The sequence below is a fragment of the Prionailurus bengalensis genome, chromosome X (assembly GCF_016509475.1).
Source record: "Prionailurus bengalensis isolate Pbe53 chromosome X, Fcat_Pben_1.1_paternal_pri, whole genome shotgun sequence".
Classification (NCBI taxonomy): Eukaryota; Metazoa; Chordata; class Mammalia; order Carnivora; family Felidae; genus Prionailurus; species Prionailurus bengalensis.
Genome location: NC_057361.1, coordinates 34121206 through 34409563, shown reverse-complemented (window position 1 = coordinate 34409563; position 288358 = coordinate 34121206). Strand labels below are relative to the sequence as shown.

Here is a 288358-nt window from a genome sequence, read left to right as displayed (position 1 = left end):
TGCAGGCGTCCGGACCGGTCAGGGGGCGGGATGGCGTGTTGGTTTGGGTGGGCCTTGCACATGCTCCCAAAGTGGGATGACTGAAACGCACAGCCCTGGTTGCAAACAGAGCCCCCAACCCTGAATCGATAGTGGCCACGGCCCAGAAACTACGATCCTGGTTTATTATTAGCCGTCGGGGAAGAGGGACCAGCAGCAGCAGCGGCGGCAACTCCATCTCGGGGCTCTTACGTAAGAAGGGTGGCTGGGCATGCCTGGTGCACGTGGACGCGTGGTGTTCCCGCGGTGGCTCTGGCCTTGGCCAACTGCTGGGGGAGGGGAGCCTCGGAGGCTTTTGCCTCCCTCCAAGCCGGGTCTTTCCCAATCTTTTCTGTAACAGCTGCTGCCAGGGATGAAGAGCAACTCACCATCCCATTTGCACATTTTCCCAAGAGATCAGATGTGGCAATGGGCAGCAGTGGCCAAATACCTACTTTTTTCCAAGTCCCTTTACTCGGAGATGGTGGAGAGCCCTGGCCACGTGGCTTTTTAGCTGCCAAAGGGCTAGGAGAGGGTGACAGTAGTTAGGCCCGGTGTTGGGTGTCTTTCATCATTTAACAGAAAAGCAGGTAGGTATCCAATAATATTTTTTGGTGGTGGAGGGGGTGGGGAGTTTGAAATGTTCCTTTCCTAAGATAGTTCTTAAAACACAGGGTCATTTAATAGGGCTTAAGCCATGTACTAAATCTTTGGATTTAACTTTCAAGAGCATTGCACCTTAAATTACACTTTGGGACTCCAAACCACAACCCGTTTTCATTTAGTTTTTTTTTACCATCTCGCTTCCCTTGCCATGCCCTTCACTGGCTGATCTCCAACAGTCCTACAGATAATTCGGCAAGATCAAGTTTCTAATTTTAAATTGCTTTTCTCTAAAATCTTTTAGGGGTGCTTTTACTAGAGTGTTTTCTCACAGGACAAGAAGTCCAAAACAAGGGGGAGACACCTAATAAAGGAGTTTATTTCTTCCACTCTTTCTTTCACTTTGGAGATGTGTATTTAAATGTTTTCCACAGCAAACAATCAGACTTGGTGCTAGGACTGACCTGTGGGCAACAGGACCCAAGTCAGTGACCTCTGGAGACAGAGCCTAGCCTGCTGACCTCCACTTTCAGGGCTTATTAGCTCTGCCAGATCATAGCCCATGTTTTTCTATCGATAAAACTGAGGTAATGTCACCTGCTCACCTAGCAGTCTTTGGGAGGATCAGTGGAAAGAAAAATGTAGGGCAAAAAATAATTATATAAATTTGAAGCGTTGGGAAAATCTCATCCTCCCACTTGCACCATGGAGACTTAGAAACTTTTCCAGGGTCAGTTTCCTTATCAACAAAATGGAGCTTCTCCCATGAGCTATAGGCAATTTTGGTTAAGGGTAAATAAGACAGTGGATGTAAAAATTATGTAAATTCTAAACTACTTCCCAAAGATTAATTGTACTTACTGAAGGACCTCATCATAGCTAAGAAGTGTTTATGTGAAGAGTCAGAAACTTTAAAAATGTGGAAATGGTTTATGATGAGCCACAGACCCTTTCCCCTAGTGCTTAGGCAGCAGGAGAGAACAAAACAGTTCAGGTTGATTTTAAACCTTGACAACCAGTGAGCTACAAAGAGCATTGCAAGAGGAAAAATCGAGAGAAACACATATCCGGTTTGCAGTAGCTGATCCTCTCATTAATTAAAACATATTTGTCCCCCCATTACAGACCCTCTTGATATTTTAAGTACATATGCCTCTGGAAGAAAACTTCAGATTGAGTTAATTAAATGCTGGAATCCTGCCTCTTTTTGTCTTCGTCCCAGTTCCAACAAGATGTGATAATAACTAACAGAAAACGGAAATCCAAGTGATCTAGCAAAGAGATCGCAGCAAACAAGCCCGGGTTGAAAGAAGGCCCCTAAAGCCGCCCTTTTGGCCTCCACCCATCCCCCGATCCGTTTCCTTCCTTCCTCTAGTCTCGAGGTCACTCTTAATCCTCCAGTTTTTTACTCCAGTCCCCGTTCTTTTACATTTCTTAAATACTGTAAGAGAAAGATGGCTCATGCACCTGCCTGCAAAACTTCCCAAAGCGGGCCTCCTCAGCTCCCCGGTGCCAGCGCAACAACTCACGCCCACCGGAGTAACTCCGGAACGAAAAAGTCCCCGGGCCAGGGCTCCGGGCCCTTAGAATCACCCCACCACCGCCCCTCCAGCTTCAGCCAATCAGATGCCGTCTGAGAATGTTATGCAAATAAGCCTTCGCGCCCCAGCCAGTGAGAAGCCACAGCCCCCTCCCCCCAGCGTCCTCTTTCACCCCAGCCGCGCCGAACTGGCGGCCGCGTCCCTGGCAACTGGCGCGCAGTCAATTTTCCCTCACACGCGGCTGGAAAAAAAAAAAAAATGGTTCCCTGGGGTCACTTGGGAGGGGTGCGGGCGGGCCCTGGCCCGGCCGGAGGCGGCCAGCCTCTCTGGTTGCCCCAGGCATTTTCCCAAATCGAGATCTGGAACTGGCTGAAGATGCTGAGCTACCTGCCCAGGCTTTATTTTGCCTCCGGAGAAGAGTAAGTCGTCCTTGACAAACAACTTCTGAGTACTTGTATTCCGCCAACAGGCTCAAGGCTAGCAGCCCCTGGTCTCTGCTTCCTTCCCAATACGCTAAAGTCTCAGTAGAAGCCTTGTCTGGGGTCTGGCGCCCACCCCAGCTTCTTGGTCCACAGCTCCAACTCTGGAGCTCGTAAGTTCTGCTTCCTAATTTGCACTTTACCTTCTAACTTCAGCAATCAGAAAATCATGCGTTGCTGGCCCATCTCCCAAAAAGTGTCCGCCAGTTACTCCTTCTACTGTGTCCTTTGGATAGTTGGGAGGAATGGCATTTTAAACGATGAGAAATTCATAAAATAGAGAGCAAGAGTCAACTGCTCAAAGTAGGCAGATTGGAGAAATAAGAGGTTCAGCCAAACGTTGGAGAGAAGGTGGTATAATTCTAAGGCTAGGAAGCAGCCCAAGTCAAGGCAGTGGAGATTCTGGATTACTTTGAGGCAGAACTTAGAAGGAACCACTTAATGCAAAGTGTCCAAGAAACACAACAATCAGTCTCTTATTCAAGGGCATGTCCTCCAACCACCCACTTATACTGAAATCGCTCCCAACACCCCCACCCAGTGGTCACCCTGGCCCACATTCTTGTCATTTCTGTCCTCCAGTATTAGCTGGCCCTCCTTGGAGCCTCCCCAGGAGGCCGTGCAGCACACCATCACATATTTGAAGGTAGATTCGGTCTCCCTTAAATCCATGCTTCTTCTGACCATCTATCCCCAGGTCTTCCAGTGGTTTTTGAGGTGCTCATTCATCCTGGTCAGTCTTTGGAAGTAGCTGCAATTTGCCTGTAAGGGTGGCATCTTGAATTCATTCCAAGCACCGTCTTTTCTAAACGGAGTGGCCTGGCCACCTATTTTATTGTAAATGGTAACTTTCTATGCTGCATTTATTGCACACAAGTCCTTGGAACTTAGACATGTCAATGCATTTAACTTCACAACAACAGAGGAAGGGAGAAACAGAGAGTTTACATGGCCAAAGTAGCAGCGCTGGGATTTGACCTAGTTTTCTGATGCCAAAATTAATGTTCCTTCTACACTACCCAACAAATATCTATTTCCTTACAATTCCACCTAATTCCACTTTAATAGATTTCTTTTAACAGCTACACCCATATGCTGCTGGTTAACAAAATTTTGTGCAGCTCTTTTCGGACCAAAGCACAAAACTTTATATGTATCTTACTTAAACTTTATCTCATTAGATTTGGCTCATTACTTCAGCCTGTTTCAATATTTTAGGTCCTAATTTTTTGCTCTAATGCATTCAGATCGTACCCATACACTTGATCACTATTCTATATATTCATCCAAGTTATTGATAATAGGAAAAAGGCAGCACTCGGTAAAGGGCAAAGTTCTATAGAATATTTGGAAAGCTCCTTCAGCTTTGATATCAGTCCATTAATTAGCAACTTTTGCTGTATGTTGTTTCAGCCAGCTATGAATCATGTTAATTTTACAATCACCTAGCCTACATATTTTTTCTTGACTACAGAATGTTATGAGAGACTTTGCTAAAGGCCTTGCTACAGTCCCCAGTTAATGGCCGGTTTTCTTCTGATCAGAGTCAAGAAGCAAGGCATTTTTTGTCATCTGCCCATGGAGGAACCACTGTCACAAGGTACAAAAATGCAGAAATAACATAATAATGTTCTGAGTTAAACTAGGGAGGAAAGGATAACCCCATTGTAACTGTCATTATAGGAAACACCCTTATGAAGATTTAGCTGGGAGAAGAGAGACCGGAAGATGCTAAAACCCAGGAACATGGCAGTAATGAGTCTGTTGGCTGTAAGCCTTAAGCTTTCAGGTTCTGGCATGTCTAAATATGTTGGAGTTAGCATTTTTGTTACATCTCATTTAAAAAAAAAAAAGAAAGAAAACCTCTTTAGGGGCCCCTGGGTGGCTCAATCGGTTAAGAGGCTAACTCTTGATTTCGGCTCAAGTCATGATCTTGTGGTTTGAGGGACCAAGCCCCACGTCAGGCTCTCTGCTGGCAGCACAGAGCCTACTTGGGATTCTCTCTCTCCCTCTGTCTCTGCCCCTCTCCTGCTCTCTGTCTCTCTCTCAAAATAAATAAACATTTAAAAAAAACAAAAAAACCCCACCTCTTTAGCTTTGAATCCAGGAAGCGTAGAGCACAGGAAAGGTTGAGAATACTAAAGACTACCTTTTGTTATATTCTCAGCATTTCTATCTTTGAGAACTTTCTATAGAAAATGAATCATTTAATTTGAGTATGGTAGATAAGAAGAGTACATGACTCATTTTATGTTTGCTTACCTACCATCTAGGAGCATCTCAATTGGGTTATTCTTGGAACTCTTAGAATTCCAGGACCTTCTTGTGCCACTAGCATAGGAGGACACAGGCAAGGGGGTAGAACATTTGACTGCAGAACACAGAAAGAACCATGAAGAGTGTTCTTCCTTCACTCTATCCTGTTTAAGTGTGTCCATTTGGTGAGTTTAAATTATGAAATTAGATGCAAAGTTTATAAATTATAATGCTAAATTAACATAGGAAAAAAAGATATAAGTGTCAATATTTCATAAGTTCAAGTCCTAACCTGAGTGATGTATGTGTATGTGTGTGTGTATGTGTGTGTATATATATATCCCAATTTATTGTTTTATATATATAACTTTTATATAAATTTTATATAAACATATAAACATTTATATAAGCTTTATATAAACATATATAAAAGTTATATATACACATTATATATACATTTTTATATATTCTTATAGATACATACACACCCCCTTTTATTGAAGCTACAATATCATAAATACAATATTATCTGATAGAATGTGTCAATAGTTTCACACCATAGTTTACTCTTCTAACCCTACTAATAAAAGAAATAGGACCTGGATGAGGTACACTGACATTGAGCTGAATTCACCTATATCATATTAGGTCTAGACAGAGCACTTAGGCTAATCTCATAATCCTGAGCAAGAAGAAAAGAATAGTGTGGCAAACTAAAGCCCCCACAAAATTAGTCGGCAAGAGATACATTTGGAAGCAAATACAACCCATAAGTCCCTCCAGCCATAGAAGACCTTAACAAGAATAGGAAAATTAATACACCACTGGGAAGATTTTAAAAAAGGAACCTGCAGCGCAAAGAAAGCAAAATTTGAACAACAGCAGCAACAAAATACCAACCAAACACGCCACTGGAGAGTGAACAAATGAACCAGAAACAAAACAGGCATGATGGAATGTTAAATTACTGCCATAGAGCGAAGGGTTTAGATCCTCACAGAGAGAAGCCACCAAGAGTTAAAGGAAATAGAGGGGGAATGTTGGGAATAGGAGGCAAAGACAACACAACATGATCATAACTGATGTCACTGACGTAGAGATCTCAACAAGTAAAATAGAAAACAATTCAGATGTGATACAGAAAATTGTCCTTCGTAAAATGTGTTCATCTATAGGTTTAATAGGCACACTGCATACCAGGTAAAATTATTCTGACAAGTTGACGTTGAAAAACAAGCTAGTTACGTTTTTCAACTTCAAGGAAGAAGAACAAAGTCTTCGAGTATCCAAGCAGGAAAGGAAGTTACCAAAAAGACGGTGGTTACAGGGGAGGGTAGAACCAAGCCAGCTTTACGGAAACATTCCACAACAGGAGACAATGGAGCTAATCGGTAGGTTAGTCAATGAAGTCTAAAACCAAACTGTGCCGTTTACCAAAGGGAGACGCCAACATCTTCATGGTTTTCAAGCTGTTTTTTCTCGACTTAGAAGAATCTTTTAGGAACTAATATTTTCTATTGCAGACTCTCTTTTCTAAAATTCAGTATTTCTTTTTGTGTCACTTCAGTCACTCCTCAAAATTCAAGTAAAGTTAATTGTAACATTTCATTTCAAGTAGCATGTATAATAATGCTCTATTCATTTGAGTGCTAGATGCCATGTACATAGGTGTGTTCAATTTGTTAAGCTGACACTTACATTTGAACACTTTCTTCATAGATGTTGTACTTGAATAATTGCTCAGAAATTTCATGTATACAGAATTTTCTGAGAGCGAGAGAGAGATTGTCAACAGTCTGATCTGGTGAGTTGGTTTGGAGTCAAATACTCTCAAGGGGCGTGGGGGTGGCTTGGTCGGTTGAGCGTCCGACTCTTGATACCCCTCTGGTCATGATCCCAGGATCATGGGATTGAACCCTGCCTTATGCTGAATGTGGAGCCTGCTTAAGAATCTCTCTCTCTCTCTCTCTCTCTCTCTCTCTCTCTCAGCGCCTGGGTGGCTCAGTCAGTTAAGCATCTGACTTTGGCTCAGGTCATGAGCTCAAGGCTCATGTGTTTGAGCCCCGCGTTGGGCTCCATGCTGCCAGCTCAGAGCCTGGAGCCTGCTTCGGATTCTGTGTCTCCCTCTCTTTCTGCCCCTCCCCTGCTCACACTCTGTCTCTCTCAAAGAATGAGTACACATTAAAAAAATTTAAAACAGTATTTTTCTATAAACCCTTTAAATACTGCTTCTAAAAGTGCAGTCACACAGCCCATTTATGGATGCGTATCTGCTTCTGTTATGCTGTTCTTTATTATCCATCTATGACAGATGATTTGAAAAACTGGAAACATGGTGTCTACCATTCTGTCTGTGAAGTCTGCATTTCTTTAACCCTAAAGATAGAAAAGTTCATGTTAGTGGAGTTCTGAGAGTCTCCTGTGCACTCCTCTACACCCTGAACCTGGCCAGAGGAACATATTATTTATCTATAGAGTATATATTGATTATCACACTACTGTGCAAAGATTATCCCTGCCAGTTGGGCCTGCCAGGATTGGACTTCAGGTCACCATTGCTCCTGGGAAGTTCAAAATCCAACTGGGGCACATGGTCAATTTCCTTTTTTCCTAAGTGGCTTCGCAACTAGGAGAAATTTGGAAATAAACTCAGTGTACACCATTAATGACCACCTTGAACTTTGTTATAATTATTGTTGCCTTCCTAGGAAAATATTAAACAAGGTAACACATGTTTTCCATCTTTAAGATACAGTGTCTTGTGTCATTGCATTGTGTGCAAAGCAGGTCATTACCTTGGCTGGAATTATAAAGTGTGTGCTCGTGGTGTAGAGTTCAGCCAGCAATATTCGTCATAAATGTTTATTTGGGGCTACGTAGAGTCTATAGAAATGACTTTCTTGGTTTCTGTTGAGGGGACTTAAACATCATTTCAATCCTGTTTTAAAACAGTAGCAAATGTAACTGATCATGCTGGAGTGGTTCACTTTAATGATTAGATCTGGGGGTTTTAGAAAGAACAACCTTCATTTACATAACAAAACAAGTGTACGAGAAAACATCAGGGCTGGGTGTTAAAACATCTTTTTCCTGTTTTGTCTCCTTCACTAGAAGGAGATTACCCACACCACCGGGCTTTGGATTCAGAATCCAGAATATTCCAAATTGAAGTTTCTTGGGAGTCTGTGAAACACTGAATTAAGAAATTCTGAGTGTGGGCTTAATGTTTGTTCATTCCATCCTATTTTTTTTTTCCATTTAGTTTTACACAGCACAATCACCTTTGTTAGATCCAGGTTGAAGCAAATTGGATGCCATTAAGAATGGCCAGTTCAGCTGCTTTTATAAATGTTGTTCTTGACCTACTGTAGGGACTATGCCTTTTGTATGTTCATCCAATTGGTTCAAGTACTTCACATGTCTTTGTTCCATTTGTGTAATTCCTCCATGGCCAGAAAATAGAGTGCTTGTATTATTACCACCTAATGTCATGTTTATTTAAATTTCTATTTTTTATTTATTCAAGCAAAGGCATTAATTTGCCTTCCTTCTAGAATACAATCCTTGACCTATGTCCCCAGACTGAAACAGTCTCCTTCTCCCCTCTTCCCTCTTTCCCCCTCAAAAGGGCCAGAAATTGAAACAGAGAAATGCTTAATGGGAAGATGATGCTCTCCCAATCCCTAACCATTTTTGGAATCGTTCTGGAACCCACTCAGAAAATATAAGCTGTGTTAGGAGGTCAAGTTCACCTACAAGATACCATATAAGGGGATAAAATAAATTAACCAAACAGAAAAAATAAACCCACCAAACATTGCAAAGTAAGTGATTAATTCTAAAATTATGACTGCATTCTTATAAAGGCCATAGAAACATCCAAGTAAATTTGTGTTATAATGCCAAAGTCAGGTAGAAAAAAGTTTTCTCTAACAAACTCTCTACTTACTCAAGAAGGTGGCAGGCCACATAATGTGAAAAGAGCCAAGTATCTGGAGTCACACCTGTCCGTCCCCTATCTGCCGCCCGCCAACCCCCCCCCCCCGCCCTGCACACACCCCCTCAACCCCAGGGTGTAAATCACCTCTCTGCCACTTCCTACCTTGTGAGCTCAGAGAAAACATACTCTATCTAAGCCTCAGTTTCCTCACCAGCCTCATGAGGTATACACCTGGGGTGCTTGGGTGGCTCATTCTGTTGAGCATCTGACCCTTGATTTCAGCTCAGGTCAAGATCCCAGGGTTGTGGGATCAAGCCCCATGTTGGGCTCCACGCTCAGTGTGGAGCCTGCTTAAGATTCTCTTTCTCTCTCTCTGTCTCTTCCTCTGCACCTCCTCCCTGCTAGTGCTCTCTCTCTCTCTCTCTCTCTCTTTCTCTAAAAAAAAAAAAAAAAAAAAAGATGCAGCATACAGCTTACAGAATATCAGGCATAGGGTCGGCAGTAAGTATGTCACCCCACAGTGATACATCTCCACTGTATATTGCATGTCTATATCACATGGATGTATATGAGAATTATGAATGTATTCTCAATCTCCAGATTCATGTCTTCCTTACGTTCAAGTAAGTTTCCCGTAATTTTATCACTGAACGTCCTTTGTTTTCTCTGGATTCTCTATCCTCTTCTTCTGGAGTTTAATGTCTGCTTTTGTCTCTCATAGCTGTCACTTTGTTAAAAGTTAGTTTCATTTATTTGTCCTTTTTCAGTTTGTATTGAATAGTTTCTCTGAGCCCATCTCCATGTTACTCACTTCTGGTATTAGTAATATCTATTCTACTTTTTGTCTTTCATATGTGTTTTTTTCCAACAATCTCAAATACTTCATGAAAAAAAAGACTTTTTTAAAAAAACGTTTATTTATTTTGAGAGGGGGAAAGGGCAACGAAAGAGGGAGAGAGAGAGAATCCCAAGCAGGCTCTGCACTCTTAGTGCAGAGCCTGACTCGGGGCTCAAACTCACGGAACTGTGAGATCATGACCTGAGCCAAAACCAAGAGTTGGTCACTTAACCGACTGAGCCACCCAGGTGCCCCTCAAAAACGATTTTTAAAAATCATGGTGAATATGCCAATATTTGATAAAATTGGATTGGGTTGTTCATTATTCTCTATATTTTTCTGTGAGCTTGGTATTTTAAAAATAGACTTTATGTTTTTGAGCAGTTTTAGCTTCACAGCAAAATTGAGAGGAAAATACAGAGAGCTCCTGTATACCTCCTGCCCCCAAACATCTGAAGCCTCTTCCACTATCAACACTTAGCACCAGAGCCGTACATTTGTTATAATTCGTGACCCTACACTGGCACATCGTCATCACCCAAAATCCGTAATTTACATTACAGATATAGTCTTTATATCTGTAGTGGTTTTGTTATTATCTCTATTTCCTGAGTCCCTCCAGCACACTTTATATCTTTTTCTCAGCATCTTATCATCCCTTACTATCTCTTCCTTGAGCCATTTTCTTTTTCAAAAACAAACTTTCTGGGGAACTTATTTATAATTGTTCATTTCTTCTTAATTGAGAACAGCTGCATTTTTCCAGTTGCACATTTTTTTTTCTTCTTTACATCGCTCTTACCCTCACATAGGACCCATCAATGAATTGTACCGGCTCGAATTTCAAAATATCTCCAAGATATGATCCCATTTTACCACCACCATCCCCACCCCCTCTTTGCGGCTAGGAGAGGTCAGCTCTAGCCAATGACATGAAAGAGGAAACTTCTCCATGGCTTTCAGGAAAAACTTTTGTGTGATTGTTGCTTATTTTAATTTTGAGAGAGCAGGAGTGGGCGCGGGGGCAGAGAGAGAGGGGGACAGAGGATCCGAAGCAGACCCTGTGCTGACAGCAGAGAGACCCCGATGCAGGGGGCTGGAACCCAGGAACCCATGAGATCATGACCCAAGCCTAAACCGGAAGCTTAATCGACTGAGCCACCCAGGCGCCCCAGGAAAACGTTTATTTAAAAGAGGACAGACGACACTGGCAAGTGCCTTTTGCTTTTTTCTCACTGCCCTTCGTCCCTTCTTACTGTTGGAAAAGCAGCTGGTGCTTCGGATACAGCTTCCGTTTATCACCATAAGGAAGAGGGCCACATATACCAGCATTAAAGCATGAATCTGTAAGAAGCTGGCTGTGGATGACATCTACGAGCATCTCTATCAGCCATAAAGTGTCTACCTACATATTTCCTGTTACATGAGAAAAATAAATTTCTATTTAAGCTACTGTGGTCAGCTTTCTGGTACATGCAGCTGAACACCGTCTTGACTGATGAACACCGTGTATACAGTATTTATTAGTTTCCTGTGCCTGCCATAACAAAGTACCACGGACTTGGTGGTTTGAAACAACAGAAATTGATTTTTTTTTCACTACCCTCGAGTCCAGAAGGCCAAAATCAGGGCATCGGCTGGGTTGCTTTCTCCTAGAGGCTCTGAGGGAGAATCTGTTCCATGTTTCTCTCCTGGTGCCTACTGGCCGCCAGCGACCCTTGGCATCCCTTGACTTGCGTATGCATTACTCTAATCCCCGCTTTGGTCTTCTGATGACCTTCCCCTCTGTTTTTTTGTCTTGTCATTTTTCTGTCTCCCATGAGGACAGCAGTCATTGGATTTTGGACCCACCTTCATCCAGGATGATCTCATCTAGAGATCCTTATCTTCTTTACATCTGCAAAGACTCTTATTCCAAATATGGTCACATGCTGAGATTCCGAGTGGATGTATCTTTGAGGAGGGGCACCGTTTAACCCACTAAGTGTGCCTGTATACACATAAATGGGGTAGTATGTACGTAGTTTTATTGTAGGGCAGTCCTTTTATTTATGTTTGTATTTATTCATATCGTACTTTTTTACTTGATTCTTCTTTCTGTCTTCCCACATCAGCCTACATTATACTACACCCCTAATTCATGTTAATGTACTGTGTATCTTTCTGTTCTTAACTACAGATATCTAATTCCATACAGACAGAATTTATACACACACACACACACACATACACACACACACACAGAGTATGGGTTAGCTATTCTGCATAATGAACTACTCCCAAACTCAGTGATTTAGTATGGCAATTACTTATTATAGTTCATAAAGCATGAAATTGGGATTTGGTTACTTTTGGCTGGGCTTGCTCGTGTATCTCAGGATCAGCTGAAGTCTCTGTTCTAGCTTGGGTTTGTCTGGAGTAGCTTTTAGTTTTGCGAGAGTGGCTCTGCTTCCTATCTCTCAACCTCCTCCTGGGACCAGTGGGTTAGCCCAAGAATATCCTTCCCATGGAGACAGCGGAAGTACAAGCAGGCAGATCCGACCACACAGGCTCTTTTTCAAGTGTCTGCTTGTGTCACATCAGCTTACATCCCATGGATTAAAATCATCATCAATGGGCATGGAAATCCATTCCATCTCCTGATGGAAGAAACTGAAGTTACATGGCAAGGGCCTGGATACGGGAAGGAGCACAAAATGGGGTCCGTTAATGCAATCTATCTCATATATGGATATGATAAACAAACACATCCGCCTTCATTTGGGGAGTGTTTGCCTCACAGAAATAGGACCATATTATGTAATTTGTTTGCATCTTCTTTTTCTTAATGTAACCATGGAAATACCTCTAAATCATCTTTTTATCTCTGATTCAATGTTAATTAGCTGCATATTATTCCATCTTGTGAATCTATAATTATTTAACTATATAAGATATATTTTTAAACTATATATATATAACTATAATATAATTACTATATACAGTTTTATATATATATATATATATATATATATAACTTTCTTGATGGGTATTCAGTTAGTTTCCTATTTTGTGCTCATTCATTTTGAACAGTACAGAAAAAAAAAATCCCTTTGGGGTGGTTTTCCAGGAATGGATGTCCTGGGCCGAAAGATATGTTTATTGTTAATTTTAGTAGAAACTTCCGGGCGGCTTTTCGAACGAAGCTGTGATACTTCACTTTTACCAGCAATTTATGACATCCCCCCCTCCAACATTGCTGACAAGAAGTGCTGGCTGTGCTCTTTATTAATCTTTGCCACTTGTGCGTAAAGTGACCGTGGCTTCTTTACTTTCCATTTCTCGAACTATTCATGAATTTTGGCATCTTTTCGTATGATTGCATTTCTATTACAAGTGTGTTTATACCCTTTTCTCGGTTTCCTATTGAGCTGCTTCTCATTTTCTTGTCAATTTGTAAGAGCTCTTTGTATATTATAGAAAGTATGCCTTTGATGGTCTTATGGGTTATGTCTCTTTCCGGGTCTTTGTGTGTTTATTGACTTTGTTTATGGTATCCTTTGCCATGCAAACATTTTGTTCAAGGCTGTTGTTACTGTTTGAATATTTATCAAATTAAATGGTTTTAGAAACACTGCTATGTCAGCTAAGCTGGTGTAATCATCAGGAGGTGGAGTGGGGGAGAGGGATCATCTCTTGACACAGCCTGGAGCTTCCTGCAAATCCTCAGTGCATGCAAAAGAGAAATGAAATAGGGCATTTCAATTATACCTTTACAAAATTGAAAAAGGAGAGAGATAAATGAGAAGTCACAGGTAAAGAACATGTGATTGAGGCCCCAACAACTGTTATTTAACAGAAAAAAAAACCCACTTGAGTTAACTAGAACCGAAGGAGGAGCTCAGCTAGCCCCACCGTGTTCATTTCCTAGGACTGCTCTAACAAACTGCAGCAAACTCGATGGTTCCAAGCAGGAGAAATTCATTGTCTCACAGTGAAGTCAAGGTGTTAGCAAGGCTGTCCTTTTCTAAAGGCTCCGAGGGAGAACCTGTCCTATGCCTCTCTCCTAGCTTCTGGTGGTTGCTGATAATCCTCGGCATTCCTCAGCTTGTAGGCACTTGACTCCAATCTCTGCCTCCGTCATTGCGTGGATTTCTTCCCCCTGTGTTTTCCCATGGCCTTCTTAAAAGGACACCAGTCGTTGGATTTAGGGCCCACTATAATCCATTATGACTTCCTATTAACTTAACTAATTACATCTGCAAAGACCATATTTCTAAATAAAGTCACATTCTGAGGTTCCGGGTGGATATGAATTTTTTAAGGACACTATTCAACCCGGTACAGTCTGCTCTCTGCCTGCTGTTCCCCCACCAATCACATCAATCCCATGTGCAAAATACATCCCCACTGTCTTGACTCATCCCCGCATTAGCTTGAAATCCAGAATCTCGTCTAAATATCAAGTTATCGAAAAGCTAACAATCTCAAAAAGTTCCAAATCTCATCACGTAAATCATCTAAATCAGGGATGGGTAAGATTTGGGGCATGATCCACCCTGGGGCTAACTTCCTTCACATCTGCGGACCTGTGAAACTAGAAGATAAGTTATCTGCTTCCAAAATACAATGACAAGACAGGTATGGGATAGAAATCCCCATTCCAAAAGGGGGAAAGTGGTCACAGAATCTAGGATCGCCTCAGTGGAGAGCCTGAATCTGTAGGCTCCGCCATTGAGGCTGAGGTATCTGGCCCAGATAGAGTGGTTCAGTCAGCCCCACCTCTAACAGTTGTCCTTGCAAAGTAGATACAATTTCGAATATGTGTAGGCAAATCTATCTTTTCCTTTACAGCTTCTGTGTTTTTAGTCTGAGTTGAAAATGTTTCCCCTTTTTAATTGTCTAATTTTGTGTTTACATTTTTTTAGAGCTTCTGAAATTTATTTGTCATATCATGGGAGATGGAGTCCATTTGAATTGTTTCCAGATGGATATTCTATTGTAATGTACCGCCTATTTTAACAAATCCATCCTTTTCCCAAAAAGTGGTTTGAACTATGACTTTTGCCATTTATTAATTTCTCAGATCTATTGGGATATAATTCTTGGCTCTTGTTTCACACCGATTACTTTGTCTCTTCCTATGTCAATATATTGATTTGATAAAAGTGGCTTTTCAATATATTCTGATACTTAGTAAGAAAAGACTTCCCTCACTGACTTGATTTGCTGAATGTGTCTCTTTTTATCCTCCAAAAAGTTCATGTGAGAGGACAAAATGAAAGTATACGGCTGCGCTAAACATTTGGTAACCACTAGCCAAAATTAAATTAATTAAAAATAAATTAAAGTGAATTAAAATTAGCCAAAACCTGAATGAAATAAGTAAAGTTAAAAATCTGATTCCTCAGGAACACCTGAGTGGCTCAGTCCGTTAAGGGTCTGACTCTTGATTTCGGCTCAGGTCATGATCTCACGGTTCCTGAGATCAAGCAGCCAGTTGCGCTCTGTGCTTCAGAGCCTGAATGGGATTCTCTTTCTCACTCTTCTCTCTCTTTCTCTCTCTGCCCTTTCCAGACTCACTCTAAATAAATAAATAAACAAACAAACAAACATTAAAAACCATTTCAATTCCTCAGTTGTACTGGTCGCATTTCAAGTGCTCCACAGCCACATGTGGCTGGTGGTTACTGTATCGAACAGTTCAGAAAGAGAACCTTCCCATTGTTGCAGAACGTTCCATTGGACAGTGCTACTCTAAAGTATCTGGCTTTTTTTGTTTTTGAGGATGATTCTTCTGATGTAAATTCTTCCCCCAGTTTTTGTTACATGTTTATTTACTTCTCTTCTTCTACATGTGCAGGTGGGGACTGGTGGTGATACAAGTATCTACATATAGGCTATGTAGTATTTCCTTCCTTCATTTTGCTTATCTTTAAATGGTGCCACTTCTGCAAAAGGCCACTACCTGCTAATAGCATGAAGAGTATTTCTGCTTCCATCCATGACGGCGTAACTGGAAATGGACTTACCCTCCCACCATAAAATACTGTACAACTGGAAAAAGCCATAGGAGACGATTGTTTTCAGGCTTTGGACAATAGGCAGTACAAGAGTGTGACCATTCAGAGACTGGAAACCAAGGAGATGAGCCTTAAATTCACATGATTTTTCTGCCTTGGGGTACTTTTTGGATCATGATGCCAACCAAGCAGAATATGCCAGTCTCGTTGAGCTGAGGATATCAGAGTTTGGGGTAGCTGGAGCATATGGGATTTTTTGAAAGTGTACCAGAGATGAGGGAGGTGAGCAGAACAGGACCTAAATAGCCAATGTAGTCTTGGGATTTAAGAAAAAAAGTTGGGGGACTCACACTACCCAGTTTCAAAGATGACCGTAAAGCTACCAAAATCAAGACAGAAATCAAGGCATAGAGAAGGACAAATAGTTTGATGAAACAAAATGTAATACATGAAGTTAATATAGATACACAATCAATTGATTTATGATAAAGAGCCCAAGACAATTCAAAGAGAGAAAGGAAAGTCTTTTCAAAAAGTCCCGCCAAAACAAGTGGTTATCCTTATGTTAAAAACCAACCAACCTTCCCTCACACCATACACAGAAATTACTTCTAGATGAATCACAGACCTAAGCACACAAGCTAAAATTATAACCTTCTGGAATAAAAATCAGGAGACTCTTTCTGACTTCAGGGAAGCAAGGATTTCCCAATCAGGATGCGAAAGAAATGTATCATTACACATTGTAAATTGGGCTTCACCAAAAGTAAAAAGCTTCCAGTCACCCAAGGTCATTTAAGAAAATGAACAGGCAAACACAGTCTGGAAGGAAATATTCGCAATGTATGTGTCTCACGAGGTGCTTCATCCAGAATTCGTAAAAAAGGCCTTCAATAATAAAATAATAAGCACTCCAATTTTAAAATGCATAAAATACTTCAAAAGACACTTCACAAAAGAAAACATATGAAGGCCAATAAACACATGAAAAGGGAGTCAACATCATCAGTAATCAGAAAAATGCAAATAAAACCACAGTGTGGCACTGCTTCAACACCCACTAAAATGGCTCACATTTAAAAGTCTGATAAAACTCACTTTTGGTGAAGATGTGGAGTAATTGAAACTCAACCGTGCTGTCAGGAGTATAAAATAGTCCATCCGCTCCGGAAAACTCAGTTTCCTGTGATGTGAAACACACACCTGTGCTATGACCATTAATCCCACTCTAATTCATTCAAGAGAAATGAAAATGCACGTCTACAAAAAGACTTGTGTAAGAATGTTCGTAGCACCTCTATGCATAACAACTCAAAACTGGAAACCATCCAAACATCTATTAACTGCAGCCTGGGTAAATAAATGAGCCATATTCGCACAATGGAATATTAGTCGGCAACGAAAATGTGTGAATGGCTTCCACTCAACAATGAATCTCCAAGACGCATTGAGCAAAAGAAGCCAAACACAAAGGAGTACAGACTCTGTAATCACCTCGATGGGAAGTTCAAGAATGGGCAGAATTAATCTATGGTGATAGAGATGAGAACAGTGATTGTTTAAGGGGGAGGGTGGGAGGGGTTAACAGATGATTAATGGCAATGAGGCACAGACAGCTCTCTTGAGTGACGGAAATGTTCTGTTTTGTTCTTGATGGGGGATGGTGATTAGAAGGAACACTGTGGGGGGGGGATGAAAGGAAGTAATCTGTGGTGGCCTGTGGCTTTAAATCAGGTATGATGGCTTAGAAAACTCTGTGGTCAAATCTGTCTCTCTTCCCTGTGGGTGCCCCCATCTTCATCAGCTCTTGGCACAGCCCTTAAGGGGAAGGTCTCGTTCACAGGGGAGGCTGATTGTTTAATTTTTCCCTGGAATTTTTTCAGGGAAATATATATATCATATATATATATATCATATATATGTATTATATTTATTTATAAATATATTATATTTATTAAATTTATTAAATTTATATATTTATATAAATATAACACATTTAATATATTTATATAAATATAATATATTTAATATAATATATATAAATGTATATTTATATTTTTCAGGGAAATATATATTATTTATATATTATATTTATTTATAAATATATTTATTAAATTTATTAAATATATATATTTATATATTTTATATATATATATATATGTTTGTCTTGTCATGTATTGGTTTTGTTTTTCTTTGCTCTCTGGCTCTGTTGTCACCTCTGCCTTCTCCAGAGGAAGTTTATCTGAGCCTGGTGAAACAAAAATGGCAAACCCGCCGTGTCTTTTCCTCACTGTCGCTTTCCCTGTAGTTCTTCAGGGTGGAAAGAAGTCTACACAGGGATGGCTCCTATTCCACCATGGCTCGCTCACTCCCCCAGCCCATCCTCAACAGTAAGAGGCTTGCCTATGGATGCCTCCAAACCCTCTCACCTACATGCAGACATATTTTTTTCAGTTTATTTATTTATTTTGAGAGGGGGGGCATGGAAAGGAGAGAGAGAATCCCACGCAGGCCCCGAGCTATCAGTGTGGAGCCCATGCAGGGCTCGAACTCACGAACCAGAAGATCATGACGTGAGCCAAAGGCAAGAGTTGGATGCTTCACCGACTGAGCCGCCCAGGTGCCCTGCGTGCAGACGTATCTGTACCCGCTTGAGGTCTGGAGAGTTATTTGGTAGCTCCCAGCATCAGCCTAGAACTTTACCCAAATTCCACCGTACTTGGCAGATCGGCTTCACTATGTGGGTTGTCTAGCCATTTCTTAGTTTCATTGTGGGTGGAATCTTCTTTTGTTTTCCTTCATTCAGGTCTGTGGGCTTGGAGTGAAAGAGTGTAACAAATATACCTTTATTTCACCATCTTTTGTTGGAAACCTTGAATCTTGTGTGAGCTTTTCTTTTTCTTTAAATCCAAGTTAGTTAACATATAGTGTACTAATGATTTCGGGAGTCGAACTTAGTGATTCATCACTTATATATGACACCCAGTGCTCATCCCAACAAGGGCCCTCCTTATCGCCCATCCCCCATTTAGCCCATCCCCCCCCCCCCCCCGCCCAACACCCTTTGGGCAACTCTCAGTTTGTTCTCTGTATTTAAGAGTCTCTTAGGGTTTGTCTCCCTCTCTGTTTTTATCTCAGTTTTGCTTCCCTTCCCCTGTGTTCCTCTGTTTTGTTTCTTAAATTCCACATATGAGTGAAATCGTATGCTAGTGTGAGCTTTTAGAGATCCAAACGTGGTTCTGCCACAGCCATGTCTAATGCCTTTGGCTTCCCGCTGCCGCTGCCTTGCAAAGATAGTCTCAAAGCCCTGGGGTAGCTCAGCAGGCTCTATGTAGCCTGCCTTCTATTTAGCAGTTCAGTCTCCTTTTGCTTCTGGCTCCCCAAATCTGGGATGCCCCAGTCATTTTCACCTTCTCTTCTGCTTTTAAGGTAACATTTATTGTTCTTCAATTTATGAAAGTAATTGTATTCAGAGATAGAGAATTGGAAAATAGCGAGAAGTATAGAAAAGGAAGAAAAAAGTCACCTGTTATCACACTTCCTAAAAGATAACCCGTGATACCCTTTTGTCTTCTTTTATTCCAGTATTATTTCTCTACGTAACAGCCAGATATTACTTTTATATGTTACATAGTTTATATATGTAATTTTAAGGCAATTAGTCTTTCAGACTCCTACCCTTCCACATTTTATTATGAGCATTTTCTCTTACCTCACCATCATATTTTAAGATATAGTGAATATTAATAAATACTTACTATGCCCCAGTACTACGTGGCTAAGCACTTGACATGCATTTTCTCATTTAATCCCTTGTAACCATCTATGAGATAGGTACTTTGATAGTCCCATTTTACAGATTAGGAAACCAAGTCTTTTCTGTCTTTATTTCTTTTAATGTTTATTTATTTTTTCGAGAGAGAAAAAGAGCACAATCGGGGGAGGGACAGAGAGCGAGAGGGAAGCACAGAATCTGAAGCGGGCTCCAGGCTCTGAGCTGTCAGTGCAGAGCCCAAGGTGGGGTTTGAACCCATGAACTGTGAGATCATGACCTGAGCCTGTGAGATCATGACGCTTAACCGACTGAGCCACCCAGGTACCCCAGGAAATCAAGTCTTAGTGAGGTTAAGTAACTGGCTCAAAGTCACATAGCTACTCAGTGTTGGAGCTGGGACCTCAATGCAGGTGAAGAAAACCTCAAAACTCTCCTGAGGTGTTAACAGAATTAAAAGAAAAAACATTAATTAAATATTGAATAGATACTGATGAATAATTACAGCCTATATGTAAAGTATAAAGCACTGTGATACAATGGAACAAAAGTTGCCAACCACCCAGTTTAAGGCAAATATGCTTGCTTTTGACAGTTCTTTAATGTGGCCTTCAATGAAACGATCAAGATTAGAATTGGCACACATACAGGTCCTAGGATGAAAATTCCTCCACGTAAAGGAGACGATGCCTGCCCTTGGGATACAGGGATCCCTTGGGGTACAGCAGGCCCTTGCGGTCTAGAGAGAATCAAGGTCTGTTGGTTGTTGTGAGTCCAGTTCTGGTGGATGCTTCTTAGGTTTCCCTTCCCTAGCCTTAGCCTCTGCACTGAGGGGGGCTGGAGCCCTTAGAACAAGGCCACCCTGGGTGAGATTGACTGAGCAGCCTTGGGAGCAATGGCATCAAAGTGGGCAGTGAGGGGTCCCTGGGGTGCCCAGTCGGTTAAGCATCTGACTCTTGATTTCAGCTCAGGTCATGATATCCCAGTTCGTGAGTTCGAGCCCCGTGTTGGGCTCTGTGCTGATGGCGAGGAGCCTGGTTGAGATTCTCTCTCACCCTCTCTCTGCCCCTTCCCCTCTTGCACTCTGTCTCTGTCTCTCTCTCTCTCTCTCTCTCTCTCTTTTAAAATAAATAAATAAACTTAAAAAAAAGTGGGCCGTGACTAGGGGATGAGTGGGGTCTGTGCTGGTTGCAAGATCAGCTCGCAATGAATACTCTAGGTGGACAAAGCAAGGAGCCAGTGTAACAGTGACAGCACCTGTGGAGGAAGCAGGTAACTTGAGCAGCTAAGGTGAGGACACAGCCTGAATCGCTACCCCATTGGGTGACTCTGAGTCATTCTGGGAAAAGTCCAAGGACATTGAGGTTTTAGGAACCCTGTGAGATTCAGGGGGCTCAGCGCCAAAGGATTTTGTGTGACTATAGCCATCCTACCCACCCCCTCATCTGTCCACCCTCCTGGTTCGTGTGGGCTGAGCAAGTAAGGATTAATCAATATTTAATAAAATGCAAGTTTCACTGCCCAGACTACTTGCTTCGTTCAACTTCGGTGGCCCTCCCGCCATTTTCTGTTGTACCAGGGGGAAACTCAAAAGTTGCACAAATCGTCCTCAATCAGACAGACGCTTCTAACAGACACAGGAAAGCAGCATGCTGAGGTGGACTTGGCCACGCCACTGTCTGTGCCTCTTCTCCGCCTCCCACCGCCCCTGGCGATGTGGTTCAGGACCCTTAGCATATCTTGTGTCTAAGCAGCATCCTTGCTCCCTGTCTGTCTGCTAGATTTGCTGCCAATTTGTTTCCTTTTCCAATTGCTTTTGTTTTTATTTATTTTTTTAACAGACATGGACAGTTTTAACACATTAAATTTTATCTTTTTAAAAAATGTATTTATTTTGAGAGAGAGAGAGAGCGCACACGCACGGAGAGGGGCAGAGAAAGAAGGAGAGAGAATCCCAAGCAGGCTCTGTGCTGTCGGCCTGGAGCCCAACTCAGGGCTTGACCTCACAAACCGGGAGATCATGACCTGAGCCAAAATCAAGAGTCTGATGCTTAACCAACTAAGCCACCAGGTGCCCCTATGATTGCTTTTAATTGACTAAAATGCATCTGTATTTCTAAAGTCAGTATAACAAGTTCTGTTCAGAAAAGTTTCACTCCAATCACTGTCTCCTCCCCACCCCCATCCCTTTCCTCTCTAGTTTAATATTTTTATTAGTTTTTCCTTTGCCCCTCCAGTGATTTCTTTTTTTGGCAAACACAGCAAAAATGTGTGTCCATACATGTGTTTATTAGTGTTTTCTCCCTTTCTTAAATATAAGCTAGCACGCTAAATATAATGTTTTGTATCTTTTTTCTGAACGACATACTCTGGAGATGTATTTATGTATAGAAATTGTCCTCATTCCTTTTTATGGTGGCTTAATACTCCATCGTGGGGGTGTACTATTCTTTTTCCAACCAGTCTCTGTATAGAATGCCTGGGTTATTTCAAATCCTTTTACTGGTGACAAATTTAATAAAAAATAAAATTAGTGACAACATCGCTCCCCTGCTCAAAAACCTCTATGGTTTTCCGTGGCCTGCAAAACCAGATGCCCTTAGAAGTCTTCTAAAGTCCGTAACAATCTACCTTCCGCAACTTGTTTTTCCCCTATCCACCTGTACCCTGTGTAGCAGCCACAGTGGAACCTGTCCTCTCTGTTCCCCAGTTTTATTTCCCCAAATTTACCCTGTGCAATGCTTGTGCAGTTCCCTCAGTTGAAGTTACTCTTTCCTCTTGTCTCTCCCTCTCCACTTCTTGTGTCCATGTTGGTTGAAACTATTGCTCAGTTCCTAGAAGAAAAGTGATCTTTCCAGGACTCCTTCACTGAGTCCTGTCCTCATCGACACCTTCCCCCAAGTGAAATTAATCACTTCACCATGGGATTCCCAAAGCATTGTGCTTGTATTTTTATATTTCATGTTTGTAATTTACATCATGCAGTGTTCTCTGGTTATTTATGTACATTTCCCCCCTCCCAAGTAGATTATGGAAAAATGATTCCTGCACAGAGCTTTTACATGGTTAAGTGCTCAATACATACTCGCTGAATTGTTTGTTTTTATTAAATGTCTGTAAAAATAAAGCACACATAATAGCTAGGGCCACCATTGCTTATGGCTTTGAAAACCAAATGAGTGTCCTGAAGAAATAAGAATTCTCTGAACAACCGAAGGTTGTTGTTGTGTTTGTACAGCATATTTATGGAGTTTTAAAATTACCATGCCTTGACACATCAACCTTCCTCTTAATAGCTTTTTGCCAACTACACTAAATTTCAAATTAAGTTAGTTAGGTCCTACTCAGAATGACTGCCAAGCACTTGCAGAGTTCAAAGGGTTTATTGATACCTTAAAATCAATGTTTAAATTTAAGGACACGAATTATCATTGCCCTATGACATTGATATGGCGAATTCAAACCATTCATGGGGCCTCTTTAATAGGTGTACAGATCTGACCTCCTGGAATCCACTAGAAAATCCTTGGAAATATTCAATTTGCTTCTTTCTGTTGTAAGAGAAACAAAACCCCCAAAGTTTTAAAAATTTTTTTTTGAGAGTTATTCATTTTTTTGAGAGAGAGCAAGTGGGGGAGGGGCAGAGAGCGAGGGAGACACAGAATCCAAAGCAGGCTCCAGGCTCTGAGCTGTCAGCATACAGCCTGATGCTGGGTTGAACCCAGGAACCGCTATATCATGACCTGAGCCAAAGTTGGATGTTCAACCGACTGAACCACCCAAGTGCCCCCGCCGACAAATTTTATTAAGCATCATCAGAAAGAGTCCTCATGAGCTCCCTCAAGGGAATTTTATCAAAATTAAGACAATATAGTACAAAATCTCTGATTGTAGAGACAAAAGTCTTTCCAGATATTTTGGAAGACCCAAAAGGTCACATCAACACTGATGGGATGCTGTCAAGTTCTAATTGATATGAGTATTTTTGGTGGGTCAACAAATGTTCGTTGTGTTGGGTGACCTATTTAGTCCCTGTATAGAGCCCACAGCCTATATCTTCATAGACTTAGAATCTCATAAGATATATAAAAGCTCTCAATGGGAGAACTGTCAAGGAATTGGTGGCCACCTTTGATCCACCAGAGACTTGGTCCAGGATAATGACTACGCAAATAAGCAGATCCCAGGACTAGCTCTTGTACAGAATCCTCATTCGTAGCATTGCTCCTGTCAAATAATACATATTTCATGAATTAACAAATAGATATTAGAGATATCGTGGAGGAAAAAAATTAAAAGCTGGACTTTGTGGTAAATTGTACGCAGGAGGCAAAGAAGAGGAGGGAAGGGAAGTGATGATGTTATGAAGTTGGGAAGCTGATGGTCCCCTTGATGGTTGTACTGATAGCAGTTTCAAGAAATGAATACCAGTTCATTTTCTGACAGATTGACTTTCAAAAACCACTGAAACCATTCCCAGAAATTGTCCATTTAAAATAATACAAATAATAATACCAGATCATGGCTTAAAGGTAATGAGTTAAGGTGAAGATTTGGAAATCACAGAATTCCAAGCAATGGTTAAAAACGAAACAAATGATTTCATCCATGGGAGAGACTGTAGCAGGAACAATTTTAAACAGCCACCGAGCAGCGCTGTTAATGAACACTATTACAAGAACATTTTCATTGACCTTATTAGGATTGCTCCCCCATCAGTGTTAGTAGGTGCTCCATAGAGATCAGTAGTAAAGATACCTTGACTCTGAGAAGGAGCCATTTCCTTGCCAGAATTTCAGAGCTTCTCAAATTGTCTGTGAAATCTGTGATCAGATGGAATATGGTCAACTCCCATTCCATTCCATGTTTCAAGTTTACATGTTTCTAAAATTAAAAAAAATTTTTTTAAATATTTACTTATTGTTGAGAGACAGAGTGCAAGCAGGGGAGGGGCAGAGAGAGAGGGAGACACAGAATTTGAAGCAGGCTCCAGGCTCTCAGCTGTCAGCACAGAGCCCGACCTGGGGCTCAAACTCACAAACCGTGAGATCATGACCGGAGGTGAAGTCAGATCCTTAACCGACTGAGCCACCCAGGCGCCCAAGTTTACATTTTTCTACAGATGTTGAACTGGCTGCAGCTGGGGCGGAGGAAGCAGGAACCTCCTGTGAACCAGGGCTGCTCGCCTGGGGTTTTACGTAGGGGCCCTCCCAGCCGCGCAGTGAAATCCCTCCCTGCCTTCCCGTAGCACAAGTTGTAAAGTGCTTGGTAACCCCGTGACCAGGAGAGAGGCTCTGCTGTGACTGTAATCTCACTCTACGCAGGTCTCGGGCGAGGGCTGGTGATTGGTCATACGCCACGCGGCTCTCTCCTCTAAAGGTTCCCAGTGTCACCTCTCTGGTGCTCCCCGCTCCGGCTGGAAGATAGGGGAGCTTCCAGGGAGCACGAGCGAGCGACGGGGATGGGTCGACGTCTCCCGCGTGTAGCCCGCATGGCACGCATTAGCTGCTGAGCAATAGGCCTGGCCCACAGCCTAATTATTAACATTTGAAAGTCGGCTCCGGGGCAACTGCAGGAATAGCTTCTATGACATTTAAAAGTATGGATTTTTCTCCCCCTTGTTACTGGACAGGCCTATTGCATATTAGTTTCTGGATATACTGTCAGGGCGATTGAAGAAGCCATCTCTCCACCATGACCACTGTGACTATTGATCACAGCGAGGATGAGTTCTTTCAGGGACAATAATCACTAAACACATATTGGAAAATGAGTGAAAGAAATATTCGGATTACTCGGATTACTTAATACGAATCCTAATATTATATTTATTCAAGCATGTGGGTGCCAGGTTCTATGAGAAGCAAAACCCTATCACGATAGATATCCCTGCTCATAGGACATTTTATATTCTGTTTAGATAAGGCAGACGGATGTATTAGAACTGTATCTCACACATTCAATCAATAGGCCATAATGATTCATCAATAGAGAAAGAGTTCACTTAAAAGTATGACCTTCCAGCTTCTGACAGAGTGTTTATAGTTCCAAGGATTTGCTCATATGCATTGAAGGGAGTATTTTAGGCTGGACATATCACTGAAAGCTGGAGAATGTGGGTTACCTTGCAGAAGAGGAATTTTGTCAGAACCTGGCTCCGGGGAGAGACAAGGGGTGACTTACGCTAGAGCCTACATTTTCCTGCCGTCACCGACAGATTCAGAGATAAGTCACATCCTGAGGGTGGTGAGCACAGTCGTGTTGGTCCTTTCTCAAGGGGGAGACGGGGACCGAGTTGTCCAGTGAGTGCTCAGTACATCAGGGGAGGGAAGCATCTGTTACAGAGATGTGCCCAGTGAGATGGTTTGGAACCTCTTTTCTTAACCCTGGATAATCCTCTCATCAAGGGCAGGCGTTTGCCTGATCTCTGGCTCACGGATCTGAGTCATCTTGTACCGTGGCTGCAAGGGGAAAATAGACATGTTCGAAGCTCTTTGCTTCATGATCCTACGCCTCCACCATTTCACCTGCAAAGCTACAAGAATAAGAAGACCCAGCACAAAGTAGCTGTGAAAAAGTAAAGAACACAAATATTCAGAAAGCACTTTTAGCTGGTAATAATAAAAATAATAATTTACACATATAGAATAATTTATAACTAGGTAAGTCTTCATAGATCACTTTGCATACATTATATAGGACATTTAAATCTCAAAGCCAACCTACAAAGTGTACAAATACTTTATAAATACTAAATAACTAAGCCCAAGAACAAATTAGCTTAAAAATTAACTTTACAGATGACATTATTTTAAATGAATGGGAAATCATTCTTTTAGTAATTTAACATTGGCACCAATACCCCAGAAAGATAGACGATTTGACCTCGGCTTTAAAGTTGTCTCCATTGTTAATTTCCATAAAAACCTTAACATTTGTCTAATTATAGGGTTCTGCATTCATTGATCTCACTAATTCAACTGTTTTATCTGAGTGCCTCTCCTGAATTGATAAGTCTAAATTGCACATTTTCTAAACTGCTAAGCTCAGGAGAAATCTTGAAGGTGGCCCAAATGACTGTTGGAATCTTTTGCACCCGTCTAGCACCATCTACTGTAACTTTGTAATATTGGGTTTATCGTCCTTTTCTTGAAACCACAATGTTCAGATTCCTTTACTCTGTCCCGGCTTATTCATTCCACCAAAGCTATGTACTCATGGTGAAAACCAAGCGATTTCGGCGGCACAACACGTAAAAGGGAATCTGAACTCCATGGCGTTGTTCAATTTTATCATCCAGGAGCAGGGTTCTCAGATTTTCTGGCTTACCCCGGAGTCTGTTGTGGTGGCGTAAGCTATATTTCTGCTAGAAACCTTTCTAAAAGGAATGAGTAGTTACATACGACAAAACTGTGAAGCCTTTGCAATTGCTTGCTTTGTCCTGGAAGAATGTGTGTTCACATGATTCACACAACTTATTGTTTTATCATTTATCTGCCTCTCTGGAAATAACAGGACATAAAGAGAATGAAATCAATATTCTTTTCTACTTGCCTAGCACAAATGGATACTTACTTGGGGTCAATAGTCTTTCTTGAGGGCTTTATGTAATGCTCAAAACCACCTCTACTCCAGGTAGGGAGAATCCAGAGGATGGAATGATAAGGGAAACATAGAGTTAGCTGGAGTTATTACCAAGATCCTAGGTTTTGTTTGTGGCTATGGGCTTGCAGGTGATTATTACATCATTCAAACTAACCAAATAAACAAAGTGGAAAATTAATTGAAGTAAGCCACGAATGGACCAAAGATAGAGTCTATCACGGACCTAGGATTATGGTGACTCCAATTCCTTGCTCCTACAATCCAATGTTAAAAGAAAAAAAAGAGTGAGAAAATATTCCTACTTCGGTTTGAGTATTGGAAACCAAAGATTTTCTGCCTGGTGACGTTTTGACCAGCGAAGGAACATCCCCCATCAGTTCCTCAACACTAGTTAGGAGTTGCTCAACTAGTCTCCTGATCTTCAGAAGAGTTTCCTTGTCACTAGCCTCTCTGTAAGCGATTCCATTTTCATGTGTTGCTGCGATCCTGTAGACATTGGGAGATAGCCTATGCATCAAGAGACAGGTTCAAGAAGCTTCCCAGAAGCACTGTTCATGACAGCCCCAAGCCAGAAACAATCCAAATATCTATCCACAGTAAATAAATAAACAGTAAATAGTATGTTCACACAAAGGCATACTCTAGAGCAATGGAAATGAATGAAATACAGATACCACAGCATGTGGATGAAACCCACAAATACAACACTGAATGTAAGAAGCCGGATACACAAAAGAACGTATACTACATTAGCCTGTTTATGTAAAGCTCACAAAACAAGCAAAAACTGAACTATGTTTAAGGGGTGCATGCCTGGGTGATAAAACCAGAAAGAAAAGCAATGATGTCATTATCGTAAAAGTCAGGCTAGTGGTTGCCCTTGAGGGGGTGATCTAGTGACTTAGGAGGACACATAAAGAGTGGGCCTCTGATGCACTGGCAGTGTTCTGTTTCCTGACCTGGGGTTGGGTTGGGTCCATAGGTGCCTGCTTTATGGTAATTCCCTTAGCTATATACACTTATGATTTATACACTTCTCAGAAATGCTGGTATATTTCACAGTTACAATAACAGTTTAAAGAGAAATGATGAAAACCCTGCTTTGTGACTGCACTGCCCCTCCCAACTTCCTCATATTGTTAATGAGTGCTCCCCACATCTGCTTTCAGCTCCTGGTCTTGTCTGGTTCACTCTTTGCCCCATCACGTACACCGTGTTCTGATCATGTTATTCTCTTCGAGTGACTTTGTGCTTTCTCCACTTCAGTGCCTAAACACCCACCCCCCTTCTCCCAGCCCCATTTCTACACATTTGAATTCACACCCAGCTTTCAAGGCATAGCCAAACCAAGACTTCTTCCGTGAAGTCGTCCCTCGGCTTATCAAAGCAATATCTTATGTCTCTGAATTCTCATTTCCATTTGAGCCTCTCTTACAGCAACTATTATATTTTCTGTGGTCTGATCGTGTGTGTGTGTGTGTGTGTGTGAGTGTGTGTCCTCTTTGTCCATAGACAAAACACAGTTTTGAGCACAGTAGGTGCTCAATAGATGTAGAATAAATTCATTCTTCAATAGATGAATGAGAATGATTATCCATTTGGCGGTTTGGGACTTAAAATACCTTCACAGAGGCTTGATTGCAGAGAAAGGGTCATTGTTTGTTAGAGGCACACTGAGGAATGACTCAACCCATGCAGTAGGGTTTACTGGCTGTTATGAGAGTTGGGTTGTGCCATTCTGGGAACTGGGAACTGGCCTGCAGCCCCCCACCAGGTGACTGTATGCTGCTTGTCCTGGGGTTGTGACCCAAATTTTGTTTGTTTCTAGTTTTTAACCCAAATCAGTTTGTGGAATTTATCTGGAAGGCTCTAGAAGCTACTGGGCAATTCATAATGTACATAGGAAGACACTCTGCATGTGAGTGAGCTTTTATGGAGATCCTACAGATAGCCACCATTTTGTGAGCATGGGTATGAGTGTGTGTGCCAGTGGGAGTGGACAACGGCATGTGTAATTACCTTGTAAGTTACTTTGTAAATCCACAACTTACAAACGGGCATGTGACCTGGTGGAATTCAGAATACCTCACTCTTTCTCCCTTTCCCACAGTCTGTGGGTCAGAGTACAGAATGAGACTGGGCAATAGAGAAGACTCTTCGGGCTACTTACAAAGTAAATTGATGCCATTACCGGTTAGCTGTTTGTATGCATAAGGGCATTCATAAGTTAGGCATTCCTGAGTCACAAAACACCAACATTGTGAGTATGCATGTTTGTGTGTCTGTGTTGTGGCCTATATTTGGGAGCCTGTTCATTAGCAAATGAGCATCTCTATTTTGGTTGACCTCACAGAATCATGCAAAAATAACTGAAGTGTCACCAGGTTTTGAAGGAAGGATTATAGTAATACAAATGTTGACTTAGGTAGGAGCTAAACAGAAAAAACAAAACAATGAACCATTGAGAGAAGATTCTGGAGAACTTTGCTTGGGTGACTTTGAAAGGCACAGAAAGTATCCTTGGGTGAGGAGTCCTGTTAATCTGCTTAGCTCAAGTCAGAAGTAATTGTTCAGAATGGTGGTGGGGGGAGCAGGGGTTTGACCTTAGTGGTTATTGGGCAGGGCCATTAGTAGAGTTATAGGATCACAAATAAGTTAGTTTTGCATGTGGACTCTAAAATGCATTATACACATATGAAGTATTAGATGCGAAGTGTAGTTAATGGCTAACAAATGTTGGAAATCCAAAGCTATTCCAGGAAAGGAGGAATAAAATGAGTCCATGTTATATTCATTAGGCTAATGGCCTCCAACATTTGATATTTTACAAACATTCTGTGAATTGTTAGCTTTAACATGTTGCAATGTTGTTGGTTAAAAAATTATCAAGAAAATTCAGTAGAAGGCACTGAAATGATGTCCCACGCAATGATCTGTGAAGAAATACTTTTAACTTCGAAATCAGAGAACACTCCCTGTGTTTTTCCTCAGGTCGTAGATGAAGTATAACTCAGGAAATGAAGTCATGTGATTAGAAAATATCATTAACTTTCTTTGTTATTATGTCATGATAATTTTTTATGGTTTGGATAGTTTCTTTACAAGTCCCTTATGTAAGCTGTAAACCCAGTTATCTATGTTTGGGAAAAATTTGGAACTGTCTGTGAATTTTATCCAGTTGTCCATAAGGAGACACAGCAAAAAATAGGCGGCTGTTCGGTTTTACCTTGAATTTGCTAGTTTAAAAGCGCTGCAGCTGCGTTTTTCATTGGGGTTCTCTGAAGAAATGTGGGGTTTTGATTTTGAATGTCAAGACTTTTTTTTTTTTAGCGTTGTCATTGGAAGTTTACAAGTGTTTTTCAGTTGTGGATGCTGGAGAAAATGAAATAAACCATAATAAAAATAATTTTGTCCAGGTGGTACATAAATCAGTTGAGGAAATACAGTTCTTTGTGGCAAATAAAAAACATATGTATTACCTAGTGCACTGAAATGTTATTATTCATCAAATGAATGTTATAGATGTGTTAGGGTTTAGAGACACGAGGAAGAAGACTATTAAGGTAGACCATATCAATATTGTGCATTTTTGCCTAGTGTGGAATAATTGGAAACAAATACTGAGGGCTTTTGCATGAATTTGGAAGGGCTGAAGTTGATTTCTGGGGTACATGGGGATCTTCCCATTAGGAAGACTCTCCGATATTTTCTCTTAGTTCACCATTTGTTGACCACTGCTGAATTGCTATTCAACTCCAGCTGGAGAGTTCGGAAATAGAAACAACAGCGGATAGAGTGTTTGCTAGAAAAATACCTGGTTACAGTGTAATGTGGAAGCAACAGGAATGTCTGATGATATGTATGTGTGTGTATGTGTGGTTAGAGTATGTGTGTATTTGTCCTTTTGTCATTTGGCCAATCACTAGAGTTTGTAAATTCTCCTTCTAGCCCCAAATCAGACACTTCTATGTATGTCCTTTCTGCATTTATGTATGCGGGGTATGCCGTATTATTTTATTTGTCCTTATCCATGTGTCACTTTATAATTTTCTGATTGTTTTCTGTGTATTGCTTCCCACTTTAATTACAACTTAGAAATGGTTTGTAACTTCTTTTGTAACCCCCCTTCAACTGTGCCCACAAAGTGCTTAATACACAAGACACGGAAGTACTTAAAATTGCTTTTAAACAAATGAATGAATTTATTTATTTGCTATTATCTACCAGTGAGTTATTTTAAGAGATTAGACTCAGAGTTTGAGGAATTGACGTGGGATATAAAACAACTTTCGGGGCACCTGGGTGGCTCAGTTGGTTAAGCATCAGACTTTGGCTCAGGTCATGATCTCAATGTTCATGAGTTTGAGCCCCAAGTTGGGCTCTGTGCTGACAGCTCAGAGTCTGGAGCCTCCTTCGGATTCTGTGTCTCCCTCTCTCTATGCTCCTCTCCCATTCATGCTCATGCTCACGCTCTCTCTCTCTCTCTCTCTCTCTGAAAAATAAATAAAACATTAAAAACAAACAAACAAATAAATAAACAACCTTAAAAATTTTAAAAACAACTTTAGAATGTTATACTTTGTTGGCTTTAGTAACAGTAATCATTTTCATATTTTAGTATTTTCTTTAAATCCTTGTGTGTTTCCGGGGCACCTGTGGCTCAGTCAATTGAGCATCTGACTCTTGATCTTGGCTCAGGTCATGATCCAGGGTTTTGGGATTGAGCCCCATGTCAGACCATGTGCTGAGCATGGAGCCTGCTTGAAATTCTCTCTCTCTCTCTCTCTCTCTTTCTCTCTCTCTCTCTCTTTCTCTCAAATTAAAGAAAAAATCCTTGTGTGTTTCTTATATTTTTTATGCCAATTTTGCATTGAAACAAAGTTTCAGGCTGAAAGTAAATGAAAATATAACTTTGCTCTTTTTCTATGACATTTACTAAGCAGGAATGAGCTATTCCAATGTTCATTTTTAAAATATTTTGATGCAGGGGTGGCTGGCTGGCTCAGTGGGTGGAGGGTGCAACGCTGGATCTCGGGGTTGTAAGTTCGAGCCCCATGTTGGGTGTAGAGACTGCTTGAAAATGAAACCTTAAAAAAGTACTTCTGATGCATTACTTTTGTACTCAAAATACTCCTTGATTTAACAAAAATCACTATAGAGTATCACAATGTTCATCATTTGAGAGCAACTTTTTTTTTAATTGAAGTTTTTAGTTATTTTTCTCAAAAGCCCAATCTATAAATTATTGGTAAGTGTCCGACTCTTGATTTCTGCTCAGGTCATGATCTCACGGTTTGTGGGTTGGAGCCCCGCATTGGACTCTGCGCTGTGTGTGGAGCCTGCTTAGGATTCTCTCTGTCCCTCTTCTCCTCGCCCACATGCACTCTCTCTCTCTCTCTCTCTCAAAAAAAAAAAAAAGTGAAACCAAACAGTGATTAGGATATTTTGGCAGGAGTACTGATCCTGAACCTTGCTTAGCACTTGGAATGGTCAAACATACTGAATGAATGAATGAATGAATGAGTGAATGAATGTTTGGATGAGGCACAGATCGTTAATTGAAGAATTGAGATTAGCCTGTTGCCTTTCACAATTCTGGGTCCTCATTTCCGAAGAGAGGATAAAATTGGTTTTGGAAGTGCTTCAGGAAGGCTTAGGTCACAGTTGGTGTGTGTTTTGTGGGATGTGTGGGGAGGGTAGTAGTCACAGGGTACCTTCTCCATTCCATTTACTTTTGGGACCTGAAAAGCGGTGACAAGTGCTTAGGGGAACCTGGGAAATCAAAGAGCTGATAGCTTCTTGGTGGTTCAGGGCACTCAGGTTTTAGGACGTTTTCGACATCCACTAGTTAACCTATGAAATGTCACAACCTGTCAGTAGTTCCCCAATCTTGGGTTCGGATCGGAAGGCGATACCACTTTTTTGTAAGAATTTGGCAATTTGCATCCATGACATCATCTTCAGAAGTTAGGGATGTAACTTGAACCTGCCTAATTTGCCCTTAGTGAACTGCTAAGGTTCTGCTACCCATGAATCGATCCAAATTCTCCTTGAGCACATTCATCTTCTCATCCTGCCCAGCACTGTACAAACAAATTCTTCATGTTTGTTCTAATACAATGCCCATAAGTTTTAGGGCACACTGTGCACTCTAGACTTCTTATCAATAAGCTCATGTGCATGCTGGCCGTACTTTCTCGGTGTCTTACTTGTTGATCCCATCCCATCTACTTTAGGGGAAGATCGTTGTACAAAGGAATTAAGACATTTCAATACAGTCCTTTACCTGTTAGCCCAAATAAAATACACCCGTGTTTTTAAAATTTTGAAAATTCTTTCAGAATGAAAGCTTCTCAGTCTTAGATTTTGGAAACTCCCAAATCCTTTACAATACCTTGGTTCTGTGACAAAGAAAAAGATTTGGTATGCAAACACTCCTAGCCAGAGCACATACACACTTTCATAATTCACTCAGATATACCAGTCTAACCCTCAATATGTGATAAAAATTGATTATCCATTTAAAGTTGTTTCATGGTCCATGCATGTGTTTCCACTGGTGTTTTAAGTGGCTTTACACAGAGTGAAATAGCATTACTTAAACAGTAAAGTATAAACATAATATGGCTCGTTTATTAAGGTCCCAATGCTGCAGCTGGAAGGCATCCCAGGCAGTCCTGATGCATAGAAAATGTCAGTGTCCTTGGCTTCATAAGCTGCTGAGACAATTGAGACACCTCGATGTGGACTATGACCCTTCTCTCCTTCTCCTCTAGCAATAGATGAGACACTGTGCTTTTATCTTTCCCTCTAATCTAACCATTTCTTGTCATTTGAGCATTGTTCACATGAGTTGCTTGGTAATAAGTGTTGCAGCTGAAATTTTAGAGTGGATTGAAGTCCATTTCAATGTAAAATGTTGGAGTTGTCACCTTTGTTGATGGTCATCAAAGGAGGGAGTGTGGTCAGCAAGATCATGGAAAAAAGGGTAAAAAAAAAAAACCTATTGAGCTTTTGCATAAAATCTTCATGAGATATCCTGAATCTGGTCTCTTCTGTTAGTGCCCACCTGTATCCCTAGACATTCCCCATCTCTGTGCAAGCCAACCAGATGGCATCCAACCGACCACATCCCCATCTCTTTGCCTTTGGGCTTTCTCTGGTTGCCAGAGAGAGCCCCCCTTGGTTTACCTGTAAGTCAGGCTGGGAGTGCCAGGGAGGCAACAATGGAAGTTGACATATGCCCCAGCTTATCTGCACTGTGGGTGAAATATTTCTAAGATGTGATCTTCACTGTCCCCACATGTTTCTAGTGGAATTGAACTGCGGTTTCCCACTGTGGTGGCCTGCTCAATAACATATGCCTTATTGGACTTCTCCCCTTCCTCACTCCCCTATCAGTATTTTCTGGAATTCTCTCCCGAACAAACTTGCTCTCACATTTTTGTCCCAAGGCCCGATTCTGAGAGAATCCAACTTTAAATGATTTAAAAAAACAATACATGTTCTCTGGCTCAACCTCAGATCAATCGCTTCAGCATCTCAGGGGAGTGAGGGTCAGGAGATGCAGATTTTTAACATATGCAAGTGAGCCTCATGTGTGGCTGGTTGGGAAACACTGAGAACCCTTTCACCACAAACCCTCTCTCCCAGAAGATTTCAACAGTAAGAAGGGGAGGCAAGAATGGCTTCTAGAACATGGTGGCCATCAGTGAAATGGTACTCACAGTGTTAAAACATGGCCTCCAGGGGCACCTGGATGGCTCAGTTGGTTAAGCGTCCAACTCTCGATCTCAGCTCAGGTCACGATCTCAGTTTTTGGGATCGAGCCCCATATTGGGCTCTGTGCTGACAGTGCAGATCCTGCTTGGGATTCTCTGTCTCTATCTCTCTGCCCCTCCCCTGCTTGCTCTCTCTCTCTCTCAAAATAAGTAAAAATAAACTTAAAAAATGTTAACCAAAAACCCCCCATGGCTTCCATCACCTTTTTGTTGGGAATCGCACAAACTCTAGGAAATCGTAGGTGAAGTTTAGATTAGGGCAGCCTGTCCTCGTACTTTTAGACTTTCAGGAGGTCATTCTGTTTGCTTCATTCCCCACGTGGATGCCACAGGTTAAGCCGACAGACTGAAGTCACTGGGCTGTACCTAAAACAGAATGCGTATTTAGAATTTCCACTGGTTGATCTCAGGCAAAAGAATGGTTCTTGGGGCACCTGGGTGGCGCAGTCGGTTAAGCGTCCGACTTCAGCCAGGTCACGATCTCGCAGTCCGTGAGTTTGAGCCCTGCGTCAGGCTCTGGGCTGATGGCTCAGAGCCTGGAGCCTGTTTCCGATTCTGTGTCTCCCTCTCTCTCTGCCCCTCCCCCGTTCATGCTCTGTCTCTCTCTGTCCCAAAAATAAATAAACGTTGAAAAAAAATTAAAAAAAAAAAAGAATGGTTCTTTACTATGTCTTTTAAGACAAAAGCCCTTGGTGCTTGACAACGAAGAGGGATGCTAACGGAACTTAAGGGCAAAAACCTCGCTGTGCCTGTTAATACCTTGGAGTAACTAGAAGGAAAAGCTCTCCAAAGCCAATGCCAAACCGGTGCCAAACCTGAAGCGACGAAGCACTGGTGGTTCAGAACTCACTGAGGCCGTTTCCGGCCCCACAACTTGGAAGGTTTCAGAAGAATTTCGAGAAGTGAGAACAAAATTACGTCGAAACCTAAAGAATGAAGATACATTTTCTCAGGAATCAGGTAGAAGGAACTGTGTTTCTTTAACCTGGAGAAGATACTACTAACGGGGGTGAGAATAAATTGCTATCGGTCTGGGTCTTGAAGAATCAGTAGGTTTGTTTTAAGGATATATTTTAAAACTTAAACAAAAATGCTTATTTGTGTGTGTGTGAGAGAGAGAGAGAGAGAGAGAGGCAGACAGAGGATCTGAAGGGGCTCTGCACTGACAGCAGAGGGCCCACCGTGGGGCTCCAATTCACTAACTGCGAGATCATGATCTGAGCTGAAGTGGGACGGTCAACCAACTGAAGCCACTCAGGCGCCCCATGAAGTGTATATTTTAAATAGAGATTTATTTATTTAACTCAACGCGTGACTTTTCATTTCTAATGTGGGTCAGGTGCTATGCTGGGTACAGGGGTTACAAAGGTGAGTCAGGTACGACCCTGGCTTCTCGTAAGCTCTCATGGAGTTTTGGGGGAACGTGAACTGATAAAGCACTGCATATCTGTAGTGAACAGAGCGCTATATAGCTACAGAGGAGAGAGTGGTTAATTAGGATAACGTATGTAAGAGAAGGTATGTATTATCGCCTTTAACCTGTGAAGCACTACCAAATGCTATTAGTATTGAGAACAGCTGTACCTGGGGAAGGGCGAGGAAGGGGGTCAAGGAAGATTTCACAGAGAAAGTGACTTCTGTCCCAGGCCTTGAAGACCAGAGGCTTTCAACAGGCAAGGTGAGGAGCAAAAGCAATATAGGCAGTGAGCCCAGCGGGGACAAAGCCTGGAAGCTCGTGTGTGGGGCCGTTTGCTGACTGACAGTCAGATTCTGCATGTGCCAAATATTTTCCATTTTCTCCAAGGCCACCGCCCCTGTCCTGCCTCCATTTACCTCTCCTAGGCATCACAGACATCTCTGTGAACTTGCTGACTTCTCTTTCTCGTCACCTCTACGCCTCTGGATCTTTTTCCATCTTTTCCTCGGCACCGAAATGGTTCAGAAACCATAAATTCGGCCCACCTGCTGACACCTCTGAGCCAAATATCCTAGACTAGCCCTTTCCTCTGTGCATGGCCTCAGCCACCCCTTGTCTTTGTGATGTTTAAGCACTGCCTCAATCCTTCTCTGTCATCTTTTTTTTTTAATGTTTATTCATTTTTGAGAGAGAGAGAGAGAGAGAGAGAGAGCGCGAGGGGCAGACAGAAAGGGAGACACAAAATCCAAAGCAGGGTCCAGGCTCCAGGCTCTGACCTGTCAGCACAGAGACCAATGTCGGCCTTGAACTCACAAACTGCGACCTGAGCTGAAGTCAGATTCTCAACTGACTGAACCACCCAGGCGCCCCTCCTTCTCTGTCATCTTAAGTCTTTCCTACTCCACTGATTTTTTGTTTTTTGTCTTTTTTTTTGTTTTTGCTTTTTCTTGAATTGCATACTCAAGTTTCCCCTACCTTTAACAATCACCCTCCATACCCTTCCCTTTACCTCCCTACTCCTATGAGATGCTAACCCATCTCCCTTCCTTTCATCTCCGGTCTTCTAGAAAGCTCTACCTGTACCTGCTGCCTGTGCCACTCCCTCTGTAATTTCTTATAACCTAATTCCACTTCCTCATAAGCAATCCCCCTCGTGCCACCTGGCCGCACGCGCCTCGAGCTTTACCAGGGACCCTCTGTGGGTTTTGCGGCCCACAGACCAATTGGCATTGCATGCATCTCTCTGCTTCCTCCCTCACCTTTGAGGGACAGAATTCACTCCTTCATTCACTGAACACCCGTGTTCTACCCGACCCAGCTTCTCTGCCAGGCGCCTGCTCCACACATATACAAATGAGGCCTACTTTTGCTCCCCTCTGGACACCAACCCTCATGTCTGTGTGTTGGGATAAAAGCACGTGCCTAAGACTCTGGAATGCTGAATAGGCAGTGATTAAATGAGTCTGGGGTGGAAGAAGCTTTGGGGATGATCCCAAAGGCAGTGTAGACAGTCTTGCCACTGGCAGAAGTCTGGAAGGCAGGAGAGGAAATGAATCTGGGGACGGTGAGTCCAGATGTGGCTGTGCTGAGTGTGAGAAGGCAGCTAGGTTATCCAGAAAGTGGAGCCGGTCCGCTAGGTGTAAGTCACAGACTCAAGAGGTAGGTTTGGAAGTCACCTGCTGATGGGGGGTGGCTGACACTGGGAGGGTGGTGGGCTCACCGGGAGACATGGCTAGCAAACAGGGAGAGAGCCAGGGCCAGAGCTTTGCAGTGAAGGCAGAGGAGAAGCTAGAGATTCCCTGAAGGAGGGCTTCTCCCCTCCCTCTACCCCTCCTCCACACCGGCATGAGACTGGCGGATTCGAAGCACAGATCTGTGATCGCTCCTGTGCTTGGAAACCCTCAGTGGCTCCCATACCGCACAAGATTAAACAAACAGAAAAAACAATCTCCTTAGCGCAAGGCCCTTCAAGTTCTAACCCCTGGGTAGCTTACCTTGTCTATGAACCCCTCTGGCAGGGCCTGTGCTGTAACCCAGTGCTTCTGGACCTTGAGCCTGCATCAGAATCACCTGGGGGGACTTGTTTCACACACAGATGGCCAGGCCCCACCTCCAAAGCTTCTCACTCCGTGGGTTTGGGGTGATGCCTGAGAGTTTGCATCTCTAACAGTTCCCTACCTCCAACTGCTGCTGGCCAGACCATATTCAAGCACCACTGCTTTAAGCCTCGAAGACTCCCCTGTCCAGGACAGAGTTCTCTTCCTCTGTGTCTTTGTGGATGATACTGCGTGCCCGGAAAACCACCTTCTCCCCGTTGCCCAAGGCAAGGTTCTAGAAAACTTTCTGGACCAATTCTTCTCCTCACCGGTGGCTATACACCATGATTCTCTTCTCCCTTCTGCTACTAGGTATTCTGCATCTCTGATAAGGCAGGGACTCCGCTGGACTTGATCTGCCAAGGCAATTCTGAGAGCAATACTGCGGACTGGGCTGGCCCTGAGCCCCTGCTGGATGGGTCCAGTCGTCATATGTTCATGTGCTGCCTGCCCCCGTCGGGACCCTGGGTGGTCCCAAGGCTTGCGGGGTGGGGGAGGGGAGGAGGCCCAGCGGCTCTAACTGTGAGGCTCTGGAGAAAGAGTGATTCAGGGGGGCCGATGGCTGGCAGTACCCATGCATGTGTCTTTTGTCCCCTTCTAGAACACAGGGTTCTTAAAATGCCAGAGTAGAACTCTGGATTCTGTGCTGTGACTGCCTTGTACATGAGAGGTGCTTATTCTTGAATGAATGCAATGAGAAACAGCAGCATGTCCAATTTGTTATTTGCTTCTAAGTTTATTTAAACAGAAGAGGCCATGACAGATGACATCTGTGCCATATACATTTGTCACATTTATGTCACATTTATGTTAACATGCAGCTTTTGAAAGTACATTTCATACTATCTCCATTATCTTCTGTTATCTTCCCGTCTTTATCTGATCAATTAGGAGGTAGCTTTTGACCAGCTGGCCATTAGGCAGAGACATCTATTTACCTATTTGATAGAGCCTGGGAGACTTGGGCAATTCAAAACGGTCCATTTCTAAACAATGATTCAAAAAATTCAGATACTAACTTCATATAGAACTTTGTTTTCCAAAAATAAACTTTTTTTTCTTAAAGGACAGCTCAGTGGATTGGGATTTTTGGGGAAGACTTTTATACCAGGCTCTTCCGGCTCACAGGACAGTAACATAGCACCATTTTGCCATCTAGTGTTGCGGGGCAGTATTACCTGTGACGGAAGCACCATGCAATTTTCTTCACCTTTAGGAAAGCTTGTAAAGACATCTGGGGCAGTTCAATGGATCTTCGAATCCCAGGGATCCTAATTTCTTAAAAGTCGGGTTTCCTTTTCATCCTCCCCTTCTCCAGGCTTGTGGTAAATCACCGAATTGAGCTAAATTTAGAGCATACCGCAATTGTGTCCTTAGAAAGCACCCACAGGCACCTGCGGGGCGATTTCCTTCTTGGTGGGAGTGGACGGTAGACGACAGCACCCACCGAAGTGGGTCCAAGTTGCTCAGCTGCAGCGGCCGTAGAATTGAGCAGGGTTGTAGAAGTAAACCTCAGCTCATGAGGAAAGAGCGTAGGTTAAAGCTTACACAGACAGCATCCGGAGCAGTACCACAGGGTTCAAATCCTTGTGCTGTCATTACAGCTGTGGGACCTTGGCTGAGTCATCTGGCCTCTTTGTACCTCAGTTCCCTCATCTGCGAAATGGGGATGATGATACTACCCACTCGTATGGTTGTCGTCACAAATATAAAGCATGCATGCTATTGACTGCACAATGTTTGTTCGAATCCTTGGTCTATGATTTAGTACTTCTGTGAATTTAGGCAAATTTCTTAACTTCTCTGAGCCTCAGTTTCGTTATTTGTGGGGAGGTCACACCTTTTGGTTACAAGCTGTAGCATACCTAGTGTATTTGCCACCCAGAGCAGATCATTTTTTGAAAATAATTTTTTTAATGTTTATTTTTGAGAGAGGGAGAGAGACAGAGCATCAGTGCAGAGCCCGACGCGGGGCTCAGACCCATGAACCTCAAGATCATGACCCGAGCCGAAGTCCGACGCTCAACTGACTGAGCCACCCAGGCGCCCTAGAGCAGATCATTTTTAACACTGTCTTCCTCTATATGACAAAATCTTTTTCAGTAATAATCATGAAATGAAACGAATGATTATAACGGCCAGCAAAGAAACACAGTGAAAACATTTTCTTTTATCTGACTTCCATTCTAGTAACCATAAAATAAAATAGAGATCAATACCATCGTGCCAAAAAGGAAAAAAACTGGGCTCATATTTTTTTATCTGTATTAATATGTATTTTAAAGATGGGGATGCCACACGAAGACACACCCCTAATGCAGTGAACACCACATGGTTCAAAGAATGGTTTGTACCTAGAATGGCAGATGGAAGCATCTCAAGTGCTATTTCTTTGTGTTCGCAGTCACCGTGCTACCTGTGTGTTTCTGGTCCACCATCTGAAAGCAGGAACGTGCAGTGCTGCCGCGACTAGAGACACAGACTGCACCCAAGTGAGCGCAAATGATACCCAACCCACTCGAACTTACCATAGGATTGAAGGCGCGTGACCGAGTCCACAAGGGTCGGCTGTCTATGTATCCTTGGGGCTTCTCTGCATCACCTTCCATGCCGCAAACAATCTTTGTTAATGGGTAAGTAATGAAAATATGCTCACTCAAAGCTCACATACATGTTATTTAAAATTCAACAGTGACCTCCGCAATGTTAGAACTGGACCTGATAAGAGAGTTGGGGGGTGAAGGGAAGAGTATTATCACGGACGTTGTTTAGAATTCCTTGTACATGTTGAGGGGTTCCTGGGGACCCCTGGGTGGCTCAGTCGGTTAATTTCCACTTGATTTCGGCTGAGGTCATGATCTCATAGTTTGTGGGTTCAAGCCCTGCGTCGGGCTGTGTGCTGACGGTGCGGAGCCCTTGAGGTTCTGTCTCCCTCTCTCTCTGCCCCTCCCCTGCTCGCTCTCTATCACTCTCTCAAAATAAATAAATAAATAAATCCAAACATTAAAAAAAAAAAAAAGAATTACGTGTACATGTTGATAATGAAAGCTACCAACTTGTAGTAGGTTTTATTATTGTTTTTGATTTCTCCACCAACAAGGCATCCTTCTTTGCCTGCACCTGGGGCCCACTGTGCCCCCCACCCTGCCCTTGGCCCCCATTGCCTGCAAGAGTTAAACGAGAAGGGCTGCCAGGGAAATCCATTCAATAGTGAATATTTAACATATCCAGTATTCTTGCTTGAGTTATCTCCTCCTTCCCCTCCTCCTACCAACCCAAAGCCTGCTCTCCACCCTCCACTATGCACAAGTAAATGATTTCCAGCCTTCGGGGGAGTAGTGAATGACAAGGGAACCAACAAATCCAGTGTTCTGTGTTGTCTGATGATAAACGATCAACAGCTTAGGCCTTCATTTGGAATCGTGGGTTTTCTCTGGATTTCCCCTCAAGACATCGCTCAACACCAAAAGAGCAGAGTTGTTCTGAGTCGTCTTGGCAGTAGGGTGCGGAGGTACCACCGCGGGGTTTGGTCCATGAGCCTGTCGTTTGCTTCTTGGCTCTCAGATCTACTCCCAGCCCTACGCCTCCTCCACTCTGTATGACGATGCACTCCATTCCCCCAGTTTCTGGGCAGGTTTGGGCCAGCAGGAGGCAGACACAGAGACCGGAGGGGAGAAGCCTGGCCATTTCCATTCTCTCCCTGCCTCAGGCAGCGCCCGCCCTGGCTCTGTCTCCTCTGCCGAGACAAGTTTCCTGAAAAGTTAATGAAGCTTAAGCCCCAGGGCCTCTCACTTACGCAAGCCCCTTCCAGGGCCCTGTGTGTATAATTTTGTAATAGCTTTTTTGAAAGATAATTTACAAACCATAAAAATCACCCGTTGCGAGTGTATGCTTCGATGGCTTTTAGTAAACGTATCGGGTTGTACGACCATCACCACAGTCCAATTTTAGAACATTTCTTATCACCCCCAAAGGTTCCCTCATGTCTTTTTAGTCAGTCCTGGCTTCCTACCCCAGGGCCTGGTAACCAGGAATCTGCTTTCTGTCTCTATGAATTTGCCAGTTCTGGACATTCCATATCAATGGCATCGTGTAGTAAGTGGGTGACTGGGTTCCTTCACTGAGCACTATGTCTTTGAGGCTCATCCTTGCCATAGCATGTGTCTGTACTTCATTCCTTTTTATGGCCAGATAGTATTTCATTGTATGGATAGGCCTCATTTCCTTTGTACCTTCACCAGTTGCTGGTCTTGAGTGTAATTCTGGATTTGTAACTTTGCATTCTTTATCTTAAAAAGGGTTTTCCAGATTGCCTGAGCTTTGGGCCCCCCAAAACCTAGAGCTGCCTGTGCCTCTGTGGCTACCGTCCTGTGGCAGGAGGGCTCTAAGAGGGCCCCCGTGATCCTGCCTCCTGGTATTCACACCCTTTGTAGTGCCTTCTTCTTGAGTGTCGGCTGTACCAAGTGGCCCCCTTCTAATGACTAGGATGCGGCTAGAGTGTTGGGGTGCTGTCACGAAAAGATCGGGTCACAAAAAGGCTGTGACTTCTTCCATCCAGCTCTCCCTTTCTCAGATGCTCTTTTTCTCAGAGCCCTTGCTCGACAGGGAGCGAGTGCGCCATACTGTGAATAGCCCTAGGGGAGGCCCATGTGGCAAGGAACTGATGTCTTCAACCAGCAGCCAGTGAAGACTTGGGATCTGTTAATGTCCATATGAATGAGCTTGGGAACAGATCCTTTCCAGTTGAGCCTTGAGAGGACTGCAGCCCCAGCTGACGCCTTGATCTCAGCCTCATGAGATACCCTGAACCAGAACCACCCAACTAAGCTGCTCCCAAGTTCTTGAGCTGCAGAGACTGTAAGGCGATCAACTTGTTTACAGCTGCTAAGCGTGGGGGTAGATAACTTGTTACTTACAAATATAAGCACCCCTGCTGGCAGCTTCCAGTATGGGTCTAGCTCCTGCCATATGAACATAGCTTCTGGTTTCTGGTAACACCACCTTCTCCCATGTCCCCCTAGTCCTAGGGGCATAGCACCTTCCTGCTGTGGCTAATCTCCGTGTTGCCTATGGGCCCTTCCTTGACTTCTTACTCTTCTCTGACCCATGTAACCAGCTGCTGGTATTAATCCCCCTGTGTTTTAAATACCTAGAGTGGTTTCTGTTTCTAGCATTACAGGGTAAAGCAGTTCATCTTCTATGACATGTAGCCTCACTTGAGCCTTCACAAGTCTGTTTAGAGAAAGAAAAAAATTAGCGTGGGACCAAGAGTCTTGTAGGTCCTAGAATCAGTCTTCACAAATAAAATAGGTTAAGACAGAAAGCCACCCGCTGAGCTACCAGATAGCACAGCAACAGCTCTGAAAGGTGATGACAGGGTGACTGAGCGGCCCTTCTCACCATTCTAGTCGGTGGTGAGCATTTGCGAGCAGGGAGAACGGGTGTGTGAGCAAGAGTGTGTATTCTCCAATGGCAGCGGCCGTACTTGGGTACTTGGGATTCCTCTTTGCAGACTCTCCCTGGGGCCACAGCGGGGCAGGGGGTATGTGTGTGTGTGTGTGGGGGGGCTGGTCCACAGCGGCAGGAGGGGCAGACGTGATCATGAGCAGAGAGCCAAGCCCACCTCCTCTGGGGCTTGGGCAGTCTCCCTGAGGGCTCCACACTGCTTAGGTCAGAGCCTGGCTGCTCTGGGAATGCAGTTCAGCCCCTAACATGGTGAAGAAGTTTCTACAGACTGCTCGAGGGCTGTGGTGCACCAGCAAGCGCGATGCTTTCTTTTCCCTGCTGGACGAAGGAGCTGCTCTTTCCTAGCCCGACCTGGGAAAATAGAAAAGAAGCCTCTGGGCTTGGCTCCTCATCTTTCGATCTGTTCCTTGGTCGGGAGCAGGGGCTGTTGGCTGGGGAACTCTTTTTCTCAGAAACTTTTGGCTTCCAGCCCCCAGCACTGTTACTGCCTCTTGTGGGTGGGGCCAAAGAGTAAACGAGCAACAGAGATAGCCCCAGGAACCTTTTGGCCCCTTAAGGGGCTTACTGTCCTGTGCAACCAGCCATCATTCTTCATTACCCCCGGTAGCCCATGAGCCTCTCTCCCCTGCTTCTGGCACCTTCTCCCTTTCTCCCTTGTTATTTCATGGAACAGCACCTTCAAACCACCCCCCCCCCCACTCTGACTGAGGAATTGGCAGGTTCCTCTGACACAAGTGGGCTCAGCAGCAATCCGCGCTCCGAGAGGTGATGAATTGTAATCATGCCCCTCTCGGCGGCGCAGACCCCCAGCTGACAGAGGGACAGAGAGGATGTTGGCAATAGGCAAGTCTGATATCAGAAACCCTACGTGGAGTTTGTTTCTGAGTGCACAGTCTGAACAGAGAGAAAGGGTGGACAAAGGAGGGAAATTAGGAATAAAATGGCTAGGAGGATTCTAAGATTGATTTCACTCGAGCTGCAACTGTCAGCTGTTTGGGGAATCTGGGCCAAGGCCTCAGCTAGAGCTGGAGAGAAGTTAAAGAACAATGGCTCATAAGAAAGACAGTTCCCCTCTACAGACCACTGCGGCTTTCTCTTGCTGGAATAGATTTCACCGCGCAATTCAGTATTGACTCTCATCATTTACATCTTCATTAAATATTAATTTGATACCCTGTAATTGTTCATTACTTTTCAATCTGGGCTGGATTGTGTGAGGCACTGTGCTGATTTGCTCTCCTCAGGCTTGGACTCCTGGTCTCTTTGGGATGTCATCACCAAAGGCTGTTGGGCACCGGGCTCGGATCCAAAGCAGGGTACAAGCTCCGAAGCAAAGGAGTCACTCATTGCCCACAGTGTGTTTGATGGTTATTACTCGTGTGATGATGGGGAGGAACGTACATTATGCAGCCTCTCAGGGCTCCGCTGGTGAATTACAGATCACTTTGTCCTTTAGCCTGTTAGCACATCCATAAATTACAGCACAGCCTGGGCAGAACTCATACGGAAAACTACCATTTTAGAAAATCTTTTCTAGTGCCTTTAATTTGGGGACCACAAATCAATTAGGTTACCAGTCACCATAAACACTCAGTGAGTTGAGCAACAGGAACCACCCCCATTTTGTGGATGAAGAAGATTTGAGGACAAGTAGTGGTGAGTGTAGAAAGGGACTTGGGGTGGGGGGAAGACCTGCTCCCCCCCCCGACAGTGGCAACCTATTGTTGCACATTTTGTCAGGCACCTTAAAGGAAAACTGGGTTTAGTTTCTATTGAAATATTTGAAAAGGAGAGAGCTCCTCAATATAGTGGTTATAATGCTTGGGGCTGCATACGACGAAATAACCAATTAAAATTGGTTCAATATCAGGATACTTCTTATTTCATATACAAAAAAATCTAGATGTTGGTGCAGTGGTTGCATAGTGCACTGAGGACCCAGATCCCCTCCGTCTTTCTGCTCTGTCCTCTTCTGGGTATTAGCTAGGTACTTAAGCCTGTCTCTGCCTCCCATGGTTGCAAAGTGGCTGTCTGGGTCCTAAGCATTGAATGGAAACACAACAGTGTCCAGCTAAAGAAGGGAGATGTTTCTACGCAGGAGAGATTTCTTGTAAGGGAGGAAGGCTTCCCCAGCAGCCCCTTTCTCAGTTCTTATTGGCCAGGATTGGGCCACGTGTCCATGCCTTAACTGCAAGGGAGGCTGGAAAGCAAGAAGCTGGCATTTTCCTCTCTGGGATGGGATGTTCTCTGCCATCAAGAAAGGAGATGGAAATGGCCTTTGTGCTTATAATCAGCAGTGTCTTCCACATTTAGATTCAACTTTTACTGAGTTCTTAGGCATGCATTAAGCACTTTGTTAGGCACCTTCACGTGCACTACATTATTTACCTCATTAAGCTATCATAAAGTTAGAATGCTCAATAAATCACCTTCTGGGGTCTTAGAAGCCACTTGTTCATCTATTTATCTCTGCAGCCCTAGAGCTGTTCATTGGCAAATAAGACTATCACCCAACTGACCCTAGAAACCAAGTGCACTGAAACGTGGTATTAAAAAGAAAGACTGAAAAATCATCATCAACATGGGTTCAAACAATCTGGATCATTGAGACTTGGATTTTCTTTGTTTCTGGCAGGGGGCTCACAGGGACACTGAACGGGCCACTCCGAACATCCGGAGTAAAAGCCACACGCTGAAAGGTCTTAATTCTTGTTCTTTCAAGTTAGGTAGGAACCAACATTGGCCACAGGTACAGACTCACCATAAGGAATGGCTCAGAAATAAAGGGCCCCAACGTTGCTGCGTTCCGGTTTATTAGCTTAGGTCAAACCCCATTGGCTCAGCTTATTCATTTTAGCCCCACTGAGAATACATTGCCGTTCACCTGTGTTTTGCATCGGAGTTTCTGTCAACAAGTAATCAAGTCTCTCCAGATGTTTCACTTGCTATAACAAAGCTACTGTCACAAACAATAATGCACAGATGTTCCCTTTGAAAAGCAGATTAAAAATGTTTTTGTTAATGTTTGTGAGTTATCAAATGAATTGCAAAGACTGTGAATGCAAAATTGGTCTCAGGAATATCTACTTGAAACGGGGTTTTTAAAAAATTAATTATCTGTCACCTCTTTGGGTAAGATTAATTGAACTTCAACAAGTAAAGTACAAAACTAAACCCGGTGTTTTGGGGGCAAGATTCAAGTGGTTCGAGATTATGAAATTTGCTCTTCAGAGAAGGATTTTATTTTTGTTTGTTCTGTTTTCTTTTTCTAGCCTCAATTTCCCTTACTGTACTTCTTCACGTGGGGTCTCTTTGCTCTTGCACTGCTCTGAGTCTGATTCTGGAATGTTTTTTTCTTTTTTTAAAAAAAATATTTATTTATTTTTGAAGGAGAGAGAGGGAGAGAGAGAGAGAGAGAGAGAGAGAGAGAGAGAGAGAGAGAGAGAGAAACACAGAATCTGAAGCAGGCTCCAGGCTCTGAGCTGTCAGCACAGAGCCCGACGCGGGGCTCGAACCCACAAACCGTGAGATCATGACCTGAGCCAAAGTCGGACACTTAACTGACTGAGCCACCCAGGTGCCCCTGGAATGTTTTTTTCTTTATTTGCTAATTCTCCCCTAAGATCCAAAAGCTCTTTGAACACCCTCCTGTTGGTTCGCTGTAGCATTTCAGAGCCTTGCCATTTTCTGATTTATGTGGTTCTTTGATAGCCTGATCATTTTCTTATTTTCTTTTAACCTCATTTTGTATTATTACACACTAGGTGCCATTGTTTTTCTGCTGTGCCTTCATTATCTGGTGATATGTTATTTGATTCATCCCTCTTTTTCCTTGTAATACCTGTTGTAAAGGGTTTGCTCACAATGTGACTCTATTGCACATATTTAAATGAGGCAGACTGTCCCGTGCTTTTACGAGAAAGGTCCTGAGGTCCTGACGAGGGGGCAGGCAAAGCAGAGCTGCTCTCCCCTAGCTTGCATGCTCCACAGCTCCTTCTCTGCTTTGACTTGGAAGCAAGGCTTTCATGCTGTGCTCTCACCTTGAAATTAATTTTTTTTTTTTACTTGAGAGAGAGAGAGAAAGAGAGAGAGAAAGAGCACACGAGCTGGGGAAAGGGGCAGAGGGAGAGGGAGAGAGAATCCTAAGCAGGCTCCACACTCAGAGTGGAGCCCGATGTGGGGCTCGATCCCGTAACCCTGGGATCATGACCTGAGTCGAAATCAGGAGTCAGATGCTCAATCTACTGAGCCACCCAGGTGCCCTCACGCTGAAATTTTTAAATAATTTGTGAACAAGGGGCCCTGGGTTTTCATTTTGCGCTGTGCTGTGTACACAATGTCACCGGTCCTGCTGAGGAGTATTAACAACATGGCCTTTGTGTGTAGGCCCCCGCATGGCTCCGAAGGCGGCCCCTCTGGACCTCTCCTGGCCGCTGTGTGAAACTTCTGTCTCTCCCACCAGAGTTTCCGGCTTGCTCAATTTGGATTCCACTCCCAACAAGAATTTTTCTTTTTCCTCAAGAAGCGTCTCCATTCTTCCGGGTGGGGGATATTCTCGGGTATTTCCGAGATTCTTGCGGGCTTACTTCACCTTAGTACCCTGCGACCTTCCTGTAGCCTCTTAGCGGTCCTTTCCAGGCTTCCCCGCAAATGGAAAACTCTGAAGACGTCATCCAGGGTTGTTCTAGACCTACTTACTGAACATTCCACTCAAAGTAGAATACTTCTGTGGAAGCGTTTGCTGGCAATTTCTGTGTCCTAAGTCTCTCAGGGTGATCAGAACGCCCCACCGTCCTGACTCCATTTCACTGCGCAGCTACTAAACCCACAGGGGTCCTGCTGCTGTCAGGGGTTGGAGCTACCCACGCATATTCTGGAGTTCCTGGGCGTGCTGTCACTTACTTTTGTTGAAGATGTTGTCCATGGCGCGTGTCTTCTGCTATCCTAGCTGTTATGAGAGGATTTGGAGAGATCGAAAACGTACATGGCCGTCATGATCTTGCCCCAGCTGGAAGCCGTATAACAATTTTTAGATCTGATGCACTTAATTCAGGATCATTAACCATTAGCTGAGTACCACGTGAAATTTCCAAAGACCACTTTCTGTCACTGGTCTTATCCAGGCGCGTGTTATCTCAGAGGCTGAAGTACAAAATAGGAGAGGAAGTGGTGTCATTGTCCTCAGCAGGGCACATGGGGTCTCATTTAAGCAATGAATATTAAACTAATTTTAAAATTTGGCTCAAAAAGTAAAAACCTTCACAAAATGAATAAAGTTCCATGCATGAGTCTTGTGAGTGGGGCACATGAATATGGCCATTACATTCTTCAAATCTCACCAAGTGGTAAACTCTGGGATAATTAGAGCCGATGAGAGCTACCCACTCAACACCTGGAAAAAGACACATGCTTGTTTTTAAAAAAAAAAAAAAAACATTTATGTTGTAAATAAAACGAGGGGGTATTATATAATCTTCACTCAGTATATGCGGCATTATTTATTTTGGCAGAATAGGACACAGTAGCAGGGCACATATCAAGAGCATTTAGAATCATAATACACAATGCCCCCCAAAAGCCCTTCTCGTACAGCCCAAGTTCACCTGTCATTCATTCATTTGTCAGATATATGTGAAATCTACCACGTGTCAGACATATTTTGATGAGACGACAGAGCCCTTGTTTATTGGAAACTAGGCAGGCAGCCTCCTAAGTTCTCGGAAAATGTGATGAGTGCTCAAGTAAGGACCAGAAGGGGGAAACCCGGGTCAATTTAGGAGCTCAGAGAAGGCTTGTTCTTGCACTGTGACTTTGGCTCCCGTTGTTTTCCAAAGGCAAGCTGTCCTTCTAACTGAATGACATCACAGTTGTCACGTCTTTATGATTCTACTTATCAGTTAAGCCTTGCCTCCTGAAAAATAGTTGATAATGACATTTTTCTTTTTTTTTGAATTCTGAAGTCCATACCACACTGTCTCATATTTGTCTGTACATTATTGGAGAATTATCCTACACTTGCTTTGTCTTCAAGTGCCTGTGTGTATATTGCTTTTCTCCAGCTGAATTCTAAGCTTTTTCCACGAGAGCAGCCATATCTTTACTTGCCTTTTATCTTCTGTAATATCTAATGTGATACTGGGCACACAATAGACGTTTCATAAATACTTGTTAAAGAAAGGGACCAATGAGTGAGCAAATGAGGTTATAGATCCCATTTGCTGCAAACTGAAACATAAGATGTGTTTACGTTTGGTTTTGTTTGGTTTGCCACACGAAACTCGGTAAGACTGGTTATACGTTCTTCCAAATATGGATGAATGGAGCTGCTTTGGAAACTCCAATGATACCACGACACTGGCTTTCTTTTGCAAGGCAGATAAGGATTCTGTTGCTAATACAAAAATGTATCTTCGAGCGACTTAAAGCTCTTAGTTCCAAATACACAGCTTGTAGAACGTACAGTGGAATCATGTGGTGGGAAGAACATAAGCTTTGGAATAAGGGACAGCTAGAGTCAAATGTCATTCACCACCTGGGTGGCCCTAGACAGATTAATGGACATCACCCAATCTGCGTGTCTCCACATGTATTTTGCCTACAAGTACAGGTCTACATTCTTGATATGCGCTCAACTTGGCCCAAGAGAACAGGTTCACGAGTCTCAACATTGTGTATCAATTGATACTATAAGCTTTGTATCGATGTTCTAAAATTGGGTCAGTGCCCCAAAGTCTCTACAGTCATGGGACTGATTTGGAGAACAAGTCTTTAGCTTCCTGTTGCATAGATAAGAGCTTTTTCATCCCAAGCGCCAGTTATGTACAATTAGAATATTGTTTGGAAATTATAACATCTGAAACTTAAAAACAACAACAACAACAACAACAACAACAAACAACAACCAGGCCTAATCTTAAACTTGTCATACATGCACGGCAGTAATAATAGGCTTGAGAACTACAGATTTTTGTACTGAGCTCCATGTAAAAAGAAACAAAAACAAAGACATCTTTCTACTATACCAGTGGAGCATCTCAGCCTATGATTAGAGAAAGAGGTCAGACTCAATTCATTATCTGTTTGCCACCATTCTGCCGATACAGGTTCTCTTCTGTTGTCAAGTTCACAGGACTACGGGCAGGGGATATTTAATAAAGCAATGAGTCTCTTTATATTTCAATCGTTTGCTGGTAAGCCTGCAAAGCTCATGAGAATGTTTAAATATGTTGACAAGGAAGAGAAAAAAAAAGGTATTTCTAAGAACTCTTATTCTGTCGACTACCTTACATTTCATCCTTGCTTCCAAAACCTCAAGTTCATGTCAAACTGAGAGCTCACAAATTTCACTCATAGATGTGGAAAACAAACTAAGCAGCCCCCTTCTGACGGACAGCTCAATAACACAATGAAAAATATCAACACACGGATGATGGAATCACAGGAGACGGAATCTCCGGCAAACGGGAAAATGACCTTTATTTCTTGTTTTAGAAAACGTTCACTCTCCGTTTCTCCTCCAAAGATGTGCACATTTCGTGAGTTCACACACACGTGAGCAAACACTCAATAAGTCAAATGATAGGTGCCAGAAGGTAGTATAATGACTTCTATATCATAGCATTTGCCTGGTGGTGAGGTATTATTTGACGTTTTGGGCACATTTTTATAATTAAGTATGTAGTCAGTTTTTGTATGTATTGTCAGGTGTTGTTGAGGAAAATATGTATTCACAGGTCGTCGGCCTCAGTTCTACACATTCCATTAGGTGCAGCTCGTGAATCATGTTGTTTGACTCCCCTATGCACTAAGTTCTCTTCTTGACCTATAGCTTTCTGAAAAAGATTTGTTAAAATTCCCACTAATTGTGGAGTTTTAAATTTGTCTATGCAGCATTATCGACTTTTTATCTCATATGTTTTAAAGACCTATTTTTGGATGCATACTAGCTGATGACTATTATATATTCCTGTTCTATTATTTTACTATGTCATGAGCTACTTAATCTCAAATAATGCCTTTTTGACTTGAAGATTGTTTCATTTGATGTAAATATTGCTATGTCTGATTTCTTTTTGTTATTCTTTGGTTGGTACGTCTTTCTTCTTTATCCCTTTACTTTTAGCCCCGTTCTGTCATCATATTCAAGGAGTTTTTCTGGATTAAAAAAATCCAAGGCAGGAAACTATTTTATAACTTTTGAATTCACACATATTCTTGTGGTTACTTCCCTTGCACCATGCCTTCCCTTGGTTTCCTGTTTTGTTATTTCTTTTAATTGATCTTTTAAAAATTGCTTCCTTAAAAAAATAAAAAATAAAAATTGCTTCCTCTTGTTTTGTCTTCTGGTTTGGAAGTTGTTATCCCATTTCTAAAATTTTTTTTAACATTCATTTATTTTTGAGAGACAGAGCCCGAGTGGGGGAGGGGCAGAGAGCGAGCAAGAGAGAGACAGAGACAGAGACAGAATCTGAAGCAGGGTCCAGGCTCTGAGCTGTCAGGACAGAGCCTAAAGCAGGGCTCGAACCCACGAACCATGAGATGATGACCTGAGCTGAAGTTGGACGCTTAACCAGCTGAGCCACCCAGGCACCCCTGTTATTCCATTTCTATTCTTTTATTGGGCACCCTTAAGTGCTTAACATGCACATTTGACCTAAAAAGTTAGCATCTGTACCTCCTCCTGAACAAGATAAGACCTCGGAACACAAAGTCCAAGCATAACCCTCCCACCTTCCACGTTTTTGTTGTCTAGTATTTAGTGGCCCGTTGTTTTGAATTTTCTATCACTTATCATTATTATGGGTTCTACAGTTAACACTTGTTTAGATTTGAATGCCATGTTGAGCAATAACCACTCACATTGCCTCTTACATCCCACTTCTTCCTTCTGGGTTCTCTCCTTACTAAAGTATTTTCTCTAGAGGTTTTTCAACAAAGGTCCATAAGTGGTCAATGTTCTCCTTCTTGTTCTTCTAAAAATGTTTTTCTTTTGACTCAATCTGGAATGCAAATCTAGCTGAGAATAGAATTGAGGTTAACAGTTGAAAATAGTATTCAATTGTCTTTTGACATTATTCTTGTTGATGAGCAGTCTGTTTTCAGTTTAGTTTTTGTTCCTTGGTCTTTTTCCCCTGATTACAACTTCCTCCTTGTTTTTAGTGTTTTGAAGTTTCACAGTGATGGTCTCTACCCCATTCTCTCTAATCTCGCCTTCTGGAACTCTTATTAGGTATATGGTATATGTTGGACCTTCTCATTCTTGCCTCTGTGTTCCTTAATCTCTCTGCCCTGTTTTCCACCTCTTTGTCTCTCTTTGATGAATTATGAATCATTTTCACAGGTTTGTTTCCAGCTGGGTCTAACATAAGCCACTGAGTTTTTAATTTTAATGATTCTATTTTTCATTTTCTTTTTAAAAATACTTCTCCTTTTTCTTTTTCTTTCATTATGGTTTTGACTCCTCCTTTTATCATTTTTTTTTTTTTAAATTTTTTTTTCAACGTTTTATTTTATTTTTGGGACAGAGAGAGACAGAGCATGAACAGGGGAGGGGCAGAGAGAGAGAGAGACACAGAATCGGAAACAGGCTCCAGGCTCTGAGCCATCAGCCCAGAGCCCGACGCGGGGCTCGAACTCACGGACCGCGAGATCGTGACCTGGCTGAAGTCGGACGCTTAACCAACTGCGCCACCCAGGCGCCCCTCCTCCTTTTATCATTTTAAAGGTCTCATTTAAGGGTGCCTAGGTGGCTCAGTACACTAAGCATCTGACTCTTGATTTTGGCTCAGGCCATGATCTCACAGTTTGTGAGATCCAGCCCTGCATCGGGCTCTGTGCTGACAGCATGGAGCCTGCTTGGGGTTCTCTCTGTCTGCCCCTCCCCCCTCCTCTCTCTCTCTCTGTCTCTTTCTCTCTCAAAATAAGTAAATAAACATTTTTTTTTAAAAGTGTCTCGTTTGAAGTCTCATTTTCTCCATAAAATTTACAAATCAGAACAACATATTCCTTCCTCAGTGAGTAGCTTCATTTATTAATTTCCTGTGTATCCTCACAGGGTTTCTTCATACAAATATAAGAATTAAAAAAATTTTTTTAATGTTTATTTATTTTTGAGAGAGAGAGACACAGAGTGTGAATGGGGGAGGGGCACAGAGAGAGGGAGACACAGAATCGGAAGCAGGCTCCAGGCTCTGAGCTGTCAGCACAGTGCCTGACGTGGGGCTCCAACTCATGGACCATGAGATCATGACCTGAGCCGAAGTCGGATGCTCAAGCAACTGAGACACCCAGGTGCTCCAAATGTAAGAATTTTTGAGTATATATTGTGATTTTCTCCCTTTCTTACCATAGGGTAGCATCATATACTATGTACACGGTGTCCTGTTTTACTTTGTACACTGAAAAACATGACCTCATTCTTTTTTGTGATGGCATAGCATTCCATTGTGTGAGTACACCATGCTTAGTTTACCCAGTACCCTGCCCTGGGGTTGTCTAGCCTTTTACTCTTGCAGATAGTACCGGAGTGGACAACTTGTCATTTTGCATGCACTCACGGCTATCTATGGGATCGAGTGATCCCACAGACTGGGATCACTGGGTCAAAGGGTAACTACATTTCTCATTGTTTTTAATGTTTATTTATTTTAGAGAGAGAGAGGAGTGGGGAGGGGCAGAGAGAGAGGGAGACACAGAATGTGAAGCAGGCTCCGGGCTGTGAGCTGTCAGCACAGAGCCCGACATGGGGCTCAAACTCAAGGACTGCGAGATCCCGACCCGAGCCGAGGTCGGATGCTTGACCGACTGAGCCACCCAGGTGCCACTCTAATTTTGATAGACGAACCCCAATTGTTATGCATACAGGTTCCAACATTTGGTGCTGCATCAACAATGCACGAACCTGCCTGATCTTCTACAATCTCATGAACAAAGTGTATGTCAAACTTCTTTAATATTTTTCACACACCTCACATGGAGTCTTTTTCAGAGTATTACATTCTTCCCAGCTCTCAGTATCCCCCCTGCAGGTTGTCTGTGGACTTCCCCTCATTGAGGATCATTTCTTCTCACATTCAGAATTTGTGTTAGTGAGCATCTCTTCACCAGAGATTTTCTTCCCCCATTTTTTGGTTATCTATTGCTACAAATTACTCCAAAGCACAGTGGGGTCAAATGACTATTTTATGTTGCTCACAATTCTGCTGGTCAGGAATTCAGGAAGGGCTTGACTGGGCAGTTCTTGCTTGAGTTCTTTCATGTTGTTGCAATAAGATGCCACCTGGGCCTGGAGTCATCTGAAGGTTGTACTGGGCTAGGCATCCAAGATGGCTCCCTAGGCATCCAAGATGGCTCCCTAGGCATCCAAGATGGCAGTTCGTTCTGGCTGCCAGCCAACAGCTCAGCTGACCTATAGGTGGGAGCACCTACATGTGAACTCTCCATCATGGCAACCTCAGGATGAAGATACTTCTTTATGGGGTGGTTTAGGGCTCCAGCATGAATATTTCAGCAAACGAGGTGGTAGCTTCAAGGCCTTTTTAAGCCTAACCTCAGAAATCACGTAGCATCACGTCAGCTGTATCCTGTTAATCAAAGGACTCACAAGCCTTCCGGGATTGAGTGAAGAAGCATAGACCCCACCCCTCAGGGGAATACCAAGAATATTTTTTCAACCATCACGATTTCTGAAGTCCCATGTGTCCTGGATTGTGGAAGAATCCCTACAGGATGTTTCCTTTTTCCCTCGGCCAGGTGGCTCGGAGGTTTTGTTGGTCTGGAACCAGTTTTTACATTGATTTCTCACTTTAGGGCTTCTCATACCATATGGATAGTGAAAAATCCACACTCTGCATCCACTTGTGGCACAAGTGCCTTCATTTTCTTACAACAAACTTTTTTTTTTTTTCTAAATCCATCTAGAGGCTCAGGCAGACATGTCTTTCCTGGTAAATCCTTGGACCAATTAGGAAAGCTTTTCTGATCTACCTTCACTGAGGGGAAAGCTCTTTTGGAACTCTGGCTTTATGAAATGAAATAAATTTAACTTGTCTTGCATGGAAAGAAGGTCACATCTTTTGTCCCTATATGGCCAGTAAATCCCAATGCTTGGCCATAAGGACCTATATCTGGGTCTAATGCTGTACCCTAAACCCACCCCAAACACATGGGGCCTTGCTTTTGATTCCTCTTAATTTTTCAGTCATAGGGATTGCTTTCCTTTATTTCCAACTAAGCTATATATTTGAAAGTTATCGTTGATATAGTCTATCCAGCGTCTCTGTGTGTTTGTAGGGGAAGGATCATCTGTAGTAACTCAGTCAAAGATGGTCCCAGAAGTCCCCAGTCCTCAGTGTTGAGAGTTGAAAAAAGGAGAATTATTGAATGATTATCTTGGAAGGTGAGTTGAAGAGGGCATTATTAGTGGGCAAGAATAAATGTCTTCCCTTCACCGGCATGCTCTTTTGTAAGGGCATCTCTTTCTTATTTTCTGATCTAGATCCGTGGGCAGATGCCATTTTAGCCAACCTCAAATGGCAGCTGAGGCATGGGTAGTCACTGCCTTTTTGCCATCCAGCACAGCTATTCTTCTTGTCGTAGATTTGGCAGGATAATCAATAGGACCCAAATGACAATCAATTTCATGTGATTGCACTTGGTTTCCCATCGATTTCAATGCTGACTCTATGGCAGAATAATGAGGGAAAGCTGATGCCAATCATTGCCTGTGAATGCCACTGCACATCTTTCTAGGTGACTGAACACCATCAAAGAGATGGGGAGAGAGAGAGAGACGTGCTGGCAAAAAAGACAGAGAGAGGACAGAGCAAGCTTCAATGATGAAGATGAAGGAAATGATGTTAATAGAGATGTGAAAAGGAAAGCTTGAATTATGACAGTCTTCTGATCCAGAACACCACTGAAAAATCTGGAGTTCGTACAGTGGAGGAAAAAATCAGCCTCGGGGCCATTGAGCTGGAAGAAGATTCCAAGGTACGTTTCCCTAACTATCATGATGTTTAACAGCTTCATCTTAGTGAGGAAATCTTGGTTTTAAGTTTGCACTTGGAAACGATTCGTCTAATCACTGTTTGATCATCAGATGTCATTTTCTTGAAGCCAAGAACCACATTTTTATTTACCCACAAAGTAGTCAACCATCCTCCACCATATGGATTCTCAATGAATAATTGATGGAAATATAGATTGTACCTTCTATGGATATATTTTTCTAATCTGTGGACCTAATAATGTATTGTTAGTATTCTCTAGAGTTCTTTCAATGTTGACATCCTAGTTTGACAGATGACAGAGCCATCACACCAAGCAAATGATCGCAGTAGATGCTAATGAGGAGGCAAAGTTAACAATACAGCGAGACACATTTAACTTAGATCTCTTTGAAGGCATAAGCTCTACTCCACTCTTGTGTTATTGATCTCTGCCTTTGGCAAAAGTCTTCTACAGAGTATATTTTCAAATGTTATTTCTATTTTTTTTGAGAAGGAAGTATATTCACAATAGCCCAAAGTTAAAGTAATATGGAAAGACATATTAAGCTCTATCCCTCTTACCTCTGTCTCCATCCACTTCTGTCTCTCCTGTCCCCTTTTGATAATCAGTCATAGTAGTTTATCGGGTTCCAGTGCTTCCTTACACAAATACAAGAAAATATGAATAATTATTCTTATATTCTCCATTTCTTATGCCAAAGGAGGCATACCACAGATGATGTTCTGCCCCCCTTTTCACTGGATATACCCTAGAGCTTTTTTTCCATATTGGTACCTAGAGAAGAATACAGCCATTCTGTTTTAGCAACTGCATAGTATTCCATTGTGTGGATATGGCAAAGTTTATTCAGTCTCCTATTAACAGACAACTGAGTTGTGCCCAATCTCTTGCAATGACAAACAGTACTGCAATGAATGATCATGAACATATGTCATTTCTTTCGTGTCGCAGGTGAGTCTGAGCAATAGGTTCAAAAGATAAACACATTTGTAATTCTGACAGTGTTGATTTGCCCTCCATATGGGTCATAACATTTGCATTTCCACATGTAATGTACAAGAAAATACCTGCTGCCCCACACACCACCAATAGAATGTGTTGTGGTGTATTCATATTTTTGCCAATCTGAGGTGAGAAATAATGCCTCAGTGTGATTTTAATGTACACTGCTATAATTATGACTGAGGCTGGGTATCCTTTTACATGTTTGAGGGGCCATTTATATTGTTTGGTGTGTGTGTGCGCGCGCGCACTGGTTCTGTATATTATATACCTATTCACCCATGTTTCTTGAAATGCTTTTATGGTTTCTTTCTTACATGCAAGTCTCTGATTCCTTTGGGGCTTGTTCTAGGGTGCGGTCATACAATCTGGGGTATAGACCCAACTTTGTGGTTTTTCAGATCACAACCCAGTAGTCCAAAATGTTCATGAGCCTACCAATCAGAGAGCCATCTTTATTTCTGATATCATGTACCTACCTGGCTTAATTTCTGGACTTCCTATTCTCTTCCATTGATCTCATTCATTATTCAAGCACCTTTTCAATTTGCTGAGACATCCCTGTATATGGTTAGTGTCTGGTAGGATTAGTGTCTTTGTATCATTTTCCTTTTTCAGAATTTCACTGACTACTCTTGCTTATTCTATAGTGGATATTTCTTATATTTTTGTTGGGAATCATTTGACCTTGGGTCTGAGGACATGACCTCTACATATGTTATAGAAACTTCTTTCTATAGATGGATTTTTCTCTCCTTGTTAAAAACAATTAAAACTGAAACTGAATGCAAGTGCCAAGTTTAGATGGGAGGGTTTGCTTGTGAATCTAAGATGAACTTTGCAGTGGTCAACATTAACCCAGCAGAATTTTGCTCTGAAGAATTACCTTATCTTACCAAGTAAAATAAAGCAGGTGAGCCCACAGCAGTCAGAGCCCCATCCCCCCAGATTCTAGGATGAACTAAGCCAGTAAGACATAAGCCTCTGGCTTCAGGTCTAACAGCTTTAAGGGAAAGGATCCAGGAAGCAGCTCTTTGACTCTGATGGATAAAAGCTGGGAGAGATGCCATGACATTTGTGAGTGAACCCTGCACCCAGACCAGGGCAGGGATTACATGCATCCCGTAGCCTACCTTAAGCTGCTCCTTCCTTAGACTGGAAAATGGTGGCCCAAGCAGCTGGGCATGGCTAGGAGGAGCCATTCATAGCACATCAGTGGAACCACAGGCATTCATCCCAGAGAAAACACACCTGGGCATACCTGCCTGGGAAGGACTGGGGTTTGGGAGGGTCAGGAAAGACATCCAATAGGAAGGTGCACTTGAACCAGATCCTGAAGGAAGACAGGGAGTTTTCTGATAGATGGGTTTGGAAAGGGCACTTCAGAGAGAGGAAACGGCACAAAACCCCAGAAGTTCTGGGATGCACAGTGCATTCTGGGAAGAGGAAGTGGTTTGCTGGGGCTATAATGAGGCACACAGGGGCATGGGTAGTGCCTGTGTGGACAGATCCTGGAGCGTTCTCTAGGTCAATACCTGAACTCAAACCTGAACTGCTTTCTCTAGTCTGTGGGAAATCACTGAAGGATTCTTTATTTAGCCTTTTTTTTTATTATAAAAATCTTACTATCCCATAATAAAAATTTAAGTAGCACACATAAGTCTTTCTTGCCCCCACTTCTCTCCTCCAAAAAGGCCGCTACTACAGTGTCTTATAATTTTCTCTCCAGAAACTCATAATTACCATGGGTATGTGTCCTGTCTAAAAGGATATTGTACTACGTTGTACCGCAACTTTTGTTTTCCATTGAATTACCAGTCTTTTTTAGAACTGCTCCTGAAAAGCCACACCATGTTGTGTGTGTGTGTGTGTGGGGGGGAGACATCACATTTTTCTGGGTCGGTATAATGACTTTTCCCTCACAAAACGTACTAAATAGATGCACTATAATGAGAATTTTGACACTATGTTTTCAGGCCAAGACATACTCACCAATTTGCTCGAGTAACGGTTTCTAGTCAGAGATTATCCTGTAGAACTCCTCTGAGCTGTGCACCATGTTTGAATGAAGCACAAGCAAGAGAAGTGAAGCATCAGCCCCTCCCGCACATCTTCAGGGTTTAGTTCACGTGTGCCATTTCCACGTGATCGAGCCTTTGCTTCACCCCTACCATGGTTCTCTACTCTTTAACTTTGCTTTTAAGAGTAGCTTCAGGGCACGATAACCATGAGCCCACACAAAAGTGAAGAAAATGGCACAGAAAGCAGCATTCACCTCCCAAGGAACGACTCTTTTGCCCCCCACGCCACCTCCCACCATCCACTATTAAGTCTCTTCCCCTTTGGGCAAGAACACGGGGCCTTCATTACCTGCACACTTGCAGACTGAATGTTTACTGCTTACATCCACTTGTTTTCATAGTTCAACGGATTTATTTTTCTGTCTGCAAAACATTTTGGAGTATTTGAGGTTGGATTAGAGCACAACACAAATTTCCCAGTGAGATGAATATAGGTGGCTTTTCATGAAACAGCTCTTCACTTCGTGGCCAGGCTTTCAGGAACAAACCAGAGTGTTCAGGGAAGAGGTAGAGGGTCTCTCAGGGCGTAGACCACGGCCAAGGCCACGACAGCCCACCCCAATCTCCACCATTCAGTTTATGACTTTCCAGTGTCCAGTCTCTTACCGTTGCCGTCTCTTACCGGATGATCTAGAGTTGGTTTTTTGAACAACAAAACAAAACGAAACAAAAAGCAAACCCAAAGGGAAACAGAAAAATCAACAGCAAAAATGCTGCACTGGAGATCCTTTTATGCGCATCTTGAAACACTCGTGCAGGCATATCTGTAGGAGAAATTTCTAAAAGTGAAATTGCTGGGTCAAGGAGCGTATGCATTTGCAATGTGAAAGCAAATGCCAAATTGTCCTTCCCGGAAGACCTACCAATTTACTTTGCCATTAACAGTGGACAAGAGTCCCTACACCCTCATCAACAGAGGACCATGGTGAACATCATCAGATGCGAAAAGCAGTCATTTGTCTGTTTTTAGACGGATTTCCTTAAATGTTGGTGAAGTGTAGGAGTGAAGGCGAGCATTTTTCATGTACTTATGGCTATTTGCAATTCTTTTTCTTTGAACTGCCTCTTCATGCTCTTTGCCCATTTTTCCATTAACTTGTTACCCTTTCTTTTCTCGAGTTGTAAGATTTAAGGGTTTTAAAAAAGGGTGAGATACAATCACATTTTAGGAAGTCCTTTTGCTATATAGTGCTACATTGATATTACAGTTTATCACTCACTTGACTAATGTGCCCATATTTTAGTGATTTCCGACGAATCTGGACATAGGGTTCTCCGAGGCCCTCGGAAGGAGCGGAGCTACTATGAAAGTTTAAAGTTTATAGAGTCTCGTACGCTACGTCTTGCTGAGGTAGAATTTTATTCTTTATTTTCTTTTTGAAGTCTGTGGGTGAGGCAGAAAATAACAGTCACCGGGACATTTGACAACAAGAAAGAGCAGATAAATTATACCCTCTGCATATAAAATGAAAATTTGATTTGTCAGATTATTTCGAAATGAGAAAATAAAAGATACACTGGCATTGTATTAATTTCTCTAAAACACTGCTTTCATTTCTCTCTGCAGGTCAGAAACATTTCTGCTTACTCCTCTTTGGAGAATACACACTTGGTTAATGAAGGCAATTCTTTTCCTGCACTGAACTTTCCATTTTCCCTTATACACACTCTGAACTCCCCCAGGGGGCATTCGTGCCCTTTCCGACCTGGCTTTGAGCTACCTTCCCAGGAAGCTCTGTCTGTGCTCCTAAATGAGAAGTAGCTGCCCCAGCCACAGTAGACATTATCTTGTCCTCCTCTTGGGCTTAGTTGTCATGCCCCCTTTCCTTGGAGGAGTTCCCCCCATGGCCCGTCTAGCGCCCGACATCAGCCAGGTCCTGTTCTCTTTGAAATCTTGGTCCCTTCACTCCCACAGAGTCCTCTAGACCTCACCTTCCCCAGCCGTTTGCCTCTTCCTTAGGCCTTTATTTAACCTCTTTGATGAGTGAGTTTTGTTTCCCCGAGGTAGAGTCCTTAGCGGCCTCCTCCCCCCACAGGGACCGTCACAATGCTAAGCACTGCAATATTTACTAACTGAATGGCATGAGCAGGACACTGGGATGCTTCTAGCATGTGGTGTCCTTCTCAAAACTTTCTGCCACGAGATGCTTGCTTATGGCCATTCCTTCTCTGGCCCCACCTGGTGACCCACATCCTTTGTGGTCCCATGTATCCCTTGAATGCTGGGGTACTCCAACCGTAAGTCCCGGCCCTTCTGCTCTGGGAGAATCTCATCCATCCCATATTGTCTGCCACCAGGGACTTGAGAGGACAGCCTGAACAACCTCTGAAGCCAAACTCAGGCTCCCCTGGCCGATACGCCTATGCCCTCCAGACACCCGCACCTAGCTACATGTCTCTGAGGCACCCAAATGTAACCTGTCTAAAACCTGACTGATTGTTGTAACCCAGCCCTGATCTTGTTCCCGAGTCCTCTGTCTCCACTGGTGTCCCCAGCACCCTCCCCGTCATCCCAGCTAGAGATCCAGGAGTCATCCCTGATACCTCATTTGCCCCCCTTCCTACATCCAATCAATTACCAGGCTCTGACAAATGTGACCCCTTTCCAACTCTCTGTGCCTTAGCTAAGGTTTGCATCATCTCTGGATAATTGTAGCCATTTTTTACTTTGTCTCTCTGACCTTAATCTCATCTTCCCTCAAATCTTCCGGAATGATCAATTTCCCCTGCTCAAACAGTTCACCAGCCCTTTGTTGGCTGCAGGGTGAAGTCCCCAGTTCTCAGCCTGGTGGATGAGGCCCGTGGAACTCAGTCCCTGTCTATTCCTCCTGTTGTGTCTCTCACAACTGCCACAGAACACAGCAGCAACGCACAACTGCTTATGGTACCCGCCCACCGCCCACCACCGCAGCATCCTATTCTTGCCCTGCCTTTGCTTCAAGTGTCTGCCTTGGATCTAACGCTTTTCCACCTTCTCTCTGCCTGGCCACCTCTATTCATCCTTTAACAGTAGACTCAGGGTGCCCTTCTCCAGGAAGCAGAGCCTTTTCTGATATCTGATCCCCCCACTTTGGTTCCCCACTCCCAGCTAAGCAATGCCCATCCAAATCACTGTGGTTTCGCATAGAATGCAATATTCTACTTATTTATGATATTTTTCCTTTCTTGTATCGGGCTTCCAACTTGACTGAGAGCTCCATGAGGTCAGGGTTCAGATTTTATGCATCTTCGGTCTGACACATACTAAGCGCCCAGTTTGTTGACTGAAAGAACATCAGTGTTTATTTTACTCCTCAGTGCATAGACCGTGGCAGCGATGCACGAACAAAATCGTTTACGGTATTTCATAATCCAGCTTCTATTGCCTTATAGAAGGTACATCTTTGTGCCTTGACACAGGGTGGAGGTTTCAGATATTGGCACGAATGCCGTGATTTATGACATATATTGGATACTTGTTTACTCATTCCTTTGCAACTTTTCCTGGCTAGACTTCAACATGGTGTTACAGAACAGGAGAAGCGAACTCTACACCTGTTATGAAATGACTGTGGAATAGATCAAACGTGTGTGGCAACAGGTTGCCTTATAAACCAGATTTGTTTGGATATTGCTTCTGGGATCCCAGAGACCACAAGTTGCCACACGATGAGGGTAACCGCAGGCAGAAGCCAGAAGAAATCGAGTAGCTGGGGGATGAAGAAGACGGTACGACTGCAGTTGGAGAGAAACAGAAAATGAAGCAACATCGTCTTGTCCTTGGGCAGGCTGCGCTCGTGGCCCCTGGGTCAGTGTTTCTCACCAAATGGTGACTTCAGCATCAGAACAGATACAAGAGAGAACACGTAGGAGATTTTATCTTGGTTTCTGGTTCTTAGTAAGGAAAGATGATAAATTCAAACTCCAGTTAACATAAAGGGGGCAATTATCAGCAGTCTATCTCAAGTCACTGCCAGGGTGAGTGGGTTCTCAGGGTAACCTGGTGGTCAGCTTGTCTGCTTCTGCCCCCTAGTGGTTCACTCGGAGTTGCTGCTACACTTAACCTTGGCCTTCCGTACAGCAAAGGGGAGACAGTTTTCCCTAGAAATGAAGAAAACAGAGTATCTTTGTATAGCGGCCCATGCATTGTAAAATCGGAGTTTATGGAGTGTATTTCATTTATCTTGCAACTACCCAGTAACTACCTATAGGTTAACCTGTAAAGACCTGTATCGACTCTGACTTTGCTTAAGTCTGGCCATGCCCTCGAAAAAAACTGTGGCTTCTTTATTCTGGTGGAGTGATTGGCACATTGATTTTATTACCTTCATCCTGTCTGGAATTATTAATAGTTCGTTGTTCCGCTTGATCTTCCTTCCCTGTTAATCTTGGTGAGATTTGTGGTTTGTAACCGTTTTGTGGCTGGCATTCTCAAAGAATGTAGTTTTCGTTTTACATTAATCTGAAATGGAATGTTATTGGGCAAAATACCCCTTAGGAGTATAATGAAAAGGACCCATTAATTTTCAGGGCAAGAGGGCTAATTACTCCCCTCCCCCTTAAGTCCGTATTAATTGCTAATAACTTTTTATAGAATTGAGTACATGAAGCTAATTTTGATTTCTTCTTTCCAACATATAGCATATCTGAAATACTTGGCCAAAACAAGAAAAGTAGCTTTAGAAGGTCAGGTGCTTAATAAATTATGCTTTATGATATTGCAGTTTGTAAATGAGTCAAAATGGAAAGAAATTGGGGGCTCCAAGAGGGAATGCTCATGTTTTTAATTAAAGGGGACTGTAATTGGGAGACCTGAACATTTTATGAGCCCACACATGGGCCATACTTCATGGGAGATACTTTGTAGCAACATTATGTTGGGGCTAGAGAGTCCAAGATAACCTCTCACCCTATAAGGCTTCTCTTTTGTGGTCTCAAGTCATCTGGTTATCTGTCCCGGGCATTGTTTTGGCCTGATAACTGGGATGCAAGAATGCAAAAACAGAAGCTAACAGAATTTCTGCAAGGTTTAGGCCTAAAACAGGGACAGGGGCATTTGGACCCCATTATATTGGTCAAACCAGTGTAAGGTAAGGCTCATTTTAAAAATATATAGAATGTCATGGTCAATTCAATGTTGAAAGACTTCTTCCTGCTTTGCAGCCCATGCTCCTCTGTTCTCGCACAGAATTCCATCTATTTTCTAAGAACCTGCTGAAGCGGAATCTTCATAAAAAGTCATCATCTTCCAGTTGCAGATACATTCTCTCACTTTGATGTACATCTGTAATTTTATATACCTCGGGTGTTCTTTGTAACAGGTTACCTTTCCCATCGCTTGGGCATAGCTCTCTAATAATCTGGAAAGTTCCGTAAGACAGCAACTTTGCCTTGAATGAGGATGTTGGTTGAAATGAATCAGAGCTGCACAATTGGTCACATATAGTTTTTATTAGTTTTTGTAGAATTTCACAACAACCATGTTGATATAGCCCTAGGACTCTGAGAAGGCAGGAATTAAATTTCTGTGAATAGTTTTGTCTTCAGTGTTTAGCTCATTGATATGTAAGAAACAGCTATTAGAATGTTATTGCATGTTTCCTTTAAAAAAAGGGAATGTAATGATCATTATAAAGTTATTCAGGTAACACAGATTATATATATATATATATATATGTATATATATATATATTTATATATACACATATATATATACATACATATATATATGTATGTGTATATATATATATATATATATATATATATATTTGAGACTCTCCCTCCCCCCCCCAAAAAAAGAGGCAATATAGCATGGTGGTAGTGACCTTGGGAAAGTTGCTTAACCTTCCTGTTTCCCAGTTCATTAATCTATAAAACAAGGATAACAAAAGCGCTTCCTAATTCATATTATTACAGTGAAGATTAAAAGAAATCATGTATATACAGCCTTTAGAAAAATTCCTGACATTAGTGTCATCAGTGCTAGCTATTTTTAGTATTGAAAGAAATTCTCATATTTGTAGCCCTGTATTCATAGCAGCCTTATTCACAATAGCTAAGAGGTGGATGCAACCCAAATGTCCATCCTCAGATGAGTGGATAAATAGGATGTGGTCTATCCATACAATGGAACATTATTCAGCCTTCAAAAGGAGTGAAATCCTGACACCTGCTCCAACATGGATGAACCTTGAGGACATCACGCTGAGTGACATAAGCCACTCACAAAAGACAAATCCCGTATGATTCTACTTGTATGAGGTATCTAAAGTAGTCACATTCAGAAAGAAAATGAAACAGACAGAAACAGAAAGTAGAATGGTTATCAGGGGATGGGGGAGGGGGAAACAGTTGTTTAATGGGTACCGAGTTTCAGATCTGCCAGAGGAAAAAGTTCGTAAGATGGAACACGCAATAATGTGACTATACTTAACACTACCGAACTGTGTACTTTGCAGCAGTTGAAATAAAACATTTTATGTTATTTTCCTTACCATAGTTAGAAGAAAAAAAAAGACATTCTCTTCTGAACATGAGGGAGTTTCCGGGGCGTTGGGAACATTCTATATCTTGATCTGAGTGCTAGTGATAGGAGTAGGTTTCATTTGAGAAAATTCATCAAAACGTGTTTATGACATGAGCACTTTCTGTGTGTCTCTTACACTTTCATGAGAAGTTTAAAAACAGAGCTACTCCCTTCTTTCAGTGGCTTGAGCTTGCGATCTCACAGCAGGGAAGAGCACACAACTGCTTGTGGAAGCAAAATTTTAAAATATTAGCATATATGGGGCACCTGGGTGGCTCAGTCAGTTGAGCATCTGGCTCTTGATTTTGGTTCAGGTCATGATCTCACAGTTCATGAGTTTGAGCCCCGAATCAGGCTCTATGCTAACAGTGAGGACCTTGCTTGGGATTCTCTTTCTCCCTCTCTGCCCCTCCCCTGCTCATGCTCTCTCCCTCTCAAAATAAATAAGTAAACATTTTAAAAAATATACTAGCATATATGGAAATGACTACTAGTTCAAATAGAAATGACTCGTTAGCAAGAAGGTGTATTAAGAATTCAAGGAATTTGGGGCGCCTGGCTGGCTCAGTCGGTTAAGCGTCCGACTTCGGCTCAGGTCATGATCTCGCGGTTCGTGAGCTCAAGCCCCGCGTCGGGCTCTGTGCTGACACCTCGGAGCCTGGAGCCTGTTTCAGATTCTGTGTCTCCCTCTCTCTCTGACCCTGCCCTATTCACGCTCTGTCTCTCTCTGTCTCAAAAATAAATAAACGTTAAAAAAATTTAAAAAAAAAAGAATTCAAGGAATTTAAACACCCTTCATACATTGTTACAGCCTGAATAAACTACGCAGGAAAAGGTGACACAATTCTTGCTAACCTGCACAAGAATTTCACTCACTTTTTAAAAAAAATTGTTTTTTAATGTTTATTCATTTTTGAGAGACAGAGAGAGACAGAGAATGAGCGGGGAAGGGGTAGAGAGAGGGAGACACAGAATCTGAAACAGGCTCCAGGCTCCGAGCTGTCAGCACAGAGCCTGACGCGGGGCTGGAACTCACAAACTATGAGATCCTGACCTGAGCCGAAGTCGGATGCTCGACCGACTGAGCCACCCAGGTGCCCCAAATTTCACTCACTTTTTAAATCAACTCAGAACTCGGTGGCACAAAATATACCTATTTAAAATTTTTTTTAAATTTATTATTATTATTCTTTGACTTGCTTTCCTACAGAGAAAGCAGGAGAAAGCAGGAAAAAGGGATTCTTTGATTTTTCTTCAGCTGAACTGGTGATGGAGAAACCCCAAATTGGGCAAAAGGCAAGAAACTATCAAAGTGACTGCCTTCTTTTTCTCCAGTGAGAGCACCTTGCCAAGGTGGGTAGACAGATTTCAGGAGCTCTGGCCTCATGGCTGTGATTGTATTTCTCCATGAAGATAGAAAACCCCCAGGCCGCCTCTCCAGCTGCTGGCTTCACTTCCCTCTGTGTCACACCTTCTACATCAGGCATGAGGCAGAAGATACCACTGAATTTGGATAGATGTCCCTGGTATGGCCAAGAAACTTTCATAATAATCTTACCTTTTAATGAAAAACGCTGCAGACTGTTTGCCTAAAGGGCAACAGATATGACTGATTGACTGATGCTCACCGTCTTGCCTGTCCAGATTAATTTTAACATATAGTTGTTTTGAACTTTAAATACTATCTCCCACAAATCTCATGGGACTCCGTGGGAAAGGGCACATTTATCCTCATTGCTGGCCCCTGCCTGTGAAGTCATTAATGACCCTTTCTCTTTTTCCCATGAAACTTTTGGAGTTGGTCTGTGCCAGGTTGCTGGCTTGAGAGGCAGGGGGCAGGTCGTGAGTAGGTTTGGAAGACATGTGGCAGTCACCCTTGGGCTTTCCTGGGGGGATTGTACTTTTTTTTTTAGAACCTCATTTTTAGGAGACTAGAGAGAGAAGCATAAGGTTGTGTTGATGTTTGCGTGGAAGTCAACTCACTACCAGCTTTGGGCTGACAGCTCAGACTTCATCACCGTGTTTCAAATGTGATCTAGAAACCAGGCTGTGGGTGAATAGCAGTCCAGAGAAATGTCTTGGCCCCGAGGATTCTCCTCCCGACATGGCCTAAAGGCACAAACACACGTCCTCGAAGATGCCAGCGGGACTCTACTTACCGAAGACTCATGAGGAGAAGCTACTGGTGGCCTGGAACATGTGATCTTAGAGAGGACTCTGTGAAGGGAATTTTTAAAAATCTGGATTTCTCATTGGTTTATATTATGATTTCCGAGCCATTGTGACTTCATTTTTGGAAATTCTTCATTGGCAGTGATGCCCAATACTTTGGCTTTATGTCTCCCTCTACTCTTTGTCACGACCACCCATCCCAGGAAAACTGTCACATTAAGGAATCCCTGTTTTAAAAGTTTCAAAAATTTCTTGCAATTTATTCGTTTTTTTCTCTCAGCATTTTTAAATTGACGTATAATTAAAATACAGCGTTATGTTAGTTTTAGGTGTGCAACCTAATGTTTCAACAATTCTACATTACTCAGTGCTCACTACTGAGTGTAAGTGTAGTCACTAACGTTTTTGCAATTTATTTTCTTTTTTGAGAGAGAGAGAGAGAGAGAGAGAGAGAGAGAGCGAGCAGGGCAGGGGCAGAGGGAGAGGGCAAGAGAGAATCTTAAGCAGGCTCCATGCCTGGCATGGAGTCCAATGCAGGGCTCCGTCTCAAGGCCATGAGATCATGACCTGAGCTGCAATCAAGAGTTGGATGCTTAACCGACTGAGCCACCCACGCACCCCTTGCAATTTACTTTTAAATTTAAAATTTCAACAAGGCTAGAGATTGCCTAGACTTATCCTTATCCCAAAGCACCTGTGCCCCCCCAAATATCTTCCCAATTCTTGCAATCAGAATCAAGAAGTGAACATTTGGAAGATTAATACGCATTGTTTACTCCCAAAGATCTATATGGCTAATATAAAATTATTTGGGGGGAGGGCCTGAAATAAAGTCTGTTGATCATTTCAATCCTTGTTCTAGCTGATACAACAGCAATGATGTTACTGTCTTTCCCCTCCCACCACCATTTTTGTACCTATGGGAGCATGTCTTCCTAATAACAGTGACGGTATGGAGACGCCAGAATCAGGAAGATGAAAAGAAATTAGAGAATCCTCAAACCAAGTCACGATTTCCTGTTAACAAGGATCTTATGGCATACAGGTTTGTTGCAACTCATAGAAGCTGAAAGTAGAATGGTGGTTTCCAAGCGCCAGGGAGAGGGGGAAGTGGGGGGTTGCTGTTCGATGGATAGAAAGTTTCAGTCAAGCAAGATGCGTAAGTTCTAGAGATCTGTACATCATGCTTATAGATAACAATACTGTATTGCTCACTTATAACTTGTTAAGAGGGCAGATGTTATGTGTTCTTACCACAATAAAAACAGAATGAAGATTACGGAGAAGATTACAATTCTTCATTCAGAACAGCTTGATGGACTAAGGGTTGCTCTGGGCAGACAGCCAGGTTTTGGACTTCCTGTCTCTTCCTCGGAAGAAGGCCCAGCACAGATCTCTAACAAAGAAGGGTCAGGGTCTCTTTTGAAACGAAATGCTATTAGGTCAAAAGAACTGGGTGGATAGAGAACCACTTTATCTCCAAGTGGTTTGGCTACTCTGTATTTCCCCATTGATCCTATGTGCACCTGTCGACGGGCAGTGGGTATCTCCACGATTAATTTGTGTGAAATGGTACTCCTGTCTGGGGTAGGAATTCCAGGTTTGCAACATAAGCACATTCTGGTGTTTTCAGCTGTCGTGGATGCTGGGTTTGGAAGATCACAACTCTTGGAAGCCTTAGCACCTTCATCTATTAAATGAAAGAATACCTTCCTGCTGAAGGTACTGGCTTAGACTTCTTGCTTGTTATTATGGGCCGGCATGCATGTCCCACAGCCATAAGCTCGGTGTGGCCTGCTTCTTGAGCAAGAAAACAGAACTTCACACACACCTTCTCTTAGCTCCCCTCCACTTGTTCTGTTAAAGCAACTCTGGGACCACAGAGAACGGAACACACTGGAATTAAAAAATAGAGTCTGTGCTTGCCTGTTTCCGTGATTCAGTATTCATTTAAAAAAAATCGGCAACGCCTGATGCAGAATGAATTTGTTGAACCATCTTTCTGGGAGACAGAGGAGGTGAAAGGAAGAAGCGCCCCCCCAAAGGTATCCTCTTCTGAATGTTCAGCCACCTTCTCCCCTCCCTCAACAATCCCCTGCTATTTGCTTTATGACTTAACAAATGCATAAGGCCATTCTGTTTACTGCCTTCTGCGGTTTGAGCAATCCATGTGGCTTCCTCCCCTGGAGGAATCTCACGGATAAATTATTGCATACAATTACATAAAATAAATTTAAACTGGATAGGGTGAGTAGCAGGCAGGCTGGTCTGAGTGTTTCTACTGAGTTAATCCCTGGTGAAGAGGGAAAATCGCTGCATATAAATGAGATCTTGCTGCTGTCTACACCAGCTGATAAATGATACCATCTGCTGGAAAGGAATCCTCAATGCCCTCACCACTCCCCCCGCCCACTTACAAGAATAGCCATTCTCCATTCATTATGCACTAGCTTCCATACACAAGGGGGATGTTGGACTGGGGTGCGGTGGGAGGCTGTCACCTCACCCCACTGGTAGAGGGTTCTAGTGAATTGACTTATACTATAAACCTGGTTCTCCAGGTGGCCAAACAGCCCACATTTTCAGGACACTGATCATTCTCAGGGTTCAGTCTGTGGCCTAAATCAGTGTTCTCAGACTTGGCTGTACATCAGAATCCTCCGGGAAGGTTTCACTCTCAGGTGATTCCGACGCACAGCCAAGTTTGGAAACCAGTGGCCTAAATGAGTACTTCTCAAATTTTTGTGAATATGCATCCCCTGGAGATCCTGTTAAAATGCAGATTCCTATTCAGATTTGGGGCAGGGCATAAGATTCTATGTGCGTAACAAGCTCCTGGTGAAGCCCCGCCCCCCCCCTCCGCCCCTGATCTAGGCCACATTTTGTGTAGCATCATGATCTAACTCCGTGATTTTCAAACTTTCTTCTGAAAGCTATGAAACCCTTTCTTCAACTCCAATCTCGCCGGCAAGCCCCATATACACAACACATAGAAACGTTGTGGTTCTGCAGGGGAAGGGCCAGAGCTCGTCCACGAAGCTAGTCAACCATGATTATAGCACACACACTCCTTGTGAAATGTGCACACACGGGCACAGTTGTTATGCTCTTCCGTATGAAGTTAGCTCTGCTTTGCAAGGGAATAACCTTGATTAGTGATTAACTGAATTTGTGGAAGTGTCTTCAGGGTTCTTATCGGGGTGGGGGGGAGGTTTTCAGCCTGGCTTACATAACCATAAATGGCTGGTTTCCATCCATCCACACAGCCACCTGTAGCACACTGCCCAACCCAAAGCTTCAGGGGGACCTCAGCTCACATCTAAATTAATTCCAATGAGATGGCGTCAGAGACTGACTGCCCAAGCTCAAAAACAAATTCAAACATATAGCGCAAGTTGGACCGTTTGATGTCATCAACTTCACCCATTTTCATTTTCTTTCTAAAATATATCACTAATTTCGTTCATTCACACATCTATCATCTGCCTGCTTCCATAAAAATTTAAGTCGCATGAGGCCAAAGGCCTGCTCTGTCTTGTCACCGTTGTAGCCCCATATTCAGAAGTGTGCTGGGGCACCTGGGTGGCTCAGTCGGCTGGGTGTCCAACTTCGGCTCAGGTCGTGATCTCACAGTTTGTGAGTTCGAGCCCCACATTAGGCTCTGGGCTGACAGTCTGGAGCCTGCTTTGGTTTCTGTGTCTTCCTCTCTCTCTGCCCCTCCCCCGCTAGCACTCAGTCTCTCTCTCTCTCATAAAAATAAACAAACATTAAAAAAAATTTTTAAAAAGAAGTGTGCCTGGCACATAGTAGGTGCTCAATAAGTATCTATGAAATGATTGCATTGATAAAGTCCATCAAAAGTTCTTGTTTCTTTTAGTCCAAACAAGATTGGTCTGGACCTTCCCTTGATTTGCTGTCCGAGTCGGCCTCCCCGCCGTCACCACTCTGGGCTTCTATTCTTTCAGCCCAGTGGTCGTTGACAGCTGAACTGAACAGATCTGTAGCTCCAGAGACACATGTAAGCTGGCTACATGAAGATGGAAGTCACCAGCATATACCTGGCAACTGAAGTCACAGGGATGGATAAAATCGCCCTGGAGGAGAGCATGCAGCTGACCCAGGCTTGAGGTCTCGTGGACTCAATCCTTAAAAAAGATTATTTCCCATGCTTCACCATCGCTATGGCACAGCCAGACTATCACAAGTGCCTTCGGGCCTGGAATGATTTCTAGATGCTTGCTATTCTGGACAGGACTCTGGACATACTCATTTATCGGTTCATCAATGTCCCTTTAAAAATGTAACCTTTCTGCTACCAAAGAAATTACAAATAGAACCAATATCAACCCCACTGCTCCATTCCTCTCGCTGCACCAAGCATCATTTAAAAGGATCCTCACGAAGTAAAGGTAATGGAAGAAAGGGTTAAAAATCCAATACCAAGTCATCTACTTTTAATGATTTCTCCTCAGGGTTATTTTACCAAGAGGTGTGTAGCAGTACAGAAATGAGACAATTACTAGGATTTTTTTTCCCAAAAGAGAGTAGACACGCACAAATGAGAAAATCTTCCAAGATAAGGAAAAATAGTTTTGATATATTTGGAAACTTACAGCAAAACTTGATTTTGCTGACCATAAGGAATTCTAACTCCTAAAGAAAAATATTCGAGGAAGCGGTGCAAAAAAGAAAAAAAGAAAAAAAAAAAGCAAGCCTTGGCCAGTCATGAAAAAATGAAGATAGTGGAAAACACCAAGGTTAATGACAGTGGAGTGTGAACTTACCTGTACAGAACCCTTCTTCCTTAGTTTAGTTGCTGTTCTCGGTTAACTGTGTGTGTCATTCAGTAAGTCCCAAAGGGAAGCAAATCTAGTTGTGCCAGGCAGCCTGTCAGATGGCCCCCAAAGATTCTGGCCGGCTGGCATTCACACCTTCGTGTGATTCCTTTCCCTTCTGCATGGACTAGACTTAGTCCCTGACTTCCTTTTAGAGAAGTGATGGCATGTCGCCTCTGAGGTTAGGTTATAAGAAAGTGGCTTCTGTCTTAAACGTTCTCTCTTACTCCCTCTCTCTTGGACCTCTCATCCTGGGGCAGGTCAGCTGCCAAACTCCCCTACGGAGGGCCGGAGCAACCCTTGGGAAGGCCCCTGTGACGAGGGACCAAGGCCTGTCAACAATCACCTGAATGAGGCTAGAAGTTGATTACCTTGCCCCAAGCTGAGCCTTTAAAGGAGATCACGGCCCCAACCAATAGCTTAACTACAACTTCATGAGACACCTTGAGAACCAGAGGCACCCGTCCAAGCCGCACCTGGATTCCGGATCCCACAGAAACTGTGATAATAAATGTTTGTTATTTGAATGGCTACGTGATGGGGTAATGTTTAATAAATAAATAGGAAACTAGCACAACTGTATTCCTAGAAGGTGTGACGTTGACCTTTTCACTATCAAGGGTACAAACCTAAATTATTCTACTAAAAAGATTAGTAGCTTGCATGATCTGCTATATACATAGAAATTCATCAACATCTTCTCCACATACCCCATAGTCTAAATCCAGTAGGTCTCCTATTACTCTTCTTTGAATTAAGTTCTATTATTCCATGGACACATCACACATCCTGGGTCAAAAGGATCCAAGAACAGATCAATGAATTCCTCCTAGCCCGGTAGCTCTCTGCGACAATCAGTACTGGGTAACAGGTCACGCTTTCTGTGCATACATTGAGTCTTTCTTAGCCTATTTATGCAGGTTATCTTGAAGGTTCTACTAGGAGACAGAGGCCACCACCTTTCCTCCTCCAAGAAACAAAAATCTGAGGATTATAACTATAAATCTAAATAAGAGTCCAGGTTGGATCGCACCAGTACTACTCAAGACATGAAAAGTTATTTATATTGAGGACAGTGGGAGAAACTATGACAAATCCATGGGACAAAAATAGTAATACATTAAATGGAAAACAAGACACGAGGCAAAAATAGAATGCCACAGAATTCTAGAGATAAAACAACAAATAGGGCTCAAGGAACAACTAAAATAAACTAAGACAATATATGTCCAGAGGACCAGTTCAGCTTCTGGCACATAGTTTAAGGACTTGGAGTTCATTCATTCGTTATTTATAAAGTAATTTGAGAACCTAAAATGGTCTTTCTTCTTTGCTAGTCACTGTGGGGATATAAAGGCAGTATTGACATTGTCCTCACCCTCAAGAACAATATTAAAAGATCCTAAGCAACCGTGAGTGAAATTACTTACAAATGAAACAGAGAACAAGGGGACAACGTAATACAATGCAGATAACAGAGTATAGGTCCTGGCAACATGAAACACTGGGGGGAAAAGGAAGCCGTATACACTAGGCAGAACCTCAAATACTGGATAAAAAAATATGTTTAAGAATTAACTATACATGGGGCACCTGGGTGGCTCAGTCGGTTAAGCATCCGACTTCGGCTCAGGTCATGATTCAAGGTTCGTGAGTTCGAGCCCTGCGTTGGGCTCTGTGCTGACAGCTCAGAGCCTGGAGCCTGCTTTGGATTCTATGTCTCCCTCTCTCTCTGCCCTTCCCCCACTTGTGCTCTGTATCTCTCAAAAACAAACATTTAAAAAAAAGAAGTAACTATACATCTAAAGACAAAGATGAATCACCAAGAGACAGAAACAAAGAAACTTAAAGCTAGAGCAACAGACTCATGAATTGTGTTCCATCAATGACCAGGGTAGAGGGTGTGGTGGGATACTGGACCTAACATACTCAATACCTTGAGAGTTGAACCCCTACAGGGGATCAAGAGACATATCCTTGGGCCCACACTGAGCAATGATCTGTATCTCATGACCTTGCATAAATACAGTGAAGGGGAAAGTAGAAAAAAACCTACAGAAATAACAAGCATATACAGGTGTGCAGTCTAAATTTACACTATCTATGTTGTATAGGATTCCACAAGCTGAGAAGCAACTATAAAATCTGGTTCTGGATCAACAAAACTTCTGGGTGCCTGGCTAAACACATGCAAAATCTCTCTGCAGGGACAATTCTATAACCCAGATGGCATGGTATTACCACAGAAAAACCAATCCACTCTCTAAATGTAATGTGGTATCCTGGATTGGGTCCCTGAACACAAAAAAAGGGCACTAGAAGCAAAATTGGTGAAATCTGCATGAAGTCTGGAGTTCAGTTAATAGCAATGTACCAGTACCCATGTTGGTTTTTAAATATATGAGAATAATGTAAGGTGTTGACATTAGGAGGACTGGCAGGAAATCTCTGTATTGTCATTGCAACTCCTGCCTAAATCGAAAATTAGTCCAAAATCAGAAGGTATTTTCAAAAATCCTCACTGAAGAGAAGCTTACTTACACAAACTCAAAACACAAGAAAACAATCTACTATGAGTAATAGTCAGCAAACATAACATACAAGAGGATTAGCACCCGCAAACTTTAGATACTAGAATATCTGAAAGAAAGGATAATGATAGATGAGTATTAGAGACAAGATGAGAAGTCGGCAGAAGAGGCCATCAAAGAAAAAGAACAGAAAGTTTTAAAAAAGAAAGTGAAAATGACAAATAATGAGACAAAATTGAGAAGAGAACTGGAAGACATAACTGAGGAAGTTATCCAGGATGCTCTCCAAGAAATAAAGACATGGGGAAAAAAATGAAAGGCTCTAAGAGGCATAGAAGATAGAAAGTCCATTATATATGGAAGAGGATCATCAAAGGCAAAGAGAGAGTCGTACAATGATTTAGTGAGTCGTTTTTTCATTAAGATTTAGAAAGAGAAAAGTTGGCAATTAATTAAAAGTATTAAAACACTCAACCCAAGAGCACGAGGCTAGCATCACTGCTGTATTAGGTTTAAGATGCTTATTTTCTCCCAGGGTGTTACATGCAATGATGTCCCAGGCTATCCAGTATTAACCATGATTCAGCTATCCAAGGGAAGTCAGCATGCAATTATCTTTTCCAACACCTGTTAAAAGAACAAGACCTAGTCCTGGGGGGTGGAGGAAACGGGGACATGTTGGTCAAAGACCACAAATTTTCATTTTTGTAACTTCCGAGGATGTAATGTACAGTGTGGTGAATAGAGGTAACAATACTGTACTGTATACTTCAAAGTTTCGGGGCACCTGGGTGGCTCAGTCGGTTAAGCGTTTGACTTCCGCTCAGGCCATGATCTCATGGTTTGTGAGTTTGAGGCCCGCGTCGGGCTCTGTGCTGACAGCTTGGAGCCTGGAGCCTGCTTCGGATTCTGTGTTTCCCTCTCTCTCTCTGCCCCTTCCCCACTCGTGCTCTGTCTCTCTGTCTCTCAAGAATGAATAAATGTTAAAAAAAAATTTAAAAAAAGTTTCTATGCAAGTAGATCTTAAATGTTCTCACCAAGACAATAACAAAATTGGGAATTATGTGAAGGATGTGTTAACCAACCTTATTGTGGTGAACATTTCACAATGTATACATGTATCACACTGTACATCTTGAGCTTACACAATGTTATATGTCAATTATATCTCAATAAAGCCGGGGAAAAAAAGAGTCTTCTTTTTTGAGAGAGAGAGAGGGGGACAGAGGATCTGAAGCGTGCTCTGCGCTGAAAGCAGCAAGCCCGATGCAGGGCTCAAACTCATGAACCACGGGATCATAACCTGAGCTGAAGTCAGACACTCAGCTGAGTTACCCAGGCACCCCAAAAAAGTCTTAATGGCAACTAGTGAGAAATGATATCACTAGGGAGAAATGATAAATGACCTCAAAACGAACAATTAGACTTATTATTTTTTTTTAATTTTTTTTCAACGTTTATTTATTTTTGGGACAGAGCGAGACAGAGCATGAACGGGGGAGGGGCAGAGAGAGAGGGAGACACAGAATCGGAAACAGGCTCCAGGCTCTGAGCCATCAGCCCAGAGCCCGACGCGGGGCTCGAACTCCCGGACCGCGAGATCGTGACCTGGCTGAAGTCAGACGCTTAACCGACTGCGCCACCCAGGCGCTCCAATTAGACTTATTATTAATAACAGTGAAAGGCCAGGAATACTTTCAACTGCCAAATTAGAATTTTAGCCCCAGTTAAACTATCATTTAAGAGTACAAATGACATGCAGATTTTTCAAAGATTGAGATAATTTAGCACATATAAATAAACTCCTTGATAAGCTAACAAACATGTACTTCAAAAAAAAAAAAAAAAACAAACAAACCCAAAATTGAACCCCAAAGGATGAGATGCAAGGAACAGTGGTTAAAGAAACAAAACAGAACAAAAAACTGGTATGCAGGTAGGTAAATCTAAATAAACCCTAAAAACAGTGATGGTCATGATTCATTTTGGGAGACAGTAGAAACACAATGTCAGGCAACAGAAGCATGGAATTTAAGTGAGAAGTGCCTAGAATTAACACACTCCAAGGTCTTTGTGTTATTTTGGAAGAAGATAGAGATTCTGATTAATTTTATATTTCGGGGCACCTGGGTGGATCAGTCAGTTAAGCATTGGACTTCGGCTCAGGTCATGATCTCACTGCTCGTGAGTTCGAGCCCTGTGTTGGGCTCTGCACTGACAGCTCACAGCTAGATGCTCAGAGCCTGCTTTGGATTCTGTCTCCATCTCTCTGCCCCTCCCCCACTGTGCTCTGTCTCCTTCTCTCTCAAATATCAATAAACATTAAAAAAATTAAAAAAGCTTTATATTTCAAGTACACACATTAAGAAATTAAGATTAACCACTAAAAGAATAAATATAATGTATAGTTTCAAAAAAAAAAAAAGAGGCAGGGAAGAGAAACAAGAAAGAAATGTAGACAGGGAACAAATGTGCTAGAGATAAAACCAAATCCTGTATATCCATAATCACAATCCATAACTGGATTAAGCTTTTCGGTTGAGACTTTCTCATATTGAGCCAAAGAAGAAAATATGCAGCTACATGCTGTTTAAGAGATGCATCTGAAATATGACACAGAAAGGGCTGGAAGCAGAGGGGTCTGGAGCAATAGCCTTGCAAATATTTATCAAAAGAAAAGTAATCTTAACATTTGTAATCGTCAGCCAAAATGAACTTTAAAAGAAAAAAATCATAATTAGGGATAAAGAGGGTCAGTTGATAATGACGAAGGAAATAATTCATCAATGAGACATAATCATGAACTTACATGTCCCTAACAATATAGCTTAAAAATACATGAAGCAAAAATCGACAAAATCCACAGTCATGGTGGGGGATTTTAGGGCATCGTCCTCAGAACCCAATAGGTCAAATGGACAAAATATTCCTAAGAACGCAGATAATTTGAACAGTCCTAAAATTTACTACTTGAATATATTTACAACCTTACTCAAACTCTGCACCCTATAATCAGAAAATATACATCCCTTTCAAGCACACACAGAACAAACTGGAACCACATACCAGGGCACAAAGCAAGCCTCAGCAAATAACAGAGAATCTTTATCTCACAAACCGAGTTGTTTTGAACAAAAATGCAGCCTCAAACTCTACCCATTTGGAAACTTAGAAAACAAAACAAAACAATTCCTGTATGATTCAGTGCATAAATCCTAAAGAAAACTGCAAAATATCTACAATAAAATACAACCAAAATTGCAAACCAAAACTGAAGCAACTAAAGCAGCACTTTTTTTTTTAGCACATATTAATGAGCTAAGATACAACACAAAAAGAGAAAAACCCAAAGAAACTCTCAGAAAGGTCTTAATTCTCTCAAAATGTTGACCTTTAAAAAATTTTTTTTAACTTTTATTTATTTTTGAGAGAGAGAGAGAGAGAGAGAGAGGGGGAGGGGCAGAGAGAGAGGGAGACATAGAATCCAAAGCAGGCTCCAGGCTCTGAGCTGTCAGCACAGAGCCCGACGCGGGGCTCGAACCCACAAACTGCAAGATCATGACCTGAGCTTTAGTCAGATGCTCAACTGACTGAGCCACCCAGGCGCCCCAATGTTTATTTATTTTTGAGAGAGAGAGAGAAAGACAGAGTGTGAGCAGGGGAGGGGAAGAGAGAGAGGGAGACAAAGAATCCCAAGCAGGCTCCAGGCTCTGAGCTGTCAGCACAGAGCCCAATGCAGGGCTCGAACCCACAAACCATGAGACGATGAGCTGAGCTGAAGTCTGACGCTTAACCGACTGAGCCACCCAGGCGACCCTAAAAACGTTGATCTTCTGAAGATGAACTATCTGAAGGTGTGGGGCAGTGCCCTTTGTAAGCACCGATGTATGTTCAGGCTAATAAATGCATATGGTTAGAATGCCATCTCTGTCCTCATTACAGGTTGTTCTACAGAGAAGAGGGGGCTTTTTAGATCTACTTTTTTGGGATCAATATATATTTTACCCCTAAGGGGACTCACCAGGAGGAAAATACAGATCGCAGATAACGTATGCTGTACCTATTGCTAAAACGTTCTTTTAACCAAGTATAAGGATTCCATACTTTAGTATAAAGCAGGGCATGGGGATGACGGCATGGTATGATGTCATTTCTTCTCTAGACTATCTTCCTTCAATCCAGAGGAGAAAAAAGTAAGGGAAAAATACACGCTCATTAGAAACAACAAAGGAGAGAATCGATGCTCATTTCCTTTTTTTGTTGGTTTGTTTTAATGACATTCAGACTTTTGAAAACCGCTGAAATCTTTCTGCCTCTAGCCTGAAATAATGCGAAGCATCTATTTTTTGCGGCCAACAGTAATACATCCTGTTCATGATAAATGTTTTAAGTTCCTGAAGTGTCCATAAAAAAAACCTAACCCTTCAGCTTTGACACTGCCCGAGGCTGTTTCGGTAGGGTGAGAGCATGCGTGGAGCCGTGTGTCAGCGTGGAAGGTGGTCCTCCTCCAATCCCCCGTGGAACAAGATGAAATAGAAATACGTGTTTAGAAACTTACACAACAACCAAAGAACAAAACAAGGCAAGTTGTAGTGATTCTATTTATTAATACATGTATCACAAATGTTTCACAATATCAATGCATTCTTGTTGGCATGCTAGACAGAGGCATTGTTTCTGAAGGTCTTCTAAAAATATTTTGACTTTGTTCCCCCTTCACACTCATTTTTAAATTGATTCGATGAGGTCCTCGATGTCTGTAATGTCAATGCAAAGAAAAAATACAGAAGTAAAATAACACAATAGCAATTAATTGGGGAGAAACAGAAGTAATATTTCCTTCACAGGAAGTAACAATACGGCTTGGTAACAGGATTATACAGGTTTCAACCGAGAGGCATAGGTGCACTAAACTGTCTACACATACCCAGGCATGTAACAATAATGAGCAAGGAGGAGGCCACCTAACGCTCAGCAGTTCCCTTCGTGCGTGACGCATGCTTTTTTTCTCCGCATGGACAATTACTGGTGTATCTCTTTACATATCCTAGGCAGCCTGAAGAAGGTAGTAAGAGCCTTAGTAAAGGGAAAACCAAACCAAAGGAGGTTAAGCCAGAAGAACAGCTGGCTAGCTGCTTATCTACATCAAGGGGTATGGCGTTTATCGATCAGGATGAAGGGCTAGCAGGAGCCTTCCACACTACATGCAGGGCCCGGCCGGGCCAGTGATGGTGGGATGACCAGTCACCTACAATGAGCTGCAGTCGGACCAAGTACAGATGGAGGATCTGGTGCGCACGGGGCCTCAGGTGGGGTCCGCTAGGACTGGATGCAGGGAACCTGGCTACACTCTGGCACACGGGGCTTCACAAAACGGAACGCTACACATGATGCGGGCTGGAAGGCGGAGCAGAGACTGTGTGGGCGGGTCAGTTGCACGCTGGGTGGGGGGTTAGGGAGCGCGGGACAGGTGTGTTATGCACTGTGCTCTGACATCCTTTGCAAGTCTTTCAAAGATTGCCGTGGTTCCTTTTTAAAACAGGTCTCTTAGGCCATCGTTCTTGAAAGACTATGAGAGAAATGAAAATATGTCAGTGACTCACCATTAATAAGGACTGAAAAGAAGGTGACAGGCTGAAAAGGGCACTACATTTTGCACAAGAGCAGTGACCACATCTCCTCCCCAGCACCACGGAAACGAGGTTTCAGCACATGCACAGGTGCCCCAGCGAGCAAGTAGTTAAGTGGCCAGGTGGTACCCTTGCCCCTTTGAAGGGTAGTATGTGCCCCAAAGGGAGAACCCCGAAACTGAACGCTCCCCACATCCACTCACCTTCTCCTTACACCATCTCATATTGGTTGGCCGTGATGAACCGGGACAGACAGCAGGCCAGCAGCATGCCGATCAGCTGGTGCCAGAACAAGAAACGAAGACCAGAGTCTCAAGTCACTGAACGACACACGCCTATGACCCTCTAGACGTAATGTTTTTTAAATGTTCGTTTATTTTGCGAGAGAGAGAGAGAGAGAGCACGTGCGAACAGGCGTGTGTGCGCATGAGTGGGGGCGGGGCAGAGAGGGAGGGAGGGAGAGAGAGAGAGAGAGGGAGAGAGAGAGAGAGAGAGAGAGAGAGAGAGAGAGAGAGAATCCCAAGCAGGCTCCACACTGTCGGCACACAGTCCCACTTGGGGCTCGAACTCACGAACCCGTGAGATCATGACCTGAGCCGAAAGCAAGAGTCAGACTCTTAACTGAGCCACCCACGGGCTCCACCCCTGGATGTAATTTTTGACAACTGAGGGTTTTTGCATGTGAGTGAGGAAAAGGGCACTAGAGAAAAAGATCAGAGGTGATCTCAACAGTGGGGTCGAAGACTTCGGGAGTCTCGCCGCTCAGGCAGGACAGCTGGAGGCTCTAGAACTGGCCATAAGGTCCCACTGCAGCTTGCTCTGGCCGCTTGAAAGCAACTTTTGACACATAAGCACTATTTAAATTTGTTCCCGTGTTAGGAGCGTAGTGAAAACACTGAAGGACCACGGAATCCGTGAGGTCTTAACAAAAAGGCCAACATTTAATTCAAAGCTGTAAACACATGCACTGGGAAGAGATCTCAACGTGGTATGCCACCTCAGCCATACCTGGCTGACGCGAGCACAGTTCTTTCCTTGAGACAAGGAGACACTCTTCTTGACCAGGTGAGTTTGCCAGTAAGAAAGTCATGGCTCGTGAGAGGGAGGTGTTAGGGAGGGGAAGGGGAAATCAGGGTTTTCTCTTTGTCTCTAACCATGTAGATATTTTAGGCCTAAACGAGCCCATCCACACTGAAGGCCCAACTCCTAGGTTTTAGGGGCTCTGGAACAACAGAGAGCAGGAGATCCCCACCTCCTCACAAGACTTTGACTTCAGTAGCACAGGTGGATCTGATAAAAGCTGCCGTGACACCATCAAAACATCCTCAAGCACATCTGTTCTGCTTATTGGAAACCAAAATTCTCATTCCTGACTCTGGAGGATCAGCATTCTTTGGACAGGAACCTGACTGTGCACTTGAGATAAGAGGCCTGCAGCTTCTCTTGGCCACATGGAGTCCCTTCTCCTTAAGCAATTGGCCTTTTTTTTTTTTTTTTTTTTTTTTTACTGGATCAAAGGTGGGAATGACCTTTACAGATAATCTGGCGCAGTGTCACTCCAAGTGTGGCCCCAGGACAGCAGCATCAGCATGCCGCGGAACCTTGTTAGAAATGCAAATTCTCAGGGCCTCACCTCAGACTTGTGGGACCACACTCTGAGGCGTGGGGCCCAGAAGTGGTGTTTAAGGGGCCCCTGGCTGGCTCAGTTGGTTAAGTGTCTCTGACTCTTGGTTTCGGCTCAGGTCATGATCTCCCGGTTCGTGGGTTTGAGCCCCGCATTGAATTCCGTGCTGTCAGTGAGGAGCCTGCTTGGGATTCGCTCTCTACCCCTCCCTCTCAGAATCAATAAACTTAAAGGATAAAGAGTTTGTGTTTAAACAAGGCTTCTGGGTGAGAGAAGCACTCGGCGCAGGCCAGGTAGTTGCCCTTATCTTACAGGCGGAACACGTGCAGCCCACACCAGGTCCCAGTGTTGACCTCTGTTCTGTTGGCTTTCCACCCACCCGTTCAGGTTCCCGTCCATCTGGCTACCTCTCTTGCTGAAATCTTAGATTCTTATCTTCCTTTCCAAAAGTAAAACCATGCTGTGAAATATAAAAACTATAGCCTCTGTCAGGTAAGGAAAAACCACCACCTTATTGGGCTCGCCCTCCCTCCTACCAAGGCTCTGGCCAACCTCATTTTGTGCCACAACATACACAGTCCTGTGCACATGGCACCAAACCACCAAAGGAACCATGGCTGTAACCTCGAGAATTCTATGGCAAGTGACACATTAAACACCCCCCCCCCATGATTGTAAGGACTTTGAACCTCGTAGCTCGTCCCTTTTCATTACAACTGCCATTTTCCAGGACCACTGCCATGCCAGAACACAGTGGGAAGGTTTAAAACCCAGATTTCCGCCAAAAAAACATGTGAGCATTAGAGGAATAGCATATTCGAGTATATCCAGCTCTCTAACCCTTCCCACCTCCCAAACCACACTGGTAACTCACATTGAGCTCCACCTGTTCTCCTGGAGGAGGACAGCCCCTTTCCTTGTCCCCCACCCCTACAGCTCGGCCTAGACCCTGTCCTTTCCAGCATACCTCCTCCGTCTCACATTACTGGGGGTTCTTTTCTGCTTCATTTTGCAAACTTCAGAGAGAGAGGGCTTTCAGTGGGCATCTCCTCATTTGATTTCGAGTTCCTAAACTCTTCTTTCTTTGTGAAGCTTATCAGTTTCGTGTTTTCTCGTTGAGCTCATGTGTGCTTGAAACACGATAGTTACCATTATGCTTCATGGTTTGCCACGCTGCTAGAATTCAGTACTTTCCGACGCTCCTGGCCTCTGTGGCAATTCATGAGCCATACAGCCCGAAATCTCTTTAGAGTGTTTAAGTATTGCTTGTATCCAAAATCTCTGATTTCAAGGAAATAGAGCATGTGCCTCCACTTTTTTTTTTTTTTCCCCAGAATGGGAACGGCATCATTCTTAAGCACTGGACATACCTTCTCACAGAAACAATAACTTTTAAAAATATTGGCACAAATAAAAGCTACTTGCTTTTAAACTTACTTTAGTGTATATTTCTGGGGCACGAACACACCTTCCTGTTTGCCCATGGAAAAAGACAGATTCTAAAAATTATTATTTTTAAGTTAATTCATTTATTATTTTTTTTTCTTTTTTTTTTAATTTTTTTTTCAACGTTTATTTATTTTTGGGACAGAGAGAGACAGAGCATGAACGGGGGAGGGGCAGAGAGAGAGGGAGACACAGAATCGGAAACTGGCTCCAGGTTCTGAGCCATCAGCCCAGAGCCTGACGCGGGGCTCGAACTCCCGGACCGCGAGATCGTGACCTGGCCGAAGTCGGACACTTAACCGACTGCGCCACCCAGGCGCTCCTAATTCATTTATTATTTATGAGAGAGAGAGAGTGAGAGAGAGAGAGAGAGAGAGAGAGAGAGAGCGCACACAAGTAGAGAAGAGGCAGAGAGAGAGGGAGACACAGAATCCGAATCAGGCTCCAGGCCCTGAGCTGTCAGCACAGAGCCCAGTATGGGGCTTGAACTCAAGAACTGTGAGATCATGACCTGAGCCAAAGTCAGACGCTTAACTGACTGAGCCACCCAGGCAGCCCTGGAGTTACTGATTTTAAATTTGCTACTGCATTTTTAATCATATTTGCAAGAAACTTTGATCTCTCACCTCCATAAGTACCAATTAAGGGAAAGTCAGGGTTTGGGGGGAAGCATCCTACACTTAATAGCAGCTATTACCAAATGATTTGGGGGGGTACATAACAGAAAGCCTGTTCAGCCAAAGTCATGGAAGACTCAGGGGGAGGACAAATGCTTGCTTGCCACTAGACGGAGAAGTCCATCCTTATTTAGATGATACTTTTTCTCAGGTTAGATATATGTAAAAAGCACCTCAAAGAGCAGAGGTATGTTCTGTGGGGTTCCGGGCTGCCTTTGAGGACCACACTGCTCATATGTATTAAGGATGCAGTACGTAGGCATTTGGACAGACTCCTGCTTTAAACCCCAGACGGAGGCAGAAAAGAAGACCTGGTCTCTTATGCTGGAAACCCCTCAGGACGGAGACCCCAGAACCACCACTCGCCATTCTTGTGGCTGGTGAAATGCCTAATATCATACAGCCTATGGAGTTTTAGTGTCTGTCTAATTTTTGGAGGTAACCTTTTATTTTTCCCACTCTCTGCCTTGTCGGTACTATATTCTACTTTCTTTTGGCTCATGAAAACCTCTGGGAGGTTCTGCTGCTTCAAGAACTGAGAAACTAGGGAGGGGGGAGAGAGAAGAAAGGCCCTCTACTTAACAAAAGGGTGACTCCAGGCTTTCTCAAGGCGCTCTCACATAGACGGCTGAGCGGCCTGGGTGCCGCAAAGCTCTAGGGACGTGGATTGCATCACTGGGGCTTTGCAAATCACAGCAACAGGGCACATTCCTAGAGGTGGGAGAGAGGGGCTGGGGGGTGGGTTGCCCATGTCAGCAAAGGCAAGCGATGTAAGAGGAGATAGGCCAAGGGCGTCCTCCCTGCCATCACCATGGGAACCAAATGTGGCCCAAGACCTGATAGCTGAGGGGCGGAGGGAGGATGGCAAAGTTGTAAAGGCAACTTTTTTTTTAATGTTTATTTTTGAGAGAGAGGGGGAGAGACAGAGTGTGAGCAGGGGAGGGGCAGAGACAGAGGGAGACACAGAATCCGAAGCAGGCTCCAGGGTCCGAGCTGTCAGCACAGAGCTTGATGCTGGGCCCAAACCCACGAACTGCGAGATGGTGGCCTGAGCCGAAGTCGGACACTGAAGCAATTGAGCCACCCAGGTGCCCAAGGCAACTTTCTTAATAAGAAAGTTTCTTAATAAGAAAGTGACAAGCAATAGATCAAAAACTTAGATCTTTATAATGCCTGTGGAGATTTTACACTAATGACTTCAGTGGGAAACTAAATAGAACTTCCAAGTCTTTGGGAAAGTGCCAAGGAATCTGGTTTGACATAAAACTGTACAAATGCTATCTGGGACCATCTCAGGCCCTGAAAGAGGAGTAAGTAAATAGCTCCATTAACTTTCTTTGGCCATGTGTCATCCAGGCTATCAACAGCTTTGTCCTGCCCTCTACATGGGAGAGGTCAACAGGTCCCAGAAAAGAAATCCTGGTTCATAATGAATCATCCCAGCAGCCTATGGGCCCTGGGGGAGGCTCTGCAGGGGTGAGGGTCAGAGCATGGATGGGTAGGAGGAGGATCTGTATTTTGTGATGAGTACCTTCTTGCTTTCAATCCCACAGACTCAAACCCTTGCATTATGAAAGCACACAATGAGTTTCCCTTAGGTGCCACACCTGAGGCAAGAACAAGAGGGATCTTTGGCCCGAAGATCTGACATAGCAGGCCAACTGGAGAAGTCAGAATTATAATCCTGGATCTAGAAGAGCAGCCTAATCTCAAGCAAGCCATTCAAGTCTCCCCGCTTCTGGAAAACGCCTCTACCGACCCCACTCAGGACTGTAACATCTTGTGATGTGGAGAATTAATCCAGCCTAGTGAAGCCCTGTGTCTCTTTACATTGGATGCAGAAGCGTTACCACTTCTCCCCTGCAACACACAGCAGAAAGCCAACCAAGGTGGGAAGGGGCGTCACAAATGGAGTAAGTGTCCCGACCCAGACACCCTCACCTTTGGCTTCCAGGCCATGTTAGGAGCAGGGGAGGTGATATTCTCAGTTTTGTTCCCTCCGTTTCTCTCTCGCTCTATCTCTCCCTGTCTCTCTCCTCTCTCGTGCACAAATATGCACATACATTCTGCTTGAGTGTGTGTCTCTCCAAGCTCTCTTGAGTAAAAGAGAAGCTTTCAAAGATGCAGGGAGGAGATACCCTCTCAAAACACTCCAACCTCCTGCTACAAATTTCTAGGGCAGTGGGACCTGTCCGTCCAGTCCAGACAAGCAGGCTTTCCCTTGAGAGGGCTCAGGCAATGGAAGTTTGTGGAGAGAAATGCCTGCCCAATTCCTGCTGTCCACAAACAGAACTCAAGGGCTTTAAGTTAGCTAACGTGGCTAACGGGACAAAGTTTGCACAGTGTATTAAAAGGCTAGACTTGGCTTAGTTTTCCTTGTACTTTATACCACCTTTAATTTCTGACACAACAGATGGGCAAGGCCAGTTTGTCCCGACAGATGAGAATGATGGATGTCGCAAGAGCAAGTGAGGAAAAGGGCAAGGAGCAGGTAGAGGGCAGGTGAGGAAAGGGGAAGATAGAGAGAGAGAGAGAGCCGGCAAGCACATGAGAGCGTGCTCTGTTCTTTCCTACCTACTTTGGCCTCTACTCAGTAGAACTTCCATTAGTATAGGAGGGCCAAGACATAGGCTGACATGACTGATTCATCTAAACAAGCCAACATTTGCTGAGTTTTACTCTGGCGTTGATCTTCAAAATTTTGAACACTTGTGGCTAAAGCTTCCGTTCTGGGTTGTTGACTAGAGTCAGTATTGCTGGTTCTACCTGAATAGGCATCTATTAAGTGGCCACCACTGTTCCAGAGAGGCCATGGATGGATCTACTGGTACCTGGAAGCCAACTCCAGCTTCCAGGAGCCCCGAGGCTGCTGGCACCATTAAAAACTGCAGCTGCTAGCACATCTGGCTAGTGAAAGCCAGCGATGGCTCTTCTTCTCCCTGCCCCAAGTTGAGCATGGCAGGTCCCAAGTCTTGTACCACTGCACCTGTCTGGTCATGTAGGTGGATGGTATTAGCTATGCAAGGCCACCGGGCTTTGTGTTTTGTTTTCTCATCCCAACCACTATGTGGGACCTTGATGAGACCTAGAATCCCTGCAGAGAGTTTGTTTGGGGGTTCCTTGAGGGGCTTTGGCCCCTCTCTCACTGCCCTAGAGGGCCACAGAACAAACTCGACCATCCCCACGTTGGGGATTTCTTCAAGGTTAGTGCAGACAGCTTAATGCTCATCAGGCAATTGGTCTAAAGCATAAATCCCCACACACCCCTCCACAGGGAAGCATGAGAGAGAAGTAGAAGCGAGGTCTTAATCAGATCCTTCATGACTTGGTTCACCTCACTAATGAAAATAGGAGAATCCCCTGTGCCCCCTCATGGCTACGCAGTAATATTCTTGGATGATAGGTTTTATCCATGAGATTCCAGGCTCTGTGATGCTCTCTTCTCCCCATGGAGAATACTGACATCATGTTCCTTTACGGTTCTAGGATAGCCATTAGGGGAGACCTATATCCCTTCTTCCAACGGGACAGCTGTCCTCAGTCACCAAGCACAAGCCTGGCCTGTCGGAGGCGTTAACCTAACACCACATATACATGTGGTAAACTGGATGTACAAGCTCTCAAGTGCACCTTGCACAACTATATCGGACATGATGTCCTGGAGCCTCTACAATGTCCCCTGGCCATTACAGATACGTCACTGAAGTGTTACTACTCAAGTATGATAGCAATCGGAAGAAAGGGCGGGGCAGCAACTTTCTGCGAAACGTCTTTGGAGACGCATTGGCACCGTTTGTGGTGTCATTCTGTGTCTGTGTGTTGGTGTGTTGAGGGTTCAATTCATTTCCTGAGCTACAAAAAACGAAGTGTGGTAAAAGAATTTTAAAACTGCTGGAAGGAGCACACACTCCTGTTGGATGATTCCACACGCTCTTGTGACATAAAATGTCACACGGGATTTTGTAACCACTGAGGAAGAAAAGCTTTTCGACACACCTGAGCCTAAACCCTCTCTTTGCAAAAACTACTAGGGCAATGTTCTAGTCTCTGATCTAAGTGAAGGTTACACAGGTGTAACATAAAGGTGTGTTCATTTTGTGCTAATTTATTAAGTTGCACATCTATAATTCATGCATTTTTCTATATGTGCCATATTTCAATTACAAAGTTTTAAGAATGGGGGTGCCTGGATGCTTCAGTTGGTTGAGCCTCTCTTGATTTTGGCTCAGGTCATGATCTCACAGTTTGTAAGATCGAGCCCGGTGTGGGGCTCTGTGCTGACAGCACGGAGCCTGCTTGGGATTCTCTGTCTCTCTCTCTGCCCCTTCCCCACTTTTGCCATCTCTCTCAAAATAAATAAATTAAAAAAAAAAGTCTTAAGGACAAACTTGGCTAAAAGAAGTACATCTGCATTACGAGGCAGGAAGGAAGGAGGTATGGGGGCGTCGGGAAGAGGGAAGCATAGTCTGAGAGAGCCAATATTGAATTCGGGCAAGGGAAATTAGAGTGGTGGAGACAGGACGGAGAGAGAGAACATTAATTAGGCTTTGTTAGAAAAACGATCTGTTGGTCTGAAAAAATTCCGAGTTAAACATACATGAAGTTTTCATTTGGTTGTTGAGTATACATGCCAATCCTACCCATAGCAATATCACAGCAACAATGTATCATTGGCTGCGAGATCAGAGGCCTGTGGAGGAGGGCCACATTTTTTAGATTTAGATTTTTAGATTTAGTTTAATCTTGTTCCATCCTTGAGTATGTGTTGTTCACTTCATGTGCAGAATTAGTTCCCCTACTATTTTATAGACACTGGGTGGGGATATAGGGATATAAAATTTAATATACAAAAATTCAGTTTCCTCTAAGAACCAATAGTCCTTAGGAGTAAAACAATGATCACAAAGATAAAGTTTGCTAAATGTAGACTTTCTGGAAAAGGAGACGTCTCGTGCATAATCGACAGGAACTAAGAACAAAACCGGGACAGGTCAACCAGGAAAAAAAAGCCTCCCCCAAATCCAGATCAGCCATTTGATGCTTGGAGTTGTTTATGCTCCAATTAAGCCAGCACTTTGTTCAGTTAACCTCCATTTGACCTACAGAAGAAGCAAGTTGTTTTCTGGAGCTAGTCATTAGTTGAACTGTAACCGATATTCCCTTGATGGCAAAACTTCATTTAAGTTGAAAAAGGAAAATCAATAAACAGATGACCTGAGGACTAATGAGCAAGGAGCTCTGACCCCATCTATCAGCCTTCCCCAAGGAACAGGGAGGCAGGAGGGGAATCCGGAGACCAGGGAGGGAGGCCAGGGCAGGAGGCTGGGGAAGGACAGGCCTGACCGCACAATGACGCAGGCTACCTGGGAGAACGCGATTCCAAAAGCCACTCCAGCGATGATCCCCATGTTTGTCTCCATGAAACTGGTCACCAGATCGTAACAACCCTGCAAACAGAGAGACAGAGAGACAGAGAGACAGAGAGAGAGAGAGAGAGCGAGAGCGAGCGGTGGCCTCAGAGATGTGTTTTACCCAGGCCAGACTGGGCTGTGTTAACTTGAGACACTCCCAGCAAACATTCTGACCCCGCAGTCAGCAAGTACAACTGCAACTCACCCTAGGAACTCTCATTAACATTCTTTTCAAACTTAAAAAAAAAAATCAGAAAAATTCCAAACATACAGAAAGGCACAGAGAGTAGTACAGTGAACCCCGAAGTGACTCCTTCTCTAACCTCGCAATTAACATGTGGCCAATCTTGTTTCATTTAGAGCTCCTCACCTCTCCTCCCCTGGCTGGATTATTTTAAAGCCAGTCCCAGATATATTCTTTCAGCCAGAAATGTTTCCGTAGTAGGGTTAAATATAGCAGGAAATCTGTAAGATCTATGAGGCAAATGCTGTAGAGGTAGGGAAGCAGACTCGAAGGATACAAAGGCATTCCACATCCTTGCACGGAAAGACTCAGCATCACAAACATAGTCACTAGCATTTTGACAACAAATGACAACATCTCAGAAAAATAAAGTGAAATCATCTGGTTAGAGAAGGTGTTTGAATGCCTGCCACCTTTATGGTGTTTTGGGGTTCTTCCTAAGGAGATCATTATTTTATTTTTTTAAAACAGGGAAAAAACCTATGTCTGAAAGTCCTCTTTTCCACAAATTTACTATGTGACCTTGGACAAGTCACTTCCCACTTCTGGAGTCAGTTGACTTTATCCATAAAATGAAGTGAATTTCCCCATAACGTACTATGAAATCTTCAAACGTGATTCAAACCAACACAAGTTTTACCAATTTCAATGGTAGTTTGATACTGATAATGTGAATCACCTTTCTTTAAAATAAACGATCTGGTTGGAGTTCAACAATGTTGCTGAACAAGTTTTTTCACTGTTGTTTTTCAGGATTACATTTTATCAACCTAGTCTAGGTAGCAAGCACCACAGTTTGTGTAGTGCCCATAATGCAAAGGCAAAAGTGGACTCTTCCTGTTAAGTACCCAATAGGTTGAACTCTGTGTGTGCGTGTGCCCGTGTGCATGCACGCGTGTGTGTATATTTATTTGAAACTGGACCACATCAACCTAGATTTCTGAACTGACATAACAGACTCAGAAGACATGGTCTTTTTCCAGTTTTCTGAGAGAGGGCTTCTACTTAAATGTCTAAAGTCTGCAAAAATCAAGACGTTGATTTCAAAAGGGGGCAAAAAGGATTCTTGCTTATCAAGAAAGACACACTAAATTGTAATAATATCTGAAGAACAAAAAAAAAACACCCACGTCTCCCATATTTAAACTCAAAATTTAACACTGTAATAGTTCTCGTAACTTACGAAAATTCTACCAACGCTGTACCTTCTAATGAGTGATATTTTATGTAGCCTTAGTCTGTCTGCAGAGAAGTACATTAACGTAGCAGCAGTGCTTTAACATGTTTCCTTTTTTTATGTGTATTTTTTAGAGAGAGAGAGAGAGAGAGAGCCAGCCAGCCAGCGAGGGGAAGAGAGAGGGGGACAAGAGCTGTATTGACAGCACAGAGCCCGACGCGGGGCTCGAACCTATGAACCGTAACATCATGACCTGAGCTGAAGTCGGATTCTTAACTGACTGAGCCACCCCGGTGCCCTTGACACGTTTTTGATGCAATGGGAAAACTACACTTCTTGGTTACCTGACGCAAATTTGAAGGCTGGGGGCGGGTGGGAAAGGAGATATATGACTGCTTATGAGGAGTTCTGCAAATTGATTCTCTCTTTATTGTAGAAGATTGCTTGCTGATTTCATTTTTACTAGTGAAAGTATAAAACCAAACTACTTTTCAAAAGGTGGTGGAAGGGAGAACAGGTTGAGTTAGGAAGAATTCAAGGTGAGAAAAGAAGAGAGATGGATATTTGAACACTTTGCCAAATGGTAGCAACTAAGACAGAGCTTTGCTGAGGTGGCCGTCATGACCGTATCTTCTCCAGGCCAGTGACGGTCGGGTGGAGGAATGAAGTTCAGTCCAACACCAGTGTTAGGTCAGCTCAAAATATGAAAACACAAACCCAACCATACAAACCAGAGAGAAGCAAGGTGAGTGAGTTTCTTACTCTGCAATATATTTTGGCATAGATATTTTTCCTATGAACTTGGATTCTGCATTTTGCTAATGCATGATTTCTATTCTGTTGTAGGAGATTCCACAATCAATCACATTTTTGACAAGCCCACGCCACATCAGCAAGTGAAACCAGAAAAATGAGGTTCCCGCCATTAGGGCAATTGTGACAAAATCGTTCTCTCCAAACCTTGCTTCTCAAAGTAGGGCTCTTCCAGGGGCAGCAACAGCAACCATCACCTGAGAGTTTGCTAGAAATGCAGAATCTGAGGTCTCGCTCCAGACTCCAGAATCTGCCAAATCCCCAGGTTATTCATTTTTAATGAATTTTAATGAATGTGACCAATATCTCCAGATGTTTCATATGCCCTTTAAAGCTTGAGGAGTACTATTCTAGAAGAAAAGTTCTCACATGGTTTTTCACTCCACAGAAGAGAGCAAATTAATGAAGCCTATCAGAGGGAGGGTTACTTAAAATGAGAAGGATGGAACTGATTTCGCTTTTTTTGTTGTTGTCTCCACAGTGTAAGGGCAAGGCGGAAATAAATGCTTTCCATCTCTAGACTCATCTCCGTTACTCACCACGTGGACCCACAGGCCCATCCTCCAGATCTCAGCACAGACCTGCAGACCACAAGGACTGCTGTGGTATTAGAACACAGGCCGTGTTTGTATCCCACGCCATGGTCCCCACTACACCGTGATCTTACCCGCCCACAACAATCCCTTTTAATTTCCTAAAATGAAAGCCTGGTGGTCCAGGTGTGAGATAAATCTACAGAGACCTGCTAAGTGTCCTAGGAAACATCCAGAAACAGAATAGGTCATTTGCTTGCCCTCTCAGCATGTCGAAATCAACACAGTCGCCAGTGGGAAACAGCTGTCAGTGGCAGATGTTTGATATGAGGAGTAGACAGCTCGTCCCAGGCAGGTTCTGGGAAGAGGTGTATCAGTAGCGGCCAACCAGAATAACCATCTCACTTCCTCTCGTTCTTAAAAAAGGTCAAGAATTCCTATGGAGTAGGGGCTCGGTCAATGCTGTTTAGCCATGTGAACCTGCAGCTATCTCAACATCCTGCTAACAAAACCAAAATAAATTCCATCCCTCACACAAAACAATAAACATCCTGTTTAACTGTTCTCACCTCCCCCCTGCTCTCTGCCCATTATTTGTACAAGGTAGGTTTCTCAGGCTGCCAGGAAAGAGCCAAGAGTCATCCTTCTGTGCTATTAAAGCATAGGGTTCAAGACACCAAAAGACCTACAGGGATTTAGAATATATTTATTCTAGACAACAGGATTCCATAGAACTACAATGTGGCAGTAGTTAAGCCTCCCGGGGGAGGGAGCTGGGGGGTGGCTAACACTTATAAGTATCTACCATTAGTATCTTCACGTCGTCCCCATCTCCTGCCTCTTACAGGTGGGGTATCTGAGCCTCAGCCCCAAGAACTTATCTCAGTGGTTCGTGTGGGCATTGAATGGGAATATCTAATAAGACTTAGTAGACAAATTTCAGTTTTCACTCACTTTTTCTCCACGGAGAAAGCCAGGTCGGAGGAATTAAGCACCTTTTCCAGGTATTTGAGGTGGCCAAGAAAACGTAAAGCAGGATGGGGGCAGGAGGTGGGGTGGGGAGGCAGGGAGTGAGGTCAATTTGTAGGTTATCAATGAAATGGAAAAAATGTTACCCTATCTTTCTTTCTAAGGATCACAGAGATGCACCATAGGCTACGGCTCTCAACTGGCTTTTGAATAGTAACAAAAGACCCTCCAGCCGGGGCCCTGCGGTATCTTTCCTAATAAAGGACACGGTGTGGTGTAGTGGAAGACAGACCTCACCATCATCAGGGTGATGTTTACGTCACAGTTAACATTTAACATCGCAGTTCACGTTTCTCTTGTCTATACTCTGGGCCAGGCACCGTGCTTTAGATACTTTATGTCACTCAATCCTCGTATCAATCCTAGGTGGGGGGGATGATTATCTCCCTTTTACTGATGCGAAAAAGAAGACGGAGAAAGGGTAAGTCACTCGATCAGGGCTGCACAACCAGCAAGTGGCTGAGCCAGAATTTAAACTGGAGTCTGACTCCAGAGCCCATGCTCCTTCCTGACTTGTAGATCTCCACCTTTCACAAAGGAAATTTCGCTGTAATGGAAGACTTTATCCAGGTTGATGGCTGCCTGCTTCAACAAACGACCTCCTGAGACTTTGCTATGCCAACGTCTCACAGCCAAAAGCATTTCTTATCTTTTATAAATTGGAGCGTCCACTGCAGCTGGGTATGCTCGGCGCTTCCTAAAATGGCAGCATAACAACATCTATGGGGGCTCAGTGGGGATGTCCACAAGGAAACCAGAAGTCACCTTACTGATGAGAGGCAAAGGAAGCCTCACGCTTTGGATTCATAAGAAAATTCCAGTAGGAGCAGATGTCCTCTGAGCTAAGACAGGAAGTGGAAGCAGTCAGTACTGAACATCTTAACCTCACGACACCAGTAGCAAGCGATAAGCCCAGAATGACAGAATGAGCTTCTAGAATGGCAACAATGCTCTGTAGCATTTATGCTACAAATACCAACATTAAATGGGTAAAATATAGGAACCATTTCTTAACATTCTAATCTTGAGAACATGGCTATCTTCTATGAATTATTCAGTAGTTGGCCCAGATCACATCAAGTTTTGAAGACCTTGCAAGAACAGAATTTTATCTTAGTAAGAAAAGATAATTTACCCGATGGCTGCGGAACAGCAGGTAAAGTCAACAATAGGGCGTTTTTTCCCCCTCCCTTCTGTTTTACCAAAACATATTTTTTATCTGGAATTTCTCTAAACATTTAAGAACACAGACCCCCTTCACACAGTTTTATCATGCCTTCATCATATTCTCTGTGAAGTGGGATACAGAATTGGTCTTCCTTTTTTCTCTGACTACTGAAATTTTATTTCCTTCATTTTTAGTACATGCTACCTTGCAGATTTCTTTTAGCCCGTCTTTTCCTCTCTCTCTCTCTCTCTCCCTCTCCCTCTCTCTGATTTCTTTGGGAGTCAGGATTCTGACAGTGAGTTGAAGCGGAGTTGCTGATTTCTTTTCCTAGAGCCGAGAACGCCCTAAAATAAAGGCCACCCTCCTGGCAGGAGCAGATGTTGTCTGTCAACTCTAGTCCCCCTTCCTGCTAAGGACTGGCACCCAGCTGTGAATGATTCCATGTTTAGAAGGTAGATTAAGCAGAAGAAAGACAGCCAGAAAGAAGAAAGGCAACATTCCCTGCCTGACATCCGCACCAGGGTGAACAGGAACCGTAGCTAAGCCTCCCTAACCACGCCTGGTAGCTTCTTGCTGACTCACAGCTCACTCCTTCAGGAGCGGACAGCCTCGAGTGCCTCTCCCAGGCAATAAAGGGCTGCGCAGAAAGATCCCGCACTCTCTCCTGGACTACATTTCTAACCCGTTTGTCTCAGTTCCATAGAAACAACAACAAAAAGCCCTCCCCCAAACATTCACCACGGATCCCGTCAGGGCTGACAGGGAGTGTACCTTCTGGTTAACTTTGGTGGCCGCCACAGTCAGATTGTGTAGATCCTGGGAATTGCAGTCGGTTTCGTTCATGCAGCAACTCAGGGGGATGCCGCGCTCCAGGAAGTAGGGGCTGGTGCTCCAGTTGGTGTAGTTCTGCACGCCACAGCAGCTCAGCTGTTAACGGGGGAGGGGAAGAGCCAAAGGGTGCAGGTCAAAGACATAGCGGTCTCCTCCCTCACGACCCTGCACCGTTTAGAAGAGAAACACGGGCCGAGGCCCTGAGTGAACAGGCACAGCTTTGGTGAGTACAGATGAGCTGAGACTCCATTAACTATTATATTCACCGGGAGGCTCAACTGGACTGAGAAAAAGGAAGTCAATCCTAGATTGCGTTTTGTGTTGGCTTCCTTACCAAGTCCACAAAGCAAAGCAGTAGGTTCTCTGGCCTGGATCAGCATCAAAATCAATAGTTGGGTGCTAGTGAAGGTACAGATCAACTAAATCAGGATACTGATGGGGAAGCCGAGACAAAAATGGTTTTAAAAATCTCTTTTTAGGGGTGCCTGGGTGGCTCAGTCGGTTAAGCGGCCGACTTCGGCTCAGGTCACGATCTCACGGCTCATGAGTCCGGACTCCGCTGTCAGTGCAAAGCCCGCTTCAGATCCTCTGTCTCCCTCTCTCTCTGCCCCTCCCCCTCTCGTGGTCACGCTCTCACAAAAATAAATAAACATTAACAAAACTAAAAAGCTCTTTTTAGACCTTATAGATCTACAAGATCTCTACTGGTAAGTAATGGTTTAGGGTGGAGAATGATGTACACAGAGGAAGAGAGAGCTGTTGTTGGTAAACTACAGCCCACCAGCTGCCTGATTTTGTAAATCAAGTTTCACTGAGACACAGCCACGCCTGCCCATTTACACAATATGGCCGCTTCTGTGCCGTAAGAGCAGAGCCGCGTGGCTGTGACAGAGACTGTACCCCACTCAGAGCCTAATTACCATATGACCCTTTCCATAAAAGATGTGCCAACCCCAGACATAAAGAGTATTCAAGGAAATGGGGCAAAAGTGGAAATGGATTAGTGACTGGGTAAAAGGTAGCTAGTTCCTTACATTCTTCTAGCAACTTTTCGGTTAAGTTTGAATTTTTATCAAAATACCAAAAAGAAAAAAAAAAATACTGCTTCTGAAGTAACAAAACAAAACACGCAAAAAGCACCCCAAACCCAAAACTTCCCCGGGTGCTCCAGATGGGCCATCAGCTTGAGCACCGGCACCTGCCCCCGCCCCCTGAGCACCTCCAGGCACGAGACCGCCATTTTCCTCACCTCCTCTGCAAAGCATCAGGCAGCCTAGGGTCTGCCCACTCCCGCCAGACCCTCGGCTTCTCCTAGGCCCCCTGCCCACCCCACTACACCGCCCATGCCGGTAAACACGGCTCATCTGAGCTCTCCACCCAGCCTATACACACCACTTCCAGAATGCTCAGCAAGGCTGCCTACACCCACTGCCTCCTTTTCGAGGCTTCAGATTTTCAGGGCAAGCTAGCTTTCCTTGGGGTGTTCCTAATTCATACTGACGAAAGGCAAGCCACAGGCAGGGGGCCCTCTTGATACCAATGGCCCGGATAACTGGCCCCTGGACCAGTGCTGGGTGTGAACTCTTGGACACAGGACCGGAGAGCGAGAGTCAAGAGCAAAGGCTGGCGGCCCCCCCACCCCCAGCAGCCCCCCAGGACGAAGGCCTGACGTCACGGGCGGTGGCCAGCCCAGTCTCCTTCCCTGGGACTTACGCTGCGCTGCACGTGATCCACCGCCCGGCTCCTCTCATCGTTGCCGTTGTAATTCTGCATGGCGTCCGTGTAAGTCCTCAGGAAGGTGTCCTTGATCTATGGAAGACAAGGGGGAGTGCGGTTCTGGTCCACTGCCGCCCAAATGGACTCATGTTCATGCCCACTTCTACCCCAAGATGACCTCTTCTGAAAAAATCTCTGAATAAATGTAGGCCAGGGAGGGAATGCCCTGTTTCCTGAGACAAAAGACCTCAGAAAATTCGCTGAGGGATTTGAAAGAACGTTCCCCTCATCCCCAATCCAGAGGAACCCAGTGAAGTGGCCAGTTTCTGAGAGGGCTGTGAGGGTGAGCGGCCAACCTCAGGCCTGGCTTTTTCTACTTACTGTCTTCGAATTGACTGATGCCCACCCTTCTGTCCATAACTTTTCCTGCCCTTACTCAGAAGAATAACAAAGGACAGGCCACTGGAGGGCAGGAAGCCTGCTGTGGCTGTGATGGGAAACAGATCCCTGTTCTAACATACAGGGGGAGGGCACAACCAACTTTCACTTACCTGTCCTCATAGGGGCCAAAAAGAGAGGCTAAAAGATATGAACTTTTCTTACTACTAAGTAGTTAACAAAACCCCTCCCCTCCTCTGCGAGCGCATTTGACTGTGGGGTAACTTTCGAGCTCTGTTCCCCTGGAAACCTGCTGAAGGTAGAGTCTCAGGCGTGTTACCAGGCAACTCCACACTTAGGGTAAGACTGCCCCCAATTGCCCACATGACTCTGGAGTCAGGGGGACAGCAGATGACAATAACTGCCTGCTGGGAAGCTTAGGGCTAAGTATGGCGGCTCTCTTGACTAGGCATGTTCCTTGCTGAAACACTGGACGGTATGCCCATGGGATAAAGAAGAGATCAGTGGGCACTAGTCACATGGGGCTTCTAAGCCGTGGTGGATGCCACACCTGGCTGTGTCCTTTCATGTCACTGCACCTGCGTTGTCTGTTGTGGGCAGGTGCACATAGAATAGAACCGGGCCGCTTTGAAGACTTCCACTCGCCAGTGGTCAGAGTGGCATTGCAACCCATCCCGCTCCCCCAGCTCCCTTAAGTGTTTCAGATGCACCGAGGGGAGGTAGATAAGGGGGCCCAGGCACTGGGTATCAGGGACCACTGAGAGAACCCCCCCAACCCTAGTGGAGCCCAGTCACGGCAGTATATTGGGGGGGAAGGGGGCAAGGGCTTGGCTGCATCTGTGGTTCGCACACCCACTGGGGGTACCTCTAGGGCTGCCGAGGCCGTGACTTCATCGGGTTTCACCTCACCTGAGAATAAGAATGGGGAATCTAATTCCAGATACGGCACCTGCACAAGACGGGTTCTAGAAGTCAGCCTTGACACCTGAGATTGCACCTCTGGTAAGGGGAAAACCACAGCAAGTAGGGGAAAGGGGCAGAAAGTGCATAAGCCAGCTGACTGGGAACTGAACTTGGTCAAGCACAGAACCAGGGTCTGGGACAGATCATGCCAGACTTTCAACAGCCTCATTGTCTTTTCCACCTCTGTCTTGCGCTTCTTTTCCTTTCTAACACGCGCGTATCTACTTGTGGCTTTACTGTTATTTACACGGTGTGCTAACAGCCTATCGGGGCGGGGGGAGGGGGTTGTCAGAACCAGCCCTTTATCGTAGCACCTACCCTGCCTGACCTATCACCACTATACGTGTCTGAAAGGCGACACCACGGTGGCTACAGACAGCATGAGGACGTCTTAGCTCTGCCTGAGCGGCTCCCCATGGTCTGAACAGAGCAGCCACAGTGAGAGTATGGGTGAGAATGGCCACACACGATACCAGACAGCCAGCAGTGTCCTTGAAACTACATCACGATCACAAAACAGTATTCGAAATCCTTTTTCTCCAGCTTTAGAAGTCTAAAATAGGACATGTGAATTAGAAACAAAGCGCTGTAGGGGTTTCAGATCACGACTGCCTTCTCTCCTTCCACAAGGCTCCTCGCATCTGGCCTCCGTTTCTACCCTCCCAGTTGGCAGGGGGTGGCCCCCAGGGCTCTGGGGAGGAGACAGGGGAGCCCAGGCTGTTTGGGGGATACCAAGCAATCACAGAAATCTTGGGCCTTGCTGAAGCTGCTATTTTAAAAGGAGTATTTAATCTACTTTGAAGGTCACTTGCTTTAAAACTGGGTGGAGAATCATTTCATGCAGTAGCTATATCAAGAAATAGAGGATCAACAACTAAGGTTTTGAGTTTGGCGAAATTCCTGAGGCATTTAGATTTTTATTGGCATTTCAGCCCATATTAAGTGACATTTGGAAAACAGCGATACCACCGGAGATGCCAGCTAGCCCATATGTGCCCTTTACACATTCTGAGAGGTTTCAGAAATCCTCCTCCCAAAGCCCCTTTCAGTGAGTTCTGTACTTCGTGTATACTCACCTCATGACGAAACACAAACCCTGAAATGCCAGCTACCAGCTCAGCCAGGAACACCAGGGACAGGAACATGGCATACTGAAAACCAAGCACACAGGGACAGAGTCAGACACGTCAGGATGGAAATGAGTGTTCCTTCCGGGTAGCTAACTTCTTATCACAGGGAATCACACAAATCCTCATATTCCCCAAAGTTTAGGAAAAGCTTAAAAATACCCTTGTCCAGATTTCCCCACATGAGCCTCAATATAGAAACGTGTCTGTTTAAATATGCGCGAGCATTTTGGGCCACACATGCTAAGGAGAGCACATCCGGAGACTGGGCTCAACCAGGAGAAATCTGGAAGGGCTTTTTATAACTCAGGTATGCACTATTTGTGATGCCGCAATCGTCGAGTGGGAAAGTACTCTGGGGGTCGCAGGACACCGTTCTGCCCCGTCCGGGAGTCCTTCAGACCACTTCGGTCATGATGGTCAGCCGGCACCTGCATGCACCCTTCCTCTAGCATCTGTGAGCCCAGCCTAGTCCCTCCACCCACGCGCCCCTTGCAGCCCATTCAGTTTTCACGCCGTTCCACTTGCCGGAAAGGCTTTCTTTCTCCTGGCCACAGTCTGCCTCCTTGCAACTTCTACTCCCTGGTGTCAGAACTGCTTTCAAGAGCTAGAAGCACCAGCCCAACCTTGCTCCTCCACAATCGCCCTTCGTATGTGGGAACACAGCCATGGTGCCAACCTGCTGCTTCTCTTCAGGTGGGCAAATCCCTCCAGTTTTCTTGAGCAAAGCTAATAAAATGGCTTCCAAACCCCTTCCTCTGTGACTGTACCAATCCCATCCTGACAGAAAGACCAGAACGTGCACAGGTCAACGTTCTTCCTCGATATGGGGATCGTGCCTGAATGTAGCACTTACAGCAGGGGCCGGTGGGCTCCGTACCTGTCTTGTTCTGCACAGTGTGTGGAGTCAATAGTCTTTAAAAAGCAAAGAAGCTGTACTACTAACACTCTCCATAAGAATCCGAAACCCTTAGTGCTTCTTACTCATTTCATGCTTCCCGTACTTTCCAAGTTGGGTGTGTGTGCATGTGCACACACGTGTGCCTAAGTTCAGGGATGAATTACATGGTACTTATGAGACATTAAGGGTTTCCATTTTTGTGACTTTGAAAAGCAGATAAAAGGAAAGAGAAGTGACTCTTTTCCTACAAGGCATATGTCTTACAATCTGTTTCTTCTCATCTCAAAATAAAATGGAATGTTTGGAATGCTCCTAGGTGATGCTTTAGAATTTGGATCGACTGTACATGGTCATGTTACTTGCTTATAAAGTACGTATGCGCATAAGATCATAAACTATTTTTCTCAGCTAGTGGCACATGTTAAAAGGAGGGAATATTGGCTTAAAATGCCAGTTTTGTAGCAAATATTAACAAAAGTCTCTACGTACACTTAAAGCATGGCCACTAAACTAGCAAACACAGGGGCACCTGGGTGGCTCAGTCAGTTGAGCTTCCGACTTCGGCTCAGGTCATGATCTCATGGTTCATGAGTTCAAGCCCTCCATCGGGCTGTCTGCTGTCAGCACAGAACCCCCTTCTGATCCTTGGTCCCTTCTCTCTCCGCCCCTCCTCCGCTGGTTCTCTGTCTGTCTGTCTCTCTCTCTCTCCAAATAAATAAATAGACTTTAAAAAACATAAAACAAAATAGCAAACACAGTTATGAGTAGAACGCCCCATGGACATGACATCTGTCTCTCAACTTACTATAAAATACAATAAGAAACACATTTGACTCTAGAGAGAGTCTCACACCAGGCCTAGAATCCACCAGAAAGTCCTGTGGCAAAGTAACTGTCAGAGGCAGGTGGGAGAAAGGACATTCAACTCTGTAGTCAGAAGTCTTCGTAGGTTTATGTCCTAGCTTTGTTGCGGACTAACTCTTAGGAAAGAGGCAGCCAATCTGGGCCTCCATAAAGTGGAAATAGTTATCTTCAGTTGTTTTGCAGTTAATGAGGTTAAATGAGGACCATAAAATTCTAGACTGACAGACAGTTAATGAAGTGACTTCCGCTCTTATCAGCCAGATCAGCAGTTTCCTGTCGCTGGGAAGTTCCCGGTTTCTAGGAGCTTCCAGAGAACAGCTGCTCCTCCTTCAGAAGGCCCTGGCCAAAAGCCTACTGTGAAGAGCGCACACTAAATACAGGTGGTAGGGGGCGAGTTTTCTCGAGATGAAAGTACCGTAGTAGAAACCGTCCTGGCTTTGGAAGGAGACATCCCTGGGTTCCCATCCCAGCTCTCCCCACACCAGCTGATGGCTTTTAAAGGTCAAAGCTAAAAACTAAACAAAACCTCAAGAAGTTCTCTCCAAAGGCTCACCTGCTAGTGAGCTCACACGTGTTAGGAGAACATGGCAGAGTGGTTTGAAACCACCTTCAGCAGAGTCCAGAGAGAACTGTTCTATTGTTGTGTCCCCTCTCCTATCTCCCTTCACTCGGGAAGAAACCTTGGTGAGTTAGTCCAATGCTGTTCTTTCACAAATGGGGACAGGCCCAAAGAGGTTACATCTCGGCCACTAGAGACGTAAGCCAGGTCTCCTCCCTTCTTGTTCGGACGGATGAATTCCTAGCCATCTTTCTCTTCTGGTCCTTTCAAGTTAATCCTCCCTTGCTACTCGTTGTACTGAACGGGAGGCTCTCAACCTTCGCTGTAGGATGGAATCTCCTAAATGGCTTTTAGAGACTGTGGCGGTTGGCCTCGCTGCTGTGGAGTCTGGTTTGGTTGGCTGAAGGTGGGACCCTGGTGAAGGTGTCTTTCAAAAGCGGCCCAGGTGATTTAAGCAGGCATCCAGAATTGAGGACTATCACACCAGACAGAAAGAAATCCTAGTGCTTCTCAGAAGTACTAGAAGGTAGACTCGGGAGGCCAGCATAGAGTAGCAGGTGACAGCAGCAGAAATGCCTCAATGTGGCCTCGCTCTGGCTTTTCCACCAACCCGGAAGAATCAGTGGTGGCCAGGCCATCAACCTCCTGCGTGGTCTGCAGGACAGAAGTGGCTGAATCAAACACTACTTCCGTGAGGCTGTCGAGAGAGGGACTGATCAGTGCCAGTTTGGAAGGTGGTTCCTTTGGAGAGAGTCATCCTCACACCCATCTCTGTCACTAGAGGGTATGAAATGTCCTCTAATCTAGGGCTAAACAAGGAAGTATGGGCAGCACAGTGCGGACAGACTCTCCACTCTCCCCTTTCACAAAATGGGACATCTGAAATCAATCTCTTCAAACAAATTGTTCTTTTGAGGAGAGGCCCTTGCTACCTTTTATCTATAAAATCCTTGAACATGAACTCTTATTAGCATAGGCAGTGAGCACGGGCAGGGGGCAATGAGTCCACCAGAACGTTAAGAATCATGGTAACAGCCTTTCAGCAGCCTGCCCCTTGCCCTTTGGGGAACATCACGCCGAGTGTCCTATTATAGTAAAGGCGCCCAGCGCTGGGCTGGCAGTCAAAATCTGCTCCTGCGCCAACCCTCTGTCGAGCGGGGAAGCTCTGGCTTAGCTCGACTCCCATAGCACTGAGCTCGGGTGTGCAGGTTCAGAGAAGAGTGTGCCCACTCAGCCAAGCACGGACAAGTTCAAGGAGGCAGGAAGTATTGCTCTAGTGGGAACTTGGAGAGGAAAGGCTGCTCATGTTAGGGGTGCTGCCCGCCCACACTGCACGTCACATACCTGAAGAGACGTGGGAGAAACACTTCAAAACTAACCCAAGGCGTCTTGCCATGAGGATATAAATGGCTTGGTGGAACCACTGGCCACTGCTCTGTCACCACCCACTTCGAGGGATGAGAACTGGCTTTTTGCGTGTGTGTGCCAAGCTGTGTTTGGGGTTTTTTTGCCCTCTAGGGCATTAGACGGTGGATTAGACAAGGGTCTGGACTAAGATTAGAGGCAACGCCTATGAAGGTCTTGTCTGTGGCTTCAAGATGGGCCATGTCACTTTCGTGTGATTTCTGTGGTTTCAAAAAGTAATCGAAAAAGCAGTATTATGTCGTGACACACTCACCAGCTTCAGCATCCACGGGCTACCACGGCATGTCGCAAAGCATCCAAACAGGCCAAACACCACAATAGTGGTGCCGGTCCCGATGAGCACATAGGGGGCATTTGTGGAGTTCTCGGCGATCAGGGAGATGTAGGTGCCCAGAGTGAGTTTGCCCCAGACTCCAACAGCCAGCAGGATCACGCCAGTGATCTGAAAAGAGCAGGGAGGAGAAGGGAGCGTGAAACTGTGAAGCTGGGAATCGACGCGGCGATGTGGCTTGGATGCGAAGACTCACGTTCCCGTGGGCAAGTGGCGCTTGCTGCAGGAGTCCCCGGAGCAGTGGGAAATGTGGGAGACGGGTGGCTCAAAGGCATCACAGTGTAAACACCCTTTTGTTTTGTACGATTCGACCTGTCCCTTACACAAACCCACAGGCAGTTTTCACATGAACTGGAAGTCAAGCTGATAATAAGAAACTTTGTCTTTAAAACTGTTTTGAAAAAAATGCATGCGGGGCGCCTGGGTGGCTCAGCTGGTTAAGCGTCCAACCTCGGCTCAGGTCACGATCTCACGGTTCGTGAGTTCGAGCCCCACATCTGGCTCTCTGCTGTCCACATGGAGCCCGCTTTGGATCATCTGCCCCCCTCTGTCTCTGCCCCTCCCCTGTCCTCTCTCAAAATAAGTAAATAAACTTGTAAAAAAATTAAAGAGAATTAAAACTGCATGCCAATGCAGGTGTGAGAGCCCTCCCCGGGAGAGCCGCTGCCCAGTGCCGAGCCACCCTCTTCAATAGCATGTGTGGCTTTCGTGCGATTTTTAAAAATTAACTAATTAATTTAAAGTAGGCTTCATGTCCAATGTGGGACTTGAACTCATGACCCTGAGATCAAGAGTTACACACTCTACAGACTGAGCTAGCCAGGTTCCTCTGGATATGGTACGTTTTGAGGACATTTCGCATGATGTTATAAGGAGCAAGATGATTTTCTTTCACTATTATAGCAAAGATCTCTACAAAAGCAAAACATTCAAAATACTTTTGAATCCCTATGGATACACTTCCTTATTTACAGTGCTTTAGTCAATACAAAACAACAGAAGCATCTGAGTAGTTCCTGGAATTAGCTGTAATGCGATTTGGCAAATCCCGCTGATTGGTCCAAAGGAAATCCCCACAGCATGTCTAAACTGCAGAACCTTGCATCAATCGGGCCCTTACTTCAGGGGGTAGACTTGGGGCTACATGCTATGCCTTACTCTCCCTCCCTTGCAGGCCACACAACCCAGCAGCATCAGTGGCTAAAGCCAGCACTTGACTTTCTGTCTTTATCTCCCCAGCTGGTCTCTCCTTCAGTTTCCCAGTAGCTTAGCAGCTCATTCAAACTGACATCCCTCTAACGGCCACCTCTTCTGACACCGCATGAAGCTTGAGAGAAGCCCGGGTGTCCAGGGACAGCCTTCCCCAGTTTTGTCCCACCCTATCGCCTAATGTCCTATACCAAATGCCTCCTGCTTCCTGTCCCGCCTGGCCATCCCAGCGAGGGGGCGTGATGAGATGAGAAACGGGAGCAAAGCCGTATGATACAAACCAATACCCACCATGCCAAGGTTTCCCCTGTCAATCAACACACTGTCCCAAACACATGCTACACAAGGAGCCAGGTGGCAGGGCCAGTGAAGATGCCTGGGCCTCTCTCCTGTACACTCTGAAAACTCCTTCTGCAGTCTGGATCCACCAAGCTCCACCATCAGACTGCTTCTCTTCTATTTGGTGGAAGGGATGAGTGGAAAAAGCAAGAGGTTGGTGATATTCCCCCACCCCCACCATGATTGCCTTTTACTCTGTAGAACCATCACTGTGAAAAGACCGAATTAGAAGCTTTAAATCAGAAAAAGATCGAGGGACTAGTGCTAGTTTTATAAGGGAAAGGTGAATAAATGCGATGCAGTCTTGAGGAGAAAGCATTTGACACTAATATTTAGGCGAAGGTGGCCCAGTGCAGGTCTACTGCCTTTGAAAAGTTCCAATAGGGGCCTCAGGGAGTTCAGAAAACCAAGAATGCAGACGCGGTCAAGAGTTTCAAGTCCTTTGCTGACACCTGGTGGCTGCTAAAGAAACTACCTCTCGTGAACAGCCTCTTCTGCCACATGGAAGCATAAAATGGAAACATAAAATGCTTTTTATCCACCAGAATCAAAATTGAACTCTCCGCTCATTAGGGGTAAGAATGCGGTGAACACTAGGGACGAAGGATAGTGCCTGAGCTTTTATCACTCAATGCTCAGCACAGCGCCAGGCACAGAGGAAACGCTAAATATTCATTGCCAAACACATAGATTTCATTTCTTTGGGTCTTAGAACCTCTTCTTCATAAGAGTCCTTTGAATGTCATATACTTACAAAGCTGCTCCATCGGGTGAATACTGTGAGGGGCCTTAAAATGGAATCAGAGAAAAACCTCTGCCTCTGCTTCCCACTCTACCGTTATCTGCCTAATGTTGTAGATGTCACAGCATAAATGTTCTGAACAGAACTAAAAACTCAGTTAAGCCAGTCACTGTTCAGGCTGAATATAAGTCTCATCCACAGACTTGCTATTTCATGTGACTGCCTCCAAAGATTCAGTAACGCTTCAGACATGCACTGAGCAGCTCATTTTTACACACCTACTGCCAGTCGCTATTGGGGTGCGATGGCTTTAGTGACCAAACATGAGAGTCTGATAGCTTAGATTTCTGGGACCAGTCATTTCATCAAGTTCACTTACCATCATAACAAATAGTGAATGCAGTATATCAAAGTTAACAGAAATCTGGCTTTTAAGGCTAACGGTATCAACATTTCTATCCCTTTCCTCCTTTCAAAAAGTACTTTCTCAGAATGCAACCACCGCTTTTGTATAGGACACCTCTCTCACGTAAGGTGCAAAACCTATGATAACAACTTATGAAAATCTTCATAACATGTAAATTACATTAAAATTAAAAGGCTATTTTTGCAGACCTCAGAGGTACCTCTTAAAGACTGCCAATGGACGCAAAGAAACACAACACTGTGGGCACCACATTGTATGGGAGAAAAGCCATCCAGTATCTTGAACTTGACCAGGTCAGTCACCCTCTAAGGAGCCCTTTCTCCACCCAGCACCTCTCTGGTAGGAATCTAAGAACAGCCCAGAGAGAAAAGACCTTCTCCAATGTTGCTCTTCTCACACTCAAAGATCCCTGAGCGACCAGCTCTGCGTCTGGAAGCCCGAGCCCCACATACGCAAGGTGTTTTGCACAAACAGGACCCGCCTCTGCAACCGCATCTCCCTCCTTAGTCTTTCTGCACTCTGTGTAGTTCCAGTACAATGGAGCTGTTCTCCGTGTACTTCCTGTGCTTTACTGCTTCTCAAAGTTTGCTCGTGATGATCCCCTTACCTAGAATTCTTCCCCTTCCTACCACTACCTATCTACATCCTAAGCTCGTTCGGCATACTGTGCCCACGCCTCCCAGCCTCCTTACACAGAACTTATGCCATCGTCGTGCTGCGCCCTTTCCTCCTCCTGTGCACATCCAGGACTGTGACCTCCCTCGAGGGCAGGAGCTGTGTGTCTGCTGCACGGACGGATACACAGCCGATTGCGGATGTGAGGAGGGGAAAGAAGTTTCATGTTAGCCATCTCCCTGCCATACTCTCTGAATCTCTGCTAGGAACTCTCAGAAATGGTAAGAATGCCAATCCAGGCAGGTGCCGTGATCCGGGGAAATCATAATGCTAAGGGCAAAGAAGAAACGATGAGATGGACAAGGGAGAGAAGGTTGGGCTGCGGTGCGCCCTGCAGTGAGTAAAACCCTACTTGCTGGTGGCAGTGCTGGTGGACGAAAGTGCCAGGCTGTTGAAGGAAAAAACTACCGGCAAAGGGCTGAAGCTCCGTAACACACAATCTAGTGCTTTCTCTTTTTGCCTACTATAATAATGCTTCTCACCAAGGAAAAGAAACATACAAAGACAAGTCAAATGCAAAAGTCTTCGTTGTCTGTGTCATTTTCCCCTTGGTTCTTGTCAGCACTCACCCACGCACACTCACCCCTGCGTTTACCTTTACAAGCACACGCGAGGCTCAGGGCTCACCAAAGCAATTCTGTGTCCGGGCACCTCAGACACCTGAACTTTCTAAGCCAATCATTGTGTCACTGCTTTAGCTTTCTCAAGGAATTTATGTTTCTTTCTCGGAAGACTCCATTAGCAAGGAGCCAACGGTGTGGCTTAAGAGGGGACAGATCAGAGCCTGGAGATCAGAGCCCACACAAGTGGCCTGGGGAAGGTACCGCCGGCTCCCATACACCCTCACGTCAACCACAAGCCAGGAGGGCAGGCCCAGCGCCTGCCGGCAGTAGCCAGGCTGAGGCTCGGTCTCATATCGTTCCTAGCATCCCGGGGTGGCTCGACATATTCTGTGTGCTTCCTGTACAGCTCAAGATATACAGACAGCGATGTACCCCCACTACTTCTAATTTAGGCTTGGCGATGAGGCCAAAAAACTTATAATGGTAGCAGTAGAAAAGGTAAATCAGAACTAGGACATGTGATGGCTCACATTACCTTAAAATTACATTGAAAGGATACCACGGGTAGGTTTGCCAGTATATCACGGGGTGTCCAAAACGCTCTGGAAGAGACTTACTGAGGTTTGGTTTCATCCTAAAGTGGATATTGGGGTAGCAGTGGCAGAGATCAGCACGGTCCTTTGCTCCCGCCAGGTCAACACAGCTAATGCAGGGAAGTCTCTCAATTGTCCCTGCAGCGTCCTGATCCTCAGAGAGGAGCCAGAGATACAGCGCTTCTATGTTTCTCACGCGCCCACAGGCATTGAACTTGGGCCCGCTGCCTCTTCTGCACACAGACCACAGCCCTCTGACTAAGCGGCGGCAGCAGCAGCAGCAGCTCCTGTCTTACCATGAAAGGCTATGCCTGGTATGGGTCTGATGGTGCAAAGTCCCTGTATTTTTTCTTTCTTTAACTGTATGAGATGCTAAATACACGCTTGTGTCACCGTTGGAATAATGTGTATCTGTTCTTGTAGGTGGGGCTCATGAACCCACGTGTTACGGAATTAAAGAAAAGACAATGAAAAATTGACTTACAGAAGCACAAGCTCTCTCGAAGACACCCCATCCTTCAACAAAATTTTTTTTAATGTTTACTTATTTTTGAGAGAGAGAGAGAGAGAGAGAGAGAGAGAGAGAGAGATTGAGAGAGAGATGGATGGAGGGGCAGAGAGAGGGAGACACAGAATTCGAAGCAGGCTCCAGGCTCTGAGCTGGCAGCACACAGCCCGATGGCAGGACTCCATTCCATGAACCGTGAGATCATGACCTGAGCCAAAGTTGGACCGACTTTGTTAACCGACTGAGCCACGCAGGCGCCCTGAAGACACCCCATCCTAAGAAGCCAAATGGGATACAAAGCACAGGAACTAAAGCCAGCCTAAAGAAACACACAGGAGAAGTTGTGGGCCGAAATCTCAGCTAGATAGCATTTTAGGTGAAAGCCAAGGTTCACTCATCCTAGGGGTCTATAGGTTAATTCACCCCTGGCGACTCTGTGCAGAGCAGAGGCATTGTCAAATGTTCTTCCCCCACTCCAGACGATTCTATACCTCAGAAAAACTATATGGCACAGAAACTCCATACATACAGTAATGACAATAAATACAACTAAGTAATAATTAAAACAGTGATTAAATCCTGAAAATAGAGGGTCCTCAGGAGTTAGGTTTTCAGAAGGAACCAGCAAACTGTGCTTTCTGCCCATTCTTCCTTGAAGCGTGATGCTGAGGAGGCTGCGGGGGAGGGCATCTCTGCACGGCTTGGAAGGTGTTCTGACCTGATTTTGTGCATGTGGATAAAACACACAGGAAGGCAGACAAATCAGCAGTTTCCACCACGTCGTGGTTTTCTCTTTAAACTTGAAGTAGTAAGGGTGCGGATCCATCACATTTACAACTTAAGATTGTATAACACGGTATTTTTGAAAACACTGTTTTGGACCAGGAGGTGGAATTTATTGGGGTTTTCCAGGGGGCTGGAGAGCCCTGTCCAGATGAGGGGCCGCAGGGGAGCCGGTATGTTTAAAAGGCAGGTGAAGGAAAGAGCTGTGGGCTGGGAGTCGGGATACCAGGGCTGGGGCCGCCGTTTGTCACAAGTCAGCTGTGTGACTTTGGGCAGTTCACCTAACCTTCCTGGGCCTCCGTCCCCTCTTCAGTAAGATCAGGAGGTGGAGAGGCCTGATGTCCAGGGCTTCCCTGCAGCTCTAATGTTGTGATGCACCAAATCAGAATCTCCACGTCGTCGTGCTTATTCACTCTGGAATCTATTTAGGGACGTGCCCATTGGGCAAAGGAACACAAGAGAGTTTATTAGGTCCCCCCCGTGACTGACAAACCGTCAGCAGTGGGAGTAGGAAAGTCGGCTCATCTGTGGACTCCACGCCTACTGTTCCGCCAGCTCTCCGAGGTGACAACTGGTTGCCGGGGAAGACAAGGAAAGAAAAAGCTGCCCAGGGGGTCATGCATCGCAGTTTTAAAGAGACGCTCAAAAATGTATAAGGGTCACTAGCATGACAACAAGCCTTACTTTTTATATGAAGATGCCCGTGTCATCCTGAGAGCAGTGAAGACATATGCTCTGAGCTGCTCCTCTCTCAGCGAGTATGTCAGCCAATTTTGCTCCCTGGCTTTTGTGGCTACAGTATATGTGGAAGAGAGCACACATTATACAACTTACGTAATGGGGAGATTAGTGCGATCATTAAAAGCGGATGGGGAAGTTTGAGGAAAGGGAGAGAACTGAGATGATCTTAAACACGGGTTTGTTAAACCTGGGTTTGAGAACCAATAGGAAACTCAGAGACCATCCGGTCCTGGCCCTGTTTTCTACTGGATTTGAGGTGACCAAAGGCCCCGCAGGGAATATTCAGAAGGCACCCGTGGATGTGCGACTCCAGTCTGGGAGAGAGTCGCAGAGGCAAGTCAGGGCTGAGGCCGGAAGTGACAGCCGAGGGACCGTTGTGTCTTAGGAAACAGAAGCAGAGGATGGTGGGAAGGACGCCATCACTAGAATGTGGGGAACTGGGGCCGGAATTTGGGGAAGACGGAGGAGATGCAGAACCGAATGGACAAGTCTGTGAAGGGGGCTTCCAACAGGAGAAGTGGGAGACTCGAAGAAAGGGACTTCTTCCTTCTCTAAACACTTCTGGGAAACAAAAGGACAGCACAGTTCACGGGCCCCGAGTACGCCAATGGGCATGGTAGTCTTTTGTATACCCGGTAAAGCCCACTACAATTGCATTTTATGTTTCAATATTGTGTCGTCCTGTAGCCGATTCCTAGAATTCAAATTCCAGGAGTTAGGTCACGAGCGCGCAGTGACTTGTCACAAACTCTGGCTTCTGCTTGGATCTTGTCACTGAGCAGCCAGGGTCTGATGCGCACACTGTCTAAAGGATTCTACATAGATGCTTCGGAAAATATGAAAAGGGCTTTGAACAGCCCTATGAAAAGTCAGGAATTCCAGCTCTGGCTGTGGGCTCACCACAGGCCTTTCTTCACTTACGCTTACGTAGTGAAGCGGCTGATCGTGTCATAGGAAACAGCTCCAGGAATGCTTTAATTCCATCAAACGATGCTTCCTGTCCTCCCGGAGGCCTTAAATATGCAACCACCAGCTCCCGCCCGTCGCAGATCTGTGCCTTCCTTCTTTCTCTGTGAAATGACGGGACTGGCCTCAGGAACACCTACAGGAGCCCTTCCAGTACGAAAGTTTTACGTGCTTCTTTGAGGTGCCCAGCGTCCCTCAGAGGGGCCAAGAGCAGGCCCCGCCACTAGCTAGGGTGCAGACCACGCTCGTCAACAGCGTTCACCCGGGGCCTGTGCTGTCCGAGTTTTGTACTCAGCCTGCGGGAGTCTAGCTGGGGAGGGGCCCTCAAGCAGGTGGCTGGCTGGAGACTGGACAATCTCTAATGTCCTAGGGGCCCAGGAAGCGGTGGAAATGGATCACTGTTGGCAGTCCTTCCTGAATTAAAAACTGGGTCCGGATGTGGTGGAGACATGGTGGAGGTAGGCCGACCACAGGAAGTCAAGGTGACACAGCTGCTAAAATCATAGTAAAGACCACTTCACTCACACAGCCTTTTACTACTTCAATTACTAGACCCCTTTTGAATTAGCCCAACCGGTTCCACCTTATATTAATTCCACTATTCAACAAAGGGTCATAGGAAATGTCCCAACATGTTATTAGGGACCCTGTATACCCTACTAGGAAATGAGAAAGAATGGGCAGCCTAAAAGGTTCTGGACTTCAGGTCTGCTCCCTCTCAAACAACAAACAAATAAACAACCAAACCAGAACAAAACAAAAAACAAATCCACAAAGGAAGGCCCCAGAAGCCAAAAAGAATTTCGCTTCATGCTTATTAGCACGTTGAGAAACGTTCCGTTGTATCAGGGAGAAATTTTAAGGGCAGCTTATTCTGAGCTTCTTGGCATTTTTTTCCCCCGTTGGTAAGTATTGTCGAGTTCTCCCTGAAAGTGGTGACCACTGGACTTGGGTGTTTGATTTACGCCAACAGGGAGTGTCCTCCTCCAACTTCAAGCCTCTAGGAGCATGTAAGAGAAGCGAGTGAACAAAGCAGAGGTTAAGTCTGTCTGGGCGTAGCTCACACCTCTGGTTGCACGGATGACCCAGATATATAAATAGATGGCATATAGGTGAGTGCCTATTAAGAATTGGGGCAGTGAAGCCACTTAGGAGGAGATTTGTGTACTTAGGAATCAGGAGCAGCTGCAGTGGCTAAAGTGACAGAAGCTTAATGTCTGGGGGATTCCCTCTGTGCCACACCCCCTCCACAGAACCCCCAAGTTGATCTCGCTCAGATTTAAAATCTGTTGGCCCGGTTAACACACACACACACACACACACACACACACACACACACACACACAGGCAGGTGAGCACCAGGGACACCAACAAACAGCCTTAGTGTCATGAGCAGGTGGCTGAGCAACCACAGAAGTGCTGTGCTTCCTTTCCTCAGGTGACCTATGAGCGGACCAGTGCTGTGAAAAGATGGATCAAATTCCACACTAATAAGAAGAGGTATTAAAAAAAAAAAAAAGATCATGTCAGTGTAAGCTTACAAACAAGAGCTGCAACTATATTATTAATACCCATTGACAGAAAGTTTCTGCTGACTGCACATTTATCCCATCTTGTGTTGTTAATTGTGTATATATTACGATTTGCAGAGTCTTGTGGGAGGAAATAAGGTCGGTTACCTCCTCTGTACCCACCGGAGCCTCACCCACACACAACCTGGGTCTGATCTTACAAGACAACAGGTCGTTCAGACATTCTGTCCTAATGCCCATTTAATAGAATCGCTGCTTGTCTGAGGATGATTCCCATTGTTTTTTTAATTTGAAAGCCAGTCACTGTGCCCACAGTGAACACCCAGCGGGAGATCAATAAATGCGGACTGAACCTTGTGGTGATCTCGTCTTCAAACTGAGCTCCCTTCCAGTGGCCATGTCCTTGGGAGTTGCTGGGTGGGAACGAATGTGCATAAACTACTCCTATCAGCAACTCCATACGTATGACTCTAAATGCCAATCTGTGGCTGAACAGCACAGGTCTCCCTCATGATTATGTTGTTGAACAGGTTTTGCTTTCCTGGAGTTCCATTATGCGCAAAAGGGAAAATTTTCTTTGCAAAATTTTTACATATCATCTTCAAAATACCAAAAAACCCCCAACAATCCTACATGTATATATACACATCTAAAGCAAACAAGAAGCGAGAATGTAGACAGCAAGGCAATCCCTGAAGGCCTGTGCTCGATCTGGCTTTGTGTTAATGGGGGCTGAGGGGCTAGGCGAGCTCCTGCCTCTTTTCAGATGAACTTGGCACTGATGAGACGTAATGCCAGAAGAGGGGCCATTTTTAAATGAGTAGAACCACCTGTTCAATAACAAGATTCTTACGCAAATGGTAAGGTGGTGGTGGTCTTTCGGTGGTCCGAACTTTCCCCTGAGATGATTCAAGGGAAGACAAAAACTCATCTGTATTAGTGACTTATTTAACCTTCCTCTCAATATTCAAATATCCACATCGCACGCATATGTGACACTGCCACCAAATAAGAGACATGGGCACTATTCAGATGTCTGATATTGACAGGGTATCGCAGGAATTAACTTTAGGTAACACATGTTCTTGGCAAAAAAAGAAAAATAATTCAGTCATTCCAGAAACGCACAAAGAGGATACTTTGCCATGTTTACCACTGCCACTTGGGCCCAGCCACCATCCCTGGCATCTCTCCCTGTCTCTACCCTTGCCCTTTGCTCAAAACCTTCCACACATCCCACTTTGCAGAGCGGGAGCCGGTGCACCCCTCCCTGGTTCTTCTGATGGGACCTCCAGTGGCTCCCTCCGTGCTTACTCGGCTCCAGCCCTCCTGGGCCTTTTTGCTCCTCCAGAATACTCTTGGCCTGCTTCCTGCCTCAGGGACTTTGCACTTGCTCTTTCCTCTGCCTGGACTTCAGAGATCTCTCATTTCTGAGTGAGAACGAGCCCTTCCCCTCACGACACGATTTAAAACTAGAACCCTGCCTCTCTGGCATTCCTTATGCCTTTTCATCCTTTATTTTTCTCCAGCACACTTACCATCTCCAAATGCTATTTGATTTACTCTCTTGGTCTGTCTCCCCAAACGAATTTAAGCTCCATGAGGGTGGGGAATTTTGCCTGTTTCACTGATGTATCCCCAAAGCCCAGACAAATGCCTCCCCATAGTAGGTGCTCGGTAAATATGTGTTAAGTGATTGACTACAAGATGACAGGCTGGTAGGCCAGTGTGAGCTTTGGAGGACAGAAGGACAGAAGACCTATGGTCACTGACACTGCACTAAAGAAACCAAATAGTGGACTTGACTCTCAGGGTCCAGGCAGCTTTACTCAGATAAAACCCCGTTCCTTGGCCAATTCGTTTCTGATCCAGCCCACCGCTTCACAAACGTCTGCTTGTGACCACAAGGGGGACTAAATGAGAGAGCCCGGGCATGGCTAGGTCTGATCCACTAATGGAAATGTAATTCGAGGCTCTAACATCCTATAACTCCATGAGGTCAATAATTGATGGTTAGGAGTCAAGAGAATGAGCAGTGCTTATACCAGCACGCTTTGTCTCTCAAAAAATGTACAACAGTGAGGGCCGGCGGGGGGGGGGGGTGGCGGTTGGTGGAGGAGCTTACTGTGTGCCGGGCACGCTGCTAAGTGCTTTAATGCTCTGTCCAGCTCAATCTCGTAATAATCCTATAAACCTTGCCTGAGGTCATCCCCACTAAGTGGCAGAATAGGCACTCAAAGCCCTGGCCCGCAACCACTGCCTTCTCTTAACATCCTCTTAAGTAGCTGACCTGTGCCCCTAACTCCTCTGTAAGAAAAGCCCAGAAGCCAGTGTCATCCATGCTGGCAACAATGCCAGGTTGGTTCTCAACCCTGAGAATCTGGCGGCCAGAATTAAAAAAACAAAAAACAAAAAACAAAAAAAACCCTGCAGGCCTAGTCACTAACCGATTTATTTTAAAAGGCTATCCCATTATTTCTCCTCTCTCAAGCACGCAAATCTATAGAAACGGAAACACGTTCTGCTCCAAGCTACAGCTTGATACTTTAAACGAACCAGGATGGGGACTAAATATCCTGATGTGTATGCTGGGATGAGCCGGAAGTGTTAAATATCACACACTTCACACACAAATCTACGCGAGGACCGCCAATCTGAAGAATCAAAGATGCAAACAGAAAACTGTAGCACGTTCTGGGACAAGTTTAGGAAACTAAAGTGTTCTGGGTTTTACCCTGGGGCGGGGGAGGGGGGAAACCCAAACACCAAGAAGCTGTGGCTGAAATATATATATGAGGGCAACCCACTCTGAGGCTGTGGAAGTCCGAGCCAGTGACTTTCAAAGTAGTGTGGACCCAAAGCGGTGGGCTGAGTTGCCAGCTGAGGCGGTTGGTGACGTATCTGCCTGCCCCACAGCCTGGAAGGGGGAGGTGATCCGTCCTTCACAAACCAAGAGCACGGACCGGAATCAGTCACCTGTGTACATGCCTGTGATAAATGGCATGCTCCTTTCATGCTTCATCACATTTACTCTTGATCTCTGTTTTGCTGATGAAAAACAGGCTCTAAAAACCGAGGCTCTGAGAGGTTTGGCTACTTGCTCGGAGTCGCAGAGCTAAGAAGGGGTACAACCCAGAGTTAGACTGCCGTCTGTGCGACTGGAAGGCAGCTCCCCCCACCCTCACGACTCCCCGCATCCCGCGGCAGCGTGAGCAGAACCAGTGAGCTCCCAGGGCTGAGGTCCAGGAAGGGGAGTGATGTAGAGAGAAGCCCAGCTTTCTGTACACCCCCCAGGAGCTTCTTAAGGTGAATGGTGAGGAAAGCAGCATTCTGGACCAATCTCCACGCATTTTTAAAGCAGTTTCTAGTTGTCAGCATGCAGGAAACGTGGGGAAAGGCAGGGGTGTGAACAGATGGGCTCTACACACTGACCCTGCGAGCATCGGTCTTCTCCCTTCTCCTTTCCTGGCGCACGCTTGCCGTGTCCACTACTGGGCATGCGCCAACTTATGAATGGGGTCGTGCCCCAGAAGATTATTTATACATTACTTGTTTGGAGCTCTGAATGCATTTGTTTTGCAAGCAGTGTTAGATGTGGTGCCTGTGTTTCTAGGTCAGTCCTCAGAAGTCTATATTTAATATTGGGGAAAGTTATAGAGGAGCAGATTTTTGTCTCAATACAGGGAAGAACTTTCTAATAATAGGCATTGCCCAAAATGGAGTGGGTCGCCCTGGGAAGTGTGACAACAGAAGGTAAACAGCTTTCTGGGTACTCCCACAGAATCTCCAGAGGCAACCATGGGACAGAAGTCCTATGGATGGGAAGCCAGCAGGAAAGGCAGAATTGCCTGAAAAGTCATTCTGATCCTGACTATTGTCCCGGAAGCTTTGTGTGTTTCCCAGACAATTATCTCCCTGGATTTTCATACATGAATGAATAGGAGCGTTAGCAACACAGGCACCAGGGAAACCATTTTCCCAGACTCCAAGTTGTATTTTCTTTTGATCTCCAAAGAAGAAGTGATAGGTCACATAATTTTGTCACATGAAGACCAACAGAAATACCTGTTCGGTGTAATGAGGTTGCAACGAAAACGAGCTGGGTTCTTTAAAGGGGGATACGGCACTTGAAAGAGCTCTTGCTTTATTATCACAATGCCTTTATTTTCCCTAGGCAAACACACGCTCAACCTTTTCTCACCTAGAGTCAAACATCCTGGCTCACTTTAAGAATCAGTGAAGCTGGGGAGCCTGGGTGGCGCAGTCGGTTAAGTGTCCGACTTCAGCCAGGTCACGATCTCGCGGTCCGTGAGTTCGAGCCCCGCGTCAGGTTCTGGGCTGATGGCTCAGAGTCTGGAGCCTGTTTCCGATTCTGTGTCTCCCTCTCTCTCTGCCCCTCCCCCGTTCATGCTCTGTCTCTCTCTGTCCCAAAAATAAATAAATGTTGAAAAAAAAAAAGAATCAGTGAAGCTGGTTAAAGATAAATTCATAAAACCTGTACAGGCAACCTTCCCACCTTTCACATATAGACAAAGATTCTGTCAAAAACCTGACAGACGTTGGAAGCAAAAAAAAGAAAGTATCTAAGAAGGTGCTATTAGTAAATGGTACATTGCACCAGAAATCTATTCCCTATAAAACGGGTGCGTAGCTCCTTGGAAAAGCTATGTAATTAGCTCTTGGTCCTGGTGATGGGGGCAAACACAGCTCCACTTTTTACCCCTGACATGACACAGCTGCCCCTGGCAAGCTCGCTCCTGCGTGGCGCCTGCTGGTTTCCACGTGCCCGGCCCTCCTGCCCCACGGCCGCCCAGCCAGGTCGTGCCTGCCTTTCCAAGCCTAACTGCGATGCCCTTTGCACCGAGAGGCCTTTCCCGACACTCCAAGACAGTAATCACTTCGTCCTCCTGTGAACGTGCTTAGGATTTTCCACAGATCTCTTGTGACTGGCATTTTACCCGGTGTTCTAGGCCTTTGTGAACACCTTACCGCATCCCCGTAACCCACTCCCCGCAAACAGAGGAGTCCCTCCTGGCGCTGTGTTATTAACTATGTACATCCTGTGACACCTTGCGCTTGGTTTTGCCAACTATGTGTGATCACAAAGAGTCCTTTTGTAGCAAACAGGTCCCATCTAGGACACGTCAACGGGCACCTCCACTTTGCACCCTCAGGTTGCGGAGAGGGCATGGGATGGAGAGGTGGGATGGGGACCCGACAGGCAGAAAAGGACTGGAGAGACACCAACAGTCGAGTGTGGCAGTGGCATTCCAGGCTGCTGCACTGCTTCCATTGTGCTTAGAAACAAACAGGACTGCTGTGGTCTGAAGCAAATTAGCACTTCAGAAAAGGACAACTTGGTAATTGGGTCCCCCCAACTCAGAAGCCACAGACGAAAGCCCCTCCTCCCCAGAAAGTCACCATCAGCAACTTATTTTAGAAAGCTAGGCTTTTCAGCAAGCAGCAGCAATCCTTCCCCACTGACAGGCAGCGTGTGCTGAAAGTGACCCGCCTGCTGACTGCTCCTTAAGGGACATTTGAGGGGCCAGAACTGCTGAGACCTCCCTGTACTGCACACAAGCTAATGACCAAGGACACGCTTTCCTGGCATGGGGGAAGGCACTGGATCTTACCATATGTTTGCCCCCAGAGCCAACAGCCATCCAAAGTCGTGGTACGCACTGCGAGTGACTATGACCATGGGACTGCCCCCTGAAATCAGTAGGTATTGTTATTTTTGCTAAATTATTCTTCCAACTCATTTGCCTTGTGTTGTTCAATCAGAATGTATTGTGAACGACAGGCTGGTGTGGCTACAGGGAAAAGCCATGCAAGCCACCTTGAGCAAAAGGGGGGTTTCTGGAAGGCTGCAAGCATCGTAAGGGGCAGCACAAGCAGCCGGTAACTCCAAGGACGGGAGCCAGGAGAGCTACCTTTTCCCACCCCTCCCCCCCCCCCCCCCCAGCAAGGGCTCTGGGAAGTGCCTCTCTTGCACGCCTACCACATTCCTCTCCTTCTTGGGGAACTAGCTCTCTCTACCCAGTGACAAGAGCCTCCCATTAGAGCACCTCCTGATTCAAACATCCAACCGAGACTGAGAAGCAGCCCTGGATACTGATTTCCAACTGGTGGAGGACAGAATCTGAGGGCCCGACCTCAGGTCAGGTGACCTCTCTGATGCAATCAGCTGTGACGGGGACAGGACCATGTCCCCGTGCCCCATCTTATCAGCAGGAGCTAGGAGAACAGACGCTCAGAAAAAGCTGGGAGCAGGGCAACCCACTGATTCCCATGCCTGCCACTGAGACACTTGGCCATCCCTCCCCTCGGGAACAAGGGAGAGACTGTGAGGCAGTCTACATCTGTACCCTCGTTTATTTAAAAAAATTTTTTTTCATGTTTATTTATTTATTCTGGGGTGTAGAAAGCGTGTGAGAGGGGGAGGAGCAGAGAGAGAGGGAGACAGAGAATGCCAAGCAGGCTCTGTGCTATCAGAGCAGAGGCCAAGATGGGGCTCGAACCCACAAACCGTGGGATCATTTGACCTGAGCCAAAATCCAGAGTCAGACGCTCAACTGATTGAGCCACCCAGGTGCCCCATCAGCCTCATTTAAACACTCTAATCTATGCAGCACCAGGAGACACCAATGGAAGACCAAATCACTGCCTCTTGAGAGAGTCCTGTGACCAGCACAACCCTTTATCCAGGAGAGGTCCTGGGGAGACCCCACTTGAGGAGCCAGAACCATCTTACATGAGGAAGCCCTGGGCACCCAGTTGGGGTGCCCTGGGAGTGCGTGCAGCGCTGGCAATTACTGGGGGGCCAGATAATTCCCTCATCTCCTCCCCCAAACACGGCTCAGGCCCCTGACCATATGCGAGGCTCGATGCCAAGTAACCTCAAGTGAAGACACGATCATCAGGGAATCTGGCCGCTGCAGTACTCGCTCTACTCTTCGAAGGACCATTCGAAGTAGTTCTCTCTGAAAACCCAATGGGGTTGGCTGGATCCTTTGAACACCCTCACGCCTACACTGAGCGTCGGCCAAATCTGGTTGAATACCATCCCTCTTCTGACTTGCCAGCTCAGCCGATGGTGGCTTCCAGTACCGCAGCAGGGACTCCACCAACTCGAGAATGAGGGCTTGGTTGTTGGGAGAGAAATGGGAAAATATGGAGAGTACCATGTCGGAAGAGCTGTCACGCTGTGTCAATCTGTTAACATATTCATTTGGGGAAAAGAAAGAGCCTGAGGCTCAAACACATATGAAACTAACACCTTCCACAATGCTAGAGGATAGTAATAAAAATTTTTTTTAAGTAAATCATATAGTAAATAAAAAAAGCAAGTGAGTTTGGGATCGCATCAGGGTCCCTCCTTAAACGACGGGAATAACATAATATTGGCATGTGTTGATCCTTGACTCATTTAAATTGCAAAAACTGAAACCAACCTAGTGTGATAGAAATCATAAGAGTAGCTATTCCCTGGAGAGGATGAGACAGACAGGAAGATCGGGAGGGGTAACAGAGATGATGCTCATCTTCATGGAGGTGTGTTTTCAGGGACAATCTCAAAACACAAGCAGAGAAGAAGGAATGAAAGAAAGTTATTATATAACCACGAGAGACGGCAGGAGGAAGAAAATGGTGCCTGAATTTTAGGTAACAAGTAAGATTAAAATATCATCACATCTATAATGTGCTCTACAGTTTATAAAGTATTTTCATTCATAGAACTCCACTGAATACTTGTAAGAACCCCATTAGGGTCACGTGATCAGCATGCCGCCTTGCAAGATGAAGCAGCAGGTTCAGAGAAAATTAAGTGTTAACCGAAGTCCCACAGTCTGTAAGTGACCGAGACAGGATTAAACCCACAGCCTTGACTCACAGGCCAAGTCCTTTTGACTATACCACACCATGAACTTTTGTCAGTTAGCGTTCCTTGGTTTAATTCATTTTATTTTGTGTATCCGACTTGTGCCTGGCCTGGTACTCTAAACTGTGAAGTTCCCCTGAAAAATGAGTTCATTAACAACATCATCCAAGTGTACAGGACTCAGAGTAGACAACCTGCCACAGGGCACAGGGCCCCATGCCTGCCTAACATCCAGTGTCTAGGGCTCTTTGGTAATCAAACGCTGAGGGTAAAGAGCGAAAATCAAAGAGTTAAAATAAAACCAAGCAATCAATACTGCTACAATTATGTGACTATGCAGACTGTGGTTTTTCCATCTGTCTCACACTTTGCAGGTGTTTGTCTTGTCATCTTTTTTTTTTAATGTTCATTTATTTATTTTGAGAGAGAGAGAGAGAGAGAGAGAGAGAGAGAGAGAAAGCGAGCAAGCGCAAGCAGGGCAGAGGCAAAGAGAGAAAGGGAGACAGAGTATCCCAAGCAGGCTCCATGCTATCAGCACGGCCCCCGATGCAGGGCTCAAACTCAAGAACCATGAGATCGTGACCTGAGCCGAGATCAAGAGTCAGACACTCAACCAACTGAGCCACCCAGACGCCCCTGTCTTGTCATCTTGATAGCACACAACCGGCGAGGGTAGGAACTGAGCCATCGTGTTTTATATTTCCAGGACCACCCGCTATGGTGCCCCACTTACAGCATCAACTCAAGAAATGCTTATTTTGTCAATCCAGTTGGTACCTTCTAGAAGTTAATATGTGTTTAGTGTTAAACACAGAATCCGGTGACACAAAATTCTGTATTGCAAAAACGTATTTCAGTAAAATTCAGGACAGATTTACTGTGATGGTTTATGTATTAATTGTATGTGTTCTCAACCCTTAATCCAAGCAGGGGAATAATTTACAGAATTTAACTAAAGGGCTCGGACTAGCAAAACTGACCTGCTGGCAATTTCTGTGTTAGAGTAGAGCAGTGAGGATACTTCTTTTCTTTTTTAACGTTTACATTTCTGAGTGGGCGTAATTAGAAGATAATCTATAGCCAGCCCTTTCCAAACTTTGACGTCTACCTTCGACCCTAGGGCACCCTTAATTCTCCCCCCAGGTCAGAACAGTTTTCAGGTTGAGTTATCTTCGAGATACACATCAGTGCTGCTCTTTGTAAGTGGAGCACAGGGGAGCGCCAGCCCTGACCTCAGTGAAGGACCATGCGCTGAGACAATGTGCTCTCCCACGGCTTTCTCTGGCAATCTGAAGGTACGAGTATCCCAGAAGTCAAGGTGGAAGCGATGAAGTTGCATGCTTCTCAGAGGCAGAACCTGAACAACTGAATGACACCCAAACGCATTTTAACACAACTTTTTTCTTTTTTTTAATTTAGAGGCCTTTCAATTCACACGAATGTATATAATTATAGCATATACATCGCTCGAGCTTCTTACTTTTAAACTTACACCCCTTTTGGACAGCACAGAAAAGCTCATGCCCTCTTTTAAGATCATGTGGGATTTTGGGGCGCCTGGGTGGCACAGTCAGTTAAGCGTCCGACCCTTGATCTTGGCTCGGGTCATGATCTCACAGTTCATGAAACTGAGCCTCGCATGGGGTTCTGCGCTGACAGTGAGGCGCCTGCTTGAGATTCTCTCTCTCTCTCTCTCTCTCTCTCTCTCTCTCTCTCTCTCTCTCTCTTTTTCTCTGCCCCTCCCTGTCCCTCCCTTCCTCTCTCTCTCTCTAAAATAAATAAACATTGCTAAAAAGATTATGTGGAATTTCAAATATTCTTTCAAGCAGTGATCACTGTGAACATGCTTTCTCCAACTGCACCCGCCTCTCTCATCTTGCGTCTGACACCTCCTGTTGAGAAACCCTGTGTCACATGCACCCAGCCCTCCCAGTATGCTACTCTGTTGCACTGCCACCCTCAGGGAAACAGCAAAAACAAATGCCATGTCCACAAATTCCCAGAGCTACATATGTTAATTTGTAGGAGCCAAATTGCCCAACACCTTTTACTACTCAAAGCCATGGCCCCATCCCACTTGGCCCCCAAACCTTGCAGCTTTTCCTGTCTCTAGTGAACATGGAATACAAATGATCTTAGAGCAAAACTTCTGCAGTCCTGTGTCTGTACTCTTTACGAGAAGACTCTTCCCCAAAGTGGTTTTTTTTAATTTTTTTAAATATTTATTTATTTTTGAGAGAGAGTGAGAGCACGCGCACGAGTGCGCAAGCAGGGGAGGGGTAGAGAGAGAGAGGGAGACACAGAATCCGAAGCAGGCTCCTGGCTCTGAGCTATCAGCACAGAGCCTGATGCGGGGCTCGAACCCACGAACCATGAGATTATGATCTGAGCCGAAGTCCGACGCTCAACCGACTGAACCACCCAGGCACCCCTTCCCCAGAGTTCTAATGTCTTGACAGGCTTCATTAGAAAGTGCACCAACTATTACTGGATTCAAAACCAGACGTGTACGTCTGTTTGACCAATAGAAATCTGGAACTTGCCAGATCACTGCCAGGTGATTGACAAGAAGTACTCGAAGTGTCACATAAGTTGGGCAGACACCAAGAAAACCACTCTGCTTCCAAGTTCTTTCTGTGCTCCATGGCTCCGATTTACTTTCCGGAGGGTTGATGAGTGGTTTAAATAGATAATATGTCTAATGTGCTCAACAGTCATTCAGGCCTGGTAAGCAGGAAATGTTAAACAAAAACTGTGGTTATCCCATTGTTATTTTATGATTAGTACTGTTGTTATTATTAAGCTCTTTCAAATATTTCCACAGCCATGAATGCTACCAAGAATCTGCACTGCCCAGAATCCTTTTATGTTCTGAATTGCCTCTTGGGAGAGTCGTTGAGTCTGTGAAACATCTAGATTGTTATGAATCCAGAGGTCTGCGTTGGCTTTTAGAAAAATAAACCATAACTGTTTTGCAGCTAGAGGATACCCATCACCTCACTTTCTGCATGGCCATTGCTGCCTTCTCCAGAAAAAGCTTGTTTCCATTCATTTCTGAGTCCATAGTAACAAATCGTTTTAAATTGAGCTCTTGGAAGAGCCATGGAGTTTCTCGGCTCCTCCGTCTGTGGCTCTGCCTTAGGATGTGAGAGCCAGCCAGGCAGCCACGGGCTCTCAGAGCAGCAGGACTAGAAGGTCCTGGGAGCCAACGAGGGCTCCCAGCATGTGCCTTCCCCACCGCCAGCCACCTCAGGAGATTCCGCACATCGCAGGAGCCCTGAAGGGGCTCAACCTGGTATGGTCAGAGTAGGAATGTACATGAGTGGGATGACATCACTGCAAATCCTGGGGTCATGGCATGTCCTAAACCACCTTCCCTCATCTGCAAAATGGGGTCAGTGATGACAGGGGTCAATGGGGTTACTGGATGAAGTACTTGGAACACTACCTCATGCATCAGAAGCATTCAGTCGGTATTAGCTACTATCTTCATCAGTCACTACCTACTCCAACCCCCACAATTTTACACATGGGAAGACTGGGGCCCAGGGAAGCAGGAATATTTGCCCAAGAGCACACAGCTACTTAGAGGCAGAGCCAACATTAGAATCCAAGTCATTCGTTCATTCGTCCACACGGACTCCTTCAAAGTGTCCCCTTTAAAGGCCTCTAAGAAATTTCTGTTAGAGGGGCGCCTGGGTGGCTCAGTCGGTAAAGCGCCCGACTTTAGCTCAGGTCATGATCTCGCGGTCCATGAGTCCGAGCCCCGCGTCGGGCTCTGTGCGGACAGCTCAGAGCCTGGAGCCTGCTTCGGATTCTGTGTCTCCCTCTCTCTCTGCCCCTCCCCCACTTGCACTCTGTCTCTGTCTCTCAAAAATGAATAAACATTAAAAAACTTTTTTTAGGGGCGCCTGGGTGGCGCAGTCGGTTAAGCATCCAACTTCAGCCGGGTCACGATCTCGCGGTCCGGGAGTTGGAGCCCCGCATCGGGCTCTGGGCTGATGGCTCAGAGCCTGGAGCCTGTTTCCGATTGTGTGCCTCCCTCTCTCTCTGCCCCTCCCCCGTTCATGCTCTGTCTCTCTCTGTCCCAAAAATAAATAAACGTTGAAAAAAAAATTAAAAAAAAAATTTTTTTTAAAAAGAAATTTCTGTTAGAGGAGGGTATAAAAGAGTTTCTGGGGGACGTGGATAGATGTATCAGGACCGTTTATAGTGACAATCAGTGATTTATTCTGAAATTTGAAAGTTATTAACAAAATGCAAAAGATACAAATCAAAAGGGGCACTTGTTAAATTACTGAAAAACTATGCCATGGTATATATTGTATAAAGATGTATCGGTGGGTCGGGGTGCCTGGCTGGCTCAGGTTAAAGCGTGCAACTCTTCATCTCGGGGTTGTAAGTTTGAGCCCCACATCAGGTGTAGAGATTACTTAAAAATAAAATCTTCCGGGGCGCCTGGGTGGCGCAGTCGGTTAAGCGTCCGACTTCAGCCAGGTCACGATCTCGAGGTCCGTGAGTTCGAGCCCCGCGTCAGGCTCTGGGCTGATGGCTCAGAGCCTGGAGCCTGTTTCCGATTCTGTGTCTCCCTCTCTCTCTGCCCCTCCCCCGTTCATGCTCTGTCTCTCTCTGTCCCCAAAATAAATAAACGTTGAAAAAAAAAATTAAAAAAAAATAAAATAAAATCTTCCAAGGAAGAAGATTTTTTGGATATCAGTGTGCCTTCTCTCCATCCCCAGGCACTGTCATCGGGTCACACAAGGTTGGAAGAAAGAGTTAATGCCACAGAAGGCCACCAGAATAACAACGCTGCTGTTTCTTCAACTCAAGGTCAGAGATATCAGCACTTCTCAGCAAAAGGGTCCCCAAAATAGGTGACTCAGAAGAGTTTTAGCCTAGACATCACCCTATTGAGTCAAAATCTCTCTCCTGTGCATAGTTCACTGAGGTCAACACAGTTGAACACTCGCTGGAGACATCGGTTGATACCGCCGGAGTCAGAGAAGCAGAGAGCACTCATGGGGTGCTATGAAGTCCAGGGAGTTAGCCGGGCTTTTTTAAGAGCAAAGATACCAGCCTTTCCACCCTTCTTTCTCATCATTGTCCACTCATTACCGCCAAAGCAAAGCCGGTTGACATTCCCCAGTCTCCCTCCTTGACCTATGATTTGCTTTGTCTCCTTGTCACTGATTTCTTTCCTCTCACGCTCAGCTCCATCCTGACATTGTCACTTTCCTTAGTAACATGGGGAAAACCGCAGTTTATTAAAGGCTAAATCTCAATTCCATGTTTTAGCATTAGGCACTTCCCTACAAGTCTCAGCAACCAGTCACGTTGCTGAAAATGTCCCCTTCGTGACCTTATTTGCAGACTCTCTTATATTTGTTTGAACAAGCAGCTTTAACTCTATACCTCTGCTCAGACATGGTCTCCAACCCGAAAAGCACCCCTTTCGATCCTACCCAGGGTCTATTCCTCTTTTACAGCCCAACTTGGGCCATATTTTCTCCCACTTTCCCTCCACTCCAATCTGCTGTTACAAGAACACCCACCCAGCCGTAGCTCCGTACAACCCGTCTTGTCATTTTGCGTCGTTACTCATCGTCTGCCTGGACGGCTCGTGGACATTTGCAAGACCCTGTGGTGAGGACGCATTGTGCAACTTTTGCTGACCTCTGCCCTGCCGTCTTCCAGCTAAGGTTCCTTCCCCACCAATGCCAGAGCATTGCCGTGTACTGGAACTCGTGTGCATGTGTGTGTGAACTTAAGTAATCCTTATCACAATCTTACCTCCCATGTAGTTGATACTGTTATCACTCCACACTTTACATATAAGGAAATGGAGGTAAAGGGTGGTGAAATGAGCTGCCCAAGATCACATAATCAATAAGTGACAGAACCGAGCTTTGAACCCCAGCAGTATCTTTCTAGTCTATGGTTTTAACTGCTGCCCTCCAGCTGCCTACTCTGGGGTCCATTTCCATTACATGATGACACTATATTTTAATCATTTACATGTGTACCTTCTCAGTAGAGACAGGCCTCCTTAAAAATTTTTTTAGTGTTTATTCATTTTTGAGAGAGAAAGAGACACAGTGTTAGAGAGGAGGAGCGGCAGAGAGAGAGAGGGAGACACAGAATCCGAAGCAGGCTCCAGGCTCCAAGCTGTCAGGCCAGAGCCCGGCGCGGGGCTTGAACTCACAAGCGGTGAGATCATGACCTGAGCCGAAGTCGGACACTTAACTGACTGAGCCACCCAGGCGCCCTGACAGAAGCTTCCTTAGGTCAGAGGTGGGATCTTACCGAACCTGTTTCCCTCTCAATTTTGTCACTCCAAAGCCAAATTCTCTGAGCACCCTATGTTACAAAGGCCACTCTGCACTTATAGTGAGATGCTTACTCGTTCCTTGTTTCATGTTTTAGGTCTTACCTCTCCAAAGAGATTATAGCTACAAGGTAGAGGAAACCTTACAGCCTTTTCTGGGCCCAGAAGAGTACTCAGGACAGCAATGAGCACCGTGTAATTGTCATATAAATACCCACCACAAGATTGGGTGGCTTTTCTCGCATGAGGATATTGTCCACTTGCCCTTGTTCAACATCATTCTGTGGACTTCTTCGATTTGTCATGGTCACCCTAAGTCCTAAGTTTAGTTCTGAGATGTCCTAGCCACAGCTGCCAAAGTTATGGTCCCTTTCACCTTAAGATGTATTCCCTTTAATCCCTAGGAATCTCGGTGGACAGGGTTGAAGACAGTTACAAATTCACTCTTGCAAAACAAATACACACACTAGAGCATGCCAGAGACAGAACAAAAAAAACCAAAACAAAACACTTTTTTGAACAACAACAACAAAAAAACAACCCACTTCTGCCTTTTGTATCCGACCTCTGCCACTTTTGATCTGAGCCTCAGCCTCTGTTCTGTACAAGGAAGACAGTATCTGCACCATGGGGTAGGGACGAAATGGGAAACACTCCGGAACCAAGTGGGAAAGTGCTCTGAAAGGTAGGCCAAGGAAATGGCACCACAGAGAGAGCTCTGCTGTTGGGTGGAGCCAGCCAGGGGACTGTCACCTCCGTCAGAGAGGGTTTTCGGCCTCCATCCCTCCGAGCTGACTCTGTCAACGTCGTCCTGGAGATAAAAAGAAGCCAGAACACGGGCTCGGCAAGTCGAGAAGGAAGTGCATGCTTTCACAGGGACGGTTGCGCCTCTGGTTTCACACAATTTTCCTTGTTCTTCAACCCCAAACAAACATCTGGAAGGAACAAGCCTTCACTTGAGAAAGTTCAAAGCCTGTCTTCAGAATTGCAGACAGGAGAAGTACTTGAGAGAGGCAACCTGCACTCTGAGCATCAATCAGGCTGCAAACATATTTCGGACTTCTCACCAGGAGGCTGGGCTCCTTCTGCAAGGCCAAGAATTCACACACAAATCCTCTAGCGAGAGACTGATAGACTAATCCACAGACCCCAGCTCCCCTGACAACCTAAACTTGGGTGTGACCTTGGGCAAAGCCTCCCTTATCTCATGTGTCAAATGGGGATAACATACTTATCTCGTGAAGGTGTGGTCAGGATTAGATGAAATAGAACTAAAGCGCCTAGTTTTAGCGCCTAAAACTTGCAAAGTGCTCGATGAATGTATTGCTCGCCAGTGCTGCTCAAAGGCACAGGTCTCCTACTTAAGTAATTTGAGAAGCATGGGGTGTGATCTTGAGGTAATTGCTCCTTCCCCTGTAAATGTCAGAGTCCCTGAAATTTCACTTTAAAAGGCAGATTTTATAGCTGAATTTTAACATTTTGAGAGAGAAAAATACCTTAACAGGCAATAAAAGAGCAATTCATCTCAAAGTGTGAGCGATTTGATCAAGTCAGCCTTGGCAAAGAAGGGGAGAGCTTGTTCAGGAGACACTAATTCAAAGTGTATCTCTCTCATCCCACCTAGAAAATTCCAGGGCTGCTCTTTGAACAACAAATGCTGTGGACAAAGACCTTTGGGGCACGGTGGGCATGGTGGGCCTGGATTCCAGTTCAAGCTTTATCAGACAGGGAGTGTTGTAACTTTGAGCACCACCTCCCTGAGCCTGTTTCCATACCTGGAAAAATGGTGGTAAGATGCAATCTTGGGAATTGCCCCTTGTTCCCCATATTTTGCTGTCATGCTATTTGTGAGTTTTCCACAGGGTTGGGGAGGAAGCAGGAGTAGAAACATGCATTGTTGCTTGTGTCCATAATTTCAAAAAGCCTATCCTGGTCACGGCTAAAGATTCTAAAAGAATCACACTGGCAAATACAGTCACAATCAGAAAATTCATGACCTTCATTTAAGATCTCTTCATGATGATTACCCTGAGAGTGAAGAAAAATCTTCTCATCCCTCAAGGTCAACAATCATTGCTCAGAGATGAAGGAAAGGTTGAGCCTGAACCAGAAATTGCCAAAGCAGGCCTCAATGATGAAGACAGCAGGTCCCCGCCCCCCCAAACCAAAGAAGTAGCAAGAGAACCATCCATTGAGAATTCCAATCCAAGAACATTTAAAATTCATATCTGACAACAATAAACCAATATGCAGCAGAATGGGACATACCACAGAAGCACAACCACGTGTCACATGGGTACAGAAAACCGGAAATCACTTCTCACCGGGAGAAGCAAAAGGGGCTTCCAGAAAGTTAACGTTCAGACTAGGGCCTACCAGATGGAACAGATTCTGATGGCTTGGAATGGGAAGGAGGGAACGCTCCAGGCAGGAGGGAATACACAATCACCCAACAAGACAACATGGCAAGGTGAGGGCCGGGCTCATGGTCTGGCCTCATCGGTATGTATCACTTCTCCACTGCTCAGGTATGTGACCCTGGCTAAGTGACTTGACTTCCTTAACACCCAATTTTCTTCTCTGTAAAAGGAGGATGATGACAGCCACCTGAGAGGGGTAAGCAGCTCTCGGAAGAGACAGAGTAATCTGTAATCCCTTAGGTCCATGCCTAACAATCGGTGCCCAATAAACTGGGGCGGCTACCATTCTACCCTCATTCTCCTTCTAAAGACTAAATAAATATGCCTTTAAGAGGACTTTGTAGATGTGGCTCAGAAGAGCTTACTGAACAATTCCTTTCCCCATGCCATAGGTCAGAGGCAGAGGGTGTTGTGTAGATAGCTAAATGCATTCTCCGCACATATCGGGGACCCCCCACCTATCAAAGCATGAAAATGCTAGGTACCAAAGCCTGCCCTCTCCCTGCAGGTGGCCTCTGATTTCTGTCCACTTTAAACTCCTGGATCTGGGGGCACCTGGGTGACTCAGTCGGTTGAGTGTCTGACTCTTGATTTTGGCTCAGGTCGTGGGATCAAGCCCCATGTTGGGCTCTATGCTCAGCATGGAGCCTGCTTAAGATTTATTCATTCTCATATTCTCTCTCTCTCTCTCTCTCTCTCTCTCCAACCCCCCCCATCCCCTTCCCCCACCCACACCCACATGCGCTCTCTCTCTCAAAAAATAAAGATAAAAATAAACTCCTGGATCTAGAGAGAAGGATCAATGAACCAAAATGCTTAGCGAGTGTCATGCTGGGGTTCAGTGAGTTTCCTTATCAACTGACCGTTAATACAAAACCAATTTGTTTTTAACTCATAAGGAAATCTTAATTCTGTGAGCACATCCTTTGCTGCAGAAAGTGCACTGTGGTCATGATGAATGAACACCTAGTGGTGCCCCAGGTTGTCATTAAGGAGGATCCCCCACAACTGAAGCTCGGCAGAGCCGGAGCTGGGCCAACTGCAAAAGCAAGCTGACGGGAGCAGGAGGCGATGTGAGACCAAGAAGATGGGACCCCTAAGTCAGAGCTTCACACCTAAACACAATCGATCTACACAAGAAAAAAGGTTTATACCGAAACCCTGTATATGTATTTGATTTTTTTTTTAGGCTTATTTAGCTATTTGGAGAAAGAGAGAGATAGTATGTGTATGTGCAAGCAGGGGAGGGGCAGAGAGAGAGAGAGAGAGAGAGAGAGAGAGAGAGAATCCTAAGCAGGCTCTGCGCTGACAGCACAGAGCCTGATGCGGGGCTTGATCCCACGAACCGTGAGATCATGACCTGAGCCAAGATCAAGAGTCGGCTGCTCAACTGACTGAGCCCCAGGAGCCCTAACCCAGGACACACAATTTAAATGACAGTTTCTCAAAGCAATGCTCCCTCTCACTACGAACACACATGCTGATATTTTCTCCTCTAGTGAAAAACCTTTTCATAGGTAGCACTTAGATTGCCCCCTGGAGAGCCTGCTTTGTGGTTTTGGAGAGCACCACACGTAGAGAGAAGGAGGTAAGTCAATATAATTTCAATTTTAAAACAACAGACAGAAGGTGAAAGGCTACAGTATTTTGCCACAATTGGGGAGTTGGTGGGGAGGGAGGTATAGCTCCCTAAGGTGCAGCTCTAGGGAGTTGCCTTTTCTTCTCCGCTTGCAGAGTTAGCCAGGGATGCAGGCCATGCCCTATAGAGTGGGGGTACACAGTGGGGAATCCATAACACTATCCTTCAACAAGCCAATCAAGGGTGAGTGGCTCTAAGGGACTGTCCGCGGGCTCCAGGTCTGATGTAACTGCCAGCCAGCCCTCCTGGGGCTGAGGTAATCCATTACCTCTTGAGGGGCCTACGGTATACCCTAATCTTGACACATCCCATGCTTCACAATAAGCCAAAAATCAATGCAACATGAAATCATTTTTTTTTTTTTGCATAAGTCAACCGTCACAAATGTCTATGGGGACCCCAAGCACACCAGAGGCGCTTCTCCACAAAGAAGCTTCTATCAGTGAGGAGCCTACTATGTCGCAGGCCACCTGTGTGGCACAGCAGTGTCATCCAGGGAAAATAAACTCCTCGCAACTAGAGAAAACCATTGGCAGCCGTCCACGCTGGCAAATTGCTGTGTGCATGTGCACGTGGAAAGATTTCCTATCAGCAGGGGCTTGCTCTCCTGTGGGGAAAGATGGCCGTGTTTCAAGAGGTACTGGGAAGGAAAAAGTGAGTTCAGCATCCCCAACAATAACTAAGCAGCACAGGAAGGAAAACAATCACTGCTGAACCAGGCCACTCAAGGGACCCAGGATGGAACTAAAGCAGTGGCTGTCATGACATTTCTAAGCCTAGGATCAAAGACACAAGACTATCTATCTCTTAGATATGGTCATGACCTTGAATATGTAAAACGGAAGTCAACTGGGGGAGGATTCTTACAGGAGGCAAATATGTGCCACGGTACACAAGGTTAAAGCAACATCAGAATAGCTGTATTCATAGGAATTCACAGGTCATATGAATTAAAAACAGCACTTTTGGAATTTTACAGGAAGGAAATCTGCTTGTGAGAATACCCATAGGCCAATTTGCAGGATACCAAAAGCAGCAGTAAGCTGAACTCCTACCAGGACACAGGAACTTCCAGTGTGGCCAGCTAAGGCAAAACCTCCTAGAAAGTCAGGATGCAGGAATTATGAAGGGATAATTTCTTACAGCCACATGCTTTGTGACATCTTGGCAACTTGCCCTTTGGTGTCTCTTCAACAGGACAATGGTTTTATTGCAGAAAGTACTGGAAAAAAAAATCCCTGCCTGGTCCTCAGACTGACTGCTAGTCACGAGGGGCATAGGCCCATGGTTCCTTGGCTTGGCCCATCCCACCAGGTGCCTCAGAGCTGTCTTCTACGCTTGGTGTCATCTTTCACTTCTGTTCAACATGATGGCATTGGGGCTGGAATCCAACTTTTTCCATGATCTACTCTTTGTGCTGATTTTCAGCCAAAAAATACCTCGGGGATTTGCTTAGCGCCTCACTGCTCCTGAGTGCAAAAAGTTTGACTGTAAACAGGGACAACTGTTTGGAACAGAGGGTAATGTGCAGTTTCAAATGTTTTTCTATGAGAAAAGAATGAATAAGGGTCATTTACTCAAAGTTGGAGTAATGGTTATGAAGCAATTTGAGCCAAGGGAAAAGAAAATAATAAAAGAAACAGCTTCTGTTCTACTGCTAAGTGGTTTGTCTTACTAAAGAGTGGAGAGGGTAAGTATACTTTAGCTATTCTAATCATAAACAACAAGGGGTTTTTGCACGATTTGGCCCAAATGTGGCCTGTCTTAAAGCTGGGGTACAACACATTTCAGTTTGGCAAAAATATTTTCCCCTAATTAGCAAGTGCATATAAATTAGTGGGACTGCCAGTAAAGAATTTCAAAAATTTTGCCTGAAAATGAATAATTGAATCCTCTGATAGAAATAGGAAGTCTGCAAATAACTTCACGGTAGGGTACTATTCATAAACCAAAGCCTGCATGGCACCCCCTGGAGTTTGCAATGGGGTGGCCATGCCGACCCATAGCCCACCTCACCTGGAAGGGCCCACATAGCTAGAACAGTGTTCTAGAAAATGGGTTGGGGTTCCACTCTGTCTGCCATTTAGGATGTGGGACTTTGGGCAACTTACTTATCCTCTGCCTCAGTTTCCTTATCTGTTAAATGAAGATAATGTTACCTCCTTTTTCACAAGACTGTACTAAGGACTAAATGAAGTAACACAGTATGGGGCACATAGTAAGTGTTCTTTAAACATTAAGTATCAGTATCAGTATTTTAGATTATTCCAAAGCTTGCTTTCTTTTTCTTCTTTTTCTGGCAAGGATGTTTCTAGAAAGTATCATTAGTCTTTGTCAACAGAGAATGAGAAATGGGGCCTATTTCATAGGAAATTTAACCAAAGACCTATATCATCTTTCTTGGGAAATGGAAATAGTATAGAAGACCCTTTTAGGACATTGCTTCTGCCCCTAAAATCTTGGCAAAATGTAACATAAGAGTCATTCCACAGTATTTTTCTTTCTTTAAAGGCATCTCAGCCTCTGCTAGAAAACCCCTCCACCCAAGTTAAAGTAGAAAATTCAAACTAGGTCTATGCAGAAAATTCAAAGTAGGGTATGTTTCCTTTAAAATTAATTTAAAATTGATTTCACTGACTGCATTCATTAGCTCTTTTCTCTTCCAACCTTCAGAGTTCCAGGTGAAGATGTCACGGATTTTCACGGAGGAAAGTCCCCAGTCATAGAAGTACCCCCAGATGCATGTCTGTATAAGGCTGCTAACAAACAAGGAGAGGAAGGGGAGTCTGGAATGGTAGTATTAAGAGTCTGCATAGAGCCCACTCAGCAGATCCTGAAGTTCCAGGAGGAGGCAGGGTTCACCACCTGGAAGTTCACCACGGAGTCAGAATCCGGGCTGACCATCCTGCCCGGTGGGCCACATGCTGCCTCTCTCGTGGCCTGTGTCCTAGATACGTGTGCTCACATTTGTTCATGGGGGAAGGGCTCACTTCCTGGATCCCTCCTGACCTGGCTTCTTATCAGCTTATGCACTCAGGCAGCAGAGAGGTTTAGCAACATCAGACAGCTGAGGTTCAAAGTGCTAGCTCTCACTCCTCTGACTCGGAATTTTCTCATGTCCCTGGCCTTCTAGAAAGAAGTTTTATGAGGACCGTCTGGATGCTGTAAAGAGCTGTGTCAGTCAATGTGAGGTCCCTCATGAAGGAAAGGGGACAAGCAGGGGGAAAACGTCTGGATGCTGAGAATAAAGTCCCTAAGAAGATGGAGGAGTTGGTAATGCTGCTACCATGGCAGGGCGCTTTCCTGCCCCCTTCTAGAATTTAGCCGATCTCAGACAGAGATGGAATAGAGCCTGGGGCTGGGTCAGACGAACTGGATGGGGATCTGCGGGGGGCAATGCAGAAGCAGGGGAGTCACAGCCTTAACAGGGCCGCAGGGCAAGTGCCAAGTCCCAAAAACACTGGTTCTATTTTAAATCATCAAGACCGATCTTCACAATGATATCGAAAAATTGTCTTCAAACTCCTACCATTATTCACATATGCACATGAGTTGGGGAATGATAGAGGAGTGCTTGATGGTGGTTATTTTCTGAAGTCTTATCCAGGTCTGCTGGAGCTTTTAGATTCTAAGGGCATGTGCCCTTTTCCTCGCCCTCGGGTCTTCACATACCCCAGGAGCCTTTGCTATCAGCTACCTGGTTTCAAGGAGTTTTCTGTCAGTTGCTTCTTTCCATTAAGGACATCTGTATACATACTTAGTAGGCAAATCAAATTTAATTCAAAGGGAGAATGACTGATTCTAAAAATCCTCATTTGTATATTTTCAAGTATTAACCACCAGGAACTAGGGTAATAGTGTCTCTTACTTCAATCTTTCACTAATATGAAAGAGCGACATCTGACATTGGCATCTAGCAATCATCTAAAATATAATAAAATTTGAGGGCAGGGCTTAGTTAACAACATGTTAAAGAAAATTAAATTAGCAAATTGGTGGATATCATCGAAGAACCCAACATAAATGATTGTTAAAGCGATAAGCATTTTTAAAACAAAACACATTGGGGCGCCTGGGTGGCTCAGTCGGTTAAGCGCCGACTTCGGCTCAGGTCACGATCTCACGGTCCGTGGGTTCGAGCCCCGCGTCAGGCTCTGTGCTGACAGCTCAGAGCCTGGAGCCTGTTTCGGATTCTGTGTCTCCCTCTCTCTCACCCCCCCCCCCCCCGTTCATGCTCTGTCTCTGTCTCAAAAATAAATAAATGTTAAAAAAAAAATTTAAAACAAAACACATTGTCCTATACCACATTGCCTTGGACTGCTTGGTGGGGTTGTCTGCTCCCCATCTCTAGAGACCCACGGAAGAGCAGAAGAGACTTCTGCAGTCAAAAAAAAAAAAAAAAGAATGAGGAAAACAAAAAAACAAAACAAAAATCCGGACCAAATGACCTTTAGTCTTCTTTCCCTATATGGTTACATATCTTCCCCCAAGTTTACCCTCCTACAGATTATCTTTCTTCCTCTTTACCCGTTAATGCTCTGGTTTGTGTTCCTGAGTACTAGAAGAAAGAAAAAAAAATTTCTCAATAACAGTGATGACAACAATGAAATCATCACTCAATAGTCAAGCCTTACAGTGTTCCTCTATGATAGAAGCCATTTTGTAGATAGTCACATGTGTGACACTTGGAAGAGATACCTTCCTGACAGTACAATGTTGACGAATGGCAGTCAGTGAATATCACAGCATTAAGTCATGAAATCAGACTGGACTTCAACTTTTTCCAAGATTAACTAAAGGCCAGAAGGCCAACCATTTCAAACCCTCACTTCCATTTGCCTGCTGGCAGCCAGAAAGGAACTCTTGGTGTTATAGTAGCTCAGCAGAATTAGTAGTTTAAATTAACTCTGGTTCCGCTTATTAACACAAGTCTCTTTGCCCCCAGCTCAAACTTAATATTTAAATGATTCTGCTTTTTAGAATATCTTCTAACAGAGTTGCTCAGAAATAAACTGTTCTAAAAAAGGTTAACAGCCACGGATTTTGGAGGTGAGTGTAAGAGAGTTTTACACAAACCGAACAAATAAATACTAACGGGATTCTTCAACTCTGTCCAGTGGAATGTTACCAATTAGCATCATCATCGCTACAGATACAAAATGAAGAGCAATTGTCTGGGGCAACTTCAGAATGCTGTTCTGGTGAAACTTAAATGGCATTAGCACAATTAGAAGGCAAGCAGCTTATACCAATTAAGGCAGGTGTAATTTTAGAACCAATCCACTAGAGAATGTTCTCTAAATGATGTGTCTTTTCTGGAGTTTAACACAGTCACGAGACCTACAGATACAACTGCATAAGACATGTCAAAGAGGTACCAGACTCAGAAAAGCCTTTGGAAGCTTTATACCTGTTGAAAGCACTGCCTTGGAGAAGTAATGTTACAACATGAAAGCTGAGAATGTAAGTAAGTATGTCCAATTTGACACTAAGGTATAACAGCTCACAGAGCCAAGAAGCAACTGCTCTTTCCTCAATCCACGTCTCCCAAATTAGGGGAGCAACAGATGTCTTGAAACATAGCAATTGTTCCATTTTAAACCTGGGATTCTGGAAACACATCAAAACAAAGAGTGAGGCAATGCTTATTCAAATGGTCTCTATGCAAAATAGGTGGGGACCTGAAATTCCCGAAAGGACTATGGCAATTCAAAGACACATCCGTGCCACCAGTTTGTTCTGTGTACTTATGAGTCTGTTTTTGTTTGTTCATTTGTTTTTTTAGATTCCACATGTAAGTGAAATCATATGGTATTTGTCTTTCTCTGACTTATTTCACTTAGCACTATACCCCTTAGGTCCATCCGTGTTGTTGCAAATGACAAGATGGTATTCTTTTTTATGGCTGAGTAACATTCCACGGTGTGTGTGTGTGTGTGTGTGTGTGTGCGCGCGCGCGTGCATGCGGGCGCGTGCACATGCACATGTACATACACCACAGGGTTCTGGGATGGGCAAAATAGGTGAAGGGAATTAGGGAATTATAGGTACAAAGTTCCAGCTATAAAATAAATAAGGGATGTAAAGTACAGCATAAGGAATACAATCAATAATATTGTGACAACTGTGTATGGTGACAGTAACTATTGTGGTGAACACTGCATAACGTATAAAATTGTTGAACCACTATGCTGTGTACCTGAAACTACTGTAACATTGGATGTCAACTACACTGCAATAAAAAAACCACAGATTCATGCCCATCAGAGCCAGTTTTCCTTTAAGTTGTTCCAAACTTCCTGCCATAAAATGCCCCGAGACCACCACTATTAGGATGCCAGAATGAAAAGAAAACGCATAACAGGTGTTCAAAGATAATTGGATGGAAAATATTTACTTTTAAGGTTGGTGGATTAAAAACATTAAGAAAAGTAGTTCATGTTCCAAAACGTATTACACCTAGGAATAACGAAGAATTCTAGCAAACCAGTCATTTATTATATCCAACTTAAAGGGAGAGAAAAAAAACTACCTGTCCCACTTTGTCCCCGGAGAAATGTGTAAATGGACAACACAGGCTACAAGACTAGTATTCGAGATTTATCTAGTTCTTGGTACTCGATTTCCACTCTTGCACTGTGCAGATATGAACACGAGCACTGCTCGCTTGGCATCACAGGTGGGGCATTTCTGCACAACTGTGGTGCTGTGTCGCAGGAGCCTTCTCAAGGTCACTCTGGAGTAAAAACAGATCATCTGAATCTATCTTAGACCACACCAAAAAGACAGCTGTAAAAGTTGAAAGATGAAATAATAGGGATTAAAAAAGAAAGATATGCTGGCCCCACAATGGTCTAAAAGTATACTGTACCCATAACATATCATTACATCAGAACAGTAGAGATATACACAAAAACTATTTGGTCCCCATTCGTAAATGTGTTTGGATTTCATACCACATAATATGGAGGATATTGCTATATCCATAAACAGTCCCTACCTGGGCATACCAAGGTGGCATAATCCTCACCATTAGGCCCAACTTTGAGTCTAGATGGAGGTAAATCCAGTCTTCACATGTGAAAATAGAAACTAAAAACAAAAACAAAAACAAAACCCACCAAACCCATTTAGAATAAGATTTCTTAGGAGAGGCCTGTTCATTTGCCATTCTTTAAACTCATGGCTTGTTTTCAAAAATCATTAATATAAAGACGGCTACAGACCACGACATATTTTCTCCTTGAAATGAGCACACGTTTGGCAATATATCCAAATCCTCAATGCAACCGTGCGTGGCAACACTTTTTAGGCTACATGAAAGACGCAACCATTTTCTAAACTGACTTGGACATTTTGGATTGTAAATAGGCATCAAATAACTGGAATGGGTAAATGAAAACCATCATTTGTTGTTCTTTCTAGATTTTGAAAATGCCTCATTTTTCTTCTCCAGCACAACCACAAGAATCCTAAACCTTCCATAGTACAATACTGCGAGCTGGAAAGCACACTCATTCTGGCCGCAGCTATACAATCAGGCCAATTCCAGAGTCACCCCTCCCCTTCCCCGTGCAAAGAAAAAAAAAAAAAAAAAAAAAGCCAATGCCATTCGGATGAGAATGTCCTGGTTTCCAGAGTTTACAAACAAGGTTGGTAATGCACTCTATCACTATAGAGTAACAAATACTAAATTGAGCAAGGACCTGAAGATGAAATAAGTCTGGGGGAAACAAGACAGTGAGAAGGCCACACTTCTGGAAGTCCTACATACATGTGTCATACTGGCCATATCTCAGAGCATTGGAGGCCCTCAGGTACGACAGCATTAAGCAGCACCAAATCTCTAATGCTCTTCGATATCTTTGCCACACGTCCAGTCCTTTTCCATGAGAGGAAGAGACAGAAGAGGCGAGGCTTGCATCGTGTACATGCAGCCACATGAACACTGTCCCACGTTGCAGTCAAGCTGAATGTTTCTGCTATTGTGACTCTGCTGTTTGCTATTACCAGGCTCTTTCAGAAACAGCAGCGGTTCTCCACAAGTTCTCTTCCAATGCTATTCAAAAAATGGGCTGAAGGGTCATCAAGTGAAGGATGTGACAACTGTGGATGCAGTTTAAGCCCTTCAAGTGTATTGCCCCAAACTGAATCAAAATGCTGCTGTTAACAACAACAACAACAGGACCAACAAAACGGGAACTGTGGTGGAAGATTCTCCACACTGTACCACATCACCTCCTTGATGTTGTAGGCCTGTGCCATCCACTACTGTAACCAGTAGCCATGGTGGCCACGGAGCACTTGAACTTGGCCAGTGCAAATTTAGATGTGCTGTAAGTGTAAAATACACACTGGATTTCAAAGACTTTGTGTTAAACATCAAGAAATGCAGAAGATTTTATTCATTTTACCTCTTTCTTTCTACTTTTTAATGTGGGCCACTAGAAAATTCAAATGACCTATCAGGCTCGCATTGTATTTCTTTTGAGCAAAACCGTTGTAGACTTTCTTTAAGGAGAAAAAAAGGATCAAAGGGAAAAGCATTTGAAATATATGGAGTAGTGCTTCACTTTATCTGTGCTACTTAGCCCAAACCCAAAGACCATCTGAGACCTAAAACTTACTGGCCATTAAAAATAACTCTAAGAACGCATTTCCTTAGGTCAGAGGTTCCTGGTTTTACTCTGCAAGAGGCGGGAGGTACTCTTGATACCTCTCTCAACAGAAGTCCCTCTCCCACTGCCAGCCCCACATCCCAGGAAAGCCAGTGGGCAGGTGGTCCAGAAATGCTGGCAGAGGAAGGAGTAAAGTACATATCTAGGAAGGAGAAAAGAAACCCTGGGCCCAAGTCAGAGTGATCATTCCCAGCAGGGGGTGGTGGCTGAGGAAAGGAGAGGGACGGACTCCCCATTTTGAGCTATGAAAGGGCCCCAACCACAGAAGCCAGGGACAACGCTTCAGTGTCTCACTAGAGCTGTGATCATTGTTCCCAGCCCCTCGGGACACTGGAATGACAGTCCCCACCCTGGTCCTGATAAATCCTGCTCCAGGCACCAAAGCCCAGTGGCAGAGGCATTTCCTTAAACAAATAGGCAAAGAACAGACTGGTTATACTTTTTGAGCTTCTGAAACTGCCAAGTCTCTGTGATATATCTGTGTTGAAGCAAATCTGTAAACAAGTGGGCCTCTGGTCAAAATTTAAAACCTCGCAGGAGGGATCTTCATGGTCAACGCTGGTGGGCCAGCACTAAGCTACATTAAGATTTCTAAAATAAACGGGCAGTAACTTCTCATTATAGATCCCGGTTTTTTGACATTTCCCATATGTCAGTTTTACAGAACCAACTTAAATAAACATACCCCAGTGAACAGAGCTATCTTAATGATGGTGCCATCAAATACCAAAAAACAAAAGCCAAATGAAAACCAAATACTCAATAAATGTGAGAACCAAGTCAATACATTGACAAATATAAATGCTTGAAATGACCCAGCGTTCCAAATCCACCAAGAAATGGTCAAGAGGGCAGAGGTAAAAACAATGAGGACAGCTAGCTGACAGTTGAATATAAAACAAGAAGTTTGACATTCAGCTCTAATGCTGACCTGAGATGAAACATAGAGCAATATGGCAGATAATAAAACCTCGCATGCAAGGATTTTTATGGTGCTACTGAAGTCAAGATGCAGGACATTCATCTGGAAGCTTCCGCAGATGGGCACAATGTACCTGGCCACATCACGCACAGGTAAGGGCTACTTCCCTGTTCACTAAAAGAAGACTGCAGATTTTATGTATGTATGTATGTATTTATACCAGAATTGTCACTCCAAGTGCTCCCAGGATGAAAAAGGTCATGTTTGGCACAGTCTCTCTGGAGTCACAGATGGGTCCTCATAGATATGAGATCACACCAGAGTCATTTGCATACCTGGCTTGGGACCTGCAGGACGCTTACTAACACAGTTCCCCTTGCCCCATGGTGGGCACTGGGGAGGGGCATGGGAAGAAGAGAACTTGGGATTAATGCCAACAGACCCGTTTCTGGACACTGCCCAAGAGGACACAATAGGGTCTGCACTCCTACATTTGAAAAGACTTCCCTAATCAGTAGGGAAGCTCACCTTTAGCCAAGGGAGGCCAGCCTAGAGCAAGCCCACTCTGGAAGTTAGGCAGGCTTGTTTTCCCAGATTCCAGTCCAGGGGGCTCTGAGCAGGTTCTCTCAAAGAGCTTTAACGTCCTACTGCGGCCACTAGAGGACGTAGCAGGGGCTGGGTGGAGGGCACTGCCCTCTAGAGGAGCCATGCATTATTTCTGATTTATGCTCTGTATTCTTCTGTGCTACTTGGTATCAGTCATCCATGCCCTCCACTCCAGGGGCAAAAGTTACTCGGTTTGATAGTCTCCTAATGATAAGGGAAATGTTTTTTTCTCTCTTAGCAGACCTGTGGTTGGGTCACTGAAATGTTGGTAGGGGTTTGAGACATCTATACAGACTTTACCTGATAATCTGGCCCCAACATTCTTCTGAGGCTTGGATGATCTTGACTGAGCTTATTCACATGCTGGGGGTGGCCAGCTGTCAGCTGATCTATGCACACCTACCACCATATTTTAAGTTCATCATTTACCAAATGTTTGCAAATGTATTACCTCATTGTAATCTTAATCTGAAAAATGTTAACATCCCCATTTATACATGGGGAGGCCAAGGCTAAGAGGATAAGTGGATCATGCTCTTCCGGAGAGGGCTTATATTTTCCACCTCGATCAGAGATCTACTGGAACCGATGCTTCTATAGCCATTCACCACACCTGCTTTACCCACAAGTCGTCCTTGCTTACCCCTAGATGTAATCCCTTCTAGTCAGTCTTTTCAATTCCTCTCTTCACCCACTTTCCCAAAGTGTGACAGACTGCAAAAATGACCCTGGGTTCGTTCTCTCTCTCTCTCTCTCTCTCTCTCTCTCTCTCTCTTCTCCATACCCTTTACCATATAACTTTATGACTTACTCTAAGCTTAGCTCTGTGACTTGCTTGGGCCAACAGGATGTTAGCATATATGACCCATGCAGAGACTTGAAAAGCACTTGAACAAGGGTGCTTGTTCGTGTTCCTATCCGCCATCATCACTATGTTAAAGCCACGCCCAGGGTAGTCTCCTGGTCCCAGGAAGAAGATAAGAGACACACAGAACACAGCCAGGTTACCCCAGCCTAGATGAGCTGATAGCTAGCTAACCCCCAGACATACAAGTAAGCCCAACTAAGATCATTAGAGTCACCTCGGTGATCACCATCTGACTCTAGAAACACGCACAGTAAGTACCCACCATTCATGGCCATGAAGCTTGTTAGCACTTTTCTCATGACCCAAAGCCACTTCCAGACCACTGCCCTTCCACTCGCAAATGCCATCCCTTCTTCCCTGATGCTCAGACTATGTGGCTATACCACATACCAGGCTCTGCCTTTTCCTATTAAAGCACCGATCCCTTTGTAGTCTTGAAGACTGACAGCTGGTTGACAGTTTTTCTCTACTCCATGCCCTCTCATCCAGAGTGACTTTGTGCCTTTAGCCTCTTAGCCCTGAGGTACCCCCAATGTCAATGATCTTCACCTCCATTCCACTTTTCCAGCTTTCACTTCTTTAGTGTCACCATATTTATTCTTCAACCATTTATTTAAAACCCGCCATGTCCCAGGCATAATGCTGAGCACTGAGGAAATAGCAGTGAAGAAGAAACATAGTGTTTGCAATGACAAATTCACATGATGTCCATCCTTAATGAATTCTTGATGCCAACTGCTACTAACTTCTTTGTGTCTATTTCCCACTCTCCACAAGGGCTTATTCAAACATTGTCTCATCGAACCACCTACCCTGCCTCATGAAGTTCCCATAGATGAGTTATCTCTTAGACATCACAAGGAAAACTGAAGCCATCAGAAAACAAAAATTGCCGTAACTGCCTCCACACCTCCAAATACACTTGCCTCCACACTTGCTTCTCTTTCCCAGTTGTCAAAATCAAAGATAGGTCCTTTCACCTGGTTAAGACTAACGCTTCCACTTGTGCTCTGGACCCCACATCCTGGGATCTCTACTCCATTATTTTCTCCCCTCTCCACTTAATCTTCAGCCTTTCCCTTTCCACAGAGTCATTAATACACAGTACTTATTTTTGGGTAGGGAAGACTAGCTGCTCAGACACATAAACCCCAGATCTCTCCCTTAATGCCATTTTTCTCGTTCATGTAGAATTATTCTGTGGCTATTTGGCAGGTGGCCATCCAAAGGTGGTCCTCACTCGTAGCCAGATGATGGGGAAAGAATGGAGGATGATCTGGGGAGGCCAGGCATCGAGCTGACATATGTTACTTCTGCTTTCATTGCATGGACTAGAATCCAGTCACATGGCCACACCTAACTTTGAGGGGCACCAGGAAAGGTGGTCTAGCTGTGTGCCTAGCAAGAAGATGAAACGGGTTTTGGTGGATCCTAATAGACTTTGCCCTTTGTCCTTAAACAAACGAATCTTGGGGTCAGAAAGATCAGGGTTCAAATCTCAGGCCTGTAACTTACTGGCTAGGTGATGGTGAGCTGGTCTCAGAGTTTAGACATATTGAGAGAGACACTAATGAGTCTCTTACACTGAGTAGGGTTTGAAATGTATCTGTTCCATGCCCTGTTAACTAGATATGTACATGTAGGAAGTGCTCTAGATTCTGGAAAAGTATAATGTTTAAAGTCAAAGAGGAACTACTGTTCATTTTCCTATCTTCCACAAGTGAGTAAAAGATACGGAAAATTCCAAGGAGGTTCTTGAAAGCAAAAATTGTTCCAGAAAACAAAAAATTAGGACAGGTGTCCACAAAGTATTTTCAAGTCCCTGTTACAAGAATTCTCAACCTTCAGCTGCACATTAGAATCATCTGGGGAGCTTTGCAACATCCTGATGCCTGGGCCACACCCCAAACCAATTGAATTAGAATCTCTGGGGGGTGGAGCCAGGCATCAGTGTTCTTTAAGCGCCCCAGGTGATACCAATGTGCAGCTAAGGTTGAGAAGCACCACCTTAGAAGAATGGACACTCAATATTATAGTTTTTCTTTTTAATTTCAGTAAGATACAGAAATATTAGATACACTACTTATAATCAGGCAAGACAATTCTGCCTTGATCATTTGTTTCTTCTTGTCTCAATCTTTTGGGCTCCAGAAACTATTTCTAAACAATGTTTCTTAGTACAGAGAACACTAAAACCGAAACCTATTTCTAAAGACCTGTGAGCTTTACTAAGCCCTATTAAGACCCTAGTAAGTCAACATTTATTAGTCAAAAAGCTGAGAAGTGACTCTATTGCCAGCATAAAAAGTTTAATAACCTGAAAATAAACACAATAATTTGCAATTTGCCCTTCCATAGCACCTTTCATCATGAATCTGCTTTTAAGGGTCTCAAGAGATGAGCATCGTGAGAACCAGTCTGGCAGCACCATTTCCTCTAGCTGGTAGGTTTGATACAGCTTTATGACTCAACGTTTTTAATAACAGCACTCTCGAGGGCTGGGTATTGTGGCTTCCAGCGTAGAAAATGGAAATGTTGAATGTATAAAATACGGCTAATATATTATTTGGTCATACCTCTAGCCTAGAGCCAGCCTGGGCTATCCCATCTTTATAAAGAACTATACTGCATTGCTCTAAAACAAACAGCCACCACACACACACACACACACACACACACACACACACACACACATGCACGCACGCAAGCACATGCACGCACAGCACCCCAAAGCTCATATAACAACAACAACAACAACACACACACACACACACACACACACACACACACACACCACTCCAAAGCTCATACAGCTGTTTGCCAAGAGAACAAGAATTTATGAAACCTGGCTGTGATGCCTCGGATCTGTGTCCTTAGCTTTAAAATAAGTAAAGTGGATGATAGCATATTTCCATTCTAACAGATATTTACTTCTCCTCTATGTGACTCTACCACAGGCACTTGGTGGGGAGGGGGCAGGGCTTGGAGATGTATCTAGAAAATAATTTGGGAAAGAAAGGAGCAGCAGCTTATACAGCTATAGGTGGAACTGGTTCTTTGTTATCTTTGAGAGGAGAAGATCCATTCAGATTGGGGACATAATAATTGGAGATAAAGTAGAGAAGTCTGTGGGATACGAGTCTGGATTTCAGGAGAAAGTCTGGGAGTTTTCGAGATTTAGGTGGTATGTAAAAAGTCACGAGATGGGGTAAGGTCAACAAGAGAGTATGGAGAAAGTGGAGGAACCAGTAAAGGGAGCTGAGAAAACAGTGAGTTGTAAGGAAAACCAAGAGAATGGGGCGCTCTGGAAGCCAAGGCAAGAAAAATTCCTAGAATGTATGGTGAGCTTTAAAAATCGTCAGTGATTAAAATTCAATCCTCTTCTTGCTTAATTGGAGGAATGGAAGCCGAGTTCCGGGAAGGTCTTTGATCTTACTTACCACATGGCATTAGCTTCAGCAGCCTGTCTCTTCATCCCAGTGAAAGCCAAGTTTCTCAGAAATCAGAGGGTCTGCCGGTAACGCTTACGAATGGGACTAAATAAAACTGAAGATGATCGCACTTTGCTGTTTATCAAGTGCTGCCTCACATGGGGTCTCCTTAGACACAACTCTACGGCCTCCCTGGGACATGAGGAGGGGGTGTTCTTGAAGGTACAGATGGAAAACCCTACAAATGAGACTTGCTCAGAGCCAGCCATCTGAGGTTGTAGAAGAGAACTGGGCTCTGAAGACCTCAAATCTTTGGTTCTGTCTTCCACATCTTTTCACTTGTTATGTAAATGAGAGAAAGCCAGCTTCTTATCCTCAGTAGACAAGGCTATCCCAAACACAGAGAAATGGGTGCACAACTAAGGTCCGCATACTGCTTTGTGGGTCACACCTTACACACTCTTCATCAGGGAAAGAAAGAAATGAACCAAGTGCAAACGGCACAAGTTCTGGAAACCCAAATCACAAGCATATGAAATAGGCCTATTTACCTTTGCCTGACCCCCATCTTACATTACACTTTACTGAAGGTGAACTTGCCAACATGGTTCTCAATTCCTCCACCTTTCTAAGTAGCACTCAAACCTGATCTAATGCAAGGTATCACAGACCAGTTGGAGTCTTTTTTTTTTAATTTTTTTATGTTTATTTACTTTTGAGAGAAAGAGAGAGGGAGACAGAGGCATGAGCGGGGGAGGGGCAGAGAGAGGGAGATGCAGAATCTGAAGGAGGCTCCAGGCTCTGAGCTGTCAGCACAGAGTCTGATGCGGGGCTCGAACTCATGGACCCCGAGATCATGACCTGAGCTGAATTCAGATGTTTAACCGACTGAGCCACCGAGGCACCCCCAGACCAGTCGGAGTCTTAAGCAAAGTTACAGCTTTTCTCTTAGCACCAAGGAAATTCAGTTACTTGGAGCCTTTCGGCCCCAGGCAAATCAAAGGAAGCTTAGATCCTAGAACCAAGCATGAGAACTTTCAAATCTTGTAAAGAACTAATTTTAAGACCAATAATCAATATACTGTAGTTTTGCCAAGGCCTGGTGATCTGGAAATTTTTCAGACTCGTTTCAGAGATCCAGAAGCAGAGTACTATATTAAATTGATTCTTTTTGCCTTTATAAATTAGAAATGTATGGACTATTAGCTATACAAAGCCAAAGAGTAGAGTGTAAACGCAGAAATCACTTATCTATACAGCATCCCCCGGGTTAAAATTCTGCATCTGTTTGTGCAATAAGCCTTGTTGGAAAGTAATTACCTCAGCAAAACCGGGTGGGATGGGACAGTACAGCTACCATCAGAGCTTGGCTGCTACGTTTCCCAAAGACAAATGACACAGCAATTATTCCCTTTTTCTCATCGGGAAGCTGCTGTCATTTGTTTTTAGCTAATTAATTTCTGGAAGAGCATAAATGAATGTAATACAAAATTTAAAGGACCCAAAAGGATCATACGATGAAGGGAATCTGCCTTCTACCCAGAACTCCTAATCTCCTGGTTCCCTTTCCTGGAGCCAACCACCATTACCAGTTTGGGCTCAGGGGACTGTCTGAAATATTTTGATGAGAATTCCTCTGACCTTCTACTCTTTTCCTTATCATCTTAGATCTTATTACTTTAATCTTTGTCCTTTGTCTAGCTGGGTTTCTGTTGTGCTGTCATTAAGATGGGTTGTTCAAAAAGTAGCATGAATAGCTAGGGTCTAGAAATTTCTCCCTCCCTCCCTCCCTCCTTCCTTCCTTCCTTAAGAGCGAGTGAGTGAGCTTGCAGGAACCAGTGAGTGGGGGAGGAGGAGGAGAGAGAATACCAAGCAGGCTCCAAGCCCAGTGTGGAGCCCCATGCAGGCCTCAATCTCCCCACTGTGAGATAATAACCTGAGCTGAAATCAAGAGTCAGATGCTTAACTGACTGAGCTACCCAGGCGCCCCCCAATTCTTCCCAGATAGCTGTAATGGCAGACAATATCTTATTCAGAGGCTCAGGTGTGGTTCACTGGGATTACTTCCTAAAAGTTAAAAAGACTACCAAAGACAGAATGACCAGGTATATCCACCCAGGATTTTTAAAACTACCGTCAAATGAAGGTTTAAAGAAAAGTATTATCTTTAAAAATGAAACGTAAAGTTCTTTATGATGGATTGATCTTGCTTTAAGACCAGTGAAGTAGTATGTTCTACGGGTAAGTTAAAATGTCTAAATGTCATTTTAAACCTCTCAGTCTTTGCTGATATCCAATCTGTATATCCTCAGTCTTCCTGCAATAGACTGGTCTGTTTCTTAGAACATAGACAACAAGTTTTTGGTCATGAACTGCCACAGAATCCAACACCCTTGGATCTATAGGTTCTCCTGATCTATCCAGAAAGAAAACATCCCTGATTCTGGCAGCCTCTAAGTTCCTATCTATTGGGCTTCTATGTGCCAGGCATCATGTTCGATGTCGGGAAGACAGTGATGAAAAGCACATCCCTGTCCTCCATGAGTCACCGGGTTCAGGACACCAAGGGGCAGAGATGGGTCACAAGCTTTCCCACACTCTTCATTCCTTACCAAATGTCCCGTCAAGTCATACTTGCATGCATACACCTGCCCTCTGTCTATGCTGTGCCTAACGGTGGGTCTCTTGTGCCTGGAGAGGTTGTGGATTCCGGACCTGGGGTGGCTCCTTGGAACGCTCACAGTGGGCAACAGAGGAACTGCCCACGCTTCACAGCCAACTCTCTATGGACCAGACCAGACCAGACCACTGCTGGAGCTGGGGAATGAGGCTTCTGATCCTTTTTTCAATAACTTTTCTGTAGACAGACATCGTAGGTCCATAGGAACAACTTCATTTGGGACACAGGATTAAGAAAAATCTGGTTGTCAACATCAAACAAAAGAGGGAAGCAGTTTCTAAAGCGACGACTCTAAGAAGGGGACTCTGAAATGCCACATATTATCCTGTGTTGAAGATTCAGGGCCTGTCTCCCAGGAAGGGAGTCAAAGACAAAAGCCGGGCCCTGAAGAAGTTAATCTACCCCACTCACGGCTCCCCTATCTGCCTTTCCTCCCCGTCCCACTGTTTTCCCCCCAAAACATGGCTTCCACCTTGCTACCCAGGCAGACAGGTGTATCCACCCCTGCCATGTCCCTCAGAGACTTCCAAGTGGGTCTGCACCACAGTAAATACATGACACTCATTTCTGTGGCACAGAAGACACAACTGTCTCAGCAAAAAGAATGGGAAAATATATTCTCTTTATTTTATTTTTTAATTTCTTAAAAATGTTTATTTGTTTATTTTGAGAGATAAAGACAGAGCAGGAGTGAGAGCGAGCAGGGGAGGGGCAGAGAAAGGAGGGGAGAGAGAGAATCTGAAGCAGGCTCCACGCTCAGCACAGAACCTGATGCAGGGTTCAATCTCACAACTGTGAGATCATGACCTGAGCCAAAATCAAGAGTCAGACAGTCAACCAACTGAGCCACCGAGGTGTCCCAAGAAAATATATTATCTTTAAATCAGTAAAGTCTGAATAGCTACATGTTTGGTTCCGATAGCTCACTGCTTTAGAAATTTTACTTTTTTGTGTCACCTTCCAATGTAGGTTTTTAAAACTTCTGTATTTATTATTATCTACACCCCCCCCCCCACATAAAATTATGTATACAGTGCAGGAAAGGCCCCAGTCAATCCTAAAATTTCATTCTTAAACCGTACAGAATTTTACAGTTTAGTTCCAGAATGTTCTGGGTTGACAACCCACGAATACAAAATAGAGCATGTCAATACTGTGGAAGTCCCAGCGCTGCTCAGATTCCCAGTCTAAATTAGGAACTCTGGGTTGTGAATCTAAAATGACAATATGTTCTGCCTGAAAACAGGCTCCTGCCTTTCAAACAGCTATCAGCCCCTTGAAGGCTGCTGTGGGTAACTCTGAAAAATAAGTGGCAAAGGATTGTTTCGGAAACAACGTGAAAACCCTTTTAGGTAGCTTTCGGAGAGGGACTCAAGCCCGAGGCTCTGCCTTAGCTAATCAACACCAGTAACCTTTCCCGTCTCAGGTGCCCTTTAAGGGTAAACAAGCCGAGGGCAGGAAGAACATCTCCTGGAGCGGAGGGCAGCAGGCTGGTGCTGGGTTCTTTTCCGATGCATCAAGCACTCCAGGCAGAGCCAACACAGCAGGGGCGGGGCAGCCGCATGAGGTTCACGGCTCCGGCATCGCACATTCCAGCAGGGCAGACTCTGGTGTTACGTTCCTGCTGCAAGCTGGTCCCCAGCAGCTGCCATGGCTGCTGCCACCCCTGCCCCTCTTGGTCACACAGGGGGCCTGGGATATCTCCGGGGCAGCAGGGGCCACCACCTGGACATTCTTATCACTTAGGCTCCTGACACGAGCAGAAAACTGCATTCTGGGGTGGCTGAGATTTCAGAATAGGCGGTAACTCGACAGGGCCAGCAAAACAGGCAAGCTCTGAGATACGATGTCAAAGCAAAGACAAGATGCAGACTGAATCTTCGAGAAGACACAGATGTCAAAGGAGCCTGGGGTGCTCAAAGCCGGCATTTCAAGGTCAGGAAGCAAAGCCACCCAGCTATCAGTGTAACACAACCACGTGTCAAGTATGTGCCACCAGGCAGGCCTTCCCACCTACCCCCATCCACAGAGGGGTGACTGCCCACCCACTCCCAACCCCACACAGCCAGGATCTGTGGTTGCTCTCCCTTGAAGCCCCTGGTCCTAGTGCAGCATCTTTCAGAGGATTACCTGGTGGAAAACGGTCTTCCCTTTAAACTACTGAACTCACTGAGCAAGGGAGTTCACTGGGAATTCTCCTGCTAGCATGAAATGGTACCATTTTCTATGCAGCCCTGTGACTAGGAACACAGTCTGAGAAGCTGGAGGTATTGGAGGGAAACATTGGGGGGACTGCACCCCTCCTCACATTCCCACCCTCACTCTCAGACACAAAGGACAGTTCCCACTGGATGGCATATCAGAGGGAAATTACGTTCCAACCACCGTGACTTGACGGTAATTTCCACAAACCTTGTATCAGTGATACCCACCCATCCGTCCCTTTATTTTTTCACACAGGCAGAAAACCTAGTAAGAAGGAAGTCAACCAGCTGACGGTCTGGGGTTTTTCTGAACTTCCCCATCCTCCGGAAATGCACAAGCCAGGACTGCCCATCGGTCCAGGGAGGAACAGCAGTTGATAGAGCAGAACAGCTGTTGGCAGTTAAAGATCTGCAAGAAAGTAGCTATATAATGGATTGCCAACTTAATGTGTTCTGACTTCCCTAACGTGCTTATTGATTGTTTAACTTTCATGTTTCATGCTTTCCCTGTCTGTGCCCACCTGACTGTCCCTCCCAGGGCTGGCTGCATTCTCCTGGTCTGCCTTCCTCCCCCTTCCTAAGACTGCACTGAGAGCTTTCAAAGTTCATTCATCCTCTGTTGCAGACACCCTTTCCTTAGTCTGTGTAAACTATTTTTTTTAAGAGAGAGGGAAAGAGAGAATCCCAAGCAGGCTTTGTGCTGTCAGTGTGGAGCCTGATGCGGGACTTGAACCAATGAACCATGAGATCATGGCCCGAGCCAAAATCAAGAGTTGGCCAGTCAACCAACTGAGCAGCCAGGCGCCTCCTTGTAAACTACTTTTATGATCAATTGGGGTTAAGTCTCCACACACCATCCCTTTGGTCCACCGACACGAGCAGACAAACAGTAAACATAGAAGATGAGGATGAGTTTGCCCCAATATCCAATCTCTCCCTGTCCCTACAACAGAGAAGCTACTTGTCACCCCTCTGGTCAAATGGATGGGTGAATCTCACAAGGTGAGGATTGATTTCCCTAAATCAGGGGAGGGGACTACTGAGCAGAAATGGGTATTTTGGGGAAAAGAGGCACACACACAAACAACAGACTTGTGTACGGAGTTCCTTGAAGTGTTGCATGAAGCCTTCCTGCTTGATCAAAGCTTTGGAGATCTGTTCCAAATGCAGATTTCTGAGTATAACACCAGGCCTACAGAACCAGTCTCCCTGGGGTGTAGAAATACGTATTTCAGAGGAAGACTCCGCATTGTCTACTATGGACACCCCTCCAGATGATCTGCCTCCCCACTTTCATTGCCTTTGAGCTATTTTGCAACTCTCTGCGCTGTAGGTGACTGAGTGACATAAAAACTCTGTCACTGTCCAGTTTTGATGGGCTTCCCTCCTCCCAGCCTAAAAAAAATCAGCTTTGCCTCCATTTGCAAATCAATTCCTTCACTCAAGATACTGCTTTTTGCCTTTGAACTGCTTAGAGCCTCTGTTGGGTTCCCTCATCTGAGCAAAATAAAATTGTTAACACGTGTTCATTTTTATATCTGTATGAAAGAAATGATTTCACTTTTTCCTGAATATTATCTTTTAACAGGGGCAGCGCCCAGGATCTCTATTTAAAGAGGTATACCCTAGGGGATTCTTCAGCACTACAAAGTGGGAAAACCAGCACTCTGTGGCAGGGTTGACAAAAGACAGCTCTCAGACCAAATGCATCTGGCCAGCTTCTTTTTGTAAATAAAGTTTTCTTGGAACGCAGCCACACCCATCCACTTATTTATTGTCTGTGGCTGCTTTTGAGCTACAATGAAGACGTCGTGACAGAAGCCCTATGGTCTGCAAAGTGTAAAATATTTACTATCTGGCCTTTCACTGAATCACCGTGCCAACGCCTGCTCTAGGGGAATCACTTTAAAAGATCTGCATTTACCAAGCAAATTCTTCAGCATCATTTGGAGGCAGTTAGGGCCAGGCTGGCTCCGGAGATCAGCCACGCTATGGAAAGCTCAGTAGAGGTATTGACATAGGGGCGCCTGGGTGGCTCAGTCGGTTGAGAATCGGACTTCGGCTCAGCTCATGATCTCGCGGTTCATGAGTTCAAGCTCCACGTCAGACTTTGTGCTGACGGCACAGAGCTTGCTTGGATCCTGTCTCTCTCTCTCTCTGTCCCCTCCCCTGCTTGTGCTTGCTCTGTTTCTCTCTCTCTCAAAAATAAACATTTAGAAGTACTGACATAGGGTTTGGCCCTGGTACTCCAAGTTCATAGGAGGTGGACAGGGACTCAGGGAAAATGAATAAGGTGGTTCTGAAAAAGAACATGTTTTGTGCAGCAAGACTGGCCCACATCAGCCAGTTTTGGAAATGTCTTCATACACTCATTCAGCAAACGCTTATGGAGCACCCACTAATACATACATCACGCAATGGGTGCCACAAAGATGAATGAGACAGCAACTCTACCTGACCGATGACCACAATCCAACATATTTTCAGCCACCACTGAAACGACACTAACTGGGTAGCAGTTAAGACACAGGCTCTGGAATCAGACTGTCTGGGTTGAAAGCCTGACTCCACTACTTACTAGCTATATAACTCTGAGCACATTAAAACTCTCAGTGCCTCAGTTTTCTCATTTGTGGAATGGGGATATTAATATAGTATCTATCGTAGAAGGTTTTGTGATGCTTCAGTGAGTTAATACACATAAAATCCTCAAAACAGAGGCCAGCAGGTAGTAAATGCTGTCAATTTGTGCTATATTATAACTGGGGCCCCCAGTGATACACCAGTTGCAGAAGTGCAGCCCCCCTCTACATGCACTCTGTCTATACCTTACAAGAACCATGCAAGTTGGGATTTATTCCCATTTTAGTGAAGCAGAAACAAGCCCAGAGAAGTCCAAGAATGCAAAGTGTGGGCAGAATTAAAACAAACATCCAACTCCAAAGTCCAGGCTTTTTCCAGGGTTAGCCCCCTCACACGAGGTCTAAAGGGGTGATGACCTTGGGACCGCAGGTCTGTGTTGACAAGGTTTTCTGAACTTCTCTTCTGACTCAAAATCTGGTGTTGGTATAGCAGATTTTTCTGAAGTGAGACACCTAAATATTTTCCCTTCATTAATGAAAAACGTTAAAAACAAAATACAAGGTAAAGCCCTTTATTGCTCTCAAGATAAAATACTCAAGGCATATGTTTATCCTCTCCTAGGTAAAGATCTAGTTGAATGTGAAAGCCAACACCGTAAGGCCTTCGACAGTGTCCTTAGCATATTCTTTTCTTTAGAACTTGAGGGAACAGAAAAAGGCCCCAAATGTGCATTTTAAAGCAGCTGGAATAGCTCCAGCACTCGTTAAATCCCTTGAAATGTAAAGGGTTCTCTCTGCAGAGACTAAAAACAATTTGGCTCAAAACACTGTATTCAAATGGCACCCCAGCTAATTTCAAGGGTTCATAGGCAGAGGCAGGTTGATACTACCTTGCACTTTCAGAAACCTTATTTTCAGTTATTTGTGTTTTATATTACATTCTTCTAGGCAAAGGACCAGCTATAGTTATGGGAAAGAATATAAATAGAATCCTATTCTTAACAAGCAAGCAGCCATGGTTAGAAAGCTCACTCAAGCTGAAACCTATTATAAGAATAACACTCTCAACATTCAGGGGGAAAAAAGGTCTCATTGTTTACCGATACTTCCAATATAGTCAAATATGCAAATCTACCCAGTGCGTACTTAAAGTTATAGGCAACTTTTTAGGTTTGAAGCATAATTTGGGGGGGGGGGGGTACATAATATGGTCTGAAAAATTCAGTCTGAAAAAGGGTTTGCAAAATACCATCGTAATAATTAAATCTGTAAAGACTCTAAAGCCCCCATTTACGGCTGTATTTCTTTTGCAAATCCATGGCTTCACACTGTTGCAGAAAAAAGCAAAACTGTCAATAGGGAAATGAAATGCTGGTGCTCATGACCTTGAATGGGCAATGAGTTACCTAGCTTTGTGGCCACGCAGGAAATAAGTCCCTCATTATAGCACAGTCTCACCAGTAGGACACATATTCTACTGGGTGGGCTAGAAAACCATGCACGCTTTGTTCTACAGACAGCTGGCACAACAGCGTCTGTGAATGACCTTCAGCCACACACCAAGCTAGCAGGGAGGCGGGAGACGGGAGACGATGCAGCTGGGAAAAGCAGATGCTTCTCACGCTTCGTGGGTGCCCCATTCACTCTTCAAAAGCCCAGGCAAGGTTACTCAACCCAATACATGCCAGAATATTTTTCCTCCTTCAAAGTCCAATTAACTCAGAGATCCTCATAGAATTCAGAGGCGTTAGTTCAAATCAGCTCCTGGTCTAAGGAAAACACTGGGTGTGTTAAAAACTTTCACAGGGTTTCAAAACCCAGATCTTGGACTGGATTCAGATGCCAGCACCGCCACTTTTGAGCAGTGACCTTGGGTGCACTGCTTAATCTGAGTGTCGGTTTTGTCTTTTGTAAACTAAGGATAACATCCATTCCTACTTGCGTGTCTGCACATGCAAAGGCTCAGCAGCACCTGGCACAAAGGTGTTCGGTAAACGGTCACAGACCTTGTTAACAGACTTGGCCCTTGGCTTCAAATAGTCAAAAATGTACTGGATCCGATAATGTAAAAAAAAAAAAAAAAAAAAAAAGGAAAGAAGTTCCAGCTTCTAGGTTAAGCTGGTGGACTAAACACATGCACCTCATTCCGCTCTCTTGCAACCCCACTAAGACCATATAAAAGAATTGCTTTTTTCAAAGATAACCCCAGGAGAAAAGGACAGAGGGCAACAGCAAGAAAGTTTCAGAAGCTGCAAAAACAGATGGGGGTGGCAACCAACTCAGCAGGTGGCAGTCGAGGTGGTGGGGGGGTGGGGAACTGATCTAAAACCAGCAGGGAGGAAAGTGGAATTGGGGGGTGGGGGGAGCGGATAAAGAGGATGGTGGAAGAGCAACGGGCTGGATAGAAAGCAGTCTGAGAAGCTGCTCCTATTAGCTCCTTGCTCCATTCCACTGTCCCTCCCCTGCTCAAACGTCCACAGGATCAGTTCCTAAAGAGGGAAAAACGGGGCCTCTGATTCGGGAGGCATACTTGGGCTATGGGTACTCTGGGGCAAGCAGGGGCATTAAGTGACGGATTTAAAAGCACACTGAGCCCTGAATGCAGAGACAACCTGCAGTCCAGTGCTCTTTCTGCACGAGCTGCCAGGCTGAACACCAGAGGCGCTTCCTCCCAGCAGGAGACGGGAAGGCTTCTCTGGGGGCATCTAAGCAACTCAAGGGGAAAGACTTCAATATATCGACACTGGGGTTTTCCCCAAAATGCCCAACCCAGATCTCCCCGTGCCAATCAGAACTTCACAACAGTTTTCTAGTCCCCCAAACAACCGAAGATCACAGGATGCCTGTGAAAAGCCTCTCTCAAAGGTGACAGAGATGAAAACAAGCAAACAGAAAAGTGTTAACTTGGAGGGAACAGAGGCTACTGAGCTCAGAGGAAACAGGCAAATATGTTATCAGTGATATCCTTGGAGAGGTAACATACTGTCTCCATGAAATAAGAAAAGGTAAACAAACAAACAGACAACCCCCCCCCCAATTAAAAAGCCAAAACAAACATTTTCGGAATCTAAAAAGTAGTATGAGAAATTAAGAACAATAGAAGGGTTAGATGGTATCTTCCACAATTAGAGAAAATACCAAGAGACTAAAAATGGGCAAATGTGGGAACTGAAGGAGTCCAGCTCCTAAATGGGAGCTGTGGAATGAGAAGAGGAAAATGGAGAGTGAAAAGAATATTCAAGAAATATTTCCCAAACTGAAGGAGTTGAGGTGTCAGGGTGAAATGGCACATAGCAAGGCACACACCACCTGGCACAGTGGATGAAAACGAATCCATGCCCTGGCCCATTAGTGGGACATCGCAGATCCTCAGGGACAAGAGGACTTTATAAGCTTCCAGGGAGGAAAAAAATTAGGTCACAAACAACCTTTCAGGAATCAGAATGGCTTCACACTTTGCGACAGCAAGAGTCGAAATTGAGGACAATGGAGCAACGTGGTAATTCAGAACTTTGATTTCTAACTTGGAATTCTATCTCCAAACTGCCAATCAAGCATGACAGTAGAAGAGACATCGTCAGGCACACAAGGCCTCAGAAAATGTACTTCCCATGCACCCCTTCCCAGCAGGATGCTGGAGGATGTGCGTCACCAAAATGAGCAAAGGGGAAGACAAGATTGAAGGAAAAGCAGCTGGAACGCAGGAGAGAGGCCAGGGGGTGTCCCGGGTGAGAGTGAAGGACAACCCCAGGATGGGAGCTGGGCCCCAAAAGAAGAGGGCAACCAATCCAGGCTGGAGCAACGTGATGGCAGAGATGGGCACACTGAGGACTGTTCTCACAAGATGCCTGCTGCTGACGATTTGGTGGACAGAACCAGGCGAGCAGGGCCCAAATCCTCTCCATGTTGCTCTTCTTGACCCTGGGCCACTGGTGGTTGTCCCAACCATGCTGTGCTGCCTGCATCGGCAGAGGACTCTCATCTCACTCCACGGCAGCATTGTGCTTTGACCTATTTCTGAGAGATGGAGGCAGGCCCCGGAGAGCTGAGAAGCAGGAAAGGCAGAGCCGCCCCTGTCCCCTGACCACCTTCCTGCTGGGCCTCTAGTACCTGGCACTACGTTACAGCACCATCACATGCCCTGATGGCAGAGAGCCCCATTTTCCTGGGGACTCACTCGTGCCCTTGCCCACCAAGGTCCCCCAGAATAACCTCACAGAACCTGAAGCCACACTTCTCCCAGAGACTTGGCTTAGACTACCTTGTCTTGGGACCATCCTCAAATAGAAGCAATGGCTTCCCTTCCTTACACACCTAGGTTGGCACTTGCTGCTGTTTGGGTTTTTTTGTTTGTTTGTTTTTTGTTTTTGTTTTTTTAGAAAGCAATGTATTGTTTAGGGATACACACATACATGGGAACACTAAAAGGAAAATGGGCCACATAAGGTAGAACACTGGTTATCTCTGGAAGGAAGGAAGTTTCATGCAGATGGAGGAAGGTGCAGGGGAAGATTCAGGAGCTATTGTCCTATTTCTTAAACTGGGGGGTGGACACATAGGTATTTGCCTTAGTATTCTTCATGCAGTATTATAGCTGCAAAACACTCTTCCGTATTTGGGATGCATTTTGCAATTAAAAAAAATATTTGGGTCACAGATTACATTACAAATTCCATAGAATCTGTGCCATTTGTCTCTGTTGTCCCCCAAAACAGCAGTAGACAGAGTCTATTCCAGTCATCACATTCCTTTTATGTGCCCCAAGACGGCAGTCACAGAAATGCAACTCTACAAGACACTTTACAACAGGAACAAACAGACACGGGACCCTCTGTAATTACCTTTCGTGTATAGCTATAATGAGAAATGCCTCGGCGCTCTTCTACCAGTGGGATTACCACTACTGACAGGCTTCTGAGACAAACCAAAGGGTCAAGTCAGAGAGATTGTGTTCACCATTTCCCTGACATGGTTTAGTCTTGTTTGGACACACCGGCAATTCCCAATTCACTTTCCCAGCATGATGCAGAACGAACAGGAGAGATACTTACTATTCACTACTGACCCACACCTGGTAGATTTCCTTAAATGCTACGTATGCTATGCTCACGCCACCATGACCACAAATCATTTTTTATGAAAGGCATTTTGCTCTTCAATTTCACAAAGTTGCTCCGACAGAAAAACTCTTTCCGAATTCTCATGTGTTCCATGCTCCCTTTCTCTGTCCAGTCAAAGAAAGAAAGACAGAGGTCTACAGCTCTCGCAGAAGACTCAGGACATCATAGCCCAAGCCTCTGGCTGCCACTCAGCCATCTAGCCAAGCGAGACATGGCCTCCATTCCCCACTGCCAATGACTTCACCTCTTGTAGGGTTCACATGGAGGTGCAGACATACAGGGTCAAACCAACTGTCCTCTGACTTGAGTACGAAGGCATCCATTCCACTCATCCAAGCAATAAAGTGAAATAGTTGGCGAAATTCTATTAGCACAGATGGTTGCACACCCCTGACTTTTCTCAACCATCTTCAGAACCAGAATCTCCAGAAGGAATCATTTTTCCCACGTTTGAACTGCCTCCCCTTAAGACAAGAGTGCTTGTTTGCGAATCAGTTCACCTCTTACAAGCCTCAGTGAAGTGAATCAAGACACTGCCACAGTGTTCTTTTTCATCAATGTTTCTGATAAAGTAATGGCCATCAGTAATCCCCTGCTCCTAGATCAGAGCTAATCAACCTCGGCTTCCTGCTGAATCACCTGGGGAGCTTTAAAAACTACTGATGTCTGGGTCCCATTGATTTACCGGGCCAGGGGTGTGGCCACGGCTTTGTGAGTTTGAAGAGCTTCCCAAGTGATTCCGACATGAAGTTAAGGATGAGCACTGTGTTCTAGCAGGAAATAATCGTGACCAGTTTTGTCCTGTCAAAAACAGAAGTCAACATGTCCTAAAACCCATCCCTGCTATAACACAGTGCGTACGCTTACATACAGCAGGCAGCACAGCTAAGTAATTAAGAGCACAGAATCTTGAGTCAGGCTGCCTGAGTTTGACCACCGGCTTTGTCACTCACTGGCTGAGTACTGGACAACTTATATAATTGATCCGTGCTTCAGTTTCCTCATTTGCAAACTGGGCTCATATTCGTACCCAGACCTTACGGAATGGTGGGTATTAAATCAGTTGATATTTATAGAATGCTTCCAACAATGGCTATGACACAGAACATGCCTCAGAAATGTCTGTGAAGTCAAACGTTGAACCAGTTTCTATCAAGCTCCAAAGAGAAACTAAAAAAAGAAATTGGCAATTGTATTAACTAAAATAATTCAGAATCAGATAAAAGTTTCTTCAGGATGCCAATTGCACATTTTTTGGGACAAACTTCCCTCAAATTTTCTGCTCTACCTCTTATTTTTATAACGGAACTTTATCCAGCTCTGGTAAAAGGGGCAGTTTTGAGGTCCAAGAGGGAAATTTAACGTAACACAGCAACATTCTTTCTTGCTGTGTCCACCCTTCTCTCCATCGGTTCAGACATCCGTGTCTTTGTTAATAACCTGGTGTGAAATCTGAGTGCCGTATTTGCAGGAATTGGCAAGAATGGCTTTAGAATTCCAAGTTTTTCCTTTCAAAGGAATACGTCCCTGCCTCCACTCAGAAGATAAAGGAGTATTTTTTCAAAGGGTTCTCTGTACTGTTATAGGAAACAGAGGTCCCTGAATTTTTCTAACTTTAATTAAAAAAAGAAAAGCTGTATGCCAAGCACCATGCACAGAAATCCATTAATTCTAAAAGATATTTAAAACAGGAGATCAAAACTGAATATAGTCTTGGGATGTATGTGTGAACAGACATTTGGCTGCATGAGCTTTTCAACTGCAAGAATAAACATAACATGGTGTTTGAGGAAAGATATTTTCATACGTGCACCTCCTAAATACAGTTGCGTCAAGAGAGAGCTCTGAGTAATATTCACCAGCGACACTTCAAATATGTTCAGCTTGCTGATGCTCTCATTCCAAAACCAACACTTAAATTCTCTAACGCCATGAAGCAGCCTCTTAAAAAGAATAAAAACTCATTTTGAAACATGCAGATCACTAATCAGACACTGCTGAGAGTGTGTCAACAGACCCAACACTTCTCTGTTGGTATCAGAAGTATTCAGAGTGTATATCTTCTGACCCAGGATTCAGGGTCTAAGGATTGGTTCTTGGAAGTTAAGTGGACACACGTGGGAAAATGTGCATGCAAGAAAGGTCATTACATTGCTTAATGACAAAAAAAGGGGTGGGGGAACAAAAGTACCAGGGAGCACTGATTACCTAGAGGGAGTCCTAGGACATAGAAATGTATTGAGAGAAATGGAAAAGTATCTGCAATAAAGTTAGTGGAAAAATAGGCAGTTAAACTATTTGGGTAGCAGGACTCCATCTGTGCAGAAAATAAGCATACAATATTAGAAAAGTGCATGGAAGGCTATACTAAGTTACCTTAGTAACCTTTGATTAAGGGGATCGTGGGAATTTTTCTTTGGGGGGGTAATTTCTAAGTATTTAGTTATGTATGGCTGGTACAACTAAAGGAATGAATAAAATATAAAAAAGTTCAAAACTAAAATGCAATAGACATACTAAATAATAAAGGATATATAACAAAAAAAGAGCAGACCACTTTTTAATTTCTCCCCCCTTCCTCAAGAACTATATATAATAAGCTTTAGGAATAACATCTAGGAAAGGAAAATATTACATGGCTCTTTATCCACTAAGAAATGGCCAGAAAACAAAGGCAATAGAATTCAACAATTTAAACCCAATACTGTATTCTCAGGCTGCCCACACTGGATCCTCCTGTCCGGGTGGCCGGCAGTCAAGTTATTTTGGAATGGTAGATTCTCGAGACCCTACTTTGTTCTCTTTAAATGGCATCTTGAGAACTTTCCTGGAAGTGTGAGTTGCCTATAAGGAACAAATGTTCAAAGGAACTAAAATCTTAGTGTCCCCAAGTTACTTTGACTTATTTCTTACAACTCTCTGCCCTCTTCATCTTCCTCCCTTTGATTTATTCCTCCAGTTCTCCTGAATTTCCTAAAGGCTGGGATCCTTCCCCACCAGGGATGGGCAGGCTAAATCAGTGATGATTCAGGGGATGCCAGAGGTTGGGGATACTCGGGAAGCAAAAAGATTGAGCTTGAAGCCATTTAGGACTCACTTGGTAATCTTAATTCCAATTCAGAATTGGCTTCTCCTCTTTGCCTTTCCCCTCAAGGTTAAAATCAGAGCAGAAACCAGTCCTTTTGTAGACACTAGCATGGATATGATCTGGTTTCTGTGGGGAGGGTCAGGAAGAAAGTGAGTCCCTAGAGACCATTGCAATTTAACGGTCAGCGCTCGCTTCTGGTCCCAAGCATATGCCTCAAATGTCAGAACATGAAATCACAGAACTGCAGAATATTAGAGCTGAATGTGGCTTTCTAGGTTTTATAGATGAATGCTACTAACAGTGTGGTTGCTCAGCAGCATTGCATGGGTGCTTGTTAGAAATGCAAATTTCCTGGCCCCACGCAGGTATATTGAACCAGAAGCTCTAGGGATGAGGTCCAGGTATCTGCATGTTAATGAGCTCTCCAGGCATGTTAGACCAACACTCTAAGTGAAAATTACTATTACAGAGTAAAAAACTGAAGCACATGAGAGTAGAATTTTCTATCTTCACAAAACTAGAGGAAAAAAGCAGTTATTCTAGATGAGACATCTAACTAAAGCTACATTATTTTCTCCCTGTTTCAAGATCAGCAATATTGTACCTGCAGGTCTCTGGATTATCTTTCATTCCTAGCTGTCTTTTCCTTTTTTACATCACTACCCTTGGCGCAACTGTGGCAACCAATACAGAACGGCCCAATACAGTCTCTGGAGCATGGAAAAGGGTTTAATTCAGACTCTTTTTACAAATCACTGGATTAATGAAATTCATCATACACGGGGGTTCCGAGATGTCGACGGCATGCAAATCACATTTAACAAGCTAAAGTACAGACTTCGACCTCAGCTCCCAGAACACTGGAGCAGCAAACACTAGAATAGGAATTTGACTCTGCATGAATCTACAAGACCTGGAGCTCCTTATCTTATTTTCTCAGGCTGCCCTTACCTATATCCACACTAAGACGCGGAGAAGGGCTCTGAACTATATATAGGCAGTTCTATCTCACAAAAAAGCTGGCTTCCCAAAAGATCACTGAAATCATCTATTTGAAACCCGGACCCATTTCCTCATACAATGTTATAAATGGTCTTAGAGGTCTAATCACAATAGATTTACAATAAAGCTGAGAGTCTGAAAAATGTAATAATTTAAAAATGTTTCCACTAGGCAAAAAACAGATTCTAAGTTCCAATTCAGATGCATCTTCACAAAGAGCCCTTCTCTTGTGACGGTGGCTGCCCTTAGTTGGGGGCGGGGGGTGGGGGGTGGGGAGGGGAGTCACAGCAGTAGCTTGCGGTGAGAGAGACATGTCAGGGGCAGATGTCTTTTGCTGTATTCATCACCTGTAGGCTGTAGACTACCCATATGGCAGACTTTGGATTCAAGATTCCCGGACCAAAAGATCTTGCTTACCACATAGTAGCCTGTACTTAAAAACTCCGAACTAATACCTTGTGGAAGGCTATAGCTATGGCTCTTATAGGTACCAAGACCAAAGTCAACTAATGCTTTATCTTTATCTTGCACATTTCTCCCTCCTTGGCTGAGCTAGGTGCTGCCTCTTCAAAATTCTCTTCTCCATTTACCATTGCTTTTTCTAAAACATTCTTATTTATGTGTCCTTTTTGAAAAGATCAATTAAATGCATAAAAAGATGTCGATATTTTTAAAGCAACCCTAAAGAAACCCCACACTCTTTGGCTATTGCTCCCCAGTACCCCCTTCTCCCCAGCTCTAGGCAAACACTAATCTACATTCGGTCTCTACAGATTGGGACATTTCTTAGGATAACGCTTTCAAGGTTCATCCGTGTTGTACCATTCCTTTTAATTGCCAAATAATATTCATTGTATGCATATGTCCTATTTGAGTTATCCATTCATCAGTTGATAAAACATTGGGGTTGTTTCCACTATTCGGCTGTTAATGAATAATGCTGTTACGAACGTTCGTGCACAAGTTTTTGTGTGGAGGTAGGTTTTCATTTCTCTTGGGTGTATGTATATGAGTGGAATTGCCTGATTACATGATAACTCCACGTTTAAGTGTTGGAGGAAGTGCCAGACTGTTTTCCACAGCGGCTGCACCATGTTACATTTTTACCAGCAATATATGAGGATTCCAATTTCTCCACCTCCTTGCCAACACTCGGCATTTCTGTCTTTTTTATTATAGTCATTCTAGGGGGTGTGAAGTGGTATCTCAGTGTTATTTTGATTTGCGTTTTCCTAACGGTTAATGATACCAAGCCTTTTTCATGCACTAATTAGCCTTCTGGCTATCTGCTTTGGAGAAATGGCGATTCGGACCCTTTGCCCATTTGTTAATTGTACTATTTGCCTTTTTACTATTGACTTGTAAGAGCTATTCATATATTCTTGATACAAGTCCCTTTTCAGATATACGATTTGCAAAGATTTGTCGATTTTGCAGGCTCTGACAGTCGTTTTCTTTTTTTTTCACTTATCACACTGAATGTGTCTGAATGCATCATTAGGTATAGATATCAACAGATTTTCCACCACTCCCCAGCCCAGCTGGTTGCAGCCACACACTAGCTGGCTTTCCCACTGCCTGCGTCCATGTCAGGACCTCACCTTGGCGCTTACCTCAGCCTGGAATGCTTCTAGAGCACACGGCCTGGTGCCCTCACTTCCTTTGGGCCTCTGTCCCAAAGGCACCACCTCAGAGAGGCCTCCTCTAAACTGCAACTCCCTCCACCCGTCTTTCCATTCCTGTACCCTCGTCTTACATAAGTTCTATGAAAATATATCGGCAATCGACATCTGTCAGAAATGTATCGTTCGTTTGCCTTTCTTTGGTTACTGGTTAAAACAAATGCTTTCTCAAATGTTTATTGGCAGCCGTGTGGATGCTGATATTTCTTCTTCTGTAAATATCCTCTCTGTGACCTTTGCTGATTTTCCCATTGGCATATTTGTCTTTGTTAATTTTTAGGAGTATTTCCCCTTTGTGTATTATCAATAATGTCCCCAGCTGTGTTTTCCTTCTTCGTTCCCAGTGTTTGCCATATATGAGTTCTTCATTTTTCGTGGAGGCTGGTCTAGTAGTCTGTACGTTTATCCACTGCCTTTCATAGTAAAGCCACTTTTCGTAAAACTCCCTTCACCCGACCGTCTTATGATTTCTCATTCAGAAAGCACCTCCATCACACCACTGTAGCAACTGGGTTTTCCTCCACCCTCAGCTCTCCTCCTAAATCCCAGCAACCAGCAGCTCTGCTTCCATTTTACTGAAAGCATCTGGCAACTCAAAAGTCCACCGTGGGAGACCATTACGGTAACGGCTCCAGTAAGTCACGCCTCCTCCCCAAGCCCTCGTGTCGCATCCCTAGTCACAGTGACTCTGGGCTTGGCGATGGACTCCAGCCCACGTCGTGTAGGCAGAGGCGTGAGGTGTGCGTGTGCATCACTTCTGGGACCTCTACTGCTAAGGTGTGAGAAGGCCAGGCTTGGAAGATGGGAGAGAATGTGGACATAATACCTATTGCTATGAGAAAGAACACAAAGCAGCTTTCCTGCTAATTGGGCAAAAAGGATATCACTTTTAGTTTGAAATTACCCGGATTCATTCAGGCAATTAAGTCTCTGACACTGTTAGCTGCGTAAACAAAAGGAATGAGGCTGGGAAAACATACAAACATGGTTAAATTCTATTCAGGCCTCCTGTTTATAGGTCATCGAACAGTAAGATTCCACTCTTGGCGGGGCTGGACAGACGTGACAGAAACAGCATGGTATCTCTGGAAGTGACCAACAGCTGGCACAGCTTAAGAGCTTCCCTTGCAGATGGAAGAAACATAACAAAGGGCCACAGAACAGAATGGCGGCCAGTGAGCCTTAAGTGAGATGCTTTTCACAAGTGGGCCTTCCATTTCTGTGCTTTACAAAACAAGAAAGTAGGGGGCTGGGGAGAAAAACAAGATCAAGGGAAACTTAAGAGCCTTTGTCTGCACAGGCTTTCCAGCTGGGTACACAGCTCACCCAAATATCTATCCTCTCCTGCTGTTACTAAAAATACATGGAATAGCTCTTCTAGGAGGAAAATGGTCACGTATCACCAAGGAGACAAGAAGACCCTCATGATATAGTTTTTTTAAATGACTTAGGAATCCAGGCAACGCTGGACTCCTTTCTCCGGACTCCGCCAAGAGGGTAACCAAGGCTCCTGCCAAAAGAGAGAATTCACATAGAATTTTGTCTGTTCACATCTGATACTGGGAATCAGCTGAAATCTAAAGTGCCTTAAAACTAGCTCATTGTGCAGGCAGACATTCTGGCATGAAAACTAGAAAAGGCTGCCACCAAAATAAATGCACATTGTCTTGCACCAACTGCTACTAGAAAGCGGTTTCAAGGATTCTAGCAGAAAAGGGAAGGCGCGATTGACGAGAAATTGAGCATGAGAGCAAGTGCTCTTGGGAGAAATGGAAAACAAAATCGTTTTCTCATGAAGGGTATTTCTCATAAAATTGGGAAACAAGGCTCTTTTTCTGTGGTAGGCAACAGGAAAGAGATAGGATGCATATTTTTCTCACGGGCCTCACAGAGTTGCTTTTCTTTCAATAGTGCCCTGTGCTTTCCTCCTGCTGCCAAGAAAATGTAGGACAAGCTCATAAGAGCGCCACAAAATGGGGGAATCCATTAAAGCTGATTGCGATTCATCCCCACATCTCCAGTACTCGACTGACTCAAACAAGATGGGTTACTTGTGTATTCTTCCCATTATTTTCTCATTTTCATAATGCCTATTGTCTTTGAATTTACCATTGATATTACATTTTATATTTGGTCATTTTATTCTCTTTCTTCCACGTGTGAAATACTTAAAATTCTTACATATGTGCTTGGTTCACTTCAAGAGAGGATAAAGGGATGGAGGCTCCCCTAACATTTCCAAATAGGGACTTTTTAAAAGTGTGAAACTCAGGCAAAGAGAATTGGATAAATCATATTAATCAAAATCTTTGGTTCATGACTACTCTTCATGGCCTTGTTTATTTTTTTAAGTTTATTTTGAGAGAGAGAGAGAGTATGCAAGAATGGTGGGAGGGTCAGAGGGGGGAGAGACAGAATCTGAAACAGGTTCCACACAGCAAGCACAGAGCCCCACCCGGGGCTCAAACTCACGAACCGTGAGATCATGACCTGAGCTGAAATCAAGAGTTGGATGCTTAACTAACTGAGCCACCGAAGTGCCCCACAGCCTTGTTTATTTGTGTTTATTATATTAACACACACACACACACACACACACACACACACGTACACACACACAACCTAACACGGAGACTAGAGATATGAACAGTCTATGTGGTTCATGTGGTTATCCCCATCCCCTTTTGCTTCCCCGGCCTCCCTCCTCCCAAAGTAACCACTGTCTGGAATCTTGTGTTGAACATTGATATATTCCTATCATGTAATCTTGAGGGACTTCATTTGTCATATTAATAAGATTCACCTATAGTGTTCTACATTGCAATAGAATTTATTTATTTTTGACTGCTATATATTACTTATTGTATGAGTCAGGGAAAGGAAGAATTAAAATCTAGTAAAATCTAGGGCACTGAATTAATTCATTCTATGTTCTTTATTACTTAAAAAATTTTTTTTTAGATTATTTATTTTTTGAGAGAGAGAGAGCAGGGGAGGGGCAGAAAGAATCCCAAGCAGGCTCCACACTGTCAGTTCGGAGCCCGATGTGGGGCTCAAACTCACAAACTGTGAGATCATGACCTGACCTGAAACCAGGAATCAGATGCTCAACCGACTAAGCCCCCCAGGCATGCCTATGTTCTTTATTTCTTAACAAACATATGCCACACTAAGCATCACTCATTTCTTTTAAACCAGCTGACCACATAAAACAAGTTGCTATTGTACTTCATAGCTAATCTCCCCACCCTCAATTTTTTTTTATATTTTCCAAGATTAAATGCTCATTATGCATTCTACACGGGATTTCCTTGAAGATTAGTGATATCAGAACTGGTGCAGATCAAGACTACTGATAAAAAACCAGTCTATTATGACACTAATCAGATCAGACTCACCTCTAAATTCTCATTTATACAATACTTCCAGTGACCTCGTGGCCACACGCTCCTATAAAAGGCACTAGTGACACCGAACTGAACAAAATCATTCCTTTCCATCAAGGGGAATAAAAAGTTCTCACTGCCTAATGGAGGGGGGAAAATTTTTTTTTAATCTACAATCCCAATACAAAAGGTAATTTTCAGCATCCTAGACCTAGAGGCAACTCCTTGGTAGGTGAAGAAGAAAGGGAAGCAGAAGGACAGCTCACGCAAAGGCACAGAGGTGGGAGAGTTTCACGTGGTCCGGGATCTTCAAGCACAGTGGCAAGGAAGTCAGAGGTTAAATCTCAGAGGATCTGAAACTTTATCCCAAGGTAACTAGGAGCCACGGAGAGATTTCACACAGGGAGGGACAGGATCAGATTTACTGCGGTAGAAAGTGGGCTATGCTGAAGAGTGGGATGGAGGTCAGAGCAGTCAGAACATTAGTCTAGGATCCAGGAAATACACGATGTGGGCCTGCACTGACACAGCCACAAGGATCTTGGATCCAGGGGGGGTGAGACACAGATTGCAGCAAGGTTGACTGTAAAAGAAGACACAGACCCAAAGGAGAATGAGCTTGACATGTAAATTGGTGGCCTAAAAGCAAATGGAGTACAGCTGTTTCACATGCTGTGCCAAAAAAAAAAAAAAAAAACAAAAAACAAAAAACAAAAAACAACCTCACCCAGAGGAAGAGGAAAGCTTCCCTATCATATTATTTCAGTTCCAAGAAAACCTCCAAATATTGGTGAAGTCTGGTTTTTTGTTTTTTGTTTTGTTTTGTTTTGGTAAATAACCAGGTATCTTCATTTGAATTTGTGCCCACAGAGTACAGCTAAATTTCTTATAACAAGTTAGTCTCACCATCATCCATAAAGGAGAAAATGATGCTCCACTGGAATGTTAGTCTAATTGTTCTTTTAAATGTATAGTTGATTCTCATTATTCACAGCACTTAGGTGCTATATAGTCACCACAAACAGTGAACTGACAAATAGTGGCCTATTGCTCCTAGCGGAAACAGAGAGTTAGATTCATGCAATTTTGTTAACCAGTCAACACACAACCTCGCTTTATGTGTATTTCTGTTGAAAGACACCTATTTAGTATATACTGTTGGTTCCTTAACACAAACTCATTGCTCAAATCACTACAACTCATGCTTAAATCATGCTGATCTGACACATGTATTTTCTCCACAAGGTGCATTACAGCCTTCTTAACCCTTGGCAGCACTGGCCAGCCCTTCAGCACTACATTTGGGGGGCATTTTAAACAGCACAATCACCAACAAAATGGGGATAAAAACAGGAGCCATGTGACACTTAATAGGCCATGAAAAGGATGCTTGTTTACAGTAGGAGAATTTAAAAAAGAAGGCAAGAGCACTGCCATGTTCGACCTCAACTGGGAACGTGTGTGTTGGGGGACTCAGATTGTTTGCAGCTTTATGCATGTCTCTGAATGACTGCAAAAGGCGTACCGATTTGGGGGTTATGGACAGATTATAGTGAGGAGGCAAGTTTGCAAATACAGAATCCATGAATAAGGAGGACTGGCTATATCACTCAGAGATCCTTCCTTTCCTGAAGTTATCCAAAGGTACTTTAGGAGGTAGGCAGAGTGAGTCCCTAACAATGCCCAATCTTTTGTCATACGCTTTTCCCTGAGGAGTTCAAAAGTGTCTCTTCAGACATCATATCTAAATAACCCCTTTGCTCATCTCCCATGGGCCTGGAAAAACCCACTTATAAAGCAGTTTTTAAAACTTAAAAACATTTTTTAATGTTTGTTTATTTTTGAGAGAGCGAGCATGAGTCGGGGAGGGGCAGAGAGAGAGAGAGAGACAGACAGACAGACAGACAGACAGAATGTGAAACGGGCTCCAGGCTATGAGCTGTCACCACAGAGCCCGATGCGGGCCTCGAACTTGGGAAAAGGGAGATCATGACCTAGGCGGAAGTCGGACTGAGCCACCTAGGCACTTCATGGAAAAACCCAGTTATAAGTAAGTTTTTAAATGTGAGAAAATCAAAACTTTGGGCAATTAAGAAAGAGGTACCTTTTTCAAAAAAACAAATGAAAAGGAACAGGAGTAAATTCTAGATGCCCCGATTCCTAAACAAATTGCCCATTTTCTCTGTTAGTGTTTCTCACGCTTTACTGTGCTCTAAATCCCCAGGCATCTTGTGAACAATGCAGATTTCGATTCAGGAGGTCTGGGGTCAGACCTGAGGATTCTTCATTTCCAACTAGTCCCAGATGATGCCGATGCTGCACACATACTTTGAGGAGCAAGGCTACTCCAGGAATTGGTCAGCCCCAAGATGGGCCTGCATCCGATAGACAATAGTTACGTAGATTAAAAAAAAAAAAAAAACAAGCACTTCAGTTTAAGATTATGTATTAGATACTACAAACGAAGCTTTGGGAATATCAACAGTTCCAATGTAAAATAATCTAGAGTAACCAATGCCATTCATTTTTCTACTGAAGCCTCTCAGTGTTAGAGAGGATCTATAACATAACACGAATATGTTAGAATCTCAATATTATTTTCCAAATAACACCTCAGACTTAAGATGAGTTTTCCCCTCTCCCAATGGACCATTCACAGCATTAAGGAAGCAAAGGGACAATCATCTAGGAGGTACAGGCTACTTCATTTGCAGGCAGATGACAGAAGTGGCCAAAGCACCACTTGTCCATTTTAACATGCAGATAAGGGGCTGGGACCATTTGGAAGCTGTTATCTGCAGATAAAGGCATTTGCTCCTCACTGCCGTGTGCTCATACCCCCAGAACACACACTATAAATCAAAGATGACTTTGGGAAGTAAAGGGCAGTAGAAGTGCCTATCCAGCGACCTGTCATTTTGGAAGGAAATCTGGCACCAAAGAGCCTGTGAGAAAAGCAATTTGATGTAAAAGCCCCACTGGAAATTTGACTTCCAGGATATAATCCAGAGGAACGTTGGTCTCCCACAAAGATTTGCAGAACTATAAAAGTAACAACAAAGCAGATAAAAAGAAGGACATGTTCACTGGTGCTTCGGAGGGGCAGATATTTTGTGGAAGGCAGGGAGTAAGAAAGGCCTCGGGGATACTCAAGACTGTTCCTTCCAGGCCACGGCTTGTGTCTAACAATTTAAAAAGTCAAAGTTCCATCTGAGACCAAACATAGGGTTCTCCACCACTTAAGCAAGTTTGATTTTCCATTCCACTTGAAAACTATCCACAGTTGTCTTCTTTCTTTAAACCAAGTTTCTTCAGCACACATGGTACCAAATGCAGTTAAGAAAAAATAACTGTCCTCAACTGACTATGTATCATTAATGTACCAGCAGTTTTGTTGTATTTTTAAACATGGCAAGATAAAGATAAAATGCAGACAATTACACTTCAGTGAGCAAATCTCAGCTCAACCTACAAATTAAGGACGTTTTAGAACATATGGATGAGAATTCTATGAAAAGAGAGATTTAAAGAAAGAGTGGGGGATGACTGTAGGAATCTAATGCTCATGGGATGAAGGTTAGATATTAGAAAACTTGTACTTGAAATACCAGACACGTTGGAAAAGTCCTCACTTGCATTCTTTTACAACTTTATTTTTACTTCACTCAAAATCATGAGAGGAAGGAAATGCAAAGAAAAGCTTCTACCTTCTGATACAAATCAGAAATTCTTCAAGTGAACAGAGGGACAAAAAGGGCTATTTGTCCCAGGAATCCCACTTCTAGGAATCTACACTAAGATAATATCTCCAATACAAAAATACTTACACACAAAATTATTCATTACAAAATTGTTAGCAATTACAAAATAATGGGAAATGATTTAAATGCCAATATACAGGAGGGTGGCTAAATAAACTTGGTCCGGCCACAATGGAGTGCTAAACTACTTTTCAAAAAGAACAGGGAAGATCTCTATGCACTGATATGGATATTGAACGATTTGCAGGATAAACTGTTAAGGGAAAAAGGCACAGTGCAAAAACTGTATCTATGGTATGCTAACTTTCACTTAAAAATGGGAATATAAGAAAACATTCATGTGTCTTCTCATTTGTGCAAAATAAATACAGTGAAGACAAACCAGAAACCAAAAAAAAAAAATTGAACCAGAAAGGAAAGAAATCGGTTATTTAAGGGGGTGGATGGGAAGGAATGGAAAAGGACACAATGGAAACGGACAGTAGGGATGAGGAGGGAGCAACACTTGCAAGTCTACCTTTTTGTAGAGTCCCGACTCTGAGAATCAGAGTAATGCTTCCTATACCAAAACTATAAATAAATAATTAAAACCAACCAAGATGTGTGTGTTTTAAGGGAAGAGAGCAAAATGGAATACAAACAATAACAAAACAGCCCAATTGTGTCACAAGTGAATATGTAACCACACTGAATGGAATAGGGAAGAAAAGAACTAGTCTTAGTGACAGTGGAAAACAATATCTTGACTTAAGACTGAAAAAATAACTGTACTGAGAACTTACTCTTGCTAGTAAATGTGTTTCTCACAAGGGTTTGGCTTAGTAATTCTGAAACTACTTTAGTATATACTAGGATTAAAGAAGTAAGTAAATATATTTACATATGTTATAGATATATTGATGGATGGTAGATAGGAAGGAAGGAAGACAGAAAGATGAAAGAATGAAAAAAGACAAGATATCAACGCATGTGTTTGCATAGTTAGTACATGTTTACATGTATGTCCTAACCACCGGGAAGGCCTAGAAGCAAGGACATGCCAGTACCAAATGAGCGCACCTAGGGCACAGGCCCTAATTTTTAAATGCCATTTTGCAATAAAAGGAACCAATAAAGGATGGGTCAGAAAAAAAGATTTACAGAAATATTAGCCAGAATTTCCCAAATTTTGTGCAATCAATAAGCCTACATATTCAAGAAGCTCAACAAACCCAAAGCAAAACATGAAGAAATGTACACCTAGGCATATCATTATCAAATTGCTCAAAACTGATAAAGAACAAAATCTTAAAAGCTGCCAGGGAAAACAGAAATGTTACATACAGCAGAATAAAGATATGGATGACATATTTCTCATTAGAAACAATACAAGCAAGAAGACAAAGGAGCAACATCTTTGAAGTACAGAAATTTAAAAACTATCAACTGAGAATTCTATAGCAGCAAAGATACCTTTCAAACACAAAGGTGAAATAATTTTCCAGACATAGAAAGGCTGAAGGAATTCATCACCAGCAAAATTATATCAAGAAAAATGTAGAAATAAATACTTTAGAAAGAAATAAAATGATACCAGATGAGAATATGGATCTGCATAAAGGAATGAAGAGTGCTAGAAATAAAAACTTGGGTAAATGTAAGATTTACCCTTACTATTTAGATGTTTTTAAAATAGGATTGTTTAAACAAAAATAATAACAACAAAGTGTGGTGTTTAAAGTACATAAAAAAATAAAATGTATAAAACAAAGGAAGAAATGCTAGGAATGGAAAAACGGAAGTACTGTATACTATTGTAAGATTCTTGTAATAGTGAGGTGATACACTATCATGGCAGACCTTGATGAGTTAAAAATGTATACAATGAACCCTAAAGCAACCAATAAAATTCACAAAACAAAGAATTATAGCCAACATGCCAACATAAAATAATCAAAAATAAGGCAGAAAAAGGGAATAAAGAAGAGGTGGGACAAATAGAAAACTCTGCAAAACAACAGATTTAAACCTAACCATATGAATAGTCATATTAAATGTAAGTGGTCTAAATACCCCAGTTAAAAGGCAGAGATTGTCACACAGGAAAAAATAAAGCAAGACCCAACTATATGCTAAATATAAGAAGCACATATAAAGACACAAGTAGGTTAAAAGTAAAAGGACAGAAAAAGATATATCATACTGACACTAGTCAAAGGAGAACTGGAATAGCTATATTAATATTAAAGTACATTTCAGAGCACAGAATATTATCAGTGATAAAGGTCATTTCATAATGAAAAAGGGTTCAATTTATCACAAGGGCACTTAAGAACAGAGCTTCAAAATACATGAAGCAAAACTAATAGAACTTCAAGGAGAATGTGACAAGTCTAGAACTACAGCTGGAAATTTCAAAAAGCCTCTTTCAATTGATAGAACAAATATTGATAAAATTAGTTAAGGATATAGAAAATTTAAATATTATCAGTATTGACATACATACAACATTACACCAATAAGAGCAAAACATACATTCTTTTCTAGCACACATGGAACATTTGCCAAGACTACATTCTAGGCTACAAAAATCTCAAAGAAATGGATGCAAGTCATATAGTGTATGTTCTTCTCACAAAGAAACTAATTTAGAAATCAGTAAGATAAAGACCTCTGGAAAATCCCCAACTATTTGGAAATAAAATAACACACTTCTAAATCACCCAAGAGTTAAAGAGAAAACTCAGAAGAGAAGTTAAAACTTTTAAATGAATGAAAGTGAAAAGACAACATATTAAAAATTTGTAAAGGCAGCTAAAACAGTATTCAGGGGAAAATATATAGCATTGAATGCTTATAGTAGAAAAGAAGAAAGGTCTCAAATCCATGACTTCAGCTTCTAGTTTAAGCAACTGGAAAAGCAAGAGAAAAATTGAACCCAAAGTCAGTAGAAGAAAGGAAAGAATATCAGAGCCAAAATCATTAAGATAAACACACGCGCGCGCGCACACACACACACACACACACACACATACAGAAAACCAATGAAACCAAAACCTTGCTCTTTGAGAAGATCAAAAAAATTGGTGAATCTCTAGCTGGACTTATCTGGAAAGAGAGAAAACCCAAATTACAACAAGATTGGGGGAAATATCACTATACATTCTACAAATATTGAAAGCATAATCAGGGAATATTATTGAAAACTTTATGCCAACAAATTTGATAACCTAGAGGAAATGGACTAATTCCTTGAAAGATACATACTACCACAGATGACTCAAGAAAAAATAGAAAATCTGAAATAGATACATACTTATTAAAGAAACTGAATTTAGGGGCACCTGAGTAGCTCAGTTGGTTAAGTGACCAACTCTTGATTTCAGCTCAGGTCAGGATCTCATTGTTCATGAGATCAGTGCTATCAGCATGGAGACTCCTTGGGATTGTCTCTCTGTCCTCTCTCTCTGTCTATCCCCCCACTCACGCTTTCTCTCTCTAAATAAACAAACATTTAAAACATATAAAACATATAAAGGTTTTTATAGTTAAAAACCTTTCCACAAAGAAAACTCCAGACCCAGATGGCTTTACTGGTAAAATCTACTAGATGTTTAAGGAAAAATTAATGGCAATTCTGTACAATCACTTCCAGAAAATGGAATAAAAAAGAAGAACAAAGTTGGAGGACTAACACTGCTTGATTTCAAGAATTATTATAAAGCTTTTACAATCAAGGCAGTGTGGTACTAAAGTATAGACAATTAGATGGACCAAAACAGAGATCGTAGACACAGACCCACACAAATATAGGCAAACGATTTCTGAAAAGGGTGCAAAGGCAATTTAGTAGAAAAATGTCTTTTCAACAAATGGTGCTGAAACAACTGGATGTCCATATGCTCCCCCCCAAATGAACTTTGAGCCACATTTTGTATTATACACAAAAACAAAATGAAAATGGATTATTATAGACCTGAATGTAGAACATAAAAGTACAAAACTTTCAGAGGAAAACAGGAGAAAATGTTTGTGATCTTCAATTAGGCAAAGATTTCTTAGATATGAAACCACAAGCATGATCCTTAGAGGAAGAAACTGATAAATTGGACTTTATCACGTTTCAAAAAACTTTAGCTCTTTTGAAGACACTGGAAAGCAAGACACAGACTGGGAGAAAATATTTGTAATTCATATACCTAATAAAGGACCTGTACCCAAAAAATATGAAGATCTGTCAACACAAACTTATAAGAGACAATCCTCCAAAAAATAATGGGCAAAAGATTTGAACAGATATGTCACCAAAGAACATATGCAGGTGCAAATAAGCACATGAAAAATGTGGTATATACATATAATGGGTGTTACTCAGCCTTAAAAGAAGGAAATTCTGACATATGCTACAACATGGCTGAACCTTGAGAACACTGTGCTAAGTGAAATAAACCAGTCACAAAAGAACAAATACCATGTATTTCTACTTATATGAGGTTCCTAGAGTAGTCCAATTCATGGAGAAAGAAAGCAAAATGGTGGTTGGGGATTGGGGAATCCCCCAAGGGAGGGGAAGGGATTGGGGAAGGGAGGAACAGGGAGTTTTTGTTTAATGGGTAGAGATTTTCCATTTTGCAAAATGAAAAGAGCTCCACAGAGAGATGGTGGTGATGATTACATAAGGATGTGAAAGTACTTAATGCCACTAAAATGAACACTTAAAAACAGTTAAGATGGTAAATTTTATATGTACTTTACCACAATAAAATAGTATGGGTAAGAACAAAAAATGCTCGACATCATTAATCATCAGAGAAATACAAATTAAAACTGCAACAAGATACCACTACACATCTATTAAAATAAATAAAATTTCAAAACTTACCATGCCAAGTGTTGGTGAGGATATGGAGAAACTGGAACTGTAGATGTGAATGTAAAACAGTACAACCATTTTGGAGACCAGTTTGGCAGTTTCTAGAAAAGTTAAACAGATACCTACCATATGACTCAGCCATTCCATTCCTAGGTATTTATCCCAAGAGAAATGAAAGCATATGTCCATAGAAACACTTGTATATACATATACATAACAGCTTTATTGCTAATTGCCAAAAATTGGAAAAAACACAAATGTCTGTCCATCAACAAATGAATGGGTAAACAAACAGATACATCCATTTAATGAAAAACAACTCAGGAATAAAAATGAATAAATTTGAAATGAAAAATGAAATGAAATAAATATACATTACAACATGGATGAATCTCAAAATAATGGTGCTGAGCGAAAAAAGCCAGACAAAAAAGTATATACTGTATGATTCCATGTCTATGTAATTCTGGAAAATGCAAACTGTGGTGATGAAAAAAAGATCAGTAGTTGCCTGGGAATGGGAAGTGGCATGATGGAAGATTACCAAGGGCAAAGGAAGCTTTTGGCAGGATGGATATGGTCACTTTCTTAACTGTTGTGATAATTTCCCAGATATACACATTTCCCCAAATTTAAATCGTACTCTTTAAACATGTTCAGTTTGTGGTATGTCAATTATACCTCAATAAAGTTGTTAAAAATCATCAAGCAAGCAAACAAATATGCATGGCAAAATCCTACCTTTTCTTTCCACATTCACTGCATGTTCCCCACCGCTAGAATATAAACTCCCTGAGAGCAACAACTATCCTAAGCATTCGTGGCCAGGCTAACAGACAGGAACCATTCCCAATAAACATGCCCATGACATTGCAAAACTAAGAAAACTTCTTAGAAGTTGAAATACATTATTAAGGAAACTTTGATCAAGGACCTAAGTAGCAAAGACTAACAACTTCCTGCAATTAAGAGCGATGAGCTTAGTACAATAAAGTAAAATTTCAACCCAGCTCATGAGGTGTGAAGCAATTAAGAAAAAAAAAAAAGGGCAAATGAGTCATAACAGTGCTGAAAAAAAGCAGAATCCGGACCAGATCACAAATTCTCAGCCACAGTGCCTTTAGGATTATGTTTAGTTAGGTCCTTCTACAGAAGGAAATATGCATTAATACCAAGCTTTTCTATAGCATTTAGCTGTATATGAGTTTACTTTTTATTTTTTCAAATTCATAATTTATATAGCTCCTACCGCATAAATTACAAGAGGAATGCCATATTAGGTAATGTGCAACACACACAAAAAAACAGATAGATAGCTTTAATGTGTAAACTCTTATAAAACACTAAAACATCACTAATAGGAAAATGGCCAGAGTAAAATAACAGACGATTCATAAAATACAAATAGATTTTTAAAGTTTTCCCCTTATAATTAAGTACATATATATATATATATATATATATATATATATATATATATAATTTACTCCGTTTTTAAAACTAAGAATCCTGAAATGTTTTAAATCTTTGTCAATGGTAAGAGTGTGCTGTAATTAACATTTTCTTATGCAATTAGCAGGAGGATATTGGCAAACATCCCTGCTGAAAGCTCTTCTAGCAAAAATTTTCAATATCTAAAAACATTCGTATTTAATCCTACCATAAGAAGTTAGTTTAAGCAAATAATGAAATGCAAAGGCAAAGGTTTAAGTTCAAGGCTATTAATCATATTAATGAAAACCTAGAAACAACCTACATATACTACGGCATAAAAATTGCTTAAATAAGTGAATCTCAGGATAGAAAAATATGTGGCCATTTAATGCTATTTTAAATGAATTTTTAAAGACATGGGAAAATTCTAGCTTAATGAAAACACCAGGACATAAATCTGTTTAGTATTCCAAATCTGTCGTGCTCCTCCAGGTTTTAAAGTTTTCCACTGCTCTTAAAGCACTTTTGCCAAATTGTTATCTGTTAGTGGCTCATTGCCAATCATGTGGCTAACCAACTAAAAGGCTTGAGTGCCATCAAACAGAAATTCTAAACTCAAAGTCCAATCCATCCTTCCATTGCTAACCTAGCCTCAGCCTGGGGGCTAAATAACCACATATCCATTAGCAAAACACCCTTCCTGTCAAGAGGGCCAGTGAAAGTAGGGAAGAGTAAGGAAGCAGTGAAGTAAGGACAAATGGGGAATTTAAACGCCTGAGATTTTTGTCTGGTATAGTCGGTTAGCAAAAACAAACTGGGATCATTCTATCAATGCCTTCTTTCAAAACAAAGATAAGGCCACTCCAAAATATCACTTCTTCTGGACAAGACACTCACTCCTGGAACTCTACTACCAGTGGGTAAGATGGCGCCTTGAGTTACGAGGCCACAGAAGAAGGGACTGAGGGCAAACATCTGCAGAGAAAAATCTTTTCTTAGCATTTGAGATGTTGGTCCAAAAGAGTCCTGGTTTTCTTAAGTTGGAAGACTCTTTTCATCCTGAGTATTCTGAAATACTCAGGTTACCATGACGGGTGACACAAACGATCCCAAGATTACATGGTGGAATTGGCAGAATTGTTCAACATGACTTCTTTCTCCAACAATTTCTTGATTGGTGCATAAGGTCAAGAGAGGAAAACCGGCAAACACAGCACTTTAAATTTGTGGGTATGTTTGGTTTGGTTTTTTTTTTTTTTCCTTTTCACAGAGTATCATTTCAGTACTGTAGATAGTTTGCCTAAATTAAACCCACAAATAAAACCAGCAAGACTCCTATGGCTGTTCTGAGCCATAACCTATCGTATTAAAATGTAGTTAAATACCTCTAAATGTTGCAATGCTCCAAACCCTACCTCATTTTTTGCTATTATATAAGAATTGCTATGTTCTCATCATGGCACCGTTAATATGAACACAAATCGATAGTAACTGCTGACCACCTTCCCACCTCATGTTACTGTTTCTCCTTGAGACACACTAACAAACTCCCTATGAAACCCAGAGTACGAATACCACCTTGACTGAAAAGAGAGCTAAGGGGGAAAAGAGAGAACACCTGCCAAGCACTCAGACTCACTTATAACTCCAATTCTCATCTCAAATCATCTCCCAAGCTCCAATTACAGCAGTTAGTGGTCAAGGCAAAGCTCCCCCTCTCAGAATGTGGTTCAGCAACGCAAGCAAGGGTTTCCATTCACTTTACCGCAGACAACTGCTACTACTTACGGAGGTTAAATTTAACCACCAAAGTAGCCAACATTCTGGAAATTATCCTTTAGGATAGAAGCATACATCCTGGGTTTGCTTTCAAACATCCAGTTTTATTTTCACTTGCATGCACGACAATGAAAAAAAAAACTAGAAAATGCAAAGGAATCCAGAAATTTGTGGACACAAAACTCGGTACTTTATGACAGGCTAATACAGGTTTCCTACTTATGCTGCAGCAACTGTCCCCTAAGCCAATTATTCAGAGGACTAAACATGGCTCACTAAGTAAAATAAAGCACCCATCAGATTCATACTATAATGGAGCAAAATTCGGAACTCAGTTCGAGGGCATCATCCTTCATGAATTACCACCTATGTTCTACCTATCAGTCACAAGCTACCCATCAGTACCTGAATTACTTTAAGTTTCCTTCTGCCCTGTAATATAGTATTATTTAATGAATTCATATTTGAAGAATTAAAATTTAAACATACTAAACACGAGTACAAGGGTGGTTGCACAACAGTATGCATTTGTCAAAATTCATCAAATCGTACACTTTAAATTGGCAAATTGCATTGCATATATATGCAACATAAGTGGGAACTGATCATTCACTCATAAAAGATGGAAATAACAGTGACTGGGGAGGACATGGAGGGAAAGAAACTTGTTTACCCCAGGGTAGGGTTTCTCTGCCTCACCTTCCCTCTTCAGTCGTGACAACCAAAAATGTTTACAGACACTGCCAAATGTCCCCTGGGGGCAAGCTTCCCCCAGCCCTTGAGGATTTCTGCATCACATCTCTATAACAAGGATCTATTATGTAAGGATTTATTACGTAAATTTAGCAGAAGCTAGTGGTAAAAGGTAACAATCCCAGAGAAAGAAAAAAATGGAGAATGTTGATGACTTAAGGGTTATTTAAAACACTTTTTTTTAACAGGTGAGCTCTACCAAACATTCATTCATTCATTTATATTTAAAATTTAAAAAAATTTTAATTTATTTTTGGGAGAGCACAAGGCAGGGAGGGCCAGAGAGAGGGGGGCAGAGGATCTAAAATGGGCTCTGTGCTGACAGGCTGACAGTAGTGAGCCCAATGTAGGGATCGAACCTCACTAACCAGGAGATCTGACCTGAGCCGAAGTTGGAGCCCGCTGAGCCACCCAGGTGCCTCTATATCTAAAATTTTTACTTTACTTTGAGCTAACATACAATGTTCTATTAGCTTCAGGCATACAATATAATAATCACTCAACATTTTATTTAGGATACTTTCAAATACAGGCAATCAATACTATCAATGCCTTCCTCCACGGCTAATAAGCATAGATAAACCTGGAAACATCTCAAGAACATTTTTCTAAGAGTTCTCCTTAACTTATATGTTAGGTTTCATAGCCATAAATCATCACCACTGACCAACTCTACAACACCACAAATTGGTCATTTATTCCAGCAGAACAGAGAGGAATTAAAGAACTGATCATTTACTCTGAGGACAGGATGCAAATATACACTAGACTTTTAACAAATGGTTTCGCAAGGAATCAGCTTTTGAAAACTCAGGTCCCAAACTTCAACCTTCAGTCAAGTTAAAAGAAAAATCTATACCACTTCTGCCTACTAATTAAGCTAACAAAATGCATATTAAGTAAGGCTGAGACCGACTGTGGGTCAATAGCTAGTTTGATCAGTTCATCTCCTAACATATGAGATACCAGGTTAAAAGAAACAAGATGTTTAATAATTCCACATTTAGAAATATATTTCAAGGAAATAGCCCCCAAAAGAAATTAGATTAAAAATATTCAAAGCATTCCTGGTGTTAAATACTGCACAGCTCCCAAATTTGCAAACTGAGGCAAAGCAACAGACATTTATGCTTTATCAGACACATAGATGGTTGAAAGAAACCTGAGTTTCTAGTCCGATGTCTTGTCTCCAAACCACTGAGGGGAACTAAACATAGCAAAAAGGGCCCACTGGGTATTTTCAAAACTTTTTGTAAAAAGTGCCTAGGTTGGGGCACCTGGGTGGCTCAGTTGGTTGAGCATGCGACTCCTGCTTTTGGTTCAGGTCATGGTCCTAGGGTCATGGAATCGAGCCCTGCGTTGGGCTCCATGCTGAGCATGGAGCCTACTTGGGATTCTCTCTCTCTCCCTCTGCCCCTCTCCCCCACTTGTGCTCTCTCTCTCACACATAAAAAAAAGTGCCTAATGCTCTAGGTCAGTGTTCAGCTGCAAGGTTTAGAAAAACAAAGGAACAAGAACAGTCAGATGAATAAATGACAGAATTAATAATTACATATTTTTGTATTGTATATAAATGATTGTATGTATTCCAAAATTATATACAAATATATTGTATACAAATACAAGCAATTGCATTTATAAAAACATTTTTTAATGTTTATTTACTTATTTTGAGAGAGAGAGAGAGAGAGAGAGAGAGAGAAAGAGAAAGAGTGCAAGCAGGGAGGGGCAGAGAGAGCGGGAGAGAGAGAATCCCAAGCAGGCTCCACTCTCTCAGCACAGAGCCCAATGCGGGGCTTGATCCCACAATTCCACAAGATCACGACCTGAACTGAAGAGTCAGACACCCAACTGACTGAGCCACCCAGGCAACCCATTTCTCAAAAATGCAATTTATTAATCAAAAATCTTACAAAGTAGTGTTTTCATTCTTTGGGTAAATACCCAGTAGTGGAATTAATGGATCATATGGTATTTATATTATTAATTTTTGGAGGAAACTCCATACCGTCTTCCACAGTGGTGGCACCAATTTACATTCCCATCAACACTGCAGGAAGGTTCCTTTATCTCCACATCCACACCACAGGGGAGGGTGCTGGGGGTGAGCAAAATGGGGGAAGCGGAGGGGGAGATCCAGGCTTCCAGTTATGGACTAAGTCATGGGAACAAAAGGGCCAGCATAAGGTACATAGTGGTATTGCAAGAGCATTGGATGGTGACAGATGGTAGCTAGCGGCCGGTGAGCACAGTGTGACATATAGAGAAGGTGAATGACTATGTTGTACACCTGAGACTAATGTAACATTGTGTGTCAACTATATTCAAAACATTTTTTTTAAAAAATTAAAAAAATCTTTCAAATCATAGGAGTTAGGGGAAAAAAATCAGATGTCTTTTCATGGGGCAATGCAACATGGCCCCAAAATTGATATAAGAATGGGCAACAAATATATGAAAATATATACTTCCTTGTTATTAACCAGAGGAGAGGAACACAAAATAAAAGCACCATAATACTATTAAACATCCATCAAAGTGGAAAAATATTGAGAAGTTTCACAAGATTAAGTGTTAGAGAAGATGTGAAACAATTAGAATTCTCACCCATCCATGACGACTAGAAAAAATAGTTTAGCAGCATCTTTTAATTTAAAGATGCACTTACATCTTCACAGATGTTCAACAGGAAACAAAAGAATGTTCATAGCAGTATTCATAAAGGCAACCTGAAGACCACCCAAATGTCCAACAACAGAATGAATAATTTGTGGTACAGTCATATACTGAAATATTATAAAGCAATGAAAAAGAATAAACATAGCCCCAAGTAGCAACGTGGATGGATCTCATAAGTGAAAGAAGTCACAGAACGCATGAAGTATTACTCAATGTATGTAACATTCAAAGATAGGCAAAAACAAGAGAGAGAGAGAAGTACTAGGCCATTGAAGGGTGCATTCATATGTGGTACAGCTATTAAAAGCAAGGGAATGATCAGTCTAGTTTCCCTACAGAGGGGAGAGAGGAAGATGTGATAGGGTTATGCAGGAGGCTTCTATCCTAGTTCTTAAACTTGGAGGCTAACTAGATGAGTATTTCCTTTTTTAATTATTCTTTAAGCTGTACCTAAGTATTTTCACACTCCTTTATAGTTGGTTCTTCCATAAAGACTTAATTTTTCAAACACAAAGTAACACACACAACCATTTCCACACATCCATATGCAGTCCACACGTGAATCACACAATAACGGGAAAAAGCAGAACTGTGTGTCTAGGATGATTACAATTGCCCAGATAGGAAGATAACAATGACAAAGCTCGCAGGCTAATTGGAAGTAATGTGATAAAGTCATGTTCATCAGAGGCTTTTCCTAGAATTCTTAGGTTCATAATTTCAAAACTATTTGATTGCTATCACACAAGAGATTAAATTTAGAGCTGGTGGTGTCAAAAAATCAATATGCAAAAAGAGGTCCGATTGACAATGAGTTTAGAATAACTACAAGTCCTTGAATTGATGTCTAACAGACATCTTCAGAAGGCAAACATACAAGGGAGATTTGAGAGATTTGCTACTGTGTACACAAGCCTACATGTTACCTGACTATACAACAGATATTCATCAGCCATGGAAAATTTTGGGTTGATAATTATATTTCAAGGCGAAAAGTTTTTATTGTCATTATAAAGCAGGGTACTGCCGTTTTCTTGCCGAGAAAGGGGGTTGCCGTTCATAGGGGGTATAAACGACCGGTCAGATTATTGCTTGAAAGTAAGTTCACGGGAGGAAGCAAGTTCACTCCAGTTGACAAACTTACTTGCCAATTGGGCCAATGCGCTTAATCTGTGTGTCTACCTGTGGATTAGATAACTGTATTTAAGCTAGTGTCAGCTCTCTTAGGAAAATGCCTGACGATTCCCACTGCTTTCAGCTTTGTTCCTTTGGAGGAAAGAAAAAACTGCATCTCCAGCAGCTTTTAATGACTTGGCTTCTGTCTTGTTCAAAGTGGTTGGGAGCTTATAGGCATGAGAGACAAATTCACATCCTTACCATGTTTCACAGCAGCAGGAAAAATAATACCCATGCGGTTTGGGACAGTAATTTAGTCTTGTCGGGATATGTGTTTTGTTTTTTGTTTTTTAATGAGAGTAGAATGACCATCCCCATGAAAGTTTTCAGGATTTCTTAACGTCTTGCCCACCCCAGCCATAAAATGGAGCGAGACAAAGACATTTAGAATTTCAAACATTTGGAAGCGAATGGGCAGCTGCCCAGTTTCAGGAAGAGCTCCAAGCCTGACATTAGGATCCCTTAGACAGTCCTCAGCATCCACTTATCTGAGCAGCAGTCAATCTCCCACTTGAGAAACTGGAGTTGTGAGCGGAGAGGATAGATAGGAAAACCCGAGAAAAGATGGCCCTGGCCTCAGTGTTCTACAAAAGAACCATATAAGATAATTATTCCCGCTGAAGTTGTAAACTTGGACCTTTCTGGAAAGCCAAGGCTGCTTCTTTGTGCCTTGAACCCTTGGCCAGCTTCTAGGAGCCAACGCTGGAACTGATGAGGATTTGTGCCTCAGAGCAGTGTGGATTCTACCCTCTAGCCCACCTTCAAAGGTCTACCACTGAGAACTTGACAACAAGCGCCAGGACAGGGCAGGTGGACAGGTCCCAACTGAAGCCTCACTTAAACAAGACCTTGGGCCAAACTCTGGACCTTAGCTGCCTCTTTTCAAACTGAGGAACGGTAATTACTACCTCCACACGTTGTTATGAGAATTAAATAAAATAATGCACGTGAAGCATTGAATGCTATCCTTTTCCTTTTGTAAATGCTCAATGATCAAGTAGCAACTATAAATAGTGACAACAACATCACCATGACCTAATACAGTTACCTGCCTACACAGGGGGTACTCCCTTGTTGCTGACAGGACCATTCATAACTCTCCCTTTGCTCTGTATGGACCACTCAGCACTATTCCCTCTTCAGCAATAAAAATCGACTTTGAGAAAAGCCATTTACATCAAGAATAAAAATATCTTCTCTATCTCAAACCACTAAATAACAAACCTATCAGCTAACAGGGCCACTGTAAGCCTTGAATTTTTTTTTTTTTTTTTTGCTAAGTATGGAAAGCAAGACCAAAATATATGAAAAGCCTGTCTCATGATCAATGTGCTACACTGGAAACCCTCTCACTCACACACACACACACACACACACACACACACACACAATCACTGTTCACCAAAGCACCGCTTCTTGGAAAGAAACAGGAAATAAGTGTCTCCATAGGCAGGAAAACAGATAAATAATGATATATCCATACAAAGAATGAACTAGAGCAAAGGTCAGCAAACTCTCCAAAAATAGTAAATATTTACTAATTTCTGAGGTAAAATATTTTTTTTAATTTTTTTTTTAACATTTATTCACTTATGAGAGACAGAGAACACAAGCAGGGTAGGGGCAGAGAGAGAGGGAGACACAGAATTGAAGCAGGCTCCAAGCTCTGAGCTGGCAGCACAGAGCCCGACGCGGGCCTCGAACTCACAAGCTGTGAGATCATGACCTGAGCCGAAGTTGGATGCTTAACCGACTGAGCCACCCAGGCGCCCCAAATATTTTCTGTAGATAGTAAATAATTTAGGCTTTCTGGGCCATCCAGTCTCTGTTGCAACTACTCAACTCTGCTGTTTTGGTGTGAAAGCAGCCATAGATAATACCTAGTTTACATACCAAAAGAGGTGGCTGGCTAGATTTGGCCCCTGGGCCAAATAGGGGTTGTCAGCCCCTAACCTTGAGCCCCATTTATTAACATGGAAACAGGTCAAACAATGTTGAGCAAAAAATTTAAGCTTCAAAACAATATCCATGGTGTGATTCATGTATATAAAGTTTAAAAATCTGAAAGCAATGCTTTATAATCATTGTAGATATGCATGATAGATACAACATTTATACACTTACTCCACTCATAAATTCTGGATTTATGACAAAGGCATGTTGAGGAATCAACTGTAATTTTTTCATGTTTCTTTAAAAACCAAATACCCAAAGCAAATAAGGCTTAATGCCAAGATCTGATTAAGTTGGGTGATGGATACAAAGATAATTATCATATTATGCCCTGTCTTAGTATTATATTTGAAATACATGGTGAAAACAATTTTTTTGTTTACTAGAAGTAGGCATTTTCCTTTATTATGAAGGGACAAGGCTTAAAAATCGAGTTAAATGTGTTTTTGCTCTGCATCAATTTCGTCCAATGGCTAAAATGGACTAGGGCAAAGAACTGCTACATTATAAATGACATGATGATGTAAAAATAGGCACTCGATCTTTGAGAAACAAAGGAAAACTACATACTATAAAATACCCAGAATATACATACATATATTTTAATTAAACCCTACACCACACATGGGGCTTGAACTCATGACCCCGAGATCAAGAGTCACATACTCTACTGACTGAGCTAGCCAGGCACCCCAGAAAATTTTTGTTTTTAAATCAGCATTTACTGTCTTCTTAATTCATGCTATATGCAAGGGGAAGAAAAGGAGCCCCCGAAAATAAAGAAAAACACACAAAAAAAGTAACCCATGAATTATCTCACCACACAACCATAACTAGTAACATTCTGCTATGGGTCCCTCACCAGGATTTGCTACATGCATTTTCTTCCTTACAAATATGGTAAACCATATATACAGATTGTTTTGTAGACAGGTTATTTGTATAGCTTTTTTATTAGAATATTCAGTTTTGAACCTCTCTTTTCCTGTATTTTTATCTCAAAAGAATTCACATGCTATATACAGAGTTCACACCTGACATCTTGGTTTAAAAGACTTTGATCTGAGTTTCCAACGACGTGGAGAAGTGCATTTCACCTCTATTTGTCATCTAGACCAAATCAAAGCCCTCCAAACCACTTGTTGAGCCACCATTCAGAGCTACCTGTTCTAAGCCATTTATAAAAACTGTCAGGTTCGGGGCACCTGGGTGGCTCAGTCGGTTAAGCGTCCGACTTCGGCTCAGGTCATGATCTCATGGTCTGTGAGTTCGAGCCCCACATCGGGCTCTGTGCTGACCGCTCAGAGCCTGGAGCCTGTTTCAAATTCTGTGTCTCCCTCTCTCTCTGACCCTCCCCCATTCATGCTCTGTCTCTCTCTGTCTCAAAAATAAATAAACGTTAAAAAAAAAAATTAAAACAAACAAACAAAAAAAACTGTCAGGCTAGCTACCTCTGTAGACCAGGACTGTCTTACGAAAAATACAACATACAAAGCAGTTACTTGTTTGTTCTCAAAACATCTCTAAAGGATATAAACAACTGCCAGCTTCATGTCACAAATAGAGCAGCTGCATGTTAAGAAGATTAATAAGTAACTTGCGCCAATAACTTGCTTCTACCCTGTAGTAGAACCTTCAACCCTTAAACAAGATTTACTGGAAACTTGGGCTTCCGTTAGTGCTGAACGCTTTTACACCTATTACCTCCACTACCAGCAAGCAATTTAGCATCAGCTACATGTAGAACTCTGGGCTTACCATGCAGTTGAAAAGAATCCTGTTTATGATCTCATGCTTATGTGAACAAACAGACTTTCTTCAATTTTGATTTCCACACCAACCTCCTCTTTTAATTCCAAACCTACCTTTTTGACAACTCAAAACATCCACCTAATCACTCTTCCTGATTAGCCAAGAAGCCTTAACTGTTAGGGAAAAGGAGAGAATAAGGAGGATAGGAATCACACCTCCTTGGTCGTACCTCACCAGAACCATGAAAGGCCATTCTTCCAGGCGAGAAGGAAACGTGTGGGCTCCCACACAGCTGTTCAGGAGCCTGCACAGTCTTGTGGCCAGGGGTTTACTGAGCCCACTCAGTGAAGTTTTTCCTTTCTCTGCTACTTATCCCTATGTTTCTTTCTCCTTCCGTCCCTACACCAGCCATGTCTCTTGTATCTTGAGTTCAAGTGCCTCCAAAAGAACCGCTCCATCTAGATCCCACAAACCTTATCATCTTAAGTTCCACTGACCAGCCAACAAGCAAATAGCCAAGGGTCAGATCCTTTCTTCTGGCCAGTGGGCTGTGATCATGGTGGGCAGTGGGAAGGGTCAGGAAGTACAGAGATGGCCAAAAGTAAAGAAGTGTGCAAGGCCACTTCTGTCAGCAAAGAACACAAGTGAGCAAGCTTCTGAGAGCTGGCCTGTCTCCTAAATCCACTGGTATCTCCAACTAAACACATGCAAAATGGAACACATCATATTAATCTCAAACCAGCTTCTAATGTCTGCATTTCCATGAGGCCATCATCATCATTCAGGTTCTTCAAGCACATAACACTGGGGTTCTCACTCATTCACAAATATCCTTGCCACATCATAAAGTGGCTGTCCACTGTCCTCTATCCTTCATTCTCATTATACACTATATAAGACCTTTATGCTTTCCTAAACAGGTTTCACCACTTTGGCCTTTCTTATTCCAACCCAACCAACTTACTGTTTCTAGAGTAGACCTACCTGTAAACAGCTTCCAAAACTACCACTCCCTGCTCAAAATTATGGCCTAGTCCCTCCACCCCCACCAGTAAAAACAGGCCCAAAGCCCTAACTTGTGCAGTCAACCCACAATAAGGCCTACGCCTACTTACCTAAATGTAGCACGTTTTGTCCCTTATGATAGCTAAACTCACTCCTGCCCCAAACACAGAAAGCCTTCTGCTGTCTACAAACTTCTATTTATGCCACTTCCTCCATCTGATTAGCCTTCAGGATCCTCTCAGAGCACCACCTGTCAAAATCCCATCATTCTCCAAGGTAGATTCCATCCACATGACTTTTCCAAATTCCTCAGCTAGATGAACTCTCTCCCTTGGTCCCATAGCACTTAATTTAAACTTCTAGTACTTTAAAAAAATTATAGTACTTCTAGGCCAGTGCTGTCCAATAGAGATCTACTGGCAAGCTACAGATCTAACTTAAAATTTTCTAGTAGCCACAGTGGATGTGGTGATGGGGCGCCTGGGTGGCTCAGTTGGTGGAACGTCCAACTCTTGATTTCAACTCAGGTCATGATCCCAGAGTTGTGGGATCGAGCCCTGCATTGGGCTCTGCACTGAGTATGGAGCTTGCTTAAGATTTTCTCTCTCTCTCAGGGCACCTGGGTGGTTCAGTTGGTTGAGTGTTCGACTCTTGATTTTTGCTCAGGTCATGATGCCAGGGTCATGGGATTGAGCCCCATGTCAGGCTCTGCACTGAGTATGGAGCCTGCTTGAGATTCTCTCTCTCCCTCCCTCTCCCCCTCTCCCTCACTTGTGCTCTCTCTGAAATAAATAAAAAGAAACAGATGAAATCAATTTTAATAATGTTTTATTTAACTTAGTATGTCCAAAATATTATCATTCCAACACATAATATAAAAATTGAGAGATTTTTTCATATTAAATCTTCAACATTTATGTATTTTGTACTTGGAGCACATCTCAATTTGGACTATCCACATTTGATGTGCTCAAATGGCTGCTTTACTGGATAGGGCATTGCTAGGTCTTTCAAACCAAAAATTGTTGAGGCTTGCTTCACTCCAACTCCTATAGGCCCATATAAAACTTTGACTCTCGAGGTTAAAGATTATCCCTTTCTTATATTGGTACTCCCTAGAGCATGAATCAGGAAATCACAGCCCATGGGTCAACTCTGGCTGCCCATCTCTTTTTGTAAATAAAGTTTTATTTGAATATGGCCTTGCTTCTTTAGCTACACTGGTCTATGCTGATATCACATGATAATGGCAAAGCTGAGTAGTTGCAACTGGGACCATATTGCCCACAAAGCCTAAGATATTTATTATCTGTTCCTTTATAGAAATGGTTTGCTGATCCCTTCCCTAGAGCAGTGACTCCCAAAGTATGGTCAGTGGGCCAGCACTGATCAGCAAACTGTTATCAGTCCAAAATGAGAAGAAGCTTGCATCAGAATGTAAATACATTTTTTGTAACAGGACTTTCCTGACAAAGAAAGCAGTATATTAGCCAATAGTCCGACACTAGCTTCTTATCTCACCATAACTGTTTAATTGACTTTATTGTACCTTTTGCCATAGAATTTTAAAAAATTTTATAAGGAAATACATTGTTTGTTGATTGCTTCTTCTGAGTCTTCAGCTAGGTTAAGGCAGTCTGACTGTACATATGATCATATTGTACATATGATCTCTACATTTCCTTACAGGACTTTAGTTTTACATTTATGCGTTTAAACCAACTGGAAGTTTTAATATTATTTAAGTAGGGGCTCTAGTTTTATTTTCTTCCACATATCCAGTAGCATCATTTAGTAGCATCTCTCACTAAAATGAATGTATTTTTCATATAGTAAACCACATACACTAGAATTTAATTCTGGATTCTCTATCGTTCCACTGACCTATTTGTCTATTTCTCAGCCAATATGATATTGAATCAATTAGTGACTTTAAAGCTTCATTGGTTATGTATTGCCACAAATGTAGAGGCATAAAACAGCATACAATTATTACCTCACAGTTTCTGTAGGGTCAGGAGTCTGGGCACAGCTTAGCTGGGTCTTCCGTTTCAGAGTTTCACAAAGCTTCAGTCAAGGTTTCAGGTGGCTGCAGTTTCATCTGAGGCCTAAATGCGGAAGGATCTGCTTCCAAGATCACTTTATTGTTGGCATCATTTCATTCCTTGCAGGCTACCAAACTGGGGATCTCAGTTTCTTGCTGGCTATTAGCCAAAGCTGCCCTCAGTTCCTTGCCACGTGGCCCTCTGCATAGGGCAGATCACAACAGGGTAGCTTACTTCTTCAAGGCCAGCCAGGGACAGAGTGTCTCAGGAAGACAGACATTACAGTCTTATCTAATATAATCACGACCACGTATTCACATACACCTGAACATCTCTGTTGCATTCTATTAGAAGCAAGTGATGTGTCCTGCTAATACCCAAATAGAGGAGATTACACAAGGACATGAATACCAGGAAGTGGGAATCATAGCAGCCATATTATAGTATGTCTGCCACAAGAGTATATTCTGATAACTGATAAGGCACATACTTCTTTTTTCACCCAAATTTCTCTTGATTTTTCAGGCATTTATTCTTCTACATAAACATTATTATTTTAGCAGTATCACCCCTACCCCTCAAAAGAGTCCTGTTGGGATTCTCCTTGGAATGGCGCTAAACACATTTTTAGAAAATTGGTATTTTTATGATATTCAATCTCCCCATTCAAGAACACAGTGTCCTTTAATCTGTTCAGATCTCATTGTATATCCTTCAATAAAACCTTAGTTTTCTTCATATAATAGCCATGCCCTTCAAAAAGAATGAAACTTTGCCATTTGCAACTACGTGGATGGAACTAGATGGTATTATGCTAAGCGAAACTAGTCAGAGAAAGACAAATATCACATGACTTCACTCATGTGGAATTTAAGACACAAAACAGATGAACATCAGGGAAGGGAAGCAAAAATCATATAAAAACAAGGAGGGGGATAAAACATAAGAGACTCTTAAATACAGAGAACAAACTGAGGGTTGCTGGAGGGGTTGTGGGTGGGGGAACAGGCTAAATGGGTAAGGGGCACTAAGAAAGACACTTGTTGGGATGAGCACTGGGTGTTATACCTAGGGGATGAATCACTGGAATCTACTCCTGAAATCATTATCACTGTATGCTAACTAACTTGGATGTAAATTAAAAAAATAAATACATAAATAAAATTTTTAAAAAGAGCCTTGCCTTTCTTGTTAGCTTTATTCTAAAGTAGTTATGATATCTGTTGCTACTAAGACCAGAAGTTTTTCCTCCCTCTCCTTTTCTAAGGCTTATGTTAAAATAATGAAAAGCAAGTAATTTTTGTATTTTTTAAAAAGTTTATTTATTTTGAGAGAGACAGAGAGCACAAGTGGGGGAGGGGCAGAAAGAGAAGGGGACAGGATCTTCAGTAAGCTCTGCACCGACAGCTGTGAGCCCAATGTAGGGCTTGAACTCATGAACCGTGAGATCATGACCTGAGCTGAAGTCAGACGCGTAACTGATGGAGCCACCCAGGTGCCCCTAATTTTTGTATTTTTATCTTGTATCCCACCACTTTACCAAATTCTGTTAGTCTTTTTTTTAAACTAAAAAACGATTGGGTTTCTTAGTATACAACAATTGTATCCATGAAAAGATCCAACATTAAGTTGTTTTTATTTTACTGCAGTGGCTAGATAAACCAAAATCATAAATAATAATGGCAAGCAAGAATCCTTGTCTAGTTCCCAACTAACTCAAATGTCTTTAATATTTTACTGTTTTTTGAACAAATATTTACTGTTGGTTTTAACATTTGTTGAACGGAAATCGTCTCTGTTAATAAAATAATGACAGATACCCTGCCCTCAAGGAAGTGGTGCATAACTCCACAATCCTTAAGTGTGAGTTAGGCATAGTGACTTTCTTCCAAAGAACACAGTATAGAAATGGGGAAAAAGAGTACCTTTACAGTGAGAAACCTGATAAACCATCTCAGTCAGATAATCATGGTCAATATCAACAGCAATAAGTCATCTTATTAGTGGGCACCCTTCATATGATGTGATGAAAATAGCACTTAACCACTGTGGTTTTCTTTCCCAAAACACGTAACCCCAGTAACCATGAGAAGAACATCAGACAAATCCCAACTGAGGGCCACTGTACAAGGTATATGACCCCTACTCTTCAAAAATTGTCAAGTCACCAGAAACAAGGAAAGTCTGAGAAACCGTCACAACCAAAAGAAGTCTAAGGACACATTACTACTAAATGTAATATAGTAGCCTAAATTCGATATTAGGTTAAAACTCAGGAAATCTGAATGAGGTATGGACTTTAGTTAATAATGTATTGATTTTGGTTCACTAACTGTAACAAAGGTACCATACTAATATAAGATGTTAATAATAGGAAAAACTGGTTGTACGATAAATGGAAACTATGTACTATCTCCACAATTTTCTGTAAATTTAAAACTGTTCTAAAATTAAAAGCTTATTTAAAAAAATAATAAGGGAAGTCATCAATACTTGGTTTAATTTTAAGTGACAGATTTATATTTATTTATCCTATGTAAGAATATCCTTATCTCAATGACAGCTACACTCAGCAACCTAAACTCACTATATTTTTGGTTCCTATTCAAACTCTTTTGCAATCCCAGCTCTCCTTAGTCACAAACTATAAAATCCAAAGAGTTAATCATCCTTGATTTTCAGGATTGGGAGAGTTCTGATCAATTTACTCATTTAACAAAGATTGACATAATACCTCCCATGTGCAAGATATTAGGAAAAAAGCAACACTCTACACCATAAGGAATAATGTTGGCAAAATGTGTATGTGTCACACTTTACAAAGCACTTGAATGTCATTTAGCCTTCAACACCTGACTAAGGTGGGTAAGCACAAATCTCAATTCTGAAGAGGAAACTGAGGCTCAGAAACACTTGTGTGGCTTGCCTAAGGCCATACATCAACTCTCCAAATCAAGGCTTCCCACAGGACTGATTTCAAGCCCCCTACAACAGAGGGCAATAGTTAAAAGAATACCAAGTGACTGGTACAGTTTTGAATATGAAACAGAAGTGGAGCAAAGCAATAAATCCTCAAAAGTTTCATCAGAAATAGAAATGGAACGTAAGTAATGATGAGGATGTGAAAGGACCATTTACCACTCAGACTCATTATCAAGTTTTAGGTTCCTTTTCAGTGCAACAGAATCTACCTTTGGGAAGTCCTGGAACAATCCCTGGAAACGATAAACTTTAAAATAATCTTTGTGGAATGATTAGAACAATTAACTGACCCAGGAATTCTGTACAACACCATCACAATGTTTGGAGAGTGGGAACTAAAGTGCAGAAGCAACTTCCTTTCATTGCCAAGCAAGAAGTGGCAGTCTGAGGCGAGAACAAAAGTCTCTATACTTCTGGGGAGAAGCAAGTTGATTATTCAATAGGCATCGTAACTAGCAACCACCAGTACCCACTTTCAAACCTATTTGATCAATGACAATTCACCTCAGTCTAATTATCAGTGACAACTCAACTTGCTTCAGGGATCATTCTTCTGAAAGCCAGTTACAATGACAGCCTCACACACTTTGAGTCCAACCAAGCAGCAGCAGACACTGCAGTGAACACATTTTCTGGAGTCAATCAACAACAGTCTCACCCAAATGGTTCCAAGGCCAAGGTCAACCACTCATGCCTCCGTAACCAGAGCAACCCCCAAACACCACCACACTTCCCACAAAAGATCAGAAATCTACTTTACTCATAAACTTCTCTCTCCTACTTCACTTTTTGTTGTATATATTGGATAATAGTCTGATCTCTTGGCAGAGGTCTTCTTAACTTTTCAGTGCAAATGTGAACAGAAATAGATTCCCTCGAGGAAATGAAACTACTCCAAACTCCAAGAGTTCAATTGGAGACCTTTGGGCTATGTCTTGCTTGTGGAATCTTTTCAAGCTAGCTTTATGGTACCACAGATCACACCACAGGAAAGCATTCATATGGTAAGAATTTATAACAAACTGCATTGTGGACTAGAGTCACATCCCAGAAATCAGAATCACCTTGGGAGTGGTTTTAAAAAATACATAACCAGGCCAATCTCTAGACCCATTAAAATAAAAACTTCAGGAGACAGGACCACATATCTGTGTTTTTAAAAGTCCCTTAGTGATTCTGATAAGCGCTCCTATAGTTAGGTATGGCTAGCAGGGTCTCCCAAAGGGACAAGGTCACTTTGATTTACCAAGAGACACTGGAAACCTAGCTTCAGACTTTGAAGCAAAGCAGAACAAATCAATAAGCCAATGCTAGATACTCAACAGCTAGATATCCCCTAGCTACCTCCAGATCCAGGAGAGTCGAGATGAACCAGGCTTGCTATTATATATTGAGTTCTCTTGGAATCAATGGTTCTCAATCCTACTTGAACAGCTGAATCACCTAGGAGATTATGTGAAAGATCCAAATGGTGCTACCCAACTCCAGACCAACTGAATCAGAATCTCTTAGGGTGGGAACCTAAGCATGTATTTCAGGTCTCCTTAGGCAATCCTGATGGGCATACAGGGTTGAGAACCACTGATCTAGACTGTTCAACTAGTATCTGTATCTGACTCACTGCATCTTCTAGTAAAAGGCATGTAATTTCTCCTAAAACGATGATGAAAAAGCCCACTGTGCCTTCCAGAAAGCACTAAAGAAAATCTTCCACAATAGAACTGTGATCCTTAATTCTACCACCAAACTATTTGACATGCTTTCCTGCACAACTGATCAAATAATAAAAAGGGAAAACGAAGAAAAACCCTCTCCTATCTTTTCCCCACTACGTCCTTTACTTGACGGATATTAAGGATCTATATAAAAGAGGCCAAAATGTTGAGCCAAAAATGAAAAGCCTTCTGTCATGGCAAGGGGGATAACAGCCAAAAAAAATAAATTTAAGAAGAGTAATCCAACGATCTGCTTGCCATGAGGAGATAACCCAAATCAGAAGCTGCTGTGATGGGAACAGAGGAGAAAAAGATATAAGGATATATTTTTAAAGTGTGTTTCAAATTGGTTTAGCAGTGCATTAGTCACCCATGTCAAGGGCTTAATACATTTAAGCAAAGAAACGCAGTCAGAGATGACTTTCAACTTTCAGCACCCTCTGAGGTGCTTACTTAAAACAGTATATAACGCTGAACAAGTCCATGAATCATAAGTAATATAGCTCATGGTAAGGTCACATCAAGAACTCTAGCTATAATTAAAACTGAGGAAACTATTTCATTCTAATTGGACAAAATTTCAGCTAGTTTCTAAGCAACTACTAAGTGGAAAAGACTAATGTTCCCCAAACGCTATAAAAGGTAGTGCACATATCCTAACTGCATACTGCATATGGGGAGTGAAGTTGATTAAGAAGAGACTCTTCAGATTACAACGTACAAATCCTATAATAAACATGAAGGGTTATCATGTCATAACAGAAAGACAGCCGAGCAATAACCCGTTTAACATCATATTTTGAACTCTGGCGCTTCCACGTTCAATTAATTCAGCAAGGTCTGAATTAGGTCAGAAGACACAAAGGCCTTCACCTGGCAGGAAGAAAGGAGCAGAAAAAGCAGCAGCAACCTTCAGAGCTTCATTTCCATTTAGTCCAACTCGAGTCCCCAGAACACTCCCCTTGACATCCAAAAGCTTTGTAAAAATTGAAAAGTAGATACCAGTATCTACTAGCTCAGCCCAACTATCGCCATTTTAGATGCTCCAGTCGATCACTCACAATCAACTACGTATTTAATTAGTACCATGCAATGAAGAGATACAAATATAAAGGACTTTCAGTTAAAGATGATGGATTGAACACATCCATTTACCTTGGCGATCTCCCAAAACTCCACCGAAGTGACACTAAAAGGATTTTTAAAACCCACAATAACAAAGAGAATGGAAGAGGAGACAACCACAATGACATTTTGAAAGCTGAGAAAAAGCCACATCTTACGGCAGCTATGAGAAAAGCCAAGAACAAAATATTTGCACGCAAGCGCACCTGGAACTGGGGATGAAACGGGGCTAAAATAAGGAGGATCTGGTTAAAAAAAAAAAAAAGGCTTTCTGCGAAGTAATTAGATCCTTGCCAACTTCTGTCTCTGGCCTTTTCCCATTCCAGCATAGGCTCAGATTCATTTTCCAGGGAGGGTGAAACAGAGGGTCTCTGAACTGTGGAACAAAAGCACAGTGGACATATATTGTATACTTAAAATAGGGGCTTAACAAAGTTTTATATACTGCATGTGAAGACACCCAAATTTCTAACCTTCTTCATCCACCTCATTTATAGCATTTAATTCATCATGACTATTTTTTAGTTCCTTGATCTCTGTAGCAATAGATTCTCTGCTGTCTTCTATGCTTTTTTCAAGCCCAGTGATTAATCTTATGACTATTACTCTAAATTCTTGATCAGATATATTGTTTATATCTGTTTTGAGCAATTCTTCAGCTGTCATTCCTTCCTGGAATTTCTTCTGAGGGGAATTCTTCCATTTTGTCATTTGGGCTAGTTTTCTGTCCCTTATGTGCTTTAAAGGCTTGTTATGTGTCCTGCACCTGTGAGCACTACTATGTTAAAGAGGTCATACACTGTCCAGGGCCCAGCCCTTTAGCAGGTGTTTTTTGGAGTGTGTTACATGCTTTCTGTTGTTATAACTCTGGTTGCTTTATTACCCTACTCGCAGTGATGGTTTGGACCCTCCACCAGGTGTGCTTTGATTTGTTCATTGAAGTAACCCTATGGCCTGCCAGGTTGTCCCCGTGGGCCCCTGGAGACGTCTCTGTTGCTCTGCAGCCTGGTCTCTTGGAATTCCAAGTCCTCTGGCCTCAACACTCCTGTGTTTGAGGGACAAGGGAACTTTGGGTCCCCCTACTTCTCCGCCATGTTGGATTCCCATCCTCCTAATCTTCTCCATGCAAAGAGATGATTGGAAGATGCTTCTGTAGGAAATCTGATCGGGCCAAGGGAAAAGACCTAAAGATACTTACCTTGGTTCCAAACTCAATTGTCCAGCCAAATCACCCAACTTAAAAATCAACAAACTCCCACTTAATATAGTAGGGGCTTCCAATCAGCTTTTTAGTGTTCTACTCTTAAACACGCACAGAACAAAGAGCAAAAGGTTGCCAGAAATTTGAGGTAAGTCTGTAATATGCCAGAAAACAGAGAAGTTTGAAGGAAACCATGCAGAAGAAGCAAACTTAAAAAAAAAATCATCAGTATTGCCAAAAGGATTTTAAAAAGATACTACATTTTCGAAATAAGAGTAAGATGATAGGAAAAGTAATATTCAGATATCAAAAAGGAGCTCCTAGGAATCAATATATAAATCAAATGAAAAATTCAATAGCAGGCAAGATCAAGTAGGTGACATGTCCCAGAAGGTAGAGCAAAAAGGTGAAGAGGTAGGGGTGCCTGGCTGGCTCAGTCAGTGGAGCATGTGACTCTTGATCTTGGGGTCATGACTTGGAACTCCATGTTGCATGTAGAGATAATTTAAAAATAAAATCTTAAAAAATGATGAAGAGGTAGAAGAGAGGAAAGAAATTAGAGAATCTGTCTAAAAGGTACATTCAAAGAAAGAGAGAGAATAGAGAAAATGAAAGTAACCAAAAAGATAATTCAAGAAAATTTCCCCAAACTGAAGGACCTCGGTTGCCAGATTGAAAGAATGCACAGGAGAGAAATGAAAATAAATATATAACAAGAAATATTCTGATGAAATTTCAGAGCACCAAAAATAAGAATTTACAAAAGCTTTCAGAGAAGAAAAAGCAGAATTTAAGAAGAATTTGACTAACATTTGATTTTTCAACAGTAAAAAGAGTAAGAAGACTGGGAGGAGGAGAGGAGACAGTAACATTCTGAGTGTAAATGATTTATAAGCTAGAATTCTATACTCAAACTATCAAATTAAATGCAAGAGAAAAATAAGATTTTCACACCTGCAAGACTTCAAATATTAACCACCCATGCATCCTTCTCCAGAAAGTTACTAGATGATTTGCCCCAACAAAATGAAAGAACAAACCAAGAAAAACAGGACATATAGGAAACTGAGGATCCAACATAAAAGGAGACTGGATTTTCCAGGATGATGGTAAAGGGAGATTATAATGATGTTGGCTGTTTCAAAGGGCCAGAGAACACTAGTCCAGATTAAAGGTCAGAATGCTCTAGGAGAAAGGTCTCTGATAGGAGCTGATAGGATTCATGAAGTATTTGAACATACTGAGTGAAGACACACAGCTCTTGGGGGAGAGTCTGGGGCTAAATTAGGAGCAAACACGGAAGAGGGACAAGCAAAGGATATAAAACAAGGCAATTTTTAACAGAGGAAACAAAAAGCTGTGCACATAATCATAATATACACACTAAATGGCTCATCTATGAATAGGCTTACCTAGTCACATTAATGTAACCACTGGCTCCTGCTCCAACCAGAATGATATATGATAATGATAAATAATACACTGGGGTCTATCCCAATAGAGAAAGGATGTGAGTGTGGGAGAAAGGGGTAGGAGAGCTAATCTTCATCTTCCATAGTGGGAAGACAATATATAACACCTACTAGTTGAGAAGTAGTAAAATAAGTGCATTACCTAAAAATGAAGGTAAAACGCTAAAAGCAGCAGCTGGCAAAAGTTGGTAAACATTCTATTGAAATACCTGGCATATAAAAGCCCTTTAATGACTGTTTATTGAATTACACACACATGCAAAATAGTAAGTATGAACTTCAGTATGTGCCAAAACTCAAACACTTAGTAAAATGTTAGGGAATTCTCATTAAGATATTTTTCTCCTCTATTTAACCCAAGGACCTAAACTTTCTAGATGATAAAATAAAAAAGAAAAATATTTTGACCATTATTCTTTTAATTCCTCTCAAAAAAAAAGGGGGGCCACCTGGGTGGCTCAGTCCGTTGAGCATCCAACTCTTAATTTTGGTTCAGGTCATGATCCCAGGGTCGTGGGATCAAGCCTCATGTCTGGTTCTGCACTGGGCATGGAGCCTGCTTGAGATTCATTCATTCTCTCTCTCCCACCCCACCCCCCCGCTTGTACACTCTCTCTCTCGAAAATAAAATAAAAAATGTTTAAATCCTCCCCCCAAAAAAGATTGGTGATGCTTATCAAGTGAAAAAAAAAAGAAGCACTCATATTTTTCCATAAGACAGTTTGATAGCATTACTGATAAGCTAATTAGGTCCTTGGATATTTAACGAAGAAATCAAATCTAATATACACTGGAATGAAGTGAAGGATATTTTTCTTCACACGTTATTTAGTGGATTTAGATGCCGTGGATTTAGAACAAACATGAGTGTCTAAAATACATTAAAAATTATAAGTCAAAACAGAATTTACCTAATAAGTGGCATGTTTAAAAAACTGTCCCACTTGTTGAAAATAATTATATTTGTCATGAAGAAGAGACATTTTGCTTTGTATTAGGACAAAATAGATACCTTTTTTATTCAAGCTTAAGACATTAAATTCCAACGAAAATTTTAGATAACTAAAATGTCTGGGAAACTAGCTGACCATAAAAATATAATAACTGAACTATCATTAGGATAAGCTATTCTTTAGAAAGTCCTCTGTCCCATGTTTGTATGTATTAATGTCAGGAACACATTTAAATTACCACAGGTAGACTGGAAAGGAGACTGTTTTGAAAAGTCTCCCAATTACTTTAATATACAAATTAAGGTAAATTGAAATAAATAAATGAGCCTAAGAGTAGTCAATAAAATTTCATTCATTCATTCATTCATTCATTCAGTACTTCCTGAGTAAACCTATTATGTGCCAGGCACTATTTACTAGTCTTTGAAGCACAGGATAACTTACTCCTAGGTGTGTTTTTTCCTCCTCTTCTATAAATCTGAAAATGAGACATATAAACCAGGAAAAATAAATGATCCATTTACCTAGCATTCAAGTGATGTCATTTACTGGAAGACAAATCATCTTATCCTTTTAGACACTATCATATAAAGAACTACCTACCTTTTATCTTCAAAAAAGAATTACAGTGCACTATAGAGACTGTTTTTCCTCTAACCTGGGACTGTGTTGAGCATGCTCTGGTTTGGCGGTTCCAAACACTACTAAATATAATTTTGCATAAGACTCTATTTTTCTTCGTAGGACTTACTACTGTATAAAGTCCAATAGTATAGAGGTTGCAGGCACTGTTAACATTGAACCAGGTAATTCTTTGTTGTGAGGTCTGTCTTGTGTTTTATAGGATGTTCGGCAGCCCTTGTGGCCTCTATCCACTAGATGCCAATAGCACTCCAACCCCAGCTGCAACCCAAAAGGTCTCCAGACACTGCCAAATGTCAGGAGATGGGTGGACAAAAATGTCACCTGTTGAGAACCATTGCTCTAGAGGAATACCTCAGAAAGGGAGAATGATTGTAGACAGAAGAGGAGACAAGATAAAACAAAGATCTCTCTTCCATAACATTAGATTTCTGCTTTAGTATACACTCAGGTGCATCCACCTCTTGATGTTACTGGTCTACCATCATTTTAAGTTCAAATGTCTTCCGGTCCTAAATCTAAACAGAAGAGAAGAGAGGGTGTCCCATGAAAGCAATTCACAAAGAACACAAAGGAAACAATTCTGACTAATCTTTCCTCCATCTTCCACTTAAAAGAACTAAGGTCATCTTTTTAGTTAATTACCTAACCTAATCCCAGAAGTTTTGACAGATATTTGAGTGCCTACAATGTGCCAGACATAGTTCTAGATATAAATTTGTCAACTGTATTTACTGAATTGATAAATCACTCTAATCAATAGCATTTTCTTCATGATCTTGAATTTGGCAAAGCATTCCTAGATAGCACACCCAAAACACAAGTAACAAAAGAAAAATAGGTAAGCTAGACTTTGTCAAAATAAAAACTTTTGTACTTCAAATGACACCATCAAGGAAGTGAAAAGGAAGTCCGCAGAATAGGAGAAAATATGTGCATATGGTATATCTGATAAGAGACTTGAATCAAAAAGTAAAGGACACTTGCAACTCAATAATAAATGAATAACCCAAATAAAAAATGGGCAAAGGATATGAATAGACATTTCAAGGAAGATATACAAATGACCAAGAAGCACATAAAAAGATGCTCAACATCATTACTCATCAGTGAAATTCAACTCAAAACCACAATGAGATACTTACTAAAATGGCTAGAATCACAAAGTCAGATAATAACAAATGTTGGCAAGGGCGTGGAGAAACCAGAACCCCCCAACACTGCTGGGGGTGGGGGGTGGGATATAAAATGGTGCAGTCACTTTGGAAAACAGTCTGGCAGTTCTTCAAACAATTAAACATAGAGTTACTACATGACCCAGCAATTCCCAGGAAAGAGAATTGAAAATATATGTTCACACAAACATTTGTATGTGAACATTTATAGCATCATTATTCACAATATCCAAAAGGTAGAAACAACCCCAATGCCCATTAATGGACAAACAGATGAACAAAATGTGATATAGTCATACAATGCAGTATTATTTGGCAATAAAAAGAAGGAACATGGATGAATCTTGAAAACGTTACGTTAAATGAAAGAAACCAATCACCAAAGACCACATACTATATGATTTCATTTATATAAAATGTCCAGAATAGGGAAATCTAGAGACAGAAATTAGATTAGTGATTACTTGGGGAGGGGAGGGAGAGGAGGAGAATAGCTAAACGTATGGAGTTTCTTTAAAAATGATGAAAATGTTCTAAAACTGACCGGGCTGATGGTTGCACTTATCTGTGAATATACTAAAAACCACTGGATTGTACATTCTTAAGAAAGTAAATTATATAGTATCTGAATTACATTTCAATAAGGTGTTTTATAAAAAAACAACAACCAGCATTTAAAGTACAATGGAAACATGACATTTGAACAACACTTTATTAACGACAATGTCTTATTTAAAATACTCTTGAATCTGGAGAGATCTCATTCTTTTGGTTGTGAAATGATTACTGAATGCTATTTAAACTACTGAAAATGCTCCAGGTAAACGTTTTGAGATTATTAAAAACTTAGAACGCAGGTATCACGAACGTCAGGGGACATAAAATACAGTGCTTGTTTACGATTTATTAGGGAGCATTAAGTAATTATATGCATGGGGTGGGAGCGGGAGGTAAGCAAGAAGAGTTAAAGAGATCATATGAAAAGCCTCAGTCTAGAAGACTCCCTTCTGTACCAGCCTGCAGTGATGCCGAAGAACACTCCCTATATACTGTAAATCTTATTTTTCAGGAAGCTCAAAATAATCACCCATATGATTTACTCCAGTAACAAATAGGAAGTCAAGTAAATACTAAAGTGCCAAACACAGAGATTTAAGGAAATAAATAAAAGGCTAAACCAGTTCCCAGGAATGGCTACTGGAAAGTTTCGGCTAAATTTTCAACCTGTGTCATTTTCAGTCCAAATAAAGTCCGTTTCTGTGTCTGCCTTGTGTGATATACCAGTTAATCTATCCTATCTTACTGCAGATCTCTTGGAATGTCCGGTCCCTAGAGTCCACAGTTTCTTGGATCTGAAGCATCACCAATGCCAGTGACAAGGAAATGCCAGCGGGGGGGGGGGGGGGGGGGGGGGGGGGGGGGGGCACATTAGAGATTTTTTTTTCATCCTTAATAAATCTCAGCTCCTGCCTTGGTCATTACAAACAGCTTGCCTCACCGTCAACCCGAGTCTCATACGGTACTGTGCTCAGTTTCAAACCAGAATGAGGGCTAATTGGGGTGGGGGGTGACACGGAGAAAAATGACCAAAGGCGGGATTAGCTTTTTCTACAGAGCCTCAGGTTTCAAAATGACTGCCTGGGAAGGTGAAATGACCCAAATTATTATTGGGGTGGGAGGAAGGAGGTAACAGACATTCATTCTCCTGCAGAGTGGCTGTGGCTTGGTGTGGAAATGCAGAACTTGGGGAGGGAGGGGGTTTCTACATGGAAAGAGAAACAACAGGGAACGGTCTTTAGGTACCACCCACCCCTCCAAGTGAATCACTGCAGTGTCAGCCCTGCACTGATCCCACGAATTGCCAAACAGGATGAGGTAAGGCACAAGCCTTGAGCCCCCCCTCCTCCTCCACCTACCCCCGCGCGCAGAAGGGCGCATCCCTCCGCGAGGTGCACCACGCAGCCCCCCGAGGCCTCAGCTGAGGGGCTGACGTCACCCTTCTGCATTGAGCTTCAAGGACTGGGAGCAGCACCGGTTAGGTGGGGAGTAGAGTTGGGGCGCTACTGCTGTCACCAAGTGGCAGGGGTCCTCCCCCAGGACTCTGCGGCTTGGGTACACGCAATGACCGAAAGACCAGATGAAGAGTGGAGGGGTGGAGGGGAGTGGGAAAAGGGTCATAAGACCCACCTCCTGGGTCTCTGAGAAAGCTTAAAGATGCCCCTAGTTTATGTAAGACCCTCTCAGGTCAGTGCGTCTCCGTGCGACTGCAGCGTCCTCTCCCCATCAGTGCGTTTGGGGGGCCCTGGTCGCCCTTGCCCAGCCAGGCAGGCACAGGACTCCTGGCGCCTCCCTCCCGCAGCCCCGCGGGGCTGGGAATAACCGGGAATCTGGGATCAAACCCAGTACTCCCGCGCCCTCTCCCAGCCAGGTTAGCTCCCAGAGACACCGCGAACAGGATCGTAAGGGAGGCCGGGGAGGGGTGTCCAGAGAGGAAAATAGAGGAATAAAGCCGCAACTTTCCCTAGAGGCTGACTCTATCCCGCGAGCTTAAAAAAATAAATCAGCGCATTAAAACAAATTTGGAAAGATCGACAACCTGCAGTCACCGCCACCACGCAGCCCCTTGCAGCCCGCGCCGGGCGGGGTCCAGGGTCCCAGCAGCCCCAAGCTTGCACCCCGACATCCTGCAACCCCAACCCAACCCCCTGAACCTATTTCCTTAAGCAGGGGACCGAGATTAGATTTTTGGTTTGGGTTTTTTCACCCCTCTTCCTTTCTCCGAGCATCACTATAAGGATGGACGGCCGGAGGCCCGGCCACCCGCCTGGCGTGGCCACTCACCCAGAAGACGAAGGAGTAGATGATGAGGAGGGTTTTGAGACAGGTTATCACAGGTTTGGTCTCCATTCTCCTCGATGCCATACTACAGAGCTCCGGCGGCGGCGGCGGCGGCGGGCGGCGGGCGGGCGCGCGGGAGGGGGGAGGAGGCGGGGCGGGGCGGGGCGGGGGCGCGTGCCGCGAGAGGCTCCGTGCACGCGCAGATGAGGCCGTGCGCGTGCGTGAGCGCGCATTCCGCGGGGCGCCCGTTTAAGGAGTTGGGCTGGCAGTGACTGCGCATGCTGAGAAGGCCGCCCGCGCGGGCAAGCCCGCGCAGGCTCAGACCCCCCCCCCCGCCCCCGGAGGCGAAGAGCCGGGCAGGGCCGCGGGGAGGGAATGGAAGAGCCTGGGGGCGGGGTCGGAGGTCAACACAATCTCTTCCAGGCCACCGAGGCACGTAAGTTTCTGCTTTATGCACCGTAAGGCTTTTACATTTGCAGGGCTGTGTGCACCTGGCGACGCGAGCTTTATGGGTATCCCCGAAAAGCGGGCACGTTTCTGCATTTAGACACCCCACCAGGCCTTCTCGGATGGAAGTGGCCCAGTAGTCGTGTCCTTGGAACAAGCAAGCCTTGTCTGTGCCAGGAACAGACTGTGACAGGTGGCCGGAGTTACAGCTGGAGGGATGGTCAGGAACCTGGGAGCTCAGACACCCCAAAGACTGGCCACCGCAGGAGCGCCATTTTTTAGAGGTCACATTTTGAAATGATGCTGAATGGCATGTTTCTGTACGAAGGTACCATTCTTCCTGCACATAAAATGTTTAGCAGATAACAGAAAAAAATGTTTAAAATGCCTGAGAACCATTTTTCCCACCCTAACAAGTCCAACAAACCACCTCACACCCAGGAAAGAGAGCTGTATCAAGGTCAAAAAAAATAATGTTCAAAAACAATTTGGAACTTCCTCAAAAAGCTAAGCATAAGAGATACTGTGTGACCAAGCAATTCTACCCCTAGATATGTACCCAAAAGGTATGAAAACATATGATCATAGCACTATTTATTGTAACCCCAAAGCAGAAACAACTTGAATGTTCATCAGTTATGCATGGATAAGCATACTGTAGTAAATCCATACAATGGAAAATTATTTGGCCACAAAAAGGAATGAAGTACTGCTTATCTATGCTGCATGTATGAACCTTGAAAATCTGCTAAGTGAAATAAGCTAGACACAAAAGACCAGTGTTGAATAATCCATTTAGAGGCAAGGTCCACAATAGATCCAGAGAGACAGAAATAGAGGTTGCAGGGGGAGGGGCTGCAGGAATAAAGAGTGACTGTTAATGAGTAGGGGGTTTCTTTTTGGAGGGACGGAAATATTATGGAATTAGTGGTGATGGTTGCACAATTTTGTGAACATACTAAAACCCACTGAATTGTACCCTCAGAAGGGTGGCTTTTATGACATGTGAATTAAACCCCAATAAAAAAATAATGTACACTCCACCCTGATTTCCTGTGGCTGGTTTGTAGAGGAACACACAGTACAGATTCTGTGGGAGATTTAGCCTGATTCCTGAGAGATTCTGCGGTCAAAATAGCAACACTAGCTCAGGCTAACTCTACCGTGGATAATGTTAAGGACACCTTTTGTGAAAGAGTAAAAAAGCAGTCAGTAGGCTTGAGAAAAGCCGGCCAAGGTCAGTTGTTGCAGGAATAATTACTACCTCCAGTAAGTTGAACATGGTCTGAGGTCAGTGAGGTCATTGTATAAACAGGACTCAAACAGGAGGAAGAGGAGAACCTGCTTAAGGAAATAATCAACCATAACAAAAGGATATGTTGGCATAGAGGGGAGTGGAGAGGGATATGGGTTCAGGTGAAAAAAAAGATTACGAGCAGATTGGCAAGGTTTGTGTTATAAAGGCAGTTCCCGAACAATTATTCTCAACGCTGGTTACTCATTTGCATCACCTGGAGAGCTTATTTTTAAAAAGGCAAAGCAAAACACTGACTGCCTGTGCCCAATCCCAGGTGGCCTGAATCATTTGCTGTGGGGTGAGGTCTCAGGTGGTCCTGATAGGAATCAAGAGTTGAGGGATACTGTCCTTATTGCAATGGCCTTTAGCCAACTTCAGAAAGCTTTCTCCTACATGTTTACAGTCCCCAGGCAGCAGCAGGAAAAGGATAGTGAACACTTCAAGCTCCGTGGCCACCCTTAGCCTCAAAAGGTCTTGCCCATGCCTAATTACTCTGTAACAGAGTCAGAAATCTCAGTTTCCAAGCTAACAGGGACACTGCTGAGCATCATAGATAATTTCATGAGTTAACGCGTGATATTCCCAGACGGCGTCCATCAGGTCAACGATTTCCGTTTTGAGCGTTCTAGGGATACCTTTTAGGTCCAGATTCTTGAAAATGTGGACTGTTCCAGCAAAAACAAATTAAAAGTAAATATTCAATAATACATTGAATTAAAAGTAAATATTCAATAATGATATTCAATAATGTAATTCTTGGGTAAATTAACATAGCTGATAGCTAAATCCTTGCTACTCAAATTATGGTCTGGGTGATACAATAGGGGGACAAACTATCCCAGTTTTCCCAGGACTGAGGGGTTTCCTTGCACTCAGGGTTTTCATTGTTAAAGCCAGGAAAGTCTTTGTCAAACCAGAAAAAGTTGGTCACCCTGCCCTTGAACTAGTGGCACTGGCATCTGCTGGGAGAGCTTGTTGAAAATGCCGAACCTTAGGCCCCACACGAAGCCCATGTTAACAAGATCCCTAGGAGATTCAGATGCACAGTAATTTCTGTCAGTTTGTCATGGATTGAACTGTGTCCCCCAAAAGGTATGTTGAAGTTCTACCTTAACTACCTCAGAATGGGACCCTGCTTGGAACTAGGGTTGTTGCAGGTGCAATTATTTAAGCTAAGATGAGGTCATACTGGAGGAGGGTCAGCCTTTATTCCAGTATGACTGGTGTCCTTAAAAGAAGAAGAGACACGAGGAGGGGTCTGTGTGAAGACACAGAGACACACGTGGGAAGGGCATACGACCAGTTGGCATGATACAGCTGCAAGCCAGGTAACGCCAAGGAGTAGAAGAGGCAAGAAACAGTTTTACCCAGCCTCAGAGGGACCATGGCCCTGCTGACACTCTGATTTGAGACTTCTGGCCCCCAAAACTGAGACAATAAATTTGTGTCGTGTAAGCTGCCCATTTTGTGGTACTTTGTTAGCGCAATCACAGGAAACTAGTAACATCTTAAGACTCACTGATCTCCAGTTGCTCAAAACAACCACGACCACCCTATCACCCAGCAATTTCACTGCCAGGTATGGACCCAAAAGAAATGAAAACAGGTGTTCAAACAGAAGCTTATACATGACTGTTCACGGCAGCACTAGTCACAACAGCTGAAAGGTGGAAACAGCCAAAACGTCTACCAGCTGACGAACAGATCAACAAAATGTTGGTCGATCCATACCAGGGAATATTATTCAGCCATTAAAGAGAATGAGAACGACACACACTATAATGTAGGTAAACCTTGAAAAGCTACTGAGTGTAAGAAGCGGCACACACAGCCCGCTTGCTGTGTTACTACATTTGTATACACGATCCAGAGCACGCCAGTGCAGAGATAGAAAGCAGATTAGTGGTTGCCTGGGCTGGGGGCAGGGGCCATGGGAAATGACTGCTTAGCAGTTCCACGGTTTCCTCTTGAGGTGATGAAAAAGTTCTGGAGCTAGACACCCCATCGTGAATGTACTCAATGCCACTGAATTGTACACTTTGAAATGGTTAAAATAGAGAACTTTATGTTATGTATATTTTATCACACAAATAACCACAGCAAGCCTGAAGGCTCTGAGGCCTGAAGGAATGCTGCATTTGGAGAGCTGACAGAGTCAGCAAGGCTCAATAGCAGGGGCAAAGACGGCATACGGGAGGCTGGAGAGAGGTCAGCCCATCCAGGCCCCAGTAGATAATAATAAGAATTTTAATATTTTGCCTGAAGTAAGGGGAGCTTTTGAGTTTCATTTGCCTTAACTTCAGCAGTACTTCAAGGAGAACCGGACTGCCCACCAAGGCTCCTCCCTGGTCCCTGCTACCGTCACCCCCTTATTCTTTTGTTCACACAGCAACCAGAGTGAGCTTATTCAAACACAAGCCATATCATGTCACTCTCTTGCCTAAAACCCTCCAGTGGCTTCCCATCATTGTACAAGGAATCAAATTTCAGCCCTTTGCCCTGACTTAGTAAGCACACATGAGCTGGCCACGGCGTCCTCTCCTGTTAATTTCTCCCTCTACCCCTGTGCTTCAGCCTCTCTGGCCTTCTCTGTGTTCTTCAATCACACTTGGTTCCACCTGAAAGCCTTCATGCTGGTTGGTCCCATCATTAGAACGCTTTGCCCCCGGACTCTGAATGCTTGCTCCCTTCCTTCCTGCCATTCAGACCTAAGCATAGTCGTCACCTCGTCAGAAAGGCCATTTCAGATGAAAATAGCCACCCAGTCCTATATGTTCTAATCCCCTATGTGGCACTTACCTACCACGTTCTTATTCGCATTTTTGTTCTGTTGTCTGCCTCCCCCACTAAGCTCCACATGGCAGGTATTTTTTGTCTGTTGTATTCGCTGTTGCATCCCCACCACCTAGATGAAGTAGCAACTCAGAACGTGCTGACCAAATAGATGGCACACAGTAGTCACTCAGTAGATGATTGTTGACCGATCGAAGAAGGGTGGGATGTTTGAGATGGACTTTGAAGTGTGACTAAAATAATGGCGGTGATTGAGGAAAGGAGAAGGAGATCCTTACAGGCTATGGCACAGCAGGAATAAAACAAAGCAGAACACGTAGAAGAGTGGTGAGGTGCGCCAGAGGACATAGAGTGGGAAAGGATGCAGAAATGTAGGGCTGCAGGGGAGGAGAGCCTTGCCCAGGCAAGTTACACTCTTGTGTAGGCAGGAGAGAGCATCGGAGGGGCTCTCAGTAGGAGTGACGTGACCTGACCAGCATTCAGGAAAGGAACTGGAGTTAGGAAGCAACTGCAGTCACCTGCCTGGGACTTGATGTGGGCTAGACCTCGGCAAATGGCAGTGAGGCTGGAGGAGGTGCCAGAGCAGTGTGTCTCCACTCCGGCAGCAGGAAAATCTGCCGGAGAGCTCACAGACTCACAGATGCCTGGGCGCCGACCCCCAGACATTCTGATTGACCCGGTCTGTGGTGGGGCCACAGCGATCAGTATTTTTTAAAAGCTCCACAGATGCTCTAGTTGGGATGGAAACCCCTGGTGTGGATAAAAGAACCTGCTTAAGAATACACAGCCTCGGGGCGCCTGGGTGGCTCAGTCCGTGAAGCGTCCGACTTCGGCTCAGGTCATGATCTCGCGGTCAGTGAGTTCAAGCCCCGCGTCGGGCTCTGTGCTGACAGCTCAGAGCCTGGAGCCTGTTTTGGATTCTGTGTCTCCCTCTCTCTGACCCTCCCCTGTTCATGCTCTGTCTCTCCCTGTCTCAAAAATAAATAAAAACGTTAAAAAAATTTAAAAAAAGAATACACAGCCTCTAGGACCCAGTGGATTGGGGTAATGAAGGAAAAGGAGGAACAGAATATGACTTTTAGTTTCAGTAAACTTGGAGGGCAGCTTTTAAAATGTGTAATCCCCAAATATGGTACATCCAGGCAAGGGACTGGCTTACAGTTATTACAAAGTACGTGTATGAAGAACTTGTATAGTCACAAAGGGAAATTTTTTGTTCTAATAAGAAAAAGTCATCAAAAAATATATATGCAATATGACCTCAACTATGTAAGAACATATAGAAAAGAAATTAGAAGAAAATGTGTACAAATTGGTGTACCTGGCTGGCTCAGTTGGTAGAACGTGTAACTCTTAACCTTGGGGTTGTGAGTTTACCCCACCTTGGGCATAGAGATAACATTTAAAAACGTGTATAAAATTTTCACACTGGTAGATCTGGCCGGTGAGGTTATAAAGGATTTTATTTCCTCTTTTTTGTATTTATTCTCTTTCTCAGAATTTTGAAATAATCATATATAATAGGAGGCCCTCCCAAAAGTTTAAAACAGTAAGGTTGTAGGACTTAATAGGCAGAAAACCTTGAACTGTTTGAAAACTTGCTTAGATGAAATTTGAGTGTGTGTGCATTCATCTGAATTTCTTTTTTAAGATATTTATTTTGAGAGAGAGAGAGAGCGAGAGAGCGAGCAAGCATGCATGGTGTGTGCACAAACAGGGAAGAGGCAGAGTGAAAGAGAGAGAGAATCCTAACCCGGTCCACAGTCAGCGTGGACCCTGACATGGGGCTTGATCTCTTGGTTGTGAAATTGGGACCTGAACTGAAATCAAGAGTCGGATGCTTACCTGACTGAGCCACCCAGGCACCCCCATTCATCTAAATTTCTATATTTATTAATATATCTCTGTGTTTCCAGGGTCCTTCCCTGAACACCAAGATGACTTTCTCCCTGGGTATCAGAAATTTCTGCATGACTGAGACGGCACCTGCGAAAGGTATGTTTGCAAAAGCCACTCAGGAAAGCATGCACCCAAAGAGAGGAGAGATATGAAGTATGCCAATTTGGTTTAAGAAACCTTCATAAGCATCAGGGGGTTAGGTTTGTTCTGAGGACAGCTCGATAGGACGTGGAGGAGGATGTAGAATGAATCATGCTTTTTCCTTGAATGGATTTACCCCCAAGCCTGGGGAAGAAGCACATGTTAAAAAAAAAAAAAAAAAAAAAAAGCTAAATGAGAAAAAAAAAAGTTCATGAAGATACTGGGAGCATGAAGTTTTATAGCCGATGTAGCCTGCTGCATGAAAACTTAGCAGGGACAAAGGGTACTGTTCTCATTTTGACAGACTAGCAGTTGAATATCTCAGAACATGGGGTGGAAACATAAGACATTCAGACAACCTCCTCAAATAGCACAAGCCAAAATGAAGGAAAAGGCCAATGCCATTTAGTAACAGGACTACATTGGTGAGACTAGAGTGGCAGCACAAGGTGGTAGCTGGGAAGACCAGATTTATAAATTCAAGTGCCACCTCCCTTCACACTGGGGACTTCCTGAACGTGTTAGGAGGAAATTGAGAGAGGTTGAAGTTCTTCGGTTTTGTTTTGTTTTCTTTTATGATTTTACCCTACAAAAATAAATAGATGTATAAAATACCACTAGAAGATTAGGAATTGCAAAATGCATTACTGGAATAGTAAAAAAGAATACAACTCTTCATCAATAGTGTTTTGACATTCAGTCATTCATTCTACAAAATTTTTGAGCGCCTACCATTTGCCAGACACTTTTCTAAGCACTGGGGATATAGCTGTGACCAAGCCAAACCAGGTCCTTGTCCTCAGGGAGTATACTCTACTGGGGAAGGTGAACCATAAAATAAATTTTAGCATATCTATACTATAGAATTTTATGAGCTAGGTTTCTAATATTAAATATATTTAATCAAAATATAATACATAATATATACATATATTGTATATACATGTATATATATAATACATCAAAATATAATACATAATATATAATTTTTAGTTATAAAAACAACTTGTAGGAGAGAATTATAAACTCCTAAGTATAAAAATAAAATGTAGTAGAATGTTCACACAAAAAAATCAGGATGAGAATACATGACAATCTTTGAGCAGTGAGTTGTATTACAATGGAATTTCACCACTGAAAATGCTCACTTGATTTTTTTACAAGCAGTATTACATTTATAGTAAAAAAATAAATTATTAAAACCAAACACTGTATAGCGGCTAAACCCTAGAAATGCTTTTTGAAAAATTGTTGTTGGGATTTCCTTTTTATCCTGTGGCTATTGGACATAGGGAAAGGCAGATAAAACTTTTGTGTATTTGGGGATACAATACAAAAATGTATAATTATGACTTAAGAATAATCCCTTCAGGGGCGCCTGGGTGGCACAGTCGGTTAAGCGTCCGACTTCAGCCAGGTCACGATCTCGCGGTCCGTGAGTTCGAGCCCCACGTCAGGCTCAGGGCTGATGGCTCAGAGCCTGAAGCCTGTTTCGGATTCTGTGTCTCCCTCTCTCTCTGCCCCTCCCCCGTTCATGCTCTGTCTCTCTCTGTCCCAAAAATAAATAAACGTTGAAAAAAAAATTGTTAAAAAAAAAAGAATAATCCCTTCATATCTCAACCAAATGGGAATACATACTATTTCTTTCATTCATCTATAGATGGACATTTGTGTTGCTTCCATATTTGGGCTGTTGTAAATAATGCTGCAATAAACATAGGGGTGCATATATCTTTTCGAATTACTGTTTTCTTTTCCTTCAGGTGAATATTCAGTAGTGGAACTACTGAATTATATGGTAATTCTATTTTTAATTTTTTGGGGGAAGTTCCATACCGTTTTCCACCATGGCTGCACCAACTTGCATTCCCACCAGCAGTGCTCAAGGGTTCCTTTTTCCCCACATCGTCACTCAAACCTGTTATATCTTGTCTTTTTGATACTAGCCATTTTGACTGGTATGAGGTGATAGTTCATTGTGGTTTTGATTTGCATTTCCCTTGTGATTAGTGATGTTGAGTATTTTTTCATGTGTCTGTTGGCCATCTGGATGTCTTGGTAAAAATGTCTATTCAGGTACTCTGCCCATTTTGTAACTGGATTGTTTTTTTGGTGTCGAGTTGTAGAAGCTCTTTGTGTATTTTGGATATTAATTCCTTATCAGATATATCATTTGCAGATATCTTCTCCCATTCAGTAAGTTGCCTTTTCATTTTGTTGATGGCTTCCTTCACTGTGCGAAAGTTTTTTTTTATTTTGGTGTAATCCCAATAGACCTTTTTTGCTTTTATTTCCCTTGCCTGAGGAGACATATCTAGAAAAATGTTTCCAAGGACAATGTTAAAGACATTACTGTCTATGTTTTCTTTTATGAGTTTTATTATTTCAGATCTCACATTTAAGTCTTTAATGTATTTTGAGTTTGTTTTTGTGTATGGTGTAAGAAAGTGGTCCAGTTTCATTCTTTAGCATGTAGCTGTCCAGTCTTCCCAACACTATTGATTGAAGAGAATGTCTTTTTCCCATTGTATATTTTTGCCTCCTTTGTCATAGATTAGTTGAACATATAGATTTGGATTTACTTCTGGGTTTTGTATTCTGCTCTGTTGATCTGTGTCTATTTTTGGGCCAGTACCATATTGTTTTATTATAGCCATATAGTATATCTTGAAATTTGGGATTGTGATACCTCTAGCTTTGTTTTCCTTCCTCAAGATTGTTTTGGCTATTTTTTTTTGTGGTTCTGTACAAATTTTGAGGTTATTCTATTTCTGTGAAAAAATGCTATTAGTATTTTAATAGGGATTGCTTTGAATCTCTAGATTGCTTTGGATAGTGCAGATATTTTAATAATATTTTTCCAATCCCTGAGCATGATTTATCTTTCCATTTGTTTGCATCAACTTCACTTTCTTTCACCAGTGTTTTATAGTTTTTAGAGCACAAGTCTTTCACCTCCTTGGTTAAGTTTATTCCTGGGTATTTTATTCTTTTTGGTGAAATTGTAAAGGGAATTGTTTTATTAATTCCTCTTTCTGCTACTTCATTATTAGTGTATAGAAATGCAACAGATTTATGTATATTAATTTTGTATACTAAAACTTTACTGAATTTATTCTACTAGTTTTTTACTGGGGTCTTTAGGGTTTTCTTTTCTTTTTTTTTTTTTTAATTTTTTTTTCCAACGTTTATTTATTTTTGGGACAGAGAGAGACAGAGCATGAACGGGGGAGGGGCAGAGAGAGAGGGAGACACAGAATCGGAAACAGGCTCCAGGCTCTGAGCCATCAGCCCAGAGCCCGACGCGGGGCTCGAGCTCCCGGACCGCGAGATCGTGACCTGGCTGAAGTCGGACGCTTAACCGACTGTGCCACCCAGGCGCCCCAAGGGGTCTTTAGGGTTTTCTATGTCATCTGCTAACAGTGGCAATTTTACTTCCTCCTCACCAATTTGGATGGCTTTTATTTCTTTTTCTTGTCTAATTGCTGTGACTAGGAATTTGAGTACTATGTTAAATAGCAGTGGTGAGAGCGGACATCCTTGTTTTGTTCCTGATTTTAGAGGAAAAGCCCTCGGTTTTTTCATCATTGTGTGTGATGCTAGCTGTGGATTTTCATATATGGCCTCTAGTAAGTTGAGGTATGTACCTGGTAAACCCACTTGTTTATCATGAATGGATGTTGGATTTTGACAAATGCATTCTCTGCATCTGTTGAGATGATCACATGATTTTTATCCTTCCTTCAGTTAATGTGGTATTCACATTGATTGATTTGCAGATGAACTATCCATGCATCCCCTGGAATAAATCCCACTTGATTGTGGTGATTCTTTTAATGTATTGTTGAATACGGTGTACTAATATTTTGTGGAGAAGTTTTATATCTATGTTCATCAGAGATATTGGCCTATAGTTTTCTCTTTTTTGTATTGTCTTTGGTTTTGGCATCAGGGTAATGATGGCCTTGTAGAATATATTTGGAAGCTTCCTTCCTCTTCTATTTTTTGGAGTAATTTGAGGAGAATAGGTAGTGCCTCTTTTTTAAATGTTTGGTAGAATTCACCTGTGAATCCATCTGGTCCCAGAATTCTGTTTGTTGGGAGGTTTTTGATTACTGATTCAATTTCATTGCTAGAAATTGATCGGTTCAGATTTTCTACTTCTTGCTGATTAAATTTTAGAAGATTGTGTGTTTCTAGGAATATATCCATTCCTTCTAGATTGTCCAATTTGTTGGCATACACTTTTTCATAGTAGTTTCTTACAATCCTTTGAATTTTTGTGCTACCAGTTGTTAGTTCTCCTCTTTCATTTCTGATTTTATTTATTTTTGTCCTTTCTTTTTCTTGACAAATCTGATTAAAGTTTTGTTTATCTCTTCAGAGAATCAGCTCTTGGTTTCATTGATCTTTTTTATTTTTACTTCTTTAGTCTCTATTTCATTTATTTCCACTCTGATCTTTATTACTGTCTTCCTTCTACTAACTTTGGTCTTTGTTCTTTTTCTAGTTCCTTTCAGTGTAAGGTTACATTGTTTGAGATTTTTCTTGTTTCTTGAGGTAAGCTTATATTGCTATGATTTCTCTCCTAGAACTACTTTTGCTGTATACCGAAGATTTTGGACTGTTGTGTTTTCATTTTCATTTGTCTCCATGTATTTTTTTAATTTTCTCTTTGATTTCTTCATTGACCCATTGGTTGTCTAGTAACATGTTGTTTAGCCCCCACATGTTTTTGTTTTTTCCAGTTTTTTCTTGTAATTGATTTCTAGTTTCATATTGTTGTGGTTATAAAAAATGTGTGATGTGATTTCAGTCCTCTTAAATGTATTGAGACTTGTTTTGTGGCCTAACATGTGATCTGTCCTGGAGAATGTTTTATGTGCACTTTTCATTGCATTAGTAAGGTTATGGACTGCTGAGTTTCTACTCAGTGATGGCAGCATCTCCTAAAGAAGCAGCAATAGTACCTCTCACAGGTCAGCATTAAGTGTGAGCTTGTGGGCTTCAGCCCAAGAGTGGCAGCAGCATTCTGGTCTCTAGGTAGGACATACTGTGATCAGTTGTTTGCAGATCTGGCCAGAATTCTTTCTCTCCCTGTTTCCATACCCTATTGCCATGTGATTTTGAAACTCCTCCCATAAAAAGTGGAATCTGTTTCTCTACTCTTTGAATCTGGGCTGGCCTTGTTTCTTACTTTGAACAATAGAATGCAGAGAAAATGGCATTATGATAGTCCCCAGCCTAGGCCTCATGGGAACTCACAGGCTTCTGCTTACTCTCTGGAGCCTCCTGACTGCTAATGGAATAAGCCCATGCTAGCCTGCCAGCGAATGAGAAACTATGTGTGTCAGAGTCTAGCCAGCCTTCTTGTCCCAGCTGAGGTCTCAAATATCTAAGGGAGCCGAGCCAAGGTCAGCAAAGCCAATGCACACTCAACCATGGATGTACGAGGGACCTCAACTGAGAACAGAAAACTGACTAGCTGAGCCCAGCCTAAATTGTCAACCACAGAATTTTTTCTTAAATAACTCTGGTTTTATATCTGTAAGTTTGCAGTGGTTTGTCACATAGCAATAGCTATGTAATAGATACACACCTTTTTCCTTATTTTTTAAAGCATTTTTATACCTTTGTAGCGAGTCAGTAGCATTAAGTTGTTTCTGCTGTAGATGTATAGAGTGATTTGTGTTTGCTTGACTGGATTCTATTACAAATGCTTTAGTGTCCATTGAATTCACAAATGTTACAGTGTCCACAGAATGGAATTCTGTGCAGCCATCAAATTAATGAGGCAAATTCCCATAGCATGTTTCTCAGTGAAAACAATCAAATTATGAAAACTACATATAGTATGATGCCAATTTGGAGGCACACACACAGTGATAATTATCATCTTATAATCCCGATATCTTTTCATTTTGTGATTTTTTTTCTTTTCTTTTTTACTTTTTCTGCATTTGCTAAATTCTCTGTGAAAGCATGCTTTGCTTTTTTTTTATAATTAGAAAAAATTTCATGGGGTGCCTGGGTGGCTCAGTCGGTTAAGCATCTGACTTCATCTCAGGTCATGATCTCACGGCTTGTGGGTTTGAGCTCCACGTCAGGCTCTGCACTGGCATTGCGGAGCCAGGAGCCTGCTTCACATTCTGTGTCTCCCATTCTCTCTGTCCCTCCCCACTCGCGCTTGTGCACGTGCTCTCTCTCTCTCTCTCTCTCTCTCTCTCTCTCTCTCAAAAAATAAGTAAAAATAAATACACATTTAAAAAAGTTTATAATTAGAAAAAATTTCAAATTGTTAATTTTTCAGGACATCTAGATTGATATTCAACCTGGTGGAGTCATGATACCTTCTGTAACTCCCCCTTTAGCAATATATTCAAAGTGACTTTTTTTTTTCCTCAAAAAAATGGTTGACAAGAAATCAGGGTCTTACCTCTCCTAAAAGCATTCCAAGCCAGGTTGCAGTCACTCTTGTTGCCCTGTAGTCCACAATCATGCAGTAGCATGTGAAGTCGTATATAAACCATTTTTTTTGGTTTCTGTCCTCTCCCTAAATACTCTAAGTCACCTTACCACTCAGCGGCTGCCGGAACATCCTCTTGACATGTATCCCCTGCATGTGTCCAGCTCTAGATAATTCAGCAGATACATGAATCTTTGGTTACTGATAATCTTAATTGAAAGGATATCATGCTTTTATGCTGACTTCAATACCTATAAATACTGCATTCCTGTGACATAAAAGTGTAATTAATGGAGACTTGGCTTAGAAGAATTCAGCCAAAAAGGTGATAGTTGGAGGGATGCAGCTTCTGTGCCGTTTTGTTTTTTTTTTGTTTTTTTTTTTACCATTTTTAGTCATTTATATCATAATGTTTATTGGACCCTATTTATTTCTGCAATCCAAAGATTAATTAGCATTCATTGACTCCAGTAGGAATATTTTCTACATAATTGTGATTCATCTGTTTTAGCTTAGATTCATTTATTAGAGAATTATATTTGATTGCACTTTAATGAACCAATACATAAAAAATGAGTGCATTGAAATTCCTTCTATCTAGTTATAGTGATATGTACTTTAGACATTCAGGCATACAGATGTTACATAACGCAGGCCAGAGCCCCATCTTACTTCAGTGTACAAGTGGCTATATTTAAGGTGAAGACTGGGCCAGCATGGGTAAAGCAGAGCAGAACATCGAGCTGATTATCGATAAGTTAACCTCTGAATTCAGTTGACATACAGAACCCTGGCTCTAAACATTTTTTGTTAGAAGTATCCCCATCAGTAGACTGCTGGCTTGTAGTAATTGGCTTATATCATCATCAAAATTAGAGACATATAGGGATCAGCTGGATTAGGATTTGAACCCAAGCAATCTGGCATAGGAGCCTGCACTCTTGATGGTAGATTTTGGAGTCAGGCTGCCTGGGTTTCCTTTTGGCCTCTGCCATTTACCAGTCTTCACATCTGTAAAATGGGGATATTAATAGTACCTACCTTACTGTCTTTCCATGAGGCAGTGTATGTGAAGAACGGTTCTGGCAGGGCACCTGGGTGGCACAGTTAAGCATCTGACTCTTGGTTTTGGCTCAGGTCATGATCTCACGGTTCATGGGATTGAGTCCTGCATTGGGCTCTGCTCTGACAGTGTGGAGCCTGCCTCTCCTTTCCTCCCCCCTCTTAATAAGTAAATAAACTTAAAAAAAGAAACAGTTCTGACATAATGGGGGCTCAATAAATGTTAGTCTTCATTTAAGAATGCCATGCTGTGGGGCACCTGGGTGGCTCAGTCAGTTAAGCGTCTGACTTCAGCTCAGCTCATGATCTCGTGGTTCGTGAGTTTGGGTCCCATACTGGGCTCTGTGCTGACAGCTCAGAGCCTGAAGCCTGCTTCAGATTCTGTCTGTCTGTCTGTCTGTCTGTCTCTCTCTCTCTCTCTCTCTCTGCCCCACCACCGCTCACACTGTCTCTCTCTCAAAAATAAATAAACATTAAAAAGAACTTAAAAGAACCATGCTGCCTCCGAGGTATGAAAGTTTAGATCCAAAAGAGACCTCGAAGATGATTAAGTTCACTGTTTTTCAACTGCGGTTCACAACCTGTTAGTGGATTTTGAAATCAGTTTAAGGGCTCACTTCTGTCATTTAATAAAGCAAGTGAGAATATGATAAGATAGAAATTATCAAAATGCATCGCATGTAGTAAGGTTAAGTATTGTTTCATGAAACATTTGTTTTAAAATAATAGCAGACGTGATTGATGTCCTGCCCACATCCCCTCAGGTCTCTTTTGTTGGTTCTGCCCATCCCTCCATGTCTTTGTGCTTCTCTTCTAAACAATCTTCCCTATAGTTCTTGGGAAACTACCCTTCAGCTACTGGAGGCACATTAGCCTAATGTATTGTTATTATTTATCTGTTGCTACCTAACAAAGTGTTCAAAACCAGGTGACATGAAATGACAAGCATTTATTACCTTACATCATTTTCCGAGGGTCAGGAAACCAGGAGCGACTTAGCTGGATGCTTCTGGCTTGGGGCGTGTCCCAGGAGCACAGTGGAGCCCTTTAGCTGGGGCTGCAGTCAGCCTGCTCGATGCTTGAGTGGGGCTGGAGGCTCTGCCTTCAAACTCAAGCTTCAGTTCTTGGCTGCCTGTTGCCTGGAGGCCTTAGTTCCTTGTTATGAGAGTCTGTATCATGCGTCTTTTCATAGGACTGCTCATAAAAGGAGACCTTGCTTCCTCCAGAAGCAGTGATCCAAGAAAGAGAGAATCCAGGATGGAAGCCACAGTCTTTTATATCTTAATCTCAGAAGTGACATGCCATCGCTTCTGCTGTATTTTATTGGCTACACAGACTGGCCATGGAACAGGATTAGGAGGGAACTACACGAAGGTGTGAATATCATAAGACAGGGATCATTGGGGGCCACCTTTAGGGTCTGGCTACAACAGGTACCATGGGCTGAAATACCTGGAAGTTACATCTTTCTGGTGGCCTGTAACCAGTGACTGACTAGGAATGAAATGTGAAAGCCCAGCTCCCTTGCCTCAAGGTGAATCAAACTCTGTGCTATATTTTATGCTCCAGAGCTCCCCATGGGGTCAGGCTGAGGCTGAGACTTCAGCTGAAATCTTACCGTGGGTTGATTTCTATTCCTTTCCTGCTCTGCCTCTTCTACCCCCACACCAGTTACCAGTTTCTCATGGGAGCACATCCTCAGTAAATTACTTGCACTCGAATCCTTATGTCAAGGTCTGCTTCTGGGAAATCCCACCTAGGGTGAGGTGGTATGTGTGCATGCGCACACACGTGCACATGCTGGGTCAATATAAAACATGTCTTACTATAAGTCATGGTCAAAAACGTTGAATTGAGAAACAGCCCCGACTCTGATCTGTATCAGTCCTTTTATTTTACAATTGAGTGAACTGCTGCCCAGACAGGTGAAGTGATTAATTCAAGATTACCCGACCCAGAGTGGTTAGATGAGCCCTTGATTTTATTTTGACTTCCTATGCTTAGCCTCTGGTTGTAAAATCATTTCTGTTGCATTGAATTCCAACTCTGACACTTGAGAGTTGTGGGAATTAAGTCAATTCAGTCCTTCTGGGCCTTAGTCCCCTGATCTGTAACATGAGGATAATCATTGCTATGAGTAGAAAGAAGAGATCGGATAGAAATGAAATCGAATTCAGCTTCACTATTCATTGGCTTCCCCCACCCCCGATTTTTTTATTGTAATAAAATACACATAACATGAAATTTACCACCATAACCATTTTTAAGTATATTTATAGTTCACTGCATCTGGAGCCGCCATCACCACCATCCATCTCCAGAACTCTTTCATCTTGCAAGACTAACTCTATTCCCATTAAACTGTAACTCCCCATTCCCCTCTCTCTGGAGCCCCTGGCAACCACCATTCTACTTCCTGTACCATCATTGGCTTTTTGACCTTAAGCAAATAGTGCATTTTCATTCTCTTCATCTTGGGTAAAAAGAGACTAATACTTTCTAGCATATAGTTTATCAAAATAGCTGATATATACAATCAATGGTGGCTGGGATTAAATGTGTGAGGGTTTTTAGTTTTTTGTATCTCACAAACTGGTAATATGTCTAAAAATAAGGTAGAATTTGATAATATTCAGCCTCGAGGGGCCATTCTTCTTTGAATAAGGAAGTGGAATGATTTTATAGTATGTATTAACATGAGCTTATCTCTTCATTTAGAACTACTACCACTCTGTCCTGATGGGTCAAATATTTCAAATTTTTAAGAAATAGTTAAAAGGAAATGTATCACGTGACACAAATTATATCAGAAACCAGAAGAAAAGACACTTAGAAATGTAATAACTTGAGGCCTGTATTTAGAAAGAACCAATTTGCACTTGGGTTAGCCTGAGTGCAAACTAGAAGAAGAATGAACTTGCCTACACAGAGGGGGAAAAGAAAAATAAAGCCTGATTCTGGCTGAGGGACATATAAAAGTAGTTCTTGTTTTGTGTGTGTGTGTGTGTGTGTGTGTGTGTGTGTGTGTGTTTTAGTAAACAATTGAGGTCACTGAAAATTATGCAAAGAAACAAGCACCCATATACATGTCTGGTGGAAAATAGTACATATCTCTTATGAAAGGCAATTTGGCGATATTCATCAAGATTACACAGGCAGTTTGGGACCCAGGAATTATACTTCTGGACATGTACATATGTGCATGTACATGTCACTTACTCTGTCAAGTGTTTGCTTCATAGCTGAATAGATTATATAGGTAATATACGGTCTCTAGGCAGGTGGGGAGACCGGGAAACCTTTTACAGGCATCAAAATGAACATTCATCTACCACATATATAAGAAGATGTATATGCAAGGTTGTTCATTGTTGCTTTTTTTTAATTTTGGTACTACTTAAAAGCTTGGAAGCCATCCAATGTCCATCAAGTTAGGATTGGTTTAAGAAATTATGATACATCCACACAATAAAAATGCTATGCATATATGAAAAGATTGAGGCTGATTTTATGTGCTGATATGTTACAAATTGTAAAATATATTAAGTACAATTGGCAAGATGCAGTATAGTGCATATGCTAACTTTTGTGTAAAATGAGGAAATATGAATATTTATGTTCAAACACTGGTAGGATAAACAAGCAATGAAACAAAATACCCACTTTGTCGAAGCTGGAGGTAAAACAGTAAAATGCACATGTTCAGTTCTCCCCTCTGTATAAGGAAATGTACTAATAATTGAAAAGAATGTTTCACAACATTTGGACTTGTCTCTCAGAGTGTCAGACATCAGTCTCCCAAACCCAGAGGCACATGTGAAGCTGAGCAGCCCCCTTGAAGCCAATTATGTGTCTTCAAGATAGATGATGTGCTAAGGATTGAAAAACATTACTTTTATTCCATTCTCTTCACAAGTCCTTGGGCACATGAACGTATTTGGAATTTACTGGCTTTTCTCGTCCTTTGGGGATTCAGCCAAAACTGAGGCAGAAAGACTTTCATTCTTATATCCTCTTATACAATTTTACTCTTCACTGGTAGAATACAGAATTGAATGTATCAGTTGCAACTCATAAAATTGTCCCGCACTCTCGCCACTTAGGTGAGAGGTTACCTCATTTAGTAAACCACAGTTAAGCAATTATTCTCATCCCTAAATTCCCTGCCACACCTAGCACAGGGCCTCATTTAACAGATGCTCACTAAATGTTTGCTGAATTGAGCCACCTGCTTTATTTTACATTGATGCCAGATGCAGATAAAATGTTAAAATGATTTACATTTCAATTGTGACATTAAAATCTAGGACTACTATCGTTGAATAATGCTTATTCAAATGCTTATTTCAAAAGACCCCTTAGTTTATCATTTTGGAAAATATGCTCTTATGCTTTGATTCTCAATCTCTAGATAAAAGAGGCAACTGCAATTGCCTTTTCAATTTCAAACCTTAGAAACAGAGCTCTTCCAGAGCACACCTTCTCATTAACTTAATTTGCTTCAAATGTGGTACATTCCATGCACAAAATCAAATAATTGGTGATAATTATACTACCGAAAGCATAAAATCTAGGTTCCTGACTGGGAGAAAGGTTACATACTAGAAGAAAATATTTGCAAATTATATATCTGATTAAAGTCTTATATCTAGAATATATAAAGAACTCTTACAACTCAATAACAAGACACATGATTAAAAATGAGGAAAGTACTTGAATAGATACTTCATCAAAAAAGACATATAACTGGATAATAAGCACATGAAAAGATGCTCAATATCATTAGTCATTAGGGAAATGCAAATAAGAAGCAAAATGAGACACTACCCTACATCCACAAGAATGGCAACAGTCAGCAACAGACATGAAAAAGTGTTGGGGAAGATATGGAGAAATGAGAACTTAATACAGATGGGTATGTTAAATGGTACAGCAACTTTGGAAAAAGTTTGGCAGTATCTTAAAAGGGGAAACACACATTTTCCATATGATCCAGCAATCCTCCTGGGTATCTACCCAAGAAAAATGAAACCGATGTTCACACAAAGACATATGTGAATGTTAGTAGCAACATTATTTATAATAGTTAAAAACCGGAAACAGTCCAAATGCCCTTCTGCACAACAAATGAACAAATTGTGGCATATCTGCACAATGGAATTTTATTCAGCAATAAAAAAGAACAAAGGACTGATACATGCTACAACATTGATGAACCTCAAAAACTCTTTGTGCAGGGAAAGTAGCCAAACATAAAGACTACATATTGTACAAGAATTGGCAAATCCATAGAGACAGAAATTGTGTAGTGGTTGCCTGGGGCCGGGAGTAGGGAGGATGGATAATGACTAAAAGTGGGATTAACTAAAAGGAGGGGTCTTCTTGGGGTGGTGGGAATATCTTAAAATTGAAATTTGGTGGTGGTTACAAACTATAAATTTACTAAAAAGCACTTAATTGTATACTTAAAACAAGTGAATTTTATGATATAAAGTCATATCTCAATAAAGCCATTAAAATGTTTTTAAACTTCAGGTGACAGGTATTCTTTCTGATTTTTTATCCTGCATTTTTTTCTTAAGTATCAAACTTAGATTTGACGATATGTTTGTATATCTTAGTTTGAAATTAAGGAATATGTGTTCCTTGATGAATGTTCAGAAAATATATGCAGGAAACATCCTTCTGTAATTCTATTCCCTAACCTAAACATTGTCAATATTTTGGTGGACACCTTTTGTAGAGGGTATCCATCATAGTTCTCATATTCATAGCTGACCATTAGCTTTTGGATAGTCTTTGAATAGTTGGGGAATGTGATGGTTTAAAACCTATCTGAAAATTTGTGATCCCTCTCATCAAAAGGGAAAGACTAATCCCCTTTTCTTTGAACATAGGTGAGGATTTGTGATTACCTCATTGACTAGAATGTGGCAGAAATGGGGACATCTGGGTGGCTCAGTTAGTTGAGCATCTTAACTCTTGATTTTGGCTCAGGTCATGATCTCAGGGTCATGGGATGGAGCCCCACATTGGGCTCCACACTTAGCGTGGAGTCTGCTTAAGATTCTTTCTCTCCCTCTGCCCCTCTTCTCTGCTTGCATGTATACACACTCTCTCTGTAAAATAAAAAAAAAATAATGAAATGATGCTTCTGACCTTGGATTATTAAAAGCCATGCCACTTCTACATAGCTCTCTCTTTTGCGATGCTCACCTTTGAGACCTAATCATTATGTTGTTAAGAAGCCCAGGCCCCATGGTGTCAAATTCTGGCTTCCCAAATACCACCAGAACAACACATTGATGAGACAAAGCTGAGCATGTTGCTTAAAACACTACCTAATGGAATCTGAGAGTCTCAGACAGGGAAGACAGTATATTTAGTGATATATTATGAGAGTTGGTCTAAAGTGGGTCTTTCAGTATAGGGGCTTGACTAGGTTTGGGTAAGAATCATAGGATTGGTGGTCACAACAAGGTGAACATTTTGAGGCTGAAGGCGTGTATAAACTCTTCTATTGAAGAGTGATAGGTCTTTCAGAAAGTTCCTATAAAGAACAATAATTTTATTTGCAAATTTATCTTCTTGGACAACAGCCTACTAGAATATTAAAGTCATGTTAACAAATATAATGGAATAGTGAAGTCAGTTTAGTTTAAAAGTAAGCTGTGTAGGAGTAAGTAGTTTGGTTCTTAGTGGAGAGGACCTTATGTTAGGTATGTGGTCAATGGCCTCAGGTAAATTCACAGCCTGAAAGCCAGCCTGACTTTCATGTCACTGGCTTTACATGTCACTGGACATGTAAATGAATGAGCTGCTGGCGATTCTAGCCCCCAGTTACACTGAGCCAAACAGACTAACTGCCCCCTGTAAACCTTGCCCAAATTACAGATTTGTGAGCAAAATAAATGTTGTTGCTTTGAGCCACTAAATTTTTGGATGGTATATTACACACCAGTAAATAAACAGAAAAAGGAAATCCCCATACCTGAGTCCAGGTCCCCCAACATAGGGGTAAAACCTCAAATTCACAGCCCCACTTGCATCTAGTATACAGGAGTGTGACCTAGACCCTGTCAATCTGATGTGAACATCGGTTTATAAGTGAGCAGTCTGTGATGCTTCCATTTCATCTGGAGCGGTGTCTAACCAATGGTAGTGGCAATGATGGTAGTTTCTTGGTGGCTGGCAACTTGAGTGCCTGCCTTAGATCTGGCATCAGGATAGCAGCCATGAAGACTTCCTCTAGTGATTGGTGGCAGTAGTTTTTCAAGTCTGTCTTGCGGTATGGTTTTGAGTTCTGTTCCGGGAAGTTTAGCTTCTAGCCCTCCGAGCAATTTTGCGAAGCGTTAATGAGTGACTTTTCTACTTAATAGTCAACTTGATCAAGAAAGTCATATAGGAAGTGGCTGCAGGTAACAGATCCTCAGGAGAAAAAAGGAAATGTCAGGTTAATTATCTCTTTTAATTGTTATTGATATCTCTGAAAACCACTGGCACTGGGTTAGTCCAAGACATGCATTGATCAAGAACAACAACAACAAAAGCCAATTAAATTATTATCTTTGCTCACTAGGAATAACATGCTCATTTGGGGTAAGGTTCTAAGGGCGATAGGGGCAGTTGGACTAGAATGATATGAAAGGCCTAAGGAATTCAAACTTTATAGTGTCAGTCTCTTCTAGCTGAGCTTGACAATATAAAGAAAGAAAAGAGCAAGGCAAAAGCAGAAATTTGTGGCATTTCGATGATTTTATTCAAAGAATCTCTTATTGCATGCTGCCTCTAGGCTGAGACAGCTCAAACAAAACTCAAATTTTTATTCTTAGGCTGCTGTATAAAAAACATTGGTTTACTAGATATTTTACATAAAAGTTATATTTGTGTTTGGAGAGAGTAGGATCCCCAGAATTGGAATGGAGACATGTAGAATGCAGATAACTAAGTACTCCAAACCCCACAGAGCCTTCCTTCCTCTCCTGGTTGATGAAGCTGTTCATTCCTTGAAGACTCTGTAACAACCTTGCTGAGAGCATTGCCTTTAATTTTTTAAAAATGTTTGTTTGTTTGTTTATTTAACATTTTAATGTTTATTTAATTTGGGGGGGGCAAAGCACGAGCGGGGGAGGGGCAGAGAGAAAGGGAGACACAGAATCTGAAGCAGACTCCAGGCTCTGAGCCGTCAGCACAGAGCCCAACGCGGGGCTCGAACCCTCAGACGGTGAAATCATGACCTGAGCCGAAGTTGGACACTTAACTGACTGAGCCACCCAGGCGCCCCGAGAAAATTGCCTTTAAAAGGATAGAAAATTTCTTTTGACTTCTTAGATAACTGCTTCTGAGTATTGTCACACCAAAGCTAGCTCCAGTTGGCAAATTGTGAATTTACTAATGTATGTTGTGTTATCACAATAGATTCAGTGAATGCCATAGGAAGGAAGGCAGAACAAAACACTAGATCAGTCTAAATTCATTATTTAGGAAGCTCTTACAAGGAGATTCTGATTTCACTGTGCTAGCTTAAGATGCCAGAAGTGATTCCAATGGTTTGTTCAGTTGAACTCAGTAAGGGGGCCAGGGTAAATGAAGTCAAGATGCTAAAAGTTTCTTGGTGCAATACAAGTGAAGGAATCCAAAGATAAGAAAATAGGAATTTTGTAGTGGATTTGTTATGCATTGCCTATTCTTTCACTCAGTTCACAGTTTGAAACTTTATACCTAGTGCTTGTGCCATACCTTCTCTAGTAGTGGGTGAGATATATAGGCAGTGAACCAAGTGCTCAGTTTAACACATACTTGGAACTGAAAACGGTTAGCAGTAACCCAGTGCTCATTTCCTGACCTTTCCTAGACACAAAGTAACTAATGTGTTCTTTCCAAAGACAGAATGCAGGGCACTTAATGATTTGATGAAGTGTGCTTCATCAGTGAAGAGAAACAACTAACGCCCACTGGCCTTGGAAAGTAGTGGGGAAAGTATTTGACACTGCTTTGCCCTGGCTGGCCACATGAAGTACCAGTCTGTTGTTATGTATTAAGCCACAGCCTGCAAGATGCACGAAACTGTCAGGTCCTAATTGTTGGGATCAGAGGGAACTTACAGTTTAGGTCAGTGATTCTCAATTGCGGGTGATTTTGCCCACCAGAGGATATTTGACAATGTCTTGTAGACACTTTTGGTTGTTGCAAATGGGAGGCATCTAGAGAGTAGAGATCAAGGATTTTGCTAAACCTCCCACAGTGCAAAGAATGGCCCCCTCTTTCCCAACAAACAAGTATCCAGCCCCAAATATACATAGTCCCAAGGTGGAGAAACCCCGGGTTAGGTGCGTATAAAATATGTACAGGAAATAGAAGCTGACCAGCCTCTCTGTGTTACATATAGAGCAAAGGTTGGCAAATATTTTCTTTAAAGGGCCAGATAGTAAATATTTTAGGCTTTGTGGGTCATGTGGTGCCTGTTTCAACCATAGACAACACTCATTAATCAACGAGTCTGTGCACCAATAAAACTTTATTTCTACAAATAGGTCATGAGCTGGATTTGGCTTATAGGTAGTAGTTTGCCAAACCCAATAGAGAGATTAGCTTGACTCTCATATAGTAATTTTGTCATTTATTGTATGATGCTAATAAACAACTGTTTTATACTGTTTAGTAATCTTTTTATTTTGCAATGAACCCTTTTAGTCCCAATAGGCTTAAAAAATGAAATTCATGATTATTAATGACAATGAACTACTGAATTTCCATTTGTCAAGAAAGTTGATCATGGGTATATAATTTGCACAAAATTTTTGAAGACATTTACCGTTCACCTTGGGAGCCAAAGTAATATAATGGACTGCATAAAATCCAGGGGTATGAATCTGTGGGATACATAAATATCTATTTTGAGACAATACTTTATTTAAGAAGCCTGGGCCTGAGGACTTCTGTTTAACATGTGCATCTTCAGAAGATGTATTTATATATCACTCTGTAAGACATCACTTTTCATTTAGATCAAATATTCATTTTACTAAATTAATGTCATTCATTTCATTCTAAGTTTTCATTTACACATATTAAAAATGAAATGATACATGTTATTGTGTTAGCTCCATTAGTAGAAGAAATGCTAAAAGAATTAAGTGAGGCCAGTTTTATATCAGTGATATTGGAAGCTTAAAATGGAAAATCTGCTCATATCAATGATGGTTCAATTTTATTTCACTCAATTCAGGGAATCAAAGTTTTTAGAAGTTCATTTTGTCAAAGGGAAAAAATGGGATTATTACTAATTAAATTGAAAATTTAGTTAAAAAGTTCAACACTGAATACAGAGTTGTTTTGTGGTACAATATGAAAATACTGTTTTGTTCAGTTTGGTGTCATAGTAAAAACAAGGATTTTACTAAGTAAAGATGCCTAAGGAGCTGAAGTATATTTGGAACTGGTTGACAGGGTCAAATGATTCCAAGCTGAGTCAGCAAGCTATGCCATTATAACAACCAAAATTAAAAAGGCCATTGTCAACATTTACAAATACTTAATAAAACACACATTAACTAAATTTTAAAAACTTTGGTGATAAAGTTATTGAACATAAAATAAATATTTTAGCATGGCAGTACATGGTTTCTTTCAAGCTGTGGAAAATGCATATAGGAAAGACTGGGGAAATTTTTTAAATTAAAATAAGCTTTAGGGGCGCCTGCGTGGCTCAGTCAGTTAAGCATCTGACTTCAGCTCAGGTCATGATCTCAAGGTTCTTGAGTTCAAGCCCCGCATCAGGCTCTGTGCTGACAGCTCAGAGCCTAGAGCCTGCTTCTGATTCTGTGTCTCCCTTTCTCTCTCTCTGCCCTTCCCCCACTCACACTCTGTCTCTCTCTCTCTCTCAAAAATAGGCATTAAAAAATTTAAAAAAATAAAATAAGCTTTAGTTATACTACAATTATCAAATTTATATTTTGGGCTCCTTCGCTAGCAGGCCAGAATGGGCAATGCCAAAGTAATATTTCTGTGAAAGTGAAATGTTTATTCTGGTAACATTGACATGAACTGAAAAGTCAGTTTCTCCATATTTCCATCTTCTGATGATTACTGTGTATATCTTGCTAGTACAGTTGCTTTCCTCTGATTTGTGCAAAAAGTCACCCTAATCTTTTAACTTTTATATGTATGAAAATATGTACCACAAAATGACACTCTTCAGTATTTGTTCTAGGCTTTTTGCTGACCTTCACAGAAAGCACTTAGACTTTTAAGAAATACAATGAGATACAGAACAGGTCACTAATGAGGAGATAAATGGATGGTCCCTCTGTGCCGATCAGAGCTGTTGTTGAGATGAATTTAATAATGGAATCACTGAAAAGGTCATTAAGTTCCAAATACAGCTAATTAAGAAGCAGCTGAGAAGGGGGAAAAGGGCCTTCTCTGCCCTCCACTGCTCTGCCCTGTGTTCTTTCTGGTAGATATTTATTGTTTTCAGCTTCCCGGTATCAGCTGCTATTTTCCAAGAGTTGTCCAGTTTTATTTTGGGGAATATTTGTCTCTCATTAGGGTGGTCACACCAAGAGGTGTGACATAATGCCAGATTCTTGCCTCCCCCTTTGGAAGTCAAAGGCATTCAGTTGTCCCTTGACTTGGCCACTTTAAGAGCCAGCATGGAGAATTTGACCTGAACTTGGCTAATATGATGTCTCTCCTAAGACTTTGAATCTTGAGCAATTGATGCCCAGAAACAGAGGTCCTGCATTGATTAGTCATTTCTTGCATTGAGTTGGTGATTTTTGATTCTGTGCCCTAGGCCTAGAGAGTGACCTTGATTTCTGCAGGCTCCCCAGCATGCCTTTCTAATCTTTTGCCTTCAGTTTAATCAGAGTTTGTTTCAGTTACCTGTAAACAGGGAATCCTAAATGACACATTCTCCTTTAGCGGGGCTTTTCCTACATCTACCTCCAAGTAAATTACTTTACAACCTACCCACCCTTCTTGAATCTGAGGAAGCCATTTCTTACCAAAGGTAACTTGCACTGTTAAGAGCTTGGTGTGTTACTCTTCCTAGGAGTCTTAGGATGGTGAAAAGATCTTTAGGAAGAAGGCAGTAGACAAGCCTTGAAGATTAAATGTTCAGATATTTGGTTCTCATAAGACTGTCAAGTAGAATGCTACCATTTTTTGAATACTTGGCTACGTGTGTCATTGTGCTAGGTAAGCACTTTACAAAAACCCCCATGGCAACACTTTGAAGAAGGCATTATTGTGCCCATTTTATAGATGTGAAATAAGAGGCTCAGAACAGTGAACTAATTTGTTCCAGGTCACCCAGCTAATATTTGGGGGATCCAGAATTTGAATCTATGCTATTTGACTTCAAAGCCATTTTCTTAACCGCTAGCATGTGCTGTCTCTCTGTAGGATGGGTATTGTCTTGGGAAAGAAAGATTTTCCCTTTCAGTCATTCTGTATGTGTGCTTTACCACCTCTGTGTGGAATTGGCCCAGCATAGGCACCCAAGTATAACATGCCAATATGGAGGCTGACATTTTTTCCCCTGTATGAAGCTGCATGGGTTAGTTGGACCAGGCTGGAAGTGCACTTCTACAGCTTTTCTATCAGGACTGAGCTCTTATTTTAGTACACTACTGAGGTATAATTTACATACATCAAGATTCAAGCATCTTATATATACAGTTTGGAGAACTTTAACAAATGTATGTATCGTGTAGCTATCACCCAGCTCAAGATGCAGAACACTTACATCTCCCAGAACCATCCTTTACTTTCCTTTGTAGTCAATTCCTCCACCCATGGAGACAACCAGTTTTTAAATTACCATAAGTTTTCTTGCTCTCCAATGCCATATAAATGGACTCATATATGCAGTCTTTTGTGTAAGGCTCCTTTCACTCAACCTACTGTGGTTTTTTTTAGGTTAGTCTATGTTGTTGGATGCATCTTAATGAGTTACTTTTATTGCTCATTAATTGTATGAATATGCCATGGAGTTTTTTATCCATTTGCCTGTTGATGGACTGTTGTTGGAATATTTTCAGTGAATAGCTAGCCTGAATAAAGCTACTTTCAACATTCTTATAGAAGTCTATGAATTTATGCATTCATTTCTCTTGGCTAATATATACTTAGAAATGGAATTGCTGGTCACGAAGAAGCAATATAATACATTTTAATAGAAACAACAAGGATGTAAAATTCTGCATTCCTGTCAGCAATGTTGGAGAGTTCCAGTTGCTCTACATCTTTACCCACAACAAGTGTTTTTGATATTTTTTTATTCTGGTGGGTATATAGTTTTATCTCATTGTCATTTTAAATTGTATTTCCATAATGATTAATGATGTTGAACACTTTTGCTATGCTTATTGGCAATTCAGATATCTTTTGTGAAGTGCCTGTTCAAGTCTTTGGTTACTTTTTTATTATTGTTGACTAACTATGAAAGCGTGTGACACCACACTTGACCAACACAGACAGTCTGTATTTTGTACACATGTCAGCATAACCACCAGCCCAGTGATGTTCAATATTTACCCAAAGCTAAGTTGAGAGAGGTCATATTTATAAGGATTGCCTTGCATAAGATGTCCCTGTCTACTTTTCCAGGCCAGAGGTTTCCAGTTGGCAGTGGTAGGCCAACTCTGGATCACAAAAAGCATTTTGTTCAGCTAATATTTTAACCGATAGAGTTGTTAGTACATTAAAAATCAGGAGACAACTCCCTACACATCTGACCTTGTAGGCTCTTAAAAAATTTGAAAATCTGGAAACATTGGGTCTACTCTTTCCTCATGGCAATATCAGCTAAAGCTGAGAAGTGGCCTCCCTCTTAGACTGGACACGCACTGTTCACTTTAGCACAGCTCCATTGCCCTACTCCGTATTGGCTTATTCCCAATCTGCTTCGCTCACAACTGGTTTAGTATCTCCTAATGACTGTTAGGAACTAAATAACTCACCACATCACCCTCTTAACTCTACAAATGCACAAATTTGTGACTCAATGGAAAAAGACTTTATGCATTTTATATATTTAATTTTATTCCAGATTTCATCTTTTCTCTGTCCTTATCTTTCTTCGTCTTGAACTCCTCATTCCTCATTAAGGGATATTGTTGTAGAGGATTTATTTAAATATTTTTTTGGAACAAAGCAATGTATTTTGCCTCTGCATATATATTAGGAATGATTGTACTTCTAAGAAAGTAAAGCCAGCCATTAGTTATACACCCCAAGTAACTCATTCACTTCTCTATTTCAAAGAGGATGGTCAAGGGGGAAAGAGGTGATAGTAAAAAAAAAAAAAGAGGTCCTCCCAACATTTGACAAGAGTGAGCAGTTTCTTAGCAGGCACTAGGCCTAGAGACCCTGAAGAATATAATACCCCTGGTGTAAGCAAGAAGAGTTAGATATACACAGAGTTTATGCGCATCTGGTCTAATCATATTACAAAATATATATCACTGTATCACTCTACACCCATCAGAATGGCTGAAGTTCAAAACAGTGATATCACCAAATCCTAGTGAGGATACAGAGGAAACTGGATCACTTATACATTGCTGATGGGAATGTATGGTACAGCTATTTTGGAAAAAAGTGTGACAGTTTCTTACAAAACTAAACATTGTGCTTACCATACAACCCACCAATTTCACTCTTGTGTGAGTGAAATGAAAATTCGTTTTCACACAAAAGCTGTACACGAATATTCACAGAGCTTTATTCATAATATCTCTAAGCAGAAAACAACCCAATTGTTCCTTATTGAGTACATGCTTAAACAGCTCTGGGACATCATCCATATCATGAAATACTGCTCAGCTATAAAAAGGAATGAGATACTGATATGCACAACAACTTGGATGGATTTCCAGGGAATTATGCTGAGTAAAAAAAAAAAAAAGGTAGTCTCAAAAGTTTACATACTGTATGATTTCATTTATATAACATTCTTGAAATGAAAAAGTCATGGATATGGAGAATAGATTAGTGGTTGCCAGGGATTAGGAGTATTGGTAATGGTGGGAGGGAGGTGGCTGTAGCTATAAAGGGTTCTTACGAGATCCTTGTGATGGAATTTTTCTGGATCTTGTCTGTGATGGTCATCATATGAAACCACATGTGATAAAATTGCCTAGAACTAAATACACACACACACACACACACACACACACACACACGACTGTGTATAAAACTGGTGAAACCAGAATAAAATTGGTAAATTGTATCAATGTGAATTTCCTGGTTGTGATATCGTACCCTAATTAGGTAAGATGCTACCACCATTAGGGGAAACTAGATGAAGAGTATATCCAATCTGTGTGTATTATTTCTTATAATTTCATGCAAATATACAATTACTTCAACATAAAAGGTTGAAAACATACCATTATTTATACAAAAGTATTAATTAAAAATTTAGCTTCAAGTCAGTGGGTTTAATACTATAGAAAAATGATTTAGGTAATTATGTATGATTCCATATAACTATGTATTAGTCATTATATACCCTATCAGGAAAGAACCTGTTTCAGTTACTATGGCTGTGTAACAAATTACCCCAAAACGTGGCGGCTTGAAATAATGACAACATTTATTTTGCTCACAAATCTGTAGTTTGAGCGAGATTCAGTGGGGATGGCTTATCTTCCTCATTTTGACATCAATTTGGGGGGCAGTACTTAAAGACTGGGGGCACAAATTATTTGAAGGCTCATATATATAAAGATTGATGCTGGTTGGTTGGTATTGAGATCAGAGCTGGAGATGTCAACTAGAACATCTACACATGATGTCTTCGTGTGGGTTGGGCATTCTCATAACATGGGGATTGAGTTGATGATAAGAACCTCCAGAGAGATGGAGAGCTTAGTGGAAATTCAGTACCCTTTCTGAACTAGCTTTGGAAGCCATGCAGCATCACTTTTGCCATAGTCACAGTCCTTCCCAGATTTAAGGGGAGGGAACATAGACCACATCTCTTGATATAGGAGTTCCAACATCACAGTACACATTTTTAACGAATGGAAGGAGGGAGGGTGACTAACCAAATATATACCTTCTTTTCTCTCCTTGCAGTGCCCTTGCCCTCTTCTCTGCCCTGCTGGAAAAATACCTTCATTTCTATTTATTAGAGACTCAGAAATCTGTTAACACTTCTGTCCTCTCCCCGAGTACAGTGACTAGTATGGGGGCTTTGCAATGTGTCAACTTTGCTAGGCTGAACGACATATTTCAGAAACCCCTTTCTTATACGTTCCTGGTTATGGTGGGCCAAAAGAGAGACTGTTATGAGATTTTGAGGGAAGAAGAGAACAGCAGCTACTCTGTAGCTCACATACATCATCACTGATCTGTTACTGCAGTGACACAGCAGCTGGGCTTTCTGCTGCTCCACCCTCCTCTAATTCTTCCCTCAGCCGCTTCTATCCCTGGGCTAGCTGTGTGAGCTTAGTTCGGTGATGAAGGGTCCCTAGCTTCTACAGGGCAGCCATTACATTAAGGTTAGAGACACAAACTGACGGTTTTTCAGCCCCTCCTTGAGGTCTTCAGCTGGTGCTTGTGGGTTCCAGCTCATTCTTGCTTTCTGTCACTGCATATCCATCTTCCCTTCACCCACTGCCCACTCTGTGCACTTTAAGCTTCAGCATCAGAAGCAAACACAACCATCTTACAGAGACTGATTAACTAGCTTCCACAATTGTGTGAGGTTGCATCCCTGTAACAAATCCCTTTTGTGCATGTGCTCGTGTGTGTGTATGTGTGTGTGCATGTAGTATGGTTTTGTTTTTCTGTATCCTATAGGATGCAAAATTTGGTATCAGAAATCCCTAGTTCAAATATGCAAGTTCCTGGGAGTTAATTTGTAAATTGTATATTGAGGTATAATTGACATATTGATTAATTTTTCATTCAACATCCAACAGATATTATGTCAAGCCTCTTCCATACCTCTATTCATCTAGTCTTTTTATTTTTAATACAGACTATTTCTTTAAAAGTATGACTAAGTGTGATTTAACTTTTGATATTTTTGAAACCCGTTAAATGTATAGATGAGAAAATAAATTTGGGGAAGAACCTAGGTCCCATTTTCCCGCAGGGGAGAAACTTACAAGAGATGTAAGTATCTCTGGCTTATCGAGAATCATTTTGTTTATTTGGGCACTGCCAGAGACAAATGGAATGTCAGGATTTCAAGCTATGGGAGAGACGTTAGGGGTGGGGGGTCTTCGGTGGGCTTCTTAGGGGGAACATTCCTGCACATCCTATTGTTTAGCTTTCATGTACACCGTGTCTTGTGTAGTGCCTCCCGAGGAGCTGCAGAGAGGAACGCTGAGTGAGAGAACAAAGAGCGTCTGCATGCACACACCCCCACCCGTTCCTGGGGTTGGGTATTCCCTATTCTTCTGCTCTGAGGATAGGGAATTGAATTGATTAGGTAATTTGTACAAAGTGGTCTCCATCAAACAATCTTGTGATAGTCTTACTGACAAGGGCTACTTAGCTGCTCTTAAACCGCATAAATCACAATTTAAAATCAGTTGCACAGAGGGAAACATTGCTGTGACTCATTTTTCCTTGAAGACAGATAAGCATCAGCTCATACATTTTTAGAGCGCTCACATTTCTGTGCGGATGTGTCTGTTTTGCAATTTAAATATTTCATCTTTGAGTGACACTGAAAGGCTGCAGTGCTCTAATGCTGCTGGATGTGTGAGACCCCTAGATTTTGGTTAATTATGTGTATTGTTCAGAGTACCTGGAAGTTATTTTCTTGATGCCTATATTTTGAAAGATTTACAGCATATCACTTTGCAGAGACTGAGTCTTTACACATCAAAGCACTGCAACGAAGACAAATACATACCTAAGTTTTATCTAAATTAGACCAAAGAACCATATAGACACAAATGCCCCACAACTGTGACACATTTGGATGACTGTCCCAGTCACTATACTGAAATAATTCTTTATTGGTTGGTGAAGAGATGCTGCTGTGTGCTCCACAAGCCCCCCTATCCACCAGTCCAGTAACCTCTGTCCATCCCCTAGAGACCCACAAACCATTCCTTGATCAGGCAAATAAAGAGCTATTGTCCACCACAGCAGGGTGCCTTCAGGACCCTACCTCAGCGCTCGGGTGGGTCTTCAGCCTGGTGCCTGAGGTATATACAGCTATTAAATATTTCCAATATCTCTCCTGCACACAGCTGAAATGGAGAGAGGGCTGGCATGGAAGTTGGGAGATTTGAGTTGGAATCCTTGCTTATCCTCTCTGGGCCTGTTTCCCCCGCTTATAAAATGGGAGGTTTGGACAAGATTATATCTAATGACCTGTTGAATTCTATTCTGGAATTCCATTATTTAGAAACATCTGAACTTTTTCCATTTTCATCTTGGAGGTTTGGTATCTTGCAGAGGGAAAAGAATGGCTAAATGGAGTGGGGAGAGCTTGTTCCAAAAGGCTGGCCGGGCAGTGGGATGATCAGGAAAGAAGGCAGAGGAAACAAAACAGGTAACACTGTATGAGATCCCTGCACAACCATGCTGAGAAAACCATTTGCAATTCTGATTCTGAAACCTCTCCAAAAAATTCATGGTGGAGCTGAAAAGTGCCCAGAGCGGGGGAGCTAAGATGACTGGGAAAATAGGGAGCCCCCCTATTGAAGGCAGATTAAAAGATTTCTTATTCTTCTGCAAGGTTGCATAAGAGATAGAGTGAGAAACACGGAGGGATGAACACCAACTTATTTGTCAAACCTTACAGCAGCTCTTGAAGATGGAAAGAACTAAATTTAGAGGCCTCTCCCCTCAGCACCCCTGATAGGGGTGTGAAGTAGAGGCAATGAATTTATGAAACTTGTTACCCCCAAGAAGCACTATGAGCAATTTATACAGATTCTAATAGGAGAGGTGTTACTTTGTGGTGGCAGATCTATAACCTGTTAAGGGTACACTAGGGAAGGCAATTCTGACCTCTTTCTAATCTAGTATGGCCACCATCAAAGAAAGAATGTAGGCCCAAATGGTACCTAGGAATGTTCCCAAGAGGACAATTCATTTTCATCATTTTCCCTTTTTAATTTTTCTTTGTTTTGTTATTATTATTTTATACATGTAATGAATTGTCACTTCCAAAAAGAAAATTCAAACCGTTCAGAACTAGGAAGTGATAAGTAAAAATTTCCCCTGACAACATCCTTCTCCTCAGAGGTAACCGCATAAATAGGTGCCTGTCCATTTTGCCTTGTGAAAAATATATGTATGATAGCATGCATTACAGTTTACTTCATGAAGTAGCTTGGGTGCCTTTCTATATCAGTACATATAAATTTACTTAATTCTTTTTAGTGGTTGTGTATCATTCTACTATGCAAATAAACCATGATTTCTTTAGCCCACTAACAAACATTTAAAATTTTTCCAGCATTTGCCACATTTGCAATGTTATGATGAATATCCTTGTATCTCCCATATATCTTATACCTTGGTTCCCTAGTCTGTTAGGGTGGTCCTATACAATAATTTTCTGGAAAAAGTACCGCTACATTAAATTCTGTCAGTGAGACATTTTGATAAAATGACCAAATTTGTACTCCAAGTCATGCTCTAAGCAACTGTTGATGAACGTTTTATATTCCCTACACTATCACGATATGGCAGTTCTTACAATTCCATGTTTTTATGCATCTCCTCCCAACTGAACAGAAAAGTATTCGCTTAAATATATTCCTACTCTCCTAAGAGCACAGATGTTATGAGGATAGCAAAGTGATATAAATAAGCTTGGGGACTTGGAGACATGCCATGTAACAATATCTCTACTGGCCAAATAGATTAAATTATGAAGAATTTGCTGATGAATTTCATTTCTGCATTCCCAAACAGGGTATTTCATCTGAATCTTATTTTTAAAATGTACTTTATTAGATATTTCATTCACAGAAAAAATATACCTTAGGAAGTATAAAGAATAAACACCTGTGTAGAATCATCTTTCTTTGTGGCAATGAGAGGTTGGATTGAATGGAACAATGGCAGTTTTCATTTCCATTGACCTGATCATTATGGAGATCCCACAGTGTCCCCCTTTTTAAATCTTTCTTTGCCTAATCCTTTCCCTACCCGTATTCAGTAAAGTGTAAGTGATCAATAGAGCTTATTCAATTTAATTTTCTGACTGTTTTGAAGGAGTTAATTTCAGTGAACATGGTGGGTTGGTTTAAATTCAAAAGCTAAGGAGTTAAGGTGGTATTCATCCCAGGATTATATATATACATTACTAAGAAACAAGGCCTTATATCCAAGGAATAAATCCTTAGTTGTGAATTTTTCGGCATCCAAAAGCAGATGGGAATGTATATGATAGAGTGGGCCTGGAGGGAGACCTAGGTGGAGGTACGTGTGTGTTGGGGAGGTGGGGCAGTGATCCATATGCTTCTGAAATATACCTGCTGTTCCTGGGTATGCAAATTGATGAAAAACTGCCAGAGCTGCAACGCTGGCTGATGTGAAGAAATAGCTCCCTTCTCTCCTCCTCCTCTGCCTGCAGCATATGGACCCAGAGACTGTTATAAGCAGGAAGATAACCCGGATACTCCATACCTGAGCCAGTTGACTCTCTACTCTACCATAGCTGCATCCTACTATACCACAGAGACATATGCCTTTGTGTATCTGATCAAGAAGGAGGTGTTTTTCAAGCAGGAATGCGGAGCCTAGGGTAGAAATTTCAGCTGGCTTATGGATCTGGGCATTGGTTTGCTACTCCCTGGCACTTTGGTTTTTATTACCATGGCTACACTTCCCACACCATGAGACCATGGGCATTCATTGGCTTCATGTTGCTTTTTCATTGGAACACCATACAGCATTTTTTAAGCCCCAGCAGTCAGAGGCATTTGTTTGCAGAACCTAATTCCCATACAAAATAAATAAATAAATAAAAATCACTTCCTCTTTTGCAAGCCTGCCAATTTGTTTTCTTCAAGGGGCAATTATGTTACTGCCAAAACCGCACTGATAAATAATCTCCCTGTATTTGAATTTTAAAATGAAGCCCTCCAGAGGGTTAGGCTCAGAAAGAACCAGTGATAGCTTACTTTGCTGGACTGAAGCGCAATTTAAAATTCACATCTTAATAAAGAGAACTTCTTCCTCTCTATTTTGAACTGAAAGAGAGAAAATAATGATGAAAGGGAATTAAGACTTACCTCAGTCATTAGGGAATCCCAATGGATTAGACTTACTAATGGAAACCCAATTAAAACACATTTTTGAAGGGTTTTGTTAGAACTCACAAACACCCCAGAGCTAGTTCTAGAATGTCAGCTTTTTTCTTTTAAGTCTACAATTATATTTTTGTTGTATGTTGCATACCAAGTAGGACTAGAGGAAATCAGTGTCTATTAATCAATTTTTAGGCGATGCACAGGTCCCTGGCACTTTAGAGCCAGACATAACTTCATGATTTCTTTATAGTGCACATGCCATGTCCTGTCCTTTTATTAGAGAAGCCTGTCATTAATAAAAGAATCTACATTGCTTCATTTGTGTCTGAAGATCTGAAAATGTCATACTTAGTAAGTTCATAGCCTCACGCCAACAGGCAGGCACCTGCCAGGTTGAGAGGGTATAGCCATCTGGAATAGCATAGAAAGGGTGAGGAAAGCTTTTTCAATTTGCAAAGAAAGAAATTACTGCCTAAAATGAGCAATATGGGACCAAGAAAAAAATGAATTCCCCATCTACTCACCTGCTATTCTTGATCTACAAATAATTCAGTCCTTTGGTTGTTTCCAAGGAGCTTTGGGGAGGAAACCCATTTCATAAGTCCCCATGGCTCCAGAGATTGCTTCAGTGGTTATTATCACACCCAAGACCCCTGGATTCCTATGGACTGTTACATGGTTCAGCTGACTCTGACTCACCAACACATGCTGCTGTGAAGCACCTTGATGTCCTCACTGCTGATAAGCCCAGCATGAGGGTTTGAAAGCCACGGATCCAAGATGAAATGGCTGCCTTGGGCTCATTGCAGGTGTTAACACTCCTGGTTTTATCTCGGGTACAAGTCACAAGACTGGAATGGCAAAGGTTATACATTTTTAATGCACTGCACTGTCGGTCTGAGAATATAATGAAAAGAGCCTTTTCTTAAATATACTCCGAGGCAGGAGTCTTCCTGGGGGTCTTCATGGTGCCAAAGCCATGAACGTTCAATTCAGCGATGAATCAGCCAAGCTGGTTGTCTCAGTTTTGTTTCTCCCAGAAACAGACCTCAAGACGAGTATCCAAGTTCAAGCAGCTTATTTGGGAGGTTATTCCCAGGAATACTGCCAGGTGAAAGCGGAAGCAAGACAAGGAAGATAAGGCAAGCAATAAAGGGTGAATTTTGTAGTAAGATACCACTGTGGAATCCCGAGGGAAACTTCAAAAGGTAATGCAGAATAGGAGTTGGCACACTACAACCTGTGGGCCAGATGCAGCCTGGTTTTACCGAGCCTGTGAGCTAAGAATGGCTTTTTATGTTTTTTAATAGTCACAAAAATCGTGTCACATAAAAATTATGTGAAATTCAAATTTCAGCATCCATAAATAAAATTTTATTGTAACAGCCGCGATCATTCATCTCTGAATTGTTTATGGTTGCTTTCACTCTGCAACAGCAGAATTGAATAGCTGCAACACAGGCCATGTGGCTGCAAAGTCTAAAATATTTACCATCTGACCCTTTGCAGAAGTCGTTTGCTAACCATGACGCAGACATGCCCCTCAGAGTTATCCCACCTGAAAGGCTTGAGAGCCGGTGTGCTTATCCAGTTCCCATCCATTAGGACACGAGGGCTTTAATTTCCTGGCACTTACGTAGCCTGCCTTACAGAATATCCAGGTATTCTGAATTCTATGAAAATTCATTCTCATTACCAGATGACATGATTTCATATTTCTCCCACTTAAAGCATTAGATTCAAAACATGCTCCCTCTGTAGAGCAGGGCTGGTGGTATGAAGTATGTTTTTTCAGTTGACAACAGTCTGTTATAATGAGTAAGGTGGAGCTGAGAATGCCCTTTTCTTCCATATAACTTCACCAAGTAGACAGTTATTTCAGTTAGAATGATAATCAAAACCTAAGAAGAGGCTAAGTTACATATTTAATTTCACTTTTAACAATATTTTGCATATAAATAGCTGAAATGGAGACAAAAGACAGAAGCATTGCCCAAGTAATTGTAAAGCAAAATTGGCATTTGCCAAGGCAAAATTTGTTCTGGTGCCAGATTATAAACACCACTTATTTTTAAGACTGTATGCCTTCTGCACAGTTGCTTTTTAAAAATTTTTAATGTTTATTTATTTTTGAGAGAGAGACAGAGCAAGTGGGGGAGGGGCAGAGAGACAGGAAGACACAGAATCCGAAGCAGGCTCCAGGCTCTGAGCTGTCAGCACAGAGCCTGACTTCAGGCTCATACTCATGAACCGTGAGATCATGACCTGAGCCGAAGTTGGATGCTTAACCGACTGAGCCACCCAGGTGCCCCAGTTGCTTTTTATTTATTTTTATTTATTTTTTTTTTCAACGTTTATTTATTTTTGGGACAGAGAGAGACAGAGCATGAACGGGGGAGGGGCAGAGAGAGGGAGACACAGAATGGGAAACAGGCTCCAGGCTCTGAGCCATCAGCCCTGAGCCTGACGCGGGGCTCGAACTCACGGACCGCGAGATCGTGACCTGGCTGAAGTCGGACGCCCAACCGACTGCGCCACCCAGGCGCCCCGACCCAGTTGCTTTTTAAATGAAGCCTATACACAGCCAGTTTCATACAGCCTTATGCACTAATTTACTTAGATGGTCAAACACCACCAAAGTCTCCCTCTCTTTAAAAGTGACAATAGTGGGGTGCCTGGGTGGCTCAGTCAGTTGAGCGTCCGACTTTGGCTCAGGTTATGATCTCACAGCTCGTGAGTACGAGCCTTGCATCAGGCTCTGTGCTGACAGCTCAGAGCCTGGAGCCTGCTTCAGATTCTGTGCCTCTCTCTCTCTCTGCCCCAACCCACTCTCATTTTGTCTCTGTCTCTCTCAAAAATAAATAAACATCAAAAAAAAATTTTTTTTAAATAAAAGTGACAATAGCAGCATAGCTTAAAATCCAAAACGAACAATTCAGAACAGATTAAATTGAAAACAGAATCAACTTCTTCAGAAACAATTTCAAGTTCATCTATAGTCACTAAAACTAAGCACGGTTGTTTCCTCAAATGAAGTTGTTAAAGGCTCTGGAGATTTAGAAATTGTTTTCTCTTAACATACCAGTATATTGTTAAAGAGAAAAAAGTCTATTTGTCCTAGCCCAGGTTCAAAGTTAGAACATGCAGTACACTTTAATGATGTTGTGCATTGCCCTCTTATTCCATACTATACATGCTGGAGAACTACAAGATTAAGTGCTGCCAAATTAAGTCTGCATAAACTTCCCCCTGTTATTTTGAAGGTTAACCTTTTGGTCATGGGATTCTCCCACTGACAGAGAATTCTCCTGTGCAAAGATATCTTAGTTTTCCTGTCTTAGATGGAGGATGGTTGGTGATAGTAGGATAGGAAAGCACCAGTCTTATCTACAGTGGCCTGGTTTTATTTTTCTGACTTGCTATACCTTTTTTTCCAAGGCTAGAAGGCACTTTTCCTCCCATTATTTAAGGTGGTCCCCCAAATTCCATTCATTCATTCATTCATTCATTCATGCAACTATTCATTTAATAAATCTTTGAGTTCCAATAATATTTCAAGCAATATCCCCTCATTTCCCCCTGGCCCCTCACCCCCAACTACCACAGACACCCCTTGTGACTAATCTCAGGTAAAGCAGATTGGAGGATGGAAAAATGCAAGGCCCATGCTGGGCTGGGAGCCTTCCACATGACCATAGCCACCAGAACCACATACGATCTCCACGATTTTAGATGGTGGAGCAGGGATATGAGGGTTGACTCCGGGACTGAGAAATTCTGGGTTGAATCCCCTGAAAGAGCTCCTGAGGAAACCGAAATGATTTTACCAGCAAGATTTACCTTCTGGACCCTGAAGGCCATTAGGCAGCTGAGTAGGTTGGACTGTCAAATACAAGTTATTAAGTATTGCAAGGGGCGGGTTCCAGCCGAGTTTAGGCAGTATGGCTATGTGATTAACAAGATGGCTCTGGAAATGGATGACAATTACAGTTCAGCTCTATGCCTATAAAATCAGTTTTGTGATCAATATTAGGAGAATTTTATCTGTGTCCTCCATTAGGCCAAGCAGTGTACTATATGGCCATAAAAATACAAGTTCTGTTTCCTCTCTTTAAATCATACCTACATGTTTTTCTTAGGGTTCCAGCCTTAGGCTAGTGGTTTTGCAAAAAGTTTACTCTTGGTGCATGCCTTTTCCTCTTCTGCTGGATCTTTTCTTTTGAACAATAACTAGCCCCTTATTTCCATATACAGTACTTGGAAGGAGTCCATTATACCCTGCACCAAATCTCATTGATACCTGTGAGATCATATATGCTTCGGAATATTAAAATATTAGATTATCTTTTTATTGCTTTTAATTATAAATACTCCTTGGGTTGTTATATTGCAGGAGTAGCAAACACCTGGTAAGCACACTCTAATCCCTTCTTCCTGCAGGGCAGGCATTGCTAATCAGACAGAGCCCTCTGAATGCAGCTTCAAAATATTTCTCAACACAAAGTTCAGGAAACCTCTATCAAAATGAAGTCTATTTGCCATTCTTGGTATATTAGGCTATGAATCCTGTTCTTAGGGGTTAATATCAAGAAAATTACTTTGGAGATAGGTTTGAGCCAGTTTTTAATTTGGAAGGGATGAAACGAAAGAAATAGAAGAGCAAATAGAGCATTGCTCATATAAAGCAATGTTTTTCCGAGGAGAATGCTTATTGGATTTAATTTCCATTACAGCAGGTGGATTCTAACGTTTAACCAGAATCTCTCGGGTTTGAAGAGACCTCTCGTGGGTCATTTAGCTCATATCTCAGCACTACCACAAGATAGATCTCATTATTTTTCTTAAATCCTGTCTTAAAAATGAATGGGTGTCTAATGAGTCTTTAAATTGTGATTTTACTACCTCCTCTAGATGCATGTTCCATAACTTCTGTATTCTAATAGCTTCATAGCTTCTGTATTTTAATAGCTACCAATTCCTCTCTAATAGTTATTTAAAAATTTCCCATAGCATCACAGGTCCTTTGCTGCATCCTTTATACTCACTCTGCCTTTAACCTTTCAAACTAATCCAGTGGGCAGTCACAGCTAGCAGTCTCTGAATAAGAAACATGAGCCATGGATGTTATGGATAGACTGGTCACTATAACCCCTTGAACTCAACAGCTGTTCCTGGCCAGTTCTTATTTTGAACCCCACCTCCCCTAACTCCAAAAGCTTGGAGGATGCTTGGCAATAATGTGTCTGCCCCCTTTGGATTTAATACTGTTACTTTGGGTCTTGGTTTTTCTCACTTGCTTGCTCCTCCATTTCTCTGTACCCTGGACTGCTCATTCAGGGATCCCTGTAGTGTTTCTCCTGACTGTTCAGCCCTGACACTCAGGCGTAATTCAGACAGATTCTTCTAGAGCCTCATTTAAAATGTTGATATTAAGGCATGATTATGTCTAGACTGTGCATACCCAGGTCTACTAATTAGGGTCCTTATCACCCATAGATGGAGTGGGAAGTTATCTTTGTGGTATGATTTGAGTGGGTAGCCTCTATAATCAAAAATATCTTCCCTACTCAGGAAATTCAATCACTGGAGAGCTTTTCTCTTGATTAATCATAAGGCAATCCAAGACTCTCTTTTAAAATTCTGATGAACTAGAAGGGTTAACCTATTAGATCAGAAACTCTTTAGTATGAATTAGATATTTTTAGCCCACTTTCTTCCCAAATAGGTGATAGTTGAGCATAAGTAGTATAATGGAGTCCTTGGAAGAAGTGATGCTGAAAGAGAAGAAAAGAGCAAAGTCATTTAGGAAAAGCACTGGAGGAAAATTTTGCCTACTTCACCATGTAGTCATGGGCTAACCTGAATCAACTCTCACACCCACACAAGTAAGACTTTTTCATTGTGTTTCCTTGAGGCTAGGTTCCAAATCAATATCTCTTCTACTTACCAAGTATTCTTTATTCATTAATCCTACCTTTGGCTGCCTGAGACTTCAAAGATTATCTCCATACCATCTTATTACCAGGACCTGGGAGGCCTTTCTTCTTTTTCACTGCCCATCAAATCTCAGCTTCCCCTCAAGGCCAAGATCATTACATAACCCTCCACAAAGCCTTCTGAGAGACTTCAAAGCTGACATATCTCTTTACTTTCAATTTCTTTAGCAAAAATTACTCTAGGGAATGAAAATGAGGAGGAAGCTAACTGTGTTCATTGAGTACCCACTGTGTGCCAGGCACTATGCTAAGCACATTTCATAAGGCGTCTCATCTTAATATTCACAAGTCATATCACATATGTGTTATTATCTCCATTATATAACAGAAAACTAAAATCAGAAACGATCTGTAATATTCCAGAATTTAGGAAACCAGTCCAAAATCCCTATCATTTCTCTGCCCATCATTCCCATGGGAAGTTAGCATACATAGCTTTGTACTGATTTTTTCAAGTGTGAAGAAACCACTGTGTAACATTATTTAATGTTCTCTTTTACTTACAATTTTTTGAAGTATTTAAAAAGTAAAAGAGACTAAGTACAATTACACCGAGGATTATGGAAACTCAAAAGGGAAGTCCACAAGGATTGCTATGGCAAGATTCTGCATTTTATGCTACAATAGTGCCCTCCTCCTGACTGCAGCCTCCACAAACGATTTATAGATGTGCCAGCGTGTTGGTTCCCTACAGCCTTCAGGACAGCTCAGTGCATCCTAGAGGAACTAAACGGCTCCAGCCAGTTGCTGGGCATGAGCACTGTCCTCCTACTTATCCCACAACATCACAAATATTACCACTTTTTATGTGTGATATGACAGAAATGTTAGAAAATTATCCTTCTGAATAATGATTCTTACAAAAGAAGGTTTCAGTGTAGTATCTACTTACTTATGGCCAACTTTTCATTTTTGAATTCAATTTTTATTTAATTTCTAGTTAACATATATAGTAAAATTGGTTTCACGTGTAGAATTTAGTGATTCATCACTTACATATAATACCCAGTGCTCATCACAACAAGTGTCATAAGTATCTTGTTTTTAAAAATATTTTTAATGCTTATTTATTTTTGAGAGAGAGAGAGAGAGATCAAGAGAGAGAGACAGGGAGACACAGAAACCAAAGCAGGCTCCAGTCTCTGAACTGTCAGCACCGAGCCTGACACAGGTCTTGAACTCACAAGCTATGAGATCCTGACCTGAGTTGAAGTCAGACACTTAACCAACTGAGCCACCCAGCCACCTCAAGTGCTGTAAGTTTCTTAACTGACAAATGAGACTCCAGGCAAGTGATGTTAGTTATATGGCCACCTAGTTTTCTTATAGTTTTGAAGTGTGAAGCTTTGTACTACAGAGGAGGTAAAGTGAAAATAAAAAACAAAAAGATCTATTCTGGTTAGAGGAAATAGAGATCTGTCGGGAAAATTGCCTTGCACCTAACTGGGAAAGTGAAGGAGAAAGATGTTATGTCTTGTGTTCTTACAGTAAGCATTAGATTAGAGCAGTCAGCAAGACTCTAATTTCAAACCCATGAAAATTCAAAAAAGCTGTCCAGCTAAAGGTTGGCAGCTTTTTAGCATCTAGAAGCTTGGAAAGTCTCTGGGTGAGATGAATCACAATTTTCCCAAGAAAAGAATGGAAATAATTTATTAAGGAATTATTGGTGACAAGTAGCTTTGATTTAGCATTGTGCCACTTTGCCAAAACGTCTATTGTAGTTCTTACTAGTCACTCCATCTTTCCACTTATTAGTATTTGCATATTTGCATAAAAGTTAATATTTTTTACTTTCAGTATACCTACATCATTATATTTGAAATGAGTCTCTTGTAGATAGCATACACTCAGGTCTTTTTATTTTTTTCATCCATTCTGACAATTTCTTACTTTTACATTTACACTTAATGTAATTATTGATGTTTGCATTTAGGCTCACTATTTTATTGTTTCGTGATTGTTCCCTCTGTTTTTTATTTGTTTTCCTTTTTCTGCCTCTTTTTGGATTATTTGAACATGTTTTAATATTCTATTTTTTCTCGTGTTTTTACTCTCTTTATATAGTATTTTTAATGTTTGTTCTATAGATTATAATATATGCAACTTTTCAGTCTATTCAGAATAAATATTTTAGTATTTTAAGTGGAAAGATATTAGCACCATATAGGTCCCTTTACCCTTTATATTGTAGTTGCATTTTTTGTAGTATATCTACATATATCAAAAACTTCATCAGAAAACTCATCAAAAACACGTCGAAAAATGTGATAAATTTTGCTTTCAGTTGTCAAATGTATTTTAAATAACTCAGTAGGAGAGGATATTCTGTTTACCCAGATATTTACCACTTGGTTGCTCTTTCATTTCTAGTTCCAAGTTTCTTTCTGTGTGAAGAACTTCTTTTTAGCAATTCTTTCACAAACTTTCTGCTGGCAAGGGACTTTTGGTTTCCAGTTTCACATGTAAGTGGCTTGGAAGTCACCACTCAATTCTAACAAGTAAAAACCTGAACAGACTGGAAAATCACCTCTTCTTGGATCCATAAGAGAAGGAAGGATATAGGACAAGCTACTGTCCCAAACATTGGAGACAGAAAGGCAAATAAAGGGATTTACAGCTTACTAGAACAGAGACTAACTTGGAGAAACCACGGTAGGGACCAGTGCTGGGGTAGGGAGATCTGAATTGTAATTGACAAATTGCTAAAGGCTCAGTGTTGAAAACTCTGAGAGTTAAAAACCCTAGAGGGACCCACTCATGGGGGAAATCGTACAGTATTGTGAGACTTACCTCCAGAAGCTCAACCAGGTTCCTAAAGTAAATACCAGAGAAAAATCCCCTCAGGCTTCCAATAGTGGAAGGGGAAAAGGAACCATTTTGAAATGTGCTAGAACATGCTGTTCTTAACCAGGCCTATCCTCAAGGGAAATGAATTAATTCAGACCCTAACTGAGCAGAAGAAGTGAAATACCCAACTCCAGAACACTCTCGCCATCCTGTCCCACCCAGGAGGGGAGAAAAAAAAACTGAGAAATATTTGTGAAGTTTATAGTCCAGAGGCACAGGCTCACTAAAAGACTGACCTAATCATAGGTCATAGAATGCTTTCCCTTTCCCCACACTTCACCACCACATTACTAAAGACCTATGACAGTAGTTCCCTTTATCTGGTACATCATATCTGACTATCAAAAAATAAACTTATAAGACACACCAAAAGGCAAAACAAATAGTTTGAAGAGACATAGCAAGCATCAGAACCAGACATAACAGAGGTTTTGAAATTATTAGACTGGGAATTTCAAACAACTGTGATTAATATGCTAAGGGCCTTAATGGATAAAGTAGACAGCATGTAAGAACAGATGGGCATTGTAAGCAGATAAGTGGAAATCTTAAAAAAAGAACCAAAAAGAAATTCAAGAGATAAAAGACATTATTACAGAAATGAAGAATGCCTTTGATGGGCCTATTAGTAGACTGGACACAACTGAGAAAAAAATCTGTGAGCCAGATGATATATCAACGGAATGCCTGAAAACCAAAAATCAAAGAGAATAAAGACTAAAAACAGAATAGAATATCCAAGGAATGTGGGACAACTACAAAAAAGGTAACATACTAGTAATGGTAATGCCAGAAAACCCAGAGAAGAGAACAAAAGAGATATTGAAACAATGTGACTTAGAATTTTTCCAAATTAGTGTCAGACACCAAACCATGGATCCAGGAAGCTCGGAGAACATCAAGCAGCATAAATACAAACAAAACAAAACAAAAAACACAGCACCATACAACTTGGCATATCATTTTCAAATTGAAAAAAATATCAAAGAAAAAGATAAAGTTCTGGAGAAGCCAGAAGCGCAAAACATTTTACCTAATAGAGGAACAAAGTTAAGAATTAACATCCAACTTCTCAGAACCATGTGAGCAAGAAGAGAGAGAAATGAAATATTTAAAGTGTTGAGACAAAAGAAAAACACCAATCTAGAGTTTTATACCATGAAAAATTATCTTTCAGAAGTACAGGGTAAATAAAAACTTTCTCAAACAAAGATTGAGGGAATTTGTTGCCAGTAGACCTTTCCTGCAAGAAATGTTAAAGAAGTTCTTTGAAAGAAGGAAAATAACATGTGTCAGAAACTCAGATCTACATAAAGATAGGAAGAGTATCAAAGAAGGAATAAATGAAGATAAAATATTTTTTTATTTTTCTTATTCTTAATTCATCTAACAGATAACAGTTTGTTCAATATAATAACACCAACAATGTATTCAATGATGTATACTTATCTGCATGTATACGTATATGTGTGTGTGTATATATGCTTACGCATGCTTATATGTAAGTGAAATTAATGACAGCAATACTACAAGTTATGGGAGGAAGGAATTAGGATTATTTTGTTATTATAAAGTACTTACCTGACCATTGTAGTGTTACAGAGGTTACAGTGGTACAGTGAAAGAGGAATTGGATTAGATGTAAACACATATTGCAAACTCTAGGGCAACCACTAATAAAAGTTAAATACATGTAACATATGCTAAGAAAGGGGAGAAAATAAAATCATGTAAAATCTCAATTAAAACCACAAAAGGTAGAAAAAAGAGTGGAAGACAATCATAGGAGCAATGGCAACATATAGAAAACAGTAATGAATATGATAAACATTAGTCCAGCTATATCAATAATCATTTTAAATTCAGTGGTCTAAATGTACCATTAACAGAGACTATAAGGGTAGATGAAAAACATGAAAACTATGTTTTCTATGAGAAATCTTTAAATATAAAGACATATATAGATTAAAAAGCAAACAGTGGAGTGTTTTTCTTAATTTCTTTCTGAGACTTCATTATTAGTGTATAGAAATTCAACATATTTCTGTATATGGATTTCATATTTGGCAACTTTACCAAATTCATTCATTAGGTCTAATAAAACAATCCCAATTATAATTATACCAAAAAAGAATAGAATACCTAGGAATGAATTTAACCAAAGAAGTGAAAGACCTGCACTCTAAAAACTATAAAACATTGAAGAAAGAAGTTGAAGATGACACAAATGGAAAAATATACCATGCTCATGGACTGGAAGAATTAACATTGTTAAAATGTTCATACAACCCAAAACAATCTACAGATTCAATACAATCCCTATGCTAATAGTATTTTTCAGAGAAATAGGACATATAATCCTAACATTTATATGGAACCACAAAAGACCCAAAATAACCAAAGCTATCATGAGAAAGAAGAACAAAGCTAGAGGCATCACAGTCTCAAATTTCAAGATACACTACAAAGCTATAATAAAACAATATAGTACTGTCACAAAATGGACACATAAATCAATGGAACAGAATAGAGAGCCCAGAAATAAACCCACATCTTTATGGTCAATTAATCTATAACAAAGGATGCAAGAATATACAATGGGAAAAAGACATTCTCTTCAGTAAATGGCATTGGGAAAACTGGACAGCTACATGAAAAAGAATGAACCTGGGCCACTCTCTTAAACCATATACAAAAAAAAAACCTTAAAATGGATTAAAGATCTAAGTGTGGGACCTGAAAACAAAAAGGTCATGAAAATATAGGCAATAATAACTGTGACATTAGCTTAAGCAACATCTTTATGGATTTGTCTCCTCAAGCAAGGGAAGGAAAATCAAAAACTATTGGGACTACACCAAAATAAAAAGCCTTTGCACAGTGAAGAAAACCATCAACACAATAAATAGGGAAACTACTGAATGGGAGAGGATATTGGAAAATGATAAATCTGCTAAGGAATTAATATCCAAAATATATAAAGAACTTATACAACTCAACACATCCACAAAAAGAATAATCCAATTAAAAAATGAGCAGAGGAACTGAATAGAAATATTTCCAAAGAAAACATATAGCCATAATCATCATGGAAATGCAAATCAAAATCACAATGAGATACCACCTCACACTTGTCAGAATGGCTAGAATCAAAAAGACAAGAAATAACAAGTGTTGGTGAGGATGTGGAATAAAGGGAACCCTCCTACACTGTTGATGGGATATAAATTGGGGTAACCACTGTGGAAAACGGTATGGAGGTTCCTCAGAAAATTAAAAATAGAATTATGATATGATCCAGTAATTCCACTACTGGGTATTTACCCAGAGAAAATGAAAACACTAATTTGAAAAGATACTTGCTCTCCTGTACTTATTGTAGCATTATTTACAATAGCCAATTATGGAAGCAACCTAAGTATCCATCAATAGATGAATGGATAAAGAAATGTTTTGGGGCACCTGGGTGGCTCAGTCGGTTGAGCGACCGACTTCGGCTCAGGTCATGATCTCGCAGTTTGTGAGTTCGAGCCCCGCATCAGGCTCTGTGCTGACAGCTCAGAGCCTGGAGCCTACTTCAGATTCTATGTCTCCCCCTCTCTCTACCCCTCCCCTGCTCACGCTCTGTGTCTCTCTGTCTCTCAATAATAAATAAACGTTAAAAAAAATTAAAAAGAAAAAAAAAGAAATGTGTGTGTGTGTGTGTGTACACACACACACATACAATGGAACATTACTTAACTATAAAAGAATGCTATCTCACCATTTGTAACAACATGGATGGATGTAAAAGCTATTGTGCTAAATGAAATAAGTCAGATAAAGACAAATACCATACGATTTCACTTATATGCAGAATCTAAAAAATAAAGCAGAAACAAGACTCATAAATACAGAGAATAAAGATGGTTGTCAGAGGGGTGAGGGTTAGGGGGAATGGGTGAAATAAGTGAAGGGGATTAAGAGTTACAGACTTCTTACAAATAAGTCACAGAGGTGAAAAGTACAGCATAGGGAATATAGTCAGTAATATGCAATAGCGTTGTATGGTGACAGATGGGTAACTATGCTCATGATGGAAACATAAGATAATGTGTAGAATTGTCAAATCACTATGTTGTACATCTGAAACTAACACTGTATATAATAAATATACTTCAATAATAAAAAATGTAAATAGTGGGGGAAAATACCATGCTAACACTAATCAAAAGAAAGGAGGAAGGCACCTGGGTGGCTCAGGTTGAGCGTCTGGCTTTGGCTCAGATCACAATCTCACAGTTTGTGAGTTCGAGCCCCACATTAGACTTACTGCTGTCACACTGTCAGTGCAGAGCCCACTTTGGATCCTCTGTCTCCCCTCTGTGCCCCATCCCTGTTTGTGCTCTCCCAAAAATAAATATTTCTAAAAAGGTAAACAGGAGTAGCTATATTAATTTAAGACAGAGCAAACTACTAAGTAATGAAAATTATCAGGAATAAAGAAAGGCATTATATAATGATAAGGTGGTCAATTCTCCAAGAAGACATAACAGTTCTTAGCATGTATGTGCTTAACCAGAGCATCAAACTGTTCTCTTTGAAGTGAAGTTTTTTACCATGAAGCAAAAACAGATAGAATTGTAAGGAGAAATAGTTGAATCCACTATTACAGTTGTAGACTTCCACACCGCCCTATCAGGATGGATAGATCCAATATGCAGAAAATCAATAAGGACATAGTTGAACCCAGCAGCACTAGCAATAAACTGGATATTATTGATGTCTATAGCCTACTTCATCCAACAACAGCCAAATACACATTTCTCTCAAGCTTACATGGAACATTCACCAAGATATACCACATTATGGGCCACAAAACATACCTTAACAAATTTAAAAGAATACAAATCATACAATGTCTTTTTTTAGATCACAGTGGAATTGAACTAGAAACCAATAACAGAAAGAAAATTGGAAAATCCCCAAATGCATGGATATTAAACAACATACTTCTAAATAACACATGGGCCATAGTAGAAATCAGAAGAGAAATAACAAATATTTTAAACTAAACGAGAATGAAAACACAATTTATCAAAGTTTGTGGGATGCATTGAAAGCAGTGCTTAAAGTGAAATTTATAGCATTGAATACATATATTAGAAAAAAAGAGATCTAAAATCAATCATCTAAGTTTTCATCTTAGGAAACTAGAAAAAGAAGAAAAAATTAAATCCAAAGTAAGCAGAATAAAATAAATGTTAAGGAGTGCCTGTGTGGCTCAGTTGGTTATGCATCCAACCCTTGATCTTGGCTCAGGTCATGATCTCACGGTTCATGGGTTTGAGCCCTGTGTCAGGCTCTAAGCTAGAGTGGAACTTGCTTGGGATTCTATCTCTCCCTCACTCTGCCCCTTCCCTGCTTTCTCTCTCTCTCTCTCCCCCCTCCAAAATAAATAAACTTTAAAAAATAAAGTAAATGTTAAGAATTAAAGCAGAAATCAAGGAAATTGAAAACAGGAAATCAATAGATAAAATCAACAAAAGCCAAAGTTAGTTCTTTGACAAGATTAATAAAATCAATAAACCCCTAGCCAGGCTGACTAAGGAAAAAGGGGAAAAGACACAAATTACTAATATCAGAAATGAAACAGGGACATTACTACAGATCCCATAGAAATTAAAAGGTTAACAACTCTGTTCACAAATTTGATAACTTAGATGAAATGCACCAATTCCTTGAAAAACGATCTGCCACAATTCACACAAGAAGAATCACATCATCTGAATTGGCCTATATCTATTAAAGAAATTGAATCAATTATGAGTAACCTTTCAAAACAGAAAGCACCAGGCCCAGATGGGTTTAATGGTGAGTTATACCAAACATTTAAGGAGGAAATTATACCAATTCTCTATAATCTCTTTCACAGAATAGAAGCAGAGGGAATACTTCCTAACTGATTTTATGAGACCAGTATTATTTTAATATCCAAACTAGACAAATAAATTATAAGAAAACTAAATATCTCTCATGAACGTAGATTCATAACTCCTCAACAAAATATTGGCAAATCAAATCCAACAAAGTATAAAAAGATTATACACCATGACTAAGTGGGATTTAGTTCAGTGGTGCAAGGCGGGTTCACCATTCAAAAATCAACTAATGTGATCCATTATATCAACTAACTAATAAAAGAAAAATCACATGATTATATCAATAGATAGAGAAAAAGTATTTGACAGATTCCAACACCAATTTATGATAAAAAATGTCAGTTAACTAAGAACAGAGGAGAGCTTTCTCAACTTGATAAAGACTATGTACAAAAAGTTTACAGCGAACATACTTAATGGTGAGAAACTTGGATATTTCTCACTAAAATCAGGTACAAGGCTAGGATGTCCCCCCTTTTACCACTCCTTTTCAACATTGTGCCTGAAGTTCTAGCTAATGCAATAACATGAGAAAGCTAAATAAATGGTACACAGGCTGAGAAGGAAAAATAAAATTGTGTTTGTTTAAAAATGACATGATCGTCTATGTAGAAAATCCAAAAGAATCAACAAATACCTCCTAGAACAAATACACAATTATAGGAAGATTTCAGGACACAAAGTTAATACATAAAAGTTACTCACCTTCCTATATACCAGCAATGAACAGGTGGAATTTGAAATTAAAACCACAATACCATTTACATTAGCACCCCCCAAAATGTATAAATCCTAACAAAATATATATAAGAGCTGTATGGGGAGAACTACAAAACTTTAATGAATGAAATTGAAGAACTAAATAAATGGGTGATATTCCATGTTCATGGATAAAGAAGACTCAATAACGTCAGGATGTAAGTTCTTTCCAATCTGTTGATCTATAGATTCAACACAGTACCAATCAAAATTGCAGTAAGTTAATTCATGGATATTGACAAACTGATTCTAAATATTTATATGGAGAGGCAAAAGACTCAGAATAACCAACAAAATATTGAAGGGGAACAAAATCGGAGGACTGGTGCTGCTTGACTTCAAGACTTACTTTCAGGCTGCAGTATCAAGACAGTGTGGTTTTGGTGGACAAATAGACAAATAGATCAAGTGACCAGAATAAAGAACTCAGAAATAGACCTCCATAAATATAGTCCACTAATCTTTGATAAGAGAACAGAGGCAATACAATGGAGCAAAAATAGTCTATTTAACAAATGATGCCAGAGAAACTGACATCCATATGCAAAAAAAAGGTTAGACACTTATCACAAAAATCATTTTCTCTGACTGCTCTCCAGACTTTGTATTTATTTTTTAGCAGTTTGATTATGATGTGTCTGTAATTTCTTTGGGTTTATACTATTTGAGATTCATTGAACTTCTTAAGTCTGTAGGTTTATGTCTTATGCCACTTTGGGGAAGGTTTAACCACTATTTCCTCAAGTAGTTTTTCTATGGTATACTCTTTCTCATTTCCCTTTGGTATTCCAATGACATGTTAAACCTTTAGTATATTATCCTACAGGCCCCTGAGGCGATGCTTATTATTTTTTTCAATATTTTTCTCCCTGTTGTTTAGGTTGGATTATTTCTATTAATATACCAATAAATTCACTGTTTCTTCTATTATGTTCATTTTCCTTTTGAGCCCGTCTTGTGAATTTTTTATTTTGGTTATCGTATTTTTCAGTTCAAACCTCCATTTGATATCTCTTTATATATTTTATTTCCCTGCTGAGACTTTCTATATTTCCATTTATTTCAAGGGTGTTCTCCTTTATTTCTTAGAACATGTTAATAATATTGCTTTAAAGTTTTTGTCTGATAATCCCAACATGTCATCTTGGCATTGGTGTGAGTTGAGATTTTTCCTGGTTCCTTGCAATATCAGTAATTTTAGATTTTTTCCTGGATATTTTGGGAGACTCTGCATTATGAGTTTCTGGGTATTGTTTAAATCTTATGGGGAATGTAGATATTTTTAACAGACGATTGGTTTGAGTTCAAGCCAGACATTCCAACCAGCCATCTGTGGGTTGTGTTTCCAACGTCAGTTCAGTTTCAAAGCCTTTGCAGCACTATTCGACTCTATCTCATGTGTGGCCACCCAGTGGCCAGTCTGTGATCTGGGCAGTGTTCTAGCCCATAATTCAGTTCTCAAAATCTTTGTTGTATTGTTTTGGGTCAGATTCATATACACACAACTAAAGACTGAGCTTAGGCACTAATAAACAATTTTATGGGTTGGTTTTCCTAAGTTCTACCCTCTTCAACATTTCCCCATTCCTTTTTCCTCCCTGGGGCTCACCTTCCAGGCTCTAACCCAGGGAAGATGGGCTTTGGGCTACTATGCTGTGCTGTGCATTTCTCACAGTTGTACCTATGTCTAAGACCAAGCAGCAGGAGGGAAGAGAGAGAAAAACAGCAATGGGAATTGGCCACATCCCCTTGGGACACAGGTCTTCTGATCAGTCATAATGGTTCTCCTCCCTCAGAGTTTTGGGCATCTATAGGCCCCCATTGCTGGTGCTGTCTCTACTGTTGCTGCTGCTACTCTAGGATTTCCTCGAGTGCAAGAGAACAGAGAAAAGGTGGCGGGAAGCCTGAGAGATTTCCCCCACTCTCTCTAAACATCAAGAGACCTTCTTCCTCCTTTTCCAGACAAAACTAGTGGGCTTCTCCTGGAGCTCTTTTTGTCCATGCCCTAGTTCCCATTTCTAGGTTTTGGTCTGCCTTGAGTCTAAGCCAGGGATAGCAGAGGAAAAATAAACAAACTCATCACCAGTTTGGTAGTACTTTGGATTCTGGTCTGTTTTCTTTCCCAATCTGCATGCTACTGTGGACTTTTCAGTGTCCTCAACTAGCTGCCTTATGCATTCTTTCCAGGTTTTATAGCTGCATTGAGTGGGATATACAGAGTGTTACCCTGTATATCTTTTACCCCCTTTTACTTAGGTAAAAAGTTACCCCCTTTTACTTAGAACCAGAATCTCCTATTTGTTTCATATATATATATCTGTGTATTTATTCACAGAACCTCTTTTGTTATTTCTATAACTTTTTCCTCTTGGAAAAGCCTCCTCAACTTCTGAATAACAATACTTAAGTAGAGTAACCTAGAAGCAGAGAATGAGACAGGGATTCTCTTGAGGGAGTGTTCTCGGGAGGAACCACCAAGGAAGGACATGAAGGAAGCAGGAATGGCAGAAGAGACTAAGCAAAGAAGTGGATTCAACAGAAGTCTAGCATCACCCTGATTTTATGGAGGATTCAGAGCAAAGATGATATCACAGAGTGGTCTCCCTTGAGGCAAAGGATTTGGTCTTTTGTTCCTTCATATTAGTCAGTCATTTGCTGTGTTGGTAGGTATGTTCCCTCTGAGGCATCTCTGGATGAGGTGGCTCCTATCAGTTTAGAACAATTCTCCAGAGAAGAGTGCAGCTGTGAGCTGTTATCAGCTAACACTTACAGCTGCTAAGTAGCAAATAAATAGAGCCAATCTTGGTTCTGGGTAAGATGGAGTCAGCAACCGAGAATGGGTACACTATACTGGTAAACGGGCTCTGGGTGGGGCAGAAACATCATCATTTTAGTGATTAATTGCACATTTTGATGATAATTGTCACTGAAGGCTTCCATTTCCTTCCAAAACACAGAGAGCCACTAACTAATGGTGGCAGTGCAGGAAACATGCCTAGGCTGAAATCCATCTCTGGGGCGATGGCTCTTAACATTTAGTGTGCATGAGAATCACTTGGAGAGCTTGTTAAAGATTCAGATATCAATACCAAACCAGAGGTTCTTATTCAATTGATCTGTGATGGGAACTGCATTTTAACAAGGACCCCCATGATTCACTTTCAGGTTATGTGAGTGATCATTCAATCCAACCTATTTCGATGATGGCAGACGTCATTCTGTTTTCATTGGTCTCCCCCAATAAATCTGAAGCTCCCATAGGAAGACGTTAAACTGCACTAGTTTCCCTTATAGTGATGTTCACAACCATGATTTTTAAAATACCAGATATTTTTTAAAAGTCTCTATGAGTTCACTGTTCCAGTGATCCAAGTAACTACTTTATGGGGAGCCTGAAATAAGGTTGTTATAAGTGTCTGGGGCACAAAAGCAAAATCTCAGAGCATGAGCCATAGGAACTGTAGAATCCTAGGAGGCAACACAGGCAGCTAGCCCCACCAGCAGTGAATCATAACTTTTAAAAAATAATCTTCAGATAGTCCAGGGGTATCAGAGTCTGACTTACACAAAATGCCCATCTCTGCCAAGTGCCCAGCACCATGAATCAAAGCATATGGCTGGGATGGGCCTGGGAGAATAGCATCTGTTTTTACAGCTGTAATTGTCCATACAGATTGAGGTCAGCATCAATCATATCACCGTTCACTATAAAGGACAGAATATTGATCAGTATCCATGCCTGCCTAATAATACTGGCTACATTTTGGATATCTAGACAGAGCCTTAGATCAAAACGAAACAGTATTTCCAAAGGGACATAATAAAACAAAAACTAACATGAGAAACCAATAGACTATCAAGTATTCTTTTAATTCCCTTGTAAGAATTAGGCTGCACGCTGTGAGAGCAAAGGATTTACTTAGGAAGACCTACTTACTGACATAAAATATCTTCCCACAGAAAATCTTTAAAAAAAAAACCCATTTATACGCTGTCGCATTTTTATACTTCATGAAACTTATCAAACACAGCGCTGCACACTTAAGTAGAGCAGTGATTTATCTATTCTTGAAGATCAAATGGAAGCTATGAGGTTCATCCAGTTGCACTGTGGGAAATCTGGTAGAGGGAAGCATGTTAAGATTTTATAGGCCATTAAAAGTACAGATATTTTAATGATTACTCAGATCAAAATGTCATCTATAGACATAACAAATAAGTGGTTTGGGATTTGTTACTTCCAAAGGGGCTATCATTGAGGCTGACCCTTGCCCAAGGGCATGTTTATAAATATATCAGCTTTACAGAATGGGTAAAACACCTAGTTGTTTATATTCCCTTAATGACTGACTCTTTGTCTGCTTCTGACTTATAGTTAAATGAGCTTGTTGTTTGCTGATAAATCCTCCTAGGACTCAAGAGGTCAAAGTAAAGAACCAGTGTTGTGTGGCAACCCATGATCATCTGTCTCATTTCCTTGAGGAAAGAGCAGCCCTGAGCTGAGGCAATGAACAGTAGGCAAGAAATTGATTAATAGGCATCAGGGAAGATCATTTTTCTGGCTTCATTTATATGCTTCTGTAAGCAGGCAGGCTAGAGTAGACGTGCCTCTGAGAAAAAGTGAAAAACAATGGGGATGGGTTGGGGATTTGGCCAGGGAGATGTAATCCTAGGAGGCCATTTTGTCTCCTGGGTTTAACAGTTTCTGGAAGAATCCAGAGACCATGACAATAGTATGAGTGAATTGACTAGGTCTTGTGTTATAGGCTGGGCTTCCTGGGAAGCTGACTCTGAGATAGAGCACAGGAGGCAGGATGCTTATCAGGGCATGCCCTTGTTATCAGCTCCTGGGAAAAGGAGAAAAAGCAAGCAGGAGTGGGCACAGGGAGAAGCTGAGCTGTGATGCAGGCCCAACAGTAGCCTCGGCTGACCCACAAGTAGCTCTGGAGTTCCAATGGCCCTTTAGAGTTGTCCTCATTTGGGCCAAAATGGTAGGAATTTAGATTCCTGCATTGATTTGTCACTGGATATCGACAGCCTCAGAAGGTCATCAAGGAAACTGCCTTTGAGGCAACCCCTGAAGTGACCGAGAGCTAAGAGTTGTCTGCCATGAGGACTCCTAGCAGCTGTGACAATAAGGAGTTGTTTGAAGAGAGGTCTGGGAAAAATGTGAAAGTGGCTACTACACCTGATCAAATTTGGGCTGTGGCCCATCTGAGTGATTATACTGGGTAGTGGGAACCCCAGAGAACTGTAAGGGTAGCTGTCAAAGGCAAGTTACACCACGTGAATTGTGTTGCCTCTGCCTCAAACAATCATTTTATTCTGGGATCTGACAAGGCAGTACATTAGCAAAGTGTTCTGAACCTGGCCCTAGGTCTGTCTACAGGGGTAAGGCAAGCTATGGTGGAGTCGAGGGAGGAGGTGACAGAGGCTGGGGCTGTCCATGGAGCATTAGAATAGTGAGTGGATATATATGATCCAAGACCTTCAGCAAGGGTCAATATAGGGCATCCAAAATGAAACAAAAGTCCAGTGGGGGTGACACTTGGATGTCCATGCAGTCTGTTGGGATGCAGGGGGAAAATGATAACACTTACCCTTTATTAAGTATTTGTGTGAATCAGGAACCCTGCTGTGCACTTTACACACCTCATTTCTTGGTTACAACTCTGTGTGGTAGGCATTATTATCTCTATTTTTATGGGCAAAGAAACGGATTCAGAGAGGAACTTACTCAAAATTACACAGTTGGTTAAGTGGCAGATTTGGGAGACAGACTTTCTGGGTTCAAATTCTGACTCTTATTACATGTGTGACTTGGGGCAAGTGCTTAACCTCTCTATCTTAACCTCAATATCTTCATCAGTAAAAAGGGAATAGTAATAATACCTACTCTTAGGGCTGTTGTGAGCCTTAAATACATTAATATTAAAGTGTCGAGAGCAATGCCTGACACAGCTTAAGGGCTAGGTAATCGCGGGGCACCTGGGTGGTTCAGTTGGTGAAGCATCTGACTTCCGTTCAGGTCATGATTTCATGATTCTTGAGTTTGAGCCCCACATCGGGTTCTCCACTCTCAGTGCAGAGCCTGCTTGGGATTCTCTGTCTCCTTCTCTCTTCTGCCCCTCCCCTGCTCATGCGCACATACTTTCTCTCTCAAAAATTACTAAATGTTAAAGAGGTATGTAATCGTGTATGAACTAAGGGAGTAAGTCAGCCTAATGCCAAAGCCTATGTTCTTGACTATTATGCTTCCCTGGCAGGAGTCTGCTTCTCAAGATGTGGAGGGAGAGAGCTAGGCAGTGTAAATACTAGGAAGTAACTAAGATATTAGGAGACTAATCATTCATTCGTTGATTAACAAATATTTACTGAGCAAAATAATACAAGTATTTATCCTTTATATATGTGCTAGGCACTTTTTCTAAATAGTAGAGATAAAGAAATGAAAAAAACAGCTAAAGTCCCAGACATCATAGAGCTTATATTCCAGTGGGGAGACGATAAACCAAATAATAGATAAATATCGAAATAACATCAGGTAGAGGAAAGAGTTGTGAAGAAAACAAAAGCACAGTAAAGGCACAGTGCGCTATGGAGGTGGGGCTGTGGAGAAGGGCGGAGTGTGTGCTACTTTGGGAAAAAACGATCAGGAGAAGCCTTTCTGATGAAGTGACATTTGGGCAGAGACCTGAATGAAGTGGGAGGACCCAGGCAATAACCTGGATCACAAGCCCAGGCAGACAAAATAGCAGGGAAAGAAGGATCCTAAGAGCTGTCCCGAGTTGGGATACGTGAGCTGCCCTCAGAAGGAGATGAGATCTTTGGTGAGGCAGTTGTCTTCAACAGAAGCAATCTCCAAAGTGGGCTGACAGCTGAGGGCCGCCCGCCAGCGGTGCACCAGGCAGCTGGGGAGATAAGTGTTTGATTCCTGAAGGGCCATCTGGGTGGTACAAACCGGCTTCCACCGCCTTGTGCGTGCCTCATTTGCTTCTTGTATTTGGCTGACACATAGAGAAACAAATCCTTGCCACCAAAGAATATATGCTAAACATTTTGAAACTTCCGTTAAAGTTCTTGTGCAAAAGTACAAAGGTTGAAGTGGGACTTTGGTTGTACATAGGAAGAAAGACAGTGTAAATATTGGAACAGCGATTCCTGAATAACACAGGGGGAAGGAGCAAAAGTCTGAATCGGAAAGTTCTTTGGAAGGGAGAACTTGGCAGATGGGTGATTTTAAAATGTAATACCATGGATTCTTTTGCAATTTGATAACACATCAGCACTGCCCACATGCTATAGAAACCATGTGCGTGTAGAAGGCCGTCATTAGAGCTGGAAATTGCTTTGTGATTTTGGCAATGGTTTTGCTCTTAGGCCAGGTTCAGATTTCCCTGTTTCTGAATTCTAACCAATGATTGCCATTATGGCGTGTTTGGGAGATGGTTGCTGGAGACTGTAGGGAGAAGACAGAATTCTCTGCCTTTTAAGGAGTCTTAATCACGGTTTTGGCGGCATAGGAGCCTTCAACTTAGTAAACTGAGCAGCCATTTCCATAGCAGAGAAATAAGCTACTGTTTGACCCAGAGAGGCAGCTTTCAGCTGTTGTTTGTTGACCTGAGCCAAGGGAAACAAGATGACAGATTGGACAACCAGCACACCATGCAATTTATGCCCTTCACGGACTGTCAAACATTAATTTAATTTAATTTTAATCATTACCATCTGGTGCTTATATAGAGAGTCAGGCCCAGATAGATATTTCGTTATCTCGAACTGCTGAACAGTGCTGTGTTTTGGCCTGCAGCCCCATGCATACACCCTGAGGAGGGGGCAGAGGGATCATGGGAGGGGAGATTTGCACTGATGCCAAACATACAGCCATTGCCAGTTCCAGAAGCTGTAAATGGGACCTGTTGTTGGTGCTGTTCCCACCATGGGTCAGTGGCCCCTTTTCCTGTCCCATTCACGGGGGCATAAGTGCCGAGTCATGTCTTTGTATTCCTAGACCATTGGCAGAGGGGACTGGCTGGGGATGGTGTCTGAGTGAATTGGGCATACTTGACTCTTGGGCTCAAACCTCTTGAGTAGCCAAAGTGACCAGTAGCCACATTTAACTTGTTAATGATCAGGTAATTATCAAGCATTGACAATGGGGATAAGGACTGGGATCAAATGACCTCTGAGGAATCATCACCCCTGAGAATCTGTGATCCTTTGTGTCAATCAGACTGCCAGGCCCAGCAGGGAATGAGGAGGAAATATAAGGCAGCATCCCTGCCCTATGAGCCAGGTCAGCCTCAGGAGGGAGTTTCCTTTTTTCCCAGTCCCCAGACTGAACCTCGGGTTGTTGGTGATTAGTAGGGGGTAGAAGGAGTACCACTGAAGCCCCAAGGGAATAGGGGAGGGGGCATGAGAGAGAAGCCCTTCATTTTCCTGAATTTTAATTTCTCAGTTGCAAAGTACCTGGGTACCTACCAGGCTGGAGAATGCTATGCATCAGGCTAGCTCTGGCTTCAGGAGACGACACTGAGTCCTGTTCATTGCTCTGTGACCGAGATCATATGACCTACTTGAGACAGGAGAGCAAAATTTTCCTTTTCTTTGAAGATAGAAACAGGTCTTTTTCCCTGATTTTTCTGAAATAAATTTCAGTATATTCTCATCGCCCCCAAATCAGATGATACAGAAACAAAAAAGTAAAAAATTGGTCACACAAAGATACAGACCACTGCTAACATTTTGCTATCTGTCTTTACACACACACACACACACACATATACATATACACACATATTTTTACAAAAATGAGATCATGTTATAGGTAATGAAAAGCACGATCTCTTGCTGGGTGACTCTCTTCTCCAGCCAGATGTCAGCGGGACCAGAAGGAGCATTGAGGGGCTTCAAGCAGGGAAAGGGAGAGTAGTACTGCAAAAGTTGCCACTTCGGATTTCAAGGCTGGATGTTCTTTCCAGCTCAAGCTGGGTCTGTCCAACCCACTTCTTGGCAGCCACGAAGGGCCGACTTGCCAGCCCTTCTGAAATATGATGCCACATCTTATTTGGAATATGAATCTTGTTTCTTTCTATGAAACATTAAAATTTTACTTTTAAAAAGTAACAAAGTACTTTTTATCACTGACGCTAAAGGGCAAGTACAGGTTGGAAGAAACATTTGTAAGAGTTAAAATGGAGCATGATAAGGAAAGAGCAAATCGTTTCCTGCCTTGCTTTCCTGACTACACAGATTCTGTTCTTTATGTTAAAAGAGAACACTATTTCATAAAGAGCCCTTTTTGATCTACATGCATCAAAATTAAAAAGATGTGATCTTCAAGTGTATTTCATCCCAGGTAAACCATGTGGTTGAAGCTGTCTCCTTGGGGGGACTCCACTTGCTTTTGGAGAGTGACCAGAGAGTAGAGGCCCACAGAGCCAGGTGGCATGAGGAGTGGTGGAAGAAGCCAGGCCCGTTTCAGTGGACAAAGAGGGTCTTAGATTAATGGAAAGGTGGCATTAACTTATTTTATATTTTTTTGGAAGCCAGAACCAGAATGAAAGGATCAAACTTATTGTGAGACAGAGAGCTGACACAAGAGATTTGAGAGGATGGAGAAGGAAAAGGAGTGAAGGCAGCTAATATTTATTTAGCACGTACTATGTGTCAGAAGTTGTATTGAATTCCTTGTATTTGGGGCTCCTGGGTGGCCCAGTCATGATCTCACGGGTTCGTGAATTCCAGCCCTACATCGGGCTCTCTGCCCTGACATTTCTCTCTCTCTCTCTCTCTCTCTCTCTCTCTCTCTTTTCCTCTCTCCCATTCTCTCTCTCAAATAATCCTTTAAAAAATTCCTTGTATTCTCTTGTTTAATCTTCACAATAATCTTAAGAGGTAGATAATATTACTGGTGTTTTATAGCTAAAGAGAATAAGACTCAGAGAGGTTAAGTAACTTGCCCAAAGTTACACAGCCATTGAATAGAAGAGTCAGGTTCTGGGGCACCTGGGTGGCTCAGTCGGTTAAGCGTCTGACTTCGGCTCAGGTCATGATCTCACAGTTCGTGGGTTTGAGCCCCACATCAGGCTCTGTGCTGACAGCTCAGAGCCTGGAGCCTGCTTTGGATTCTATGTCTCCCTCTCTCTCCGTTCCTCCCCCACTCATGCCCTGTCTCTCTCTCTCAAAAGTAAATAAACATTAAAAAAAAATGAAAAAAATGGAATAGTCAGGTTCAAGACTCAGGTCTGCTTGGCTCCCAAGTGACTCTCTTGAACATAGAATGGGTATCCCTCATGAGCTACTGTGTTCCTGGTAACCTGGGTGTGTTCAAGCAAAGACTAGATGGTTATTTGTCAGAGATATTTCTAACGAGATGCATGCGTTGGTACAGAGCTGGAACACATGGCTTCTAAGAGTCCTTCCAACCACATGTTCTACTAAGATCTCTCTAAAACATGTCACTCTTGCTTGTCATCTGGGACACCTACTGTGGTCATGATTAGAATTATGTTTTTGGCTAAAGCATTATCCTCAGAAAAAGCAACTGAAGATATATTCCCATGAGTGTTTTCTTGGACGACCAACCCCAGCATACATCATTGGTCCCCTGTCCATACTCACTCAGCACTCACCATTCCCATACATGTCCATGGGCTCTTGCTCCATGTCCATGGGCTCTTGCCACAAGCTCACAAACTCTCTACCTGAGAGGGCATTCTTTTGGTTCTCAAAGAGTAGTCTGGAAGTACAAGAAAGTTAATATCCTCAGTCCTCAGCTAATAACAGATAAGATATGAAGATAAATATTCCAGCGTCTTTGTTCTTGTTCAGGATAACCCCAAAGCATGCCTCATATAGTCCCCCAGAGTTCCCCAGTAGGATTGAGTGCTAGCTGCCTACAGGAGTAACCTGTTGTTTAACACAGCCATTATTGGTTTTCTTCCTTTTCCTTGTCTCATTTACCTTAATGCCTGCTGAGGTTTTCAGGGATCACCTCTTAAATGAACTCATTGTACTCAGATTCTTATCTCAGGTTCTGCTTTTAGGGTAACCCAAACTAAGACCAACATTATTTACCCATTAGCACGGAGTTTCTCATCCTCGGCACTACTGATATTTTGGGCTGCATAATTTCTTGCAGGTTGCTGTAGAATGTTTGGGGCATTGTAGAAAGTTTCATAGCATCACAAAAGCCTGCACCCACTAGATGCCAGTAGTTCCTTCCCCCTAATTATGACAACCAAAAATGTCTCCAGACATTGCCAAATGTCTTCTGGGGAACAAAATCAGCCCTGGCTGAGAACCACTGCTTGTTTGAGGTACCCACAGGAAGTACAGGGAGGGTAGGTTTTGCAAGGTAGACCTGTTGGGCTAGGCTGTGGACAAGCTTCTCAGTGTGCTTCAGGGTTTAGTGGGGGTTACAGGTGGAATGAGGAGGAGACTGTGTGCGTGCGCGCGTGTGTGCATGCGCGTGTTGTGGGAGAGAAAAATTAGAAACTCTTCGTTTTATAACTGTGCCTGGTGTCAAGCTGTCCCTTGTCTAAAGTACATGAACAGCTTAGAACTAAATTGTACCCCTTACAGTTCCTTTTAGAAAAATGACAAGCAACAGAGACCATTTTGCTGTTTTTTAACATCAGTTTTCATGTGAGTTCAGTTTGGATGACAAGTTCTTAAGCAGCCATTTCACAGCCTGTCAGTTTCTGCGTTGTTAGGGATGTTTTCACTTTTAAGTACTTCTGTGCAGCTATTAAACAAATCAATATGCGGTTCCAATATAGGGAGTGCTGTCAATTACAGTAGAGGACCTGATAAAAGATGCAAACAGTTTCTTAGCTGGAGCTTTGGGTCTATTTCGGCCTTGAATATGTGAAAATGAGACACCTGAAGAGAGTTACAGATTTTCAGCGATGCCAGAAGAGATTTCAGATGTAGACTCTAAAACCCCTATATTCCCTGTAAATAGAAGTAGCAAAGAGGTATACATACAGTATAAAGTCTTTATTTTATCCATTGAATTCATGGTAAAAATGTACAAATTGGGGTTTCTCATTTCCACTGTACTCCGGTACCTTCCAAGGTCAAGTAGAGAAGCAGGCTGGTGATGGATACTGTACATGCCCTGCCCAAATACTATCGGATCCCTTTTGGCAGTTTGGTGTGCTCAGCACCCAGTTCTGGTGTGCTTTTTCTGCTAATGACTGGCACCTGTGACCTTTGGCTGTCCCTTGAGATACTGGAGTTGTTTCACCTGTATAAAGACCATGGGAATTTATATTTCTCTGGGGATCCCCGTAGCCAATGGACAGGACTATGAAAATCCAGTTGCCTTGCCCCATGTTGAAATAAACACTAAGTGTAATTTACACTCCAAAGCTAATAAGCCTTGAGATTATTAGGAAGCTCAGACTTTTCCTGAAATTGCAACCTTGCTTCTTGGCCTCCTTTCTTTCTCTGTGCTGCTTTCTGCACTCTCTTTTGGTCTCCCCTGGGAGCACTTTCCCAATAAATCACTTGCACAGGAATCCTCATTTCAAGGTCTGTTTCTGAGGAATCTGACTCAAGACATAAGCATTCCACAAAGTCTACATTGGAATGAGAGAGGAGATGAATTTATTATTCACACGGGATGTTCCATAATCTTACCTCTCCTATAAAGTAGATGTTCATTAGATGTTTCTTGCTACAGTGGATGATGATCTTGGGCTGGAGAAATGAGAAAATGAAGAGACTTCTGCTGCCTAGGCATTGCTCCCCTTCCCTCCACAGCTGAGAGAGCCACAAGGGACCTCAAGAGGTGTTGCTAAATCTCACTTAGGCATGGGAAGTAAGAAAAGCTGGTTTTATTCGTGTTTTAAATGAATTGGCTCTTTGGCACCCAAGCCTGTGCCTCTGTGCTTTCATACTTAAAAGGACATTGCCACTGAGAAGAGTGATTCAGCCAAACAGGTCTGCAGCGAGGACGCTTGGATCAAAAACCTATTGGGATATGAATCTGATACTTACCAGGGTTTGAGAGGATCCCCAAAATTTTACTGCAAAATTCATTAATGATACAGCACTATTTTAAGTGCTTTCTACTTGTTTGGCAATGTTTTCTCATGTATTATATAATTTAATCCTTGTGGTATACTTGTGAGATATTAACAGTCCTATTTTATAGGCAAGAAAGCAAGCTAAGGCTCAAAGAGCTTATGCTACCTGCCTAAGGTCATACTCATAGTAAGTGGCAAAGCTGGGATTTGAGCACACGTTGACTTGCTTCTGACAATTATGTGCTTGACCACCTATCACAGCACAGTTCCAACACTGACTGTCTTCTCTCTAACATGATGAGGGAAATATTTGTCAAATTGTGCACAAGGCAGAAAATGATCTCATCTGAGAAGGTTTATGTAGACATTTTTCTTTTCCAAGAATAACAAATAAATGTATAGGAAATTGAAATATATTAAATGAGCCTGACATGTTATAATACAGATAATATGTTATATGCTGAAGTTTTCTCTAAGCCCAGCATTTTTTATTACAAGGTCAATATGATGACTAAGGGTTAATGCACAGGGTAAAAAATGAACATTTTCTTTGCAATCATTTGGAGGGTATTCCATCTTGTATAATTTCTTTCCTATTTGGGTATATGTGAGGATTGTTCTTGGGTTTGAATTTTTGTTTTTCCCCTCCCTCCTAACCTCCAGCCTCCTCTTTTTGCTCTAGAACTAAGACTAGAAAGGCTGCACAACTACTTCCGTTTTATCCCGTTCCCCCCAGGGTTGAAAAATGTGCTATTCCTGAATTCTAACAGTTTTTGCAAATTCCAAATGCAGTATGAGAATACTTTTGGGCACAACCTTCCATGAAAAAAATTTACAATTTACAGGATATATGCCCATATTTTGGCTTCAGCAGTGAACGGAGACTGCAGATCTCTTTTTGAAATTTTAACATGTCAGTTTCCAGCAACATAGAAAATAAAAGTTGAAAGTAGCTGCAAAAGACTGGGTGGCTCAGTTGGACTGGGTTGGACGGTTGGGCATCCGACTTCGGCTCAGGCCATGATCTCACCATTTGTGAGTTTGAGCCCCGTGTCGGGCTCTGTGCTGACAGCTCAGAGCCTGGAGCCTGCTTCAGATTCTGTGTCTCCCTGTTTCTCTGCCTCTGTGTGTGTGTGTGTGTCTCAAAAATAAACATTTAAAAATATTTTAAAAAAAGAAAGTAGCTGCAAGAGAATGAATTTTTATTTTCATTTAGAAGTAGGTCCAAGGTTGAGTGCAAACTTTCCTCTCTGGGTTCAAATATTGTTTATCCTGAATAGCATATGCCTTCCTGTTTGACAGAAAACACATTAAAGTGTTCTAATTGTGAAACAGCCCCAGGCAAGTGGTATTTAGGAAAATAAAATGCTAAACATGAAATCACAAACCTGGAAGAGACCCTATGAGGTCATCTAGTTCTACCCTCATCTTCCAACCGAGAATAGCTAACTCATCCTGTATGGATTATTTTCTATTGTGGTAGGATTTATAAGTCTACACTTTCATCTTTACTTCCCTTTCACATGACATGTTTAAGTTAATGGTGGAATATCTGGGTAATCACAAGAAGCCACCAGTACCTAACAAAACACCTGGCACATAAACGGTATCCAGTAGATCTTTTATTAGAAGGAATAAATGCATCAACACATGAAAAAATGAAGCCTGACTAGTAGAAAATTTATAATGGGATTCTTACTGGTATGATTAATTAATAAAGTGGAAATGAATTATGTCCAAATTCAATGTCTTAGAAGCTCATCCATTTCTCATTCGATAGTGTAGATTTTGACCTTCTTAATAATAATAAGGTGACCATGTAATGTATATTCCAAACAAGGACCCTTTTGAGTGTGAACGGGGATACTATTTTATTTATTTATTAGGGGAAACTATTAATAATTGCACCAGGACAACAAGACTGCTCTGGACAAACTGGAACTAATAGTCACCCTGTAAACGAGGCTTTAGGAGCAGGAAACGATAAATTCCTATAGACTCTATAAAATAAGAAACAAGGGAGTTTTAAGTCACAAATGAAGACTGGAGGCATTTCACTATCGATACTTAACATTCTTAACCTTGAACATTCTTACCTCATCTTGTAAGTAAGAACGGGGCACAATGAGAGGTAAAAACTCCTTTCTAATAATTAGGAAAGAAAGAATTAAACTCTTATCAAAAACTAGACTTAGAGTTCACCCTGCAGCCCTCTAGAACTGTCTATCGGATTGAACAGACTGGGTAGCCCCAGCCCTTCCCTACCTCCTCCTATCCCTGCCAACCTCTCACCTCTAGGCCCTCCCCTTCAGTTACAACTTCCGGCGGAATCCTCTTTGCTCTCCCGTGCTTCCAAGACCCACAAGCACCATATTTTACGCTTCGCTCCTCACGGCTCACCAACCATGAGCACCCAGATCCAGCAGAATTATTCCGCCCAGATAGAGGCTGCACTCCAGCGCCTGGTGAACCTGCATCTGCAGGCCTCCTACACCTACCTCTCTCTTCGCTTCTATTTTGAAGGAGGCAACGATGTAGCTCCGAAGGGCATGGGCCGCTTCTTCCAAGAGTTAGCTGAGGAGAAGCATGAGGGCGCCCACCGTCTCTTTAAGATGCGAAACCAGTGGAGCGGCTGCCCCTTCCTTCAGGACTGGCAAGAGCTGTCCCAAGATGGGTGGCGTGGCAGCGTGGACGCCATGGAAGCCGCCATGGCCTTGGAGAAGAACCTGAACCAGGCCCTTTTGGATCTGCATGCCCTGGGTGCCGCCAACGGAGATCCCGGTCTCTGTGACCTCCTCAAAAGCCACTTCCTAGAGGAGGAGATGAAAGTCATCAAGAAGATGGGCGACCACCTCACCAACCTCCGCAGGCTGGCTGGCCCTCAGGCCGGGCTGGGTGAGTATCTCTTCAAAAAGCTCACCCCGCAGCACAACTTGGAGCCTCCCGTGCAGTGCCCAGCAGCCTTTGAGGAACCCGTCTGCATTTACCCAGCATCAAGATGTCTGCTCAAGCTTCTTTCTTCAGCCAGAACGCAAATTTTTAACCATGCTGACAAGCTTGCCTATGCTGTGAGATCAAATGGAAACAAAAAAGGTTCTTTTTGCAGGAGTGGGAGGTGGGGAGGAAAGCTAGGCTGTGGGGAAAAATATGAAGAATAGGAGAAAGGTAGCGTGATTAATCCTCTAGGTTTTCTAGAAATTGTACCTAGCTTTTGTGAATTGCTTGTGTACATTGAGGATCTGATACACGATGGTTTCTCTGTTAAGAAAAATGAACTTACCTATTCATAAAATGCATACAAATTTAGAGGTTTTAGAATTTCTCTGAAACCATTATTGGTACTGGATTAGATCCCGTTGTTCTAAAATTTACCTTTGGTTTTGCCTAGCAGAGGGGAGATAGGAGTACCTTGTGCTCACCCCCAACCCTCAAACTCATGATAAAATGGCTTTCCCGGTTTTCAAGTTGCTGTGATGCCATCTGTTATGTTGAAGGTAATAAGAAAAGCCCTGTGAAATTTATCTTTTATGTTTTCAATTAGGTTGCTACCGAGAATACTGGTGATGACATCATACACTGACCATCTCTATGAAGCCTCTCAAGAGAAATTTCTTTCTGGTCTCAGTATTGCGAATATCAGTTCTTTGCCTGGGTAATTGATTTGTTTTTATTTTGTGGACACTTCAAATGATTAAGTTTCCTTTTCTGACTGCCTGTGAGAAAGCTTAGAGCCAAATCCATGGTCCACCCGGTGTCAATGAGTAGGATTGTATAAGCATTTCTACAGAAGCTTCATTTCTGCCTCTTCTGTCACTAATTTCTTGGTATATTTTATGGTTTCTTTTAAGCCACCTTAAACCATTTCTAGAACAAGGTTGTGTGTAAATAGATAAATAAACTTTAAAAATGCTGATTGAAAAACTGGCTGTGCAGTTCATGTAACAGAAAAAAGAAGATAACTTTAAGGAAGTACTAATAGAGCCAAAGTGGCTCTACACTATTAGAATGGAGATGGGTCAGATGGAGGTTAAATTCCAGAAGCCAAAGGAAGGAGAAGCAGTAAAATGTAGCATTCTTTTAAAAATACATTGGATTTTTCTGGTGGGTTCCTTTCTACTAAATCTATAGTCCGACAGATAGCAATCTAATAATTGTGTATTATTTTCCATGCACTTTGAAAAACTGGAGTTATAACTTGTTCTCAAGCCACAGAAGTGAAAAAAAGTCAATTCTCTTTCTACAGCAACTTTCCTTCCTGGAGCAGGAAGACCAAAGTCATACTATCATTGCTTTTATCGTCCAGGGGTCAGAGGCATAGGAAGAACATTTTACAGAGATTGGGACAAGTGTTTTTCTCAGTTAAAGAGAAAACCATATCTTCCTGTTTTCATGCAAAGTCTTTTGATAATAAAAAGGAATGTACTGGAAAAGTTATTCCTGGAGAAAGGAATTCTGCCCATTTGCTGGTAGTCGCCAGTAAGAGATGGAAGGAAGCAGTTAACAATTTTCAGATTTGGATTAAAACTCAGATCTCTGTACTTAAAATATATACTTTCAATCAAAATTATTTTCTAATTGGCACTCAAACACATAAATCAAAATGAGAAAAAAAAGGGGTGCCTGGGTGACTTAGTCGGTTGAGTGTCCAACTCAACTGATTTCAGGTCATGATCTCACCGTTTGTGAGTTTAAGCCCTACATCGGGCTCTGCGCTGACAATGTGGACCCCACTTGGGATTCTCTCTCCCTCTCTCTGCCCCTCCTCTGCTCGTGTTCTCTCTCTCAAAATAAATGTTTTTAAAATTTTTTTAAATGAATGAGAAAAAAATCACCTAATATTGTGAGATCAATTGAAAGACTATAATTTTTTTTTTAATTTTTTTTTCAACGTTTTTTATTTTATTTTTGGGACAGAGAGAGACAGAGCATGAACGGGGGAGGGGCAGAGAGAGAGGGAGACACAGAATCGGAAACAGGCTCCAGGCTCCGAGCCATCAGCCCAGAGCCCGACGCGGGGCTCGAACTTACGGACCGTGAGATCGTGACCTGGCTGAAGTCGGACACTTAACCGACTGCGCCACCCAGGCGCCCTGAAAGACTATAATTTAAGGTAGATTGTTTGGGAAGAAAGATGCAAGCATATATTTCCAAATAATGACATTATATTTGTCATTATTTATTAGTGTCTTTTAACGTCAATAATGGGGCTGTACAAGAAAGCTTTATTAAAGTCTCCCAAATAGGCTGAAATGTTCCTTGGGCATCACATAATTCTTGAAAAACAGCAACTTGTGGGGCAAACAAATCATTCAAAGACATATGGACAACATATTAGTTTGGCTTTTTTTTTTTTTTTTACTGTTTTATTGAGGTAAAATTGACAACTAAAATTATAATATATTTAAAGTGTACAACATGGTAATTTGATATACATTTACATTGTGAAATTATTACCACAGTGAAATTAATGAATACATTCAGCACATCACAGTTACCTTTTTGTGATAAAACTTAAGATATACACTCTTAACATATTTTAAGTATACAACACAGTATCGTTAACTATTGTCACCATATATTAGACCCTCAGATATTATTCATCTTATAACTGGAAGTTTTTACTCTTAGCTTGGCTTTTAAAAATGACTTAAGGTTCTTAGCAAATTTGCGGGGAAGTGGGGAGTTGATGACATTAAAGCTCTAGAGATTATTTTGGACTCAGGTCCCACAGTGATTTCCTTTATGGCTAACCACTGTGTGTGTGTGTGTGTGTGTGTGTGTGTGTGTGTGTGTGTGTTTGTGTGTGTGCGTGCGCGTGCATGCACTCTTTCACAGAGAGTTATAGTAAATAATTCCTATAGGCTGTGAGTAAATTCCTTATACCAGGGGTGCCTGGGTGGCTCAGTCGGTTACGTGTCCAACTCTAGATCTCGGCTTAGGTCATGATCTCACAGTTCTGTGAGTTTGAGCCCTGAGTCAGGCTCTGCACTGATGGTGTAAAGCCTGCTTGGGATTCTGTCTTACCTTCTCTCTGCCCCTCCCTGACTTGTACTCCATCTCTCTCTCAAAATAAATAAATAAACTTAAAAAAATTCCTTATACTAGCCTTCAAGGCTCTCCTTGGTCTACCATGTCTAATCTATCTTTTAAATGGAATTTTCTAGGGGCGCCTGGGTGGCGCAGTCTGTTAAGCGTCTGACTTCAGCCAGGTCACGATCTCGCGGTCCGTGGGTTCGAGCCCCACGTCGGGCTCTGGGCTGATGGCTCAGAGCCTGGAGCCTGTTTCCGATTCTGTGTCTCCCTCTCTCTCTGCCCCTCCCCCGTTCATGCTCTGTCTCTCTCTGTCCCAAAAATAAATAAAAAACGTTGAAAAAAAATTTAAATGGAATTTTCTACCACTTCCCTGTTGTTGGAAGTTTGGGGAGTACCAGCTGTTCATCTTTCATCCAAGTTCTGATCACTTACAACAGACACAAGAAGTCAGATGGGAATCCAGATAGCTTTATTGGTGATGAAACCAAATTGGAGAGTGTGTTAGGGCTTCGTATTGCCACATCCTGAATTAATTTCAACCAGCTAGTAGTTCCAGGAAGTGAAGCTGAAACAAAGAGCAGAAACCAGGATGGACCAACCAGAGGCAGGCTCAGCCTTTTCTGATAACCCCATGGAGACTGGAACCCAGGGCAATGCTTATTGCCCAAGGGAAGTGGGAAGGACATGGCAGGCCCTATTACCTTGCCATTGCAGTGAGCCTGAACTACAGCCAATGTGCACTTCATAGACATTAGTCTCTCAGAGTTCCCTGTTAGGGACCAGAGTGGATGTTACCTCTCTTTTATAGAAGTGTGAGGCCTAGGAGATAAAGGTCTCCCGCAAATGACTGCAGGAGCTCTCTGCCTTGGCCCAAGTATTCAGTTTGTTGTCCCAGTACTTGAAGTTGTCATGTGGCTCCCCTTACCTGGAAGGCCCTTCATACCCCTCTTAACCAAAATCAAACTCATTCTACCTTTCAGCCTTGTTTAAATCTACCTTGTTCTGTGAAATCTTCCCTGATGAACCTAATCCACTCATTTGGCATGGATTCATCTTGTCTTCATTGTCTTATGGTACCCACTAGACTGTAGGCAAGTTGGAATCTGAAATACAGATAGCATGGTGGTTGAGCAATGGCCTCTGGGCCAGACTGCCTGCCTGTGTTCAAATCCTGCCTCTACTCTAACTCATCATGGTCTAATCTCTTCACTTTTCTTGGTCCCAGCTTCCTCATCTAATAAACTGGACATGATCACAATAAGGATAATACCATCCAACTCACAGATTTTAGGGAGGATTAAATAGGATAAACCATGTAAAATCTCTACATTGTGACTCAGCACATGGTAAATGCACAATAATTATTAGCTATCTTTATCAACTGACTTTATATCCCAGCAGAGCTTAGTAAAGAGCTATGATAGGAACATCTCAAAATAAGTTTGCTTCTCAGTTTTAGGAAAATAGATAACTTTAGATTCTAGAATCTTCCTTAATGATCATTCCTCCCTCTAAATAGGCCCTATGTGTAGAAGTATAATATAGGTATTTGCTTATTTCTTGAACGTGATGTTCAGTGAGTAGGAGCGGGAAAAAATGAAGGAGGACCATTCTCTCTTCAGCCAAATAAGCAAAGCCACCTTATTTAGAACCTGGGATTAATTGTTTTAATTACCACACTGCTAAAAGCAGGCATGACAGCATTTTAACCTTTCTCTCGGGAAGGACAAGCCACACAAAGGGGTCATTTCAGAGCTGAAACTAATTAGCTTCTGGCTGCTACTCTTCGCATAGTTTCCAATTCTTGGGAGTCTTCTCTGCCCACTGTTCACCCACACATCCTCCTCCTTCCATTTCATGGCAGCCTTGGATATTCAGCATGAGGGAGCAGAGACTGAATAGGCACAGTCAAACTCCAGGCATCACTGAAGCCTTGAACTTCTTTATTTAGGGCCTATTTAAAGCTCTGTTTTGTGTGTATGTGGAGGGGGGGGGCGGGGAGACTACTGTGCAGTTGACTGTTTCTCTCCAGAAAGATGTACGGTCTTAAAGGGTTTGGTTAAAAATGCTACTTATTTAGGGGCACCTGGGTGGCTCAGTTGGTTAAGTGCCCTACTCTTGATTTTGGCTCAGGTCCCAGGGTCGTAGGATCAAGCCCCATGTTGAACCCCGCAAAGAGCACCACGTCGAGCCCTGTGGAGCCCTGTGTTGGGCTCTGTACTGACACTGTGGAGCTGCTTTAGATTCTCTCTCTCCCTTTCTCTTTGCCCCTCCCCCACTCACTCACACACACATGCACACACACTCTCTCTCTCTCAAAATTAATAAACTTTAAAAAATGCTATTTATTTTACAAGAGGGAAACATTTTTATTACATTCATGTCATGTTATTTATCTCCATAAGCCATTTATCCACCTCAATGAATAGTTTTTTCTTCACAATAATAATGAAGCAGGTGCTAATACATAGGGAATTAGGAAGGGGGCCACACATTAAGAAAGAATTTGGAATTAATCTAAGGTTTCAACTGAGTATAAATTCTTTAAAAAGCAGACATCCTCCTCAGGATTTTAGCATTTCTGATGGCTAAATTAGGGATCATAAGAGGAAGCCGAGAAAAGGTCTGTATTTCACCAGGAGACCTCAAAGGTCCCCCAACTGTGTATGGTGTCTGATCAAAGTGTGGGAGATGTGGGCAGAGGGGACTATTCTGGGATTTAAAATCAAGCACATATTCCTGCTAAAAATTCCTACCCTGAATCTAATAATGAGAGACCATCAGACAGATCCAAACTGAGGAGCATTATACAAAGCAACTCGCCTGTAATTCTCAAAAGTGTGAAGGTCAAGAAAGACAGAGAAAGACCAAGGAATTATCCCAGGTTAAAGAAGACCACAAAGTGTAACAACTAAATGCATGATCCTGGATTGGATCTGTGTAGGGGGAAAAAAAAACTATGAAGGACATTAAGGCAATTTATAACATTTTAATTCGATAATGGTTTTACATCAACATTAAATTTCCTGAGTTGGAAAGTTGCATGGTGGTTAGGTTGCAGAATATTTTTCCTTTTAGAAGACACTCGCTGAAGTATTTAGGGGTAGCTGGGCACAATTTCTCCAACTTGCATATAGTTAAGAAAAGCAACTGGTGAGTCTGTATGAAGGGTGAACTGATGTTGCAGTATTTCTGTAAGTTTGAAATTATATCTAATAAAAATTCATCCCACAAAAGATACAAGTCACAGATGATTTAGACCTATAACTACTGTTCAAAAATAATTTGTTGAATAAATATTGTAATGGCTTTCAAATGACCCTGTGAACTTAGATTTCTAGTCACAGGGCTTCAGAAACAATTTAACTACCAGAAAGTTCCAAGTTGTTTTCTTCTTCCTGAATATAAATTACATACTTACAGATTTTTTATCTATCCCTCATCCCCAAAAAGGATGTCAACAATTTTTTTAAGAGAGTGGCCGAAACAAGGAGGCAACGAAAAGAAAATCCTACTCTTTTATCACTACACAAGTGATACTGCTGCTGGATTAAATATTTTAATTTTTCAGACCTTACAGTTTTATTTTTTCAAAGGAGAATCTGTATGACTTGCTTTTCTGATGAAAAAATTCTTCCTTTCAGCTATTATATGCCTTTTAATACTATGCAGAGATTCAGGATTTAAAACTCCTGTCAACCTGAAAGGTCACACAACAGGATGGAAGATTCAGTTTGGCTTTCATTTTTATTCCCTTCTTTTCAACTCTCATTCCACACTCGTGAATACTCTCAGCACCTGCACTTACAACCTTTCTTTGGGGCCTTCCTTTCCACTCATCATCACACAAAAAAAGAGCATTCGCTGACGTTCAAAACTTATCTGATGTTTATAACTAGACCTCACTATTATTACAAGCTGGTCGAATGATGTTCCCAGCCAGGCTGTTTTGTCATGTTGGACATAAACAATCTCACAGACCACCAAACTCAGAGTTACTCTGAGATCATGATAAAATGAAACAAAATGAGGTCATTTCATAATTTTGCCTAAGCACAGACCAAATCAGTCACCATACTTCTCACAAAATATCATAGCATTGCCCTTGCTTTCTGACAGCATCTAATCTAGAGCAAATCTCTGCTTCCTTGGTCACTCCAAAAATCATCTGTCAAAAGCCCAAATCCTAGCGTAGTTTCTTTCAAATGTATCCTTATTGAAATACCCCAAAGGCCCTCATGATGTGTGTTCTCTCTCTGCAGTGAGTAAAATTCCAGCTTGCTTAACTACAGGTGTGTTCTTTTTTAACTTAAAAAATATTGTTTATAGTTGATATACAATGTCATATTTGTTTCAGGCACACTAGTGATAATAATTCTATACATTATGCAGTGCTCACCATAATAGGTATAGTTACCATCTGTCACCAAACAACATTATTAAAATATTATTGACTATATTCCCTATGCTATACTTTTCATCCCCATGAATTACTTATTTTATAACTGAAAATTTGTATCTCTTAATTAATCCCCTTTACCTATTTTGCTTATCCTCCCACCCCCCTCCCCTCTGGCAAGCACCAGTTCCTTTTTATTTATAAGTCTGTTTCTGTTTTTCTTTGTCTGTTTTTAGGTTCCACAATGAAGTCATATGGTGTTTGTCTTTCTCTGTCTTACTTATTTCACTTAGGATAATACCCTCTGGGTCCATCCATGTTGTCATAAGTGGCAACAGCTCGTTCTTTTTATGACTGAGTAATATTTCAGTGTGTGTATGTATACACCACATCTTCTCTATCCATCCATCTATCATTGGACACTGAGGTCCTTCCATATCTTAGCTATTGTAAATGGTGCTGGAATGAACGTTAGGGTGCGTATAGCTTTTCAAACTAGCGTTTTCACTTTCTTTGGGTAAATACTCAGCAGTGGAATTACTGGATCACATGGTATTTCTGTTCTTAAATTTTGAGGAACCTCTATGCTGTTTTCCACAGTGGTCACACCAGTTTGCATCGTGCATGGGGTTTTGCAACACTCAACAGAAAAGGGGTTCCTTTTTCTCCACATCCTTGCTTACACTTATTTCCTGTCCTTTTGATTCTAGTCATTCTGATGAGTATAAGGTGATATCTTATTGTGGTTTTGATTTGCATTTCCCTGATGATCAGTGATGTTGAGCATCTTTTCATGTGTCTATTGGCCATCTGGATGTCTTCTCTGGAAAAATGTCTATTCAGGTCTTCTGTACATTTTTAAACTGGATTATTCTTTTTTTTTTGGTGTTTTGGTGTTGAGTTGTATAAGTTCTTTGTATATTTTGGATATTAACCCATTAGCAGATTTATCATTTGCAGTTATCTTTCCCTATTCAGTACATTGACTTTTCATTTTGCTGATAGTTTCCATTGCTGCTAGTTTATTTTTGCTTTTGTTTCTTTCTCTTGCCTCAGGAGACATATCCATAAATATATTTGCTAAGGCCAACATCAAAGAGACTATTGCCTATATTTTCTTTTAGTAGGAGTTTTATGGTTTCAGGTCTTACATTTAGGTCTTCAGTCCATTTTGAGTTTATTTTTATGTATCGTGTTAGAAAGTGGTCCAGTTTCATTCTTCTGCATGTAGCTGCCCAGTTTTCCCAGCGCCATGTATTGGAAAGGCTGTCTTTTCTCCATTATATACTCTTGCCTCCTTTGTCATAGATTAATTGACCATATAAGCATCGGTTTATTTCTGTGTCTCTATCGTGTTCCACTGACCTACGTGTCTATTTTTGTGCCAGTACTACAGATGTGATCTTGGTCATCATTGCCTGAAGGGCAATGACACAATATTCTGGGGGAATATTCTGTATTAAATCTACAGATATTTGAGAGATATTATTAGAAGTGTCCAAAGCAGGTATGTCCAGCCTCTTGTTTCACATAATCAGGAAGTATTTATTGGTCATGTTCATTTACTCATTCAAAAAATATTTGTTGAGCATTTACTCTATGCCAGGCACTGAGCTAAGTGCTGCAGATAACGAAATGTGTGACACAGTTTACTTTCTCAATGAACTCATACTCTGGTAGTCAAGACTAACATATAAAAATATTACTTCAGTACAACATGATAAGTTGTATAGTAGAGGTGAGAGCCAGGTAGTGGTTTGCAAAATAGGGCAGGATTACTCTACTTGGGTGGAACGTGGAATATTTTTATGAAAGAAGAGTAACTTAGCTCATCTTGAAAGATGATCAGTGTTGACAAGGGAATAAGAGCTATTCTAGGCACTTGAGGTAAATGGAATGACTCGAGTGCTTGAAATGAGAAAGTAGACCACAAAGAAAAGTCTGGAGAGGGAGTCTGGACAACCCCAGGTCATGGTGGGCTTAGTGGATTTTATTTCACTGTAGCACAGAACTCGTCAGAATTTATGGAGAAAGCAATACAAATAGAAGCTGCAGCCCATGCATTCAAAGAGTTTACATTCCCGTTGGTGAAATGAAACTCACACATAAAAAAACAATCACAAGTGATATAGAATTATAGCACCCACATCCTTTTGTCTACCCTGGAAATTGCTTGCAAATAATTCCCATACAACCCCTTGCCAAAGGGCACTCTGTTTGGTCTGTATGTGGGAGTGTTCAGAAGGGCCCAAGCGTTAACTCTCACCCCTTCCCTCATAGCGACCTTGAACCGGTAAGAGAAGGAAATTAGCACACAAATATCTCAGTGTCCTCAGTGTTCAGTAGCACAGTTCTGAGACATGTTTTATAAAGTATCTCAGGAAGTACCCAGTGAATTGAGCCCTGGGTTTCCCACAGCAGTAACCCTTTCAGTTACACACATTTTATTGATTGTCCTTCCTTCCTTCACCCTGCTTCTGGAGATCACACCTCTTCTCTCAATAAACGGCTTGTACCCAAACCTTTGCTCAAGGTCTACTTCTTCACAACTACAAACTGAGACAAAAGTAAAGGAATAACTCATGTGTTACAGTCTCTATTGGCTCTAGGAACTTCTGGACAATTGCATTATTTTCTACTTTTATCCTCCAACCAGCATGCCTCACTCTTCTTCCCCGACTCCCTTGCTCTCTCTATTGCTCATTACTTTGCCCCTAGGTAACAGTCTATCCTTGCAGTGTGACGGCTCCAGGAAACACTCAGCCTGGAAAGCCCTGACCGCCGTGCAGAAATGCTGCTCTTCTGGTCTCAGCTTGGCAAGCGAGTTGGCTGCCTTTCAGCTTTCAGATAAATTGTCACATGTGGGAGGGGGCACTGAGACCATTACCAGTCACTGTCACTTCCTAAATATTCATAAATACAACAGCTGGGGCTGGGTAAACACATTTTTCCAGACAGCGGTCACTTGGAATTCTCTGACTAATGACAACATTAGTACTGGAATCAAGTATAAATTTATTCCTCTAAACATCCAGGTCATGGACACACTGAGACTTGAGAAGAACATTTGAGCCTATTTCTCTGAAGCAAATATTAACGAGCCGGATTTCTATTCTTGAGTCAGCTCACATTCCAATTATTATTAGCTGGTTACATCAGTAAACTTGTATTTAGCATGACACCTGTTGCAAAGAGGATCATGTTTCTTTAGGCCTGTAAAAACATTTTAAATCTCTAGGAGCAGTCAAAATTTGCCGTTAAATCTGCTCCCGTAACAGCATTGACTGGAACATCTTTGTGGCATGATGCGATAGAATGAGAAGTAAAACAAAAATAAGAAATTGGAATATGAAGCCTTTTAAAATGACTGGCCAAACGTTAGTAAGAGCTTTTAAAATATATGTTAAAAATCAAATTTAGTAAATTACCAGGTTATAAAATCACCATATAAAAATCAATGGGAATGGTAAATGGGCATAAACTTTTGTTAAAACTCATTGAACTATACACTTAAAATATGTGCATGTTGTTGCCTGTAAATTATACCTTAATAAAGTTGATGAAAATTAATAAACTTGAAATATACCAATGGTAACGAGTGAGAAAATATAACGGAAGGGAAGACCCCATTTAAAACAGCAAATAATAACTGGAAGCCTATATCACCTGAAACTAATGTAACGTGTGTCAACTACTCAAATAAGAAAATAAAAACAGAGAATAAGCCAAAATAAATAAGCTAGAATACCTAGGCAAAACTTTATTTTTAAAAAGTCCAAAGCCTAGCTGATGGCTCAGAGCCTGGAGCCTGTTTCCGATTCTGTGTCTCCCTCTCTCTCTGCCCCTCCCCCGTTCATGCTCTGTCTCTCTCTGTCCAAAAATAAATAAACGTTGGAAAAAAAAATTAAAAAATAAAATAAAATAAAATAAAAAGTCCAAAGCCTAAACAACAGATGTTGGCAAGGTTGCGGGGAAAGAGGATCTCTTTTGCATTGTTGGTGGCAGTGCAAGCTGGTGCAGCCACTCTGGAAAACAGTATGGAGGTTCCTCAAAAAACTAAAAATAGAACTACCCTAGACCCAGCAATGGCACTACTAGGCATTTATCCACGGGATACAGGTGTGCTGTTTCGAAGGGACACATGCACCCCCATGTTTATAGCAGCACTATCCACAGTAGCCAAAGTATGGAAAGAGCCCAAATGTCCACTGATGGATGAATGGATAAAGAAGATGTGGTATATATATACAATGGAGTATTACTCGATAATCAAAAAGAATGAAATCTTGCCATTTGCATCTACATGGATGGAACTGGAGGGTATTATGCTAAGTGAAATTAGAGAAAGACAAAAATCATATGACTTCACTCATATGAAGACTTTAAGAGACAAAACAGATGAACATAAGGGAAGGGAAACAGAAACAATATAAAGAACAGGGAGGGGGACAAAACATAAGAGACTCTTAAATATGGAAAACAAACAGAGGGTTCCTGGAGGGGTTGTGGGAGGGGGGAACGGGCTAAATGGGTAAGGGGCATTAAGGAATCTACTCCTGAAATCATTGTTTCACTATATGCTAACTAATTTGGATGTAAATTTTAAAAAATAAAATAAAAAAAAGTCCAAAGCCTATATGAAAAAAAATTATAACACACTTCTGAAAAACACAAAAATACACATGAACAAATAAAAAGACATACTGTGTTCTGGGTTAGAAAAATTTATTGTCACTAACGTGTCAATTCATCTTAAGTTAACTTATAAGTTTGCATACTGACTATTCAATAGTGTTACAGAATTGTTCATTTTTTATATGAGAGTGATATTGCAATCAAAAGAATTCTGGGGCGCCTGGGTGGCTCAGTCAGTTAACAGTCCGACTCTTGATTTCAGCTCAGGTCATGATTTCAGGGTTGTGGGATTGAGTGCTATGTTGGGCTCCACGCTGAGCATGGATTCTCTCTCCCTCTCCTTTTGCCCCTCTCCCCGACTCAAGCTCTCTTTCTCAAAGTAAAAATAAAATAAAATAAAGTAAAATAAAATAAAATAAAATAAAATAAAATAAAATAAAATAAAATAAAATAAAATAAAATAATTCTTCTCTCTTAGAGATACTTTTTGAAATACTTATGAATAAAATAATATGATTATCTGGGATTTGCTTCAAAAAAATCTAGTGGTGGGGAGAGGGGACAAGTGGTTTAGGGCATATATGAATCAAGATGGCCATGTGTTGATAACTGTTGAAACTTTGTGACGGTATAAGGGGAGTTCATTATACTACTCTTCTTAAGAACTTTCCTATATGTTTTTAAAATTTCACATTAAAGAGTTAAATAAAGTATAAGATAGTCTGCTTTTAAATAAGTAATAATTCTCTTTACAGATATCATTATAATTTTCTGTTTTCTTCTTTTAGAATAATTGATCAAACAAAACCTCAGAATGTAAATCAGTGCTTCCCAAGACCAAAATGAAAAGAGAGGAAGAAAAGAGGAAGGGAGGGACAGAAGGAGGGAGAGAGGGAGGAAAATATATAAGTATATATATAATTCAAATCAGAATATATTACAGATATTTTTCCTGTTTTTATTTTTTGTTATTCTTATTTATTTTTATTGAAGTATGATTGACACACAACTATACTGTTTCAGCTATACAACATGGTTCAACAATTCCGTGTTATGGTATACTCGCCATAAGTGTGGCTACCTTCTGTCACTATACAACACAATTATAATATCTTTGACTGTGTTCCTTATGCTGTACCCTTTATCCCTGTGACTTTCTCATTCCATAACTAGAGGCCTATTCCTCCCACTTGCCTTTACCTATTTTGTCCATTCCCCCACCCCTCCACCCCTCTGGCAACCACCAGTTCTCCATATCTAAGATTTAAGAGTCTGTTCCTTTTTGTTTGTTCATTTGCTTTTTAGGTTCCGTATATACGTGAAATGGTATTTTTCTTTGTCTGACTTATTTCACTTAGCGTAAAACTCTCTAGTTTCATATGTGTTGTTGCAAATGGCAAGATCCCATCCTTTTTCTGGCCGAGTAATATTTAATTTTACACACACACACACACACACACACACACCACATTTTCTTTATTCATTCATCTATAAATGGACAACTGGATTACATCCATATCTTGTTTATTGTAAATAATGCGATAAACAGGATTTCATATATCTTTTCAAATTAGTGGTTTTTTTTCCTTTGTGTAAATACTCAGTAGTGGAATTACTGGATCACATGGTATTTCTATTTTTAATTTTTAGAAAACCCTTCAAATGATTTTCCACAGTGGCTGCACCAATTTACATTCCTACCAATAGGGCACAAGTGTTTGCTTTCCTCCGCATCCTCGCCAACACTTGGTATTTCTTATGTTTTTGGTACTAGCCATTCTGACAGGTGTAAGGTGATATCTTATTGCAGTTTTGATTTGCATTTCCCTGATGATCACTGATTTTGAACATCTTTTCATGTGTCTGTTGGCCACCTGTCTTCTTTGGAAAAATATCTGTTCAGGTCCTCTGCCCATTTTCAATCAGATTATTTGCTTTTTTGGTGTTGAGCTGTATAAATTCCTCATATATTTTTTGATATTAACCTCTTATTGTGTATATAATTTGTGAGAATCTTCTCCAATTCAGTAGGTTGCCTTTTCATTTTGTTGATGGTTTCCTCTGCTGTGCAAAAGCTTTTTATTTTGGTGGAGTGCCAGTAGTTTATTTTTGCTTTTGTTTCCCTTGCCTGAGGAGACACAGCTAGGAAAATATTGTGACGGCCAATATTGCAGATATTTTGTTACTCTTGTAAATTGACAGTATGCATTAGCCAGTGATTCTTAACTAGGTGAACATCAGAACTATCCAGAGAGAGATGTTTTTTCCTTCTTATTCCCTAGATCTGGGTGGGGCCCGAGCATCTGTAGCTTTTAAAAGTTCCCCAGGTGATTCTAATGTATATTTTTTAATGAGAGTCACTGTGAGCATATAAAATGCCTAGAAAACTTCTGCAATCAAGGAACTTATTTGATACTGCTTACCTTGATAGTTCCCAAACTTTTGTGACCAAGGAACCCTTTTATCATATAACACCTGTTAGGATCTACCCAAACCAGTGTCAGTAACAGGCAGCAAAATACAAGTTTAGGCTTCCTTGAAGGCTATCTCAGCAGTAGAAGTTTGAATTGGATTACCTCTGAGATAGCTTCTGGCTATACAATTTACATCGTAAGGCCCAGATCTCTAGGGATGAAGAGTGACTACCAACATAATTAACTTTGTATTCAGCCACGTGATTCCATCAATAATATACTGATAATTTAAATGTATTCTTAATCCATTATTTCTGTTTCTGTCTTCCAAATCCATCCCCTTATAACACACCCCTACACACACACACACACAATTCAGTTCAAGTACTTCACCTGGGTGAGATCGGTAAAAATATCTTTCCAATGTTGTTATCACTCTTTAGTGTAAGAAATAGAATTTGTGGCACTGCCTTAAAAAATAAGCCCTGCGAGTAGAATACTTACAGCTTTCAAAGAGGAAGTTGAAGAAAATTGCTTTATATTGACCTCCCTTCCCAATTAAAAAGCAAATGTCAATGGGAGCAGAGCCCTTTGGGAATTAATGGTTGTTGCTAGGGTGACCAACCAGTCTGGTTTGCCAGTAACTGAGCTGTTTCCTGGGACACAGGACATTCAGTGCTAAACGAGAACAAGGCAAATCAGGCAAATCTCAGGCAAATCAGGACAGTTGTTGTCGAACCACTTAGAAAGATGAAGAGAATTGTGGACAAGGTGTGTATTTTTCCCTGCGGGCTATTATGCAATTGCCTTTATCTTCCGGACTTTTTCTATTCCCGCCATCGTGTAGTGGCTGGCTGTGCCTCAGTGTCATCCATTACGTTTTATTACCTCTCCTTGCTGTGAAAGTTGGAGGGCTGCGTATTTTTCAATTTTACTTCTGTCTTTTCTGAGTTTTAGTCTTTCATCCCCTGGCAACACGGGGAATAAAGAGTAGGAGAAAGCATCCTTGGCTGCTATCCATTTACATGACAACTGTGCTATATGTGGGTGGAGAGGCAGGGGCAGAGAGAGGCACATGTTAGAAAACATGATGATGACTGGGAGATGCTGAACATAACTTATTATGCAATGAGCCAGCTCGTGCCTGATTTGCATTGTCCCTTATTGATTGATTAATTGATTGCAATAAGCCCAAAACCAAACTCTTACTTTGGATTCACTAAAAAAATGCTTTACCACATCCTCAGTCATAATTTATTCGTT

General features: G+C 42.2%; 2 protein-coding genes across 5 annotated transcripts; one reads left to right on the top strand and one right to left on the bottom strand.

Moving 5' to 3' along the window:
• Positions 1 to 80538: 80538 nt before the first annotated feature.
• TSPAN7 (tetraspanin 7) lies at positions 80539 to 205827 on the bottom strand. 2 transcript variants are annotated; one of them, XM_043571054.1, is made up of 8 exons: positions 205708 to 205827; positions 104742 to 104930; positions 100689 to 100763; positions 98248 to 98343; positions 96475 to 96630; positions 90692 to 90775; positions 81785 to 81860; positions 80539 to 81520 (listed from the first exon to the last, which is right to left on the bottom strand). In XM_043571054.1, exons 1-7 carry the CDS (start codon positions 205786 to 205788, stop codon positions 81792 to 81794), a joined length of 750 nt encoding a protein of 249 aa, XP_043426989.1. In that variant the 5' UTR covers positions 205789 to 205827; the 3' UTR covers positions 80539 to 81520; positions 81785 to 81791. The 2 variants fall into 2 exon arrangements, with proteins under 2 accessions (XP_043426989.1, XP_043426990.1); XM_043571055.1 differs by lacking the exon at positions 90692 to 90775.
• A 4-nt stretch (positions 205828 to 205831) lies between these two features.
• LOC122477728 (ferritin light chain-like) lies at positions 205832 to 273535 on the top strand. 3 transcript variants are annotated; one of them, XM_043571056.1, is made up of 4 exons: positions 205832 to 206136; positions 212158 to 212236; positions 272138 to 272509; positions 273156 to 273535. In XM_043571056.1, the coding sequence occupies exons 1-4, from the start codon at positions 206080 to 206082 to the stop codon at positions 273176 to 273178; spliced, it is 531 nt and encodes a 176-aa protein (XP_043426991.1). In that variant the 5' UTR covers positions 205832 to 206079; the 3' UTR covers positions 273179 to 273535. The 3 variants fall into 3 exon arrangements, with proteins under 3 accessions (XP_043426991.1, XP_043426993.1, XP_043426992.1); XM_043571058.1 differs by having other exon boundaries at positions 205834 to 206140; XM_043571057.1 differs by lacking the exons at positions 205832 to 206136; positions 212158 to 212236 and having other exon boundaries at positions 271763 to 272509.
• Positions 273536 to 288358: the final 14823 nt, after the last annotated feature.

Coding starts and splice junctions, on each gene's coding strand:
- TSPAN7 (XM_043571054.1), bottom strand. CDS start 205,788: ATGGCATCGAGGAGAATGGAGACCAAACCTGTGATAACCTGTCTCAAA. Junction 96,631..98,247: donor TGGATCACGTGCAGCGCAGC/GTAAGTCCCAGG, acceptor CCCCGTTAACAG/CTGAGCTGCTGTGGCGTGCA. Junction 90,776..96,474: donor CCACCAAAGTTAACCAGAAG/GTACACTCCCTG, acceptor CTCTGTTTGCAG/GGTTGTTACGATCTGGTGAC.
- LOC122477728 (XM_043571056.1), top strand. CDS start 206,080: ATGGAAGAGCCTGGGGGCGGGGTCGGAGGTCAACACAATCTCTTCCAG. Junction 212,237..272,137: donor TGAGACGGCACCTGCGAAAG/GTATGTTTGCAA, acceptor TCTATTTTGAAG/GAGGCAACGATGTAGCTCCG. Junction 272,510..273,155: donor TGGCCCTCAGGCCGGGCTGG/GTGAGTATCTCT, acceptor GTTTTCAATTAG/GTTGCTACCGAGAATACTGG.